At 39.2% G+C, this 209,038-nt stretch overlaps 7 protein-coding genes across 14 annotated transcripts; 2 read left to right on the top strand and 5 right to left on the bottom strand.

Annotated features, from left to right (window-relative positions):
* Positions 1-6,206: 6,206 nt before the first annotated feature.
* On the bottom strand, positions 6,207-26,594 carry ifnphi2 (interferon phi 2). Its single transcript, XM_057860595.1, has 8 exons — positions 26,312-26,594; positions 14,358-14,571; positions 14,008-14,250; positions 10,405-10,588; positions 10,249-10,329; positions 7,729-7,890; positions 7,577-7,654; positions 6,207-6,650 (listed from the first exon to the last, which is right to left on the bottom strand). Exons 4-8 carry the CDS (start codon positions 10,528-10,530, stop codon positions 6,555-6,557), a joined length of 543 nt encoding a protein of 180 aa, XP_057716578.1. The 5' UTR covers positions 10,531-10,588; positions 14,008-14,250; positions 14,358-14,571; positions 26,312-26,594; the 3' UTR covers positions 6,207-6,554.
* Positions 26,085-37,389, top strand: LOC130931656 (integrin alpha-3-like). The gene is made up of 27 exons (XM_057860596.1): positions 26,085-26,242; positions 26,327-26,454; positions 26,524-26,609; positions 27,638-27,774; positions 27,841-27,947; positions 28,026-28,118; positions 30,574-30,633; positions 30,878-31,034; positions 31,095-31,288; positions 31,368-31,456; positions 31,527-31,660; positions 31,751-31,828; positions 31,892-31,959; positions 32,397-32,533; positions 32,613-32,756; positions 33,161-33,258; positions 33,328-33,478; positions 33,658-33,741; positions 33,847-33,926; positions 34,288-34,365; positions 34,438-34,540; positions 34,699-34,875; positions 34,962-35,096; positions 35,780-35,893; positions 36,208-36,297; positions 36,368-36,493; positions 36,564-37,389. Exons 1-27 carry the CDS (start codon positions 26,085-26,087, stop codon positions 36,756-36,758), a joined length of 3,201 nt encoding a protein of 1,066 aa, XP_057716579.1. The 3' UTR covers positions 36,759-37,389.
* A 1,193-nt stretch (positions 37,390-38,582) lies between these two features.
* rdm1 (RAD52 motif containing 1) lies at positions 38,583-40,709 on the bottom strand. Its single transcript, XM_057860684.1, has 6 exons — positions 40,623-40,709; positions 40,433-40,558; positions 40,200-40,356; positions 38,884-38,982; positions 38,715-38,806; positions 38,583-38,648 (listed from the first exon to the last, which is right to left on the bottom strand). The coding sequence occupies exons 1-6, from the start codon at positions 40,707-40,709 to the stop codon at positions 38,583-38,585; spliced, it is 627 nt and encodes a 208-aa protein (XP_057716667.1).
* abi3a (ABI family, member 3a) lies at positions 40,433-77,223 on the bottom strand. 4 transcript variants are annotated; one of them, XR_009060867.1, is made up of 13 exons: positions 76,908-77,223; positions 73,425-73,595; positions 73,169-73,348; positions 72,793-72,845; positions 72,621-72,680; positions 68,526-68,740; positions 67,252-67,371; positions 66,961-67,098; positions 66,753-66,878; positions 60,122-60,244; positions 59,905-60,001; positions 40,623-40,802; positions 40,433-40,558 (listed from the first exon to the last, which is right to left on the bottom strand). XR_009060867.1 is itself a non-coding variant. In XM_057817444.1 (13 exons), exons 1-12 carry the CDS (start codon positions 77,037-77,039, stop codon positions 49,964-49,966), a joined length of 1,542 nt encoding a protein of 513 aa, XP_057673427.1. In that variant the 5' UTR covers positions 77,040-77,223; the 3' UTR covers positions 40,721-40,802; positions 49,943-49,963. The 4 variants fall into 4 exon arrangements, 2 of the variants coding, with proteins under 2 accessions (XP_057673427.1, XP_057673428.1); XM_057817444.1 differs by lacking the exon at positions 40,433-40,558 and adding an exon at positions 49,943-50,090 and having other exon boundaries at positions 40,721-40,802; XM_057817445.1 differs by lacking the exons at positions 40,433-40,558; positions 66,753-66,878; positions 66,961-67,098 and adding an exon at positions 49,943-50,090 and having other exon boundaries at positions 40,721-40,802.
* Positions 77,224-79,260: 2,037 nt separating this feature from the next.
* Positions 79,261-90,481, bottom strand: ccdc103 (coiled-coil domain containing 103). Of its 5 annotated transcripts, none has more exons than XM_057817155.1 (4): positions 89,770-90,481; positions 89,605-89,700; positions 83,849-84,023; positions 79,261-81,005 (listed from the first exon to the last, which is right to left on the bottom strand). In XM_057817155.1, exons 3-4 carry the CDS (start codon positions 83,995-83,997, stop codon positions 80,879-80,881), a joined length of 276 nt encoding a protein of 91 aa, XP_057673138.1. In that variant the 5' UTR covers positions 83,998-84,023; positions 89,605-89,700; positions 89,770-90,481; the 3' UTR covers positions 79,261-80,878. The 5 variants fall into 5 exon arrangements, with proteins under 5 accessions (XP_057673138.1, XP_057673137.1, XP_057673135.1 ...); XM_057817154.1 differs by having other exon boundaries at positions 83,849-84,035; positions 89,605-89,676; XM_057817152.1 differs by lacking the exon at positions 89,605-89,700 and having other exon boundaries at positions 83,849-84,035; positions 89,725-90,481.
* Positions 90,482-91,796: 1,315 nt separating this feature from the next.
* Positions 91,797-175,387, bottom strand: arhgap27l (Rho GTPase activating protein 27, like). Its single transcript, XM_057861442.1, has 21 exons — positions 175,248-175,387; positions 147,601-147,717; positions 137,070-137,908; positions 128,408-128,542; positions 128,219-128,344; positions 127,982-128,128; positions 126,032-126,097; positions 122,385-122,489; positions 122,248-122,322; positions 117,247-117,306; positions 117,017-117,084; positions 113,439-113,526; positions 113,267-113,368; positions 113,093-113,191; positions 106,621-106,693; positions 106,429-106,548; positions 106,254-106,352; positions 100,820-100,897; positions 100,367-100,501; positions 97,103-97,208; positions 91,797-97,031 (listed from the first exon to the last, which is right to left on the bottom strand). Exons 2-21 carry the CDS (start codon positions 147,629-147,631, stop codon positions 96,854-96,856), a joined length of 2,730 nt encoding a protein of 909 aa, XP_057717425.1. The 5' UTR covers positions 147,632-147,717; positions 175,248-175,387; the 3' UTR covers positions 91,797-96,853.
* Positions 175,388-177,240: 1,853 nt separating this feature from the next.
* On the top strand, positions 177,241-200,045 carry samd14 (sterile alpha motif domain containing 14). Its single transcript, XM_057860944.1, has 11 exons — positions 177,241-177,424; positions 177,556-177,605; positions 177,775-177,929; positions 177,992-178,108; positions 178,178-178,367; positions 182,557-182,650; positions 182,721-182,813; positions 182,887-183,037; positions 188,087-188,203; positions 190,848-191,006; positions 197,945-200,045. The coding sequence occupies exons 2-11, from the start codon at positions 177,569-177,571 to the stop codon at positions 198,077-198,079; spliced, it is 1,248 nt and encodes a 415-aa protein (XP_057716927.1). The 5' UTR covers positions 177,241-177,424; positions 177,556-177,568; the 3' UTR covers positions 198,080-200,045.
* Positions 200,046-209,038: the final 8,993 nt, after the last annotated feature.

Below are 209,038 nucleotides of genomic sequence, written 5' to 3'. Positions count from 1 at the left end.
TAACATAGCGTTTTGACAGTTGCCATCATATTTTCGGAATCAAAGCACCATGTACCGGAACAGCATTCCGGCCCTCAGTCTTATACCGTAACAGCATTTCGGCCATGAATCTTTTACCAGAACTGTGTTATGGCCCTGAATCTTATACCGGAACTGCGTTCCTGACCATTCTGGCCCACTTTCACCCCTGGACATAAATACATTAAAACAGTGGTGGAACAAATGTAAACAGGGCCCAGGTGCAAAGAGCATAAACGGGACCCCCCAAGCATAGGCGGAGTTTGACTTTTGGGCCGGGGGGGCACAACATGTTGACGACCCAAAAATGCAGTGTCAGCAATAAAATTAACTTACAAGAATATTTATAATAATAAGTTGAAAATGAGCGTTTTTCTTTTTTTGTTCCCCATCATTCTTGAGGGGGATTCTAAATCAGGCTGCTTAGGACAGCTATACTCGCCAAGATCGTCATCCATTGAATATAAAACACCCGCCGGTGTCGTGCATATGTAGTTACCCCAGTCAAAAATTGTATCCCCTTGATGGAGCCATATGGAGGTAGATTTGTGTCTTCATTATTCGATCAAAAAAAAAAAGTTTTTGAATGCAAAACTAAATGTGAAACTCAAAACAATGCATTTGAAAGCTATTTTTCTTTAATTTTTTTTTTTTTGATTGCAGTCTTTTTTTTTTTTTTTTTTTTTGAATGAAGCAACTTTTTTGATTGAAATAATATTTTTTTGCATTTGGGCCACATTTTGGCTAGGACACTTGTGTCTTTATTATTCAATAAAAAAAAAAAAAAAAGTTGCTTTAAACAAAAAATGTATATTTTCAAACTAAAAATCACTTCAAACAAACAAAAAAAAAAAATTCAATCATAGAAAAAATGTTTTTGAATGCCAAAAAATATTTGAGACTCAAATATTTGCATTCGAACACTTAATTTTTAATTCAAAAAAGTTTTATTTTACCAATCCTTTTTGTGTTTGGGCTATATCATGGGTAGGACATTTGTGTCTATCATTCAAGCCCCAAAAATTTATTTTTTAATTTGTATTTTTAAAAATATTTTCAAACAAAGAAAAAATCATGTGAAAAATAAAATTGCCCTCTAATTGTTTTTGCAAATGACCATCACATGATCTGTTCGAAAAATAATTTTGACCCATTATAAAAATATCTTTTTTGTTCATTTCATTCATTTTTGTTGTTTGCTTTAATGCTTTACAACCTTTATACGTATATGACATACATAGGAAAGTTAATTACATGCAATGACACTTTTCGGACACCAGGGGGGCCTGCCCCCCCTTACACTCCGCTTATGCCCCCAGGTGAAGAACCCCAAAAGGGTCAAAATTATATACTCCACAATCCATCCTGCCAATCACTTGACTCCACCTTATGTATCTGAATGACAGCACACGCTTCATTGTGCTGGAAAATGACATTATGAAATAAAAAGGCTGTTGTGGAAAAATGCGTTATTAAATAAAAAAAAAAAATTAAAAAAAACTGAAAAATGCTTTTTATCTTGTAAAATCTTTTTCATGATTCTTATTTTACAATATAAGGGCCATATTATACAACTTCTGTTATAGTATAATTAAGTATTATCAAATGTAATTATTATTTATTTATTTTTTACCCTTTTGGGTTTCCATAACCAAGTGGATCGTTCGACGGGGATGGGCTGGTGCTGGTTGACAATATTCGCGGGCCCTTCAAGATGACCGCCCACTGTCTGGGTGTGGGTGGGTGCGTGTGTGTATGTGTGAGACCTTTGTGAAGTTGGCTCCCCATCAGATGGCACATTTATATAAAAATGCCGTGATTTGTGCTACGGTTGTGCTTGTTTGTGCTATAATGTTTCATTAGTGCTGCTGTCATTTTTTTAGATGGAGGTATTAATTTCAAGTGAGTGTGTAAGTGTGGGGTGCAAGTGGAAGCCAAACTGGGGGCGGCAGAGACATGTTTGAACACTTAAAACATGATATTACAGCTCCGCGCATCATCTGTTTGACCTTCCCCTCGCCAAAACACATCCCTTAGAGGCCCGGGCCCAGTCACACCCCGAGCATAATCATTTGAAACTAATAATAATAAATAAAAAATACTATAGAAATTAAACGGAAAAACTTTTTGAGGAAATTTTTCCTTTATTTTTATATACTTAATAATTATGTATTCCCCAAAGCTTTTTATGTATATTTGTTAACTCATGTGTATCAATGTCAATTAGGGTTGTTCCGATCATGTTTTTTTTGCTCCTGATCCGATACTGATCGTTTTAGTTTGAGTATCTGCCTATCCCGATATTTCCCGATCCGATTGCTTTTTTTGTGTGCTTCCGATTCAATTCCAAACATTCCCGATAATTTTTCCCGCTCATATACATTTTGGGAATGCATTAAGAAAAAAATGAATAAAACTCGGACGATTATATACATTCAACATACAGTACATACGTACTGTATTTGTTTATTATGACAATAAATCCTCAAGATGGCATTTACATTATTAACATTCTTTCTGTGAGTGGGGTCCAGGGATAGAAAGACTTGTAATTCTTAAAGGATAAATGTGACGTTGTATATTGTGACTAAATATTGCCATCTAGTGTATTTGTTGAGCTTTCAGTAAATGATACTGCAGCCATTTTACTTCTGCCCAAATGCATGATGGGAAGTGCAACCATGACTGTGAGTAGGGCTACCAATTGATATATCTTCTCTGCTTTAGTAAAAAACATAGGCTGTTAAGAAAATGATGAACTACTGCCTATCTTCCCCACATTCCCAATTTATATTTAATTGTTGAGAGAGGTATTGTTAGGCTTCAGCCACATAAAAAGTGGCTCCAAAGGCTGTCAAAATTCTCTCTACTCATTATACGCTGCCTTTTAACGCTATCTATAGGTAAGACGGCGTTTTAATAGATTGAACGCGACAATGCGTGAGTGGGTCGTGCAGTGCGTTTGTTAATTACCTAACGTGATTAATTAAAATATATTAATTACCGCCGTTAACGCAATAAATTTGATAGCCCTACTTTAAGCCAAAACTACTCTGGATGAGTATAAGACATTTTGTCTGTAACGTTAAATACAATTAGAAAACGATTTAAATAAAAAATAAAAAAAGGCATGTCCGATATTTTTTTGCCGATTCCGATACTTTGAAAACAACGTGATCGGACCCGGGACATCTTTAATGTCAATGGCAGCTAATAAGCATGTCATGTAATGTAAATGGAGGTTCTGGTATCAATGAGTTAGCGCAACAGTCAAACCTTCCTAATGTTTAACTACTTAAATGCTATTTAATGAATTAACTCATTGGTTGCCTTTGACGGCTATAGATGCTCAGTCCAGTTTGAAACACGATAGCTTTAAAAAATCTTATTTTTTTTCCCCTCATTGTTTCATTTTTTTTTAAACTAATCAGAAGGAAACTCAGTAAAATAGCTCAGATGTTTGATGGGCATTGACCAAGTGACTGGGGAGAGGGAAGTCTGGGCTTCCCTGCTGAAGCTGCTGCCCCCGCGACCCAAACCCGGAGTAAGCGGAAGATAGATGGATGGATGGATTTTTTTCTGATCCATGCACGAATAACAGAAATCGATTTTTTTTAATGATGGTGTACACATCAACAACAAAACGAGCAGCGCAGTATTATTAATAATAATTATAAGAGCAATATTTATTTTGTTAGACACAAGCCAGCAGAGGGCTCTATCAGGTCAGCCTGACATGTGAGTTGGACAGCAAGTATGAGATTCTAACGGTATGATAACCTTAAGCAAAAATAACACGGTTTCACGGTATTGCAATTACAGCTCTAAAATGCTTTACTTTGAGATATCTGTGTTTAAAAAAAAAAAAAAAAAAATCCATTGAACAGGATTTTTTATTTTTCAAAACATTAGCAAACTGTAACATTAGTATATTGTAAAAATAAATATAAAAAATAACTGACATATTCTAAATAAAATAAATGCAGTCCTTTAGGTGTGCCTTAACCCGAAGCCACAGCTCAACATTATAACCATCAGAACAAAAATCATTATTTTCCATACAAAGCACGTGTGTATGACTCGTATCATATTTACGTTATACATACACACACTCTCTTTCCCAACACAGATAGTTGCCAGAGGGAGAAAAAACACACCACATTTTACCAACGCTAGACACACTAAACATACTGGAGTTAACTCTCGTAGATGGTGGAAAACATTCATGACAGTGTTTACTAATCTTAACTTTGTCTAAATGCAAAGTCATATTGGAGGTAGGCATGTGCCGGTATGATATTCTGACGGTATGATAACCTTTAGCCAAAATATCACAGTTTTACGATATTGCAATTACAGCTCTAAAATGTGTTGCAGTGGGATATCTGGGTTTAAAAAAACAAACAAAAAAACTTTTTCCTATAGAACAGGATTTTTATTTTTCAAAACATATTAGCAAATTGGAACATAAGTATACTGTTAAAAAAATATATACAGTATCTATATATACACTCACCTTCCACTTTATTAGGTACACCATGCTAGTAACGTGTTGGACCCCCTTTTGCCTTCAGAACTGCCTCAATTCTTCGTGGCATAGATTCAACACGGTGCTGGAAGCATTCCTCAGAGAGTTTGGTCCATATTGACATGATGACATCACACAGTTGGTGCAGATTTGTCGGCTGCACATCCATGATGCGAATCTCCCGTTCCACCACATCCCAAAGATGCTCTATTGGATTGAGATCTGGTGACTGTGGAGGCCATTTGAATACAGTGAACTCATTGTCATGTTCAAGAAACCAGTCTGAGATGATTCCAGCTTTATGACATGGCGCATTATCCTGCTGCAAGTAGACATCAGAAGTTGGGTACATTGTGGTCATAAAGGGATGGACATGGTCAGCAACAATACTCAGGTAGGCTGTGGCATTCCAACGATGCGCAATTGGTACCAAGGGGCCCAAAGCGTGCCAAGAAAATATTCCCCACACCATTACACCACCACCAACAGCCTGAACCGTTGATACAAGGCAGGATGGATCGAGGCTGTCATGTTTTTGACGCCAAATTCTGACCCTCCCATCCGAATGTCGCAGCAGAAATCGAGACTCATCAGACCAGGAAACATTTTTCCAATCTTCTATTGTCCAATTTTGATGAACTTGTGCAAATTGTAGCCTCAGTTTCCTGTTCTTAGCTCAAAGGAGTGGCACCCCGCGTGGTCTTCTGCTGCTGTAGCCCATTTGCCTCAAAATTCGACGTACTGTGCGTTCAGAGATGCTCTTCTGCCTACCTTGGTTGTAACTGGTGGTTATTTGAGTCACTGCTGCCTTTCTATCAGCTCGAACCAGTCTGGCCATTCTCCTCTGACCTCTGGAAACAACAAGGTATTTCCGGCCACAGAACTGCCGCTCACTGGATATTTTTTCTTTTTCGGACCATTCTCTGTAAACCCTAGAGATGGTTGTGCGTGAAAATCCATTAGATCAGCAGTTTCTGAACTACTCAGACCAGCCCTTCTGGCACCAACAACCATGCCACGTTCAAAGTCACTCAAATCACCAACTGTGTGATGCCATCATGTCAATATGGACCAAACTCTCTGAGGAATGCTTCCAGCACCTTGTTGAATCTATGCCACGAAGAATTGAGGCAGTTCTGAAGGCAAAAGGGGGTCCAACTCATGATTAGCAAGGTGTACCTAATAAAGTGGCCGGTGAGTGTGTATATATATATATATATATATATATATATATATATATATGTGTGTGTGTGTGTGTGTGTGTGTGTGTAGCCACAGCTCAACATTATTACCACCAGAACAAAAATAATTGAATTATTTTGCATTAAAAAAAAGTGTGTATGACTCATATCATGTTTACATTACACACACATTCTTTCTTAACACAGACAGTTGCCAGAGAGAAAAAAACATGTTTTACCACCGCTAGACACACTAAACACGCTGGATTTAACTCTCGTAGCTGGTGGGAAACATTCATGACAGTGTTTACTAACCTTTAATTTTGTATAAATGAGAAATAATATTGGAGGTATTGCCTCCTCGGCAGTCAGCCTCCGCAAACATGTTTTTCATGTCAGTTGGCCCTCATCCTCTAAGTCGTGGCCGTTTGTAACTTTTCTTTAGCCGAATTATAATAATAAGTTCAGGAGTTTTACCTCCTCCAGCCATCATGTAACACAGCTGACTCACTGACGCGCAGTAATGCCACTAAAAAGGGGCAAGTAGCATTACAATAATAATGAAAAACTGAAATAGAAAAGACATCAGGGTTTTTTTTCTATCATAGTGGATGGCAACAAATTTGGACAGGTGTTGGATGTCTAGCGAGCAGTTGACTCAGCGTTTGCCGAGATAAGGAGATATTTTGGGGGAAAAAAAATCACAGGGGAAAGTCAAGAAAATGAGGATTTTAATAAAATAATTAGGACAACAAAATGAATATTATAAATATATAAATAGGTGACATGATAACAGAAAACGTAGGTGTAGGGGGGGGCGTGGCCTGTCACCAGCGGAAGCAGCTGTGGTGTTTCTGTAGGCTGTTTTTTAGGACCCAGAGCACGTCTCGTCGCAGCATGGACCAACCACAGGCGGTGCTCTCCTGGTGGGGCAGAGAGCGACACTGTCATTTGCATTTCACAGTGACATCATCATCAGCAATTGCAGTGAATGAGTTAAGTAATTATTGCCTATTTATTTTAATTTTTTAAATTTATAAAAACTATTTTAATAAAAACAAAAACGAAAGAGGGAAAACCAGTAAAAAGTCAACCATTTTTTAAAAAATGTCTTAATTTTACTACATATTTTAAAATATAAAAATAGTTTTTTCCTCTTAATTCTATTAGTCACTACATTTTCAAAACTGGGAATTTTTTTTTTTTTTTTTTTACGAAAACACAAAAGAAAGAAAATAATCTATTTTATATAATTTTTTGGGTTTATTAATATAATTACAATTGCTAATCTCTAATTGCTTTTTAATTATTTTTCATTTATTTATCTTTTAAATACAGGCAATCCCTGGGTAATGGACGAGTTCTGTTCTTACACTGGCGAAGTAAGCCGAATTCCTATGTAAATTGGAAATAACCCTTTAAGTATCCCTAAATACCCCCTAAATCTCAAAATAACTATGAAAAACACGTTTTATACGTCATTGTACTGTCATATTATTAAAATAAAGTAAAAATAATACTGTAAGGTACAATAAGGTACTGTTTTCGCGACTAGGGGGAAAAAAAACAAAAAACGACTGGAGACAAAATGGCAGACGAGACTCCAGCATTGTAAAGTCGAAATCACGTAAGTCGGGTACGTCGTAACCCAAAGACTACCTGTACACGAAATATTCTCCGATTTTTGTCATATAAAAGTAAATAACCTGATTTATAAATGAATCGGCTAGAAAAAAATACTGTTTATAGTCGACTATCAAAATAATCGTACATGGCAGCCCAAATTGTAACAAAACCAATAGTACTTTACTACATTATGGCTACTAGTTTCAAAGTTTTACGAAGTTACCTGCTGCTGAACAAGCGCGCTCACATTGCCGAAGTAAGACGAGAACTCCGGATAAGAACGCGCGCCTGCCGACGACAGCTGCGATAAAGAAGAGAAACGTTTTGTCAATCAACTCGGTGATCAATCTACAGGCTGGCCGGCAATCTACTTACACATTCTGCTTCCTGCACCACACGGTTCTGAAGGTTCTGGAAATCCTCCAATTTGCGCGGATTCCACGCCACTTCGCCATCTCCCTGGGGTGCCTCGTTGTCCTCGAAAACTTTCTCCGACCCCTGCAGCGTCCGGCGAAGGTTCCGCAACGCCCGGCGACACTGCACAAAAAGATCATCATTTGGAGAAAATGTACAAGCGAGTCATCTTGTGGTTTCCTCGAGGTTATGCGTCCCAGTTCGTTGTGTTTGAAAGTGAAAGAAATACTCCAAGAAGTACTATTATCAAAAGTGTTTTGGAACAACAACTATAATGTCGGGCTACCTTTTCGCTCCCACACACAATTCAAATTACTCAAACTCTCTCCCAAGTTAATTGCATTGAAAATGAAAGAACTACTACAAGAAGTACTTTCAAAAGTGTTTTGGAAGAAGTTGAGAGTGTTTGAGTAATTTTAATTGTGTGTGGGAGTGAAAAGCGAGCCCAACAATATGGTCTCCTTGTACGAAAGATGGTCAACTATAGTCTCGCTCACACACTAAAGGTTCCAGTTTTAGAAGTTCTCAGTACAGCTGCCACAATTGATTAGTTTGAAAATTGAATGACAATTATAATTTTGCGATTATACTCGGTTCATATAATAAATGATGTTATTTATTGTGACGTGATCTGATTGTTTTTCATTGCAAAAGCAGATGTTTTCTAAATATTTCATTTTGATTCGTTATGAAGATGATCATCTGCTTTCAAGGACGACAAAAATCTGAGAATATTTAGTATTAATGTATTCTTTTTAAAATAAGTTAAATTATTGAACTGAATAAGTAGAGATAGAATGTTTTTTCCTTGATTTTCTTTGAATTTTAAAAAATGTTTTAAATAAAAAGGGATTTTTTAAAACAAATTAACTGATATGAAATGTTTTTTCCTTTTTTGTTTTTCTTTTTGTAAAAAAAAAAAATCTTTTAAAACCAAAATGCAAAATATTTGCTCTTTTTGTGCAAAAATGTAAAAAAAAAAAAAAAAAAAAAAGTTGTAAATTTAAATATGAATGAATAATCAAAAATAAATAAAAAAATAAAATATTAAAAATAAAATATTAAAATAAGATTTTTCATTTATCTTTTTTTTAATTAATTTTTTTTTTTTTTTTTTACAAAAAATATTTATATAAAATAATAATTAAAATAAAAGTACGGCCATTAAAAATAACACCAAAAAAATATTTAAAAGGATTATTTTTTTTCCTTTTCCTTTTTTGTTTCTATTTGTAAAAAAATAAAATGAGAGAATATTTACTAATAACTCACTCACACAAACATAATGAAGTCAGAAAATCAAGTCAGAAATCTTGGCGTAATTGTTGACGCATACCTAAAATTTGATAGCCATCGAAAGTCTGTCACTAAATCTGCTTATTACCACCTAAAAAAATCTAGCCAGAATTAAGGGGCTTCTGACTCAACAAGACATGGAAAAACTTATGCATGCATTCATTTTCAGTAGATTGGACTATTGCAAAAATATATTTACAGGCCTTGATAAAAAATCAGTCAGGAAGCTTCAGCTAGTACAGAATGCTGCAGCCAGAGTCCCCACAAATACAAGAAAACTGGACCACATTACACCGGTTTTGAAATCGTTACACTGGCTTCCAGTGAGTCAAAGGATAGACTATAAAATACTACTGCTCATCTACAAAACACTGAGTGGCCTTGGACCAAAATACATGCTTGATTTGTTAGATTCCTATGAAACATCTAGACCCCTAAGGTCGTCTGGGGTTTCCTGTATGTTCCAAGAACAAGAACCAAGCACGGTGAGGCAGCATTTATTATTTATTATGCTCCTCACCTCTGGAACAAGTTACCTGAAGGTCTGAAGTATGCTCAAACTGTTAGCTCCTTTAAATCAAGGCTAAAAACGCTTTTATTTAGCACAGCATATCCATAACTGTCTATATATTTCAAGCTATTTGCTGTCTATTCCCCTTGTGCTTTATCTCCATTGCTGATTTCAATTGTTTTTAGTAGTAGTTTTTTTTTTCCTATTCGTGATTAAATGCAATTTTTATGTATAATTTAATTTCCTGTTTTGATTGTCTTTGTTTTTACGTTCTATTGATTTAATGTGATTTTTATGATCTTCGTGTGATGTAAAGCACTTTGAATTGCCTTGTGTTGAATTGTGCTATATAAGTAAATGTGCCTTGTGGTGCCTTGCCTAAAGACAAATGTAAAGTTTTTAATCAATTCCCTGCTATTGAAGGTGACAGACATCCAACCCATTTGGACTTGGAAGGTGAGCGAATGACTACCGTCATTGTCAGCCAGTATTAATTTATGAAAAACTTTAAAGCCGTTTGAACATTAGGAAGATTGCTGATCAATTATTTGGACAAATTTCAGCTCAGCAATGTCTCTAAACGATTAATCGACTATCAAAATAGTCGTCAAGTAATATAACAATGGATTAGTTCAAGAAGCTTGCTCTCCTATCGGCCTAGAAGTTGGGCTCACCTGAGTTTCATTTGCGAGGGCAGCACGAGGGAAAGTAACGTTGGCGTTATACGGCAGGCATCTCGCAGGAAAGGGCGCCCCCTGTGGGATGGAAATGCAGAATAAGAGTCCAAACGCAACGAAAAGACACCGAGAGGTTGTAGGTGGGGCAAATACCAGATCTCGGAGAAGGATGTGAGTTTCCTCGACCACGTCCCCCGGAATTTCGCAGGCTGGCACCACGGCCGTCATTGCGCCCGAGCAGTATAGCACTATGAGCAGCAGAGCCACGGCAACATTCATGATCTGGACGGTTATGATGGTCCGGAAGCTTGGCAACAGTTCAGAAGGCGGAGGTGTGCTGCAGAAATTGTTAGGGGTGAGATGGCATCTCACGGAGCTATAGTCAGCAACACGCCTAAAATTCACCTTAACTGGATCGTCAATGTTGAGAAAAAAAACAAAAAAACAAAACGAAAAACACCTCGAGAGCGAACCCCGAGATTTTCCTTCCCCGGCTGCGCTAACTTTCCGCTTTGACGTGACTCCATCATTAGGCTTTTCAAAAAATGTGGTTAGCAACGGAAACAAATATTGGCGCGCCCCACACCACCCCTACTTCATCGTCGTCATTTTCTTCAAGTTTCATAATTAATACGACGCTAGTCACTTTGAAAACGCATACACTCAACCAAGGAAACGCGGGTCTTCAATTTGATTTTTTAATGAATTTTTGTCCATGATTTTTTACCAATACTTTATAATTACACACACATTTCCTCAGTAAAGTGCAGAATATATGGATATACAGTATATTTACTTTTTAACTTTTTTTTTTCTATGACACACAATGAACTAACCATAAGTGTCCAGTAAAGACGATTCTGGTTAGTAAACAGCAAAATAGTAAGAATAAGGATAATGGTACTAATAGTGCTAATAATGCATTTATTATTGCATGCCATATCATTCACTACACTGTGACAATACAAATCCTTGATTTCTCGTAATATTTACAGTGATTATTTGCATGATTTGTAATTAGCATTTTTACGCAAAGTATTATTTTTTTTATTTGTCCAGCGACTGACTAGCAACCATTTCAGGATGTACCCTGCCTCCTGCACGTTGTAAACTGGAATAGGCTCCAGCACCCCCGCGACTCTCGTGAGAATAAGCGTTTCAGAAGATGAATGAATGAAAACAGTTCGATATTTTTGATGAATCGTACTGAAAAAGTAAATATCTTATGATGCTTTATTTAGAGGGAACTGAAAAAAATTTGGGGTGAGTTAAAATTCTATAACAGCCCTTTATAGGGCAAGTGACTGTTTTTTGGTAAAGTGGGCTAAACTTGAAGGTTTCTGTGGTGGGAGATTCTTTATAAAGCATTTCGAAAATAATGTTTCCCATCATCAATGGCAGCAAATAAGATGACTTTACTATTAATAATGATTATTACAGACCCTTTCCAAAGAAAATTTCCACAAAAATTTTGATTATCATGGAATCATTTTGTTTTATGAAAATCAATTAACATAATCCAATTTTTGGAAATTCAAATTTGTTTTTAAAGTGCCCATCAACATATTTAATATGTATATATTAATAGTTACCGGTATTATTGTATTGTTATTTATCTGTACATATAGCTGTAAATTAATAAGATATCAATAAAAACTAAATTACCTACATTAAAATGAATAAAAACAGAAATTAACCCCTACAGACCCACATTTTTTCTGCTGGGCAAAAAAAAAATCTTCGCTGATTTGTACTCTACTCAAATATAAGCACAAAGTGCAATTTTTGGGTCGGGGATATTTCGTGCATTTATCAGTTATTTTTAATGTTAAAGTTAATTGTTTTTAATGAGAAATGAGCACTTACGTTTGCCTTTTTGAAGTTGCGTTTTGTCTTAGCCATTTTCAAAGAGCCAAAAATAGCAAAGGGGGCGTGCTAAACCTCATTATTTGATTTCGATGGGTAAAGTTCCGTCCAATCATCTCCCAGAAGTGGCAATAGCAACTAAATCCAGTGTATTTGTTATTTAGAGACGCGAACACGTCATGTCCTTCAGCAGCATGCTCAGGTCTGAAGGGGTTAACTCTAACTACAGTCGCCAAAAAACACTCAAAGAGTAGATATTTTTTTAACTTGATAAAATTTCAATGAGTCACTAAATTAAAATTGCTACGCTAATTCCAAATTTGCCATAATTTTTTTTTTGTTTTAGGATGTCAAAAAAATGTCTCCACACCTATACCTATTTCTTGTTAATATAATTCTAATTACAGTATCCATATATATATATATAAAAAAAACAGTTGAATAAGAATTTCATGTTTATTTCATATGTCATTATATGACAATATTTCAGCATTTTTATAAAACCTGCCTTTGTAAAGTACAGTTTTACATATTTTCCCCAAAAATTGATATAATGTTTAAAAAACTAGGGCTGTCAAAATTATCGCGTTAACGGGCGTTAATTATTTTTTAAAATTAATCACGTTAAAATATTTGACGCAATTAACGCATGCACTAAATGACCCGCTCGCCGATTGCCTCAAACAGATTACAATGAGGCCGTTTATGGACATTAAGAGTGAAGAGAATGCCACCGGCCGCTTGGGGGCAGCGCCGTTCCATACTCATACTGTTATTTCTTCTAAACGTGGGAGAATTAGTAGTTGTGAGACGTTTATGCTGTATTCACAATGCAATGCAAATTGCTATTTGTGCTCCACACATATTTCGGTAAGTTTTCTTTCTTTTAGTGGCAATTAGGTGTCTCTTGTTGTATTTTGGGTAAGATATGTACAGATATATGTTATACAGTAAAGGCGAGTGGACACAGGCGTTCTTTGGACCGCGCCGTTTATTGGCATAAGCTTCTCCTTCACAACAAACATAAGTATCGTTTAGTGAAAGCACAACAAAAATAATATTCCTATCTCTCCCAAAAAAATAATGTTCACAAAAAGAAAAGCACTTCAGTCTATAGTAATGAAGTCCTATTCTGACACACAGTTAAACAACAATGCAAAATGAACTGGCATTCAATACCAAAATAGCTATGCAAAATACACGTAAAACTTAGACTTTGGTCACTGTATTTTTATTATTGTTATTTTTATTCTTATTATTATATTAACTCTACTTTTGATTGAACATTTTACAAATTTTATTAAAACAAAAACATGAAGAGGGGTTTTAATATAAAATTACTATAACTTGTAACTATAACAATTATCTTTTAAGAACTACAAGTCTTTCTATCCGTGCATCACTTTAACAGAAAGAATGTTAATAATGGCATTTGTGGATTTATTGTTACAATAAACAAATACAGTACTTATGTACAGTATGTTGTATGTATATATCCGTCGTGTGTCTTATCTTTCCATTCCAACAATAATTTACAGAAAAATATGGCATTTTTAGAGATGGCTTGAATTGCGATTAATTGTGATTAATTATGATTAATTAATTTTTAAGCGGTAATTAACTCGATTAAAAATTTTAATCGTTTGACAGCCCTATAAAAAACGTGTATATGTAATATTATTTGGAAAAACTAAGACCGGTTTTGGATTTCGCACTCCAAAATTTGTTCAAAACAGCTGTCAGACCAAACTCAACAATGTTATCATGACGTTCTTACATCAACATCAAAGTCCTCTTTTGATGACTCTGATTTTATTGAAAATTGAAATTACGGTTTAAGCAGAATGACGAAATAATTTATATTTAAGAGTATAACTATTAGACGATTACCTGTCGGAGATCTTGAAGCTTTTTGGAGATGCTGGAGGCGTCGAATGCGTTAGGGCTGCTCCAACTCTTTCTTTTATGGGGGGCGGACGGGTGGACGGTGTGGCCGCTTTGTGGGCCCATGACTCTTTCTAGTAGAGTTCTTTGAAAGTGGGAAATTTCCACCTTGCTTTCCATTTGTGCTTTTGGATTCCATTTTGTTGAGGAAACTGCAACAATACTCTGAATTCAGTCCGTCATCATCGCCTATGAAAGCAGTGAAAATGTGAAATTTCATCAGTAGTGGACTCAAATGAGTTTCACAATTAACAACAGAAGACCCCAAAGTCAAGTTGACTTAAACACAATTATACCTGAAACTGGGGAGGAATTGGAAGAAAACGGCTGTGGGCTTTCCAGTGGACGCCTGATGTCAACCTGCGCCCGCGCGCGCCCGCCGCTTTTCACTTTTGACACGTTTACTGTGAAGTAAGACCTCAAAAGGAAGTTGGCTTTTAGACGGAAAACGAAGACAGCGCACGCAGACGAGACACGAGTTGATCGGCGCTTATGTGATTGTTCCAATGTCTGCAGAAAAAACAAACCCAATTTGTCATTTTAGGCATGTTTTTCTGTTAGGAGTCCAGATCAAGACAAATTGATAAAAATCTATTTTAAAGATTAGAAAATAAAGTTATAGTCCTTTACAGATGTAGAGAAAATGATAGTGACACAATAATGCAATGTATTTGTTGTTTCTTAACAAAAGTGTTTCTCCTTAAAATTACATGAATGAAGCTGAAGTACCAAAATGAAAAAAAAAAAACTCATTCACTGCCATTGACAGTGACCAGAGGTGGGTTGTAACGCATTACATTTATTCCGTTACATTTACTTGAGTTTTTACATGAGTAGGTTTGCGAAGAAAAAAAACGCTACTCTTACTTCCGCTACTTTGGGCTTCACTAGTCATTACATTTTTCCTCTTTATTGTATATCTTAGATTTTATTTTATTTATTTTTTACCAGATATGCCAACAGTGAGTCTACCAGTTTCACCAATGAGACGTCGCAACAATAATCACATAACTCAATTATACCAATCGGATTCAAGCTTGCCGTTCTATGATCACACCGGCCTGTTCAATCACGTGGTGTCTTCAAAGCACCGTAAACAAATAAGTATTTGACATAGAGCGCTGCCTTAAACATGACTTGAAAGTGCGGATTTTAGCCCCTATCCTAGGGTTTATTCGTCACCGATTGACCACGAAAACCGGTGCTATGATCCTTCCAATTTCTCCATCGGAGGTCACTCATGCTCTTTGGATGAATGACGCTTCATTCTGTATTTTTTTTCTCTCTCTCCAGAAATCAAATTTTTTTGTTGTTGTTTTATTTATTTGGCTTAATGTGGGTATGTAATATGTTACAGTACAGTATAATAATAAGAGTTCATATAGATAACTTTGTGCTGAAAAAATACCATTGTTGAAAAAGGAAAAAAAAAATCAAACATTGTAAGCAGTTATTTACAGTGTTACTCATTACTTCAGTATTCTTTTCACCAAATACTTTTTTACTTGTATTTGAGTACATTTTTGGGATAATAATAATAATACATTTTATTTGAAGGCGCCTTTCTGGCACTCAAGGTCGCCTTACAATCATTTAAAAGTAATAAAATACTAATCCATGAAAATAATTAGCAGAACAGTAAAACGCAAAGAAATCAGGATTATGGATGTGCGAGTCTGAACAGGTGAGTTTTGAGTTTTGATTGAAAAATGGGAAGTGAGTCTGTGTTCCTGAGGTCGGATGGCTACTTTTAGTTGAGTAATATTATTTTGAAGTCACGCTAATCTTACTTGATTAATATTTTGGGCTACTATACCCAACTCTGACACTGACAGACAAATCCATTTGAACTGGGATGGCTGGCTTTAAATGATCATATCTTAATATCCTATAGAGTTGTCTGATAAAATCGGCCGACAAAAGCATTTTAAAATGATATCGGATAATATCGACATCAGTTTTTCATTATGGGTTTTGGGCCAATATGCATGTTGCCTTCAAAGTAAATATAGATGCCTTTGTACAAGGGCTGGTCACAGCTTAGCACAGCAGTTATGCTTATTGACCATTAGATGTCCTCAAACTAAAATGCTTGGGATTTTTTAGATGAGTATTATCATTATTAAAGGATCCAGTGGGGTATCACAATACAATTAGCAGGGGTGCACATAATATTTTTGCCCAGGTTCTCAGAGGAGGACCTGGAGATGTGACTTGGTCTCATAGAGCTTGAGAGCCGACCCGCCTGATGCGATAAATTTATGACAAGCTTTACTTAGAGCCAATTAACTTTAATTAATTATATTAACAATTAATGCTTGATTAACATCAACTGGCTTAACAAAATCGCCATTACTTTGAAGTGAAATGTAAAGAAATAAAAAGCACCAATTCAAAATAAAGGGCATTATGCGGCTCCCACATTAACTCCAAGCCTTTTTAAAAGTGGGATGTCCTCCTCATAAGACCTCATTGAACGTGCATGTTTAGCTTTGTAAAATGCGAGCAAAAACACGTTTGTCAGTGCATGTCGCTGTTCATTACCTTTATTCCGCCACTTGTCCATAGGGCGAGTGGGGTCCTGTTTGACATCGATAGTTTGCTTAATTGCCACATGCTCTGTTTTTTTCGTGCTTTTCAAAGTTTGGATGGCTGAAATTCTTTGACCCTACATAAAATGCGCTGCTCTTATCGGCGACATTGGGATTCTTACGGCACATTTTGTACCGCATTTCCGTGCGAGCATCATTTGCTTCTAGCCATGGTACCTCCTGTAGCCACTTTTCAGCAAAAGTCCTTTTTTTCGGTAGCTCCGGTGACGTCTCTGTCGTCTGTCTTTTGACCGGGGTGGGGGAACACGGAAGTAATTACTCAGTGTGGCCTGCCTCTTCGACATTTTGAGAAGTTATTTTCTCGTGTCCGCCGCAAATACAGTGGTCAGCCATCGGTACGCAAAAGCGTATGGAAGCCGTTGAGGGCCAGCGCGTTTGTCTATGTCCAGTCCGCATGCGAGCATGCGGACCACTTATGTGCACCCCTGACAATTAGCCATTAAATGTTAAGTCCACGACCGCATATATCGGTATCGGTTTGATATCAGGATGAGATTTTGGAATTGGACAATATCAGGGTATCGGTTAAAAAGTCATTATCAGCTCATAGGCAGAGTTTGACCTTTGGCGCTGGGGGGGGGGGCCACAACATGTTGATGACCCCGAACTTAATTTACAAGAATATTTATAATAATAAGTTGACAATGAGCGTTTTTTGTTTCCCATCATTCTTGAGGGGAATTCTAAACCAGGCTGCTTAGGCAATACTTTTCGCCAACATCGTCATCCATTGAATATGGTACGCCCGCCGGTGTCGTGCCAGTGTAGTTACCCCAGTCAAAAATTGTATATCCTGGGCGGAGCCATATTGAGGTAGATTTGTGTCTTTATTATTCAATCCCAAAAAAGTTGCACCAATAAATTTTTTTTTTTAAAACTTGCTTCAATCAAAACATATTTTCAATCCAAAAAAGTCGCATCAATAAAAAAAATTTTTTTTTTAAATGTTTGAAAGCAAAAATAAATGTGAAATTTTTTTTTATTTTATTATTTTTTGATTGAAGTAATGTTGATTTGTGTTTGGGCCACATTTTGGCTAGGACATTTTTGTCTTTATTTTTCAATCAAATAATAAGTTGCTTCAAAAAATATGTATTTTTCGAAAAAGAAAAATCACTTCAATCAAAAAAAAAAAACAAAAAAATTTCAATCACAGAAAACGTTTTTGAATGCGAAAAAGTATTTGAGATTGAAAAATTTGCATTTGAACACTTAATTTTAAAATTTTCATTGAAAAAGTTTTCTTTGATCGAAGCAATCCTTTTTGTGTTTGGGCCATATCATGGGTAGGACATTTGTGTGTAAATCATTCAATCCCAAAAAAATTTGCTTCAATCAAAAATATTTTCAATCAAAGAAAAAAATCATTTGAAAAATAAAATTGCCCTCCCCTATTTTTTTATTTTTTGAAAATCATATGCAAAGCAAATGACCGTCTAAGGTGCTAGTCACATGATCTGTTCGAAAAATAATTTTGACCCATTTGAAAAATATATTTTTTTGTTCATTTCATTCAATTTTGTTGCAGTTTTATTGCTTTACAACTTTTTATATATATGTAGGAAAGTCAATTTCATGCAATGACACTTTTCGGCCACCGGGGGCGCCTTAAAATCCGTTTATGGGACAACTCTAATTTCCTTGGGTTAAGTCAGTGCTTCTCAATTATTTTCTGTTACGCCCCCCCAAGGAAGACGTAAATGTTTCGCGCCCCCCCAAACTCTCTGCCGCCACTGTAAATATTATCATTTGTCTATAAAATTACTATTATAAATACGCATCTGCTTAACATTGAGTCCTTTGTTTCTAATAAAGAAAAAAAGTAACATAGATCAACTTATAATAAAGTATAACTTTATTAACATTGTTTTGTTTGTAACAGAGAAGACTTGACACGCATCAATTAGCCTGAATTTAAAAAAAAAGTCACATCCAAACTGTAAAAAATACACTCAAGGTACATTTTTGACCATTTGATACAGAAAAATAAAACGTAATAAAATCAGTAAATAATAACAAATTAAAAATGATTAGAAACATTCACTCATGAGGACAATATGCCAAAAAAATGGACTCAAAAAAACAAAACTGAATAAAAGAAAAAAAGAGTGTCCTTGGACAGAAGGACAGTTTTTATTTTTGCTGCTCACAGTATTTACCTCCTTTGCAATAGTGTGGAGTTATTTTGCAATGAGCATGCTAACAATGTCAATGCTCACTGGTTTACTGATATAAAACTGACAAAGCAGGACGATTGTTGGCAATATTCGGCACGTTTTCACTGAAAAATAATCAAGCGGCTTATCAATGAGATTGGGGTCTAATGTCTTTAAGTGGCGTCTTAATTGATTTGGCTTCTAGCTGTCTGCTATAATTATTTTTAGACACAGTAAACAGTGGTCTTTCGTCATCACCCACTGTATTAAAACTCAAAGCTAAAAGGCAAACAGCACGAAAAAAGCGCATTCTCGGCGGCCGAGGTAGAACTGTAGGTGAGGGCGGTCGTCGTGACGATCCCAAGCCAAAAATTGCACTTCTCGGGCGGCGACGTGAGAGCCGGTGTAGGTGCACTATCCTATTCCCCTCACTATCCACTCGCGGGGGCCTGCGCTTGTCAGTGACGTTCCTTATTCTCGCTATATGTTTATACAACTTTAACATTTGTTAATAATACGCTCTGCGTGGAGTATCATCCATCACTTTTCCTTTTTAAATGTGCACTTTTAAGCGAACGCAAGAAGTAACAACGGGAACATTTTTAAACAGGCATTTCACGGGACAGCATTTCCTCGGCCAATTATATAGCTTATACAGCGAGAGCGAGTGGATAGTGAGGGGAAGAGGATAGTGAACCTACACCGGACAAGACAGTGGGTCGCTGCGTGAGTGAGTCCGGTCGGAAAACGGCTTTCGATAGCGGCGGCGGCACACTGCTCTTCATGTTTTCTGTGTGTGCTGAGTGCTCTTCCTTAGTTCAAAAATACTGCGCGCACTCTGAAAATGAGAGCGCCACTGCCACCCACTGAGTGGATGTGCAAGTACACTTTATTCAAGTACGGCAAAAAAAAAAAAAAAAAAAAAAAAGCATGTTCCCCGAGGTCACATGCGCCCCCCCTGGCATCGCTCTGCGCGGCGCGCCCCACTATTTGAGAAGTACTGGGTTAAGTGTTGTGAGTGGTAATATGCCAAAGTTACTGTGCGGACAATGAAAGAACTGTTCATTTTTCGAGCAACTCTGCTTTGTCTATCATCGTTTGTAGTTGATTTATTTCATGTTTAGAGATGTTGTTGGCCTAAAAATTGTCCAAATACCAGTATTTGAGTCTCTTAATAGTAAATATTATTTATTTTTAAAATGTTTGTATTTTGATTATATTTTTACATTTTCCAATTAAAAATAAAAATTTAATAAGCAATAAATGTTCTTTTGTTTATTATTTCTACAAATATATCTTAAATAAAGAAAAAACAAAAAGGTTAAAAAATATATTTTCTGTTGTATTGATTTTATAAATTAGAAAAAAAAAAAAGTTTATTTTGTGCTGTATTTCTATTTTCCGGCTATTTCTTCCGGATACAATTGACAAACCGTCAACTCGTTGATTAGCAATTCATCAATAACCATGATGATAGTCAATTTTTATATTTAGAGATATTGTTGACCTAAGAATTGTTTGAATGCTCTTAATTGTAAATATTCTCCCATTTAATTTTTATTTCATCTTATACAACTTTTAATGAAAAATAATGCTAGGTTGTTAATTTATTCGTTGTAAATCCAGCGCTGACCACTAGATAGCAGCAGTAAATCTTCTTTTATTTATTTAATTCATCCATTTATCTTCTCTACTGCTTTTCCGCCCAGGGATCGCGGGGTGCTGGAGACTATCCCAACTAACTATGTGCAGGAGGCAGGGTACACTCTGAACCGGGTGCTATGTATTTATTTGACAGTAATAAAAAAGTCGTATAAAATAAAGTGAAAAAAAAAGAACAGAAATTTACTCATTCAGTGTCACGGGGGCGCTTTAGCCCATCCCAGCAAACTATAGGCAGTAGGCGGGATACATCCTGAACATGCTGCCAGCCAATCGCAGGTCCCTAATGTACGTATATGCCAGAAAACACAGACAAGGCTGAAAAAAACAGTTTTTGCTCTTGAACCCCTTTTTAAAATAAACTGCTGTATTTTATGCCAAAATCAACTGTTGTTTGATAAAACAATATGTCTATATGCTGCAATAGCAGTTTCATGGCGCATTATGCCCCCGGACTATTTTTAATTTGTCCGTTTTACCCTGGAGACCCCCGTTTACAGACGCTGCGCAACCGCTTTTGTTTCAACCCAGCCATAAAAAGGTAATTAATTATATTTATTATTTGAAATGTCTATCATTTTTAGCTTAGAATCATTAATTGATGTCTATATTTAGTTTAAAAAAAAAAAAAAAAAAACTACTTTAAAAAAGTATTCACTCGCATATTTTATACTTTTAAACAGATTATGTCACAATGAAAAAAAATAGTGTCTGTAAAAATGTCATGGATATTTACCTCATAACTATCACTTAATTATCGAACGCTAGCACGAGAATTATGGACACAGCAGGCTAACTGATTAGCATGCTGTCCATTATCTTTTCGTTTCTTGTTGCCGTTTAGATTGCTTATTATGGGATGATATCAGGGGTCTGCAACCCTGGTCCTCGTGAGCCACTATCCAGCTTCCTCTTTTAACTCACCTGAATCAAATAATCAAGCGCGTTATCAGGCTCCTGCAGAGCTTGCTGATGAGCTGATCATTTGATTCAGGTGTGTTAAAGGTGGGAGACATGGAAAACAAGCTTGATAGCGGCTCTCGAGGAACAGAGTTGCAGACCCCTACATTTGATCCCCTGCCTAGGTCCTTGGCTTCAAGTCTAAATACAATAAATAGTTAGTGTAATAGCGTTATGTACTAACATTTATATGTTCCCTTTATGCATATGGAGCCTTTTATTGTCAGTATCTTGCATTCACAGTCTTTAATCATAATTGAAAATATATTTTAAAAGCCCATTGCAAAAATTAAAATGTTATGGTATTGGAATTTAACCCCCAAAATTTCCCATTTTTCACTCACCTGATTCGACCTACTTTTAAGGTGTCAAAAAAGCCCTCCTGTTCATAATTTGTCTTCCCCTAGAAAATAGAGATTTTAAGCTTTCCAATGATGTATCACACATGCATATAGAACAATTTTGAAATTTGGCCAAATTGGGGTTCTCACAGCAGAACTTCAAGTCACATGAGTGTTTTCCACCATATATTCTCTATATTTATTTTTATTTTAAATGTTTTGTAAAGCTTCCTGGGTAACACTTTGTTTGACAGTGGTGTCATAGGACCGTCATAAATATGACATGACATGTCACGTTTATGTCACTTTTGAATGGATGTAAAAAATGCGGGCTGGACGTAAATGAAGAGACGAAATTTGCCTTATGACATTTAATGATATCTGTCCTAAGCATTCATTAATGCTCATGATAGTGCCATGCCATAATTATGACGATCTTATGAAGCAGCTATCAAATACAGTACTGCTTCGTGTGTGGAGTTTGCATGTTCTCCCGGTGCCTACGTGGGTTTTCTCCGGGTATTGTGGTTTCCTCCCACATTCCAAAAACATGAATGGTAGGCTGATTTCTCACAATTGTCCCTAGGTATGAGCGCGTGAATGAATGATTGTACGCCTTGCAACTGGCTGGCAACCGATGCAGGGTGTATCCTTCCTTTTGCCCATATTTAGCTGGAATAGTTTCCAGCACCCCTGCGACCCTGTTGAGGATTAGCGGCTAGGAAAATTAATGAATAAAAATTAAAGATGTCCCGATCACGTCATTTTCAAAGTATCGGAATCGGCAAAAAAATATCGGACATCCCTTTTTTTAATATATATATATATTTTAATTAAATCGTTTTCCAATTGTAATTTAACGTTACAGACAAAATGTCTTACACTCATCCAGAGTCTTTAGTTTTAGGGCTATCAAATTTATCGCGTTAACGGCGGTAATTAATTTTTTAAAAAATTAATCACGTTAAAATATTTAACGCAATTAACGCATGCGCTGCACGACCCACTCACGCATTGTCGCGTTCAATCTATAATGGTGCCGTTTTACCTATATATAGAGCTAAAACGCAGCGTAAAATGAGTAGAGTGAATTTTGACAGCCTTTAGAGCCTTTTTTAATTGGCTAAAGCCTTACAATTCCTCTCTCAATTAATAGAAATATCATGGGAAGCAATGTGGGGAAGAAAGGTAGTAGTTGATCTTTTTCTTAACACCCTATAATATTTCCCAACGCAGAGAAGATATATCAATTGGTGCCAAGACGCACAGTCATGGTTGCACTTCCCATCATGCATTTGGGCAGAACAGTTAAATGGCTACAGTATCATTTACTGAAAACTCAACAAATACACTAGATGGCAATATTTAGTCCCAATATACAAAGTCACATTTATCCTTTAAGAATTACAAGTCTTTCTATCCGTGGATCCCTCGCACAGAAAGAATGTTAATAATATAAATGCCATCTTGAGGATTTATTGTTATGATAAACAAACACAGTACTTATGTACTGTATGTTGAATGTATATATTCGTCCGAGTTTTATTTACTTTTTTTCTTAATGCATTGCCAAAATGTACATGATCGGGAAAAATTATCGGGAATGATTGGAATTGAATCGGGAGCAAAAAAAAAAACAAAACAAAAAAAGCAATCGGATCGGGAAATATCGGGATCGGCAGATACTCAAACTAAAACGATCGGATCGGGAGCAAAAAAACATGATCGGAAGAACCCTAATGAAAATGTTTTATTAAGTAAAATTTTGTAAACCTGGGGTGCTTAGTTATGTTTTCCTTGGGTGTAATTCCAGTGTTGACCACTACACGGTAGCACATTCTTCAGTTTGACACTGGCCTAGAGAATAATTAAAGCAGTAAGTATTTGGTTTTCTTCTATTTGTTTTGGCTCACACTCGCATCACACAAAGTGCAATGACTCGCTTCATTCAATCATCTGAATGATGTCACAGCTGTCCACTGTCCACGCCTTCAGGGACCAAGAGCTTTTAGCCTTACGACGACCTCTGCGTGACCTCCAAGGGCCACGCCCCTTTTTCTATTCAAAATGTGAACCGGTGTCCATCCACCGAAATCACTGCCCGTGTGATGATGAAGATGTCATTTTTACTGCCCGGTCATGATTTGATCTTGATGATGACAATGAAAATGAGTGAAAAGTAAACCCCAATCACAAAGACAGGAAGCCAAGAAAGGCCCATTGTGTAATGTTACTACACACATACACAATAAAAGACAACAATGAAGGTGCCCTCGCCCTAGTAAACCTCCCGAATCCATTTGTGCGTGTGTGGGCGGGCGTGCAGACATGATTTCATTTGCGAGCGCCTCAGCTGGAGAATAAGAATGAGAAAGGAGGGAGGAAGACGAAAAGGACGAGGAGGAGGACAGTCAGTCGGTGTCTGAGTGGACGACTGCCACTCGCGACAAGGTGTGGGGGGATCCACCCCACGAGCTGACGGAGATACTTTCATCTCAACAGGTTGGTTTTGTTTTTTCCTGTCTGCTTGAAATGTTGATATTGGGGTTGATTGGCTGTCGTTGATAGAAACAGATGTCCAATCCATTTGAATTATCGAATGACCGCTGTTAGCCGCTCCCAGTTCAAATTGATTGGACGTATACTCCAGTCAATGGTACTGAAGCACGATCACTGGGCTTTACTGTCTCCATGTCATTAGTTGGTGCTCGTGTTCAAGTAATATTTAGTGTTCAAAGTTTATGTTGCATTACGTTTGGTGACATTCATGTTATCTTTTTTTCATTACATGCATAAGGGAAGTTTTATTTTCTTATTTGAGTTGTGATGGTGGATTTTTTTTAGGGTTCCTACAAATGAGTATTTTGATAGTCGACTAATTAACAATTATATTTGCGATGGATAGACTAACGTGTCTGATATCGTGTATTGATCACGTTAGTTACTGTTGTATTGAACACAACGACGAGGAAAACTTTAATTCATGACTAAGACAATCAGTCTTACTGTTTTTTTCCCCATATAAATTTAATACACTTATACTGTGTACATATGGTGGAAAACACTCAGGTGACTTGAAGTTACGCTCTGAGACCCCCAATTTGGCCAAATTTCAAAATTGTCTGATATGCATGTGTGATACATCATTGGAACACTTAAAATCTCAATTTTCTGGGGGAAGAAAAATTTTAGACTGGAGGGCATTTTAAAAAAAAAAAAGTTTTTTAAACAGCAAAACCCTATCTGGAGGTGAGAGCACGCGAGAGCAGAAATACAGACGCCATGACTTTAATGAGATGTTATCGCGTACTTACCTTGTTTCGATCAAAAAACTCATGCAACCGCATGTATCACTGAGCATCAAGACACAGCTGTGAAAGGCTACAGCTGGATTTTTGGGGGATTTTATGGGTGAAACATGGTAATATAACAAGGGTCGCGATGCAGAAATCGCGGACATCAAGGAGTGGTCGAGATTATTTTTCATATATTTACCCTTTTAAATGTTTTTTTTCTTCCAATTTTTCTTTTTTTCGAGCGATTATTTATCATCTAACATATCAGGGAAAAATGCGATGGTAACAAAAAAATACAATTTAGCGATAGTTATGAGGTAGATATCCGTGACTGTATTACAGACGTCATTTTTTTCATTGTGACGTAATTTGTTGAAAAGTTTAAAATATGCGAGTGAATAATTTAAAAAAAATCTTTTTTTTAAAAAACAAAATATTAGACATCAATTAATGATTCTAAGCTAAAAATGAAAGACATTTTGAATGGTAAATTAATATTTTTTAATTAAAATAATTACCTTGTTTTCATGGCTGGGTTGAAACAAAAACGGTTGCGCGACGTCTGTAAACGGGGGTTTCCAGAGTAAAACGGGCAAATTAAAAATAGTTCGGGGGCTTAATGCGCCATGAATCTGCTAATAGCAGCATATAGACATATTGTTCTATCAAACACAACAGTTGTTTTGGCTTAAAATACCGCTGTTTCTTTTAAAGAGGAATGCAAGAACAGAAACTGCTTTTTCAGTCTTGTCTGTGTTTTCCGCCATATATATTTGGTTTAGGCAGTTTTGAGGTCAACAATGTTTCAAAGATGAATTGAGTATCCAAATAGCTGTCGATTAATTATAATTGATTAGTTTACAATTAGTCGGTTATGACAGTGAAAGGCTGTTGTAGTGCTTTCACATCCCGTTTTGAATGTTTTCTCATGTAAAGTTTTATCACTTTCATATCTCGTCTTTGTCTGCTCATCTTTTCAAGATGTATTGTGTCTCTATGGCGACATGCGCATGCATGTTTGTGAGCGCTTGCGTGTTGACGTGCGTGGCGTACAACGTGGACACATGGTTTCCACTCATCAAAATGGGAGAAAACGGGAGTTTCTTTGGACTCTCGGTCGCTTTGCATTTGAACCTCAAGTCACACACGTACCTGTGAGTAACCTGTGACCTTTGACCTTTCCACACAAACCAAAGATTAGCATTGATTTTGTGTGTCATCACCTGTGCTGGTTAAAGCCTATTGGTTGGAGCTCCCAGGGAGAGGGCCGAGCCCGGGGTCCCGGCCAATCGAACAGGGGCCGTGTACAGCTGCCCGATCAACGCTGACCGATCGGATTGCGTGAGGCTGTCGCTCATCAAGCCAGGTAAGGCGGGCGGGGGGAGCCGCGCCCAGCAGTTGCTGACCACGCCCCCTCTCCCTTGCTGCATTTCAGACTTGGACCCCTCCGAGGACCTGGTTGAAGACATGTGGCTGGGCGTGTCACTGGCCAGTCAGGAGGCTCCTGGGGGGCGTGTCCTGGTAAATTGGCACCTGATTGACAGCCAATTGAATTTTCTGCGAGAAGAAAAAAGAAAGTTTTTGCTTTGGAATGGGAAAAAGGAGGTCAACATTGACACCGATTTGATTTCAATTTTTGGCGGGTCTTCGATGGATTTAATACGATATCATTTACACATTAAACCAGACATGTCCAAAGTCCGGCTCAGGGGCCAAATGCGGCCCGTGGTGAAATTTCATCCGGCCCCCAGTCATAAAATCAATAACGTCTGGCCCACACACAGACTTAATAAATTGGTCAGCAGTACTGCTACCAGCATATGAAGTAGCTTACACACTAAATGCTGCTCCTCATTTACTCACTAAAAGGCAGCAGCACTCTAAGCAACATTACCCCATGAGACCCTTTTCTCCCAATTTTCTAAATGGCGACAAAATGGCGACAATCAACAAAAAAAAGAAACTTGACTGCGACGGCCAACGCTTCAAGGATAGGTGGAAATTGGACTATTTCTTACGACAAGATTACAGGAAAGATACGTAGCGAGAAATTGAAGCAACTTGAAGCTAGTTTAATTTCACAGCAGCAGTATTTCGCAAGAGCCCGAGAGTCGAAAGAGAACGTCACAAAAGCTAGTTGGGAGATTGTTGAAATTATTAATTAAGAAAATTAATAAAGCAAATGTGACACACAGAATGGCTTGTTAAAATTTGCTTAAATATATTGTTCTACGTAAAGGACGTTAGCCAAGGTCGGCCTCCCCACATTTTTACCACACCAAATCTGGCCCCCTTTGCAAAAAGTTTGGACACCCCTGCATTAAACCAAACCAAATCAATTACAATTCACCTAAGGCAGTCAAACTTAAAAGAAGTCGATATTGATTGATGTTTTGCTTTTCTATCTATTTGATCGTATTGCTGTTTTGTAGATTAATGACCTGGATTGATAAATCAATGTATGTAAATCACCAATACACAATACAATATTTTCCAATATTTGATACAATGGCCTTCGATCATCAATTGATCCCTAATTTTTCCCGAAGGCGTGCGGTCATCGATTTGTGAAGGTTTACGGTGCGTCCAAACTCCGACACATGATCGGTCGCTGCTATCTCCGCGGCAGCGACCTGCGCTATGATGACACCGACGAACGGTGGCGGGCGCCCGAGCAGGTGTGCAGGTATTGAGACACCGGCAGCGCAATGCTAGGGGGCCAATCCGCTCAGCATCTTGTGTCTGCATGTAGTCACCTAGGTGATGTGAGCGGCGAGGTCATGTGTAACTCAGGCATGTCCGCTTCCATCTTCCGCCACGACGTTGTCATTGGATCACCAGGAAGTTACCAATGGCAAGGTGTGTCCTTTGGCTTGGTTTTTCTCTGTTTTTGCTTCTTTGACTTATCTTCCTCCTCGTTTCTTGGCTTGACTGCAGGAAACGTCCATGTGACGTGGAGCAATCCTCACGTTCTTTTCGACACCAGGAGGAGCTCCTTCCCAAACCTGCAGCGTAGAAACATCTACTTAGGTGAAACGAGTAAATGTGGCCCTATTAGACCTACTCATTCATTACCATTGGCGTTGATTGAGATCCAGTCAATTTGAACCGGGAGGGCTAGTAGTGATTCATATCTTATGTATCCAATGCATGCATGGTCAACACCAACACGTTCATTGGTAAGACTCACAATAGTTTTGGAAATTACCTTTCTCCTCATGTGTAGTTGCCGTTCCTTCTGACTTTGAAGACGTGTAGTCTTCTGGCATTGTATCTTTAGGTAGGCATGCATGTGCAGGATCATCAATTGCATGCATATGATGAGCTCCTCCATTGTTGTTTCAGGTTTCCTTTCGTAGACACTTTATGCTACTTAATGTTTATGTACGGATTTACAAATGTTTTACGGTGATGCAAAGACAATAGCTCGAGAGCCTCTTGCAGACAGGAAATGAAACTGGTTCTTGGGAAGTTTGGGATTAGTGCCAACAGAGCACTAGCACTATAATTCATCAAGCACCAGTTTCATTTGGTGTAAAAGGGTATTGATGGTGGTATTATAATTTGATCTCGAAAAGCAGTCAAAATTGCAAGAAGCCTCCACAATTACAGGAGTTAGAGAGAAAAGTCTGTGAAATAAACAGAAAAGGTGCACAGATACAATAACATACACCAACATGCAGATTCGCACAGGACTAGCATTATCAATGGGACTCTGTTTTTGCCACAATATAGTCAGTATTTTGCGACATAATTTTTACAGATATGCTGGGCTCACACAGGATCTTTTGCATCCCCGCAGTACTTACCTACAGTGGGGAGAACAAGTATTTGATACACTGCCGATTTTGCTGGTTTTCCCACTTGCAAAGCATGTAGAGGTCTGTAATTTGTATCACGGTGTATTGTTAAATAATCAATTTACATTTAATTGCATGAAATAAGTATTTGATACATCACAAAAATCGAACAATATTTGGTACAGAAACCTTTGTTTGCTATTACAGATACCAAACGTTTCCTGTAGTCCTTGACAAGGTTTGCACACACTGCAGCAGGGATTTTGGCCCACTCCTCCATGCAGATCTTCTCTAGAGCCTTCAGGTTTTAGGACTGCTGCCGGGCAAACCGGACTTTCAGCTCCCTCCATAGATTTTCTATTGGGTTCAGATCTGGTGACTGGCTAGGCCACTCCAGGACCTTAAGATGCTTCTTACGGAGCCACTCTTTAGTTGCCTTGGCTGTGTGCTTTGGGTCGTTGTCATGCTGGAAGACCCAGCCACGACCCATCTTCAAGGCTCTCACTGAAGGAAGGAGGTTGTCAGCCAAGATCTGGCGATACATAGCCCCATCCATCCTCCCCTCAATACGGGGCAGTCGTGCTGTACCCTTGGCAGAGAAGCAGCCCCAAAAAAATGATGTTTCCTCCTCCATGTTTCACGGTTGGGATGGTGTTCTTGGGGTTGAACTCATCCTTCTTTTTCCTCCAAACACGACAAGCCAAGTTTAGACCAAAAAGTTCAATTTTGGTCTCATCCGACCACATGACCTTCTCCCATTGCTCCTCTGGATCATCCAGATGGTCAGTGGCAAACTTCAGACGTGTCTGGACATGCACTGGCTTCAGCAGCGGGACTTTGCGTGCGCTGTAGGATTTTAATCCATGATGGCGTAATGTGTTTCCGATGGTTTTCTTCGAGACTGTGGTTCCAGCTCTCTGTCCTGCAGTGTAGCTCTGGGCTGATCCCTCACCTTCCTCATGATCAGTGATGCCCCACGAGGTGAGATCTTGCATGGAGCCCCAGAACGAGGCAGATTGACCGTCAACTTGAACTTCTTCCATTTTCTAATAATCGCTCCAACAGTTGTAACCTTCTCACCAAGCTGCTTCCTTATTTTCCTGTAGCCCATCCCAGCCTTGTGCAGGTCTATTATTTTATCCCTGATGTCCTTACACAGCTCTTTGGTCTTGGCCATTGTGGAGAGGTTGGACGTTGTTTGTTTGAGCATGTGAACAGGTGTCTTTTATACAGGTAACAAGTTCAAACAGGTGCAGTTACTTCCGGTAATGAGTGAAGAACAGGAGGGGTTCTTAAAAAATAACTAAGAGCCGAAATATTTACTAGTTGGTAATGCATCAAATACTTATTTCATGCAGTTAAATAGAAATTTATAATTTAAAAATTATACAATGTGATTTTCTGGATTTTTGTATTAGATTCCGTCCCTCACAGTTGAAGAGAACTTATGATACAAATTACAGACCTCTACATGGCTTGCAAGTGGGAAAACCAGCAAAATCGGCAGTGTATCAAATACTTGTTCTCCCCACTATATGTCCACAGGTGAATCAATCCCGTACGCATCGGGTTTAAGGTACTTCGAAAACCATAAAGGTTGCTTTTAGAATGAAGTTACTGTTGGCGGTGAATGGCAACCCAATGTTGTTTGGAAGGACTACATGATGTTATGTGTGTGTGTGCAGGGTATTCAGTTACGCAGGCTGCCGGCCTTCTTTCCAGGGATGAAGTCACCATCGTGGCAGGTGATGACTTCTTTTGTGCCCTTCCAATAAGTTGTATTTGACTATTGATGTTTGATTTGAGGAATCAAGTTGTGGAAAAGTTGCTTCCAGCTTCACCCCAGTGTACTAGTACCCTCACTATCACTTGTTCTCCTATTGCACTCAATGGTGGGACAAGTTAGTGGTAGTACAAAGTGAGGACTACTACACAAAGAGGCTGGATCTCAAGGCCACATAGTAAAATTGTAGTTTCCCCTCGAAAAAGGTGCCCCGAAGGACACCAAGGAGGATGCTCGCGGTTCCGTGATGCTTGCAGTCAAATACAGCAGTGGCGGGCTGTCTGTCCTGCAGACCCTGCGAGGGGAGCAGACAGGCTCGTACTTTGGGAACGCCATAGCCGCTGCTGACCTGGACAACGACGGGTGAGTGAAGCCACGCCCTCAAGCGTCGCAACATCCAACTGCACACGCCCGTGCCCACAGGTGGTGTGACCTGCTGGTTGGCGCGCCATTCTACTTCCAACGGAGGCAGGAAGCAGGCGGGGCCGTGTACGTGTATGTAAATGAGGGGGGTTATTTCCGTTCAGCTCCCACATCGGTGCTGAAGGGGCCACCAGCGTCGGCATTTGGGATGGCCGTCGCCCATGCCGGGGACCTTGACGGCGATGGCTTCCAGGGTGAGGGGGCTCGTTCTGTGACCGTGGGAGGTCATATGATCTTATTATCACTTGATGTGATGGCAACACTGTCATACAGACTTTGCGGTGGGTGCTCCATTCCACGGAACAGGAAGTGTGATGATCTGGCGTGGGAGCAGCGCCGGTGTCACCACAGAACCTAGTCAGGTGCTTCACACTCACAAACATGCACACATGGGCACATTTGAGTCTGAATGCACTTTGTCTCCCCATGCAGGTGATCAGTGGTAGCAGTTTGTCTCCCCGTTTTTCCACTTTGGGGTTCTCCCTCTCGGGCGGAGTGGACGTGGATGGCAACAGACTTCCAGACCTTTTGATTGGCTCTCTGGACGACACCGTCATCCTGCTCAGGCACACATTCTCGCTTTCCATTTGGCCACTTTCAAATCGGAAACAGCAAGACAATATGGCAATTGTTACTTATGCTGATTGTGCATGCAGGTCTCGTCCAGTGATGGAGCTCAACAAAACCATCCGTGTATCTCCAAATATCGTGGACCCCAAAGCTTGTGACTTTTGGTGAGACGACTAAACTTTGGTAACATGCTAACAACATATTAACTGGTAATTTATTTGTGTCAGTATTGAGGTGGAGGTGTGTTTCTGGTACACGTGGCGCACCCGTGAGATTCCCCAGCAACACAACATCAGTGAGTGGTTACAAAACAAACACATTTACATGCACATAAAGCCCAGAGATGCATCATCATCAAGATCCTTTTTCCTTTAAACTTACTGGTTCAGCCGACAGATTGAAGCTACCAATTAAAGCTGACAATTTATCAAATATGACACATAAACAGACATGACAACAAAATGTCCTCGTGTGTCCTTGCTGTGTCTCGTGTGTGGAATAAATACACAAAGGGGCTGTATGACCTTGTTTTGCTAATCGGACCAATCAGAATCAAGGTCACGATAGCTAATACACAAACAGGCACACACTCTAGACTGGTGCTGTGACTAACAAGTTGAATTCGTTTAGGTTCCAACCTGATAACACCCTAAAATTGTTGGTGAATTTATCAGTCACGGTCCACAATTTTGTAAACATGTGTCTTGCTGACACTGTCGGGGTGTCCGTCAGCCGTCCTGTTCACCGTGGCCGCTGATATCAGCAGCCTGAAGCCCCGACTACGTTTCCGCAGCAATGGCCAGAACACTTACTTGGGCTCACTGCTGGTTCCACGACGTCGCTGCAGAACTCTTCGTGTCGGACTGGTGGTGAGACCTCTGGGACTCCGGTGGGAAGGTATCAGGTCCTCCAAAAGGCGTGAACTGTTTGTTTGCAACTTTGGGTCAGACTCCAGTCCGGAATCATGTGGAGGCATTGGTGTTCTCGCTGAACGTGTCTTTACATCAGATGATGCCAGAGAACAGAGACCCCCTCCAGGACCTTATGGCCTTCCCCGTGCTGAGTCAAACGCCGCGACCCATCAGGACGCAGGTTTGTAAATGGTGTTCTTTCAATAAACAATTAGTTTGCGTAAAATGAGAGTATGGAGGAGGGGGTTCAAATAAACAGACTCTTGGTCTGCAGGTACGTTACAAGAGCATTGAGGTATTTTGTGGGAAAAGTGAAGAAACGGATAGCGGAGTAATGGTATTAACTTGTAACATTTGTGACCCTTCCTAGTCTGGGATTTGTCTCACCTTGGACAATTTTCAGTCAAGGACAGTTCTGCTTTGCTATTTTTCAACCTAATTAATGTGACAATAATGACAAGCATCTGGTACGGCAACAAACACCAATTCAATTCATGTGTTACTATCCTCTAAACATGTCTGCAACTAGTAACACACCATTATCTAGAAACAAGGAATGGGAAAGCTGTGGTATTGTTTCCCAAGGTCCACATCCAGAAGGCATGCGGTTTCGATAATCGTTGCCACAGTAACCTACAGATGGTAGCCCACTTCACTGATGCCAGGCAGCAGCCACTGAGCACGTAAGTCTTAAAAAAGTGCCGATCCCGGCGGGCTGAAGGGACCACTGTTGATGGGCTGGCTTCTTCTAGGCGGTCTGGCCGTCAGATATGGTTCTATGAGGGCGGCACTGAGCGTCTTCTGCTGCAGGTCAACGTCAGCAACACGGCAGAGGACGCTCACTTGGCCACTCTCAATGTTAGCGTCCCACCCGCGCTGGTCTACTCGGGAGTCCGCACTAAGGTGTGTTCTAGGAGTCACTGATCAACCTGAACTTGAATATTGTTGAGAGACCTTTAGGTCCTCAAGAAAGCCCAGCCTTTGCTGAAGGACCTGACATAAGTGACATCCAGACGTGACTGAAATGGAACTGAACTTGGACCTGACATGAACTTGTCTAGAACAACCTGCGCTTTTTTTAGGGTGGTGTCCAGGAAGTCCAATGTTCTGTGGAAGGTTCCATGGTTCTGTGTGAGCTGGGAAACCCATTCAAAAGCAACGAGATGGTGTGGAATCAACTTATATCCTTTGTTTGTTCTTTGTTCAGTTTTTTTTTTTTTTTTGATTTCCTGCTGCTGCTGCAGGGGTACTAATCGCTGTCTGTCTTCCAGGTTGAAGTGTGGCTAATTTATGAGCCTTCAGAAATCAGATGGGACACTCAAGAGATGGAGACACTGCTCCAGATGTCCACGTACGACACACATCTACTCTTAAGCCAACAGGTTCAAAACGGAAGTGCGATTGGTAAAGTAACGAGTCCTGCACGTTCCCCGCCTCTTGCATGCAGTCAACTGGAATAGGATCCAACCCAGCCGAGATCCTATGAAAAAAACTGGAAATTGATCTAAGGGTTGAAATTGATGAAGATACTTTCTGTTGAACAGGTCATGAATATTTAGTTTGAAATGTTAAAGAAAATAATAATACCTAAACAGAGTTTAGGGCTGCACATGATTGTTCTGTTTATTTAAGGTTGGGATTTTAAGGGGGAGGTCCTGAGAGAATATGTCACACTACTTAGAAAGTTTGAGGTTTCGTGTTGTTGTTTCCAGGCTCAGTGAGCAAATGGACCTGGGTCCAGTCTCTCTGTCCTTGACTGTCAACTACTCAGTGGATATGTCCCTCACGTTGTGAGTACAGTATCTCAAAGTGGGGACCTCACGGTCCCTGTCCCTGCATGACCCTCTTCTCGCTGGTGACAGGACACGTCAGCCGGGTCCCGTCCCCTACAGTGGTGACGTGCTGGGCGAGTCAGCTATGAGAACCACGGAGGACGTAGGCCCTCTGCTCATTTTCACCTTACAGGTCAGTACAAGGCTGACTTTTTTTGTTCTACTCCAGATAACTAAAGAACAAACGATTTAAAATAATTTTTGGGCTTCTGGTGAAAGTAGAGAGAGAGTCTACTCTTTCTTCTGGTCCACACTTTGTCAGAACACAACTTGTGTGGACCCCTCTGTCAGGTGTATGTGGGCGGGATGCAGGTCGACCGCCAGGACGACCTAGAGTTGGTTTTCGATTGGCCAAGCGAACTGTCCAATGGAAAGCGACTTCTTTACCTGACGGAGATTTCTCTGAACGGAACTGCCAAAGCGCAATGCCTTCCGCCGGGTGACATTGTCAACCCTCTCCGCCTAAAGGTCAGAAATTGTCGATGCCATAAGTCCAAATTTTGACAGATAGGTGACTGATGTGACACGCTAAGCAAACGTATGTTGCTCAACAGATGTCGAGAGAGGAGAGCATGGGAAGGAAGAGGCGGAGTCCGTTCCAGGAAGAGGAAGTGAGGACGGTCAAGAGGGCGGGACTCGGCTCACTTGTCCATCACTTGAAGGCTGAGGACGAAAGATCTCATATCTTGGTTGGGCCCCATAAAAGTATTTTTCTATATTTATCCAATAAGTTAGATAGTCGCTTAGTCACCAGTTAGTTATATCACGATTAGACTTAACATTTTAAATGCAAATGTGCATTGGAAGAAAAAAATACGCACTGCTGAGAAAAAATGAGGAAAATTATGTAACTATGTACAGTACTCTTGTTCTCTGCAGCAAAAGCAGATGTTTGCAATCACCTACTTTGATTATATAATTAATTACAACGATAATCAGTCTATTTTCATCAAAGAGTACAGAAATCTGATACCTACTGTTTGATATTGTTTTTATTAAATAAAAATTTGAGAATATTTACTTTTCCTGTGTCAATTAAAAATAACGTTTCAGTCTCTTAAAAATTAAGTAGATCAAAACATTAAAAAAAGAAGAAAAATATTGTTTTATGATCTTGTTATTTAAGTTAAATAAAAGTAAAAAGGAGAATGCTACTGCTTTTTTCTTTTTTAATTAAAAATGCAGAAAAAAAATCAAAACGAGAAGAAATTATTTCCTATCAAATGAAACAGAAAAAGAGATTTTGGACAATTTTTTTGGTCAAGAGCGTCTTGAAACAATAAATCGACTATCAAAATAGTTGTCAATTAATTTGATAAGCGATTGGTGATTATTTGCCTATTAGTCTGGCTATGTCTGTGTGTCCGTGTAGGACTGCATGAACGGTGGTGCCAAGTGCGTGCACTTTGCGTGTCGGCTGTCACACGTGAAGAAGAGTGCAAGCGTGACACTACATGCACGACTGTGGAAGGCCACTATGTTAGAGGTTCTCCTTCTCCTTTAACCCATCATCATCACAAACACTACAGAAAACCATCTGGATTGATTCCACACCCTTAAAATCCAGCTGAGAGTCCATTGAGTGTACTCTTTGACTTCATTTTAACGTGTATTCCAGTGTCATGAAACTGGTAGCACTTCTATGCCTAACTAGTACAATTATACGGTCCTTAAGCGGGATTGCAAGCATATGGTGTATGCTAGAAAACTCCTTTGAAAAATGTCAATGAAATTATGGAAAGAGCTTCATAGCAACCTGGAATGGAGCACCATAATAATGTCTGTCTATGCCTGTGCTAGCACTACATGGACGCCAGGGCCATGCTTATCCGGGGTTGGGCCACTCTCAGACTGGGCTCCCACATCGCCACAGAGGCCCCCAGTACTCAGGTGCAACTAGAGTTACTACTCTTGACTGCTGACAAGAAGAAGAATAACACATCATGGTTGTCTTTGACAGCTGGAGGTACACGTTTACCCCGACCTGATGGGGCGGGCCAACAGTGGGGTCTCCTTTTGGACAATTGTGGCGGCAGTCCTGGTTGGACTGGCCCTACTAGCTCTGATTTGTGTGTTGCTGTGGAAGGTAAGGTTATTGGGTGGGAGTAGGTCCTGCTCGTGTCCTGCTAACTTCCTGTGTTCCTTCCGCCTCACAGTGTGGCTTCTTCACACGTGAGAAAGCGTGGCAAGCGGCGGCACAGCACCAGGGTCGGCTGGTGGCGGCGGCAGAGCGGCACACTTGCCAGGATGCCATCTTGGCTGAAACGCCTAGCAAACCCAGACCCTGGCGCACGTGGGTTGCTGTGAACGGATGTGTGATGGAAACGCCACGGCAATTTGGGACTCTCTAGACGGCAGGGTCACCTACTGTACATGGTTACTAGGTAGCTCCCGGTTCTAAAAAGTTCAAAATGAACTACTACTGCCAAGCTCCCTCTACTGGCGAGCTCGGAACCTACAAACCCATATATCGGCACGTCATGTTTATATTAATCACCCCGAGACAAAAAAAATTAAAATTATCGTTGAGGATCGATGCTTATACATCCCTAGAATACACCTACCAAATTTTACTCTGATCCATCCACAATTAACTGAAAAGTAGCAATTTTAATTCAGCAATTAATTAATATAATTAATCAAACTTGACAACAACAAAAAAGGATCAGTCTCCGAGGACCGATGAACATATATTCCAAGAAGATACAGGAGTAACAATATTAGTACGCGTACCCAAGAAGAAGATGAACAACAACAAAGTAAGGGAGAACTTCAGACTTGCCTCCGGGCCGTCTAAAAGTAGCTCCCAAGTGAGATGTGTCTAAATTATTGTGTACTTTCATTGGAAAATGACAATCTTTTGCTCTAATTGTTTTGTATTTGGAGTGTGCGTTTTGTAAAACTTGTAACTGTCTGATCGCTAACGCTAGGCTAAACTAAAGCTAGGTTCATACCGCAGGTCTTAATGCACGAATCTCTCTTTTTTTTGTGTGTTTTTCCAACTTGAGTGAGGCATTAATTTGATGGTCTGAATGGGACAAGTCGCATAGAAGTTGACCATTTCAAATCCGATCCGTGTTACTTGCGTATGTGGTTTAAATCCAATCTAGGCCACATTTTTTCAGAATGTGGCGGCGGTCTGAACTGTCAAGTCTCCCAAATCCGTATCACAATCCGTAGTTATTTGTTTTGATGTTTCTGCGCATGCGAGTCAGTTTGCTCAGCGCGTGTCGGACTGCGAATTACTGCGCATGCGTAATACTTGAATGGACTCAATGGACAAAGGCAGTCTGAACGAACAGATATGACAAATATGAATTGTGCATTAAGACCTGAAGTATGAACTTAGCCTAAGAGTCTGATGTTGTTGTTGTTAGTTTTTGTAAACTTTGTGATGTCAAACGTGTTTATGGATTAAAAAAACAACAAAAACAAAAAAGGATCAGCAGAATGTCAATATTTGGCTGAAAATGATAATCGAACAGTCAGCAAACAGGAAGTGACTATGAAACTAAATCCAGAGATGCAGTCATTTTAATTTTTTTGTTTTTTAATGAATTCTTTTTTCACATTTTAAATCGTTTGTTTTCCTTTTGATTTTTATCTTTTTTATTTAGAAATTAAACGATAGAAAAGTATATTTACATTTCTCTCGTTAGTTCCTTTTGTAAGAAAAATATACATATATTTGCTTGTTCCCTTTTGCTTTTTATTTTTTAAAAAAGTGGACAAATACAAATCAACTAAAAAAAATAAAATAAAAAATATATTCATTCTTAACTCACCGGGCAACATTGACAGTGATAGAAAAACAACAACCCAAGTAATTGCACTTTTGAACTTTACAGCGAACAAGTCTAATCCATTTCCTGTTCCAAATGAATATTTGACTTTTTTTTTCCGTCAATGGCAACCAAAGAGTTATCTATGAAATAACATCAAACCAGCTACAAAAGTAGAACGTTTCTTGATGTGTTTTAGTTTGCGCGATTAAAGTGGTAATATACCGAACATATATTACCACATGTGTGCTTCATGTTTTAGAGCAGATCTGGTTTGTCTATCACCAACAATAGCAGCCAATGAACCACTATCTTCATTTGTCCAATGAAATATGTCTGTTGAAAGTGAACCTTTCATTTTCCAAGCTGTTGAAGCACTAGTATCTCAAGCATCTACCACACAGTCAGGTCCAGATCTTCATGCTGCCAAAGGTCCTCCTCGGCACTGAGCTCCTTCACCTGGTATGATGACATCATTATCACTAGGGATTGACAGCAATCAGATGCACGGATGCGACCGCTCACCTGGTACTCGCTGACCTGCACGAGTTCTTGCGGCTCCTCAGAGAAAAGATGTTCAGATGTACGTCTTAGCTCCACCATCACTTTCCCCTCACCTGATGGACAGACACGCACGTGTCAGTCAGGAGGATGTCGCCATGGCGACAGATTGGCGCGAGCGGTGCCGGCTGACCGAGGAGAACCAGCACCACCGTGGAGAAGGCCTGCACTGCGGCTTTGTCTCGAACCAACTTGTGTAAGAAGCTTCGCTTCTGCAGCAGTGATTCAGGACCTGTAGACACACAAACACAGAGCCACTACTACTTTCTTGTACGACTGAAATAGACTTGGGCTGCCATGATTAATTCCACAACTTCTCGATGATACAATTAGTTGACATTTATTTCAATAGTCGATTGATTTCGAAGTATTGTTGACATCAGAATACCGTAATTTCCCGAATATAACGCACTTTTCCCCCCCAAATCAACTTGTAAAATCATGGTGCGCATTATAAACGGGTACATGGATAGAGACAGGAATATATATATAAAAACCGATTTTTTTTTTTATTGACACGGCCACGTTGTGTTGAAGAAACGTATGCGGCAATCCGTTGCCGACCATTACGGTACGTGACGTCACCATTTTGTTTCGGTAATACTTCACTCTGATCGGCCGAATGATTTCGTCTGTGTTAAATTCTGCTTTTTTTACTCTTTATAAAGCACAGAATTTAGTTTCTTGAACTAATTTGAGTCAACGTTTATTCCAGCTCCGCAACTCGGGCCATAACAAACGCAACAACACAGACTTCCTGTGTCCGTCAACTATATCTGTCCTTCGGGAAACTCAAACCCAAATAACCATATTCCTATTGTTACTGTCGTGTCGACAGCGATGAGCTCTCTCGGATTTCCGACTTACGTTCTCACTTTCATTTACCGTATCAATCCATGGAGGAAACATTTATTCATCATGATGAAATGGGCAAGTTATACAGCAGCCTTTAAAAGACAAGTCACATCTGTTTTGTTTTTTCCTGGATTCTGGTAAGTTCAAGATGTTATCTGATCATATTATTACCGTACATATGGTCAGTTTACGGTAATGTTTTGAACTACCAATGTGCTATGCTTGTGCTGTGTTTCACCAGTCAATAAAATGACATTTCTGTATCTGTACACAAGCTCTGATTTGTTGTATTCCTCTATTTAGTGGTGCTAAAATTAGGGTGCGCGTTGTACACGGGTACAATAATTTCCCCTAGATTTTACAAGTGGGTGCCCCTTATATTCGGGAAATTACGGTAGTCATTTCCCCCCCAACCTTTTAACTCACTGTCTGCCATTGACGGCGTTTAATTTATTGATTTAATATCGACCATCCAAAATAGTCCATTAATTCAATCATCATCATGGCAGTCCAACTCACGATACAGAATAATGAAACCAGGTGCAACAAATTAAATTCTGATATACGCCACACGTTACGTCTGCTACAACCAACCAGTGTTCATGTAGACATCTTCCACTGAGGCGGCTCCTCGGGTAATCACGCCATGGCGCGGGAAGGAGATCTGGACCACACAGCCCAGCCTGACACGCACTCGCCCGCTCACACCCGCTTCCTCTTCATCGTCTTCCTCAGTGGGAAGCTCCTTCAGCTACAGGCCATTAAGAAATGTTCGGGTCACATGAAACGCCCAAAGACTTCATTCACAAAACAGTCGTTGAAATTACGCTGATGATGTCACATGTCCACCCGTTGAACCCCAGGCAGTGATTGGCCAACTCCACACAGCGCATATGGCTCAGGGGTTGGCTGCCAGATAAGAAGTGAGGCTGTTGCTTGGTGCTCAGCCTCACCTGAACACACAAACGACACTTGAGCGACTTTAAAAAAAGATGACGACCACTTCTCTGTGTGCACCTTGAGGGGCGTGTCCTGGAAAAGAGGGCATCCATCCGTGCTCTGCTGAGCTTTGCGGGCATGAGTTGCTGAGTAGAACTTAAGCATGGCGTTGAAGCCGGGCTGACTCAGTGTTGCATTAGGATTCACCTTCACCAGGTAGAGCGGACCGAAGGCCGAAAAGAGCGTGTACAAGTGTTCCTAGGGTATACAGGGGTTGAACAAAATAATGGAAACACTTAACATTCTGGCATCATAATCATTGAACATCATTGATAAAGAATTGCAAGAGGAACATTCTAATGAAGTTAGCATCTCGTACGGCCGGCACAATCCCCAAACCTCAACATTATTGAGCATTTATGGTCAGTTTTAGAGATTCAATTAAGACGTCGATAAACATGCGCTACACCAGTGCTTCTCAATTATTTTCTGTTACGCCCCCCCAAGCAAGACGTAAATGTTTCGCGCCCCCCCAAACTCTCTGCCGCCACTGTAAATAGTATTATTTGTCTATAAAATTACTATTATAAATACGCATCTGCCTAACATTGTGTCCTTTTTTTCTAATAAAGAAAAAAAGTAACATAGATCAACTTATAATAAAGTATAACTTTATTAACATTGTTTTGTTTGTAACAGAGACTTGACGTGCATCAATTTGCCCGGATTAAAAAAAAAAAGTCACATTCAAACTGTAAAAATACACTCAAGGTACATTTTTTGACCATTTGATACAGAAAAATAAAATGTAATAAAATCCGTAAATAATAAATTCAAATTGATTAGAAACATTAACTCATGAGGACAATATGACAAAAAATTTGACCGAAAAATCAAAAATGAATAAAGGAAAAAAAGAGTGTCCTTGGACAGAAGGACAGTTTTTATTTTTGCTGCTCACACTCAGTATTACCTCCTTTGCAATGGTGTGGAGTCATTTTGCAATGAGCATGCTAACAATGCTCACTGGTTTATTGATATAACACTGACAAAGCAGGACGATTGTTGGCAATATTCGGCACGTTTTCGCAGAAAAACGGCTTATCAATGAGATTGGGGTCGAATGTCTTTAAGTGGCGTCTTAATTGATTTGGCTTCTGGCAGTCCGCTGTAATTATTTTTAGACACAGTAAACAGTGGTCTTTCCTCATCACCCATTGTATTAAAAGTCAAAGCTAAAAGACAAACGGCACGAAAAAAGCACATTCTCGGCGGCGGAGGCAGAACCGTAGGTGAGGGCGGTCGTCGTGACGATCCCAAGCCGAAAATGGCACTTCTCGGGCGGCGACGTGAGAACCGGACAAGACAGTGGGTCGCTGCGTGAGTGAGTCCGGTCGGAAAACGGCTTTCTAAAACGGCGGCGGCGCGCTGCTCTTCATATCTGTTTTCTGTGTGCTGAGTGCTCTTCCTTAGTTCAAAAATACTGCACGCACTCTGAAAATGAGAGCGCCACTGCCTCCCACTGAGTGGATGTGCAAGTACACTTAATTCCAGTCCGGCAAAAAAGAAAAAAAGAAAAAAGTATGTTCCCCGAGGACACATGCGCCCCCCCTGGCATCGCTCTGCGCCCCCCCAGGGGGGCGCGCCCCACTATTTGAGAAGTACTGCGCTACACGAAGGCTGGAGGAGGTGAAACTCCTGAACTTTTTTCCCCCCATCAAAGAAAACAAAATCGCTGGTATGGGAGTGTGTGTATAATGTAAACATGATACGAGTCATATACACGTGCCTTTTACGGAAAAAAATTCAATTATTTTTGTTCTGATGGTAATAATGTTGAGCTGTGGCTACTAGTTTAGGCTCCCCCAAAGGACTGCATTAATTTGAATTTTATTTATTTATTATTATTTTATATTTATATGGCATTGCGGCACGGTGGCTGAGTGGTTAACACATCTGCCTCACAGTTCTGAGATCAAGGGTTCAATCCCGGGCTTCGGCCTTCCTGTGTGGAGTTTGCATGTTCTCCCCGTGCCTGCGTGGGTTTCCTCCGGGAACTCCGGTTTCCTCCCACATCCCAAAAACATGCATGGTAGGCTGATTGAACACTCTAAATTGTCCGTAGGTATGAGTGTGTGCGTGAATGGTTGTGTGTCTCCTTGTGCCCTGCGATTGGCTGGCAACCAGTTCAGGGTGTCCCCTGCCTACTGCCCGTTGTTAGCTGGGATAGGCTCCAGCACCTCCGCGACCCTCGTGAGGAATAAGCGGCATGGAAAATGAATGAATGAATGAATAAATTAACATTATATTTATGTGCCAATTTGCTTATATGTTTTGAAAAATAAAAATCCTGTTCAATGGAAAAAAGTTTTTTTGTTTTTTTTTTAAACCCAGATACCTCAAAGTAACACATTTTCGAGCTCTAATTGCAATACCGTGGTATTTTGGCTTAAGGTTATCATTCCGTCAGAATATCATACCGGTACATGCCTAGACGTAGATTTCCACCGTAATCGTCTCTAAAAGAGTTAGAGGGTATGAGAGGGTATAACTGAAGAATGGCTAAAAATTCCTTTGGAAACAATTCACAAGTTGTACGAATCAATACCTCGGAGAATTGAGGCTGTAATTGTCGCAAAAGGCGGACATACACCATATTAAATTAGTTTTTGTAGATTTTTTTTTTATGGTGTTTCCATTATTTTGTCCAACCCCTGTAGATGTACAGTGGGGTAAATAAGTATTTAGTCAACCACTAATTGTGCAAGTTGTCCATCTTGAAAATATTAGAGACGCCTGTAATTGTCAACATGGGTAAACCTCAACCATGAGAGACAGAATGTGGGAAAAAAAACAAACGAACAGAAAATCACATTGTTTTAATTTTTGAAGAATTTATCTGCAAATCATGGTGGAAAATAAGTATTTGGTCAATACCAAAAGTTCATCTCAATACTTTGTTATGTACCCTTTGTTGGCAATAACGGAGGCCAAACGTTTTCTGTAAGTCTTCACAAGCTTTTCACACACTGTTGCTGGTATTTTGGCCCATTCCTCCATGCTGATCTCCTCTAGAGCAGTGATGTTTTGGGGCTGTTGTTGGGCAACACGGACTTTAAACTCCCTCCACAGATTTTCTATGGGTTGAGATCTGGAGACTGGCTAGGCCACTCCAGGACCTTGAAATGCTTCTTACGAAGCCATTCCTTTGTTGCCCTGGCTGTGTGTTTGGGATCATTGTCATGCTAAAAGACCCAGCCACGTCTCATCTTCAATGCCCTTGCTGATGGAAGGAGATTTTCATTCAAAATCTCTCGATACATGGCCCCATTAATTCTTTCCTTTACACAGATCAGTCGCCCTGGTCCCTTTGCAGAAAAACAGCCCCAAAGCATGATGTTTCTACCCCCATGCTTCACAGTGGGTATGGTGTTCTTCAGATGCCATTCAGTATTCTTTCTCCTCCAAACACGAAAACCTGTGTTTCTACCAAAAAGTTCTATTTTGGTTTCATCTGACCATAATACATTCTCCCAGTCCTTTTCTGGATCATCCAAATGCTCTCTAGCGAATCGCAGACGGGCCTGGACATGTACTGGCTTCAGCAGGGGGCTCGTCTGGCAGTGCAGGATTTGAGTCCCTGGCGCCGCATTGTGTTACTGATAGTAGCCTTTGTTACTGTGGTCCCAGCTCTCTGTAGGTCATTCACTAGGTCCCTCCGTGTGGTTCTGGGATTTTTGCTTACCGTTCTTGTCATCATTTTGACCCCACGGGGTCCAATCTTGCATGGAGCCCCAGATCGAGGGAGATTATCAGTGGTCTTGTATGTGTTCCATTTTCTAATAATTGCTCCCACAGTTGATTTATTTACACCAAGCGTTTTAACTATTGCATATTCAGTCTTCCCAGCCTGGTGCAGGTCTACAATTTTGTCTCTGGTGTCCTTCGACAGCTCTTTGGTCTTGGCCCTAGTGGAGTTTGGAGTGTGACTGACTGAGATTGTGGACAGGTGTCTTTTATACCGATCATGAGTTAAAACAGGTGCCATTAATATAGGTAACGAGTGGAGCCTCGTTAGACCTTGTTAGAAGAAGTTAGACCTCTTTGACAGCCAGAAATCTTTCTTGTTTGTAAGTGACCAAATACTTATTTTCCACTCTAATTTGGAACTAAATTCTCTATAAATCAAACAATGTGATTTTGAGTTAGGTCTTTATTTTAAAGTGGAAGTTCAGAATTGTTGACATTAGGCTTAATCTTGGAGTTAGCATGGGTTTAACTAGTCGCTGGAGTTGAACAAATTCTGTGCAGTTTTTCAGTTATTTGTTAGTTTCAGGGCTCAAAAGTGGCTAAGCTAGCGCAAGTAAATGGTGGTTGAAATCAACTCCATCGACTACCGTATTGGCCCGAATATAAGACGGTGTTTTTTGCATTGAAATAAGATTGAAAAAAAGGGGAACGTTTTATATTCATGGTGTAGATATTATACACATTCACGACGCTAGATGATGCCAGATATCATTGAAGCGATGTTCTGTCATGACAGATCTCAGCTACTAGTTTACAATAAAATAATGCAAACTGGTTAATGTTTTCCTTATTCAGATTTCTTTTAAGACTAGTTACAGTTAGACTTCACCTTGAGGGTTAATGCAGTTATTGCAATTTTGTTGTTTGATCACAACAGATTGGTTTATTTACATTTCAAAAACCAAAAGCCATTCATTTACGAATGTGATTGCACTTTAGTTTACATTTTTAAATGTTCAGATATTAAGATTTGAATGAGGCAAAATAACATGCTTTTTATCTCAAATATATTGTTATAATCATTTGTTTCAGATGTACTGTAATTATTTTCTGTATAAAAATTAATTTGGTGTTCAAAAAGTCTTTTTTCAAACTTGAGTCTTGAAAAAGAGGGGGTTGTCCCATATTCAGGGCGGTCTTATATTCGGGCCAATACAGTAATTAAACCTCCACTAACTCTGATTAAGCCTTATTTGAAAAACTCAATTACATGCGATGAGATTTTTTTTCTTGTCATTTTTATGTAGAGGCAGCAAAAGGAGAAACATTGATAAAAAGTATCTATTCATTTACTTTTAAAATAACTTACTTTGATAATAATCAGTAATGTAAGCAGATTACTTTTTTGAGGTGTAATCACTGATGATTATACACAAATGCTGCAGGTGTATTACATCAGTGCCAGCCCAAATAGTTCATATGGATGACTTCTTTGTCAGTGACCTGTTTGTTTGTTAACTTCACACATGTAGACACGTACACGTACGTGAATAAACTATGTACACAAAAAGTCAATACAAGTAAACACATATACATGACTTCACACATTATGTTGTTAGCGTGTACTGACGTGTACTTGCGCCTCTGTGAATTGCTGCTTGATGTTCCACACAAACAAAGTCTTGTTGTTCTCCACAGGGACCAAAAAGTCCAGCAGGTCCACCTCCATTACCAACTCAACAACGTTCTTTTAATCGTCCGGAACTCGACAAAAAAAGTTATTTCATCAAAAATTATTTGTTGTCTGCCGTCAAAACAAATTCAAGTTTGCTAGCGGTCGGAAGAACATATTTGGCGCGCTTCCGGGAAAGGGCGGGGCTTCATGTGCTCGCCAATGAAATAGTGGATGACGACATTGATAGTAGCATATCACGTGTCTTGTTCTCGTCACATGACCTGGTTTCAGTTTCTCAAAAGAAACAGACGTCGAAAATAATCACGTAACATTTTAACGCGCTCATTATAACTTAATTTGAACTTTTTTTGTTCCCCGTGGGAAGGAAGGACAAAACAAGGATGAAAATAGTAACATGAAACGTGAATGTGATATCATGAATGAAAAAGGAAAGTGAAGGGACTTCCCTCACGAGAGACCAATTAGATTGTGACGAAACCATTTTTCCCACGCAACATTTGTTTTCCTTTTTTTTATTGCATCATTTTCACTTGGACGTTCACTTAAAACTCCTTGGCGCCCAAATTTCAAAACTTAACATTAAAAAAACTTTCACTTGTTTTTGATTTTAAGTAAATGCTGAATCAAGTTGAGAAAATTAATTATAATACATAATCAAATAATACTTAAAAAAAAAAAAAAAACATTCATGTACGATGCAAATTAGCAACAGATATTTACAGTAAAACAAAACATTGAGACTGCTTTGATCTGGAACATAACTAAATCGAGGATTGGTTAAAAAAGTCTTTCTATTCAACTTATTATTACATGATTAACTCATTGGCTGCCACTGACGTTGATAAACATCCAATCTATTTGAAATGGATGGGTTGACAGTGAACCAGTCACTCACCCCAAATGGATTGGATGCCTTTTGCCAATGAGTTTCCCTCCTAGGAAATCCATTAAATGCTGGTTTCTGGACCGGCAAAAGCAGTTCAAAACATTACAAATTCTGCAGATCACTGTTGTGTTTTTTTTTTTTTTTTTTTTGTCTTTTGGTACTAGTCTTGTTGGTACTGAATCCGGCATAGCTATGCTGGATTTATGAGCAGGGTTATCAGTCAACTATGTAACTCAGTTGAGGGAGTGTGTGCATGTGTGGAAAGTGAAAGTAGAAAGAGAATATGGGTATTTCGCGCTCCTGTTTTCTTTTTCCCATTTGGACGGTATAAGTGAAGAGACAAGATGGGCATGTGGGACATACTATCATCACCATGTTGGAGATCAGACGTGCACAGGTTGTCCTTATCCTCTTTGGGTTTCTTGTACCCACCCTCTGCTGCGACTGGCTAAGACAATATATGGATTTGAGTGACGAGTGTCTATCAAAGCTGCAAAATCTGGTAAGTACAGCCTCCATACATATTGGAGCCTGGGGGGCTGATGCCGACTGTCTGTGTTCCTAATGAATTAATCTTGCAGGGTGGTCCCGTCACGAATGAGGAATTTCAACTACCCTTTCCCAGAAAACTTTATCGGCAGGCAAAGAAGTCTCAGGTAAGAGTCACTGGGCACATAGCTTTCTGACTTTGGCACTCATTCAGAGCACAGATGTTGACAGGTGTGTGTTTTCAGGCGGCGTGCAAATGGATGTTCATCCGTGACAATTTGGGCCACATTTTGGATCTTTACCAGGATCTCGATGCCTTACGAGTTGGCTGGGATGCCAACAACTTAGAGGATCTTCTGGTACTACTTGACAGACAGAAGACCGAGCTCAGCGAATGTGTATGTAGTTGCTCTTCTCTTTTTTTCTTCATTTGAAGCTTGTTTGTAAACACACATCTTGTAGTGAGGAATATAATTTTGTTAAGTTTGGCCACAGTGATCTAGTCAGTTAAAATACATTGAATGCCTCTCGCCGTCAATAGCAGCCGATTAGTTAATGGGTAAATTTTCAACTTCTGTAACTATTACATAAAATACTCTGTTGAATACTGTACATACATCTGGGCTGGCTGTGGTGATTGGATGCCTGTCGTCATAAATGGCACTGAAACATGATCCATTACCTTCTTATCAGAATAGAGTAGGTTTTGGCACAGTGCTCCAGACTAACATTTTTTAGTAAGAGCACAGTGGTCCCCAACTTAAAATTTTAGGGGCGCAAGCAGAAGATTCAGGGGAGCGCACTGTAAATTGACATGCAAAGTTTTCCTCTAATTTTCAGCGTTTAACCAATATATACTTTCATATTAATGCATAAATCTACAAACTTATGAATCTATATTTTACTCTTTATCAGTTTTGACATCAACTAGTATACTGCTTAGAAATTAGGTAAACATAAGAATTTAGTTCTATTTCTGTCACTACAACCAATCAGCAATGGATTTATTGATCAACAAACCACCTACGAGGACAGTAGCCAACCTGGAAATTGACATCCATACGCCACACTCTGTCAAAATGGAGGAGAATATCATCTAGCAAAGTGTGACCAGCACATACTTTATGATATCTCTTGGTATGATTTACGGGACATAAATAAAAAAGCAGCAGTAAGGGAAATTGTTGACGCTCAGAAAAGGCTGGAATTTTTAAAATGCCCTACAAATTCATTTATGCATATCGCTGCCGCTGCAGTCGTATCATGCCCCATGTGTTGGGTTTCAGCTCAATTGCGATGACTTTCGCATTTCGCCATCGCTCATCGCCTCCCGTGTGTCGAGCCCCTGAGTCGGACTTATTTCCCCCGTCAGCCTCCTTTGAAACAGTGCCGGCAGGTTCGTTGGAAAGAATTTAGTCACTAAGGCTAGGTTCAGACCACAGGTCTTAATCAGTGTTGGGCACGTTACTTTAAAAAAGTAATTAGTTATAGTCACTCACTACTTCTTCCAAAAAGTAACTGAGTTAGTAACTGAATTACTCTATAGTAAAAGTAACTAGTTACCAGGGAAAGTAACTATTTCCGTTACTTTAAAAAGTTGTTGTATGTCAAAGAATTTGAAATTTTCTGAGCAGTATTCGAATCAGTTGAATAGAGAAGAACAGACAGATAATTGTGTTATAGAACCTTGTAATATTTATTGCACCTCACCAGCAACAGATTTATCCTACACTTGAAGTGCAACAAAAATAAACAGTAAACAATATAGTAAAATAACAATCAGCAGTAAACAATAGAAAGTGAGTTTAATAAATTAACTCTCACAACCTGAGACTAGTGATGCACGATAATACATTTTTCAACTGATATCGATAACCGATTATTTCCTGCCCCTTCCACCCGATAACCGATAATGTCACGCCGATAATTCTATTCAAATATGTATGTAAAATGTTAAAGTATACAATTCAATACAAGTATATAAAGATCAAATGTTACTGTGCAAAAATGTAATTTAGTGCTATTTTTTTCTACATCAAATGTGAACAAGTAGTAAATTCCAACATCTAAACAATGGCAATGACATTGTGTAATGGTAAGCTTTTGGCAACAATTACTTAGAGAGTAAACACCCAAGTTGCACAAAAATGCCTTTAAAAGTAAGCCATTCCTAACATATATCACATTACTACACTGCAAAAACACCTCCTTAAAACTAGCAGAATTGGACAAAACTGTTGATTGCGCACATTTGGAGGCTAAATCGATTGCATTATCGGTTGAATTTCGTTTTATCTGGATTATCTGTGTGACGTCATAATTGCCATTAACGGCCGATAATTATCGGTGACCGATATTATCGTGCATCTCTACCTGAGACAACTGCTCAAGTAGACATTGCCTACTGTACTTCAAGTATTTTGACTTGAAATAGTGTTTATATCTCCACCTCGTAAAGGAGAAAGCTTCCTCTGAATGCTGTGCCATCATATCCCTCTGCATCTGTTTTGCGTGTGTGTGTTTGCCGCACGCGCTGTTCCGGTTTGTGTGTGAAAACACCGGCTCTGATTGACTTACCATGACACATGACTCTAACCCTCAGCCAATCACAATGACTTCCATCGCATCTATCCAGGGGGTATATTCAGGTAGCCTCGTCCCCCTACTCCTCCTGTCACCCTCAAAGCGTCTGCTGTCCTCAAGATGGAAGCAGCATTCTTGCTGGCTGACAGTGGGAGATGGGAACAAGGCTAGCATTCAGGTGTGGCAAACACAGAAACGTTAGCAAGCTTTGGAAAGCATTGTCTAATTGAATGAGCAGGGACAAACAGCCTGGAGTCATAAGAAGTACGTGCTGTAATATTCTGATACAGAATTATCCCAGGCACCCTAAAGTGCACGGGGCGCCATTATTGTTTTGCTCAAATGATGCGGGAGTGAGTTAGAGACACGGCCTGCCGAGAGCCGTACGTTTGTGTTAATGTTGAAGTTATATGTGCTATTAAAGAAACAGAGTGCCAGCACGTCCTGTGTGGTATATCTTTGCTAAGAAAAAGCACAAAACAAAACACGTGCGCTATTCTCGAACCTGAACGCACCCCAAGTCTTGGATGACAAATAAACAGAGCAGAGTAGACTTGCTATAGCTGGTAGTTTCTTCAATTTAGTCAGAGTAACGCATCGCTTTTGACCGTCAGTAACGGTAACGGCGTTGTAATGGCGGAAAAAAGAATTAGTTAGATTACCTTGTTACTGAAAAAATAAAGCCGTTATGTAACGGCGTTATTTATAACGGTGTTATTCCCAACACTGGTCTTAATGCACGAATCCGATTATTTCGTATTTTTCCGACTCGAGTAAGGCATTAACTTGACTGTGTGAACGGGACAAGTCGCATAGAAGTGGACCATTTCAAATCCGATCTGGGTCACTTTCGTATGTGGTTTAAATCCGATCTGGGCCACATTTTTCAAGAATGTGGCAGCGGTCTGCTGTGTAAAAGCCGAGTTCAAGCTAGGCGCTAATGCTAATGCACAGCTACATCGCTGCCCTCCTGACTGCCGCTCTTGCTCTTTGCTTACGTAATTGCTAAATGAATTCCGGTTTGGGAAGCTTGACAGTTCAGACCCGCTGCCAGGCAGACTTGACCACAGTCATTACAAAAATAAAATGAAGAAAAGGATAAGCCTGATAATGCTCGGTTTACTTTCGTGCGCCAAATAAGCAATATTTCAGTATTGCTTACATGGTTGAGTCAGGGCAAACTGACGCACACACATAAGGCTTATGATTAGAGATGTCCCGATCGGGATGCCGATCGATCGGGTCTGATCACGTCATTTTCAAAGTATCGGAATCGGCAAAAAAAATATCGGACATGCCTTTTTTCAATATATATATATTTTTTAATTAAATCGTTTTCTAATTGTATTTAACGTTACAGACATAATATGTTACACTCATCCAGAGTCTTTAGTTTAGGCTTAAGGTAGGGTTATCAAATGTATACTGTTAACGGCAGTAATTATTTTTTTTATTTTTTATTTATCACGTTAAAATATTTAACGCAATTAACACATGCGCTCCACGACCCACTCACGTATTGTCGCATCCAACCTGTAATGGTGCCGTTTTACCTATATATAGAGCTAAAAGGCAGCGTAAAATGAGTAGAGTGGATTTTGGCAGTCTTTGGAGCCTTTTTTTAATTGACTAAAGCCTTACAATCCCTCTCCCTACGATTAGAAATATCGTGGGAAGCAATGTGGGGAAAATAGGTAGTAATTGAGCTTTTTCTTAACGCCCTATGTTATTTCCCAACGTAGAGAAGATATATCAATTGGTACCACTACGCACAGTCATGGTTGCACTTCCCATCATGCATTTGGGCAGAACAGTTAAATGGCTACAGTATCATTTACTGAAAGCTCAACAAATACACTAGATGGCAATATTTAGTCACAATATACAAAGTCACATTTATCCTTTAAGAATTACAAGTCTTTCTATCCGTGGATCCCTCTCACAGAAAGAATGTTAATAATGTAAATGCCATCTTAAACAAATACAGTACTTATGTACTGTATGTTGAATGTATATATTCGTCCGAGTTGTATTCATTTTTTTCTTAATGCATTGCCAAAATGTATATGATCGGGAAAAATTATCGGGGATGATTGGAATTGAATCGGGAGCAAAAAAAAAAGCAATCGGATCGGGAAATATCGGGATCAGCAGATACTCAAACTAAAACGATCGGGATCGGATCGGGAGGAAAAAAACATGATCGGAACAACCCTACTTATGATGTGTGTGCGTCATTCACGTCCATGCATTCTATCAATCCATATAAACTTTGAATATAAGACTAAACGGGGATTATTAATGTCTGTTATTTGTGTCCTCTTTTTGGAAATGAAAATATGATCACCCTGGAATGACGTACAGCCAGAATGTGTAGTCATTTGTTTTGATGCTTCTGCACATGCGGGTTAGTTTGCTCAGCGCGTGTCGGACTGCTAGTTAGTGCGCATGCGTAATACTTAAACGGGCTCAATAGACAAAGGCAGTATGAACGGGCACAGCAAAAAAAACAGATATGACAAAAAATCGGATTTGTGCCTTAAGACCTGCAGTATGAACCTAGCCTTATTGTCCTTTTCGCTGTTGTTTGCAAATGCTGTCAGGTTTTCGCGCGACCCTAATTATAACCAGCTCCACAGAGTACACACATCGCCCGCCTCCACCTTCTATTTCCTCTGTTGTATTTTATCTTGGCAAACCAGCTCATTAAATTACGGCCAACTAGTGGATTTAACAGTGAAGAAGTTTGTCTGCAACAAAAACACAAAAAAAATGTTGTTGGTTGCACATGTGCGGGTAGATGAAAAAAATATTCGCACTGGCTGAAATTTTAGTCGCAAAATGCGATTTGGTCGCCGTCTGGAGCCCTGTGGCAGTCAATGAGTTAATTCTTTCAGTGCCATTGACAAGGTTAGAGGTGTACAATCTACAGCTCCAGGAACACATGTGCCTTTTTTACCCATCTGCACAAAATTTAAATGAATTTGTCACTAGATACAGTAGATGTCCAATCCATTACCATTAATCCCCGTGAATGAGTTAAGTATTTGGGGCTAAGAAGCCTAAAGCAACTTGAGGGATTCCTAATGTTTTGCTTGTCTTGACTTGGTCTTTCTGAGGATGGAGGATGGCCTGACCAGTCATTTAAAAAATGCCTTAAAGGGACAGACAACGCCTAGTATGAATGATGTTCATGTCAAAGACGGTTGCTAAAAATAAGTTTGCAAATGAAGAATTCCTTAGACCCCTGATGACAGTGAAAATGATGTTTATTACTGACTTCACAATGAAGGTGGGGCAAGTTGGGATACTCGCATTTGATTGGTTTGATAATACCAGCATTGGTTGCAGTGCCCTCTTCCTGAAAATACTGGCTTCTATTGATGTTTCTCCTTATTACAAACATGAAAATTTGCGTGTTTTGAATTAGGAAACCCTGATTAACCCACAGGTCAAATTTTGCCAAGAGTAATGGCTGCAACTCAAAAACCTGGGTTTTCCATGAGAATATTTCCGCTGGGATACATATTTTAAAGGTGTTGTCAGTCCCTTTAAAAATTAGATTTAACAAGGCCAAAGACTCCAATGGGCGAATTGATGAATTGCATGGATTAAAGTGAAAACAAATCATTTAACTGAAACTTTTTAACATTGCCGAGACTAAACATTGGGGGACAATATTGAGGTGCTTCATTCAGTTAATGTAAATCAAACTTTTCATTCATTGGACATTTACAATCAAGTTTTCAGTATTTCAATAACAATACTCAAATAATTTATGTAGTAATTAACAAGAAAAAGTGCTGTTGCAGACCAATTGCCACTTAAGGTTTATAATAAGAGACCCTAATTAATGAAGAGAAATTAGAAGCTACAGCCAAGCAGAGGGAACTAACTGTGCAACAATCCTAATATACAAAAAAACTAGGGCTGTCAAAATTTTCGCGTTAACAGGCGGTAATTAATTTTTTAAATTAATCACGTTAAAATATTTGACGCATTTAACGCACATGCCCCGCTCAAACAGAATAAAATGACAGCACAGTGTAATGTCCACTTGTTACTTGTGTTTTTCGGTGTTTTGTCGCCCTCTGCTGGCGCTTGGGTGCGACTGATTTTATGGGTTTCAGCACCACATGAGCATTGTGTAATTATTGACATCAACAATGGCGAGCTAGTAGTTTAGTTTTTTTTATTGAAAATTTTACAAATTTTATTAAAACGAAAACATTAAGAGGGGTTTTAATATAAAATTTCTATAACTTGTACTAACATTTATCTTTTAAGAACTGCAAGTCTTTCTATCCATGGACCGCTTTAACAGAATGATAATAATGTTAATGCCATCTTGTTGATTTATTGTTATAATAAACAAATACAGTACTTATGTACCATATGTTGAATGTATATATCCGTCTTGTGTCTTATCTTTCCATTCCAATAATAATTTACAGAAAAATACGGCATATTTTATAGATGGTTGGAATTGCGATTAATTACGATTAATTTTTAAGCTGTAATTAACTCAATTAAAATTTTTAATCGTTTGACAGCCCTAGAACATGACAAAAACAATGCTTGCAAAATTGATCATAGGCCAATATTCCCTCATGCATTACCACCCACTAGCACCCCCTGCTGACGGATTTTCGTCACTACGATGGAGAACTTTAATCCATGTAATTTGTCTAAATGGCCAGGTGGGTTGAGTAGTGCCCAAAATTTTACTCAAGTTAGAGTAGCGTGACTTCAAAATAATTTTACTCAAGTAAAAGTAGTCATCCCAAAAATGTACTCAAGTAAAAGTCAAAAGTATTTGGTGAAAAGAATACTCAAGTAATGAGTAACATTATGACTCAAGGGCGTAGGTTTGCATAGGGACGGTAGGGACAAAACACAACTAACTTTTCAGGATGCTCAAATTGTCCACACCAGCTTTTAGGCAACCTAATTTGCGTTAAATAATAACTTCAGTTATATGTCATTTAGATTGGCTTCCCATATGTTTTAATTGTTGTAAATGACCCCACCATTATTGAGCGAATTATTGTCATTATGTTCAGATTTATATGTACCTCCATTCACTTACTGAATGTGCCGGTCCGTTTTTTCCCCCTCAGAAACGTTTATTTGAAGTGTTGATGACTTGACCCCCCCAACAAACACACACGCACACCCACGCACGCACGGACACAAACACATTAGATATCAGGGATTTTTTTCTCCCAGCTACTAGCAGCCACTATAAGAAATGTAAAACGACACCAATGTTGTGGAAGTGGGGAACACACCACTAATTTTGCTACTGAAAGTCTGACCTGCATCAGTTAGCATAACATTAAACTGTTTGAACATGCTAACCTGCAAAACCCGAGTAGGAAGCTGCTTAGCGAGAAGAGTCCTCCTGTGTGTTTTCTACTGTTAACGTTAACTGTGAGAAACATAGTGAACCGAGGTCTACCCTCTTCCTCCCAATTTTTCTTTTTATTTTATTTACGTGGTCTTAAAGCAGCCCACAGGAGCTTTCATTTTTTTGTTGAGTTTGGCTGTGCTTGTGGACAAAAGCAGTAGTATTTTACCTGAAAGACAGCTCCATTTTTATTTTATTTTTTGTTATTCCCTGACAAATAAGTTTTTTCAGTTATATTTAATTTCTTTATTTAGACAATGTTGAGTGGTCTTAAGACAAATGTTTATATTTTTTTAAATTCCTGGATTGTTCAGAGATGATTAACAAGCTTGTACTGTATTTATTTTAGAGCTGTCAAACGATTAAAAATTTTAATCGAGTTAATTACAGCTTAAAAATTAATTAATCGTAATTAGGGCTGTCAAAATTATTGCGTTAACGGGCGTTAATTAATTTTTTAAATTAATCACGTTAAAATATTTGACGCAATTAACGAAGATGTCCCGCTCAGAGAGATTTAAATGACAGTACACAGTGAAACGCTCACTTGTTGTGTTTTATGGAGTTTTGCCGCACTCTGCTGGCGCTTGGGTGCGACTGATTTTATAGGCTTCAGCATCCACGAGCATTGTGTAAGTAATTATTGACATCAACAATGGCGGGCTACTAGTTTATTTTTTGATTGAAAATTTTACAAATTTTATTGAAACGAAAACATTAAGAGGGGTTTTAATATAAAATTTCTCTAACTTGTACTAACATTTTTCTTTTAAGAACTACAAGTCTTTCTATCCATGGATCGCTTTAACAGAATGTTAATAATATTAATGCCATCTTGTTGATTTATTGTTATAATAAACAAATAGTCCTTATGTACCGTATGTTGAATGTATATATCCATTTTGTGTCTTATCTTTCCATTCCAACAATTTACAGAAAAATATGGCATATTTTATTGATTGGTTTGAATTGCGTTTAATTGCGATTAATTACGATTAATTAATTTTTAAGCTGTATTTAACTCGATTAAAAAATTTTAATCGTTTGACAGCCCTAATCGTAATTAATCGCAATTAATCGCAATTCAAACCATCTATAAAATATGCCATATATTTGTGTAAATAATTGATGGAATGGAAAGATAAGACAAGATGGATATATACATTCAACATACGGTACATAAGGACTGTATTTGTTTATTATAACAATAAATCAACAAGATGGCATTAACATTATTAACATTCTGTTAAAGCGATCCATGGATAGAAAGGCTTGTAGTTCTTAAAAGATAAATGTTAGTACAAATTATAGAAATTTTATATTAAAACCCCTCTTAATGTTTTCGTTGTAATAAAATTTGTTAAATTTTCAATCAAAAAACAAACCTTACACCTTACTTACACAATGCTCATGGGTGCTGAAGCCTATAAAATCAGTCGCACCCAAGCGCCAGCAGAGGGCAGCAAAACTCCATAAAACACAATTAACAAGTAGGCATTTCACTGTACTGTCATTTAAATCTGTCTGAGCGGGGCATGTGCATTAATTGCGTCAAATATTTTAACGTGATTAATTTAAAAAATTAATTACCGCCCTTTAACGTGATAATTTTGACAGCCCTAATTTTGTATGTTAATGCAATTTATGTTCAAATGATGCAATTTAAATTTGCCCTTAAAATCCGGACATTTTTTTCTGGAAGTGTTCAAAATGTTTCTTGAGTAGTTTTTGAAAACAGAGGTTTTAATTGAAAAGTGTAGGCTGAACCAATACACATAAAAGTTAGTATAAATAAATACAGTTTTATTTTGCATTGATCATTATGAAATTCCCGTCCCAGCAAAAAGTGTACATGCAGGTTATGCTGTTATATTGTCCCTACCAATGTTGAGACCAAACCTACGCCTTTGTTATGACTGACTTCTTACAATGTCTGATTAAAAAAAAAAAAAAAAAAGTATATATTTTTTCTAAGCACAACTTCATTTATATGAAGTGTTATTATTAAACTGTAAGCCAAAAAAATCCCGAAAAAAATCATTGAATTCTGGCGAGAGAAAAAAAAATCTGCGGAACTGAAACATCATTCTTCCAAAAAGAACGAGTGCCCGCTATTGGAGAAAAATAGTTCCCAGTTTGAATAGTTGAATATTGAATAGTTACTTCATATTTCCTATTATAAAATTAAAAGGATCATATCTCCGATTTCAGTGGTCAGTCGGTGCCAAATAAAAACTGTAGTACGCAGTTGACTGGTAGTTAAAGTAACACTGTGTTTTTTTCACCTTTTCTTACAGATTTCAGCAGTAAAAACCAGGTGTGATTGGTCCAAACCGCTACAGCGCTACTACACTAGATTGAGCAACGTAACTCTCAACGGCACCGTGAGTAGATCTCCAGTTCTTTTTGTATTCTGAGTACTACTGCATGCTGTTTACTGCCAAAGGTGTGTAACATTTGCTTGTATGTTTACAGGAGGGCAGTAGCGCCCAGTGGGAGTTGATCCGCAGTGAAACCAAAATGCACCTGGAGCGGCTGCACCTGTTGGTGGCCGGAGCCACATAAAGAAAGCGACATCTGCTTCTTTTCTACCGCTGTATTTATTTTATTTATTGAATATTTAATATTTATTCCACATTTTTTGAGAATAAAAAGTTTTTTTTACATGGACTTTTGGCTGTCACTTCCAGTGTTGCATGAGTTAGCATGTGTTAGCTAGGTATTTGGAACCTTTTTTTTTTTACCTAGCAGATGATTGCACCTGTCTTGTAGCATTTTATGGTGCATTCGAGGAAGGTGGGAAGTCAGACTAATGCTGCATTTGAGGAAGGTGGGAAATCGGATTTTTCCAACCTCCGACCAGGAAAAATGTAATTGGAGCGCCACTCGAACTGGGAGGTCTTAGTTGCGAAGTCGAAAAAAAAACGCACCCAGACTTCATGAGCTGCTTCAATCTGATATGACTCGACAAAATGGCGCTTAGGCATAAGCGGATTTTAAGGGGGGGGCCAGGCCCCCCTAGTGGCCGAAAAGTTTCATTGCATGTAATTCACTTTCCTATATATATATAAAAGTTGTAAAGCAAAAAAACTGCAACAAAAATGAATGAAATGAACATATAAAAGTTGTAAAGCAAAAAAACTGCAACAAAAATGAATGAAATGAACAAAAAAAAATTTTTTTATAATGGGTCAAAATTATTTTTCGAGCACTTTAGACAGTCATTTGCTTTGCATATAATTTAAAATACATACAGTGCCCTCCATAATTATTGGCACCCCTGAAAAACATGTGTTTTTTAGCTTCTAATGTTTTTTTAAAAAAATTCAAATAATATGGGACATTAATGGAAAAAAAGAGAAAAATCCAACCTTCAATACAAGTGCATTCATTCAGTGGGGGAAAAAATCCCACATAAAGAAAAAATTATTTGACATCAAATAATGTGTGTCACAATTATTAGCACCACTGGTTTTAATACTTTGTACAACCCCCTTTTGCCAACAAAACAACGTCTGGGGACTGAGATGGCCATAGGAGGAGCTTGATTTTGTGTCTGGTGAATCATTTCTGTGTAGATTTGGCCATATGTTTAGGAGCATTGTCTTGCTGAAAGACCCAGTGACGACCCATCTTCAGCTTTCGGGCAGAGGGCAACAGATTTTGATTTAAAATGTCCTGGCATTTCAAAGCATTCATGATGCCATGCACCCTATCAAGGTTCCCAGGGCCTCTGGAAGCGAAACAGCCCCGCAGCATCACTAACCCACCCCCATACTTCACAGTGGGTATGAGGTGCTTTTCAGCATGCGCATCTTTCATGGCACGCCAGACCCACTTAGAGTGTTTATTGCCAAAAAGCTCATCTGACCAAAGCACACGGTCCCAGTTGAAGCCTGGGACCGTGTGTATTTTTCCTGCGGCCGTGGCGCAGTTGGTAGCTGGAGCTGTCCTTGGACTGAAGGGTCAGTGGTTCAATTCCCGGCTACGACTGCCCACTGTCGAAGTGCCCTTGGGCAAGGCTCTGAACCCTGATTTGCCTCCAATGGGTTGACAGCGCCTTGCATGGCAGCAGCCCCATTGGTGTGTGAATGTGTGCGTGAATGGGTAAATGTGTGCTATTGTAAAGCACTTTGGGCATGGTAACCATGCAGATAAATGCGCTATATAAGTACTGACCATATTTTGTCATCACAGAGAACAGCATGTCCTCACGCAAAGTCAGTAAAAATCATATTGTGTTTTGTGAAGTTGTGTTGAATAACTAAATTTAATAATAAATAGATACAGATAAATAACTTTTTATAATCGTGTAATTTAAGTTTTACCATGATGGTCTGCTTTTCGACGGGCAGCACCATTTTGTAGAGTCACGTCAGATTGAAGCAATTTTCCATCCCAGTTCCTACCTTTCTCGAATGCAGTATTAGGCAAGGACATGTAAGACATTTGCTGGGTGATTACGTCATTGGGGCGGAGCTAGGCACAGGTTTGGACATAATTTTTGGGAAAGAATCCTCGACGGTTGCCCAGGATGCCCTCATACCAGCCGTTGTCATGGCGATGAATTACATAAATGACGTCGCCCGCCATCAGGGACAGGTCGTCCGGCTTCGCTGCCTCGTAGTCATACAGCGCCACCACTGAAGAAGTGAGAGACAACATTAAATCTCCGTCTTTTTTTAGAGATTCGATCAAAATCACAAACCAAAATGACAGTTGTTGACATTAATATATTGATCAACTTCAAATGAAGTCACTACCTTTCTCCAGGTAATTAGGGGGGGCGCCACGGAGCTCCTCTGCTGCTAAAACATCACTAGCAGCCTGGTCATCCAACGGTGGGGGTGGAGGAGGAGGCGGAGGGAGGGACGGGAGCTCCAGATCTAACAGAACAGCACATGCGCAGATGAATAATGTCTGGGATAAGGACAGAGATGGTGGACTTGAACCCACACAACACCTCCCTCACTAATAGCTAGGAGAACCAAATGCTGGAAAAATCCAGCAGTCACTTTTTTTTAAATCATTCTGTTAGGGAGGTTAACAGATTATTTGATTTAGGAAATACTGTATACCACAATAGCACCATTAAAAAGAGTCGTTGCATTTAAATGAGAACCAAAACAGCAAACGTGAAAAACAAGACCCCAAAAATGAGAATTTAAGCACAAAACCTAAAAAAAACATGGTGAAAATAAGTCCTCAAACACGACACCCCCCCAAAAAAGTGAGACCTCAAAAATGAGAGTTATGAAAACAGTATTCAAAAAGAAGACCCAAAAACAAGACCTGAAAAATGATAATGTCCACTTGTAAATGTATTACATTACGATAGCACCACTATGTTCTTAGGTAGTATAGGTGTTTAATGAAGTGTTTTTTGTTGTTGTTTGCTCTTCTCTTCTGTCTGCCTCATTTTTCACTGTCCCCCCAAAACCCCTTCCTGTCTGCTGCTTTCTCCTAATAAACAATATGAACAACCACAATGGAACAATATCAAATTCCCATGTGGCACATTAAAACTGCTCAGTCAATAAGGACACTCAGATTCCCATTCTTTGTGTTGAAGCAGCTGAACAGGACAGGTTAAAAAAAAAAAAAAGTATATATATATATATATATATATATATATATATATATATATATATATATATATATATATAGGGCTGTCAAAATTAACGCGTTAACGGGCAGTAATTAATTTTCAAAATTCATCACGTTAAAATATTTAACGCAATTAACGCATGCGCGGAACGAACCACTCAAGCATTGACGCGAAAAGACTGCAATGGCACCGTTTGAAGTATATTGAGAGCTAAGCAAGTGGACTGGATGCAAGTGTTACCGGCACCCCCAAGGGGCCGCTGTTATTTTCAATGTGACCGGCATTGTCAGATTGAGCAGTGAGGAAGAAAGTGGTCGAGCGAGTCAGAGAGAGGGAGCGAGAGAGTAGACAGTAGTCCCCCACATGCTTTTGTATTGTTAATAAAAGTACCCACAAAAAGTCATCCAACGCCTTTCGGTACTTATATGCACGCTGCCGCCTTCCTAAGGAGGAAGTCGGACGAACCGAGCCAACCAACGACAAAGAGCCAACCTGGATCGCCCGTCCACTCCTCACTATGGAGAGGAGTTGAAAGCACCGCCAATTACCCAAAGGCTCGAATAGGTAATACAGACATTCTTTGGTAGCATTTCAAACACAAAAGTTATTATTATTGTGGTGCGTGAAATGGGGAAGAATGATTGGAGATGATCTTTATCTTAACACAAAGTATTGTATATAACGCAGAGAAGATATGTCATTTGTAGCCATCATTGTGACTCATGGTTGCCCAAATTCCCATCATGCATTTGGCCAATTAAGAACATTTAGGTCGTTACAGTATCATTTAGTGAAAGCACAACAAAAATAATATTCCTATCTCTCAAAAAAAATAATGTTCACAAAAAGAAAAGCGCTCAATGCAAAGAGAACTGGCATTGTACACACATTTATCTTTTAATTACTATAACTTGTACTCACATTTATCTTTTGAGAATTACAAGTCTTTCTATCCGTGGATCCCTTTCACAGAAAGAATGTTAATGTTAATGCCGTCTTGTGGATTTATTGTTATAATAAACAAATACAGTACGAATGTAAAGTATGTTGAATGTACTGCATATATCTGTCTTGTCTTATCTTTCCATTCCAACAATAATTTACAGAAAAATATGGCATATTTTAGAGATGGTTTGAAGTGCGACGAATTGCGATTAATTACGATTAATTTTTAAGCTGCAATTAACTCGATTAAAAATTTTAATCGTTTGACAGCCCTAATATATATATATATATATATATATGTATATATATATATTTTTTTTTTTAAATAGACACCTAACAAACGAGACCTTGAGTACTCGAATGAGTACTCGAAAATACCCCAAAAATGGGACCTAATCAATCAATATACTTATATATATATATAAATGGAACTTTGTCTGTGTGTGTGTTCATTCCCTATGGACTCCGAAATGGCTGGGCAGATTTTGACAAAATTTTACACAGTTGTACTTTATGTTTCTGGGAGTGTTGGGTTTGATCACTGTAGGGCTCCATTTAGTGCGGACAATTAATCCAAAACTTTAAAAATTACCGTTGAAAATCCCAGATTGTGGAGGCAACAGTGCCATCTTTTGGGCAAAACACGTGTCTCTTGCGATTGCAAAGTTGCAGTTGGCTTTCAAACTTTACGGTTTCATGCAAGGACGTAGGTTTGCGTAGGGACGGTAGGGACATAACACTACCAACTTTTCAGGGTTGTCCCCCACCAATTTTTAAGTAACCTCATTTGCGTTGATAATGACTTCATTTATATGGGTAATTTAGAATGTCTTCCCATATGTTGTAAGGATAGAATTGACCCTACCATTACTAAATGAATTATTTTCATTATGTTCAGACTTACAGTACATTTACATCTTTTGACTTCCCTTCAAACGCACGTTTGATTGGCTGATGACTTGACCCCATCAACAAAAGCACTCACAGCCCTGAAAGAAATACAACATGTCGACAACAATGCCGCCTCCTCTGCCCCTTTCGAGGTTTTTTTCGACCAGCAGCAGCATCGCTGTTGTGTAGGTGGGGAACACACCACTAATTTTGCTCTTGTAAGTCGGACCTCAGAGTTAGCATAGCATTAAACTGTGTAAATTTGCTAACCTGAAAACTTGAATAGGAAGCTGCTTAGAGAGACGTTTCCTCCTGTATGTGTTTTCTACTGCTAACTTAGTTAGACTTACTAAACTTTTATTTTTGTTATTCCCTAAGACATTTTTTCTGTTATATTTAATTTCTTTATTTAGACAATTTTGAGTGTTCTTAACACAAATGTTAATTTTTTGCATTCCTGGATAGTTGAGATTATTAACAAATGTATGTTAATATAATTTATGTTCAAATATTGCATTTTAAATTCGCTAATAAAATCCAGACATTTATTCTGGAATTTTTAAAAATGTTTCTTAGGTAGTTTTTGAAAACAAAGGTTTGAATCGAATGGTGTATCACCTGAACCAATACACTTGACAGTTAGTATAGGTCAATACAGATTTAAAGATTTGCATTAATCATTCAGCCTATCAATTAATTAGGTTCATATTCGTGAGAAATGTAGCCTCCGTTCAACCAATCTGTTTGGTCTTATTAATGTCCCGTCCCCAGCAAAAAGTCACCATGTAGGTTATGCTGTTATATCGTCCTGCCAATCTTGAGACCAAACCTACGCCCTTGGTTTCATGTGCAAATATAAATGTGCTGTGATGATACATTGTGGCTTTACGTACACCACAACAAGATGCCGGATTAAAAAAAAAAAATTCACAATTTCCCGGAATATTCAATTTAGCTGGATATTCATACTGTAGCGACTGTTATTTACTATGTGTTACGCCCACAGTGGTTCATGGGTAGTTGTGACACCCATGACTGAGAGCGGTGGTTGCTGTTGTTATATTCTGGTATTTTCGGTTCAGTAGAGGCGCCGTCCCTTGGGATTGTGCGGTGTATGGGACACAAGAGCAACAAGTGTGAAACATAAAAAATGTCTCTCCTCCACGTCATGTGCAACAATACTGTTCACAGTGATGGGAAAGCTATTGTGCATTAACCTCTTTATGGTGTTATTTTACTATTACTTAGGGCTGTCAAAATTATTGCGTTAACCGGCGGTAATTATTTTTTCAATTAATCACGTTAAAATGTTTGACGCAATTAACGCACATGCCCCGCTCAGATTAAAATGACAGCACAGTGTCAAGTGCACTTGTTACTTCTGTTTATTGGAGTTGTGTCGCCCTCTGCTGGCGCTTGGGTCCGACTGATTTTATGGGTTTCAGCACCATGAGAATTGTGTAATTATTGACATCAACAATGGCGAGCTACTAGTTTATTTTTTGATTGAAAATTTTACAAATTTTATTAAAACGAAAATATTAAGAGGGGTTTTAATATAAAATTTCTATAACTTGTACTAACATTTATCTTTTAAGAACTACAAGTCTTTCTATCCATGGATCGCTTTAACACAATGTTAATAATGTTAATGCCATCTTGTTGATTTATTGTTACAATAAACAAATACAGTACTTTGTACAGTATGTTGAATGTATATATATATCCGTCTTGTGTCTTATCGTTCCATTCAAACAATAATTTACAGCAAGGCCAGCCCAGGCCATTTGGGGGCCCTAAGCAAAATAATGCCAAGGGGCCCATATTTTTGGCCCAACGTTTCGTCACAGTGTACTGTGAAACCCATACATGCAATCCAACCCATACGCCCATATTTTGTATATTAATCAGATTTTTCGTTTCTCTGCTCCAGAAGGATAAATTCTCTTCGACATATTCGTGTATCTATTTTCCAAGCAAGTTTGAGCACACATCATCGCGAAGCAGGTTCAACGTCACTCCCCAGGTTGTCAGATTGTAATGACAAGAAAATGGAAATTTGCATAGATAAACGTAGAGCAGGGCGGTAAACCGAAAATTTACCGTTACCGAAATTCTTCACGATGACCGACGTAATTTTGACCATGTCGGTAAATTCGGTAATTTAATAAAAGAAGAAAATATAGTCTTTTCATCCCGCTTTGACTCTGTGTTGTTCGGCTATGTTCATTCCCCTTTAAGAAAGCAGACAGTGCGCTTACGTTTGGAGTCACATGGTTTTCAGGAAGCCAATCAAACAGAAGCCCGCTAGGCTAACGCTAGCAGCTAACGCTAGCGGCTAACGCTACAAGTAAACGGGATGAAGTCGGGCTTAAGTTAGCTTCGCCAAACTTTCACCCGACATTAAGTAAACTCTTGACGGGTTCCAGATAGGGATGGAAAAACCGAGGCTTTCTGAAACAATGAACCACTTTTAAGACAATTGCCCTAAATTGAATCACTGTTTGACACACTGCAAGAGCCCCATCTACTGGATAAACAGTGCACGCTTCTTTTTAAAAGTAAAGTTGACAAATTGCCTCAGCATTACATATCTTCAATAGAATTAAGTGGATGTCGTCTATTTCAACCAGGAGATCGTGTCGTTATTAAGTGTGATTTACACAATTAAAGTTGACCTCTTTAAGCCTGTGTCATTGCTTTTGTCTGTGAAGATGTGTTCAAAGCAGTATTTGTAATACACGACAGTGCTAGTCTTGTAAGTGGCTCGTCCTAGATGACGGGGAGTAACTATGTATTGTTTATTTTTTTTTGTAAAAATTACAGTAGAGTAAGCACAGTGCTTGGGAACAGAAATATTATTTATTGCATACTGTAAGGATTTCCAAAATCATAAGATGTAAATAATTGAGCCGAATAAAAGAAAGGAAAGGTTTGTGAAACATTTTATTTTTTAAATTAAGTATAATTTCTGGGGGGCGGGTGGATGTGTCGTATTTGTATCTATTCTAAATATCTAAACGTATGCCACTATCTAGTGTATAACAATGCGGAATGAATTTAATGAAATTCAAGTGATATTTTTCAAGTCATACAAGCTGTTATAAATGTTCACACAAGAATTCTTATTGTTTACAAGATTTTTTTTAATACCTAATGTTTAGACTGCATGTGCAATTGTTAAATTGAAAGCTGGTAAATAAATTTAATGAGAAACTGTTAATTTGTATTCCATGCATTGATTCAAATTTTCAAATTATATAACAGTTTGCTTGGGCGAATTTATCGTCATTTATCGTTATCGAGGTAAATCTGCTCAATTTATCGTGATACATACTAAAGGCCATATCGCCCAGCCCTAGATAAACGGCAATACGCGCCACATTATTCACGATGCTCTATTAACAACGTATAAAATGAGGTTGCCAGATTGGGGGCCCCCTAGTGGTCAGGGGCCCTAAGCAGCTGCATAGTCTGCGTATAGGCTGGGCCGGCCTTGATTTACAGAAAAATGTGACATATTTTATAGATGGTTTGAATTGCAATTAATTACGATTAATTAATATTTAAGCTGTGATTAACTCGATTAAAAAATTTAATCGTTTGACAGCCCTACTATTACTACATTACAGCTGCATCGCTAAGGAATTTATGTTTTCTCTGCCATTTGGTTGAGTTGTGTTCACATTACACAAACCGGAGCAACGCCAGACCATACTGCTAGTCCTTATATAAATGAGACCTAAAAAATGAGAACTCAAAAAACGAAACCCAATAGAGACCTCAAAAACAATGCCTATAAACATAGACCTTAAAAAGGAGCCCGATAAAAGATCTTAAAAAGGATACCCCAAAAACAACACCTCACAAACAATGGGGGTCCTCTGGTCGCAGTCGTATATCACATTGTCAGTGAGTATAATGAGTTAGGAGCTTCAGCTGAATCTTACCCAGATGCTGGAGACGAGCAGGTAGGCTGAGCCGATGTGAGGAAGGGGACGAAGACCAAGAAGAGGCGGGCGCAAGCTGAGAGGGTGCATGCGGCGGAGGGTAAGAGGGGGGCGGGGGGATCATCACTGACACACACAAAAGCAGGCAGACAGGAAGGCGTTGTCACACCTGGAAGACCATGGCCACGCCTACATCCGCAAAGCTTACGTGATTGGACAGCGGGCAGGAAAAGCGAGCGAGTCGGACGGCGGCGGGAGGCGGGCCCCGAACGGACCCTCAGCGACACGGAGCGAGCGGCGGGGGGCCGGACCGCGCCCACGCCACTCCCTCGGGTCGGGAGGGGAGCTGCCATCAGGTAAAAAGAAGAAAGAAGAGGATACAGACTTGCTGCAATGCATGATGGGATATATTTGAGATTCAATGCATTGTGCGAAATGTTTCTCCCCAACAGCACAACCAAATGGCTGATGACACAGGCCGTGTGTGCGCGTGTACTACCGTCTACTTCCTGGGTCATCGGGGGCGGAGCCGGAAGCTCTGGCTCCTCATTGGATGGCAGACAAAAGGCATGGTCAGGGAGTGGAGGGGATGGCGGTGGAAGGCTGCTCTCCTCCAGCACTGAGGGAAATTAAATAACCATAATCTTCATCATCATAGTCCTCATCTGTGTCATTCATTATAATCATTTTCATCATTATTAGAGTTGCTATTAATTCACTGGTTTCCATTAACAGTGATAGACTTTTTCCACAACACTATACAATATGGTAATATTATAAAAATAAAAATCCTCAATACAAACAAGCACTAGGGTGCCCCAGCAAACTACAGGCTGAAGGCTATGCACACATGCATTCTACTGGCTAACTCGTAACCTAGGCAGGCACCAATAAGTCCGCAATTAATTAATCAACCGTGATTAAAAATAAATAAATGAATTAAAAAATCAGGCTCCAAGGATCAATAGATAGCGGCTTATGTTCCATGGCTTCCATCGGTTCAGTGATGGAAGAGTAGGACTTCAGTTAGTGTCCTTAAGAACAACAACCTGACAGGCCTTGTCAGGCCTTTAGCCTGTAAATAAACAAAAACATGCTGTTCAATCACTGTCAGCCCTCTCAGCCAAAATTGATCGGACGTCTATCACCAATAATTGCAGCCAAAGTTAATTCAGAGGTGTCAAACTCTTTGTCTCCTTTGGAGATGTCTGTTAATTTGAGGTAGTACGATTAATCGACTTTTTTTTTATTAAATTAAAAAAGAAGAAGAGTGAAAACAGGAAATATTTTCTTGTTTCAAAATATTTTGCAATTTTGCGTTTTTTTTTTTAATGTAAAAAAGGAGAGACCAGGAAGTATTACTTTTGTTATTGCTGTAACTTTTCCTTCATTCGTTTCTCACTTTTATTTTTGTCAATAAAAACAGGGACGAAAAACAAACTGTAAATATTCTTTTTTGTTTGTTTAAAAAATGTTTTAATTTAAAAAAAGTAAACATTGTCTTTTTTTTAAAATAAATAATTATGAAATATTCTCTGATCTAAAAGTGCCCATTCATGTCTGCAGAAATATTATTTAAATTTTATTTCAGCAAGAAAGGGATTTTAATCGACTTTACAACGCAAAATGACATGGCGGGCCAGATTTGGATCCTCGGGCGGTGAGTTTGACAGCCAATGAGTTAATTGTATGACTCATTTTGGCTATTCACGCCCCTGAAATGTCTGTGCTCACGTCTGATCATAATTGTCACCGTCGTCTTCACACTCTCACCTGTCTCCAGACATGGGGGCGGAGTCAGTGGTAGAAAAAGATCAATGGGCGGAGTCTCTGGAGGAGAAAGGGGTGGAGCCAGGGTAATCTCTTCATCAATTAGCGAAGAGTCCGGTGGAGGTGGCGGGATTTCCTCGAGGGGCGGAGCCAGGACATGATTGTCAAGCGGAACCTGAGGGATGGTGGGTGGCGCCACAGGTTTCCCAAAAGTCGAGCTTGGACAAACAACGACATTCATGATGGAACACGACATATTAGCGACTGGCTTGTAAGTACAGTGCTGGCCAAAAGTATTGGCATCCCTGCAATACAGTAAGATAATGCTCAGTTTCTCCCAGAAATGGCTGCAATTACAAATGCTTTGGTAAAAATATCTTTATTTATTTTGCTTGCCATGAAAGAACATAAAACAGAATGAAAAAAATATTAAATCATTATAATTTTACACAAAATTCCCAAAAGGGGCCGGACAAAAGTATTGGCACCCTCAGTCTAATACTTGGTAGCACAACCTTTGGACAAAATAACTGCAAACAACCGCTTCCGGTATCCATCAATGAGATTCATACAATGCTCTGATGGAATTTTAGACCATTCTTCTTTGGCCAACTGCTCAAGGTCTCTGAGATTTGAAGGGTGCCTTCTCCAAACTGCCATTTTCAGATCTCTCCACAGGTGTTCTATGGGATTCGTGTCTGGACTCATTGCTGGCCACTTTAGAAGTCTCCAGTGCTTTCTCTCAAACCATTTTCTAGTGCGTTTGGGTCATTGTCCTGCTGGAAGTCCCAATGACCTCTGAGGGAGACCCAGCTTTCTCACACTGGGCTCTACATTATGCTGCAAAATTTGTTGGTAGTCTTCAGACTTCTTAATGCCATGCACACGGTCAAGCAGTCCAGTGCCAGACGCAGCATAGCAACGCCAAAACATCAGGGAACCGCCGCCATGTTTGACTGTGGGAACCGTGTTGTTTTCTTTGAAGGCCTCGTTTTTTTCCCTGTAAGCTCTTTGTTGACTTTTGTCTCATCTGACCAGAGAACATTCTTCCGAAACGTTTTTTGGCTTTCTCAGGTAAATTTTGGCAAACACCAGCCTGGCTTTTTTATGTCTCTGGGTCAGAAGTGGGGTCTTCCTGGGTATCCTACGATAAAGTCCCTTTTCATTCAGACGCCAACAGATAGTACGGGTTGACACTGTTGTACCCTCGGACTGCAGGACAGCTTTAACTTGTTTGAAAGTTAGACGAGGTTCTTTATCCACCATCTGCACAATTTTTGTTGAAATCTCTTGTCAATTTTTCTTTCCAGTCCACATCTAGGGAGGTTAGCCACAGTACTGTTGGCATTACAACTTTTGATGACACTGCGCACGGTTGACACAGGAACATTTAGGTCTTTGGAGATGGACTTGTAGCCTTGATATTGCCCATGTTTTCTCACAATTTAGCTTCTCAAGTCCTTAGACAGTTCTTTGGTTTTCTTTCTTTTCTCCATGCTCAATGTGGTACACACAAGGACACAGGACATTGGTTGAGTCAACTTTAATCTATTTTAACTGGCTGCAAGTGTTATTTAGTTTAGGGCTGCAGCTATCGATTATTTTAGTCGTCGATTAATTGATGAACTAGTTAGTTCGAATAATCGAGTAATCGGATAACAAACATGAAAAATTAAAATACCTGAGCTGAGCCTCAAACGGTATAAAAAAATGAATGAGGATCTACAGTGCCTTGCAAAAGTATTCGGCCCCCTTGAACCTTGCAACCTTTCGCCACATTTCAGGCTTCAAACATAAAGATATAAAATTTAAATTTTTTGTTAAGAATCAACAACAAGTGGGACACAATCGTGAAGTGGAACAAAATTTATTGGATAATTTAAACTTTTTTAACAAATAAAAAACTGAAAAGTGGGGCGTGCAATATTATTCGGCACCCTTGCGTTAATACTTTGTAGCGCCACCTTTTGCTCCAATTACAGCTGCAAGTCGCCTGGGGTATGTTTCTATCAGTTTTGCACATCGAGAGACTGACATTCTTGCCCATTCTTCCTTGCAAAACAGCTCGAGCTCAGTGAGGTTGGATGGAGAGTGTTTGTGAACAGCAGTCTTCAGCTCTTTCCACAGATTCTCGATTGGATTCAGGTCTCGACTTTGACTTGGCCATTCTAACACCTGGATACGTTTATTTTTGAACCATTCCATTGTAGATTTGGCTTTATGTTTTGGATCATTGTCCTGTTGGAAGATAAATCTCCGTCCCAGTCTCAGGTCTTGTGCAGATACCAACAGGTTTTCTTCCAGAATGTTCCTGTATTTGGCTGCATCCATCTTCCCGTCAATTTTAACCATCTTCCCTGTCCCTGCTGAAGAAAAGGAGGCCTAAACCATGATGCTGCCACCACCATGTTTGACAGTGGGGATGGTGTGTTCAGGGTGATGAGCTGTGTTGTTTTTACGCCAAACATATCGTTTTGCATTGTGGCCAAAAAGTTCAATTTTGGTTTCATCTGACCAGAGCACCTTCTTCCACATGTTTGGTTAGTCTCCCAGGTGGCTTGTGGCAAACTTTAAACGAGACTTTTTATGGATATCTTTGAGAAATGGCTTTCTTCTTGCCACTCTTCCATAAAGGCCAGATTTGTGCAGTGTACGACTGATTGTTGTCCTATGGACAGACTCTCCCACCTCAGCTGTAGATCTCTGCAGTTCATCCAGAGTGATCATGGGCCTCTTGGCTGCATCTCTGATCAGTTTTCTCCTTGTTTGAGAAGAAAGTTTGGAAGGACGGCCGGGTCTTGGTAGATTTGCAGTGGTCTGATGCTCCTTCCATTTCAATATGATGGCTTGCACAGTGCTCCTTGAGATGTTTAAAGCTTAGGAAATCTTTTTGTATCCAAATCCGGCTTTAAACTTCTCCACAACAGTATCTCGGACCTGCCTGGTGTGTTCCTTGCTTTTCATAATGCTCTCTGCACTTTATACAGAACCCTGAGACTATCACTGAGCAGGTGCATTTATACGGAGACTTGATTACACACAGGTGGATTCTATTTATCATCATCGGTCATTTAGGACTACATTGGATCATTCAGAGATCCTCACTGAACTTCTGTAGTGAGTTTGCTGCACTGAAAGTAAAGGGGCCGAATAATATTGCACGCCCCACTTTTCAGTTTTTTATTTGTTAAAAAAGTTTAAATTATCCAATAAATGTTGTTCCACTTGACGATTGTGTCCCAATTGTTGTTGATTCTTGACAAAAAAATTAAATTTCATATCTTTATGTTTGAAGCCTGAAATGTGGCAAAAGGTTGCAAAATTCAAGGGGGCCGAATACTTTTGCAAGGCACTGTATGTGCAACAAAAGAACAATTGGCTAACTTGCATAGCAAAAGTCCGCTAGCTTAAATGCTGTAAAATGCTAGTTTTTTTTTTTTACATTGTTCTTAACAAATGGTTCAGACACATATTCCCACAAAAAATGGCTAAATATATTTTTAAACTAATTTATGAATGTATCAAAAAACATTAGCTCAAACAAAAACTTAGCTTACGTTGGTCTTAACAGGGAGCAGTTGGATTCAGCCATGTGAAATGAGGCAGCCCAGAGGGCAGTTTGTCCACCCTAATCAATAAAACTAAATGCAAACACTTTCAAAATAAACCATTACAACGCCACTTTAATTAAACGAATACTTGAAGGGACAAAATTTAGTTCGAATATTTTATTCTAATCGAATACTCGAGTAAATAGATTAATCGTTGCAGCACTAATTTAGTTATTGCCACCACCTGTTATATGCCACAGGTAAGTTACAGGTGCTGTTAATTACAAAAATTATAGAAGCACCACGTGATTTTTCAAAGGGTGCCAATACTTTTGTCCGGCTCATTTTTGGAATTTTGTGTAGAATGATAATGATTTAATTTTTTTCCGTTCGCTTTTGTGTTTTTCATTGCAAGCAAAATAAATAAAGATATTACTACCAAAGCATTTGTAATTGCAATCATTTTCTGGGGGAAATTGAGAATTATCTGACAGAATTGCAGGGGTGCCAATACTTTTGGCCAGCACTGTATAATACATGAGTATACCTGCCAACAGAGGGCGCCAGAGCACTCTTGAGGCCTTCTTTAGCTTTGGGTTTGCTGCACCTGATGTTGATATACAACAAATTAGAAGAAATAAGAAAAAAAGGAAGAAAATTTAAGGAAAAGAATAATAATAAGAAAGGATGGCAGTCGGCCACAAAAACAAAAATGCCACCTGATAGACGAGGTTGCCTTCCGGAAGGTTCCCTCACGCTCTTTGCCGCTCAGCTGTTGTGTTGGGGGCACAAAGGGGGGAATAAAAGGGGGGAGGTTGCAGCATCAATGGAGCCTCAGTCTCACATGGCAAGAAAGAGCGACAAAACAAACTTCCCACGCTCAACAAAGCCCGGCTCTGTGTGTGTGTGTGTGTGCCTGAGTTGCCGTACATTGAAAAAGAACTTGAAACCCGTTTAAGGAAGCGGAATTTAATGTACGTGTTGAGTATGTGCGTTGTCAGACACAAATAGGAAGTGGCTTTGTAAGACAGCAGCCACTTCCTGTTAGCGTAGACGCTGACTTATGTTTCTGTGAAGCAGAAGACGACGTCATACCTTGACCCCGTGGCCTAAGTCGTCCAGTTGCTGATAGCTGATTGGGTGCCGGTCATAAGAGGGACGCGGGTGCGACCCTGCGGGCGGCATTGAAATCTTGGGCCCACGGGGGACGCGTCTCACCGCCGTGAAGGTGCCAATTTCTCTGCGTGAAACTTTCTCACGGTGCATTTCCACCGTCTTGCGTGACAACACGGCACACGTTTACGTCTTTCGGTTTTTGAGCATGGCAATCGATACGGCTCGACTTACGCACCTGACCGATGAGGTTGACGGAAGATTCCATGCGTCCGAGCTGAAGGGTCTGCATGTCCAGCAGACCTAGCACGCTAGCAGCTAACGTGCTAATCTGGTAAGCAATGCTGGCCAGCGACTGGGCGGTCAAGGTTTTGGTCTCCTCCAAAGCTCGGGACGCGTCGGCCCCCGACTGCCGCATGTGCCACGAGACCGCGGTTAGCATAGCATAGCTTATAAACGATAATGCGCGTACAGCGGCGCTTAGAAATACGAGTTAGATTATTCCGTGACCAGACTCATTGCTCAAATCATCCCCTCTTAGAATTATATGAATTTTATTACTCACGGCTTTTTTTTTAATTGCCCATTGACTAAGCCCATACCTGTCAAGTTGTACGGTTTGGGCGTAATTTGTACAAGTGAGCACTGATTTTTAAACGTGTAAGCCGTATGTTCAAAATCTGTACGTTTTCGTGCATTACGTTTTTTTCCCTCTGTTCGGATTTTGTCACCGTTTTGGCAACGAGACAACGTGCGTTACTACGTTGGTTGAATAACGCGAGAAAAGTCAGAGACACTGAGAGAGAAGAGTGTTTATTGTGACGCTGTAGCAAGCGTGATGCTAGGCTAGGTGGCTCCAATATTTCCTGACTGTAGCCGACAGCCTACAATCTACTCTCACTTGATGCTACACTAGATATCACGTGCATATAGAACAACATGCGCACTGACAGACTCGGCAGCATTAATAAACAGCCGCCATTTAAAGCAGTGGACTTCTCGGAAAGGCTCTGTTGTACTGAACCTTCCTAGCGAACCTAAGTACTTTTTATCTAAAATACTCCTAAATCGGCAAAATCTTGACTTGAATCTATTTTAAATGATGAAAGTTTTAAAACTTTCACGTCAAAAGTAGACAGAAGGGTACTAATGCCAAAACGGGAGCAATTTTAACTTTAACAGTTGATTCACAACATTAAATGACTTCTAAACATAGCAAAGGTTACAGTTTTTTTTGTTTTTTGTTTTAATGGAAAAAAAATAAAAAGGAACACCAGTTACTTTGCCAAGTAAACAATTACTCTTACATTCAGGTAACTGAGTTACTAACTCAATTACTTTTTAGAAGTAATTTGTAACCGTAATTACTTTTTTAAAGTAAGATTAACAACACTGGTCATAAAGATGAAGTCTGCAGAATGAAAAGTGGCCAAAGCGGAGATTTTAGTCTGCCAATTTGTTGCCGAAGACAATTTGCCTGCAACTATTGCTGATCACTTCTCAGAATAAGCAAAAGAAATGTTCCCTGACTCAAAGATTGCATTGGTAAGTTAATTTTATCAATTGACCTTTTTAATTTATTATTGGACACACTAACAAACTACCATCAAGTCAAACTGAATTGCAAGCTAAAGTGCCATGAAGTGCAGAGATCAAAAGACATGATGGAAAGATTACCAAAAGTTCTACATACAATTATAACAAAAGTCACTGTTAAATTTTAGTAATCATGATGTAGCTTAAAGTGATCCTCTAACTTATATACATGTAGGCTCTAATAAACCACAATTGTTCACTTGTACTAAAATATGTTGTTAGAAACACATAAAATGTTAAATCAATGGCAATATTTTATAATATTTAGTCCATATTTGGACCATTAGTTGGCGCCATGGTTTGCGGGCTCGCAGTGATGACGTCATTGGGATCTTTCCAAACGTGTAGCGTGTTCAACAATTGCTTATTGCTGCCTAAACTCGCGAAGTAAAATGCCACGATGTGCTGCTTTTGGATGCAATCTCCAGTCAAATGGAAACAAGGGGAGTGAAGTGAGTGGTCAAGGTGGAATTATTATTTCTAGTGAATAAATTTGCATAAGTGGAAGCTTCTCCCCCATTTTGGTCCCTGTATGCACGTATCCTACCCACCATGCGTTACAACTGGCGCCCGAACATTTTTCCTGGATCTTCACTCAAGTATGGGATCCGTCTATTTTCTGGATCCAATGGTCCCACCGCGTCTGCAATATTGGTTTCGGATCTGTCCATTTTTTTTGATTCCTCGGTCCCACAGCGGCTTTTCGGATCAGTCTATTTTGTTGAATCGATGGCCTGATTGCGGCTGCGACATTGCCATGGGATCTGTATAATTCCTTGATCTTCGAGTGAGTAAAAAAACGCGGATTTGGATTACTATTGCTATCTTTTATGTTGACTATTCTTCGTGGGAGTTTTCCCCAAATAATACTAAATAATTAAAGCACTATGGCACGCTACAGTGATGACAGTGACTCTGACGTGGACCTTACAACAATGTTGGACTTCGTCAGGGAATGTGTTTGCGTTCTGCTGAGCTCCCGAGTGAAAAGTGGTCAAGGTGGAAATATTTTTTGTGAATAAATGTGCATAAGTGGAAGCTTCTCCCCTTTTTGGTACTTTTATACACGTATCCTAGCTACCATGCGTTACAATGTACAAGACATGGATTACACAAGGTGTGCTCTTTGGCCTGTACTGTATGTAAAGCACCTGACAGCTATGGATGCTAACAATCTACTTAATTATATTGGGATAAGTTTGAAAACGCAATATGCTTTAATTATGCCTTGAATATCTGCTAATAAAACCAGAGTTCCCTACCGGAGTTCCCAACAACACTCTCTCGCATCAACAGTTTTGCCCAACTTTTGTCTTATCAGGTATTTTCTGCACACATTTTTCCTTGAAGCTCATCTTGTGAGCGACCGACAGTGCTGTCCTGCTCTTCACTTTTCAGATCTGGTTCAAATAGGAAGGGTAGAACTGACGACATGTTGGCAAAGCTAACGAGTGACACGCTGGAATTTCGGTAACGGGTAACGTCACGCACTGCGATGTAACAAGAATGGCGACCTATCACTTAAAATAATTGTACAAACTTTATTAAAACAAAAACATTAAGAGGTGGTTTAAGATCAAATTATTATAACTCATACTAACATTTATCTTTTAAGAATTACTTGTCTTAAAAATAGAGGATCCCTTAAAAATATTTATTATTCTTTGATTGCACCAGGTTATATGTGACAATAATTGAGTTTTATTCTTGTTTCATATTGAACGCTATATGAAACGTTGTAAGATTGGTCACCAATTTGTAAGTGCATACGTCACTATTTGTAAGATTGCCAACGGCCTCGGGTTGACATGTATGTAAGCTCATTGATTAAGCCCATAATGCCCATTGTAAAGATGTGTGGGCAACACCAGTATTACAACTGGATGTCAAATAGTGGCCACAAAATATTGTCCCGTGGTCCACAATTGGCCCCTGTGCCGCAGGTTTGAAACCACAGTCCTACGTGAATTTAAGAATATTTAAGAAAAGTACATCATATTTCGTGCATGAAAGGGTTAATGTGATTAGTTGTCGATGAATTGCCGCAGCCCTATACTGCATAGAAACTATTAGTGTGAAGATGGAGCAGACATTGAAAAATTCAGTCATGGTGGTGTTGACTCACCTCTATGTAGTTTTTGCAGCAGTAGTCTGCGACATTCATGAAGTTGTCGTAGTTTTCCCCAAGAAGTTTCCTGGAGTTCGCAGCCTCGTCGAGAATCTTCATCACTTCTTCCTGCAACTTGTCCTCCTTCATTTCTTTTTTTGTCACTTATCCAAGCTAAGCCGCAATCGCTGTGATGAAGATGCGCGCGAAGCACTTGTCCGCCTCCGTGATCGGCGAATGTTTGACGACAGCGGCACTTTCAAAAGTGTGTGTGTGTGTGTGTGTGTGTGTGTGTGTGTGTGTGTGTGTGTGTGTGTGTGTGTGTGTGTGTGTGTGCGTGACAACTCCAAATCGCACACGCTTCCCCTTTGCCTCTGCGCTCACGCGGATGACCCAAACGGCGCGCATACATGTGAGCAGTTTCAACCAACGCGCTCGAACGAGCACTCGAACGTGGGAAGGACTCAGCAACGCTGCCTGCTGGTCACTCTGCGCATGTGCAAACCCTTTGGAAATGACTTTACTTTTCATTGTTAAAAAAAAACTTTAGCTTTTACACTCCCCTCAGGGGCGGAACTTAGGCGGTTGATGGGGTGCGACCGCACTCAGGCCCGGGCATTTAATGGTCCCGGTTTGCGGGCATAAAGTGAGCATGGTTGGGCGAGGGGAGGGTCAAACAGAAAGGTAAGGTGATGAGCATATTCGGATTTTAAGGGGTGTCCAGGCCCCCCTGGTGGCCGAAAAGTGTCACTGCATGCATTTGACTTTCCTTTTTATATATATATATATATATATATATATATATATATATATATATATATATATATATATATATATATATATATATATATATATATATATATATATATATATATATAGGGCTGTCAAAATTATCACGTTAACGGGCATTAATTAATTTTTTAAATTAATCACGTTAAAATATTTGACGCAATTAACGCAGATGCCCCGCTCAGACAGATTTAAATGACAGTACAGTGAAACGCTCACTTATTGTGTTTTATGGAGTTTTGCCGCCCTCTGCTGCCGCCTGGGTGCGACTGATCTTATAGGCTTCAGCACCCATGAGCATTGTGTAAGTAATTATTGACATCAACAATGGCGGGCTACTAGTTTATTTTTTTGATTGTTAATGTTACAAATTTTATTAAAACGAAAACATTAAGAGGGGTTTTAATATAAAATTTCTATAACTTGTACTAACATTTTTCTTTTAAGAACTACAAGTCTTTCTATCCATGGATTGCTTTAAGAGAATGTTAATAATGTTAATGCCATCTTGTTGATTTATTGTTATGATAAACAAATACAGTCCTTATGTACCGTATGTTGAATGTATATATCCATCTTGTGTCTTATCTTTCCATTCAAACAATAATTTACAAAAAAATATGGCATATTTTATAGATGGTTTGAATTGCGATTTATTGCGATTAATTACGATTAATTTTCAAGCTGTAATTAACCCGATTAAAAATTTTAATCGTTTAACAGCCCTAATATATATATATACTGGACTGTCTCAGAAAATTAGAATACACAATATTCTAATTTTCTGAGACAGTCCTGTATATTGTTCTATGTAAAGGACGTCAGCCAAGGTCGGCCCCCCACATTTTTACCACGCCAAATCTGGTCCCCTTTGCAAAAAGTTTGGACACCCCTGCTTTAAATGGTGGATTAATGTACAGGACTGTCTCAGAAAATTAGAATATTGTGTATTCTAATTTTCTGAGACAGTCCAGTATATATATATATAATATTTTTTTTATATGCATACATAAGTTGTGAAGCAATAAAACGCCAACAAAAATTAATGAAATGAACAAAAAAAAAAAAAAATTTTATAATGGGTCGAAATTATTTTTCGAGCACCTTAGAAAGTCATTTGCTTTGCATATATAAAAAAATAAATTAAAAAAAAATATATATATATATATATAAGAAGAAATATTCTTAAAAAAGTGATTTTTTTTTTCTTTGATTAATTTTTTTTTGGATTGATTAGACACAAATGTCCTAACCATAATATGGCCCAAACACAAAAAGGATTGTTTCACTCAAAGAAAACTTTTTCAGTGGAAAATTTTATGTTCAAAGGCAAATTTTTCAATCTTAAAATATTTTTTCGCATTCAAAAACTTTTATCTATGATTGAAAATGTTTCTTTTTTTGATTGAAGTGATTTTTCTTTTTGAAAATCTATATTTTTTTTAAAGCAACTTATTTTTTGATTGAATAATAAAGAGAAAAACACAAACTAACACTAACACAAATCAACATTACTTCAATCAAAAAGTTGCTTCAATAAAAAAAACTTGACTTCAACCAAAAAATAAAAAATAATCAAAGAAAAATAGCTATCGCATGCATATTTTTGAGTTTTTAAGTTTCAAATTTAATTTTGCATTCAAACACATTTTTTTATTTAAACGACTTTTTTGGGTTGAAAATATATATTTTGGTAGAAGCAACTTTTTTTTTGATTGCAGCAACTTTTTTTTGATTGAATAATAAAGACCCAAATCTACCTCCATATGGCTCCGCCCAGGGAATACAATTTTTGACTGGGGTAACTACATTGGCAAGACACTGGCGGGCGTACCAAATTCAATGGACGACGATCTTGGTTAAAAATGTATTGCTTAAGCAGCCCGATTTAGAATTCCCCTCAAGAATGATGGGAAACAAAAAACGCTAATTGTCAACTTATTATTTTAAATGTTCTTGTAAGTTAATTTTATTGTTGACACTGCGTTTTGGGGTCATCAATGTATTGTGCCCCTCCTGCCCAAAAAGTCAAACTGCGCCTATGGTGATAAGATGCATCACGGAGCTGTAATATAGTTTTTAAGGGCGCTTTCACACTAGCACTGTTTGGTACGTTTTAAACGGACCACAGTTCTTTTTCTCAGACAGTCCGCTTCATTTTGTAAATGTGAACGCGCATCTGAACTCTAGTTCGGACCACACAAACGAACTCTGTTCCGCTTAAAAATCGTGGGTCTCGGTCCGTTTTGCATTTTGCTTGTGAATGCAACCGGAGCAGGGTGCGCTTCTGCTACTTTATGTGTAGCATTACAGTGATGCTCCAGGCTGTGACGCTATACGCAGGGTATCCTTGGAAGCGGAATACTGCGCGCACGCTATTCAAAATCAACAATGGCAAAACGACAGATAAAAAAAACATGGCCAAATGTTCTTGTGCTGTGCTATGCAGTTGCATTTGATACACAGAATCGGGCTCAAATATGGCAGTTGTTTTGCTTGCTGTTCCAGAACGGACCATGTGAGAGTGACAGTGGCCGAGACAGGCGGAGCCTCTCGCGTCGGCCGTTTCGTGAGTCTTGCGCTCCTGGAAGTGGCGACAATTTGACAGTTTAAAAAGTCAAGAAAGTGAGAGCGATTGCACGCCTGTGTGACTTGGGGTATCACGCGGTTACCCTTTCGTGATTTAATTTTCCTCTATACCTTTTTATATACTCCAGTTCGCTCGGCATAGAGTCGGGAGGGAGCGACCCCGACCCCGCCGCTGGCCGAGCAGCGACTTAATTTATGCTACATACATACCAACCCCACTACCGCTTGGCCAGTTGTCTGGAGGGGCCCGCAAATAAAAATCCACTTTCACCCCCACTAACACACACCGGACAATCGACTGGAGGGGACCACGAATAATTGTCCACTAGCACCCCCCAATCCCTGTCGGACGCTCCACTCAGGGGTTCCATTTATGCTCATTGCACCCGGGCTCTGTTCACATTTGTTCCACTATTGAGACTCTGCTTTTAGAAAAATCAAAGGATGCAAGGGCCAACTTGTCCAATGTTTTTTCTAGCTAAAATTAAGAGAAAGGGTCATATATCAGTAAATAACAGATGATTTAAATATGAAGCCATGAGTTGATTAATAGCAAAAATAATAATTGATTGGTCGACTATCAAAATAGTCGTTTGTGGCAGCAGGTGTTGTCACTGCGGGTCAGCTGTGTTGCCATTGTTGTCCCCGGGAGCAACCATCGGGTTCCAGGGGGCTCGTGTGCGTCGGTTCTTGTCGTTCTTGTCGAGGGGTGTCAAGTGACAGGTCAGCACCAGGTCTCTGAATCAGAGGGGAAAAAAGAGAAAAACATTTAAAGCAGTAATGTAAAGTAATTTCATAACATGCTAAATAGGGTCACATTTAAATTAATTGAACATTGTCCAACTAATAAAGCATGAAAAAAATAATTTATAAGTTGTATATTTGACAAAATAATCGCGTTTCGGAAGTTCGAGCCTAAAAGGGGATGAACCCGGAAGTGATACGTCACACCGGGAACAGCGATGGCAGCTCCATACATACGGCCGCCATACAAAGCCCTTTAAACAATGATTCAAACAGCGATATAAGCGATACATCGAGCGCAAGGGAGGAGATTCAAGTTTTTGAAGAGTTGGAGGAAAAAGAGGAGGTTGGAATTTTATGTTGGACCTAACATGTATTAGCCAGACGCTAATCAGGATGCAAACAATGTGCCTAGACTACCTGACATGGAATGGATACAAGACCCATCGAGATTACAAGATTGGTAAAATATAAGCTGTTATTATTTTCATGATTTGAAGATGCAGGCATTTGCACATAATTTTATGTTTTTGTCTATCTGATGACATTGTTAAAAAAAATAATAATCAGACTTCATGTTCATTTTGGCAGATCCAGCAGCTCTCGTGCATATAAAATAATAATATAAAAACGTTGGGGGAAAAGAAGGAGATGAGTCGTTGATGGCTTTCTCCACTTTATTGTGGCAACAATAAGATAAAAAAATAATGGCGGACTGCCGCCACATTCGACCGCAAAGTTTTGCTTCTCGCTGATCTCCTCCTCGCCTCCTACTACTCCAGTGTCTCTTAAACGGGTCGTGCATAGTGTCCTGTTATGGGCTTTTTGTTTACAAATGTATCGAACACACGACGTGCTTACAACTTTGTTTCTTTATTAACACATGGAGCTAACAGTACAACACAGCTTGGGGCTCTCGGGAGGAAGTGGCGTCTAATGGCGTGAGGAAATGTAGTTTTTTCACACAAGTGAACAGATTACAAAGCACCACTTCAATGTTGTCCCGAGACTACATTTCCCATGATTCACTGCGTGATCTGCGCGCTCGCTGATTCGCTACCAGACATTAAAAGCAACACGCATGTTGTTACACCTGTCAGCGGCTCTTGTACGTAAAACACAAACGAGAAGGCTATCAAGCGATCACCGTGAAAGAAACGCCGAACCATACAAATGCAATGCAATGCTTGAAGCATGAAGGTGGAATTACATAATACAAATACAAATAAATGTGCACAAACTCACCGGCGGTGTGTGTCTCTTACTACAACGTGACCGTGAATTACCGCGATGCCGACCCGCTTATATGCACATCAGAGGTTGCGCTAGACTTTTTCGTTGTCTGTCATTTTGACTGACAGTGTCATAAAAATCCGGTCATAATCTATTTTTACCAGTCACTTACATTTTTAAAATGACAATAATGACATATTCATTAGTATTTAGTTTTCATTCATTTTTAATTAATATTCCGTCCGAACAAGCTTAACAAGAGGCAAACGGGAGACAGCGGAGTGCACCAATCAGCGACGGGCAGACGTGCCGTTAGCAAAGCGACGAGGGCAGGACGAGGGACTTGCGCACGGAAGTAAACATACAAGGAGAACGGAGTTTATTCAACATGGCTAGCGCGAGACAGACTGTTGTCAATGACTCGTGTCGATGTGTTTTAGCTCATTTAAAGCTGAATTTACCGCGGATTGGAACATATTCTCGGCTCTCCCGTCGCCATCCGTGTTGATGTAGAGACGACTTTCGGCGTGCAAGAGTGACGTTGCTCGTGAAGAACACGTCACGCAAATAAACAAATCTGATTTGTCGATTGATTTTGTACCTACTCGAGAGGCTGTGTCCCAGACTTTTCTCTCAGAGTTTGAAAAATACAGGGAGAAGAGTCTGGCCGTGCCAGGCAAACACTCAGTTGCCTTGACATTTTTCCGAGTAAGGCCAACGACGTCATGCATCAAGAGAGACAATAGCTAATTAATATGCTCACTCGCCACCCTGTGGTCTGGGGTGTGAATTGCAACCTGTCAAAATGACGGATGGACTTCAGTTTTTTCCGTCACCGTTTTAAAAAACCGGTCAACGATGGAAAATATTCGGTTAACGCGACCCCTGATGCACATCCACACCCCTTTCCCGATTGACAGTGGATTAACCCTTTCGGACAAGATCGTAGATGACGCACAATTTAAACACGCTTAACCTAGCGATCGCAACAACAACTATGATCGGGGATTGCCACGAGTTAACTTTTGGCTAACGTCGCTAGCTTATACTGTTCATTCCACAACAGTTGACAGCTCTGCTTTGACAAAGTCATCAGTCATCTATCCAAAAATCACACTTAATTTTTGGCAAATCCTTGATCAGAAGCAGACCGGTTAAGGAAGCAGGCATCTTCGAAGTGTTTGCAGCAGAGAACACTACTCGATGATGGCGTGAAATTCATTTGCTTCGTGCGAACGAAAGATGTTCATTTGCTGTATGTGCCCTGCTATCCTTTGGCAACTCATACAACTTTTCGTTTGAGTGAGAACAATACATCGCCACACACCACCGTGGCATCTTACCGAGAAGCAATGCAACAAACAATACTGTTCTATGGCGGACTTCCCTCGCACTTCCCGGTGTGACGTAATTTCCCAAGATTGCCGAAGAAAAGCATTTTCGTTGTCAAGGGCGTTGCAATGGGTTAAACAAAGAATCTGGAAGGGTTGCGTTAAAAAAAAAAAACGAAAATATGCTTATAACTATTTAGCCATTGATATTATTCAAAAACATGGTTGGCCAACCTTACTTCACATTACTGCTTGAGGCGGTTTGGCCCTGACCTGAAGTGCTGGTACGATGGGACGCCTTGCCGAACGGCCCTCAGCTTGGCGTCATTCTCTCGTCTGTACTTTAGCTCCGACTCCACGCCGGCGCGCAAATCTTTCTCCAGTGCCGAAAAGTCGATGACGTCGGACTGAGAGGACGCCATGGTCAGATCCAAGATGGCCGCCTACACTGAGTCACAGCCTGGTTTAGTTTCAGAAGGCATTTAGGAACCTGGTAGACGTCCACCACAAATTGGGCACAAATCTCAAGACTCGCCCTATAATGGTGTCATGTAGGGCAACCACAAACAATTATTTTCATAGGTAATTAATCACTGATTTTTTTAATGATGATGAATCGACTCATCAACTCATACACAAATCATGTAATTGACTGTTCTATCACTCTGGGCTTTAGATTTTAGCTGGAAATGTGAGCTGGAGTAGAAACCATATGTACACTGATTTTTTCCCCATAAATTATTTTTGTTAGATTAATATAGATAGGAGTATTAAAATTGCGGTCTGGGGTCCAATTGTGGCCCCATTTGACTTCCAGTTGAAGTTAAGCCCGCACGTACTTTGCCATGGGTCCGTTTTGAAGGATCAGTTTTGGGGGGTTGGGAGGTGGGGGGCAAACTCAATTATTAAAATAGTAATAAATTAAAAATTTAAAAAAACAATACAATTAAAAACTCAAGCCATGAGTAATAAAAAAAGTAAACAATAAACAATAAAAATAAATAATTGTAATAAATTGAAAAACCGATGAAGAATATAGATATGAATCCAAAAAATTGCTTCCAGCCCCTCCAAGCTGAAATGGATTGGACGCCCATTGCCTTCAATATGTTCTTAACATCCATTTCTCTCTTTTACTAACACCCCAACAGATACTCTGTGATCTGGGCTGGCAGTGATAGAGTTAAGCTGATGATAACTTGCAAATTTTTGAGTCTCAAATATTTTTTCGCATTCCAAAACTTTTTTTCTATGATTGATTTCTTTTAATTTTATTTATTTATTTATTTTTAATCTAAGTGATTTTTCTCTTGAAAATATTTTTTGATTGAACACAAAGACACAAATGTCCAATAGCCAATATGGCCCAAGAACCAAAACAATTACTTCAATCCAAAAAGTTGTTTCAATAAAAAACAATTAAAAAAAAACTCGACAACTTCACTTTAGTAAAAAAATAATAATTCAAAGAAAAATAGTTTTGAAATGCTTTTTTTTCCTTTTAATCTGAAAATTATTTTTGCATTCAGACACGTTTTATTTTGATTAAACTGTTTTTTTTGTTTGAAAATATATATTTTGATTGAAGCAACTTTTTTTTTTGACTGAATAATAAACACTAATCTACCCCCATACTGCCAAAGCCATTTGATTGACAGACCATTTCATTCGGTAAAAGCAAAGGCAAAAGCAAAGACAATGACCAGCAAAAAAGAAAAGGCAAAGAAAAAAATGCCATTGATTTTTTTTTGTTTTTGTTTTTCAATGACAAAAAAAAAGACTTTAAAATTTTTATTTATTAATTATTTCTCTTCATATTTGTTTATTTTGACACTCCTGTGATTCCATTTATTGTCCCTGAAAGGGTTAATAGTGAAATTGAATGTCTAAGGATGGGGTCCTCAATTAGTGGACCGCGGTCCACAACTGGACCACGCCACACCTTTCTACGGACCCAGAGCAAATGGCACTTAAACAAAAAAAACCACTTTACTTTAACATATATTTTTTGTATGAATCGCCAATATATCGCTATGCACTACTATTCTATCGCTAAATTCTGTTTCATCTTTAGTCAAATTATCTTCCATGTTCCCACTTTTGTTGTCATCTCTATGAAAACGATGAGCTGATTGGCTGAGTGAGTCTACATGGATGCGCTGAAGAAAAGTGGACAATGAAAATCTCCGTTTCAATGAGGAATGGACTGACAAATGTGTCCATTTTACCAACTGCAAGTACCAAACCTGTGTGCTTAATATGCTTAAAGACAATTGCGCTGTTAAAAGTGAAAATGTGAAACACCATTATGTTAAAGAGCACAGCTCTTTTGAAGAGAAGTTTCCTCCTAAATCATATTTGAGAAGGCTAGAAATTATCAGGTTGAAGCAGTCATATCAAGAGTCAAGCAAGGTTATTGTTAAATCAATTACACAACAACAAATTGCAACGGAGTGCTCACTCAGAGTATCGTGGGTGTTGGAGAAGCCGTTCTCTGATGGACAAATAATAAAAGAGTGTATGACTGAAGTGGTGGCAGCAATGTTCGAAGGAAAAGAAAAGGAGAAAATGACAACAAAAATCAAACAAATCTCACTCCCAGATTCATCAACCACAAGACGCACTGAAGTCCTGGCTGATGATGTGAGTAAACAGCTTTGTAACCCCCAAATGCCATTTCTCTCATTGAGCAGTGTTTTACAGTTAAAGTTACTATCAGTAATTATTATGTTTGCATTTTAATGACAGACCTTGTCATTTATCTTCTGTACATGTGAATATGTACTGTACTACTTGCACATGTTTTCTTTTTTGTCCTGCAGTGTTTTAGTTACAAAATGTACTGTCAATAGTTATTGTTTGCACCTTAATGACAGATCTTGCCAATTATTTAGTGTACATGTGTAAACTTTGTACTTGCATGTTTTTTTTTTTTTTTGTATTTTTATTACAAATGAAGAAAATGTTTTGTTCATTTATTTATATTTCATCAGAATGTACATTGTATTTTTATTTGGTCCAAAGAAAACCAACTTTACCACCTTCGACCTGCCTTGTACTTGACCGACATTAATAAATGGACCCATGCTTGTATGAAAAAAACAATTGTGGACTTTCAAGATTTGTATTTGAGGAACCCTGGTCTAGGGGCTTGTGTCGATTAATCATGTTGCATAGTAAAATAGAAAACAACAAGGGCGTAGGTTTGCAAAGGGACGCTAGGGACAAAACACTACCAACTTTTCAGGATGCTCAAATTGTCCCCACCAACTTTCAAGCAACCTAATTTGCGTTATATAATGACTTCAGTTATATGTCATTTAGATTGGATTCCCATATGTTTTGTTGTAAATGACCCAACCATTATTAAGCAAATTATTTTCATTATGTTCAGATTTATATTTACCTCCATTCACTTACTGAATGTGCCGGTCCGTTTTTTTCCCTCAGAAACGTTTATTTGATGGGTTGATGACTTGACACCCCCCCCCCCCCCCCAATAAACACACATGCACACCCACGCACGCACGGACACACACACATTAGATATTAGGGATTTTTTCCCCCCAGCTACTAACAGCCACTGTAAGAAATGTAAAACGACATCAATGTTGTGGAATTGGGGAACACACCACTAATTTTGCTACTGAAAGTCTGACCTGCATCAGTTAGCATAACATTAAACTGTTTGAACATGCTAACCTGCAAAACCCAAGTAGGAAGCTGCTTAGCGAAAAGGGTCCTCCTGTGTGTTTTCTACTGTTAACGTTAAATTAACTGTGAGAAACGTAGTGAACCGAGATCTACTCTCTTCTCCCCAATTTTACTTTTTATTTTATTTACGTGGTCTTAAAGTGCATGTGACACGAAAAAGCATGTTTATTTCATAATACACGCTGTATTTTATGCTCCTGAATGATATGGACCGCTTGGATGTGTGTGGAAGCGATCGCTATATTTATTTAGTTTTTTTAATCCTGCGCCATGAAAATGAGTGACTTCCGGCTTCGGTCTTGCATTGAGGAGGAGGGCGCTGTGACGTGTACGGGTGAAGGCGTCCTCTTCACTATAAAGTTGTACTGTTGTGTATGAGGACTAAGGATTCAGCTGATTTTTCAGATTAATACGTTTATTTTTCGCATCACGCCAGCCAAACGGCTGCAGAAAAATCTTGCTGTATGAGGGAGAGGCGTGTGCGCCTTTTTGGAGTTTCAAAAGGTTCCCATTCAACGTGGATATTGGCCAAAACAAGCCCTACTACTGTGGGACCATTGGACTTACGAGGAAGTGAGTAAATATCTTGTTTTGTATTATGTCAAATACGAATACAGCGATTACAAAGTAAACACTACAAACTTTCTTTAAATAAAAGACTACTTACGTTTGATCATTGATAGGCATGTAAGAAGCTCTCCTCATGCACATTAGCTGCACGTTAGCTGCACAACAACTGCAGCCGCCCTCCTCCGGGGAACAAGCTGTAAATTGCTCTCCGCCGGGTGGTTTGCCGATCCGCGAAGACAATCGACAACCCAGTCGTCATTTGCCGATCCGCGAAGACAATCGACAACCCAGTCGTCATGTCAAATAATCCGGGCTACTTATGTGTGATTTTCCACTTCGAAGACTTTGAAACATCACTCGGTTCGGGTTAGCATGTCGGCTAGCTGTCACGCCTCTTGGTTTGTTTACATTCTCCGAAGCCGGGGAAGGGAAAAGACATATGTCCGATTTAGGTGTCATAAAATATCGTTCGGGAGGTGCGACAGTAAAGGTGAAGTCGACAGTTTTGACCATTATGGAGTAATTTTGCCATGTCGTCCTGAATAAGTGCATTTTTATTATTTCATATTCCATTTAGCACAAGATTGTTATTTGTCATGACCATGCCATTTATTTAGCAGTTGGGGAAAATACTTGGATAAAAAGAATATCCTGTAAAAATATTGAAGTAAAGAGACAAAAACCATGACATTTTGCAGATCTCTTCGTCGCGTTTTCCTCGTTGTGAATAGTTCCCCCTCGACGGGCTGACTGGTCCTTCTCAAGCCATTTATTTAGCTATTGGGGAAAAACAACTTGGATAAAAAGAATATCCTGTAAAAATATTGGAGTAGAGAGACTCAAACAATGACATTTTGCGGCTCTCTTCGTCGCGTTTTCCTCGTTCTGAATAATTCCCCCTCAACGGGCTGTATAGTAAAACCGATGAGCCCAGTCTCCTGCTGGCGTCATCCACCTGTTGGGGACGCTTGAGCCCTATAATGATAGGCGTGGCTAACCGGCAGATTAAAAGACTACTTTCTCGTCATCTGCGCTTTGCTAAATTGTTGTATATAGTCGAATCGTCTCAAAATATGGTTCTAATTCACATAATAATGCTATTTAAGACTTTTTTTCCTTCTGTCGTATGCTCTTTAAAGCAGCCCACAGGAGCTTTCATTTTTTTTTGTTGAATTTGGCTGTGCTTGCGGACAAAAGCAATAGTGTTTTAACTGAAGGACAGCTCCATTTTTATTTTATTTTTTTGTTATTCACCATTCATTGACTGGTCTTAAGACAAATGTTTATTAATTTTTTTTTTAAATTCCTGGATTGTTGAGAGATGATTAACAAAATATGGACATATGGATTGGATTGCATTTATGGGTTTCACAGTACACTGTGACGAAATGGTTGGCCAAAAATATGGGCCCCTTGGCATTATTTTGCTTAGGGCCCCCAAATGGCTCGGGCCGGCCCTGGTTAGTATAAATAAATAGTTTTATTTTGCATCGATCATTATGAAATTCCCGTCCCCAGCAAAAAGTGTACATGCAGGCTATGCTGTTATATTGTTCCTACCAATGTTGAGACCAAACCTACGCCCTTAGAATACAAGTATTTGAAAAAAAAAAATCCTCATTGTTTTCTGGTATAACCTCATATTTATATTAATTAAATGAGAGTAAAAGACACCTGCACTGAGAGCAAACTGAACAGAATAACCTGGTAACTTCAGAATGAAACACGTCAAAAGTTCGGGATACCTTTCCAAGATGGCGCCCGTGTACGATTCCACTCAGTTTGTTTCCGAAATTATCTTACATACTCAAACATTCCTGAAACGGAGATGGGAGAGGAGACTTAAACGTCCTTATAGTACTTACCAGAAGTTCTGAAGACAACGTGGGAGACTCCGGTTTCAGACTTACTCAAATGACACCCAAACAGCACGCAGCAACGTCGTCATTCAGTCCAAAAAAGTGTTGTTGCGCCGTTCAGTGTTTCGTGTTTGACGTTATCTTCTCACCAAACTAAAATGTTTTAATTTCGTCAAAGGGAGAGACTAGAGATCTGCTAGTTTCCTACTTCTGTCAAACAAACTGCTGGTTGTCATGACAACGGACGGAAAACCGTAAGGCTCTAAATAACACGTCAATACAACGTGATTAATTATGTTTTTGTTTTGCTGGTACAGACACCAGGATATGCTGGAATCCTTAGCAGTGTTAAGCAAAATGAAAGAAATATTCCACCTGCTTTAAGTCATTTAATTTAAAATATTGACATCTTGTCTCAGTGTCTTAAAAGAATATCTATAAAACACAAATATTTCCAGGCGTCAGAAAATGTCAGCAATAATTCAAAACCGTACAACTTTCCGATGTTTCCCTCGAAATGTGGACGACTTTTTCTGTGTGCAATTATTCAGAAGCACTTTGCACAAGGGCGTAGGTTTGCATAGGTACGGTATGGACATAACACTAGCAACTTTTCAGGATGCTCAAATTGTCCCCACCAACTTTTAAGCAACCTTATTACATTATATAAAGAGTTAAAATGTACAGGTAATTTTGATTGTCTAACCATACAGTGGGGCAAATAAGTATTTAGTCAACCACTAATTGTGCAAATTCTCCCACTTGAAAATATTAGAGATGACTGTAATTGTCAACATGGGTAAACCTCAACCATGGGAGACAGAATGTGGAAAAAAAAATAAATAGAAAATCACATTGTTTGATTTTTAAAGAATTTGCAAATCATGATGGAAAATAAGTATTTGGTCAATACCAAAAGTTCATCTCAATACTTTGTTCTGTACCCTTTGTTGGCAATAACGGAGGCCAAACGTTTTCTGTAACTCTTCACAAGCTTTTCACACACTGTTGCTGGTATTTTGGCCCATTCCTCCATGCAGATCTCCTCTAGAGCGGTGATGTTTTGTGGCTGTCGTTGGCCAACACGGACCTTCAACTCCCTCCAGACATTTTCTATGGGGTGGAGATCTGGAGACTGGCTAGGCCACTCCAGGACCTTGAAATGCTTCTTACGAAGCCACTCCTTTGTTGTCCTGGCTGTGTGTTTAGGATCATTGTCATGTTGAAAGACCCAGCCACGTCTCATCTTCAATGCCCTTGCAGATGGAAGGAGATTTTCACTCAAAATCTCTCGATACGTGGCCCCATTCCTTCTTTCCTTTACACAGATCAGTCGTCCTGGTCCCTTTGCAGAAAAACAGCCCCAAAGCATGATGTTTCCACCCCCATGCTTCACAGTGGGTATGGTGCAATTCAGTATTCTTTTTCCTCCAAACACAAGATCCTGTGTTTCTACCAAAAAGTTCTATTTTGGTTTCATCTGACCATAACACATTCTCCCAGTCCTCTTCTGGATCATCCAAATGCTCTCTAGCAAACCACAGACGGGCCCGGACGTGTACTTTCTTCCAGCAGGGGGACACGTCAAGCAGTGCAAGATTTGAGTCCCTGGTGGTGCATTGTGTTACTGATAGTAGCCTTTGTTACTGTGGTCCCAGCTCTCTGTAGGTCATTTTCTAGGTCCCCCCGTGTGGTTCTGGGATTTTTGCTCCCCGTTGTTTTTATTATTTTGAAGCCACGGGTTGAGGGGGAGTTGAAAGTCCGTGTTGCTCACCGACAGCCCCAAAACATCACTGCTCTAGAGGAGATCTGCATGGAGGAATGGGCCAAAATACCAGCATCATTGTGTGAAAAGCTTGTGAAGAGTTACAGAAAACGTTTGGCCTCCGTTATTGCCAACAAAGGGTACATAACAAAGTATTGAGATGAACTTTTGGTATTGACCAAATACTTATTTTCCACCATGATTTGCAAATAAATTCCTTAAAAAGCAAACAATGTGATTTTCTGAGTTTTTTTTCACATTGTCTCTCATGGTTGAGGTTTACCCATGTTGACAATTACAGGCCTCTCTAATATTTTCAAGTGGGAGAACTTGCACAATTAGTGGTTGACTAAATACTTATTTGCCCCCCTGTATGTTGCAAGGATAGAATAATTACCATTATTAAGTGAATTATTTTCATTATGTTCAGACTTACATTCATCCCTTTTCACTTGCTGAATGTGCTGGTCCATTTTTTCCCTCCTCCAACGAACGTTTGGTTGAAGCCCCCCGTCCCGCCACAAAAAAACCCACACACACACAGGTCTGACATACTCACACAACCTCGACAGATTCATGTCGACAACATACCACGTGCTTTGGAGAGGGGGGATATTAGAAGGTTTTTTTTGGGGGGGGGGCCAGCAGCAGCCACTATAAGTCATGTAAAAAGACGTCAATGTGGTGGAGGTGGGGGAAACACCACTAATTTTGCTACTGAAAGTCCGATCTGCAACAGTTAGCATAACATTAAACTTGCTAACCGGGCAAGGAACAATGAAGTCAAGCTAGTTGTCCCGTATTGGGATCATTGTTTGCATTATGTGCATTACGATAATATCGTCCCTACCGAAGTTGAGACCAAACCTACGCCCTCGACTTAGCAAGAAATCCAGCACAGGGATAGTTGCGAACGTTTCACAATTAACTCATTCATTGTCGTTGAGAGCGACAGACGTAAAATTTATTTGAACCTGGCTGTCATTGAACAATTATGTTTTAGAGCCATTGACATCGATAGACGTCCGATCCATTTTGACTGGGAGGGGCGGTAAATATATATTTCCATTTACTTGAACATATGGCGGAAAACACTCAGGTGACTTGAAGTTCCGCTCAATTTGGCCAAATTTCAAAATTGTCCTAGATGAATGTGTGATACATCATTGGAAAGCTAAAATCTCAATTTTCTGGGGAAGAAAAATTTTGAACAGGAGGGCTTTTTAGAAAAAAAAAAACTTTTTAAACAGCAAAGCCCTAACTGGATGTGAGAGCACGCGAGAGCAGAATTAAAGACGCCACGATTTAAACGAGATATTATCATGTACTTACCTCTTTTCGATCCAAAAACACCATGTATCACCGAGTGTCAAGACACAGTGGTGAATGGCCAGAGCCGGATTTTTGGGGGAATTTATGGGTGAAACATGGTAATATAACAAGGGTCGTGATGCCGAAATCGCAGACATCAAGGTTGAGATGATCTTTTTTATATATTTACCCTTTTAAACCTTTATTTTCATTTTTTCTTTGTTTGGATCGATTATTTATTGTCTAAAATATTGGGGAAAATGCGAAAGTAACAAAAAAATACAATTAAGCGATAGTTATGAGGTAGATATCCATGACTTATTTACAGACGCCAATTTTTTCATTGTGACATAATTGTTTAAAAGTTTCAAATATGCGAGTGAATACTTTTTTAAAGACATTTAAAAAAAAAAACAACTAAATATTAGACATTAATGATTCTAAGCTAAAAATGACAGACATTTTGAATAATAAGTATAATTATTCACCTTTTTATGGCTGGGTTGAAACAAAAGCGGTTGCGAGACTTCTGTAAATGAGGGTTTCAAGGGTAAAACGGACTAATTAAAAATAGTTCAGGGGCTTATTGCGCCATGAATCTGCTATGGCAGCAAAAAGACATATTGTTCTATCAAACACAACTGTTCTTTTGGCTAAAATACAGCAGTTTATTTTAAAGAGGGGTGCAAGAGCAGAAACTGCTTTTTCAGCCTTGTCTGTGTTTTCTGCCATATATCGGTTCATTTCACAGCATTGCACATAATCATTCTTTGGTCTGATAACTGTGTTTATCTGCAGTACTGCTTGCGTACAAGGACTTCTTCTTTCATTGTTTTTGTCTAGGTAGGGTCTGGCACTAGGTTGCGGACTGTTTTTTTCCACTGTTTGTGTAGACAGCAAATATAAACTGTATTGAGTTTAAAGCGGAAGTTCAGAGTTTTTGACATTAGGCTTAATCTTTGAGTTGGCGGGAGTTTAATTAGTTAGTGGAGGTTTTTGTGTTTTTTATTACTGTATTGGCCCGAATATAAGGCGGTGTTTTTTGCATTGGAATAAGGCTGAAAAAGAGGGGGTCTTCTTATATTTGCGGTCTAGACAGTATACCCATTCACGACGCCAGATGGCGCCAGATATCATTGAAGCGATGTTCTGTCAAGACATATCTCAACTACTCTCCCCATTCAAGACGCTAGTTGTCGCCAGATATTATTGAAGCGATGTTCTGTCATGATAGATCTCAGCTACTCTCATTATATTATTGCAATGTTTTTCCTTATTCAGATTTGTATCAAGACTAGAGTTAGTTAGACTTCACTTCGATGCTTAATGCCGTTATTGCAATTTTGTTGTTTTATCACGATAAATTGGTTTATTTACATTTCAAAAACCAGAAGCCATTCATTTACGAATGTGATTGCACTTTAGTTTACATATTTAAATGTTCAGATATTGATTTGAATGAGGCAAAATAACATGCTTTTTCTCTCAAACATATTATTATGATCATTTGTTTCGGATGTACTGTAATTATTTTCTGTATAAAAAACTTAATTTGGTGTTCAAAAAGTCTTTTTTTAAACTTGAGTCTTATAATCAGGGCCGTCTTATATTCGGGCCAATATGGTAGTCGGTGGAGTTGATTTCAACAAATTCCCTGCTGTTTGTAAGTTATTTGTTAGTTTCAGGGCATCGGAGTGGCTAAGCTAGCGTGAGTGAATGGGCCAACTTAGCATGCCAATAAAAAACGAGACTGATCCACAAACAGATTAAACACAGTCAAATAAATTCATATTGCAGATCATTGTTCCTTAATTCTGCAGGGTTATTTTTTTAGATGTGTAATACAAACACAATAGAGAGGAGCGCTTCGGCTACTCTGCTCACGCTGCATTCGAGGAAGGTGGGAAGTCAGATTCATCCCGCTTGGAGGGTACAAGTTGCGACCTCAAAGCGTTCCAAGCGAATGTAAACAGCTAAGATGGCTGATCGCGACAAGTTGTTTTTTATTTTGGTCAACAAAAGACATTTTGACCTCCAGCAAATCTGCCTTCTCGTAAGCGATCACATAGTGGCGGCATTCCAAAGATATTTTTCCAGATTCGTGACTTCCCACCTTCCTGGAATGCAGCATCAGTCTGCTGAGTTAACTGACAGCCGGAAACATAGTGAAATGTGCATTTATAGGCTGAGGAAACAGACAGAAGAAATGGGCAAATGAAAGTTTCCACAAATTCCCTATGCAGAACAAGGAACAATATAAACTGGTTACTTGCTGCTGGCTACAACAAAAAAATCAGCGGTGAAAAAAAACGATGTGATATCACTCCGCCCTGCTTCTGGATTACAAATGTTGCTGATAAAATTGCTTCGCAATATTTGCAGTATTAAGTTTTAATTAGAGATGTCCCGATCGATGCCGATCGATCGGGTCTGATCACATCATTTTCAAAGTATCGGAATCGGCAAAAAAATATCGGCCATGCCTTTTTTAAAAAAATATATATACATATTTTTTAATTAAATCGTTTTCTAATTGTATTTAACGTTACAGACATAATATGTTACACTCATCCAGAGTCTTTAGTTTAGGCTTAATGTAGGGTTATCAAATTTATCCCAATAATGGCGGTGATTAATTTTTTAAAAAATGTATCACGTTAAAATATTTAACGCAATTAATACATGCGTTGCACGACCCACTCATACATTGTCATGCTCAATCTGTAATGGCGCCGTTTTACCTATATAGAGAGATAAAAGACAGTGTAAAATGAGTGGAGTGAATTTTGGCAGCCTTTGAAGCCTTTTTTTAAATTGGCTAAAGCCTTACAATCCCTCTCCCTACAATTAGAAATATCATGGGAAGCAATGTGGGGAAGCAAGGTAGCAATTGATCTTTTTCTTAACACCTTGTTATTTCCCAACGCAGAGAAGATATATCAATTGGTAGCACTACGCACAGTCATGGTTCCACTTCCCATCATGCATTTGGGCATGACTACAGTATCATTTACTGAAAGCTCAACAAATACACTAGATGGCAATATTTAGTCACAATATACAAAGTCACAAGTCTTTCTATCCGTGGATCCCTCTCACAGAAAGAATGTTAAAATAATGTAAATGCCATCTTGAGGATTTATTGTCATAATAAACAAATACAGTACTTATGTACTGTATGTTGAATGTATATATTTGTCCGAGTTTTATTCTTTTTTTTTCTTAATGCATTGCCAAAATTAATATGATCGGGAAAAATTATCGGGAATGATTGGAATTGAATCGGGAGCAAAAAAAAGCAATCGGATCGGGAAATATCGGGATCGGCAGATACTCAAACTATAACGATCGGGATCGGATCGGGAGCAAAACAACATTATTGGAACAACCCTAGTTTTAATAAATTTATCCTGAATACATAGCCAACAGTTAATTGCATGGGTCATCGATGATTTTCATGTGCGCATATGTTGTTTTTTATGGGTATGCTAAGTCGGCCCTCCTGACTCGTGCTAGCTTAGTCACTCCGGAGCCCTGACACTAACAAATAACTTACAAACTACACAGAATTTGTTGAAATCAACTCCACCGACTAATTAAACGCTCGCTCGAAGATTAAGCCTAATGTTAAAAATTCTGAACTTCCGCATTCTGATTTGTGTGTCGTCATCTCCTGTTTGTTAACAGAATAAAAGAATCTGCAAAAAGAAAAAAATATCAACTTTTTTTCCTTCAGGGCAAACGAACGAACGGATCGGATCGGGACGTCTATCGCCGTCAATGGCAGCCAATGAGATCAATTATGAAACAATGTAAAAGCCGTTAGAACAATAGGAAGGTTGATGATGGGTTTCCTTAGTGAATGTTACTGTGTGGTCTATGTAAAAACAGTTCACTTTTTAAAGCAATTCTGGTCCATCAATGAAAACCAACGAGTTAAAATGTCAGCTCATTTTATCGGCTGACGTCATCTGAGTTCTTCCCATCTCCTCTCGCAGATTTTCTCAGCAGGTGTAGATCTTCCGGAAGGACTTGACCGTGTCTCCAAGAGTGCAGCGGCTACCTGTGCTCGAAGACGGCCTGGAATTCGTTGAGCACGAGCTCCACAATCTGGCTCTGGAAGACCATGTGGACGGTCATATTGGCCGACTCGCACTGCGGGCGCAGCAGCGTGGGTCCGAAGACGATGGCCACGCTCTGGACCGACATCCGGTTGGAGTCTTTGTGATCCACCACCCTGCGTGCGGACAAAGACGACAGTTTAGGAAGGAGCGTGCTGACGCCGACGAACGGGACGCTGATACGTGCCTGTGCAGGTGTCGGAAGAGGAGCTCCATGGTGTCGTGGTTGGGAAGAGGTAGCGAGCGCACCAAGTCTTTCATGTAGGACACGCGTAAGTCATATTCGGGTAGTTCTGCAATTAGCGGGAAATGAACAGTGTTTAACTCTAAAGACCAGTATATGAATCAGAACCTTTCAGAATCAGGCTTTGATCAAAATGCCGTTTCAGTGGTCTAGAAGCAGCGACCAAACCAGATGTTTGAGCTCAGTCTTGAGTAGAGCTGTCACCATTATTTCACTAATCGACGACAAAATTTTCGAAATCCTGTTTTGAGCCTCTCAATTCATTCACTGATATTAAAGGGGAAAGACGCCAAATCAAATTGGACAGGCGGGAGAGCTGATAGTGATCAATCTCATTAATTTTTTTATCTTTATGATGTTTATTACTTTTTTTTTTTTTTTTTTTGCATTTTAAATAAGAAATATAACATTTTATTCAATTATAAAGAAAAAGGATTCTTAATTAAGAAAAAACAAAATGGGGAGAAAATGTAAATATTTTGTGTAATTTTGTATCAGTTTTTGTTTCAAAATGTTCAATAATTTATTTGGATAAAAAGCAAAAAAGGAAAAACAATGTTTTTTAACTTAAAAATAGGGCTGACAAAATTATCGCGTTAACGGGCAGTAATACATTTGAAAAATTAATCACGTGAAAATATTTAACGCAATAACGCACATGCCCCGCTCAAACAAATTAAAATGACAGTACAGTGTCATGTCGACTTGTTACTTGTGTTTTTTTGGAGTTTTGTCGCCCTCTGCTGGCGCTTGGGTTTGACTGATTTTATGGGCTTAAGCACCCATGAGCATTGTGTAATTATTTACATCAACAATGGCGGGTTACTAGTTTATTTTTTGATTGAAAACTTTACAAATTTTATTCAAACGAAAACATTAAGAGGGGTTTTAATATAAAATTTCTATAACTTGTACTAACATTTATCTTTTAAGAACTACAAGCCTTTCTATCCATGGATTGCTTTAACAGAATGTTAATGTTAATGCCATGTTGTTGATTTATTGTTATAATAAACAAATACAGTACTTATGTACAGTATGTTGAATGTATATATCAGTCTTGTGTCCATCTTTCCATTCCAACAATAATTTACAGAAAAATATGGCATATTTTATAGATGGTTTGAATTGCAATTAATTAAAATTAATTTTTAAGCTTTGATTAACTCGACTAAAAAATTTAATCGTTTGACAGCCCTACTTAAAAAATAAACTACAAACAAATGGGAAAAGAAATATTTAAAAAAGGAAAAACAGCAAATATGGATTCTTTTCTTTTATATAAAAAAAGCAAAAAAACTCAATATTTTCTTTATTTTAAATTGTTTCAATTTCTAGTTTAAATAAAAAAAAATACATTAAGTATTCCTTGATTACTGTAATATAAACAGTGAATAACATGATTTATGGTGGTATGAAAAAGTATCTGAACCGTTTGGAATTTCTCACATTTCTGCATAAAATCACAAACAAATAAGATCTGATCTTTGTCAAAATCACACAGATGAAAAAACTCTGCTTTAACTAAAACCACCCAAACCTTTATAGGTTTTCATATTTCAATGAGGATAGTATGCAAACAATGACAGAAGGGAGAAAAAGAAGGGAGAAAAATAAGTAAGTGAATCATCACATTTAAAATTTTGTGCCCCCTCTCCTTCCCCTTTGGCAGCAAGAACATACCAGACGCTTTCTGTAGCTGCAGATCAGTCTGGCACATCAATCTAATCTGGGCCCATTCTTCTTAACAAAACTGCTGTAGTTCAAATTCCTGCGATGTCTGGCATGAATTGCTGTCTTTAGGTCATGCCACAGCAACTCAATGGGGTTCAGTCTGGACTTGGCCACTCCAGAACATGTATTTTGTTCTTCTGAAATCATTCTGAAGTTGATTTATTTCTGTGTTTTGGATCATTGACTTGTTGCAACATCCATCCTCTTTTTAGCTTCAACTGTCTGACAGACGGCCTCAGGTTTTCCTGCAAAACATCCTGATAAACTTTTGCATTCATTCTTCCATTAATGATTGCAAGTTGTCCAGGCCCTGAGGTAGGAAAACAGCCCCAAATCATGATGCTCCCTCCACCATGCTTCACGGTGGGGATGAGGTGCTGATGTTGGTGAGCTCTTCCATTTTTTCGTCCACACATGACGTTGTGTGTTACTCCCAAACAATTCAACTTTGGTTTCATCAGTCCAAAAATATTTCGCCAAAACCTGTGCAGAGTGTCAAAGTGCCTTTTTGCGAACATTAAACCAGCATAAATGTTTTTTTTAGACAGCAGTGGCTTCCTCTGTGGAGTCCTTCCATGAACACCATTATTGGCCATAGTTTTACATATAGTTGCTGTATGGACAGAGATATTGGACTGTGCCACTGATTTCTTCTTCTTCTTGAGCAGACACTCTAGGGTTCTTTTTTACCTCTCTGAGTATTCTGCGCTGAAGTCTTGGCGTCACTCCTTGGGAGAGAAGCAACAGTGCCAAACTCTATTTGTAAACAACTTCTCTGACTGTCAATTGATGAACATCCACAGTTTTATAGACTGTTTTGTATCCTTTCCCAGCTTTATACAAATCAACAATTCTTGATCGCAGGTTTTCAGACAGCTCTTTAGACCGAGCCATGATGCACGTCAGACAATGCTTCTCAACCAGACAATTCTTACCAGGTGTGTGTTTTATAGTGGGCAGGGTAGCTTTAAACCACTCATCAGTGATTAGGCACACACCTGACTTAAATTGTTATGTAAAAATAGGTTTCAATTGCTCTTTAAGTCTCCTTAGGCAGAGGGTTCACCTATTTATTTTTCCCTTTTCTGTCATTGTTTGCATGCTATCCTCATTAAAATATGAAAACCTACACATTTTTGGGTGCTTTTAGTTAAAGCAGACACTGTTTGTACATCTGTGTGGTTTTGACAAAGGTCACATTTGATGGTGATTTTATGCAGAAATGTGAGAAATTCCAAAAGGTTCAGATACTTTTTCATACCACTGTATATATAAACCAACTAGTCAACTACCCACAAGAATAATCAGTGATAAATTGACTATCAAAATAATTGGTTGTGGCAGCCCTAGTTTTGAGACCCAATCTTTTTTTTTTTATAGTTTCAGTGTGTTCATTTTGCTCAAAACTGCACTTTGACGGCAAAAGATCAAAGAAGCCACATTTCTAAGACTGTCTGGGATGCTCAGACTGACGGATGGCGGCGATGAACTTGTCAAAGAAGCTGAATGGGAAGAGCGGCTCAGGAAGTTCCCGGAAGAAGAGTTTGAGTGCGCCAGTCAGTACGTGAACGTCCTCCCAACGGCCGTCCTCCAAGTCCAGATGCTCCTCTGAAAACACATCGCAACGAGATGACGTCATCTCAATGTAAATTTGCAGTAGTTTCATGCAATTTATCTTTTTCAAATTCAGTTCACTTAGAAATTTAAAAGTGGCTCATACTTAATCATATAATTAATTCAACTCAGGACTTGATGAAGTAAGTTAGAAATACTCAGGTTACTTAAGAGAACTGAAGAATTTGAGTTATGTCTACTTAAAATATTTAGTTAGCATAATTAATAGAAAGTTTTATTTCTTACAGTGCATGCAATTATTACAATCCCGCGCCAATTAGGCATTTACCAAAAGAACAAATCTGTTACTACCATGGTCGGCTTTGTGTCGCAGCCTCTGGATGACGGCCAAGTTTCCACTCACGCGGTAGATGCCGTCCACGTCCAGACCTCGACACACACAAAAACAAAAGCAAAAAACAAAAGACAAGGTCAAACACAAATAAGAGAAAGACGGACTCAGAGAAATTTGTTAAAGCGCATGCTACAATGGTTTAATGACTAAAAAGTGTCACTATATAAGTATAACACCATAACACCATAACTCAAGGTGAAGGCACCATTTCTGGTTCACCACATCATTGAATGTGGCTCAAGTAAGTAAATCATGTGCATATGGATGTTATGTTTTTTGCAAAAATAACATTTAAACAAAATTTCTGTAGTCCTCAATGAAAGATTGAGAACTGCGTATTTCAGCATATTCACTGTCGCTCCCTTATTTTTTCAAAGAAAAATTACAACAATTTGATTTACTGTTTTTCATTTGTTTTTATATATAAAAAGTAAAACAATAATATTTAGCCCCCCCTTTTATAAAAGAAAAACTACAATTTGACTGTTTTTTTAGATAAAACAAAAAATGATTTTAAAAAAAGATTGTTTCCCCCCTTTTTTAAATGTAAAATGCAGATAAAAATGAACTTAGTAAATAAATACATAAATAATAAAAGAGAATGCTGACTTTTCTTTTCATTAAAATAAAAGAAAAAAAAAGAAAAATATAAAAAAATATTTATTTTTTGTTTCTGATGTGAAAATTGAGTGATTTATCAACTGTTGAAAACTTAAAATTCACGTCAAAATTACACTAAATAAAAACAAAATGTAGTTGCAATTTCGGGCAATAACTTACATGATATGTTAAATATGGCAGTTGAGCCTGAAAATATAGGTGATTATTAGGGTTGTTCCAATCATGTTTTTTTACTCCCGATCCGATCCCGATCGTTTTAGTTTGAGTATCTGCCGATCCCGATATTTCCCGATCCGATTGCTTTTTTTTCCTCAATTCCAATCATTCCCAATAATTTTTTCCGATCAAACACATTTTGGCAATGCATTAAGAAAAAAATGAATAAAACTCGGACGAATATATACATTCAACATTCAGTACATAAGTACTGTATTTGTTTATTATGACAATAAATCCTCAAGATGGCATTTACATTATTAACATTCTTTCTTTGAGAGGGATCCACGGATAGAAAGACTTGTGACTTTGTATATTGTGACTAAATATTGCCATCTAGTGTTATTTGTTGAGCTTTCAGTAAATGATACTGCAGTCATGCCCAAATGCATGATGGGAAGTGGAACCATGACTGTGCATAGTGCTACCAATTGATATATCTTCTCTGCGTTGGGAAATTACATAAGGTGTTAAGAAAAAGATCAATTGCTACCTTGCTTCCCCACATCGCTCCCCATGATATTTCTAATCGTAGGGAGAGGGATTGTAAGGCTCTAGCCAATTAAAAAATGGCTCCAAAGGCTGCCAAAATCCACTCTGTTCATTTTACGCTGCCTTTTATCTCTCTATATAGGTAAAACGGCACCATTGCAGATTGAGCGCGACAATGCGTGAGTGGGTCGTGCAGCGCATGCATTAATTGCGTTAAATATTTTAACGTGATACATTTTTTAAAAAATTAATTACCGCCGTTATTGGGATAAATTTAATAACCCTACCTTAAAGGGTATGAAAACGCAAAGGGGGTGTGAGACATCAATAGAACCGTTATATGCCAAGATAACAAATATTGATAAAGTTAACAAAAAAATCAATCACATTAATGAGCAATTATCGAAAATAGATCGAAAATGACGAACATTTCCAAAAGTGTTCCGGAAACAACCGAATGGGGCGGCAACGTCATAACAAAGAAACAAAAGGTCGAGGCAGGTGCCATCGTTGTTTATCGACGAGAGAGTTGCGTTCGTGTTTTATCAAAAAATCGCTAAAATGGTTCAAACCTGTCATGCTATGTGGTTTACAAATAGCCATTTGTCGCAATGTGGTACCCATGAGTTCCCGAACGCGAGAAAAAGAGCTGGACTACGCAGACAATGAGTAAAGTTCGTCAGTGCTAAGAGGGCTAATTTTGCAGACCCAGCCTCCGGCACGGTTTTGTGTGGTGCGCATTTTACACCTGAAAGCTATACGAACTATGGGCAAATGAAATCAGGTTTTGCTAAGAAATTGCTGCTGAAAGCAGATGCGGTGCCCGGTGAAAGAGGACGATGACTGGCTCTGATGAGACCACCTCACCACCCCAGGCAAAGCAAAGGAGGGAAATGGCCAGAGTGAGTACTCTTTTATAATAAAAAACATATCACGCATTGGAGAGGAGGGTCCGTCGGGAAGTCGAATCTCGGATTCAGGAGGAGCAGTGCGGTTTTCGTCCCGGCCGTGGAACAGTGGACCAGCTCGACACCCTCGGCAGGGTCCTCGAGGGTGCATGGGAGTTCGCCCAACCAGTCTACATGTGTTTTGTGGATTTAGAGAAGGCGTTCGACCGTGTGCCTAGGGGAGTCCTGTGGAGGGTGTGTCGGGAGTACGGAGTACCGAGCCCCTTGGTAAGGGCTGTTCGGTCCCTGTACGACCGGTGTCAGAGTCTGGTCTGCATTGCCGGCAGTAAGTCGAATTCGTTCCCAGTGAGGATTGGACTCCGCCAAGGCTGCCCTTTGTCAGCGATTCTGTTCATAATTTTTATGGACAGAATTTCTAGGCGCAGCTGAAGCGTTGAGGGTGTCCGGTTTGGTGGCCTCAGCATTGCATCTCTGCTTTTTGCAGACGATGTGGTGCTGTTGGCTTCATCAAGCCGTGACCTCCAACTCTCACTGGGGCGGTTTGCAGCTGAGTGTGAAGCGGTTGGGATGAAGATCAGCACCTCCAAATCTGAGACCATGGTCCTCAGCCGGAAAAGGGTGGCATGCCCTCTCCGGGTCGGGGATGAGATCCTGCCCCAAGTGGAGGAGTTCAAGTATCTTGGGGTCTTGTTCACGAGTGAGGGTAGGAGGGAGCGGGAGATTGATAGGCGGATCGGTGCAGCGTCCGCAGTGGTGAAGAAGGAGCTGAGCCAAAAGGCGAAGCTTTCGATTTACCGGTCGATCTACGTTCCTACCCTCACCTATGGTCACGAGCTGTGGGTCGTGACCGAAAGAACAAGATCACGGATACAAGCGGCCGAAATGAGTTTCCTCCGCAGGGTGTCCGGGCTCTCCCTTAGAGATTGGGTGAGAAGCTCGGTCATCCGGGAGGGGCTTGGTGTCGAGCTGCTACTCCTCCGCGTTGAGAGGAGCCAGTTGAGGTGGCTCGGGCATCTGGTTCGGATGCCTCCTGGACGCCTTCCTGGAGAGGTTTTCCGGGCATGTCCCACCGGTGGGAGGCCCCGGGGTCGACCCAGGACACGCTGGAGAGACTATGTCGCTCGGCTGGCCTGGGAACGCCTTGGAATCCCGCCGGAGGAGCTGGCTGAAGTGGCTGGGGAGAGGGAAGTCTGGGCTTCCCTGCTGAAGCTGCTGCCCCCGCGATCCGACCCCGGAATAAGCGGAAGATAATGGATGGATGGATGGATATCACGCATTGGATATAGGACTGGACACATGTATAACTTATCGCTCGTAAAATATATAGAACAAATCCTCTAATCCCATTAATATTTGTGTCGGTTGGCAGAGCGAAACCGATGATAGCATATTAAATGATAATTATTCTATACATTACTTTATTTTGCGGTCACGGTGTATCAGCTTCACAAAAACAAATGCAAAACAAACCATTCGGTGATTCTGTTGCCGCCGGTGTTTCATCAGTGTGATTCCTCCCCTCAATGATCCTTTCATTAGGCTGCATTGGCTTTCGTTTGGGCTCAAATTGATAACCCAAAACCCCAAAGAAAGGTTCATAACTCTCCTCGTCACCATTAGAAGAATGTTCGTTACGTCGGATTCGTCGCTGCAAATAGAAACAAAATTGTCCGCCGTCATCGCCGCCATTCAGTACTAAGCACTGAGCCGGTTGTTTCCCTATAGTGACGTCACGCACACAATATGCTAGATTTCCGGCATCTCGGGGGCAGGTCCTTTTAGCTTGACAATCGACCTAATTTCTATCATTTTCTTGGTGTTGCGATGTGTGTAATTACACGAAGTGGCATGATATGAATTCAAAAGGCATGCGTTGATGGATAAATGATGGAATATTAGCATTTCCCCAGGTGTTGTCATACCCTTTAAGCCTAGGCAAGGCAAGGCAAGGCAAGGCAAATTTATTTATACAGCACAATTCAACACAAGGCAATTCAAAGTGCTTTACATCACATGAAGATCATAAAAATCACATTTAAATCAATACGACGTAAAAACCAAGACAAAAGTTCGCATTTAATCACAAATAGACTAAAAATAAATAAATAAAAATAAAATAAAAATAAAACAAAACTACTACTTCTAATCATAATTGAAATCAGCAATGGAGATAAGCACAAGAGGAATAGAAAGCAGGTAGATTGAAATATATAGCCAGTTATGGATATGCAGTGCTAAACAAAAGCGTTTTTAGCCCTGATTTAAAAGAGCTAACAGTTTGAGCATACTTCAGACGTTCAGGTAACTTGTTCCAGAGGTGAGGAGCATAATAACTAAATGCTGCCTCACTCTGCTTGGTTCTTGTTCTTGGAACATGCAGAAGACCGGTTCCAGACGACCTTAGGGGTCTAGATGTCTCATAGGAATCTAAAAAGTCAAGCATGTATTTTGGTCCGAGGCCATCAAGTGTTTTGTAGACGAGCAGTAGTATTTTATAGTCTATCCTTTGACTCACTGAAAGCCAGTGTAGCGATTTCAAAACCGGTGTAATGTGGTCCAGCTTCCTTGTATTTGTGAGGACTCTGGCTGCAGCATTCTGTACTAGCTGCAGCTTCCTGACTGATTTTTTATCAAGACCTCTAAATATACCGTATATATATATATAGCCTAAACTAAAGACTCTGAATGAGTGTAACATATTATGTCTGAAACGTTAAATACAATTAGAAAACGATTAGAAAACGATTTAATTAAAAAAATATATATATTAAAAAAAGGCATGGCCGATATTTTTTTGCCGATTCCGATACTTTGAAAATGACGTGATCGGACATCCCGATCGATCGGGACATCTCTAGTGATTATCCCTGCATTTGGTGATTTGTGTGCATCTAGCGTAAAATCTGAGCATTTTATGACCATTTTAAGTTTTGTTTTACTTATATAAAAATAATCGGGATTTTATTAGGTAACGACTTTGAACTTTTTGATGCCGCTGTTCATGGAGACTCATATATGCCTAAGGGAGGTGGCTGTTTTGGTTTTAGGTCGCTAGCGGCTTTGGTTTTGAAAATATTTGAATTCTAAATTTCCGGTCAAACGATAGTGAAGTCTATGGATAGATACAATGAGTTTGACATCCCTGTGTGTTTACCTCTCCTCTCCACAGCTTTAATGCACTTCTCCACAAATTTGGGAATGGTGGTGTTTTCCCTATGACAGAGTGTGTCAAGATGGCAACCAAACACGTTGTCTAAAAAAGGCAAGCCACAAAGAGCACGTCAGCCTGTCAGGGTCGTGCGCGTCACTTTTTTTGCGACGGCGCTTGCCTCGTATGTATCCTTTCTCCTTGACACTCTGTAGCGTAGGCCGCCTCTGGAGAAAGCGTCTGAGTTTGGTGCGAACCCGCGTCTGCTCTGCGTCTGCGCCCGATGAACTTCTGTCGGGTTCTAAGGTGGCGGGACGTCGGAGATAACGCACAGGTAGTTGTCAAAATTAAGAAGGGGTGCGCAAAGACTCACCGGAGCGCTTCTTGTCTTTGTCTTCTTTGTCCGAAGCGGCTTCGTCATCGTCGTCCGATGTGCGTTCCTGTTCCTGCAAGACACACCTCCGTGTTTATTCATTCACCGTCAGTCTAGATCAGGGGTGTCCAAACTTTTTGCAAAGGGGGCCAGATTTGGTGTGGTAAAAATGTGGAGGGCCGACCTTGGCTAATGTCCTTTACGTAGAACAATATATTTAAGCAAATTTTAGCAAGCCATTCTGTGTGTCACATTTGCTTTATTATTATTTTTTAAATTAATTTAGGGCTGTCAAAATTATCGCGATAACGGGCGGTAATTAATTTTTCTAAATAATATTTGATGCAATTAACGCTCAAACAGATTAAAATGACAGCACAGTGTGATGTCCACTTGTTACTTGTATTTTTTGGTGTTTTATCGCCCTCTGCTGGCGCTTGGGTGAGACTGATTTTATGGGTTTCAGCAACATGAGCATTGTGTAATTATTGACATAACAATGGCGAGCTACTAGTTTATTTTTTGAATGAAAATTTTAATTTTTTAAATTTAAAACGAAAACATTAAGAGGGGTTTTAATATAAAATTTCTATAACTTGTACTAACATTTATCTTTTAAGAACTATGTCTTTCTATCCATGGATCGCTTTAACAGAATGTTAATAATGTTAATGCCATCTTGTTGATTTATTCTTTTAATAAACAAATACAGTACTTATGTACAGTATGTTGAATGTATATATCAGTCTTGTGTCTTATCCTTTCATTCCAACAATAATTTACAGAAAAATATGGCATATTTTATAGATGGTTTGAATTGCGATTAATTACGATTAATTAATTTTTAATCTGTGATTAACTCGATTAAAATTTTTAATCGTTTGACAGCCCTAAATTAATTATTTCAACAATCCCGCAACTAGCCTTTGTGGCGTTCTCTTTCGACTCTCGGGCTCTTGCGAAATACTGTTGCTGTAAAATTAAACTAGCTTCAAGTTGCTTCAATTTCTCGCTACGTATCTTCTCTGTAATCTTGTCGTACATGTCAGCACGTCTTGTTTGGTAATATCGCCTCAAATTGAACTCTTTAAAAACAGCAACTGTCTCTTTGCAAATGACGCAGACACAGTTGTTGCATATTTTAGAGAAGAAATACAGTAGTCCAATTTCCACCTATCCTTGAACCGTCGGCCGTCACAGTAAACTTTCTTTTTTTTGTTGAGTGTCGCCATTTTAGAAATGGGGAATAAAGGGGTAACACGGGGTAATGTTGCTTAGAGTACTGCTGCCTTTTAGTGGGTAAATGAGGAGCAGCATTTAGTGTGTAAGCTACTTCATATGCTGGTAGCAGTACTGCTGACCAATTTATTAAGTCTGTGTGCGGGCCAGATGTTATTGATTTTATGACAGAGGCTGGGGCCGGATGAAATTTGACCACGTGCCGCATTTGGCCCCCGGGCCGTACTTTGGACATGTCTGGTCTAGATGATTATCGTCTGAACGTATATGGCGGAAAACACAGACAAGACTGAAAAAGCAGTTTCTGCTCTTGCACCCCTTTTTAAAATAAACTGCTATATTTTAAGGCAAAAGAACTGTTGTGTTTGATAGAACAATATGTCTATATGCTGCCATAGCAGATTCATGGTGCACTAAGCCTCCAAAGTATTTTTAATTTGTCTGTTTTACCCTGAAAACCCCCGTTTACAGACGTCGCGCAACCGCTTTTGTTTTAACCTAGCCATAAAAATAAGGTAAGTAAATATATTTATTATTCGAAATGTCATTTTTAGCTTATGTCTAATATTTCGTTTAAAAAAAAAAAAAAAGACTTTAAAAAATTCACTCGCATATATAAATTTTTAAACAAATTATGTCACAATGAAACATTTGGCGTCTGTAAGAAAGTCACGGATATCTACCTCATAACTATCGCTTAACTGTATTTTTTTGTTACTGTCGCATTTTCCCCGATACGTTAGATGATAAATAGTCACTCCAAACAAAAAAAATTACGTTTTAAAGGGTAACTATATGAAAAAGAAAATCTCAACCACTCCTTGTTGTCTGCGATTTCTGCATCGCGACCCTTGTTATATCACCATGTTTCACCCATAAAATTAAAAAAAAAAAAAAAAAAAAAACGGCTGTGGCCATTCACAGCTGTGTCTTGACACTCGGTGATACATGCTACATGGAGTTTTTGGATCAAAACATGGTATGTACGCGATAATATCTCGTTAAAACTGTGGCGTCTTTAATTCTGCTCTCGCCTCCAGTTAGGGTTTTGCTGTTTAAAAAACTTAAAAAAAAAAAAAAAAATGCCCTCCTGTTCAAAATGTTTCTTCCCCCAGAAAATTGAGATTTTAAGCTTTACAATGATGTATCACACGTGCATATCGGACAATTTTGAAATTTGTCCAAATTGGGGGCCTCAGAGCGGAACTTCAAGTCACCTGAGTGTTTTCCGCCATATATAAATGGAACTGTGTGTGTTTGTTCCCTATGGACTCTGAATCGGCTGGGCGGATTTTGTCGAAGTTTTCCACAGTTGTAAATTGTGTTTCTGGAAACGTTCTTAGTGTGTAAAATTAATTGGAAAGTCCAAAAATTAGCATAGAAAATCCTTGATTGTGGAGGTAACAGTGCGGTCTTTTGAGCAAAAGACACATCTCTAGCGATTGCAATGTTGCAGTAGGCTTTCAAACTTTACGCTTTAGCCCCTTTCAGACATACACTGAACTCCGGTTAAATCCCGGGATTTAAACGGGTAGCCCTTAAGTCTGAAAGCAATTTCCAGGGTTGAGTGACATGGAGATGACACGGACATTAACTGGATCACGTTCTAGTAAAATGTCTAGGATTTACCCGGGACGCGACATGTGTGGAAGCAGCCGTTTAATTCCTGGGTCACAGCGCGAAGGCTGATCGTCATTTCCTCTTTCCTCGCAGTAAGACGAAAAGCGGTAAACAAACATCGCAATTATCAACATGCCAAAATGGAATGACAGCAAAATGAAACTGGAAACATAACGAAATTCAATTGCTATTGGATTTCGTAGCCGAGCAAGAGAAACTCCATCGTCCATTTATGGAAATGTATGGTTTACTTTGTTGCCGATGCCGACCACAAATGACGTAATGTCCGGGTAATAAAATTCACCCCGCACAGAGAGCGATGAATTGCCAACATGGGACAAATCTGACAGTGTCCAACCCAGGTAATTCCCGGTACATCTCCCCATGTTCTGGAAGCCAAGACACAGGTAAATCCCACGTCAGCTTCCACAGGAATTTAGCGGGATGTACCGTAAGTCTGAAAGTCTTTTCATGTACAAATTTGAATGTGCTGTGATGATATATTGTGGTTTTGAGTACTCCACAACAAGATGCTGGGTTTCAAAAAAATGTATTTTGGAAGGATATTCATACTGTAGTGACTGTTATTTATTATGTGTTACGCCCGCAATTAAAGATCCCGATCGATCGGGTCCGATCACGCCATCTTCAAAGTATCGGCAAAAAATGTCTTACACTCATCCAGAGTCTTTAGTTTTGGCTTAAAGTAGGGCTGTCAAATTTATCGCGTTAACGGCGGTAATTATTTTTTTTTAACTAATCACGTTAAAATATTTAACGCAATTAACGCATGCGCTGCACGACCCACTCATGCATTGTCGCGTTCAATCTATAATGGCGCCGTTTTACCTATATATAGAGCTAAAAGGCAGCGTAAAATGAGTAGAGTGAATTTTGGCAATCTTTGGTGCCTTTACTTAAGTAGCTAAAGCCTTAAAATCCCTCTCTCAACAATCAGAAATATCGTGGGAAGCAATGTGGGGAAGAAAGGTAGTAGTTGATCTTTTTCTTAACACCCTATGTTATTTCCCAACACAGAGAAGATATATTAATTGGTGCCACTACGCACAGTCATGGTTGCACTTCCCATCATGCATTTGGGCAGAACAGTTAAATGGCTACAGTATCATTTACTGAAAGCTCAAAAAATACAGTAGATGGCAATATTTAGTCACAATATACAAAGTCACATTTATCCTTTAAGTCTTTCTATCCTTGGATCCCTCTCACAGAAAGAATGTTAACAATGTAAATGCCATCTTGAGGATTTATTTTCATAATAAACAAATACAGTACTTATGTACTGTATTTTGAATGTAAATATTCGTCCGAGTTTTATTCATTTTTTTCTTAATGTATTGCCAAAATGTATATGATCGGGAAAAATTATCGGGAATGATTGGAATTGAATCGGGAGCAAAAAAAAAGCAATCGGATCGGGAAATATCGGGATCGGCAGATACTCAAACTAAAAATGGGATCGGATCGGATCGGGAGCAAAAAAACATGATCGGAACAACCCTACCCGCAATGGTTCATTGGTAGCTGTTGCAACCATAACTGAGAGTGGTAGTAGCCGTTATTCTGTCCTAGTGTTTTCTGGCGCCGTCTCTTGGAGTTGTGCAGTGTATGGGAACAAGAGCAGCAAGTGTGAAACATAAAAACAGTCCCTCTCATTCTTTTAAGTCGCTCGCCACAATACGATACAGTGATGGAAAAGCGACTGCGCGTTAACCCCTTTTTGGTGTTCTTTTACTATTACTATATTACAGCTTCATCTCTAAGCAAAGTATGTTCTATCTGCCATTCGGTTGTACTGCGTTTATGTTTCACAAACCCACCAATACTAGGCCATACTGCTATTTGTAATGAATCAAAATGAGATGCTACAGTGCTTGAATCTTGCAACCTTTCGCCACATTTCAGGCTTCAAACATAAAGATATGAAATTTAATTTTTTTGTCACGAATCAACAACAAGTGGGACACAATCGTGAAGTGGAACAACATTTATTGGATAATTTAAAGTTTTTTAACAAATAAAAAACTGAAAAGTGGGGCGTGCAATATTATTCGGCCCCTTTATTTTCAGTGCAGCAAACTCACTCCAGAAGTTCAGTGAGGATCTCTGAATGATCCAATGTTGTCCTAAATGACCGATGATGACAAATAGAATCCACCTGTGTGTAATCAAGTCTCCGTATAAATGCACCTGCTCTGTGATAGTCTCAGGGTTCTGTTTAAAGTGCAGAGAGCATTATGAAAAGCAAGGAACACACCAGGCAGGTCCGAGATACTGTTGTGGAGAAGTTTAAAGCCGGATTTGGATACAAAAAGATTTCCCAAGCTTTAAACATCTCAAGGAGCACTGTGCAAGCCATCATATTGAAATGGAAGGAGCATCAGACCACTGCAAATCTACAAAGACCCGGCCGTCCTTCCAAACTTTCTTCTCAAATAAGGAGAAAACTGATCAGAGATGCAGCCAAGAGGCCCATGATCACTCTGGATGAACTGCAGAGATCTACAGCTGAGGTGGGAGAGTCTGTCCATAGGACAACAATCAGTCGTACACTGCACAAATCTGGCCTTTATGGAAGAGTGGCAAGAAGAAAGCCATTTCTCAAAGATATCCATAAAAAGTCTCGTTTAAAGTTTGCCACAAGCCACCTGGGAGACACACCAAACATGTGGAAGAAGGTGCTCTGGTCAGATGAAACCAAAATTGAACTTTTTGGCCACAATGGAAAACGATATGTTTGGCGTAAAAGCAACACGGCTCATCACCCTGAACACACCATGCCCACTGTCAAACATGGTGGTGGCAGCATCATGGTTTGGGCCTGCTTTTCTTCAGCAGGGACAGGGAAGATGGTTAAAATTGACGGGAAGATGGATGCAGCCAAATACAGGAACATTCTGGAAGAAAACCTGTTGGTATCTGCACAAGACCTGAGACTGGGACGGAGATTTATCTTCCAACAGGACAATGATCCAAAACATAAAGCCAAATCTACAATGGAATGGTTCAAAAATAAACGTATCCAGGTGTTAGAATGGCCAAGTCAAAGTCCAGACCTGAATCCAATGGAGAATCTGTGGAAAGAGCTGAAGACTGCTGTTCACAAACACTCTCCATCCAACCTCACTGACCTCGAGCTGTTTTGCAAGGAAGAATGGGCAAGAATGTCAGTCTCTCGATGTGCAAAACTGATAGAAACATACCCCAAGCGACTTGCAGCTGTAATTGGAGCAAAAGGTGGCGCTACAAAGTATTAACGCAAGGGGGCCGAATAATATTGCACGCCCCACTTTTCAGTTTTTTATTTGTTAAAAAAGTTTAAATTATCCAATAAATTTTGTTCCACTTTACGATTGTGTCCTACTTGTTGTTGATTCTTGACAAAAAATCAAAATTTTATATCTTTAAGTTTGAAGCCTGAAATGTGGCGAAAGGTTGCAAGATTCAAGGGGGCCGAATACTTTTGCAAGGCACTGTACCTGTATTTGTAGAAAATGTACAGTGTATATTATAAACACCATTTAACGGTGATAAACAGTCAAAATGAACTGGACATCTCTGGTCGTCAATGGCAGCCAAACGTGTGCCTTACCAGCTGTCTGACGGTGTCCTGTATGACTTTGAGCCAGTCTGCGATGATGCTCTCCGTGTCGTACTGCATCAGGTACTCGCACCCTTGCCGAGTCTTCAGCTGCACACAAGCATGGGCGAGTGAAGATGGCGGCGGGCGAAGTGAAGCGTAAGCACAGAAACGGCGGCAACCAACCTCCAGCACATTCTTTTTGGACGATTTGTCTTTGGGGGCCCAGCACACCGAGGCGCCTCTCAGCTCCACCGTGTACTCGGGAACAATCTGCGACGCCTTGGACTGCCGCCGGACAGACAACATGAGCGTCGCGTGGCCTGGCGCTTAGGGTTAATGGTGTAAAGTCACTCACCATGTTGCTACTGGGAGCGGACTTTGGGTCCCTGTGGAAGGTGAGGATGCCGCCGTGCAGGACGGTCCACGATTGGCTCCAGTTCTTCCTGTTGGCACCGGCGAATCCAGCCAAACAATAACCAATACTTTAGTGTCAGATTTCCAAATATATAAACCAAAAAGGGTAGCTTATTCAATTGGCTACTGGTTATTTCATATCTCATCAGCATTCTTCACAAAACACGCACACACGGTACATATTATCGATGCGTAAAAGTAAGAAAATAACATGGATTTGCTCTACACCCTCAATGTGTTGGCCGTCGCAGTTCTATAATTCATGCAACATAAATGAGAGTAAAGAGTGGTGTACAAAACCACAGAATTCAATTCTGACCTTTAGTGAAATATTCAGTTGTTTTTAAAACTTGTAATTCTGATACTTTAATCAATTTATTACAGATTGCTAAACAAAAAGTGTGAAAAGAAAAACAAAGAATATTTTATTTAAGGCCAAAATTTAGTTTTTAAATATTCTATTGTATTTTTCTTAGTCTAAGCTCTTTTTTTTAAATATATATATAAGATTGAAATGAAAACTATTTGTGGTCTTGCGCCTGTCCTTCACCACAAAAACCACCGTTACTTTGGAAGGGCATAGGTTTGGTCTCAACATTCGTAGGGACGATATAACAGCATAACCTGCATGTAGGTACACTTTTTGCTGGGGACAGGACATTAATAAGACCAAACAGATTGGATGAAGGGGGCAAAGGGCCACATTTCTCATGTATATGAACCTAATTAATTAATAGGCAAAATGATTAATGCAAAATAAATACTTATCTACTGATAATAACTTTTACGTGCATTGGTTCAGATGATACACTGTTCGATTCAAACCTTTGTTTTCAAAAAATACTAAAGAAACATTTTGAAAACTTCCTGAATAAATGTCTGGTTTTTATTAGCAAACATAAACATAATGAAAATAATTCACTTAATAATGGTAGGGTCAATTCTATCCTTACAACATATGGAACTATTGAAAGATCTAAATTCTCTATATAACTGAACATTATATCATGCAAAAAAGGTAAGGTTGCTTAAACGTTGGTGGGGACAATTTTGGCATCCTGAAAAGTTGGTAGTGTTATGTCCCTACCGTCCCTATGCAAACCTACGGCCTTTTTGTAAAAGTCCTCCTTATTTTCCTTTACTTTAAAAAAATCTCTCCGCCTCAATGGAGAGGATTGCTTCAATTAGATCGTTCTGTGTTCTATTTTACAAACCAGAAAACACAGTGGATGTGTCCAAATGTCTAGCTAACCTTTCATCTTTCTCAGCAAAACCATGTAATCGTTCTACATACAGTATATGCCACGTTTAGAAGAGCTTACACGCTCATCATTACCACAAAATGTTAACTCCTGTTTAGCTAGGATGCAGGTTGCATTAATGAGGCCTTTCAAACTATTTCGGTTTTCCTTTACCTTAGGATTGTGGATGCTACCGTTGAGCTTCAGCTGTTCGTCAAAGCCAAATCGATCCTTGAGCTTCCAAATGTTTTTAAAGCAATCCGGCTTTGAATGTGAGTGGTCGAGCTCTCATGTTTGCTGAGGCTTCGTGGTAGTTTTTTAATGTCACAATATCTTGTGTTAGTCCAGACATTGGCACAAGTTGAAAAGAAAAGGCAGAGAAAGCAGCAAAGCCGATTTTTCGAAGGACAGCCACATAGCCAGTCTTTTCGGGTGTACCAGTCCGTTTGAAAAGCGCGAACCTTTTAGCTGCGGTGTTGAGTTAATCGCGTCCACTTTTGACGGAAAGTCCAGTTTCACGTACGCCCCCTTTCAGTGCGGCAGAGTACTATCTGCCGCAACCTTCGCTTTTTCACTGCGGTTTTATTTCCCATCAGCAAAACTAAATATGTCGTTAACAAACATTAAACTCTAAGGGTTAAAGACATTAGCCAGACTGTGGAAAATCAACGTATCTGGAAACATTATAATGACGACATGCAGATGTACGGCAAACAGCACGCTCCAATTCCATGTATCAACCCAGTTTGTTATGGACTGCGCATTCAGAGGTGAGGCTTTACTCGTTGCTGCCGCACCTCTCGTTTCATTTCTTTATTTGAACAGGAAATAGGCAAATTCAGCGATTTTGACTATAAAAAATGTTCGAAATGAGTCATACATAAAGAGCAATGGACAAATATTATTATAAATTTGATGCTATAATTATTTTTTCGTCATGATGACAAAAAAATGCCTCCCCTGACCGCACGTCACTGAATATGAATATATTTTATTCAGCCTCTTAACTCATCATTCGATCCCTGCCAGGGTCCCAGTCAAAAAGAATGGGACGTCTATCGCCGTTAATGGTAGTTGAAGAATGAACAGTAAATATTCTCATTCATTTTTACAATGTTTATAATTATTTTTTGTTTTTTTTAAGCAAAAAAAAAAAAAAAAAAAAAAAAAAAACAGTCGATTGCTTTCAATTTATTTTTTAATTTTTCAGGACATTTTTTTATACATATTTGACATTTTTATAAAATAAAGAGATTTTTTTAAAAACTATAATTAAAAAAAAAAATTCTTTTAAATGTTTTATAAATGTTTATCTATTGCCCCTTTCCCACTGAAACTAGTGGGTCAACGCATGTTTTTTTCCAAGCCGATGCAACCCACTAGCAATTGGCATTTGGCACCTTTCCCATTGACAAAAAAAAGCCGTGTCTTTTTTTTTTTTTTTTTTTTTTTTCACCCGTCTAACCCCCCACCCCTCCTCAGCCGTGCGTAAGGATACGTGACGTCACCACGCTAAGAACAACGTCGACAAGTGCGACCAAATTCATTCAGTTCAAGGAAGTAAACAATGCAGAGCATTATGGAAGCCTCCTTTCCGTTTGTGTTCTCTGTTTTCATGCTTTTTACTGCCCTCGAAATGCGGCAAAGGATCAACACTCTGCTTGTGCTGAGGCAATGTAGGCGACGTGAATTCTTCTTCTTCTACTAGCTTTGTTGTTAGCATCGACGTAACTACGGCTGTGGGGCGTGTTAAATGGGAGGTGACTGTCACGTTGTTATGACGCATCACGTAAGAGCCTACGTCACCACGTAGATTAGGGTGTTGACTGTTGACCCGGGGTTTTGCTTTCACACTGCATGACGATCAGAGCCGAGGTGATTTTAACGCGGGTCGCTTGGCGGGTTGATTGACACGGGTCGAGGTGGGTCGCTGCGCCTTTCCCACTGTCACCAAAAGCCGATTGTTAGTGGGTTGACACGGGTTTTTTGGCCAGTGGGAAAGGGGTATATGGTGCAGATCATTTTAAAAATGCAAACCCCCCCCAAAAAAATATTAAACTATCTTTTATCCACTTTTCACTTGCCTTAATTTTTTTTTCTAAAGAAACTGTAAATACTATTTCTTTTTTTCTGATCTCTGTAATATAAACATTAAATAACATGATTCATATACAAAGTAATAGTCATCTACTCGGAAAAATCGATGATCAGTCCACGAGCAGAATAATCGTTTATGGCAGCCCTAATGACCATTTTGTACAATATGAGAAAGTCTTACCTTATCTTCTTGCCGTTATCGACTACTTTGGTCTTGTTAACGATTCCCGCCTTCTCCAGCAGATGTCCCTGCGGGGACACACATGAAGTTACACCGTGGCCGGACGTAACCGTCGCCCAACCAACACCAGGAGGAGCCCGACACCCGACGGGGTTAGCAAAGAGTGAGTGTGACGTGTCGCCGTAGCGACCGTGAGTGACAACGAGTGACGGTGCGGGACCTTCCGGTACCTGCTGGGAGTCTGTGCTGCGACTGGACAGATTCCTCCTCAGTATCATCCTATCACAGAGCTTGACACACAACGACATCATCAGCCGCCGTGTGTTTTGTATGTAGGGGTGTGTGTGTTTCTTTCTGTTTGCGTGTGTATAGATGTACGTGTGTCCAGAGGTGGGTAGAGTAGCCAAAAATTTTACTCAAGTAAGAGTAGCATTACTTCAAAATAATATTACTCAAGTAAAAATAAAAGTAGTCATCCAAAAAATGTACTCAAGTACAAGTAAAAAAGTATTTGGTGAATAAAATACTCAAGTAATGAGTAACATTGTGAGTAACTGCTTAGATTTTTGTTTATTTTTGTAAACAACTGTATTTTTTTCTTAGTACAAAGTCATCTATATGAACTGTTGTTATTATGATACTGTACAATAACCCATTACAAGACCATATTAAACCAAAGAAATACAAAAAAAAAAAAAAAAAAAATCATTGAATTCCGGCAAGAGAAATAAAAAATACAGAAATGAATCATTATTTGTCCAAAGAGCATGAGTGCCCCCTGGTGGAGAAAATAGTTTGAACAGTGAATAGTTCTTTCCTAGTTACTATTATGAAATTAAAAGGATCAAATCTCCGGTTTTCCTTGGTCAAACGGTGCCAAATAAAACTGGGAGACAGGTTAAAATCAGCGCTTTCGAGTCATGTTGAGGGCAGCGCGCTCTGTCATATACTTCATTTGTTACGGTGCTTTAAGGATGCCATGTGATTGAACAGGCTGGCATGATCATAGAACGTAAAGCTTGCGTCTGATTGGTATAATGGAGTCATGTGATTATTGTTGCGACGTCTCATTGGTGAAATAGCGTACCGCACGAATGCTATTTTTAGACCGCAAGGTTGCGTGACGTCACCATTGTAAACTGGAAGGGGGTCAACATAGAAGTGCACTCGCATACAACCCATGCTAGAATTGCTTGTTTTCTGCCGGTAAACTTCCAAAAAAGAACATGCCAATTGAACAATGCTGCTATGGAACTTGTAGAAATGACTCAAGACATTACGAACGTCCACATATGAAGGATGTTTTCTTCATACGTTTCGTGAAGCCAAAAACTCAGAGGAAAAAATGTGAACAATGGATCAACTTGTGCAGACATCCAAAAGACCAGTTTAATGCCAGCAAGGTGAAGCCATTCACCTTCATAAGCAGTAAACATTTTGTTGGGGAACATGGTCCTACAGATGACAATCCTGATCAGCCTGCCCTGAAGGGGTGAGCCATTTTGATGTTTTTACTTATTTGTTTTGAGTGGCGTTTTGCCGTGCGTTGACTCACATATCAATCGTGATATTTATGAACAATCTTTTTTATTTAGTTGTTGAGGACTGGGAATTAAGAATTTGTTGTGTGTGTGTGTGTGTGTGTGAGTGTAGATATATATATATTATATGGCTTTCTACCTAGTTACTTTTAGGTGGTACTACTGCTTTGACTGACATTTATATATCACAGCGGTCATATAGGCCTATTTTTCTAAAACACAGATATTTAAATAAATTAGCCATGTTTGGCCTTGGTCTTTTGTAGTAAGCCTGTTTGTGCCTGCAGGTAGGCGCTAGATTTAACAGCTTTACCTTTTCTGTTGTAAAGAAACAACTTTAGTAAGAGGGAAGTGTGAATAAATTAATAGAATTAAGATTTGTTATTAATGAAAAAAAAATAAAGTGTTTGTTGGCTGTCACTGAGTGGCATTTGCGATCGCTACACAAAAATAGCAATATAAATTACCCCCAAGATCGTTCAGAGACGTAAGACAACCAAAGGATATAAAATATAAAAAAGACGGGGCATATGGTTGTAGAGCAGGGGTGGGCAAACCGGTCCTCGAGGGCCGCAGTGGGTCCTGGTCTTTGTTCCAACTGATCCAGCACTGAGCTTTTAACCAATGAGGTTTCAATGGAAACAAGAAGCACCTGACTGCAATCAACTGATTGCACTTATAACACACCAGATTGGTGAAAAAGTGTCCTCTTGATGGGTTGCAGCAAAAACCCGCACCCACAGCGGCCCTTTGCGGAATAGTTTGCCCACCCCTGTTGAGGATAGCTTGCTGAAACAGGACAATGTCAGTGGTCTTAGGCAATGCACACAAGAAAAAGGTGTCGATAAAAAAGGTAACTCTGGGTCAAGTCGGCTCTTTTTCCCGTCTTTTTCAGCCCTCGACACGCAAGTCATCTCTTTAACTGATCATTTGTATGTTCTGCCACATCTTTACCAGTGAATTTGGCACCAGGGACATCATTTTCGGGCAGAATTAGTAGGTTTAGCTCAGTAAACATCTCGTCCGTACACTATTTACTAACGGTGTAACGGTACATGTAATAGTATTGAACCGTTTCGGTACGTGGTGCTCGGTTCGGAACGGACACGTACCGAACGAGTTTCTGACGTAATATAACCCTTACTATTTGAGGCTGTGAGTCGATCGGGTTACAGTTTCTTTGTGTAGATTATATTTACTCCGTCTTCTCTACTATAATGAGGACCAACACAGTAGGACAGTATAACCCAGAAACGTCAACGGCGCGACAATGTGGCCGCCGCGAGAACGCAGTGAAACGAGGGCGTTACAGTCAATCAGCCATATATACCAGTCGCAGTGCGGCCGCTCCTTATATGCGTCCCAGAAGCGGCTCAATGCGACGCACGCGAAAAGAACGGCAGAGTTTATTATTTGACGCGAGACGCAGCCCTCCCGTGTCAATACTACTTCCGGTAGCTAGGATCGGGCCGGAAGTCACTCATGTAAAAATACGGTGGATCAGGTCGATTTTCAAACTAATATGCAATCGTAACCTACTTTTTGAGTCAATCAGATCTCTTGAGTGGTAGATCGGGGCACAGCTGACTTGTCTTTGTTGATTTACTGCTGTCTTCTCTGCTATAATAATAACCAACACGGCCCCGTGTTCAATACAAAACCCTCCTACCACAACAAAACAAGTAGGAATTAATATTCACATAGGAACTAAAGTTATACAATATAAATGAATACTACATGACATTTTTAAAATATAGACACATAATAAAATAAATAATAGCCCATTTAAATAAAATAAATTGAAATGAGCTACAACACCAGTAATTAAATAATAAGAATAATACACACATCCTGCTTACACAATTAAATTTATTAATTTCTGTGTGGCGCTTTAACTTGAGAAAATCCACCAATAAAGCTTTTGAAAACCGTTCATAAGAAAAAAAAAAGTTTAATTGAGGCATTTCATTTGTAAAATACATGTTAAAATCTTTGTCATTGGGATTGCTTTTCTCTTTAGCACAGGACTTCTTTTCTCTTCTTTCTTTCAGAAAGAAAGCTGACCAATACGCAAGGTCTGAAAGGCAAATTGTTGTTGGATTATCTTTAAATACCCGCTACTTTTTGAGCAGAATTCTAGCTTTGTATAGGCTAATGTTCCTATTTTTGAAAGCACAAAAGTGTGTAATAAACAACTAGCACATTTATATTTTGCATTTTGTTTTCTTACTGTACCAAAAATGAACCGAACCGTGACCTCAAAACCGAGGTACGTACGAGATTTTTGTGTACCGTCACACCCCTACTATTTACATGCATCTAGCATGAGGGACAAACGCGAGTTTGACCCCCCTAGCAACAGTTGCTAACATCATGAATATTAATGAGCAAAGGTGACGTGTTACGTGCGGTACGCTATTGGTTGGGCTACTCTTGGCATCACTGGCAAAAAAAAGTCTAATAAGTAGAATAAAGAGGAAAAATGTAATGACTCTTGTGTAGCCCAAAGTAGCGGAGTAAGAGTAGCGTTTTTTTTTCTTCACAAATCTAGTCAAGTAAAAGTAAAAAGTACGACTTAGTAAAACTACTCTTAGGAGTACATTTTTTGGAAAAAGTTACTCAAGTAAATGTAACGGAGTACATGTAACGCGTTACTACCCACCTCTGCATGTGTCTGGGCTAAGGTTTATGAGTGTATGGGCTGCCACGATGAATTAACAACTGTATTTTACTGACTTTAGGATCCGAGGATCTTTGTGACATCATTGTTACTTCTCGCCGGAGGCCTGAGAAAAAGTTTTTCAAATTTTCCCACCGAAAGAAGTAAAACAAAATAGCTGCGGGTGATGAGTAGATTAAACCCAGTGTTCTGTTGTATTAGCACTGCCATATGATTGTATAGAGATTTTCCACACATTAAATGTTGTTCAAAGCGTTGAGCAGCATTGTTGACCCCAAAATTGACTCCAAATCCTATTTTTTTAAGTAAATATTCTCTGATATTTTTCAGATTTTTGAGTTTTTGTAAATATTTTTGTCATCCAAAAAGAAGAAAATTTAAAAAACCTCATTATTCAGGACAAATATTTGATTTTTTTCCCTTTTTTTTTCAAATTTATGAATAAAATACAAAAACGAAAAAAATAAATATTCTCTTTTGATCAATTATGAAATGTTCTGTAATTTATGTACTTAAAAAAATACAAAACCATAAAAGGAAAAACAAAAGTATTTTACAATCTTCTGCGGCGTACTCTTTTGAGGACATTTGATTTCTAATTGCAAAAAAAAAAGTTTGGGTCTCGGCAGGTTTTAAACTTTTTTTCTTTACTTAAAAATAACTGTAAATATTTTGGTAAATATTTGCAAACATCTTCTTTTGCTTTGTCTAACAATTATACACTTCCACAGTTCCATAGCGCTGCTAATCCAACCTAGTTTTTTGGTTCCCCAGTACATTTCCTGCCACATAATAATCAGTGACTGCTGTAGTAAACTATTGACATTTTTCTAAAATAAATAATAAAATTGAAAGAACAAAAAAAAAATAATGAAACTTGTGGCAGCCCTTGTGTTGTGTGGCACTGTCAGCTTATTTTGTGTGTGTGCACATATGCACACACATTTTCTGACAATATTTGAGTGTATATGTTCACATATGTATGTGCATTCACATGTGCATGTGCGTACCTGCGGCCCATTGGGCGAGTCCCTCCTGAACTCCGCCGAGTCGGCGACGTTCCTCCAGTTTCGTGAAGCGAAGGTCTGAAGAACACAAGCCAGTTAAGTGGGCGGCCTAAACATGACCGGCCGCGGCAGGCACTCACGTCCTCGGCCACGCTGTGTCGCCACGCCAGGCGCTGATCGGGCGCGCCGTTGGCCGTTCGGACACCATCCGGGAACTCCCTGCGCGCTCTGGGAATCGCGTGTTGCTAAGCGTGTGGGAAAAGTACACAGAAGGGTGAAAGATGGTGCTGTTCTTAAATTGACAGCAGTATTTGGCCTTTGATAAGTTCAAAGTTGAGATGTGCGCACCATAGCAAACGGAACGAAATGACACCCTGCTGGTTTTAAACAAAAACCTTGCCTCCACTTGCCAAATGCTAACAAAGCTTAAAATAGGAAATTTTCACAGGTCCATAATTGCAATAAGAGTCACTGCTTTTGAGACCCTTCAACATTCAGTCAGATGAGAAAGTGTCTCAAAACTTTTGATCGCGGGTGTACTGTATGTGCGTGAGGGCTAGTATGACAACTCAACAGCTAATTGATTATCAGATGAAGTAACTATTTTGATGGTCAATATATCATTTGGAGACATTTTTGACCTCTTTAATAGTACATAAATATTCTATTATTTATATTGATGAATTGTTTTAATGTAAACATAAAGAATTCTAATACTAAATATTCTAATGAATTAAAAAAGAATCAAAAAGGGAAAAGCAAACATTATTAATTAAAATTAAAAATTAATTAAAACAATAAAAGCAAAAACACTAAATATTCTCTTGTTACATTGAAACATAAAAGGGTGAAAAAGTCAATAAGAGATTACTCTTATTTTCAAAAATATTAGGGCTGTCAAACAATAAAATTTTTTAATCGAGTTAATCACAGCTTAAAAATTGATCTTAATTAATTGCTATTCAAAACATCTCTAAAATATGCCATATTTTTCTGTAAATCATTGTTGGAATGCAAAGATAAGACACAAGACTGACATAAACATTCAACATACTGTACATAAGTCCTGTATTTCTTTATTATAACAATAAATCCACAAGAAGGCATTAACATTATTAACATTCTTTCTGTTAAAGGGATCCACGGATAGAAAGACTTGTAGTTCTTAAAAGCTACATTTGATGACAAGTTATAGTAATTTAATATTTTTTTGAGGGATAGGAATATTATTTTTGTTGTGCTTTCACTAAATGGTAAAGTAGCGAGTTGACTTAACTGTTCCGCCAACATGCATGATGGGAAGTTGGGCAACCATGACTGTCAGTGGTGGCTGCAAATGTCATACAGTATGACCGCGTTGTGTTCAATTAGGCATGTTAAGAAAAAGAACGTCTCCTGCTCGGCCCAAATGCATGATGGGAAGTTGGGCAACCATGACTGTTAGTAATGGCTGCCAAAGCTTAAGCCAATAAAAGGCGCAGTCCAATGAACGCCTGTGTCCACTCGCATCTCTCTGCCTTTTTGCTCTCAATGTGCTGAAACGCCGTTATTGTAAACTGTTTGAGGCAACGCATGAACGGGTCATTCCGAGCATGCCTTAATTGTGCCAAATATTTTAACGCGATTCATTTAAAAAAAATAATTACCGCCCGTTAACGTGATAAATTAGATAAATTTGAACAAATTTGATAAATTTGACAGCCCTAAAAAATACACATTTAAAAACCCTAAAAGAAAATATTACAATACATATAAATATACTATACAATAGTATATTTTTTTAATTTTCTATTTTTATTTTAATGTTTTACTTTTAAATCTGATTACGGTACATTCGTATATTACTAAATATATAATAATATAATACAGTATATACAGTGCCTTGCAAAAGTATTCGGCCCCCTTGAATCTTGCAACCTTTCGCCACATTTCAGGCTTCAAACATAAAGATATGAAATTTTATTTTTTTGTCACGAATCAACAACAAGTGGGACACAATCGTGAAGTGGAACAACATTTATTGGATAATTTAAACTTTTTTAACAAATAAAAAACTGAAAAGTGGGGCGTGCAATATTATTCGGCCCCTTTACTTTCAGTGCAGCAAACTCACTCCAGAAGTTCAGTGAGGATCTCTGAATGATCCAATGTTGTCCTAAATGACCGATGATGATAAATAGAATCCACCTGTGTGTAATCAAGTCTCCGTATAAATGCACCTGCTCTGTGATAGTCTCAGGGTTCTGTTTAAAGTGCAGAGAGCATTATGAAAACCAAGGAACACACCAGGCAGGTCCGAGATACTGTTGTGGAGAAGTTTAAAGCCGGATTTGGATAAAAAAAGATTTCCCAAGCTTTAAACATCTCAAGGAGCACTGTGCAAGCCATCATATTGAAATGGAAGGAGCATCAGACCACTGCAAATCTACCGAGACCCGGCCGTCCTTCCAAACTTTCTTCTCAAACAGGGAGAAAACTGATCAGAGATGCAGCCAAGAGGCCCATGATCACTCTGGATGAACTGCAGAGATCTACAGCTGAGGTGGGAGAGTCTGTCCATAGGACAACAATCAGTCGTACACTGCACAAATCTGGCCTTTATGGAAGAGTGGCAAGAAGAAAGCCATTTCTCAAAGATATCCATAAAAAGTCTCGTTTAAAGTTTGCCACAAGCCACCTGGGAGACACACCAAACATGTGAAAGAAGGTGCTCTGGTCAGATGAAACCAAAATTGAACTTTTTGGCCACAATGCAAAACGATATGTTTGGCGTAAAAGCAACACAGCTCATCACCCTGAACACACCATCCCCACTGTCAAACATGGTGGTGGCAGCATCTTGGTTTGGGCCTGCTTTTCTTCAGCAGGGACAGGGAAGATGGTTAAAATTGACGGGAAGATGGATGCAGCCAAATACAGGAACATTCTGGAAGAAAACCTGTTGGTATCTGCACAAGACCTGAGACTGGGACGGAGATTTATCTTCCAACAGGACAATGATCCAAAACATAAAGCCAAATCTACAATGGAATGGTTCAAAAATAAACGTATCCAGGTGTTAGAATGGCCAAGTCAAAGTCCAGACCTGAATCCAATCGAGAATCTGTGGAAAGAGCTGAAGACTGCTGTTCACAAACACTCTCCATCCAACCTCACTGAGCTCGAGCTGTTTTGCAAGGAAGAATGGGCAAGAATGTCAGTCTCTCGATGTGCAAAACTGATAGAAACATACCCCAAGCGACTTGCAGCTGTAATTGGAGCGAAAGGTGGCGCTACAAAGTATTAACGCAAGGGGGCCGAATAATATTGCATGCCCCACTTTTCAGTTTTTTATTTGTTAAAAAAGTTTAAATTATCCAATAAATTTTGTTCCACTTCACAATTGTGTTCCACTTGTTGTTGATTCTTGACAAAAAATTAAAATTTTATATCTTTATGTTTGAAGCCTGAAATGTGGCGAAAGGTTGCAAGGTTCAAGGGGGCCGAATACTTTTGCAAGGCACTGTATTATTTGTTTCTTGGATGAAAGCTGTTTATTTTCTTTGTAATAAATCAAAGTGAGTTATAGCAAAGATCTCCTTTTCTTTTCAAAAATATAAACATTCAAAAAAATACTTTTCTCACATTCTGATTCCAATGCACATTTAAAGCTAAAATCTAAATAACTTAATTTGAACTTACTTATATCCAAGCTGATGAGTCGACTAATGGCAAAAGAATCACTGACTAATGAACTATCAAAACAATCGTTTGTGGTTTCCCTAAGGTGTGTGTGTGTAATACTTACCACGGTGAATACTGCGTCATTGTCGTTGCGTGCGTCCACGGGATAGTCTTCTTCTGGCAGTGGTGGCTTCAGGGAGGGTACACAACAGTTAACACCAGTGTTGTTTTCATCAATGACAACGAAAATATTTCGTCACCAAACACTTTTTTTCATGACGATGACGAGACGATAACGAGCTAAAAACGTGTTTTGGGATACTAAAACATAACGAGAAGAGTGCCAGTTTTTGTCTGAAGAGATGAAATACGCAACATGAACACAACACAAACCCTGACGCAAGTTTCCGTCACATGTTTACAGAGCCCCTAAAGGGACATCAACAGAAATAAAATAAATTTGAACAATCTGGTGCACACGAGAAAACCCCCCTACCCCGTCTGTCTTAGCAGAGAATGGTTTGACCCCGCTCTGGCGCACTCAAGGCTACACTACGTACGTGCCCTGAGGCGGGAAATTAAAATCTGTCATTGTTATAAACTCTAAAAATGGCGAGTCGTCATAAATCGGGTGCGCAGAAAAGAAAGGAAAAAAAGAAAAAGAGATGAAGATCATAGAGGTGAACGAGAAAAAATGATGAAGTTCTTAAAAGGGGGACAAGCAGCCAGAGAATTAGGGCTAGAGTTGGCTATGGACGGTGATGTCGTTAAGTGAACAACAGCCGCTAACGCTGAACGTTTACATTCGCGATCACAGTGACCAATTCCCCGTTTTGAGTCTGTCACCGCCCGCTTGTAGCCTATTGGGCTGAACAGACTCGGGTCCGGCGGCTGGATTTAACTTAATTTAGCGTAGGCTACGCTCCACCATAACACAGGGCAGGCTTAACAACCTAGCCATGTTCTCCATTGAACATGAGCTTGCTCAAAAACTGGATTTAACTGATGTTATAAATGACTTTGCAGTCAAAAAATCTAAGCATATCACTGTTTGAGGACTTGATAACCCCGGGGATGTGGAGGGGGCAGGCACAGGATGTTTGGTTATACTGTTTTGTTGCTAAGCAGACAGGCAGGCAGGCATAGCACTCTCAGTTGTATTGTATTGTAGCCTACATTGGAAATTGTTTATATTGTGTCACATCACATTACGGTCTGTTAAATTTAACTTTCCATCTCAAATTAAATAATTTGAAAATTTACACTGTCATTGCTTGCCAACGTTAAAAGTACTGCGTATGTTGTCGTGACAAGCCGGTGGCAGGGGTGGGGTAGGGGGTCCCTAGAATGGTCTCTTGCAAGTCTGTTGACAGCCCTGGTTGAGACCAAGATTGAAGGCAATTGTATTAGCATTTTTAGCACGCCGAAAGGTCTGGTATCCGATGCGCGCCTGCAGTTTGTGGCCTAAGAAAGGGAACTTTCTAGTGCGCAACAAATAGTTTCTGGTGCCCACCAGATTGTTTCACATGCACACCAGATTGTCAGTGATCATCACACACTAAATGTAACTCGTAGCGTTAGCATAGTGTTCGCGATAGAATTAGGCTAATGCTAAGGCGCACGTCCTCTAAAATTCTCGGTAACTTTTTTTACATGCAGTTCGTGGAGTCCAGGTGGGTATAACTAATTGAAAATAATGTACTGTTTTCCTGCTGAGTGTGTATAATCAACAAGTTGGAAACCTTTATTAATTTATTTTTGGAGGAATTTTTTTAAATTTTACCTTTTCCAACAGTTTTAGTAAACATTGACTAAAACTAGATGAAATTAGTCTTGAATTTTTGTCAACAAAATTTAGACATATTTTGAGATGACTAAAAAATGAATAAGACTAATAAGTATTCTCGTCCAAAAAGACGAAGACGAAAATTAAAATGGCTGTCAAAAACAACACTGGTTAATAGACTAGTTGCCTTTGACAGTGATAGGCATCCAAATGGAATGGACGTCAATCACCGTCAGTAGCAGCAACTAAGTGAAGTTACAGTACAACACTTCAAATGGAATCTCGTACCGGTCCATCATCTGGCGAGGTGATGTCAGATGATGAGCTGAGGGTGGCGTGGGGCACGTTCCAGGAGGTGGCGCCAGAGGCGGGGTTGTAGTAGTAGTTCCTCCCCGAAATGGGGTCCATCAGCTGCTCCCAAATCTCCGAGCCGCCCTGGATGGAAAGTGGCAAAAGCTCATGTTCTAGCAGACTTTTATTTTCAAACTATTACTTGAAATATGTCTGAAAGCGCGTCTGCTTTACCTGGGAGGGTGTCGAGGACAGCGAGACTGGGGGGGACGGCGGGGGAGTGCACGGTTGTGTCCAGGTGCTTTGTCGCGTGAGGGGGTGGAAGTAAAAAACCTTGCCGCTCTCTCGGTCCGTGTGCGTCTGCAAACATTCAGCGGGGTGAATTGACTTCTTGTCACTCGGACGTTGAAGCTAAAAACTGACCTGCCATCCATGCTGAGGGCTGAGGGAGGAGGGGCTTGCCATCCGGGGGGAGGTGACCGAAGAGGAAGGGGTGTGGCCAGTACTGGAGGGGGCCGGGTCTGGCAGTTGTGGCAGCTTAGCGGCTGGGTCAGACACCTGCAAGTGTCAACAAATTATGCATGACACAAAATCAGTTCAGAGTGTCATATTTAACTCATTTACTGCCATTGACAGCGATAAATGTCCAATCCATTTGAAGTGGATCACATGGTTTGGATGTCTATTGCTGTAAATGGCAACCAAAGAGTTAATAAAGTCATCCATAACACACAAATAACTATACAGGTAGTCCCTGGGCTGCGACTCGACTTTACGATGCCGGAGTCTCGTCCGCCATTTTGTCTTCAGTCGTTTTTTTGTTTATTTTTTAGTCGCGTAAGCAGTACCTTATTGTACCTCTCAGTATCTTATTTTTTTACTTTATTAATATGACGCGTTCTATTCTCACTGAACGTGAAGCTGAATTTGTAAAGCTGTAAAACACATATGTACACTTATGTTCAAAATGACACACATTTTAACAATAAAACACTTTCCACAAAACAATTGGTGTTCCAATGTCCATCTAGTCTGATCAAAATGTAAATTTGGTGTATTAAATTAGCCTAATTTGCCTAATAAAAGTCTGCTAGCTTAAATGATACGAATCCTAACGTATTTACAATTCTCATAGCAAATCGCTCACACATCCAGTGGGGCCAATAAGTATTTAGTCAACAACTAATTGTGTAAGTTCTCCCACTTGAAAATATTAGAGAGGCCTGTAATTGTCAACATGGGTAAACCTCAACCATGAGAGACAGAATGTGGGAAAAAAAAACAGAAAATCACATTGATTTTTAAAGAATTTATTTGCAAATCATGGTGGAAAGTAAGTATTTGGTCAATACCAAAAGTTCATCTCACTACTTTGTTATGTACCCTTTGTTGGCAATAACGGGGGCAAAACGATTTCTGTCACTCTTCACAAGCTTTTCACACACTGTTGCTGGTATTTTGGCCCATTCCTCTATGCAGATCTCCTCTAGAGCAGTGATGTTTTGGGTCTGTCGTTGGGCAACAGGGACTTTCAACTCCCTCCACAGATTTTCTATGGGGTTGAGATCTAGAGACTGGCTAGGCCACTCCAGGACGTTGAAATGCTTCTTACGAAGCCACTCCTTTGTTGCCCTGGCTGTGTGTTTGGATCATTGTCATGCTGAAAGACCCAGCCACGTCTAATCTTCAATGCCCTTGCTCATGGAAGGAGATTTTCACTCAAAATCTCTCGATACATGGCCCCATTTATTCTTTCCTTTACGCAGATCAGTCGTCCTGGTTCCTTTGCAGAAAAACAGCCCCAAAGCATGATGTATCCACCCCCATGCTTCACAGTGGGTATGGTGTTCTTCGGATGCAATTCAGTATTTTTTCTCCTTCAACCACGAGAACCTATGTTTCTTCCATAAAGTTCTATTTTGGTTTCATCTGACCTAGAGCTGGGCGATATACCGAAAATTTATCGTTACCGAAATTTTTCACAATAACCGACTTAATTTTGACCATATCGGTAAATTCGATAATTTTAATAAAACAAGAAAATATAGTCTTTTTATCCCGCTTTTACTCTGTTGTTCGGCTAGGTTCATTCATTCCCCTTTAAGAAAGCAGTCAGTGTGCTTACGTACAATGTCACATGGTTATCAGGAATTCAAACAAACAGAAGTCCGGTAGGCTAACGCTAGCGGCTATCACTACAAGCAAATGTGATGGAGTCGGGCTTAAGGGAGCTTCGCCAAACTTTCACCCGACATTAAGTCGACTCTTGGCGGCCTTCAAACGGGCTTTCACCTGCTTTCCTCCCTGGTTCTCACGATTTCAGGAGAGGGTGGTTTCACTGCTTTCTACTGGAAGCCAGGCCATAGGCTAACGCTAGCTACAAATGAACGTGATGGGAGTCAGATAGCGGCTCTAACCTTGTCAAAACGGCTGAACTTAATGAGTGGATTGGATACAGACCGCATCTAGCAATTAGTGTTACGCGTTATTTTGTATCTGTGTGTGGGTGTGTGATTTCTTTGATATCCCTTTTATGATGGTAAAGCATTCATCATAAATTATAATTCAACAGTGAAGCCTATAATATGACCATTTAATGGCCCCAGCTTTTCTTTTGTATGTGCTTGCTTTATTCTGTGCAAAATCTTAAATGTTTCATTGGCAAAAGAGCAATATAGCTTTAATGTGTGTATGTGTCTGTGTGGGGGGTGCATATGTACGTGCATGTATTAAAAAATGCTCCGGGAAAAAAAACTGAAACTTTGACGTAAACACTTGTGTTGAGTAATTATGTCACAACAGCCGTTAACAATATGTTGTCTGTTTGAAGTGTACTGTTCAAACTGTCATTTTTGTTATAATGACATGTTTGCACAGTCGTCGTATTCATTTTTATATTGTTGTACATAGTTCAAGTCATACAAGCTGTTATAAATGTTCATACTTGAATTCTTATTGTTTACAATAATTTTTATATATTTAATGTTTAGAGTGCATGTACAATTGTTAAATGTGTTAAATTGAAAGCTGGTAAATAAATCAATGAGAAACAGTTTACAATTTATCGTCATTTATCGTTACCGGGGTAAATCTGCTCAATTTACCGTGATATGTACTTAAGGCCATATCGCCCAGCCCTAATCTGACCTTAACACATTCTCCCAGTCCTCTTCTGGATCACTCAAATTTTCTCTAGCGAACCGCAGATGGGCCTGGACGTGTACTTTCTTCAGCAGGGGGACACGTCTGGCAGTGCAGGATTTGAGTCCCTGGCGGCGCATTGTGTTACTGATAGTAGACTTTGTTACTGTGGTCCCAGCTCTCTGACGGTCATTCACTAGGTCCCCCCGTGTGGTTCTGGGATTTTTGCTCACCGTTCTTGTTATCATTTTGACGCCACGGGACGAGATCTTGCATGGAGCACCAGATCGAGGGAGATTATCAGTGGTCTTGTATGTCTTCCATTTTCTAATAATTGCTCCCTCAGTTGATTTCTTTACACCAAGCGTTTTACCTGTTGCAGATTCAGTCTTCCCAGCCTGGTGCAGGTCTATAATTTTGTCTCTAGTGTCCTTCGACAGCTCTTTGGTCTTGGCCATAGTGGAGTTTGGAGTGTGACTGAGTTGTGGACAGGTGTCTTTTATACCGATAATGAGTTAAAACAGGTGCCATAAATACAGGTAACGAGTGGAGCCTCGTTAGACCCCGTTATAAGAAGTTAGACCTCTTTGACAGCCAGAAATCTTGCTTGTATGTAGGTGACCAAATACTTATTTTCCTCTCTAATTTGGAAATAAAATCTTTAAAAATCAAACAATGTGATTTTCTGTTTTTTTCCACATTCTGTCTCTCATGGTTGAGGTTTACCCATGTTGACAATTACAGGCCTCTCTAATCTTTTCAAGTATGAGAACTTGCACAATTGGTGGTTGACTAAATACTTATTTGCCCCACTGCAACTCCACAAACCATAGCTCTAAACTTAATTACAAATGCATACACATACATATATTAGCTAAAACAACTTACGGCCTAATGTGGACCAAACCAGAGCGCAGCTATCCTTTATCCAAGTCAAACGTCTGAGCCTGCTCCTCAGTCATACAAGGCGACAATCCAGCCTGACACAATGCTGCCACCAGAGGGCAGTGTATCCTCCATCATTATACAAAATACAGTGGTACCTCTACATACGACGTTAATTCGTTCCAGGACCTCGTTTGTAAGTTAAAATGGTCGTATGTCCAGCAGGATTTTCCCGTAAGAATACATTATACATATACATATAAGAATACATCAATTCGTTCCACAGCCCGAAAACCTACACTAAATCCTTAATAAATACTGCTGTTACTATTCAAAATAGTAATCAAAAAGAGCAAAATAAATAAACTAGGAATAAAAATCAGAGTAATAATAGTAATAATAATAATAATACTTGTAATAATGTAACGAATCGGGTTCTAATGTGGCGGCTGTATTTTGCGTGGTGTACCTGAATGCACCACGTGGCTGACAACAGAGTGAGAGAGTGTGCATTTCTCTGACGATGTTACAATAATAATCATTGTCACCTTAACTTATAAAGACTCGCGAATGGTGGAGGACCGCCGAGATCGTAGACATTCTACGACCGTATTGTCAGCAAGTTCACGGATGCAGACACCACGCTCATACAGTATTTTCCTATCATTTCCATCTTCATTTCAATGGTAAGCATCACCTTTTTTCCTTTTTTCACCACGTGCACTAAGATTGTTGGAACCCGTGTTGATTTCTCTCACAAGAAAATCAGCCGTGCAGGAAAAAAAAGAAACTGCTGGGCTGTCATAAATCGTCGTATTTCAAGCATGTCGTCAGATGTAGAAACAAATGGCGAGTCAGATGTCGAAAAGATAGTGTGTCGAAGCGATCATATGTCGAGGTACCACTGCACAATACTTTTGGATAGTTATTTTGAGATTTAAGGGTAGTTAAAGGGTTCATTCCAACTTATGCGGAAATTCAGGTTACGTCGCCAGCGTAGGAACAGAACTCGTTCGTAACACAGGGACTTCCTGTATACATATACAGTGGGGAGAACAAGTATTTGATACACAGTCAATGAGAAAACCCATTGGCAGTGTATCAAATACTTGTTCTCCCCACTGTATATTAGTCGCCTGAGGAATCAGTGCCGAAAAAGTGTCGATTCCACGCAGAAAAATCCTGGTTATGCGCAAAGCAATTCTTGATTTCGTGGCTTCAAACGTGTTACCGTGAGCATCAAGGAAAAAATAAACTCATGAAATTATTTGCAATAGCAAAACACTGAAAAACATTGTGATTAAATGAATAAACATCAAAGCTGCCTGCACGAAGTTAAACATATCGCAGGAAATATTCAAATAAAGTGCAAGCTATCCACTTGACTTCCATATTGTCAATATAGGCCTACTGCAGTTATCGGGGGTGGGGGTACTTAAAAAGTGCAGAACATTGCAGTAAATGAAACAATCACAGAATTAAAAAAAAAAAAAAAAACTAGGGATCTCAAACGATTAAAATTTTTAATCGAGTTGATCACAGCTTAATAATTAATCGTAATTAATCCCAATTCAAACCATTTCTAAAATATGCCATATTTTTCTGTAAATTATTGTTGGAATGGAAAGATAAGTCACGAGATGGATATATACATACAACATACTGTACATAAGTACTGTATTTGTGTATTATAACAATAAATCCACAAGATGGCATTAACATTATTAACATTCTTTCTGTTAAAGGGATCCACGGATAGAAAGACTTGTGACTTTGTATATTGTGACTAAATATTGCCATCTAGTGTATTTGTTGAGCTTTCAGGAAATAATACTGTAGCCATGCCCAAATGCATGATGGGAAGTGGAACCATGACTGTGCGTAGTGCTACCAATTGATATATCTTCTCCGCGTTGGGAAATAACATAAGGTGTTAAGAAAAAGATCAATTGCTACCTTGCTTCCCCACATTGCTTCCCATGATATTTCTAATCGTAAGAAGAGGGATTGTGACGCTTCAGCCAATTAAAAAAGGCTCCAAAGGTTGCCAAAATTCACTCTGCTCATTTTACGCTGCCTTTTATCTCTCTATATAGGTAAAACGGCGCCCTTAAAGATTAAGTGCGACAATGCGTGAGTGGGTCGTGCAGCGCATGCATTAATTGCTTTAAATATTATAACGTGATACATTTTTAGAAAATTAATTACCGCTGTTATCGGGATAAATTTGATAACCCTACCTTAAGCCTAAACTAAAGACTCTGGATGAGTGTAACATATTATGTTTGTAACGTTAATACAATTAGAAAACGATTTAATTTAAGAAAAAAATTTTTTTTTAAAAGGCATGGCCGATATTTTTTCGCCGATTCGAATACTTTGAAAATGACGTGATCGGATCCGATCGATCGGATCTCTAATTGAAACCCCTCTTAATGTTTTCGTTGTAATAAAATTTGTACATTTTCAATCAAAAGTGGACTTAATATAATAGGAATACAATTAACAATTATAGACCCTACCCACGTGACGTCACAACTCCGCTCTCCTGAATGGTACCGCCCAATTGTCTGTCAAAACATAGTGTTAACCTGTTACGGCTACGTACATTCCTCCTATTTACGGCGTGTTTTTCTGCTCCTTAACATTAATAATCAAAATGGTGAAGGTGTGTGTGGCTGTTGGTTGCACTAACAGAGAAGATGGAAGGAGAGACTTGAAGTTTTACCGTATTCCGAGGGATCCAAAGAGGAGAGCGAAATGGACGGCTGCAATGCGACGTGAAAACTGGGCACCAAAAAATCACCACAGACTATGTAGTAGTCATTTTATATCCGGTAAGATGCATTTAAGATATACTTAGAGGGTTTTGGGCTGACAAATAACCACAATTAAGATCATTGCGAGGCTAATCGCCGACAACATACGACGTAGTACGACATAGTTTCAAATTCAAGATGTTTGTGACTTCCCTTTCTTCCACCATCGTTATTTTTTGAATAATATTTCGCTGGTACCAAGTGAAAGAAACTGGCCTCGTCTACGGGGCTGACAAATAACCACAATTAAGATCATTGCTAGGCTAATCGCCGACAACATATACGTATGTATGTAGTGAGAGTGCTATCGCTAAACCATATAAACATAAAAAGCCCTAACTGCATTGACAAATGACATGAAATAAATTAGACTTGACAGTGGATGTTAGCGAGAATAAAAGATTTTGAATTGAAAATTTCGTAACTCACCTTTCCAAGCACAAGATAGATTCCTGCCGAATTTTCGTGGACGAGGACCTGTTTCACCCAACCAGCAACGAAGTATTTATAAGCCTCCAAGCTCTTGAAGTTTTTCAAATTTTCGTGAGAATAGGCTGATTTTGTGTGGACAAGATAGTTGTAAATATCAGCGTAGCAGATGTCAGGCAGACAGGGCGAAGACAGTGGGTCGAAAAACATCGATTTGGGCATCAAATATGGATCTGGCGACTGTATAGAACGAAGCTTTTCCACATAACGCCTTTTATGCAACACATCCAGTGAGTTTACGGCATCCGAAAGCACCGGGTCTTCCATGAAATGCATTTTAAATTCCTCGATCAATTGAAACCAATGCTAATACAGAGACAAAATGACGGACAAGGGGGCGGAATCATACAGCGAGCACGTGGTTTTGTGACGTCGGTGGGTAGGGTCTATAAGAATAGAGTGACCAAAGTCTGAGTAAGTATTATAGGCGTATTTTGCATAGCTGTTTTGATTGGGAATGCCATTTCTCTTTGCATAGTTTTTTAACTGTGGGAGGATAGGGCCTCGTTAATACAGATTGAAGTGCTTTTCTTTTTGTGAACATTATCATTTTTGAGAGATAGGAATATTATTTTTTTGTTGTGCTTTCACTAAATGATTCTTATGTTTGTTGTGAAGGAGTTGCCGAAGCTTATGCCAATAAACGGCGCGGTCAAATGAACGCCTGTGTCCACTCGCCTTTATAACATATACACTCACCGGCTACTTTATTAGGTACACCATGCTAGTAACAGGTCGGACCCCCTTTTGCCTTCAGAACTGCCTCAATTCTTCGTGGCATAGATTCAACAAGGTGCTGGAAGCATTCCTCAGAGAGTTTGGTCCATATTGACATGATGGCATCACACAGTTGGTGCAGATTTGTCGGCTGCACATCCATGATGCGAATCTCGCGTTCCACCACATCCCAAAGATGCTCTATTGGATTGAGATCTGGTAACTGTGGAGGCCATTTGAGTACAGTGAACTCATTGTCATGTTCAGGAAACCAGTCTGAGATGATTCCTGCTTTATGACATGGCACATTATCCTGCTGAAAGTAGCCATCAGAAGTTGGGTAAATTGTGGTCATAAAGGGATGGACATGGGCAGCAACAATACTCAGGTAGGCTGTGGCGTTCCAACGATGCTCAATTGGTACCAAAAAAAGCTTAGCGCTCTTTATTAGCGCCTATCCCTCTACTGCTTTAAGATGGCGGCGGTTTACTAACGCTGCCCAGACGCAGCCGAGTCTGTCATTTCGCATCTAGTTCAACATACATGTGATCTCTATGAGACGCATCAGACGCTACCTGCTACCAACTAGCATCGTTCGGGCAAGTATTTAGTAACGTCGGCGTCATGTGTAGCGGCTGTCTGCTGCAGTAAGTTTTGTTGTTGTTGTTTTTTTTGCTTCGTCCTCTACGCACGTAACATCAGCGTGTTGTCCCGCATTAAAAGTAGTCCGAGCAAAACGTGATGCTTAGAGCTGTCAAAATAAACGAATACTCGAGGTGAATAAAATTACTCGGATCAGTTTTTAAACTCGAGTTACTCGAGTTGCTCGAGTATTCGTTTCAGCTCTACTCTTCATCGTAAAAATTCTCTTATCTATTTTTTATTATTTTAAAAAAATATTCAATTTCTTTTAATTATTTTCAATAAAAATTCAGGAGTACAAAAACCTATTGTCTGTATTGATATTATAAATTTTAAAGAGTGTTGTGTTGGCATCTGCACGGCCCAGTTTTAGGCGGGCTTCAGATGTTTACCTCGTTAGACGACGGAGTCGGGCTCAGGTGTTCAATCGGTATGTCCAGATGGAGGTCCTGGATGGACTCGTAGATGTGATTGGACGACTCCTCCTCTTCCTTTTTGGACTTCTCCTTCTCCTCGTCGCTGTCAGGCTCGCTGTCCTCGGTGGCCTCGATGACTTCCTCCTCCTCTTCTTCTTCTTGGATTTCCTCCTCCTCGCCATGTTCCTCTCTGTGGGAGTGCGTCTCGGGTACAGTGGGCGTTTCCACCGGGATGGGCAGAGCGTGAGATCGGGCGGCGGGCGGCTCGGGAAGCCGAGCTTTGTCCAACTCTCTTTGTCCCTCGGGAATGTGTTTGGTGGGAACGCCATCGGTCTCGTCGGCGACGTCAGGATCAGAGTGCCGAGAAGTCCCGGAGAGGGGCGGCGGCAGATCCATGAACTCCAGCGGGACGCCGAACGTAGACATGCGGTTTTCCGTTTTGCGGTAGCCGGCGGCGCTGTCCGGTTTCAACCGGATGGTCACTTCGTCGCCAGCTTTGCCCCTGGAGACGGCGGGCTCCTCGGCAGCTTTAGGGACGGGGACTGGGACGGGGACCGGGGCAGGCACGGGAGCGGCCGGTGTCTCCATGAGGGGAATGTGTGCAAAATTCAGAAGGGAGGGAACGTCGGGCGGTAACTCCTTGACATACTTGGCGGGGACGTAGAAGGGCTTGGATACGTGGTCTCGCCGCACCTGCCACCAGTGAGCGTTGGTCTTCGCCAGCAGGATGTAGCGCTCGTTGGGCTTGATGGACACGATGGAACCGTCGCGACCTTGGTACTCGTACTGGAACTCCACCAGCACCAGACCCAGACCTGCAACAAGCACGACACATGAACTCATTGATGGTCATAGACAAACCAGAGTTGCTTTAAAAATGGACAGTTCTTAACACTACCACAGTGCAGTTGGCCCCCCATCAGATGCAAATTTATACAAAAATGATGTCAATCATTTGTGCTATGTTTGTGCTGTAAAACGCTTTGTTTGTGCTATCGTTTTTAAGATATTTACAATTCTTTTACATGTCAATCTGAGGTTAACCAGGTCCGCATTTTGATAAAAATGGTGAAAAATGGTGTCAATCGTTTATGCTTCGTTTGTGCTGTAAAATTTTTTAAATTTGTGCTGCTATCTTATTTACGATATTGAAATATTCATTTCGAGTGATAACGTCACGCAGCCTCTATCTACGGCGGAACGGCATCGCAAAGGTGCCATTAGTTTCTGCTATAAAAATTTTTTTTGTGCTGCTATCATTTTATAGATATTGAGATAATAATTTCAAGTGACGACGTGAATCGCAGCCCGTCCGTCACGGCTGACGGAACTTACCAACTCTCTTAATAACAGACGTGTGTCCCAACAACTAGCGCAGACACAGCACAAATCAATGGCACCCACTTCGGGTCCATTTGCAGTAAATGGGGGGCTTGAAATAGTCATTTCAAGTGATGACGTGACTCCAATTGACGGCGACAGATGTCCCATCTATTTGAACTGGGAGGGGCAGCTACAAAAACACTTATTTTATTATTCATTCATTCATTTCAGACAGTTGCATTCATTATGACTTGCTTACAGTTGTTATGTTTTCAACTGGTTTACATTACAAGTAACAAAACAAAACAAACACAAAAAAGAAAAACAAAAAGCAAACACTGCAAATATTCTCCTATTGTTTTATTATATACAGTGGGGCAAATAAGTATTTAGTCAACCACTAATTGAGCAAGTTCTCCCACTTGAAAATATTAGAGAGGCCTGTAATTGTCAACATGGGTAAACCTCAACCATGAGACGGAATGTGGAAAAAAACCAAGAAAATCACATTGTTTGATTTTTAAAGAATTTATTTGCAAATCATGGTGGAAAATCAGTATTTGGTCAATACCAAAAGTTCATCTAAATACTTTGTTATGTACCCTTTGTTGGCAATAACGGAGGCCAAACGTTTTCTGTAACTCTCCACAAGCTTTTCACACACTGTTGCTGGTATTTTGGCCCATTCCTCCATGCAGATCTCCTCTAGAGCAGTGATGTTTTGGGGCTGTCGTTGGGCAACATGGACTTTCAACTCCCTCCTCACCCCGTGGCGTCAAAATGATAAGAACTGTGAGCAAAAATCCCAGAACCACACAGGGGGACCGGAATGACCTACAGAGAGCTGGGACCACAGTAAATAAGTTTACTATCAGTAACACAATGCTCAAAAGACTCAAATCCTGCACTGCTGAAGAAAGTACACGTCCAGGCCCGTCTGCGGTTCACTAGAGAGCATTTGGATGATCCAGAAGAGGACTGGGAGAATGTGTTATGGTCAGATGAAACCAAAATAGAACTTTTTGGTAGAAACACAGGTTCTCGTGTTTGGAGGAAAAACAATACTGAATTGCACCAGGCCCACTGTGAAGCATGGGGGTGGAAACATCATGCTTTGGGGCTGTTTTTTTGCAAAGGGACCAGGACGACTGATCTGTGTAAAGAAAAGAATGAATGGGGCCATGTATCGAGAGATTTTAAGTGAAAAATCTCCTTCCATCAGCAAGGACATTGAAGATGAGACATGGCTGGGTCTTTCAGCATGATGACAATGATCACAAACACACAGCCAGGGCAACAAAGGAGTGGCTTCGTAAGAAGCATTTTAAATAGTATACGACAGGAGAAAAAAAGTCTTGAATAGCATTATTATGTGAATTAGAATCATATTGTGAGACGATTCGACTATATACAACAATTTAGCAAAGCGCAGATGACGAGAAATTAGTCTTTTAATCTGCCGGTTAGCCACGCCTACCATTATAGGGCTCAAGCGTCCCCAACAGATGGATGACGTCAGCGGGAGACTGGGCTCATCGGTTTTTATACAGCCCATTGAGGGGGAATTATTCAGAACGGGGAGCTGCAAAATGTCATTGTTTCGGTCTCTCTACTCCAATATTTTTACAGGATATTCTTTTTATCCAAGTATTTTTCCCCAATAGCTAAATAAATGGTTTGAGAAGGACCAGTCAGCCCGTCAAGGGGGTACTATTCACAACGAGGAAAACGCGACGAAGAGATCTGCAAAATGTCATTGTTTCTGTCTCTTTATTTCAATATTTTTACAGAATATTCTTTTTATCCAAGTGTTTTCCCCAACTGCTAAATAAATGGCATGGTCATGACAAATAACAGTCTTGTGCTAAATGGAATATGAAATAATAAAAATGCACTTATTCAGGACGACATGGCAAAATTACTACATAATAGAGGTGTGCAAAATTTCCGATTCTTAGATTATTCGCGATTCGGCCGTGGAAGATTCGAGAACGATTCACAAACATCCAAATTCCGATTATTGAAATATGCGAAGTAAAGCGGAAGTACACAACACTCAGCGCGCCGCGCCGCGCGGTCTTCGGGAGGAACGGAGCGAGAGTAGCTAAACGTCATGCTTCCCATTACCCGGCCCCTCTGGTAATGCCAATGCTCAACTCACGGCTCTAGCTCAACTCATGCAACGAGGTAAAAAAAAAAAACACAACGACATACCTGACTGCTGCCGAAAAGCTGCTAAAAGTACAGCTACATGATGTTACGGTAGATATCATTTATATAGGACTAGATGCAATATAGATTTGGTAGTGTTAGCAGCACATCTAAAAAAAGCTAGATACGGGCGTTATAAACGGCCGCCATCTTAAAGCAGTACACTTCCCTGCAAGGCTGTTGTAGCGAACCTTCCAAGCAAACCAAATTAACTTTTTATCTAAAATACTCCTAAATCGGTAAAATATTGACTTGAATCTATCTTTAAAATAGTTTTAAAACTTTCACATGTCGAAAGTAGACAAAAGGGAAATTATGGAATAACGGGAGCAATTTTAACAGATTTAACGGTTGATTCACAACATTAAATTAATTGAATGTAGTTTAAAGCTGCTGATACAGAATGGGGACTGGAGTTTTTTTATTTAATGTTATTTTTTAATATTTGTTTACTGCTATATGTTAACTTGATACTGAAATAGTAGTGTGGTTTAGCCTGAGAGTATTTTTGAACAATTTTGGAACTAATGTACAAAACATTAAAAAAAAAAAAAAAAGGAGGGGGGTGCATCAATAATCGTTTTATAATCGAATCGAAACCTCTGAATCGTAATCGTAATCGAATCGTTAGGTGCCTAAAGATTCCCAGCTCTACTACATAATGGTCAAAACTGTCGACTTCCCCTTTACTGTCGCACCTCCCGAACGATGTTTTATGACACTTAAATCGGACATATGTCATTTCCCTTCCCCGGCTTCGGAGAATGTAAACAAACCAAGAAGTGTGACAGCTAGCCGACATGCTAACCCGAACCGAGTGATGTTTCAAAGTCTTCGAAGCGGAAAATCACACATAACTAGCCTGGATTATTTGACATGACGACTGGGTTGTCGAATGTCTTTGCGGATTGGCAAACCGCCCAGCGGAGAGCAATTTACAGCTCGTTCCCCGGAGGAGGGCGGCTGCAGTTGTTGTGCAGCTAACGTGCAGCTAATGGTCATGAAGAGAGCTTTTTACATGCCTATCAATGATCAAACGTAAGTAGTCCTTCATTTAAAGAAAGTTTGTAGTGTTTACTTTGTAATCGCTGTATTCGTATTTGACATAATACAAATAAGATGTTTACTCACTTCCTCGTAAGTCCAATTGTCCCCCAGTAGTAGGGCTTGTTTTGGCCAATTTCCACGGTGAATGGGAACCTTTTGAAACTCCAAAAAGGCGCACACACCTCTCCCTCATACAGCAAGATTTTTCTGCAGCCATTTGGCTGGCGTGATGCGAACAATAAACGTATTAATCTGAAAAATCAGCTGAATCCTTCGTCCTCATACACAACAGTGGGCTGTATAGTGAAGAGGAGTCCTTCTCCCGTACACGTCACAGCACCCTCCTCCTCAATGCAAGACCGAAGCCGGAAGTCACTCATTTTGATGGCGCGGGAGTCAAAAAAACTAAATAAATATAGCGATTGCTTCCATAGACATCCAAGCGGTCCATATCATTCAGGAGCATAAAATACCGCGTGTATTATGATGTAAACATGCTTTTTCGTGTCACATGCACTTTAAGGTCCTGGAGTGGCCTATCCAGTCTCCAGATCTCAACCCCATTGAAAATCTGTGGAGGGAGTTAAAAGTCTGTGTTGCTCAACGACAGCCCCAAAACATCACTGCTCTAGAGGAGTTCTGCAAGTTCTGCAAATTGGGCAAGTTCTCCCACTTGAAAATATTAGAGAGGCCTGTAATTGTCAACATGGGTAAACCTCAACCATGAGAGACAGAATGTGGGAAAAAACCCAGAAAATCACATTGTTTGATTTTTAAAGAATTTATTTGCAAATCATTGTGGAAAATAAGTATTTGGTCAATACCCAAAGTTCATCTCAATACTTTGTTATGTACCCTTTATTGGCAATAACAGAGGCATTTCATACTGCACGAATCCGATTTTTTCGTGTTTTTCCGACTCAAGTGAAGCATTCACTTGACGGTCTGAACGAGACAAGTCGCATAGAAGTGGACCATTTCAAATCCGATCTGGGTCACTTTCGTATGTGGTCAAAAATCCGATCTGGGCCGCATTTTTCCTGAATGTGGCTGGCGGTCTGAACTTTCAAGTCTCCCGAATCGGAATTCATGCAGCAATGACATCAGCAAAACGAAAGTGGCAGGCAGGACGGGAGCGATGTAGCTGTGCATTAGCTTCTAGCTTGAACTCTGCTTTTATGCAGAAGCGGGCTTGATCACAGTCATAAGAAAATAAATGAAGAAAAGGATAAGCTTGACAATTTTCGATTTTCATTCTATGCGCCAAATGAGCAATATTTCAGTATTGCTTACATGGCCGAGATGGGGCAAATTGACACACCCATGTCAAGTCAAGGCCTATGTGCGTTCGTGTATGCGTTCTATCAATCCATATAAACATTGTATAAAAGACTAAACGGGGATTATTAATGTCTGTTATTTGTGTCATTTTTTTGGAAATAAAAATATGATCACCCTGGAATGACATAGTACAGCTAGCATGTGTAATTTGTTTTGATGCTTCTGCACATGCGGGTCACTTTGCTGAGCGCATCTCAGACTGCGAATTAGTGCGTTTGTGTGATATTTGAACGGGCTCCATGGACAAAGGCAGTCTGAACGGGCACGCCAAAAAACCAGACATGACATTCATTCATTCATTTTCCATGCCGCTTTTCCTCACGAGGGCCACGGAGGTGCTGGAGCCTATCCCAGCTACCAATTGGATTTGTGCATTTAAGACCTGCAGTAGTATGAACCTAGCCTTAGTGAAGCCAAATTTTTGTTACTGCTACTTAATTAATCTATTTTTCTTTGTTGTTGTTGAGAGGCATTGTTTGTGTTACTATAACTTTGTACTTCTGTGCCTAAATGCTTAAGTTATTGAAGTGCAATTTTATTTTTTCTTAAAAAAGACATTTTATTTATTCTGTGTTTCTGTGCGGTATTGATATTGTTGTCTTTTAATTAACTCATTTGCTCCCAGAAACGTATAAATACGTTCTATTTTTAAGTGCTTCATTGTCCCAAAAACGTATTTATACATCTTTTGCGTGTTTTTTTTTCTTTTGTTTTTTTTTTAAACAAGAAGAATCTATAGCTTGCGATCTATCTGAGAAACAAAAAACAAGGCTCCAAACCCATATTAAAGCAATAAAACTGGCCACTGGAGGGCAGTAGCGCATTTTGTAAAGACCCGCAACACGATTCAACAGCAATGAAAGGCCAGGCAGCACGGTCGGAGCGCTGTCAGCAGTATGTCAGGCGGCCGACGACCGAACAAAACAACCGAGAGGACGCCTGGAATGCCAGGCGCTGGACGACTGAGCAAAACGACTGAGGCCACCGTGCAGCGGGTTTGCCAAACAGACCCCGCAGAGATTAAAAAATAATCCATCTTTGTGAGGCAGACAACGATGAGGGAAAAGTTTACACGGCAGACGCGGCAACAACGGCGTCATCTCGGCGACAACAGGCGTCATCTCTCAGTAGTCATGTGTAAACAAATTGTTACTTTGCTATCAAAAGCTCTATTTGTCTTGTTCATTATGATATTTTGTAAAAGGAAAACATTATTCAGAAGTTTGGGATGTAACTAATGCAAAAAATAGCTGTGTTAAAGTCAAAGTTGCTTGAAATGTACGCGTTTACAAAAAGCTCATTTTCTCCGTTTTTTCATCAGAAATTGGAAAATTGCTCAAACTAAGCTATTTTCTAATGCTGATTTCTAAAGAATGGAAAAAGATATGAACTTACTTTTTTTCTGCTGAAAGAAGAGAGTCTAATCTTTCTTTTGGTGGGTTCAATGTAGAGCTGAAACGAATACTCGAGCAACTGGAGTAACTCGAGTTTAAAAACTGATCCGAGTAATTTTATTCACCTCGAGGAATCGTTTGCTCTAAGCATCACGTTTTGCCCGGACTACTCTTAATGCGGGACAACGCGCTGACGTGACGTGACGTGCGTAGAGGAAGAAGCAGTTAAAAAAAATACCTTACTAAAAAAACTTACCGCAGCCGACAGCCGCTACAAACTACGCCGACGTTGCTAAAAACTACGCCCGCATGATGTGTGATGTGGTATCAGGTAGTGTCCGATGCGTCTCATAGATATCGCATGCATTTAGGACTAGATGCGAAATGACAGACTCGGCCGAGTCTGGGCAGCGTTAGTAAACAGCCGCCATCTTTAAGCAGTAGACTTCTCAGCGCTAATAAATATAACGTTACTGTCACTCGCTCACGAAACGTTAGCCCTTTGTAGGGCTAGGTTTCTATTGATTATGACCACTGTCGTTGCGTGGCTAATGTGTCTTACATACAGGCTTTTTTTAATCTGTAAAAACACAGCGCTGTAGAGTGATGAGGGTGTAAACTTAAAACATAATAAAGCTAACTGTCAGTTTTAGCTCAGTAGTCATTGCTGAATAAAACACCAAGTAGCACTGGTCCCTAATGTGCTCCAATACAGCAGGTATCATACATTTATTTTGAACACTGCAAAAACTCAGAATCCTATCACTACTTACAGTTTAAACTAACATAAAACTTAACTAGTACTTAAAAATAGATTGACACAAATGGATATTAAATTGAAACACGTGGGAAAAACACGTAGCTTTCAAGTGATGTGTGTTATCAAGCGTAATTACATTTTTAGGTAAGAAATATGTTTGTTTTTTTTTTTTAAAATAAGATCTAGAGGTTTTTGGAGTGAAAGCAGCGATTTTTTTTTTTTATAGTCACATCTGAGATGCAACTGTTGGCTGTTTCCAACAATGTACATCGAAAATAAAGACATTGATTGACTGAAAATGGTTCAATATTGGATTAAATGTCTTTTTTTCTCATATAAATGTATAATTGCTCTTTACCTAAAAAAATTAATGTTTTATCCAATTACTCGATCAACACTAGAAAACCCAGCAGAGGCCGACTTGGCCTTTCCCAAGAAAAACACTCCTAATATTCCCTAGCAATGGCCGATTTGGCCTCTCCTCCGTGACTCGTGATAGTTTGTGTCAGTTCAAGTCAAGCTACATTTATTTAATTACATTTATTTTTGAAGTTTGACACGTTTTACACAAATTAACTTCTCCTATACTCCACTCATATCGACAGCAAGAATGGTCCAAATGTGTACATTGTTTTGAAGAAGGAAAAAAAAAAGCGTTTTAGAACTGCAATTTGAGTGTAAAGCAGGAATTGTGTCTATAGTTTAGAGGGACTGAATCAGGGGCATGGAGTATGGATTGTGGTCATTGTGTCTGAAGTTAATGTATGTCTAGTGGTTGCATTTCCATATGAACGGCTGTTGTCTGTCCGACAACGACTTGCCAATTCAAAAGCACTTGGGTCATTTTTGCCACCTCTGGGTTTTCCGGGGGAGAGGCCATATCGGCCATTGTTTGGGACTAACAGAAGTACAAAAATTCTTTGAGACTTCTAGTGTTAATCGATAGAATTTTCAGTCGATTACTCGATTACTAAAATATTTGATAGCTGCAGCCCTAGTTCAATGTTTATATAGCAATAGAACAGAATTTTCTGTTGGCCTTGCAAAATCAGTCAAAATCAAGAAAAACGGTCGGGAGCGAAGGGCCTTGCTCCGGTGAAAATGGCTGGGAGTGAATGAGTTTAAAGAGGCATGGTCTATTGCTTTTCGTTGTGATTTCTTAAAAAAGTATTTTTGAATTTAAGAGTAGACGTTTATTGCATTTAAATGGGTGTACTTAATATTACTTAGTATTATTAATATATACTGTATTTTTACTGTGTTATTGTAAATTGGTTAAAAAAATGGGGGGGGGGGGGGCAAATAACATTGCATATCGCAATAATTTAAGAGAGAATTTATCGCCCACTAAAATTTGTTATCGCGACAAGCCTATTTAAAACTACCACAAGAAAACACAATGCTTAAAAGTGTGAGAGGAAAACGCATGCAAAAAGTATTTTGAGGCAATCAAAAGGTAATTAAAGACTCAATAAAAACACAAATATTAAGTACTCGCCGCTTTTAACCGATGTGCTCAAATGTTGGATGTCTCGCCACGTAGGAGTTGGAGTAACCCGGTAGTGTTCGTCTAGTGACAGTGACAAACTACATCATCACCCGGAGCATCAATTGCTCGGATAACACATGGTACCCTCCGTAAGTGAAAACATATACTAAATATTACAGATTTTTAAATCAATGGGAATATTTTATGTGTTTCTGATAACATTTTTTAGTAAAAGAGAACAATTGTGGCTTATTAGAGCCTATAAGTCTTTAAGTCCGAGGTTCCATTTAACAGATTTAACTATTCAAACAAAGCCACGTCGTGGTCAAAGAGCAAACAGTAAAGAGCGTCAGGGTGATTGATTTGGGGGATGGCGAGTCCCTTTCGTTCCCACTAAAAAAAACAATGTGACATCACTCCATCCTGCTTGCCTAGACAGCCTGTTCCCTGCAGAGCTGCTGGATTACAAATGTTGCTGTTTATACTACAATTATTGACATGCAATGAAACAATTTAATAAGGTTATCCTGAAAATATAGCCAACACTATTGATTGCATGGGTCATAGAGGATTCTCATATGCGAATATGTTGTTTTTATTGGCATGCGAACAAACCCCATTGACTTGCGCTAGCTTAGCCACTCCAGAGCCCTGAAACTTACAAATAACTAACAAACTGCACTGAACTAATGCCAAAAATTCTGAATTTAATAATAATAATAATACATTTTATTTATAACGCACTTTACATTTCAAAAACTCTCAAAATGCACTGTGAATTTCCCCTTTAAGTATTGTTTGCAATATTATTTTCCTATTTTTGTTGCTGCTGTCTCCTCCCTGTCCTAATAGATAGAACGTCTATTGCCGTCAATGGCAGTGAATGAGTTCAACTGCTTCTGGCTATTGCTCATGTTAGCGATGAGATGAGAGCGGCCTCACCTCTTCCAGGTAAGGCGGAAGCGGTTGCCATGGTGAAATCACTCCGCACCTAAGCTTGACGGACAGGTGGCCGCTCCGCTGGTGAGGGGTGAAAGGTCAAGGGCAACCGTCCTCTTGCTACAAGAAAAAAAAAAAGAAGAACATCACATGACGCGTGGCGGCACGCACACAAAATGTCTAGCGGCAGAATGTTGGCCGCCCTTACAATCGTCCTTGTCAGGACACGTTCTGCGCATAACACGAACACACAAAAGACAAATCACATGGTATTTAAAGTTATATTACTGTGGACTTATCCTGTTAGCTGTAAATGTGCATCGGAACTAAACTCTTAGAAAGTTTATCATTGTTTTCAAAAGCAAATGTTTTCAATTTTGGATTCATTACAAAGATTATCAGTATACTTTAATCGAGGACTACAGGAATCAGAATATTTGCTGAATTTTTTTTTTTTTTAATTCTTTTTTTTTAAAAATATTTTCTTTTAACACATTTTTAACAAGACTACAGAAATCAGAGAATATTTTGTCATTTTCTTAAAAAATGAATTCCAAAAAAATATGTTTCAATACAACAGAGCATTTGCTCTTTAAATAAGAAAAATAATTAAAAACACATTAAAAAATTTAAAAAATGTTCACTACTTCCCCCTTATTTTTTCTAAATATATTTAAAAAATGCTTATAAATATTAAAAATAAAAAAACATTAAAAAAAGACAATATTGAGTTTGCCTATTGTTTCTTCTGTAAAACTAAAACTAAGAAAGAAGTCAGTAAGAAAATATTGCCTATTAATAGGTTTATTTACAATTCAACAATGTCCCCTCCAATTCCATCGACTAATCAATTCAAAATAGTTTTTTAATCTAGAGCTGAGACGATTACTCGAATAATTCCAGTAACTTGATTTTAAAAATGGATCGAGGCATATTCTCCGCCTCGAGGAGTCGTTTAATTTTGCCAGCTCTAGGCATGACGTTTTTCCCGGACTACTTTTAATGCGGCGCAACGAGCTGACGTCACCTGCGTAGAGGAATAACGGAGAAGTGGCAGATATCGGATATATTTGATTGCAACCACGCATGAATCATAGACTTCATAATTATATTGACAGGACAGATTCCCCAGACACTGCGCCACGCCTTCTAGTAGGAGGCCGTCCTACAGTCCGCTTCAGTATAGGGCTGCAGCTATCGATTATTTTAGTAGTCAATTAATCGATGAATCATTAGTTTGAATAATCGAGTAATCGGATAAGGAACATGAAAAATTAAATTACCTGAGCTGAGCCTCAAGCGGTATAAAAAATAAAGGAGGATCTATGTACAACTAAAGAACAGTTGGCTAACTTAGATAGCAAAAGTTCGCTAGTTCAAATGCTATAAAATGCCAACTTTTTAACAATGCTCTTAACAAATGGTTCAGACACATATTCCCACAAAAATAGGCTGAATATACCTATAAACTAAATTAGAAATGCATTAAAAAAAAAAAAACATTAGCTCAAACAACAACGCAGCTTATGTTGGTCTTCACAGGGAGCAACTGGATTCAGCCATGTGAAATGAGGCAGACTAGAAGGCAGTGTATCCACCCAAATCAATAAAACTGAATGCAAACACTTTCAAAATAAACCATTACAACACCACTTTAATTAAACGAACACTCGAAGCAGCAACATTTAATTCGAATCTTTTTTTCTAATCGAATACTCGAGTTAATCGATTAAACGTTGCAACACTACTTCAGTCGGTCGAAGTCATTCTCAAAATGCATGCAGCGATCCAACGCCGGTTTAGGTTGAAAAAGTACGAAGGCTGTAACGCATACAAACAGGAAGGATTGTCTCAGGAGTGTTCGAGGATTAAAGGTAATTATTATATTTTTTGTACCACGCATGCATTTTGAAACTTTGTGAAAAAAAAATCAATGGGAGAAATTATCCGCTACAGAATTGGCGTCATAGTTCGCAATATTCACGTAAAATAGATGCTAACTGCACGTTTTTTTTGCTTTCAACCAAGAATCGAGACTGTTTTACGTCCATATTTATAAGGAATTCAGGGATTTAAGCATTTTTTCAAAGAATTTTCAACGGAAAAAGCTCTTTGTCTGTGATTCCACTTGGTCAGCTTTGAAAGCCACGCCAACAAAGCCATGCCACGCCCCCTATTAATCGGCCCCGCGTCCCGTCAATATATTATACTGGTGCACAATAGTTATCGGTCCGATATTAGGAATTATGACGTCGTCCCGATAAACCCAATAACATTATTAATAGGACCGATAATATGTACTGTGCTGGCTCTACAGTTTACACACTAGTATGGGAAAGCAGTTGACCATATGCGGGGCATTGCTCCCACCTGCTGGTCAGAATAATTCGCTGCATCTATTTTTTGTTACACTAGTTTGGTTCACATTACAAGCGCATTCACATACACATTGCGGTGTCTAGCGGTAGCATTGACAATTGTGAATGCTTTTCGTTATGTTTCCGCATCGGAAATATAGATCTGTAAGTATTTTATGTTTACTATAACATATGGATGTGCAACATATGTTTACTTCTGTGGTGAAGGGTCATATGCACAGAACTTAATAAGTTGTCTTATAGAAGCCAGCCAATGCTTTAGTAGCTCAAGCTAGTGTGCTATGCTATACATATAATAGTTGTGTATATAAGTGTATTGTGCAGTTTGTTGTATATTGAGTATTGAATATGTATATTTTTCTGTTGTACTTTCACAATATTAAGACGAGTGTCTTCCCATAAAAGCTAGAAAAAACCAAGCCTTGTGGTTTATGGAAGTGCATTCATTTTTAGCTGGCTGTCGGGCAGTGCAGAAATGAAACACACTGTTTTGTTCATGTTATTATGAAAAATCTGGTAAGATCAAAGGCAAATCTATGTTGAATCCACCACTAGTTTTTTGCTGTTGTTTTTTTTTAAACCTCCAGGTGTTCAAAAACTTAGGTTATACATTAAAAAAAATATATATTTATTATCGGTTATCGATATCGGTATCGGCTTTGAGGAGCAGGAAGTTATCGATATTGGTATCGGTTTCAAAAAATGGATATCGTGCACCCCTAATATATTATGAAGTCTATGCATGAATATAGAGGTAATGACGAAGAAGCCAATGAAAGCAAAGAGAAAGGCACCAAGAAAAAGTAGAAAATGTCAAAAATGTGGGAGCATTTCAAGCTGGAGACCAAGGCGAACACAGTTTTATTTATTTAATGTAAGACAGCGATTGCATAACACTACCCCCGTCTGGCCCCAGCTATCCGTGGCCCCGTCGACGCTTCCGCACCCCCCGGTTGGACCCTGCGAAACCCTGACTGGGGGCTACCGCGCAACGCGCCTGCCTAGCCCCCGCTCTTTCACATTTACTCCAAGAGCAAGGGCGTAAGTTTGCATAGGGACGGTAGGGATATAACACTAGCAACTTTTCAGGATGCTCAAATTGTCCCCACCAACTTTAAGCAACCTTATTACATTATATAAAGAGTTCAAATATATAGTAGGGCTGTCAAACGATTAAAATTTTTAATCGAGTTAATTACAGCTTAAAAATTAATTAATCGTAATTAATCGCAATTAATCGTAATTCAAACCATCTATAAAATATGCCATATTTTTCTGTAAATTATTGTTGGAATGGAAAGATTAGACACAAGATGGATATATATATATTCAACATGCGGTACATAAGGACTGTATTTATTATAACAATAAATCAACAAGATGGCATTAACATTATTAACATTCTGTTAAAGCGATCCATGGATAGAAAGACTTGTAGTTCTTAAAAGATAAATGTTAGTACAAGTTATAGAAATTTTATATTAAAACACCTCTTAATGTTTTCGTTTTAATAAAATTTGTAAATTTTTCAATCAAAAAATAAACCAGTAGCCCGCCATTGTTGATGTCAATAATTACTTACACAATGCTCATGGGTGCTGAAGCCTATAAAATCAGTCGCACCCAAGCGCCAGCAGAGGGCAGCAAAACTCCACAAAACACAATTAACAAGTGGGCATTTCACTATACTGTCATTTAAATCTGTCTGAGCGGGGCATGTGCGTTAATTGCGTCAAATATTTTAACGTGATTAATTTTAAAAAATTAATTACCGCCCGTTAACGCGTTAATTTTGACAGCCCTAATATATAGGTAATTTAGATTGTCTTACCATAAGTTGTAAGGATAGAATAATTACCATTATTAAGTGAATTATTTTCATTATGTTCAGACTTACAGTTATCCGTTTTCACTTGTTGAATGTGCCGGTCTATTTTTTTCCCCCTCAAACAAACGTTTGGTTGGCTGATGACTTGAAGCCACCCATGCCGCCACAAAGACACACACACACGCAGACATACTCACACAACCCCGACAGATTCATGTCGACAACATGCCACCCGCTTCGGAGAGGAGAAATATTAGAAGTTTTGGTTTTTTTTCTCGGCCAGCAGCAGCCACTGTAAGTCATGTAAAACAACGTCAATGTGGCGGAGGTGGGGGAAACACCACTAATTTTGCAACTGATAGTCTGACCTGCAACAATTAGCATAACATTAAACTTGCTAACCGTCAAAACTACTGCGATATGGCCAGCCTTCACGAGGAACAACAAAGTCAAGCTAGTCGTCCCTTATTGGGATCATTACTTGCATTATGTGCATTATGGTAATATCGTCCCTACCAATGCTGAGACCAAACCTACGCCCTTTTCCGAGAACGAAGAAGCGTTACTTGGGACAAGGTAAAATTAAGTTACATAGCACTAATAAATAGAGGTGCACGATAATTATCAGTCCGATAATATATAATATGATATATAATATAATATAATAATATAAAATATTATCGGCCCTATTAATAGTATTTTTGGCGCGGTGTGGGATTGGGATTTGTGCGTTTTTTCCACTCCTGTTTTTCCAGTATGCAAAGTTTTGTTACTGTCTTTGTTTTTTTCATTATAATAATGTTCATGTCATCATGAAAATTCTGGTTCGGTCAAAGGCAGATCTAAGCTGAATCAACCACTAGCTGAATCAACCACTAGTATTTCTGACCTACAGGTGCTCAAAAACTCAGGTGAATATACATTGAAAAATTATATATATATTATCGGTTATCGGATCGGTATCGGCCTTGAGGAGCAGGAAGAAAAAATGGATATCGTGCATCCCTACTAATAGATAAGGTTAATGTTACTGCACCTTGCTAACGTAACGTTAGCCCTGCAGAGGGCTAAAATTTTTATTAATTATGACAACTGTCGATGTGTGACTAACGTGTCTTTCAAACAGGCTTTATTTAATCTGTAAAAACACCGTGCTGCAGAGTGATGAGGGTGTAAAATAAAAACCTAATAAAGCTAACTGTCAATTTTAACTCGGTAGTCATTGATGGATAAAACACAAAGTAGCACTGGTGCTAGATGTGTTCCTATACAGAAGGTATCATACATTTACTTTGAACACTGCAAAAACTCCAAATCCTATCAGGACTTACAATTTAGACTTAAACTTAAAACTTAACTAGAACTTAAAAATAGCTTGACACAAATGGAAATTAATTGAAACACGTAGGAAAAAACACCTAACTTTTAAATGATGTGTGTTATCAAGCGTAATGATTTTTAGGTAAGAAATAAGATTTTATTTTATTTATAAGATCTTGAATTTTCTGAGTGAAAGCAGTGAATTTATTGTTGTTGTTTTTTTCCAGTCACATCTGAGATGTAATTGTTGGCAGTTTTCAACAAAGTACATCTAAAATAAAGACACTGATGATCTAAAAATGGTTGAATATTAGGTGAAATGTCTTGTTTTCTCATGTATATTTTATAATTGCTGTTTACCTAAAAACAAATAGGTTTTATCTGATTACTTGATTGGAATTTTCATTAGAATACTCTACAGCACTATTTTATTTATTTGATCATCGATTAGTTAATAATTAATCGAATCATCATGGCAGCCCTAACAGTAATAACACAAAGGTTCAGTCATTTATTCTTCCTGCTCTATGAAAAACGAGTTCTGCATATAAAGTTATAGACACCGCATGCCATTCAACACACAAAAGAGTGAACACACACATTTTCCATGTCTGACATCAAACTTGGCATTTGTGTCTCCAAATAGAATATCATATTCTTTTGTGCGTGTACACACAGCAAACAATAGCAGGAGGTGCATCTCAGCCATGTTTTGTTTACAGAGGGAAGTGTCTGCTTCCTGTCAGTTCCAAACCCCGCCCACCCGTCGCCACCCCTCAGTGACATCTCAAACACGCTCAAACTCAGTCCCGGTCTTTTATATGTGACTTATTGCGTGCTTATAGGACTTTGGGTTCAAAGTTTTGTTATTTTGCCACAGCCAAGTGACAAACTTGCATCACTGCAAATTTAACACACACACGCGCGAATGTATGTGAGTGAGTGTGTGTGTGTTTCCCGTCTTTGTCACACAACAATATAGTAGCGTTTCGTCACGTTGCTGTTGTGTGACACCTTGCACTTGTTTTTAACGAACTGGCAGTCATTGACGTCAATAGACGTCCAATCCGTTTGCCTGGCAGGGGTTGACAGTGAATGAAAGGATGCCAGCGATTGCTAGTACAAGACAGCTCAAGTAGTATACAGTTGTATGAAAAAGTATCTGAACTTTCTGAAATTTCTCACATTTCTGTATAAACTCAACATCAAATGTGATCTGATCGTTGTCAAAATCACACAGATCTAAAAACAGTGTTTGCTTTAACTAAAACCACCCAAACATTTACAGTTTTTTAAATATTTTAATGAGGATAGCATGCAAACAATGACAGAAGGGGAAAAAATAAGTAAGTGAACCCGCTGCTTAAGGAGACTTAAAGAGCAATTGAGACCTATTTTTACCAAACAATTTAAGTCAGGTGTGTGTCCAATCACTGATGAGTGGTTTAAAGCTGCCCTGTCCACTATAAAACACACACCTGGTAAGAATGGTCTTGATGAGAAGTATTGTCTGATGTGCATTACGGCTCAGTCAAAAGAGCTGTCTGAACACCTGCGATCAAGGATTGTTGATTTGTATTAAGCTGGGAAAGGATGCAAAACCATCTCTAAAAGTGTGGATGTTCATCAATCGACATTCAGAGAAGTTGTCTACAAATGAACAGTTGCTTCTCTCTGAAGGAGTGGCCGTCCACCAAAGATGACGCCATGATTTCAGCGCAGAATACTCAGAGAGGTAAAAAAAAGAATCCTAGCATGACTGCTAAAGACTTTCAGAAATCACTGGAACAGTCCAATACCTCTGTGCACGCATCGACTATATGTAAAACTATGGCAAAGAATGGTGTTCATGGGAGGACTCCACAGTGGAAGCCACTACTGTCTATAATAACATATTTGCTTGTTTAGTGTTCGCAAAAAGGCACTTGGACACTCCACAGAAGTTTTGGCAAAATATTTTGTGCACTGATGAAACCAAAGTTGAATTGTTTGGGAGTAACACACAATGTCATGTGTGGAGGAAAAATGGAACAGCTCACCAACATCAACACCTCATCCCCATCGTGAAGCATGGTGGGGTGAGCATCATGATTTGGGGCTGTTTTGCTCCCACAGGGCCTGGACAACTTGCAATCATTCATGAAAGAATGAATTCATAAGTTTATCGGGATGTTTTGCAGAAAAACCTGAGGCCGTCTGTCAGACAGTTGAAGCTAAAAGGAGGATGGATGCTGTAACACGATAATATCCAAAACACAGCAGTAAATCCACATCAAAGTCCAGATTGAACACCATTGAGATGCTGCGGCATGACCGAAAGACAGCGATTCATGCCAGTCATCCCACTGATACACTGCCAATGGGAAAACCCATTGGCATTGTATCAAATACTTGTTCTCCTCACTGTATACGCCTTATAATAAAGGCAACACATGCTGTATAGGGATGGGAATTGATAAGATTTTTACAATTCCAATTCCATTATCAATATTGCTTAACGATTCGATTCTTTATCGATTCCTTTATCGATTCTAATTTGGACTAATGGACTATATGAGGTTCTGGGTTCAATATGTGTATGGTTCATTCGCCTCAGAGTGTCGGTTAGAACACGAGGAGCGGAGAGTGGAGTTGGTCTTTGGCACTTTTAATCCAACTTGGCAACAAGCACAACTATATACAGGTAATGGCATCTGATATGACAATCACTCAATGAGCAGATGAGAGCATGCGTGGAAAGATGTTGATTTATTTGTATGTGTGTGGAAGAAGACTGGAATGTGTGGGTATATGTGTGGTTCTGAAAGGAAAGAAAATTACATCATATTAGTGCTGATGCAATAAACAATGCAAATTTACTGTAAAGCAGTCAATAACACACATACATGACTCGTAATATTATAATGACACAAAGGTGGGGGGGCACGAGCACGCGCGCACAACCCGGAAGCACGCTGCGTGCACGTGCGGTCATCTTGGCCATAAAAGTGGCGAAAACTAAGCACTTTACATACATATGGATGTACAACATCATTTTAAGATGCTAAACTAACACATTCCCTCTTAACACAAATTTGCAACGGGAATATAACGTAAACAACGCTCTCCTCGATGCAGCGGGAACGAGCGGGAGCAACCAGCCGACGTAACAGTAAAAACACGAAACGGTCGCACTGATAACGGCGCTAACTTATCATATGAACTTTATGGCATGAAGAGGAAATACATTCGTTCATGGACGCACAGATAAATCCTTTAACAGACCGTCATCTGCTCGAAATGCGCACCTTACGCCTATTCTCGGTCCCAGAATGATGCGCATGATGTAGGACAATAACAGGAACTAACTAGTTGCTATGGGAATGAACGCATACCCATGGAATCTTTCTAACAGAAGTATTAAAATTGCTAATAAAATCGTTTGGGATTTTTTTAGATGCATATATGTAATATTTTTCTTATAGAGTATTCGACGCGGAATACGATGGACCCATTAATAGACTTTTTTTGGGAAAAATCACAATTTCTTCAAGTAGTCTCATGAATAATTGACATGGCCGGTAAAAGTCAATGCAAATTCACTCTAGAGCTGAAACGAATACTCGAGCAACTCAAGTAACTCGAGTTTAAAAACTGATCCGAGTAATTTTATTCACCTCGAGGAATTGTTTAATTTTGCCAGCTCTAAGCATCACGTTTTGCCCGGACTACTTTTCATGCGGGACAATGCTCTGACGTCACGTGCGTAGAGGAAGAAGCAATTTTAAAAAATACCTTACTGCAGCCGACAGCCGTTACAAACTGCGCCCACGTTGCTAAAAACTACGCGGTGGTAGCAACATGGTAGCAGGTAGCGTCTGATGCGTGTCATAGATATCACATGTACGTAGAACTAGATGCGAAATGACCGACTCGGCGGCGTTAATAAAACAGCCGCCATCTTAAAGCAGTACACTTCTCAGCGCTCATAAATAAGACGTTACTGTCACTCGCTCATGTAAAGTTATCCCTGCGGAGGGCTAGGTTTCTATTCATTATGACCCCTGTCGATGCGTGGCTAACTCTTACATACAGGTAGAGCTGAAACGAGTACTCGAGCAACTCGAGTAACTCGAGTTTAAAAACTGATCCGAGTAATTTTATTCACCTCGAGTAATCGTTTATTTTGACAGCTCTAAGCATCACGTTTTGCTCGGACTACTTTTAATGCGGGGCAACGCGCTGTCACGTGCGGAGAGGAAGAAGGGGGAAAAAAACTTACTGCAGCCGACAGCCGCCACAAACGACGCCGACGTTGCTAAATACTAGCCCGCACGATGCTACGTTGGTACAGGTAGCGTCTCATAGAGATCACATGTATGTTGAACTAGATGCTAAATGACAGACTCGGCCGCGTCTGGGCAGCGTTAGTAAAAAGCCGCCATCTTAAAGCAGTACAGCGCTAAACGCTAATAAAAAGCGCTAAACGCTAATAAATAAGATTAACGTTACTGTCGCTACTAGCTCACGTAACGTTAGCCCTGTGGAGAGCTAGGTTTCTATTAATTATGACCACTGTCAATGCGTGGCTAACGTGTCTTACATACAGGCTTTAACATAACATAGCATTGTGGAGTGATGAGGGTGTAAAATAAAAACTTAATCATGCTAACTATCAATTTTAGCTCAGTAGTCATTGCTGGATAAAACACCAAGTAGCACTGGTCCCTAATGTGCTCCAGTACAGCCTGTATCATACATTTATTTTGAACACTGCAAAAACTCAAAATCCTATCAGGACTTACAGTTTAGACTAACTTAAAACTTAACTAGAACTTAAAAATGGCTTGACACAAAGAGAAATTCAATTGAAACACGTGGGAAAAAATCCTAACTTTTAAGTGATGTGTGTTATCAAGCGTAACGGCATTTTTAGGTAATATATATACATACATATATATATATATATATATATATAATTTTTTTTTTTTTTTTTAAATAAGATCTAAAAGTTTTTTGAGTGAAAGCAGTGAATTAATCTTTTTTTTTTTATTCTAGCCACATCTCAGATGCAATTGTTGGCTGTTTTCAACAATATACATCGAAAATAAAGACATTGATTGACTGAAAATGGTTCAAGATTAGATGAAATGTCTTGTTTTCTCATGTATATTCATAATTGCTCTTCACCTAAAAATATATTTGTTTTATCCGATTACTCGATTAATCGATAGAATTTTCAGTCGATTACTCGATTACTAAAATATTCGATAGCTGCAGCCCTAATTTAGACTACCAGTAACTTTAAACTTAACTAGAACTTATAGCTTGACACAAGTGGAAATTCAATTGAAAAACGTGGGAAAAACACCTAACTTTTAAGTGATGTGTATTATCAAGCGTAATCACATTTTTAGGTAAGACATTTTTTATAAGATCTAAAAGTTTTTTGAGTGAAAGCAGTGAATTAGTCTTTTTTTTTTTTTTTTTAAGTCACATTTGAGTGGCAATTGTTGGCTGTTTTCAACAATGTACATCGAAAATAAAGACATTGATTGACTGAAAATTGTTTAATATTAGATGAAATGTCTTGTTTTCTCATCTATATTTATAATTGCTCCTTACCTAAAAAAACAATTTTTTATCAGATTACTCGATTAATCGATAGAATTCTCAGTCGATTACTCGATTACTAAAATATTCGATAGCTGCAGCCCTAATTCACTCCGCAATAACTCTCTCCAGGTTACACTTGATGAGAAGTCTCGCCAATGGTAATTATGTTGCCGTGATTGCCGAGTCGAAAGTGTGTAAAATGAGTAAATTTTAAAACGTAAATCGTGCTGGTTGGAACCGATAAGAGAATCATTAGATAAATTGCCAAACGATTCCATGGAATCGGACCACTCGGAACCGGTTCTCTTTAAGAACTGGTTTTTAATTCCCATCCCTAGTGCTGCATGTATATAAATTAGCTGTATTAGAGTATTAGCAAAATTGCTAAGTTGGCTGAATAAAAACACAACTGAATGCTGTATGTATGGATCTGTCATGCTTGAAAAGGAAATGAACAAACAAATAAATAAATAAACAAACAAATAAAATACACAATGAGTCTTCATGATTACCATATTTTCCGCACTGTAAGGCGCACCTGAAAGCCTTCAATTTTCTCAAAAGCCAACAGTGCGCCTTATTATCCGATGTGCCTTATATTGGTCAATCATGGCATGACATTACATTTAGCTCAGCTCCATCTTGTGGATGACTACTCTGTTGTACGATGCCGCCTCAATTTTTACTTCATTACAATATTAATGCATTAGAATGTTAGTGTCATGTTTGTCCTACAGAAACCATATTAAAACCAAAAATATATTGCCCTCCCCCATCTTTTTCGATTTTTATTTTTGAAAATGCTCCAGGGAGCCACTAGGGCAGCACTAAAGAGCCGCATGTGGCTCTAGAGCCGCTGGTTGCTGACCGCCAAACTAGAACATAACGAGACGAATGCCAGTTTTCATCTGACGAGATTAAAATATGACATAGTTTTTGTCATATGTTTACAATGTGTGACATTTTCATATCGTACGTGGAGTACGTCAGCTTGCAACGTAGCAGTGTTTGGGTCGCGTCACACATGTGAGATGTGCTGCGCCTCTCCCTCCCTCTCCTCACTGGAGTTTAGGATGTGTTTCAAGCTAAGCTGCCCTTCATCTTGCTTGTTTGAAAACACATGGTAAGATCTGTTTGCTTATCTTGGCAAGAGAGAATGTGCAATATTGCTTTAGCCTTTGTCTGTGCTGAGTGATCATCACACGCTAAATGTAATTAGCCGCATTAGCATAGCATTCACATTAGCATTAGCATTAACTTTAGCGTGGCGAGCATCCTCTTAAACACTCGAACATCTTTTTTATTTTTTATTGTTTTACATAGAGTTCGTGGCTTCTAGGTGGGTTTAATTGAAAATAATGTACTGTTTTTTCCTGTTGAGCGTGTATAATTATTATCACCAAGTTGGTGTTATCCTTGTTGACGCTACGATATGTCCTTGCCTGTCTATGTTCATTCGAAACTGTTGGAATCCTTTATTTATTTTTGGACTAAAACCTTTTAATTTTACAGACGAAAACATTTTGAGTAACTGTCGACTTAAACCAGACGAAATTTGATTTCATCGACTAAAACCAAACGAAGACGAACACATTTTGAAATGACTAAACTGTGATTAAGACTAACAAGTATTTTCGTCAAAAGACTAAGACCAAAATTAAAAGAGTTGCCAAAAAAAACACCGGTGAGCAACTTCTGTTGCTGGCTAATGCTAACACTAACATGGTGGAGCAGCCTGAGTAGAAAAAATATATTAAAAATCTTTTTGGTGGAAAACCAATGTTTCATTAATTCTTATGGTTATGGTCTGGCGTTGGTCTCAACTCCTAAAAGTGCCGGTTTTTGTGAGTTCTGGTATAAGCCAAGTCTTGATCTCGGTCTTGAGCACAACACTAAAACTTACACACAAACATACTGAATATAACTCATTGGCTACCAATGTCGGTGATAGACGCCCAGTCCATCCTGATTTGGAAGGGTTTGCAGCGTCAAAATGAATTGGACGTTTATCTAGTGACAGATAGTGGTGTCAACAATAATCGATGTGGCGATGCATCCCGATGCGGGGCATGGACGATTCGATTCGATGCGGGCAACAAGCCGAATCGATTCAGCGCATTTTGAAATATATAACTACTTTCAAAAATCTTCCCTGTGCAATTCTGGTGATGCAACAGATTTGGTTTCCCCATTTGTATTATTATTATTCTCATGTTTCATTTTTTACACACGCATAACTCTGGTCAAGTTTCCCACCAACCTTGTAGAACCCAAAATGTCTCCAGATGTCTGCTTTCAATGTCTTAGGTGCATCAATAATCTTTCTCGCTCCCTCTTTCTCCGCTTCAGCCATTGTTATGTTATGTCCTATCTCTTAGAGGTTAGATCTTGTGCCCGAACCCGATTAACATTTTGGGCCAGGCCCGACCCGACTCGAAATGTTAAGTAGTCACATTTGGGTTGGGTCGGGTCGGGCCACCGCGCCTGACTAATAAATTATAAAAAAAAAAAATAATAATAATAATGGCATAAAACCTCTCTGTATTGTGCATTTGCTTGTGCACGCACATGAACGCCGTGGCCTGCATGTTTTATATTAAACTTTCCCAGCATTATTTCGTTGTGTAAATGCTTTTATAATGATCATAAAAATATGTAGACTATTTAAACATTAAGAAAAACTTGCATTTTTTTTCTGCCAACTGAGAATTCGTTATGAAGGACACTTTTATTTATGCACACAAAGGTAACAGAAATGTGATCCTTTTGAATCTTCTCCTCTGTGTGTCTGCAAAACCGCATGGTTTTTATTTTTTAATATTAAACTTTCCCGGCGTTATTTGGTTGTGTAAATGCTTTTATAATGATCATAAAACTATGTAGACTATTTAAACATTAAGAAACCTTGCGTTTTTTCTGCCAACTTGAAGAAATGAAAATAAATTGCTGCTGCTGCGTTTTTTTTCCGCGTCACTCCAACAACAACAACAACAAAAAAGCGGGCCGTGTCGGGTCGGGCTGGACTTTTTTAGGCCCGATCTAACCTCTATTGCACATATATAGTGGGCTAGGCCTACATTTTACTTTTGTTCTGCATTGCAATTTAGTTGATGTTTTGTTTGCAACTGTACTGATCCCTGGATTGATATTGCGATAAAGATGCTACTGCACTACAATATTTTCTTTGTAGTTTTTTTTAATATTTACTTGAATATTTTTATTGATGGTTCGTTGTGACTCAGATACAGTGACTGTTATAACTGATTTTGAACAGGAGTTCAGATGTTGCACTGTGTGAAAGGCTGCTACCAGGGATTCCCCTATATTCAACAGATTGTGGCGCACCGCCACACTAAAATGAAAGCCGCCATGCCTGGCAAATGAGATGTATTTTATTTATTTATTTAAATAAAAAAAATTTTTTAAGGCCGCTTCAAACTAGCGGCAGCCGAGTGGGAGGAGTTCAGCGGACACCTATTCATTGTGTATTGTAGCCTAATGTTCGTAACTATGCAGGCCCCCCCTTAAGAGACGCAAGGGGAACGAGTAGGAAGAATGGGAGAACGAGCGAGATAGCGAGAGATAGCGGTCGCATGTTGTAGCAGCCCGCTGTTATTTTGTTATTGTTTTTCTTTATTATTGTTACCACAATAAAGTGGGTAAGCAAATACAGACTTCTCTCCTTCTTGCCCATATCCGGGGCATTACAATAATTTGGATCGGACTTTTCGGCGAAAGTGAGCGGTGGACGGCCGTCTTGGACGGAAAGCAAACTTTGACTAACTTGCGCTGAGAGACTGCGGAGAGGCGGGGCCCAAAATAAAGCCTTGCTCTATTTTCAGAGCGTTGGTCACAGTAAACGATTTATCAGTTCAAGCAGAGTAAAATGATACATATTCACGGTACAAGAACGTCGTTTCTGTGTCCATCGATTGGTAAGAAAAGGCTGTTTGTACGAGTGACGTGTGGGCGCTCCCGTCAGGGGGGACATTTCACGTTGAGTGGCTATTTTTCGGCACAACACCGGCGCGCCAACTTCAGACAATTACGGCTGACGAAACTTTGATAAATGCGCCCCCCCACCCAAATTTCGCGAGCTCTGGGACACTCGAAAAATGACTCTCATACCTCTCCTTGCTATGTTAATGGTACCTCGACGTGCCTTTGTGTGGAAATTTAGTTTACGAACAACGGGGAAAAAACTATTCACCTTCTCACCGAATCAAGTAAAACTCTTTACACGGCTATTAGAATTCCCCCAGTGCTCTAAATGGGTCAGTTGACCGAAGGACTGTTATTGTTGTGGTAATGTAGTACTTATGAGGGTCAAATAAAAGGAAAAAGGAGGACTACGACGGTGGTCTGCAACCCGCGGCTCTCGGGCCGCATGCGGCTCTTTAGCGATGCTTCGGAGCTTTTTTTTTTTTTTTTTTTAAATGGAAAAAGATGGGGGAGGGAAATATATTTTTTTGTTTTAATAGGATTTCTAGGAGGACAAACATGACACAAACATTCTTTCAATTCATTAATATTGTAATGAAGTTAAACTTGTGGTGGCATAGTACAACAGAGTAGTCACGTGGTGCGTCATTCTCTATAGGATCCACTGCAGGGAAAACAAACATTTAATCATGAAGGCTAATTACGTATTTCTATAGTAGGCTAATATAGCTAGTATCGATAATTATAAGGCTTGTAAAAGGCTTTTAATTTTTTGTGGCTCCAGACATACTGTATCAGGTTTTTTTGTGTTTTTTTGGGGGTCAAATATGGCTCTTTCAACAGTTTGGGTTGCCAACCCTGAGTCACTACGAGATGTAAGTCGTACTATTGCCACGAGAAAAAAAGTCGCATTAGTACATCGGGTAACGTAGCTGTAATCAGCTACGCATTTTACATACATGTACTGTAGCTGAGAGGTACAACATTAGCCTGGCTAATGAAATATTTCAAATATATCTTTGTTATGGTTCTTCTTGGGGGAAAAAATGAAGGGAAAAAAATTCGCTGTGGCACGACATGGTGAGGCTGTCCGACTCCGATGCAGCCCACCACCACAGCTTCAAAAAATCCTAGGGGAAACACTGTGCTACTGTGTGTAAAAAAAAGAGAAAGCCCTGGTCTCATTCAAAGCACTAATTAAATGCTGTGATCTTTTTTTTTTTTTAAGATATATATCTGAAAGTATTTTCATTTGACTTCAACCAGGAGTGACACAAGAGCCAATAAATAGTTGTTTAATGTCTGACCGCTTGTGTTGCCTCATGATTCACGAAAAATATGCTTTGCTTTAGAATTGTAATGCATCCCAGGCTTTAATGCATCACGATGCATTGCCGAATCGAACCGAATCGAATCGTGACCCAGTGAATCGAATCGAATTGTGGCCCTCCGAATCGTAATCGGATCGTGAGGGCAGTGCCGATGCACACCTCTAGTGACAGATTAATTGAAATTCACAGGAGATGCAAACAGCCACATATTACTTGCAGTCCACATTATTGTGAATGAAACACACACACTTTTATGTTGCCAACAAATTCAAAGCAATCATGACAATTAAATGGCTTTATCGAGTCAACATCCGACACACCTGAGCACACCTAAAACACAGAGTGTGTTTCAGGTGTGTCAGGACAGGAGGCTTTTTCTGGAATTCTTACCCCTCCCCCTTGGTGTGTTTGCCCGTCCCATCACCGCACCCTCGCCAGGGGCTGAACACACACACACACACCCATGCACACACACACACACAGACTCGCGTGGAATACTCGGTGTCAAGCATGAAAGCAAAAGTCAGGTTTGGGAGAGAAGACGTTTAAGTCATGTGCCGTTAAGAGCACCTTTGCGCTCGCAACGGGCACATCAGGTGACAACTTCAAATAAAGGTTGCGGTTCGAATGGCCGTCCTCCATGTGACTCAGGGGCAGGTCGCCCGGCAACGGTGACCGAGCTCCGACAACAAGCGAGGGAACGAAACAAGATACGTCACCCATATTTTGAACAGCAGCTGAACCAGTGTGAGAAGAAGAAAGCACCTGATGACAAGCGCATTACAAAACAGTAACTTTCAACATGGGTGTTAATGTCATTTTTGTCACGGGCCACGTCGTAGTTTTAGGTTTCTCTTGAAGGGCCATTAAGTCTGCCGACAAAGACATAATTAATTGAATGATTGACAACTAATTGATGATCAAATGCAAGGGCGTAGGTTTGCATAGGGACAATAGGGACATAACACTAACAACTTTTCAGGATGCTCAAATTGTCCCCACCAACTTTTAAGCAACCTTATTCGCATGAGAGAGTTAAAAGAGAAGACTAAAGAGTTCAGTTATACAGGTAATTATTTATTTAGATTGTCTTCCCATATATTGTAATTAAAGATGTCCCGATCACGTCATTTTCAAAGTATCGGAATCGGCAAAAAAATATCTTACATGCCTTTTTTATATATATATATATATATATATATATATATATATATATATATATATATATATATATATATTTTTTTTTTTTTTTTAATTTAAATCGTTTTCTAATTTTATATCACGTTACAGACAAAATGTCTTACACTCATCCAGAGTAGTTTTGGCTTAAAGTAGGGCTATCAAATTTATCGCGTTAATGGCGGTAATTATTTTTTCTTAATTAATCACTTTAAATAATTAACGCATGCGCTGCACGACCCACTCACGCATTGTCGCGTTCAATCTGTTCAATCTATAAAGGCGCCGTTTTACCAATATATAGAGCTAAACGCAGCGTATAATGAGTAGAGAGAATTTTGACAGCCTTTGGAGCCTTTTTTATTTGGCTAAAGCCTTACGTTCCCTCTCTCAGCAATTAAAATTACCGTGGGAGGCAATGTGGGGAATAAAGGTAGTAGTTGATCATTTTCTTATCACCCTATGTTCTTTCCCAATGCAGAGAAGATATATCAATTGGTGCCCCTACGCACAGTCATGGTTGCACTTCCCATCATGCATTTGGGTTGAATGGCTGCAGTATCATTTACTGAAAGCTCAACAAATACACTAGATGCCAATATTTAGTCACAATATACTACAAAGTCACATTCATCCTTTAAGAATTACAAGTCTTTCTATCCGTGGATCCCTCTCACAGAAAGAATGTTAATAATGTAAATGCCATCTTGAGGATTTATTGTCATAATAAACAAATACAGTACTTATGTACTGTATGTTGAATGTATATATTCGTCCAAGTTTTATTCATTTTTTTCTTAATGCATTGCCAAAATGTATATGATCGGGAAAAATTATCGGGAATTGAATCGGGTGCAAAAAAAAGCAATCGGATCGGGAAATATCGGGATCGGCAGATACTCAAACTAAAACGATCGGAATCGGATCGGGAGCAAAAAAACATGATCGGAACAACCCGAATTGTAATGATAGAATAGACCCTAACATTATTAAGTAAATTACTTTCATTAAGCTCAGATTTACAGTTATCCCTTGTCACTTGCTGAATTTGCTGCCCCCCCCCCCCCCCGAACGTTTGGTTGGCTGATGACTTGAAGCCCCCCACCCTGCCACAAAGACACACACACACACACACACACACATACTCAAGACAGCCCCAACAGATTCATGTCAACAACATGCTGCCTCCTCCGCCCCCTTCAGAGAGGAGCGATATTAGAAGTTTTTTTTTTTTCGGCCAGCAGCAGCCACTGTAAGTCATGTAAAAAGACGTCAATGTCGTGGAAGTGGGGGAAACATAACAAATTTTGCTACTGAAAGTCCGACCTGCATTAGAGTTAGCATAACTTTATACTGGCTAACCTGCAAAACTTCTGCGGTCAGGCCAGCCTCCACAAGAAACAAGGAAGTCAAGCTAGCTGTCCCTTATTTGGATCATTGTTTTCATTATGTGCATTACTGTAATATCATCCCTGCCAATGTGGAGACCAAACCTACGCCCAAGATCAAATGAATCAACATCTTTTTTGATTGTTGAATTGTTTAGAGACATGGTTGACCCAAAAATGGCCCAAATCTTCTTTTTTGAGCCTCTTCATAGCAACTTATATATAATATATATATATATATATATATATATATATATATATACATATATGTTTATATATATGTTTTTTTCTGTTTTTCAATATTTCCATTTAAAAAATATGTGAAACATATTTTTATTTTTATTTATTTGGATTTTTATAATTAAAGGGGTAAAATGTTGTCTTTATTTATTTTGCATTTTTTGTTATTTTACCTTTAAAAGCAAAAAAATACGGAGCCCCTAAAGGGACATAGACAGAAATAAAGTCAATTTAAACCATCTGGTTCGCACCAGATAGTATGTGGCCCGCACTAGAAACTATGTGGTGCTCACGAGAAACAATCTGTTGCGCACTAGTGTTGCACCGATACCATTTTTGGGCCCGATAACGATACAGATACCTGGCTGTGCAGTATCGGCCGATACCGATACCATTCCGATACCACTCTGTTTGCAAAAAAACAAAAAACAAATATATATATATATGTGTACATGTAAGGGATACAATGATACAGTAACGTCGATACAATTCAATACATTTAATGCTCTGAAACAGAAAATACAACTGTTATTATTATTATTACTATTATTATTATTTTTTTTTTGCTAACAAGCAAAAATAACAGCGACATTATATAAACAAGCATTTTAGTGCATAATATTTATGTGCTTACTACTTACTGATCTGAAGAAATTTTGTATATAAGTGCTGAGAACAATCTTTAATGTTTGTAAAGTGGGGCACACTGTTGATTGCTGCAGCTCTCTTAGCAGCTATATTTACCATATAGGCAAAACATCCTATTTGTGGTCCGAGTCTATCTGTAACATGTGCTGAATTAACAGTATTTGCAGCATTATCTATAGTCACTGGTACGGATTGATTTGGCCTGATTAACTTCCATTCAGTCATGGCGGTTTCTAATTCATCAATGTAGTATATGGAGAACGCGTCGCTCTGGGCTCACGCAGCTAATGGCATGGGCTCTAATGTAGCACATCTAGGTTGCTATTTGATGATATCTAGTGTGTGCGTGCAAGAGTTGGCATGGGGCCTAACATAGGACATCTAGGTTGCTATCTGATGATATCTAGTGTGCGCGCTGCGCCGCTTGAGTGTTTTCTGGCCACAGAAGTCACTTCTGCTCATTACTGCACAACACCAGCATATGACAATCGACTTTCATAAACAGGACGAGTTTGAAGTACGGCGCTCTTAATTTGCCACTCATTGTTCATCATGAAACCATGAGTTTGCTTAGTCTCTCACGGTCTTAACCTTTCTGATCCCATCGGCGCTACATTAGCAGGCATTAGCTTACGCATGCTAATCATAAGTGAATGCCATGTTAGAAAAGCAGCTTAACATCGCGGTTATGCGTTGTAATGAACATCATTAATATTGAAGACGAAGGTGTTATTTTCGTTTGGTAATTTCAAGACAAAGACATACAGATGACATGCATCGGGATTTGGGAAGTTAGCTCACGTGGGGAGGACAGTTCATTTGCGCTCAAGTGATGCCAGTAGATGGTATCGGCGCCCTAAATGTTGGTACTCGTCGATATCGATACCACCAATTCGAGCCGGATCGGCGCCCCCTGCCGATACTGGTATCGGTATCGGTGCAACTTTATTGCGCACCATATACTATTTGTTGCGCACCAGATGGTTTAAATGTATTTTATTTCTGTTATTTATGTCCCTTTTGGTGCTCCGTATTTTTTTGCTTTTTAACTATCTGGTGTGCATCAGAAAGTTCCCTTTTATAGGCCATAAACTGCTGGCGCACAACAGACACCAGCAGTTTCGGCGTGCTAAAAATGATAATACATGATTTACAGTGCCTTGCAAAAGTATTCGGCCCCCTTGAACCTTGCAACCTTTCGCCACATTTCAGGCTTCAAACATAAAGATATAAAATTTTAATTTTTTGTCAAGAATCAACAACAAGTGGGACACAATCGTGAAGTGGAACAAAATTTATTGGATAATTGAAACTTTTTTAACAAATAAAAAACTGAAAAGTGGGCCGTGCAATATTATTCGGCCCCCTTGCGTTAATACTTTGTAGCGCCACCTTTTGCTCCAATTACAGCTGCAAATCGCTTGGGGTATGTTTCTATCAGTTTTGCACATCGAGAGACTGACATTCTTGCCCATTCTTCCTTGCAAAACAGCTCGAGCTCAGTGAGGTTGGATGGAGAGTGTTTGTGAACAGCAGTCTTCAGCTCTTTCCACATATTCTCGATTGGATTCAGGTCTGGACTTTGACTTGGCCATTCTAACACCTGGATACGTCTATTTTTGAACCATTCCATTGTAGATTTGGCTTTATGTTTTGGATCATTGTCCTGTTGGAAGATAAATCTCCGTCCCTGTCTCAGGTCTTGTGCAGATACCAACAGGTTTTCTTCCAGAATGTTCCTGTATTTGGCTGCATCCATCTTCCCGTCAATTTTAACCATCTTCCCTGTCCCTGCTGAAGAAAAGCAGGCCCAAACCATGATGCTGCCACCACCATGTTTGACAGTGGGGATGGTGTGTTCAGGGCTGTGTTGCTTTTACGCCAAACATATCGTTTTGCATTGTGGCCAAAAAGTTCAATTTTGGTTTCATCTGACCAGAGCACCTTCTTCCACATGTTTGGTGTGTCTCCCAGGTGGCTTGTGGCAAGCTTTAAACGAGACTTTTTATGGATATCTTTTTATGCCACTCTTCCATAAAGGCCAGATTTGTGCAGTGTACGACTGATTGTTGTCCTATGGACAGACTCTCCCACCTCAGCTGTAGATCTCTGCAGTTCATCCAGAGTGATCATGGGCCTCTTGGCTGCATCTCTGATCAGTTTTCTCCTTGTTTGGAAGGACGGCCGGGTCTTGGTAGATTTGCAGTGGTCTGATGCTCCTTCCGTTTCAATATGATGGCTTGCACAGTGCTCCTTGAGATGTTTAAAGCTTGGGAAATCTTTTTGTATCCAAATCCGGCTTTAAACTTCTCCACAACAGTATCTCGGACCTGCCTGGTGTGTTCCTCGGTTTTCATAATGCTCTCTGCACTTTAAACAGAACCCTGAGACTATCACAGAGCAGGTGCATTTATACGGAGACTTGATTACACACAGGTGGATTCTATTTATCATCATCAGTCATTTAGGACAACATTGGATCATTCAGAGATCCTCACTGAACTTCTGGAGTGAGTTTGCTGCACTGAAAGTAAAGGGGCCGAATAATATTGCACGCCCCACTTTTCAGTTTTTTATTTGTTAAAAAAGTTTAAATTATCCAATAAATGTTGTTCCACTTCACGATTGTGTCCCACTTGTTGATTCTTGACAAAAAAATTAAATTTCATATCTTTATGTTTGAAGCCTGAAATGTGGCGAAAGGTTGCGAGATTCAAGGGGGCCGAATACTTTTGCAAGGCACTGTAGTTACTTCAATCTTGGACTCAACTATAAAGATATTACATTACTTGCACATCGTCACCAAAAGCCAATAGTCAGTTTTCTCGTGCGCACCAGATAGTTTCCAGTGCGAATCACAAACTATCTGGTGCGCACCAGATGGTTTAAATTTATTTTATTTCTGTCGATGTCCCTTTAGGGGGCTCTGTAAAAAAATAGGGAAAACAGTAAATATTCTTTTTATTTCTGACTTTTTTTTTTTTTTTTCTCAAACTTTACACATGTTAAAAAAAAAAACAGTTCTCTGATTTATCTATGTAGTTGTCGAGCTTTTGTCAAGGAATACAGAAATTTTATTTTAACTTGATTTTCGGTGAAAAACATAGTAGTCGATTAGGGCTGTGACAATATATCGTAATGGTGATATATCATGATAGTTTGTATCCCAAAAGGTTATCGATACGCTCCTGCCAAGAATCGAGATATCGTTTTAAAAAGGTGTCAATGTTTAAAAAAAGCAAAACAAAAGGGACCAACAAGTTGGTACCAAAATCATCCACCATAATAGTGTCTCAGGTAACTAAGGCTGCCATTGACGGTGCTCGACGCCCAATCCATTTAGACTGCGAACGTTCGTTCATTTGAAATAGGGCTGCAGCTATCGATTATTGCAGCTATCAATTATTTTAGTAGTCGATTCATCAATAAACTATTTAGTTCGAATATTCGAGTAATCGGATAAGGAACATAATTTTTTTTTACCTGAGCTGAGCCTCACACGGTATATATACTGTATATTAAAAAAAGAGAATCTATGTACAACAAAAGAACAATTGGCTAACTTAGATAGCAAAAGTCCGCTAGCTTAAATGCTATAAAATGCTAACGCTTTTTTACAATGCTCTTAACAAATGGCCCAGACACATATTCCCACAAAAAAATGGCTAAATATACCTTTAAACTAAATTACAAATGCATTAAAAAAAAACCATTAGCTCAAACAAAAACTTGTTAAGACTCAGGGAGCAGATGGATTCAGCCATGTGAAATGAAATAGACTAGAGGGCCGTGTATCCCACCAAATCAATACAAATAAATGCAGACACTTTAAAAACAAACCATTACTACACCACTTTAATTAAACGAATACTCGAAGCAGCAAAATTTAATTTGAATCTTTTTTACTAATCGAATACTCGAGTTAATCGATTAATTGTTGCAGCGCTAATTCGAAACCAGAGCATTCGCAGTCATTCTGTCCGATTTTCGGGGAAGTAACTGAAAATCAACAGGTAAATAACCTTAAATGGCTCAAAATGACCTCAATGCCTGGCATTGGCTGCCAATGACAGCCATAGACGTTCAATCGGTTTGAAGTGGGAGGGAATGAACGAATGTTCATTCGCTGCCACCCAGCCAGTTCAAATGGATTGGACGTCTACTAGTGATAAACTAATTCCAATTCGCATCAGAAGCTTGTTTTTCTGTTTATTAGTTGTTTGTAGACTACCCTAGAATGATTTCCTGACCAATGTATCGATAATCGTTGTATCGCCATATCGTCAGATCATCATTATCGTGAGCTTTGAATCGCAAATCGTATCGCATCGTGAGGTACCAAGAGGTTCCCACTCCTATAGTCGATGCACATGATTCGCTTTCGCAGGCCACACAAAATGATGTGGCGAGACTGATCTGGCCCCCGGGACCACAAGTTTGACACCTATAAATTACAAGGTTAACATCCAGCAGAGTGAAGTGGCGCTTTGAGATAAGGGTGTCATGAAATACATATTTTTTTCAGATGTGAAACATCACTCGGACCTGAGTGATTTTTTTTTTTTTTTTTCCTGGTCTTGAAATATATGAGCAAAAATAATCTTTCTTTCTATGGTGTTTATGAAGTTTATGAAGCAATTTGAAAGTGCTTTAATGGAATCAAACTATGCATTACTCAGCACTGTAAAAACATGAGTATCATTAGAATACGTATATTGATGTGTTAAAAGGATTTCGTGCAGCAGTACGCAAAGCATCCTGGGATACGGCTAATAGCGAGGGATCGTACCTTTGTAACATCCAAATCAGCTCATGAATTGGGACCTTGACGCAGTATTGTGATCTAATGTTGGCCCACAACAAAACATAGAAAAAAAAATACAACATTGTCTTCATAGAGGACTATAGAAATCTGAAAATATTTGCCGAATTAAAAAAAAAATTTTAATGAAAAAAAAAAGTGAAATTTAACTTTTAGTTTAGTTAGTTAATTTTGTGTCGAATAAATTGGACGTCTATCGCTGTCAATGGCAGCCGATGAGTTAACAGTCAATACTCTCAAAACAATACATTTGCAAACATCTACCGCTACTGCCGAAATCAATGATAAGAGAACACTGCAGCTACTCACGTCATGGTAATACGACTACTGTAATTCTCAGACTATAAGCCTCTACTTTTTCCCCATCATTTTGCATCCTACGGCTCATAGTCCAGTGCGGCTTATGTGTTGATTTATTCGGGTTAATAGGTAACACTTCATTTTACAGCGGTGTCATAAAACTGTCATAAGACCAAATGAACCCCATTGATTGCTTCAAGAAACTTCATTTGGCCATCACTGCTCCCTTGGGGGAGAAAGTCATCCTCTACAGACACCTGCTGTCAACACTATTGTTGTCCAACATGCCTCCTAGCGTGCATTGCAGCGCGACAGATGTAATTTACAAGCATGACATCAGAGACGGCAAGACGTGAGTCTGCAGGCCCCGCCTGCAACACACGCTCCCGTTAACAGCGCCGTTTCTTCCTCTTAGCTACATTCGTAGATTCCGCACCATGAACCTGAAGCTGCTTCAGTGTTGGAGCTTCCAGATCCATAAAAGGTCTTTACGTCCTGCACTCGCGAAGCCCTCCCATCCTGCATCGCGACCTCAAGTGCGGCAGCGTCTTCATCACCGGACTGTCGGCCTCCATCAAGATCGGGGACCTCGGCCTCACCACCCTCAAGAAAGCCTCCTTCGCCAAGAGCGTCATCGGTAAAATTACTGACTCATTTTAGAATTAAAGGAAATTTTGCCTTCAAAATTTTTATATTTGGCATAATCATAGCGAGCGGTGCACCAATATCGGTACCGATACGATGCTAATTTGAGTATATCGGGGAGCACTGAGAAATGTCATGCCGATACTGTGCAATTTGAACTCTTCGAGGTCTAGTTTCCAATCGCCAGTCGCCCTACCCAAGATGGCTTGTGATCGCTGTAAAAAAAATGAGCTTTTGTCGCCCTTTCCAAGATGATGATAGACGTTCATTCGTGTGGCGTCCAATCATCCTCTGTCTGTGGATAAACTACCGTAATTTTCAGACGACAAGCCGCTAATTTTTCCTTCATTTTGAATCGTGCCGCTTGTAGTCCAATGCGGCTTATTTGTTGATTTATTTGGGTTAATAGGCAACACATGCCTCCTAGTATGCATTGCAGCACTACAGATGTAAATAAAAATAAAAATTCATGTTCTGTGCTAATTATTTATTCAGTTACTTTTTCAGTTGTTTCATTAATTGCTTGTTATGGTATTTGGTAACACTTTATTTGACAGTGGCATTATAAGACTGTCATAAGATGGTCATATTTATCACATGACACTATTATAGGCATTACTGAATGCTTATGACAGATGTGATTCAGTGTTATCCAGCAAATTATGTCACTAACTCCATTTATGTCCAGCTCAGATCTTTTACAACCATTCAAAAGTGAGAAAATTTGCCGGATGGCACTAAATTACATCTTTTACAAGCATTCATTAATGCTTATGACAGTGTGATTTCATAATATGATTGTCTTATGGCGCCACTGTCAAATAAAGTCTTACCAAATACCATAACTAGCAATAAATGAAACAACTGGAAGACTAACTGAAGAAATTAATAGCACAGAACATGAATTTGGATTGTTATTTACATCTGTACCGCTGCAGTGCATGCTCGGAGGCATGTTGGACGACAACAGTGTTGACAGCAGGAGGTTGACTGTCTCCCCAAAGGGAGCAGTGATGGCCAAATGAAGCTTCTTGAAGCAATGAAACTATGCAGCCAATAGGTTCAAAACTTCATGGTGGTTGATTTGGTCTCATGACGCCGCTGTCAAAGTGTTACCGGTTAATATCTTTGGTGTAAATATCCCACAATACATTGAGGGCAGCTGCAGCTGATAGTCCAGTAGGGGTTATCTATTATGAACAAATGCCGTTTTTGTGTCAAATCTGTGCAAAATTGTGCCTTATAGTCCGAAAATTACGGTACTTTAAAATACAATGCTATCAATATTACCAACCAATTTCATGGCAATACAATAGGAAATTGATGTTTTGGACATTGATAGGATAATTGCCGATATTACAAAAGCCTGCTACATACAATACGATGTAATTTTAACGTTTTTGACCGTTCTGTTGCAGAAAAACTTTAGACATTTGAATGAAAAGCATTCGTTTCAAGAAAACTGCTTATCTAAAAGATGAACATGTTGATCCATGTTTTGTATTTTTGATAGATTTTGTTGGATATTTCCCTTACCAATCAATGTATTGATCTTGATTGATGTATCGCTCCACCTTACTACTACTATATTTAGTAACAAAAGAGTTCTACAAATTACTACAGCTTCTAAACTGCAACTGAACTAACCTACTATTACTGTTCTGTATTTCGTTGGTACTTTGAGTATGGTTGCTTACTTGTCAGAAAGCAAGAACGCCAGAAATAGAGGTAGAAAGTTGTGTACTTGTATTTTCTGTCTGTCTTGACGTGCATGCAAGCAAACACACCCAACCGCACATTCCAACCGCACGCACGCGCACAGGAGCTAAAATGTAAACTAAAAAAAAACAAAACATAACACCACACTTCCTTTCTTTCTTTGCTAAATACATTTCAATCAGACAAACGAGAGTCCATACGCAAGCGTTGTAGTACTTTTAGCACGAGGAGAACACATTCACACACTCGAGCTCGACAAAAGAAAAAGCGGCGGCTTAAAGTGGAGAAAGTGTTTTCAAAGTATTTGATGTTTACCTTGAGTCCGAGGGGAAGCACTAAAGTCATGATGATGACGTACTCCCGTACCTGTCGTGTACTGGCCGTGTACTTGCCGTGTACTTGTTGTGTACGTGTGAGTAGGTGTGCGCGTGCGTGCGTGTATGTGTGTGAAAACCAGGGAACAGGTTCCGCTGTTTAGGCCCCGCCCACCTCCGAGACCTGCTTGTCTTGGCTTGAAGTGTCATGCCACTTCCTGCTCCGTCGTAAACGCTCCTACAACGCTATCTGGCGGCGAGAAGGCGCTACTGCAGCAGCACGTATGTCCGCTCTTTCTTGTCGTCACCTCTGAAACCCAAAAATTGAAATAAGCATATTTTGATGTATTTTTCTCCCGTCAAACACGGCCAGTGGGTTAATGAGTAAGTCCATATTTAAGTATTAACTCTTTGACTGCCATTGATTGTGAAAGGCGAATCAAATTTCCTGTCTTTACATATCATACACACATGAAATTGGCGTAGCAAGGGTCCCCGGGGGCCCCAGGCAACAAGCGTCATGGGGCCCTTCGAGCGTGTGCAACTAAGGGGGACAGTTGGACTTGGAGCAATAGCATATTTAATGAAAGTATAATAACGCCTCGGTCTCATAAAGCGCTTTTTAGGACACTCAAAGTGCCCGGCTTCTACTACATTAAAACATAAAACTACAGTAACATAGTACACTCACCACTGTCTTGCTTTCTTTTCTCCATTTCTGCTTTTTTTTCTTTCTTTTGTCGCTTCTCTTCATTTTGGATATACGCCAATTTTAAAAAAAGCCAAATCGCCGGTCACTGTCGTGGGGGGGGGGGGGGGTGTAGAGCGAGTGAAAGGGCCCCTTCAGGGAACTCAGACACAAGGCTTTCACTGGCTTTTACAAAGCTGCGTGTGCTAAATCTGTTGGTCCTCTGGGGGCCCCTGCTGGTTGGGGGCCCTAGGCAATTGCCTGATTTGCCTAATGGGACGCGACGCCTCTTATTATCAAAAGTTTGACATATTACAATTTAAAACATTCAAACTAATGAAATTAATCAACAACCATCTGACTATTGTAACGGCTTTAACCCCTTGATGCCAGAATTTACGTTGCAAAAATATACATTAATCATTGTAGGAATACAAAACTACTGTAAAATAGTATTAACTGAAGAAAATATGTTTTATACAGTAGAAAATTAAATTGAAAAACACTACTAGAAATGAGGAAAAATCCCCCCCAAAAAAGAAATTAATAAATATATTTAAAAGTGAAAAAGGAGGAATTCATGAATAAAATGCTCCTTTTTATTATTTTTTTTATACTTTGAATAAATATTTTCTTTATTTCAAAATTGTTATTATTAATAAATTTTATATATTTTCAGAATTGTCCGTTTTTTGTGGTATTTTTCCATTTATTAATTTTCTACATTTGGTTGTTTTCTTATTATTATTTTCATGTACTATTGTATTTCCCTTAGTCTTTTTGATTTTTTACTGGGAGTGCGCGAATCAAGAATGTTGATTCACTCCTTCCTAGCGAGTCAAAATAGATTGGATGGATGGATGGAATTACTGCTGTCAGTGCAGCTAATGAGATAAATGTAAATTCAGGCATCAAAGTGTAATGTTATGTCATGAATTAAGTAATTGGCTGCCAGTGACAGCGATAGATTTCCAATCCATTTGTACAGGTAGATCAGGCAGGCCAGACAAATGAGCAATGGCAATAAATGACTATAACTCTAAATAAGTAATAAAAGAAATATATTATCATTTTTCATGAGAAAGTTAATTAACTAGCAGTTGATGGCAGACAATGAATTTACCTTGACTTTTCATCTGAATATTTTTTGGACAGCTTTTGGACAGCTTCAACTTTTTCAACTTGTTTATCCAAAGTAGTGAATTTTCAAACTAAAACACCCCCTTTACTTTGCTTCCCAATGGTTCGCTCCTGGCGTGCGCGCGCCTGTGCTCGCGCCGGTGCTGATGCTGCGTGAGGCAGCAGTTTTCCCGCGTCCGTCCATCGCGGAAGTCACGTGACGTGAGCGTCGTCTTCTTCCTCCTCCTCATCCTCACCTCTGTCTTCACCATCACCGCTCTTCTTCTCCGCGTGACAACATCGGAGGTCCGGGAATGACTTGCGAGTCTGTGCGTGCGCGTGCACGCGCGTGCTTTTGAGCTTTCGAACAGGTGATGACGTCAGAACTCTCGCATGTGGCATTTGCCTTCCTCGCGACCACTCCCTCTTCCAGACAACAGACATGTTGTCATGACTTCTACCGTGTGTGCGCGTGCACGCGCGCGTGCGTATTGTCTTTCAGAAAGCGCTGAGTCATGTCCGCTGGCCTGGACGACAGCGACAGCGTATTTGGTAAGTAAGATATAGACCCTGATGCTAAAGCTAACATGTCACAGGCATGTCATGTGACATGATGATGTCATCAACCGTGTGTGTGTGTGTGTGTGTGTGTGTGTGTGTGTGTGTGTGTGTGTGTGTGTGCGTGTGCGTGTGCGTGTGCGTGTGTGTGTGTGTATGTCAGAGTTGAATTGGGTGATTCCCGAAACGGAGCTACTGGACAACAGCATCCAGAAGGGGCGGGCCCAGCTGAGCCGCAGGCACCGCCCCTCTCGCTCCCGTCACCATGACAACAGCGTCAGCTCCAATGAGGGCGACGACAGTCTGGAAGTCAAACAGGTGCGTGAAAAGAATACCACGTGGTGCCACTTGATCAGTGCCCGTGTGTGCGTGAACCCCAGGATGGTGCGAAGAACTCCGCCCACTCTCCTAACCAAGTAACCCCGCGAGGCTCCTCACCTTCCCCTGATTCGCTGCTGTCGGCGCGCAGCTCTGCCTTCTCGTTCGACACGTCACTGGTGAGCAAATCACGCGTCAATATCCGCAGGGGACAAAAAGCCCGCCCACTAACAGCTGCTGTTTCTCAGGTGCGTCGCTTGCCCGATGATGCCGGCATATCATTGGCGGTGACCCCGCGGGCGCGCTACCATCAACTGACCAATGACACATCGCAAGAGGCTCTGACCACGCTCACCGACTCGCTATCAAAGTCCTGCCCCGCCTCCTCTGATGCCTCGCCCGTTTACACGCGAAGGAGCCGTAGGCCCGACAGCGAAGGTACATGTGTGTACGTCTATACCAGGAGTGCCCTAACTACAGCCCATAGTCCAACTCCTACCCGTTGCAAGGTTTTTATTGGCTAACACAGGAAGCTTCAGTTCAGCCTACATTCTGTCGCACTTCTCATCTTGAACACTAGATGGAGCTAATCACTTAAACAGTGCCTCTCCATGAGTTCACCTGACAACATGTTGAAATCAATGAAGGAAATTGTATTTTATTTTGTAAAAACTTATATAAAAATAATCAAATGTGATAAAACTGAGCTCAGTTGTGATAAATCCAGTGACTTTTTTGCCGTGACTGGACATTTTCTCCGTTTTTTTCAGTAGTGTAGGTTCTTCTCAAAAAATTAGCATATAGTGATAAAGTTCATTATTTTCTGTAATGTACTGATAAACATTAGACTTTTATATATTTTAGATTCATTACACACAACTGAAGTAGTTCAAGCCTTTTATTGTTTTAATATTGATGATTTTGACAAAAAAAGTCAAGAAAAAACAAAAAAATCCCTATCTCAAAAAATGTGTGTATTTTAGCAGACCAATACAAAAAAGTGTTTTTTAATACAAAAAAGTCAACCTTCAATTAAATAATATCCGCCATGCGCTCAATACTTGGTTGGGAATCCTTTTGCAGAAATGACTGCTTCAATGCAGCGTGGCATGGAGGCAATCAGCCTGTGGCACTGCTGAGGTGTTATGGAGGCCCAGGATGATTCGATAGCAGCCTTAACCTCATCCACAGTGTTTGGTCTGGTGTCTCTCAACTTTCTCTTCAGATTATCCCACAGATTCTCTATGGGGTTCAGGTCAGGAGAGTTGGCAGGCCAATTGAGTAATGCCAGTAATGCATTACATGCAAACATTAATGCCCTGGTCAGTAAACCATTTATCAGTGGTTTTGGCACTGTGAGGCGGTGCCAGGTCGTGCTGAAAAATGAAACCTTCATCTCCATAAAGCTTTTCAGCAGATGGAAGCATGAAGTGCTCCAAAATCTCCTGAAAGCTAGCTGCATTGACCCTGCCCTTGATAAAACACAGTAGACCAACACCAGCTGCTGACATGGCACCCCAGACCATCACCGATTGTTATACTTGACACTAGACTTCAGGCATTTTGGCATTTCCTTCTCCCCAGTCTTCCTCCAAACTCTGGCACCTTGATTTCCGAATGACATGCAAAATTTGCTTTCATCTGAAAAAAGTACTTTTGACCACTGAGCAACAGTCCAGTACTGCTTCTCTGTAGCCCAGGTCAGGCGCTTCTGCCGCCATTTCAGGTTCAAAAGTGGCTTGGCCTGGGGAAAGCGGCACCTGTAGCCCATTTCCAGCACAGGCCTGTGCACGGTGACTCTGGATGTTTTTTACTCCAGACTCAGTCCACTGTTTCTGCAGGTCCCCCAAGGTCTGGAATCGACCCTTCTCCACAATCTTTCTCAGGGTGCAGTCACCTCTTCTGGTTGTGCAGCGTTTCCTGCCACACTTTTTCCTTTCCACAGACTTCCCACTGAGGTGCCATGATACAGCACTCTGGGAACAGCATATTCGCTCAGAAATTTCTTTCTGTGTCTTAGCCTCTTGCTTGAGGGTGTCAATAATGGCCTTCTGGACAGCAGTCAGGTCGGCAGTCTTGCCCATGACTGCAGTTTTGAGTAATGAACCAGGCTGGGAGTTTTTAAAAGCATCAGGAATCTTTCGCAGGGGTTTTGAATTAATTCGTTGATTCAGATGATTAGATTAGTAGCTTCTTTAGAGTACCTTTTCATGATATGCTAATTTTTTGAGATAGTGATTTTTGTTTTTCTTGACTTTTTTGCCAAAATCATCAATATTAAAACAATAAAAGGCTTAAACTACTTCAGGTTTTTGTAATGAATCTAAAATATATGAAAGTGTAATGTTTATAATGAACTTTATCACAATATGCTAATTTTTTGAGAAGGACTGTATATGGCGAAAAACACTCAGGTGACTTGAAGTTCTGCTCTGAGACCCCCAATTCGGCCAAATTTCAAAATTGTCCGATATGCATGTGTGATACATCATTGGAAAGCTTAAAATCTCAATTTTCTGGGGGAAGAAAAATTTGAACACGAGGGCATTTTTTAAAAAAAATTGAAACAGCAAAACCCTAACTGGAGGTGAGAGCACGCGAGAGCAGAATTAAAGACGCCATGATTTCAACGAGATATTATCCCGTACTTACCTTACTTACTTACTTACTTACCTTACGTACGTACCTACCTCGATCCAAAAACTCCATGTACCATGTATTACTGAGTGTCAAGACACAGCAATGAATGGCCACAGCTGGATTTGGGGGGGATTTTATGGGTGAAACATGGTAATATAACAAGGGTCGCGATGCAGAAATCGCAGACATCACGGAGTGGTCGAGATTTTCTTTTTCTTATATATACCCCTTTAAAGTTTTTTTTTCAATTTTTCTCTGTTTGGATCAATTATTAATCCTCTCAAATAACGGGGAAAATGCGACAGTAACAAAAAATATATAATTAAGCAATAATTACAAGGTAGATATCCGTGACTTATTTAGACACCATTTTTTTCATTGTGACGTAATTTGTTTAAAAGTTTAAAATATGCGAAAGAATAATTTTTTAAAGTAGTTTTTTCTTTTTAAACGAAATATTAGACATCAAATAATGATGCTGAGCTAAAAATGACAGACATTTTTAATAATAAATACTAGGGTTGTTCCGATCATGTTTTTTTGCTCCCGATCCGATCCCGATCGTTTTAGTTTGAGTATCTGCCGATCCCGATATTTCCCGATCCGATTGCTTTTTTTGCTCCCGATTCAATTCCAATCATTACCGATAATTTTTCCCGATCATATACATTTTGGCGATGCATTAAGAAAAAAAATGAATAAAACTCAGACGAATATATACTTTCAACATACAGTACATAAGTACTGTATTTGTTTATTATGACAATAAATCCTCAAGATGGCATTTATATTATTAACATTCTTTCTGTGAGAGGGATCCACGGATAGAAAGACTTGTGACTTTGTATATTGTGACTAAATATTGCCATCTAGTGTATTTGTTGAGCTTTCAGTAAATGATACTGTAGCCATGCCCCAATGCGTGATGGGAAGTGGAACCATGACTGTGCGTAGTGCTATCAATTGATATATCTTCTCTGCGTTGGGAAATAACTTAAGGTGTTAAGAAAATGATCATTTACTACCTTGCTTCCTCACATTGCTTCCCATGAAATTAGTAATCGTAGGGAGAGGGATTGTAAGGCTTTAGCCAATTAAAAAAAGGCTTCAAAGGCTGCCAAAATACACTCTACTCATTTTACACTGCCTTTTATCTCTCTATATAGGTAAAACGGCGCCATTACAGATTGAGCGCGACAATGCGTAGGTGGGTCGTGCAGCGCATGTATTAATTGTGTAAAATATTTTAACGTGATACATTTTTTACAAAATTGATTACCGCCATTATCGGGATAAATTTGATAATCGTACCTTAAGCCTAAACTAAAGACTCTGGATGAGTGTAACATATTATGTTTGTAATGTTAAATACAATTAGAAAAGAATTAAATAAAAAAAAAAATATATATATATATATATATATATATATATATTAAAAAAAGGCATGGCCGATATTTTTTTTGCCGATTCCGATACTTTGAAAATGACGTGATCGGACCCGATCGATCGGGACATCTCTAATAAATACGATTACTTACCTTCTTTTTATGGCCAGATTGAAACAAAAGCAGTTGTGCGACATCTGTAAACGGGGGGTTCCAGGGTAAAACGGACAAATTAAAAATAGTTCGGGGGCTTAATGCACCATGAAGAATGTTAGTGCATGTGATAAAAAAAGGAAAAAGGTGAGGTGTACCATTGAAATGAAGATGGAAATGATTAAAAATATGAGCTTGGTGTGTGCGTCCGTGAACTGGCTCGACAACACGGCTGTAGAATGTCTACGATCTCGACGGTCAACCTCCGACCTCCGTTCGCCAGTCTTTTTAAGTTACGGTGACAATTATTATGATTGTTACATCGCCAAAAAAATCGTCAGTTTCGTCAGGTTTTTAATCATTTATTTCAGAACTTGTGCAACACAACATCCCTACTGTCCACCACAGCTGAACATGAAAAGTGAAAAAGTGTTATGTGCCCTCTTCAGTTCTGGTGTCCGAGTCCAGCCGGGAAGCAAGTCCCGCTGACGGCGCCGCGGTTTTGCTAGACCAGAAAACCAAAAGACGCTTCCTGGATTTGGGGTGAGCGTGGCCAAAGTGGCAGCATTTGATAGGCTCCTCCCCTTCTCTGATGCTTTGGTCTCGTGATCAGCGTCACCCTCAGGCGCTCGTACCTCCGAGTGAAAAAGGATAAAACGGACAAACGGGACAGACGTGAGAAAGGAGCCGGCGAGGCGGACGACGGGTGAGTCTCCCGAGCGGGGTTGACCGTGCCCCTTTAAACGCATGCAGGTGTTAACCTCTGTCCTCTGCACTAGGGATGGGTCCGAGAGTCTCCGAGAACGTACATCTTCACGAGCCTCGGCGTCCTTGGTCTCCTTTTCCTGGTTTTCCTCCTCAGGAACGCCTCCTGGATCCCCGCAGACGCAACCCGCGGGCACGCGGCCGCCTCCGAAGTCTAGCTCGCAGGTACGCACTTCCTGTTGTCTCGCCATTGTTGCAGATAGTCTCTGTTCTCTATTCTACATCCAATTTATTAGAGATGTCCCGATCGATCGGGTCCAATCACGTCATTTTCAAAGTATCGGAATCGGCAGAAAAAATGTTTAAATTTTTTTAAAATATATATATATTTTTAAATTAAATAGTTTTCTAATTGTATTTAACGTTACAGACATAATATGTTATCCTCATCCAGAGTCTTTAGTTTAGGCTTAAGGAAGGGTTATGAAATTGATCCCGATAACGGCTGTAATTAATTTTTTAAAAAATGTATCACGTTAAAATATTTAACGCAATTAATGCATGCGCTGCACAACCCACTCACGCATTGTCACACTCAATCTGTAATGGCGCCATTTTACCTATATAGGGATAAAAGGCAGCGTAAAATGAAATTTAAATTTTGGCAGCCTTTGGAGCCTTTTCTTGATTGGCTAAAGCCTTACAATCCCTCTCTCTACGATTAGCAATTGATCTTTTTCTTAACACCTTGTTATTTCCCAACACAGAGAAGATATATCAATTGGTAGCACTACGCACAGTCATGGTTCCACTTCCCATCATGTACTTAGGCATGGCTACAGTATCATTTACTGAAAGCTCAACAAATACACTAGATGGCAATATTTAGTCACAATATACAAAGTCACAAGTCTTTCTATCCGTGGATCCCTCACACAGAAATAATGTTAATCATGTAAATGCCATCTTGAGGATTTATTGTCATAATAAACAAACACAGTACTTATGTACTGTATGTTGAATGTATATATTCGTCCGAGTTTTATTCATTTTTTTCTTAATGCATTGCCAAAATGTATATGATCGGGAAAAATGATCGGGAACGATTGGAATTGAATCGGGAGCAAAAAAAAAGCAATCGGATCGGGAAATATCGGGATCGGCAGATACTCAAACTAAAACGATCGGAATCGGATCGGGAGCAAAAGAACATGATCGGAACAACCCTAATTTTTATTTTCTTTGAATATCGAAGTACTTGAAAGCGCGGATCTTCCAGGTTTTATTTGGCACCGATTGGCCAAGGAATTCTTTTAGTTTTATAATAGGAAATTTGTTGTCTCCACTACGGACAGTACGGGTTGGCACTGTTGGATCCTCAGACTGCAGGACAGCTTAAACTTGTTTGGATGTTAGTCGAGGTTCTTTATCCACCATCCGCACAATCTTTCGTTGAAATCTTTTGTCAATTTTTCTTTTCCGTCCACATCTAGGGAGGTTAGCCACAGTGCCATGGGCTTTACGCTTATTGATGACATTGCGCACGGTAGACACAGGAACATTCAGGTCTTTGGAGATGGACTTGTAGCTTTGAGATTGCCCATGCTTCCTCACAATTTTGCTTCTCAAGTCCTCAGACAGTTCTTTGGTCTTCTTTCTTTTCTCCATGCTCAATGTGGTACACACAAGGACACAGGACAGAGGTTGAGTCAACTTTAATCCATTTTAACTGGCTGCAAGTGTGATTTAGTTATTGCCACCACCTGGTATGTGCCACAAGTAAGTAATAGGTGCTGTTAATTACACAAATTGGAGAAGAATCATATGATTTTTCAAAGGGTGCCAATACTTTTGTCCGGCCCATTTTTGGAGTTATATAAAGTATGTATATAGCGGAAAACACTCAGGTGACTTGAAGTTTGGCAAAATTTAAAAATTGTCCGATATGCATGTGTGATACATCATTGGAAAGCTTAAAATCTCAATTTTCTGGGGGAAGAAAAATTTTGAACAGGAGGGCACTTTGAAAAAAAATTTTTTTTTTAAACAGCAAATCCCTAATTGGATGCGAGAGCACGCGAGAGCAGAATTAAAGACGCCAAGATTTTAACGAGATATTATCACGTATTTACCTTGTTTCGATCCAAAAACTTCATGTAGCATGTATCACCGAGTGTCAAGACACAGCTGTGAATGGCCACAGCTGGATTAAAAAAAAAAAATTATGGGTGAAACATGGTGATATAACAAGGGTCGCGATGCAGAAATCGCAGACAAGAAGGAGTGGTTGAGATTTTCTTTTTCATATGGTTACCCTTTTAAACGTTATTTTTCCATTTTTCTTTGTTTGGATCGATTATTTATCATCTAACATATCGGGGAAAATGCGAAAAAACAAACAAAAAAATACAATTAAGCGATAGTTATGAGGTAGAAATCCGTGACTTTTTTACAGACGCCAAATTTTTCATTGTGACGTAATTTGTTTAAACATTTAAAATATGTGAGTGAATAATTGTTTAAAGTTGTTTTCTTTTTTTAAACTAAATATTAGACATCAATGAATGATTCTAAGCTAAAAATGACAGACATTTTGAACAATAAATATAATTGCTTATCTTCTTTTTATGGCTAGGTTGAAACAAAAGCGGCTGCGCGACGTCTGTAAATGTGGGTTTTCAGGGTAAAACGGACAAATTAAAAATAGTTAGAGGGCTTAATGCGCCATGAATCTGCTATGGCAGCATATAGACATATTGTTCTATCGAACACAACAGTTTTTTTGGCTTAAAATACAGCAATTTCTTTTAAAGAGGAGTGCAAGAGCAGAAACTGCTTTTTCGGTCTTGTCTGTGTTTTCCGCCATATATCAAGTATATATCAAAATGAAGTCCGTATCTGCTTGTTTATTTTGGGGGGTTTTTTTGCGACCAAAACAAAAGCACATGAACAGGATGTACTCGTAATTACAAATGAGCAAGTGGTAGGGATAATTTTTTCCCAGAGCATATGAAGACAGCATTACATTGCCCCTACCAAAATGGCATCATGGCAGCCATGTTGGTAGGGGTGACATATCCATCAAAGGCAATGTGTCGGCATAAAAATTACAGTGCCCTCCATAATTATTGGCACCCCTGAAAAAGATGTGTTTTTTAGCTTCTAATATATTTTTTTAATTCAAATAATATGGGACCTTAATGGAAAAAAAGACAAAAATTCAACCTTCAATACAAGTGCATTCATTCAGTGGGGAAAAAATCCCACATAAAGAAAAAATTATTTGACATTAAATAATGTGTGTCAATTATTAGCACCCCTGGTGTTAATACTTTGTACAACCCCCTTTTGCCAACAAAACAAGGTCTGGGGACTGAGATGGCCATGGGAGGAGCTTGATTTTGTGTCTGGTGAACCATTTCTGTGTAGATTTGGCCAGACCCACTTAGGCTACGTTCATACTACAGGTCTTAATGCACAAATCCGATTTTTTGTCATATCCGTTTTTTTGGCGTGCCCGTTCAGACTGCCTTTGTCCATTGAGACCATTCAAGTATTACGCATGCGCACTAATTCGCAGTCCGACAAGCGCTGAGCAAGACGACCCGCATGCGCAGAAGCATCAAAACAAATGACCACACATGCTGGCTGTCATCCGTCATTCCAGGGATATCATATTTTGCTTTTTAAAAAGAGGACACAAATAACAGACACAAATAATCCCAGTTTAGGTTTATATTCAAAGTATATGGATCGATAGCATGCACGCACCGTCCATGCATGTCACACACACGTACGCGCAGTTTGCCCCGACTCTCGGCCGTGTAAGCAATATTGAAATATTGCTTATATGGAGCAGACAGAAAACTGATCCTTCTCAGGCTTATCCTCAACCCATTTTAAAATTTTTTATGACTGTTGTCAAGTCAGACTCTTCCTAAAAAGCCGTGTTCAAGGCAAGCTAGGCGCTAATAACACACAGCTGCACCGCTACTGTGGAGTCTCTCTCGCTTTTTGATGACGTAATTGCTGCCTGAATTCCGATTTGAGAGACTGGACAGTACAGACCGCCGCGACAGTCTGGAAAAATGTGGCCCAGATCGGATTTGAATCACATACGAAAGTGACCCAGATCGGATTTGAAATGGTCCAGTTCTATGCGACTTGTCACGTTCAGACCGTCAAGTTAATGCCTCAAACGAGTCGGAAAAACACGAAAAAATCGGATTCGTGCATTAAGACCTGTAGTATGAACGTAGCCAAAGTGACCCAGATCGGATTTGAAATGGTCCAGTTCTATGCGACTTGTCACGTTCAGACCATCAAGTTAATGCGTCAAACGAGTCGGAGAAACACGAAAATATCGGATTCGTGCATTAAGACCTGTAGTATGAACGTAGCCTTAGAGTGTTTGTTGCCAAAAAGCTCAATCTTGGTCTCATCTGACCAAAGCACACGGTCCCAGGCTTCAACTGGGACCGTGTGTATTTTTGTGTGAGACCAAGTTTTTGGCAACAAACACTCTAAGTGGATCTTGCATGCCACGAAAGATGTGGATGCTGAAAAGCACCTCATACCTACTGTGAAGTATGGGGGTAGGTCAGTGATGCTGTGGGGCTGTTTCGCTTCCAAAGGCCCTGGGAAGCTTGTTAGGGTGCATGGCATCATGAATGCTTTGAAATACCAGGACATTTTAAATCGAAATCTGTTGCCCTCTGCCCGAAAGCTGAAGATGGGTCGTCACTGGGTCTTTCAGCAAGACAATGACCCTAAACTTATGGCCAAATCTACACAGAAATGGTTCACCAGACACAAAATCAAGCTCCTCCCATGGCCATCTCAGTCCCCAGACCTTGTTTTGTTGGCAAAAGAGGGTTGTACAAAGTATTAACACCAGGGGTGTTAATACTTATTATATATATATATATGTATATAATAATTGTGACACACATTATTTGATGTCAAATATTTTTTTCTTTATGTGGGATTTTCCCCACTGAATGAATGCACTTGTATTGAAGGTTGGATTTTTCTCTTTTTTTCCATTAAGGTCCCATATTATTTGAATAAAAAAAATAAAAATTAGAAGCTAAAAAACACATCTTTTTCAGGGGTGCCAATAATTATGGAGGGCACTGTAAGTCATAACTATCTTATTTCTCATCCAACTAAATACCGAGCATTTGTTGTACTATGAGTTAGTGTAAAGAAGTAAAAGATGCTGTTGATTTGTCTCCTCAAACAGGAAGTAGAAAGATTTTGCCTCTCTTGCAGGAGTCGAATTTGAGCGAGGACTTTTCTTCTCATCAGACGGTAGCGTGTCCTCACGTGGAGATCGCCTCTTCCGTGTCCTCGCATCCTTACCGCACACTCTCGCAGTCTTCTGACGAGGTAAAGCATTTTTCAGCACTAATCAAAACAGGGGTGTCCAAACTACGGCGCACGGGCCAACTGCAGTCCGCTTCCCAGTTTTTATTGGTCCACAGCAAATTATGACAATTAAATTCAGCCTACATTCTGTTGCACTTTTCAGCTTTGTTACCTTAGATGAAGCTAATCACTGTTTATTAGTTCAGGGGTCAAAACCTGACACGTTGAAATCATTGTGTAAAACTGTCTAGAATTTCAATATTTTGTTTACATAAATAAAGTTTTAGAAAAAAAATCAAATGTGACAAATTTAGCTAGCTTGGTTGTGATTTTTCCCCCCAATATTTGATATTTGCTGTCGCTGGACATTTCATGCAAAGTTTGTGTCAGTCTTGTAAATATAAATATATATATTTTGCAGACTGTACCTCTAGATTATTTAGTTGCTTATACGTAGGATGAGAATTGAGAAAGAACCGGTTCTCTTTGGAATCGTTTGGCAAATTACCTGACGATTCTCTTATCGGTTCCAACCAGCACAATTTGCGTTTTATAATTTGTGCATGTTACACACTTTCGAATCGGCAAGCACGGCAACATCATTAACAATTGCGAGACTTCTCATCAAGCGTAACCCGGAGAGAGTCGTTGCAGAGTGAATTTGCATTGACTTTTACAGGCCATTTTATTATTCATGAGACTACTTAAAGAAATGTTGATTTTTCCCAAAAATCATATTCCTCGTCGAATACTCTATAAGAAAAAATATAACATATATGCATCTAAAATAATCCTAAACGATTTTATTAGCAATTTTAATACTCCTGTTAGAAAGATTCCATGGGTATGTGTTCGTTCCCATAGCAACCAGTCAGTTCCTGTTATTGTCCTGCGTCATGCGCGCTGCGTATTCCGGGAGTGAATATAGGCGTAAGGTGTGCATTTCGAGCAGAGGACGGCCACCTGTTAGAGGAAATATTAATCTGTGCGTCCATAAACGAATGTATTTCCTCTTCATGCCATAAAGTTCTTATGGTAAGTTAGAGCCATTATCAGTGCGACCATTTTCATGTTTTTACTGTTACGTCGGCTGGTTGCTTCAGCTCGTTCTCGCTGCGTGGAGGAGTGCGTTGTTTACATTAGATTCGCGTTGCACATTTGTGTTAAGAGGGAATGTGTTAGTTTAGCATCGTAAAATGATGTTGTACATCCATATGAGTGTAAAGTGCTTAGTTTTCGCCACTTTTATGGCCAAGATGACCGCACGTGCATGCAGCGTGCTTCCTTGTTGTGCGTGCGCGCTCGCGCCCCCCCACCTTTGTGTCATTATTATATTACGAGTCATGTATGCGTTTTATTGACTGCTTTACAGTTAGTTTGCATTGTTTATTGCATCAGCACTAATATGATGTAATTTTCTGTCCTTTAAGAGCCATACATATACACACATACAAATACATCAACATCTTTCCACGCATGCTCTCATCTGCTCATTGAGTGATTGTCATATCATATCCGCTCCTTGTGTTCTAACCGACACTCCGAGGCGAATGAACCATAAAACATATTGAACCCAGAACCTCATACAGTCCATTAGTCTAAATTAGAATCGATAAGTATGGAGGTGGATTTGTGTCTTTATTATTCAATAAAAAAAAAGTTGCTTAAAAAAAAAAAGTTAATTTAATCAAAATATTTATTTTGAATCGAAGAAGAAGTCACTTCAATAAAAAAAAAAGGTGTTTGAATGCAAAAATAAATTTGAAACTCAAAAAAATGTATTTGGAACCTATTTTTCTTTGAAAATTTTTTGTTTAAGTCGTTTTTTTTTAATTGAAACAACTTTTTTGATTGACGTAATGTGGTTTTGCGTTTGGACCACATTTTGGCTAGGACATTTGTGTCTTTATTATTCAATCAAAAAATACGTTGCTTCAAACTAAAAAATATATATATTCAAAAGAAAAATCACTTCAATCAAAAATTTAAAAAAATCAGTCGTAGAAAAAAAACTTTTTGAATGTGAAAAATTATTTTGAAATTATAAAGACACAAATGTCCTAGCCAAAATGTGATCCAAACGCAAAACCACATTACGTCAATCAAAAAAGTTGTTTCAATAAAAAAAAAAAAAAAACTTGAATTAAAAAAAAAAAAAAAAAAAAATTCAATCAAAGAAATATAGGTTCCAAATACATTTTTTGAGTTTCACATTTATTTTTCCATTCAAACACATTTTTTTTTATTGAAGTGACTTTTTCTTTGATTCAAAATAAATAATTTGATTAAAGCAAATTTTTTTCTTAAATTGAGGCAACTGTTTTTTTTGATTGAATAATAATGACACAAATCTACCTCCATAGAAAAGGGAATCGATAAAGAATTGAATCGTTAAGCAATATCGATAATGGAATCGGAATCGTAAAAATCTTACCAATTCCCATCCCTACTTGTACTCCTAACTCATTCTCTGCCATGCTATCAGCATCAATGGCACTGAAACATGAACATTCAATATCAGCCATCCCAAAGCATACGGATTAGACGTCTCTCTGTAGCAATGGCAGTAAATGAGTAAAGAGACAAACCAAGAAGGATTTCGTTCATTTTGTAATCTGACTTGCTAATTGAAGACTGACAATTAATTGGGGTGCGTGTTTGTCAGCCCAGCGACGAGTCGTCATCCTGCCCGGTGCGATCTTGGACGAGCCAGCAGGTATGCGAGTGGCTCGGGGAGCTGAGCATGGATCGCTACGTACCGGAATTCCGAGCCGGAGACGTCGATGGACGCTCGCTGCTCCAACTTGATGGCAGCAAGCTCAAGGTTAGCTATTTGTAAACAACGGGCTACTAATTGTCAGGTGGTGAAACATCCACGAACCCAATTCAGTATACCTGAGTCTACCCTAAAGTGCAGTTTTCGTTTTTTCAAAAAAAAAATCTAGATATTTTTGTAGTTGAGCTCCATTGTTACAAAAAAAGTTACCCAAAAAAAATTCACATTAAATTTTTCCCATCGAACAAATAGGAAAACCGTAAGATACACGAAATAATGGTGCAGTGCTTCAGTAAAAGTACATTTTATTGGAGAATATTTTGATCTAAATTAGAAATCATAGCAGGAAAAAAAATGTAGTACTTTTCTTTTTCTTCTTTTTAATATTATTTTTTCAATTAAGAAACTTCATAAAAGTTGAAAATTGAAAATTCTTTTCAACATTAAAAAAGGAATGGGTAAAATTTATATGGAATAACAGAAGGTCTCGATTGAGACTAACACTGCTGTATCTCCCATTCGACCGGGGTGGCTTGAAATGCCCTAATCTGAACTGGTACTATCAAGCAACTCAACTGAGATCTATTATGTTTTATTTTCTGATCAAAGACCCTCCATGTTGGGTCGAAATGGAGTCCTGTGGTCTTAACTTGCCGGTCTTTTTATATTTATATTCTGATTTGAAAAAAAGGTTGCTCAAGCACACCAAAAACCCAATTTTGAAAAATATGATAGCAATATGGCATCAAATAAAAGAATATTTAGGAGAACCAAATACTCTATCCCGTTTTAGTCCAGTCTGGGGAAATAATTTGTTCGTTCCAGGGAGGGCGGACGCTATATTTAAGTTGTGGCACTCAAAGGGACTTAAAACGATTAATGATTTCTATATTTCTGACACAAACGTTATGATGTCCTTCGAGCAATTAAGACTGAAATTCGGACTTGACGGAAAGCATTTTTTTAAGTATTTGCAACTTAGGAGTTTTATTCAAACAAATCACAGTCTTGATCTCCTTAAACCTCCTCTCACATTTTTAGAGGATTTGATGACTAAAGATATTCTTAGGAGAGGGGCTATCTCGAGTTTGTACAAAATTCTAATGTGTAATTCTCCTGAAAATTCAAAGGACAAAATGAGGGCATGGATTCATAACTTGGATAAGGGCATAACAGAAAGGCAATGGGCTAAACTGTGTGTAAATGCTCAAACCATATGCATGAACGCACGGTTGAGACTTATTCAATACAAGTGGATAATGAGAACATACATAACACCAGCAGAACTTAACATATATAATAAAAATATTCCTGATACCTGCTTTAAATGTACAGGAGAAAAAGGTACCCTGTATCACTGTGTATGGCAATGTGGAAAAGTTAAGAAATTTTGGGATGAAGTAAGAAGTACGTTGGAGGGAATGATTTTAAAAGACATTCCATTTGGACCAAAGTTTTTTCTGTTGGGATTGTTTCCAGAAGAACACAATTACAACAAACATGAACGGACACTTATCAATTTTGGTTTAATAATGGCAAAGAAATGCATTGCATTAGTATGGAAATCGGATCGTGGACCTTCTGCCAAACAATGGATCAATCAGATGTTGTCAGTTATACCTCTAGAACGCATGACATACATATTGAAGGGAAAACAACAGCTTTTTGAGGACTTGTGGACACCTTTTATGAATTCTGTCAAAAAGATGAAATTGTCTTGAGGCTTACAATATCATATTAGGGACTGTGATTTTGTGTTTATGGAGGATAAATGGGGTGAAGCTGGAGCTTAATTATAGGAGAGGAACAACTTTTTTTGTGTTTGTGTTTTTTTTGGGGGGTATGTTCTCGGTGTGGTCTTTATGGTATTGTTTTGATGGTGTGAATTATTAGTTTGAAAATCAATAAAAATATTGTGGAAAAAAAAAAAAAAAGAAACTTCATAAAATTACTATATATAATTTTTTTCTGCTATACTTTTCAATTAAAAAAACAAACAAAAAAATATTGTAGAATTTACATTTACTCAAGCACTAAACAGTTTTAACGTGTACTTCCCTGTTTTCCTGTAATTATAACCTTAAAATTCTGCCAGAATTATGGGAGTGTTTTACCGTAAATTCAACTGTTTTTATTTATGTATTTACAGCAAATGTCAAAGTGTCAATCTTAGGCGACAAAGTCGATAAAGCGTTGTATTATTTTCTAAACTTTTGGGCAAGGGCGTAGGTTTGCCTAGAGACGGTAGGGACGTAACACGACCAACTTTTGAGGATGCTCAAATTGTCCCCACCAACTTTTAAGCAACCTTATTTGCATTATATAATGACTTCACTTACAGTGGGGCAAATAAGTATTTAGTCAACCACTAATTGTGCAAGTTCTCCCACTTGAAAATATTGGAGAGGCCTGTAATTGTCAACATGGGTAAACCTCAACCATGAGCGACAGAATCAAAAGTTCATCTCAATACTTTGTTATGTACCCTTTGTTGGCAATAGCAGAGGCCAAACATTTTCTGTAACTCTTCACAAGCTTTTCACACACTGTTGCTGGTATTTTGGCCCGTTCCTCAATGCAGATCTCCTCTAGAGCAGTGATGTTTTGGGGCTGTCGTTGGGCAACACGGACTTTCAACTCCCTCCTCACCCCGTGGCGTCAAAATGATAACAAGAACGGTGAGCAAAAATCCCAGAACCACACGGGGGGACCTAGTGAATGACCTACAGAGAGCTGGGACCACAGTAACAAAGGCTACTATCAGTAACACAATACGCCGCCAGGGACTCAAATCCTGCACTGCCAGACGTGTCACCCTGCTGAAGAAAGTACACGTCCAGGCCCCTCTGCGGTTCGCTAGAGAGCATTTGGATGATCCAGAAGAGGACTGGGAGAATGTGTTATGGTCAGATGAAACTAAAAAAGAACATTTGGTAGAAACACAGGTTCTCGTGTTTGGAGGAAAAAGAATACTGAATTGCACCATACCCACTGTGAAGCATGGGGGTGGAAACATTATGGGCTGTTTTTCTGCAAAGGGACCAGGACGACTGATCTGTGTAAAGTAAAGAATGAATGGGGCCATGTATCGAGAGATTTTGAGTGAAAATCTCCTTCCATCAGCAAGGGCATTGAAGATGAGGCGTGGCTGGGTCTTTCAGCATAACAATGATCCCAAACACACAGCCAGGGCAACATAGGAGTGGCTTCGTAAGAAGCATTTCAAGGTCCTGGAGTGGCCTAGCCAGTCTCCAGTTCTCAACCCCATAAAAAAATCTGTGGAGGGAGTTGAAAGTCCGTGTTGCCCAACGACAGCCCCAAAACATCACTGCTCTAGAGGAGATCTGCATGGAGGAATGAGCCAAAATACCAGCAACAGTGTGTGAAAAGCTTGTGAAGAGTTACAGAAAACGTTTGGCCTCCGTTATTGCCAACAAAGTGTACATAACAAAGTATTGAGATGAACTTTTGGTATTGACCAAATACTTATTTTCCAACATGATTTGCAAATAAATTCTTTAAAAATCAAACAAAGTTATTTTCTGTTTTTTTTTTCACATTCTGTCTCTCATGGTTGAGGTTTACCCATGTTGACAATTACAGGCCTCTCTAATATTTTCAAGTGGGAGAACTTGCACAATTAGTGGTTGACTAAATACTTATTTGTCCCACAATATATAGGTAACTTAAAGATTGTCTTCCCATATGTTGTAAGGATAGAATTGACCCTACCATTATTAAGTGGATTACAGTACTTTGATTATGGTCAAACTTACATTGACCCCTTTTCACTTGCTGAATGTGCCAGTCCATTTACAGTGTATCACAAAAGTGAGTACACCCCTCGGATTTCTGCAGATATTTAAGTCTATCTTTTCATGGGACAACACTGACAAAAATGACACTTTGACACAATGAAAAGTAGTCTGTGTGCAGCTTATATAATAGAGGTAATTTATTTTCCCCTCAAAATATAGCCATTAATATCTAAACCCCTGGCAACAAAAGTGAGTACACCCAATAGAAACTACGTACATCCCTAAATGTCCAAATTGAGTACTGCTTGTCATTTTCCGTCCAAAATGTCATGTGACTCGTTACAGGAGTGCTGTCAGCATTGCTGCAGAGATTGAAGAGGTAGGGGGGTCAGCCTGTTAGTGACCATACACCGCACGCTACATCAAATTGGTGTGCATGGCTGTCCCCCCAGGAGGAAGCCTCTTCTGACGACGGTACACAAGAAAGGCCGCAAACAGTTTGCTGAAGACATGTCAACAAAGCACATGAATTACTGGAACCATGTCATATGGTCTGATGAGACGGGCGGGCTTTCTTGTGTACCGTCTTCAGAAGAGGCTGACAGCACTCCTGTAATGAGTCACATGACATTTTGGAGGGAAAATGACAAGCAGTACTCAATTTGGACATTTAGGGACGTACGTAATTTCTATTGGGTGGACTCTCTTTTGTTGCCAGGGGTTTAGATATTAACGGCGATATTTTAAGTTATTTTGAGGGGAAAATAAATGAACTCTATTATATAAGCTGCATACAGACTACTTTTCATTGTGTCAAAGTGTCATTTTGTCAGTGTTGTCCCATGAAAAGATATACTTAAATATCTGCAGAAATGCGAAGGGTGTACTCACTTTTGTGATACACTGTTAGTATTTCCTTCAAACGCACGTTTGATTGGCTGATGACTTGACCTCACTCCCCACGCACACACAAACACGTATTCGCAGCCCGACAGAAATACAGCATGCCGCTTCCTCCGTCCCCTTCAAAGACGAGGGATATTAGAAGTTTTTTTCTGCCAGTAGCAGCCACTGTAAGTACTGTAAAGAGACATGAATGTTGTGGAGGTGGGGAACACACCACAAATTTTGCTACTGAAGGTCCGTCCTGCATCAGTTAGCATAAGATTAATCTGTGCGAATTTCTCGGACTCGAGGAGGAAGCTGCTTTGAGAGAAATATCCTCCTGGATGTTTTCTATTGTTAACATTAATTTAAACCGGAAGAAATGTAGTGAACCAAGGTCCCTGCTCCGTTTTTATTTATTTTTGTTATTCCCTAACTATTTTTGGTCATCTTTAACTTATATAGACAGATAATTTGAGTGGTATAAAGACAAATGTTTATTTTTCCTGCATTCCTCATAGGTAAGAGATGATTAACAAGTTTGTATTTCTTTTGTATGTTGATATAATTTGTGTTCAAATATTGAAATTTAAATTTCCCCCAAAAAATCTGGACATTGATTCTGGAGGTTTTTAAAATGTTTCTTTTAGGGCTGTCAAACGATTAAAATTTTTAATTGAGTTAATTACAGCTTAAAAATTAATTAATCGTAATTAATCATAAATCAAACCATCTATAAAATATGCCATATTTTTCTGTAAATTACTGTTGGAATGGAAAGATAAGACACAAGACGGATATATACATTCAACATAGGGCACATAAGTACTGTATTTGTTTATTATAACAATAAATCAACAAGATGGCATTAACATTATTAACATTCTGTTAAAGCGATCCATGGATAGAAAGACTTGTAGCTCTTAAAAGATAAATGTGAGTACAAGTTATACAAATTTTATATTAAAACCCCTCTTAATGTTTTCGTTTTAATTAGGGCTGTCAAAATTATCGCGTTAACGGGCGTTAATTAATTTTTAAAAATTAATCACGTTAAAATATTTGACGCAATTAACGCAGATGCCCCGCTCAGACAGATTTAAATGACAGTACAGTGAAACGCTCACTTGTTGTGTTTTATGGAGTTTTGCCGGCCTCTGCTGGCGCTTGGGTGCGACTGATTTTATAGGCTTCGGCACCCATCAGCATTGTGTAAGTAATTATTGACATCAACAATGGCGGGCTACTAGTTTATTTTTTGATTGGAAATTTTACAAATCTTATTAAAACGAAAACATTAAGAGGGGTTTTAATATAAAATTTGTATAACTTGTACCAACATTTTTCTTTTAAGAACTACAAGTCTTTCTATCCATGGATCGCTTTAACAGAATGTTAATAATGTTAATGCCATCTTGTTGATTTATTGTTATAATAAACAAATACAGTACTTATGTAACGTATGTTGAATGTATATATCCATCTTGTGTCTTATCTTTCCATTCCAACAATAATTTACAGAAAAATATGGCATATTTTATAGATGGTTTGATTTGCGATTAATTACGATTAATTAATTTTTAAGCTGTAATTAACTCGATTAAAAATTTTAATCGTTAGTACAAGTTATACAAATTTTATATTAAAACCCCTCTTAATGATTTCGTTTTAATAAAATTTGTAAAATTTTCAATCAAAGAATAAAGTAGCCCGCCATTGTTGATGTCAATAATTACACAATGCTCATGGTGATGAAACACATAAAATCAGTCGCACGAAAGCGCCAGCAGAGGACGACAAAACACCAGAAAACACAAGTAACAAGTGGACATGACACTGTGCTGTCATTTTAATCTGTTTGAGCGGGGGATGTGCGTTAAATGCGTCAAAATATTTTAACGTGACTAATTTCAAAAATTAATTACTGCCCGTTAACGCAATAATTTTGACAGCCCTAGTTTCTTTAGTAGTTTTTGAAATCGAATGGTGTATCACCTGAACCAATACATATGCATAGCAAAAACCCACATCCTTAAAACTGAAAAAAAAAAAAAAACCTAATACAAATTTATTTTGCATTAATCATTTAGCCTATCAATTAATTAGCGTTATATTGGTGAGAAATGTAGCCGTAGCCCTGACCCCCATTCACCCAATTTGTTTGGTATTATTAAGGCCCCCCCCCAGCAAAAAGTGTACATGCAGATTATGCTGTTATATCGTCCTTACCAATATTGAGACCAAACCTATGCCCTTGCTTTCGGGCTTCCGCCACCTGGAACTTTGTATCACCTCACGTTTGCTATACACCGTCTACCATTAACCTGACGTGGGTGTCAACAGGGTCTGGGTGTGCTGAGCTCGTGCGACCGGGGTGCTCTGAAACGTCGCATTAAAGTCTTGCAGACGGCGGCGGAGAAAGACAAGAAAGGTGGCAAGCCCAAGGACAAAGAACGCAGAAAGCAGCGCAGAAACTGAACGACAGACGCCCTTCAGCGGGCGGATGTCCAAATATGATCAACAAGTGCAGTTTTCCTCACTCGTATGCAAATGAGACGCAAATGCTGTTAACCTTTGATCTGTGGAAGAGCTTTTAATGTCACGGCTGTGCTTTGGAATAAAAGGCTCTTATTGTGAAAGACCAGGAAGTGTTAATCATTAATAGAATCAAAGTGTACCTGGAACAACTATAAACATTTTTAAGTCAAGAGTGCAGAATGATTACCAACACTTTTTAAAACTTTTTGTTAAGTCCCTCATGACAGAGTAGGGCTGTGATTATTAATCGACTAATTGATGAGTCGACAGCTATTTTTAAAAGTCCAAAAAAATCTGAATTGTTCAACTCCTCTTTCATCAGCGTCTCATCTCATTCATTGCAAGTTTAAGCGGATTGGACGTCTATCGCGGCCAATGGGACCGAAACATGATAATTCAATGCCATCAATCTATTTTACATATTTACATATTTTACACATACAGTATTTACATATTTAAGTCAAATGGTGGTGCAACACATGTAGACAGTATAGCAAGGCAGCTATAGAGTGAATTTTCTAAATATTATATATATACACTTACCGGCCACTTTATCAGGTACACCATGCTAGTAACGTGTTGGACCCCCTTTTGCCTTCAGAGCTGCCTCAATTCTTCGTGGCATAGATTCAACAAGGTGCTGGAAGCATTCCACAGAGAGTTTGGTCCATATTGACATGATAGCATCACACAGTTGGTGCAGATTTGTCGGCTGCACATCCATGATGCGAATCTCCCGTTCCACCACATCCCAAAGCTGCTCTATTGGATTGAGATCTGGTGACTGTGGAGGCCATTTGAGTACAGTGAACTCATTGTCATGTTCAAGAAACCAGTCTGAGATGATTCCAGCTTTATGACGTGGCGCATTATCCTGCTGAAAGTAGCCATCAGAAGTTGGGTACATTGTGGTCATAAAGGGATGGACATGGTCAGCAACAATACTCAGGTAGGCTGTGGCGTTCCAACGATGCTCCATTGGTACCAAGGGGCCCAAAGAGTGCCAAGAAAATATTCCCCACACCATTACACCACCACCACCAGCCTGAACTGTTGATACAAGGCAGGATGGATCCATGCTTTCATGTTGTTGACGCCAATTTCTGACCCTACCATCCGAATGTCGCAGCAGAGATCGAGACTCATCAGACCAGGAAAAGTTTTTCCAATCTTCTATGTTCCAATTTCGATGAGCTTGTGCAAATTGTAGCCTCAGTTTCCTGTTCTTAGCTGAAAGGAGTGGTACCCGGCGTGGTCTTCTGCTGCTGTAGCCCATCTGCCTCAAAGTTCGACGTACTGTGCGTTCAGAGATGCTCTTATGCCTACCTTGGTTGTAAAGGGTGGTTATTTGAGTCACTGTTGCCTTTCTATCAGCTCGAACCAGTCTGGCCATTCTCCTCTGACATTAACAAGGCATTTCCTCCCACAGAACTGCAACTCACTGGATATTTTTTCTTTTTCGGACCATTCTCTGTAAACCCTAGAGATAGTTGTGCGTGAAAATCCCAGTAGGTCAGCAGTATCTGAAATACTGAGACCAGCCCTTCTTGCACCAACAACCATGCCACGTTCAAATTCACTCAAATCATCTTTCTTCCCCATACTGATGCTCGGTTTGAACTGCAGGAGATTGTCTTAAACCATGTCTACATGCCTAAATGCAGTTGCCGCCATGTGATTGGCTGATTAGAAATTAGGGGTTAACGAGCAGTTGGACAGGTGTACCTGATAAAGTGGCTGGTGAGTGAATATATATAATTATGTATATATTATTTTCAAATTGTTTAAAAAAAAAAAAAATATGAAGAACTTATACTCCCATTTATTGTTTTTTTTTTCAAATTTTTTTTAAAACATTTTTATTTACAAAATTACAAAATTTTATATTTCAGCTATAGGAAAAAAAAAGAAAAAAAACTGAAAACAATCTTCTTTAATCAAAAAATAATTTTAATTTTATATATATATATTTAAAAAAAAAAAAAAAAGAAAGGAAATCAGTTTATAGTGTCTTTTTCATTTCTTTCATTTTACATTATTTTACATACATTTATATAAAAAATAAAGTAAATATTCCCTGATTTCTGAAACATCAACTGTAAATAATACGACATACTGTATGTGAACAGATTAGTCAATTAATCAGAAAAATAATCAATGATTAGTCGACTATCACAATAATCCTTTATGGAAGCCCAGAGTCAATAAATAAGCTGGCGATAAATAAATAGGAACGGCATAAATATGAACAATAGCATAAATATAAAAAGCAAAGTTCAATAAATAAAATATGTGTCTTCAAGTAAGGCAAGCGTGTGCAAGAGAACGAGAGGAAACCTGCCGCGCGTTGGCGTGTCCCGGCGCATCGTGGCATTCCTCGACATGGTTGGCCGCGAGCCCTGCCTTCGCTGTTCTCACGCGCCAACGTCTTCGCCTCCATCCATCTGCGTGTCGGTCCGGCAGAGGGCGGTGCGGAAAGCGGGAAGAATGTTCTAGGCGGCGAAGCCCACCCAAATAAGAACGGTGACGGTCAGCGCTCCGTAACATGGGCGGCGATGTCCCGCAGGCTTCGGATGAGGTCGTGCGCGAAGGATCGCAGCTGCCCCAGCGTCAACTGAGCAGCCACCTGCACCTCGTAGTCGCCGTGGAGACGCGACGCCAGCCCCGCGGCCGAGTCCGGGTCCGGCTCGGCGCCGCCCAGTCGGGCCGCTTCACGAACCTGCAAAGGCGCTCCTTGTTAGCGTGCGGTCATCCACAGAAAGGCATGTAAATTAGAGTGAAGTTGCCCCCCCCCCCCCCCCATATTGTAAATTTCAAATAAAAACCATGTCAGTCGTTTGTAGTGCTGCAACGATTAATAATTTCAGAAATCATTTCATAATAATCAGAAAAAAGCTTTGAATCAAATTTTGCTGTTTCAATGATTCGTTTAACTAGAGTGGCGTTGTTACGGTTTGTTTCGAAAGTGTTTGCATTTAGTTTTATAGATTTGGGAGGAAACACTGCCCTCTAGCGGCAACAGTGAATATGACAACTGATTTAACATGGTTGAATCCAGCTGCTCCCTGCTGAGACCAACTTCAGGTAAGTTTTTGCTTGGGCTAATATATTTATGCATTTGTAACTTTAGTTTATTGGTATATTTTGGGGTTTTATGTGAGAATATGTGTTTGAACGATTTGTTGAGAGCGCTGTAGAAAAAAGTTAGCATTTTATAGCATTTAAGCTAGCGGACTTCTGCTATGCAAGTTAGCCAATTGTTTTTTTGTTGTACTTAGATCTTCATTTATTTATTTTTTTAATACCATTTGAGACTAAGCTCAGGTATTTATTTTTTTAGAAAAGTGCAATTCTGAATACAGTAGTTTGAAGAAACACTCAGGAATTCTATTTTGTTTGCACATTTAATGCTCTTTTGAAAGTGCAGTATTAGCAAGCCTTTGTTTTATGTCTCCTAAAATTTATTCTGCATTTGTAACTTTAGTTTATTGGTATATTTTGGAGTTTTATGTGAGAATATGTGTTTGAACGATTTGTTGAGAGCGTTGTAGAAAAAAGTTAACATTTTATAGCATTTAAGCTAGCGAACTTCTGCTATGCAAGTTAGCCAATTGTTTTTTTGTTGTACTTAGATTTTCATTTATTTTATTTTATTTTTTTATACCATTTGAGGCTAAGTTCAGGTGTTTATTTTTTAGAAAAGTGCAATTCTAAATACAGTAGTTTGAAGAAACACTCAGGAATTCTATTTTGTTTGCACATTTACGGTAATGCTCTTTTGAAAGTGCAGTCTTAGCAAGCCTTTGTTTTACATCTCCTAAAATTTATTCTGCATTTGTAACTTTAGTTCATTGGTATATTTTGGAGTTTTATGTGAGAATGTGTTTGAACGATTTGTTGAGAGCGTTGTAGAAAAAAATTTGCATTTTATAGCATTTAAGCTAGCGGACTTCTGCCATGCAAGTTAGCCAATTGTTTTTGTTGTTGTACTTAGATCTTTATTTATTTATTTATTTTTTTATACCATTTGAGGCTAAGCTCAGGTGTTTATTTTTTTTTTTAGAAAAGTGCAATTCTGAATACAGTAGTTTGAAGAAACACTCAGGAATTCCATTTTGTTTGTGCATTTAATGCTCTTTTGAAAGTGCAGTATTAGCAAGCCTTTGTTTTACATCTCCTTAAATTTATTCTGCATTTGAAACTTTAGTTTATTGGTATATTTTGGAGTTTTATGTGAGAATATGTGTTTGAACGATTTGTTGAGAGCGTTGTAGAAAAAAGTTAACATTTTATAGCATTTAAGCTAGCGAACTTCTGCTAGGCAAGTTAGCCAATTGTTTTTTTGTTGTACTTAGATCTTCATTAATTAATTTTTTTATACCATTTGAGGCTAAGATCAGGTATTTATTTTATTTTTTTAGAAAAGTGCAATTCTGAATACAGCAGTTTGAAGAAACACTCAGGAATTCTATTTTGTTTGCGCATTTAATGCTCTTTTGAAAGTGCAGTCTTAGCAAGCCTTTTTTTTTAGATCTCATAAAATTTCTTCTGCAATGCATTAAATGTTCCGAATCCAATTTCTCGATTATTCGATTATTACTAGTTGATAGATTAATTGATTACTGAAATAATGGATAGCAGCTGTTCTACTCGTTTGCTACGTTTGTGCTGCAAAAATTTGCATTTGTGCTGTTTTAGTTTTTGAGATATTAATGATTCTTTAATAGGTCAATCTGAGGTCACCAGCCTCCCCACAATGTGTGATTCACTCCAAACTGGTCGCAAACCTTTGTGCCAGTTTGTGCTGCAAAACGTTTTCATTTGTGTCGTTATAGTTTTTGAGATATTAATGATTCTTTAATAGGTCAACCCGACAAACCTTCACAAACGTAGCACAAATGTTTATGCCGTTATAGTTTTTGAGATTCTGATTCTTTAATAGGTCAACCGGACAAACCAGTCACAGGTTTGTCGATAGGTCAATCTAAGGTTACCACAATATCTAATTTGCCCTAAACTGGTCGCAAATGTGCTAGGTTTGTGTTCTATTTCAGCTCCCCGTCGAATTGCTGTCCAATGAGCATGCACATGGCAATCAAACCCCTCAAGGGTTATCACAGGTCAAATGTTGCTGTCGTTGTTGCTGCTAGTAAGTAATATTTTTTAAGTATATTCATTTTATATTTCCTTTTGACCACTAATCTCTGTAAGCAATTACGTATGCACGAAAGACTAGAATACAATATCGATGATATTGTGAGATAATAGCGTAAGGAAGTTAACGTTGACTGATAAGCAGTAAACGTTAACTTCCTCACCTGTGTTTTAATAGCATTTCGATTATTGTTCAAGATAGAATGACGATATCTTAAACCGCTACCCATAATCTGAGAAGTGTTTTGACAGTGGGAGTATCTATAATTTAAATAAATGTTTCAAAATGTAAGGTAGATTTGTTTGAATGGACAGCTTGCATCGATAGTCCCCGCCCATAAACGGAGATTAAGGGGGCCCCCAGTGGCCAAAAAATGTCATCGCATGTAACTGACTTTCCTATACAATGTACTGTATATGAATTTAAGATGAAGACTTTGCTGGTAAAATTGTTTATAAAAGTTGTAAAGCAATAAAACAAACAAGAAAAATGAATGAAACGAACAAAAAAAATATTTTTATCATGGTCAAATTAATTTTTCGAACAGATCATGTGACTAGACGGTCATTTGCTTTACTTAGACAAAACTACCTGAGGACAGAAGAGGCAAGATGGATAATGATTAAGGGTGTAACGGTACACAAAAATCTCGGTTTGGTACGTATCTCGGTTTTGAGGTCACGGTTCGGTTCATTTTCGGTACAGTATGAAAACAAAATGCAAAATATAAATGTGCTAGTTGTTTATTACACACCTTTGTGCTTTCAACAATAGGAACATTAGCCTATACAAGGCTAGAATTCTGCTCAAAAAGTAGCGGGTATTTAAAGATAATCCAACAACAATTTGCCTTTCAGACCCCGCGTATTGGTCAACTTTCTTTCTGAAAGAAAGAAGAAAAAAGAATTCCTGTGCTAAAGAGAAAAGCAATCCCAATGACAAAGATTTTAACATGTATTTTACAAATGAAATGCCTCAATGAAACTTTTCTTATGAACGGTTTTCAAAAGCTTTATTGGTGGATTTTCTCAAGTTAAAGCGCTACACAGAAATTAATAAATTTAGTTGCGTAAGCAGGATCTGTGTATTATTCTTATTATTTAATTACAGGTGTTTAGCTCATTTCAATTTATTTCATTTAAATGGGCTACTATTTATTTTATTATGTGTTTATATTTTACAAATGTGATGTAGTATTCATTTATATTGTATATTTTATGTTGTATAACTTTACTTCCTATGTGAATATTAGTTCCTACTTGTTTTGTTGTGGTAGGAGGGTTTTGTATTGAACATGGGGCCGTGTTGGTTATTATTATAGCAGAGAAGACAGCAGTAAATCAACAAAGTCAACTGTGCCCCGTTCTACCACTCAAGAGATCTGATGGACTCAAAAAGTGGGTTACGATTGCATATTAGTTTGAAAATTGACCGGATCCACCTTATTTTTACACGAGTGACTTCCAGTCTGCCCGATCCTTGCTACCGGTAGTAGTATTGACACAGGAGGGTCGCGTCTCGCGTCAAATAATAAACTCTGCCATTCTTTTCGCATGCGTCGTGTTAAGCCGTAAAATAATCGCAATTCAAACCATCTATAAAATATGCCATATTTTTCTGTAAATTATTGTTGGAATGGAAAGATGAGACAAGACGGATATATACATTCAACATACTGTACATAAGTACTGTATTTGTTTATTATAACAATAAATCATCAAGATGGCATTAACATTATTAACATTCTGTTAAAGTGATCCATGGATAGAAAGACTTGTAGTTCTTAAAAGATAAATGTTAGTACAAGTTATAGAAATTTTATATTAAAACCCCTCTTAATGTTTTCGTTTTAATAAAATTGGTAAAATTTTCAAACAAAAAATAAACTAGTAGCTCGCCATTGTTGACGTCAATAATTACACAATGATCATGGTGCTGAAACCCGTAAAATCAGTCGCACCCAAGCGCCAGCAGAGGGTGACAAAACATCAAAAAACACAAGTAACAAATGGACATGACACTGTGCTATCATTTTAATCTGTTTGAGCGGGGCATGTGCGTTAAATGCGTCAAATATTTTAACGTGATTAATTTAAAAAATTCATTACCGCCCGTTAACGCGATAATTTTGACAGCCCTATATATTATATTATATTATATTATATTATATTATATTATATTATAATTATTTTTATTTACTTTTGTTCCGTGAAGAATTCAGAAAGGATTATTTAATTGTGGCTTTCTGAAAAACAAAACATTTTTACAATTAGGCACTCCTGCAATCATCACACTTTTTCTGTTTCAAACTGACCCGGCCCCTCATCAGAGAAGGAAAAAGTTATGTGGCCCTCAGGAAAAAGTTTGGGGACCCCTGATATAGTATTTGCAGCCACCACACACAGTCATGGTTGCACCACTTCCCATCATGTATTTGGGCAGAACAGTTAAGTCGCTACAGTATGATTTACTGAAAGCTCTACAAATACACTAGATGGCAATATTTAGTCACAATACAAAAACTCACATTTATCCTGTAAGAATTACAAGTCTTTCTATCCGTGGATCCCTTTCACAGAAAGAATGTTAATAATGTTAATGCCATCTTGTAGGATTATTGTTGTAATAAACAAATACAGCACTTATGTACAGTATGCTAAATGTATATATCTGTCTTGTCTTATCTTTCCATTCCAACAATAATTCACGGAAAAATATGGCATATTTTAGAGATGGTTTGAATTAGGCCTGAACGATATTGGAAAAAACTATTGTTGCGATTTTTGGGGGTTTGCGATATATTGCGATATTATATTGCGCTATTAAAAAAAATATATATATTTTTTAAAGAAATTATAGATGACTTGAATAGCTGTTTGGAAAGACTTTTAATGACTCGCCATCACCCCAGTGTGCAGTGATCCCTCGTTTTTTGCGGTTAATGGGGACCAGAACCCGCCGCGATAAGTGAAAAACCGCGATGTCGCGCACCCCCAACCCCATTTTTTTTTGTGTGTGTGTGTGTGTGTTTTTTGTGCTCAATGTATTTATTCAGATTCAGCATTGGAAAGAGATACATATATGTTTTTTTCTCACTTTTTCCTCCAAAGTGATCTAAAAAATGTATAAAAATAAATGGTTTTCAAGCACTTCAAATGTCATAATTATTATCAGTTTTAAACATAACTGTCCAACCAAATCATTTTTGAACAAGAATAAAGTACTGTACTAAAAAATGCTTGGCTTTATTAAATGCTTCTGTTTATCTACCTTAGCTGTGACTCTTGGAGTGACATGTAGAAATTTCAAGCTCCTCATGATCACTTCTGGCATTTATTTTATATGTCTCCAACGTCTCCACACACACACACATTCATTCCAGCGTGGCTTCCTTGCAGAAACTGTTTAACAAGTTAAACGATGATTGACACATTGCTCCGCTTTGAAGTCCCCTTCTTTGGCAAGATCTAAGACAACGAGCATCGTTAACTTTAATAAGCAAGTGCTGCAGTGACTGTGAGGAGCAAAGGGCTGGGAGAGGGAGGGTGTGAGGCTGTGCGCAGATTAGAAAGCACGGTTTATGTGGATTAAAAAAAAAAACTATCGCACGTGCTGGCGATGTTTAAACGATATATCGTTCAGGCTTAGTTTGAATTGCGATTAATTACGATTAATTAATTTTTAAACTGTGATTAACTCGATTAAAAATTTTAATCGTTCCACAGCCCTATTAATATCTCAAAAACTATATAAGCAAAATTGAAAGCAAAAACCGTCACAAACGTTGCACAAATAACTGGCATAGTTTTTACTTGAAATTTACAATTTGGGGACAACTTTACTCTAATGCTGTGTTACCTTGGTAATGTGAGCGAGCAGGTCGCGAAGGTTCGCCCGAATGCCGTCCAGCCCATCCAGGCGCTCGGAGAGAACTCCCAGAAGCTCCTGGAACAGTTGCACGCCAGTCGACATGCGGCTCGTGCACGTGTCCTATATGCAGGGGGGAGACCAGAAGAAGACTTTTGAGACCATATTGTTACAAGAGATTTTTAGTTGTCGGCTTGTTGATGCTTCCTGCCAGAATTTTGGAAATCATCTTCAAGTTGAGGCTGCTCTCATGTAAACTAAGCGGAAAGGTGTTGACGTGGAATGCGGAGGTCAGCTCAGGACGTTCCGTCTTCTGACAAAGTGAAGGGGAAGAAGACAAACAAGAAAAGCAAGAAGGAAGGGGGAAAATGAGAAGACTAAAGAAGAGGAGGGGTAATGAAAATGATAACTAAGGATGAAGAAAGAAATGGGAGCGGAAAATTCAGAAAAAAAAGGAAAGGAGAAGATAGTATATAAAGAATAGGAAAAGGAAAGGAAGACAAAAAGAAAAGAAGGAAAAAAGAAGACGGAGGACCAACAAGAAACAGGAGAAGGAAAGAGAAAAGGGAGAACAGAAGAGGAAGAACATAAAAGTAGAAGACATTGTGGAAAAGGGAAGGAATAACAAAGACAAAAAGAACAAACAAGAGGAAGAAAAGGGAGAAATAAGGGGCAAGGAGGAGGAAGAAGAAGAAAGAATGAAAAAGAGGGTGATCAGGTAAAGGAAAGGTTGAATAAGGAAGACAAAAGGAAGAAAGGAGAAAAAGGAAGAAGAGAAGGAAAAGAGATATTGGAAGAGGGAAAATAAGATTAAAGGGCAAAGAAGAGGAAGGAAAGGAAAATTAGTAAAGGATAAATAAGGAAGACAAAAAGAAAGGAAGAACAAGAAAAAAGGAGGAAGAGAAGAAAAAATGGTATTGGAAGATGAAAAATAGGAAAGGTGCGGAGGAGGGAAAAGACGATAGAATGAAGAAGAGGGAAAGCAAAGGAAGAACATGAAAAAGGGGACAAACAAGAAAAAGAAGAGAAGAAGAAGAAGAAAAAAGAGCAAGGAGGAGGAGGGAAAAGAAAAGACAATGTGAAACAGGAAAACACGAAAGGAAGACTTCTTTTAGTTTCACTAGCGGATTGCTGGCACTAACCATGTCAAAGTTTGCTGCCAGCGGTTTGAGGATGGGCGCCGGCGGGATGCCGAGGGCGTCGGCCATCATCTGCAGGTCTCCCGTCTGCCGCAAGGGGTCAAAGGTCAAAATCCTAGGACATTAAAGCGCCGACGGCGGATAATCACGACTCACCTGGGCGTGTACGGCCGGAACTTCGTCCGCGATTTTTTCAGCCAGCATCCGGGCTTTCTCGAGAGCGTCTCGGAGGGTCGCCGAGGAGTCGGCGCTGGTGGGCGCCTGCAGCGTCGTCCGCAGTAACAGGAAGCAGCAGAGGAGTAAGAAAACTGCAGCGGCAAACAGAAAGCAAAATGTGTCGACACGTGACTGTGAACACATTATTTGTGTTGTACTTTACGTGTGATTTACAGTACAGTGATCCCTCGCTACTTCGCGCTTCAAATTTCGCGCCCTCAGTTCATCGCATATTTTTTTTCAATTAAAAAAAAAATTTTAAATACAGACGAGCTGTCCCGTGCTGATCGCGTAGTCTAACTCCCTCCTCCACCCTCTCCCTACTCTTTTTTGGTCAGGCAGTGAGTGCACTGGAGTTGCTTATTATAGTAAACGATGATTGACAGACGTTTAATGTTTGAAGTTTGGTTCTCTGGCAAGATCAAAGCGCTGCATGCGTCAATCATCTTTTAACTTGTTAAACAGTTGCTGCGGCAACTCATTGTGTGTAAGTGAGCAGCTGAGTGGATTTAAGTGGACTCA

This window comes from Corythoichthys intestinalis, chromosome 16 (assembly GCF_030265065.1).
Source record: "Corythoichthys intestinalis isolate RoL2023-P3 chromosome 16, ASM3026506v1, whole genome shotgun sequence".
NCBI classification, from domain to species: Eukaryota; Metazoa; Chordata; class Actinopteri; order Syngnathiformes; family Syngnathidae; genus Corythoichthys; species Corythoichthys intestinalis.
Note: the sequence above shows the minus strand (reverse complement) of the source record. Positions and strands in the feature narration are given on the sequence as shown.

Excerpts from the sequence above, each read along its gene's own strand:
- arhgap27l (XM_057861442.1), bottom strand. The coding sequence starts at position 147,631 with ATGGCAACCGCTTCCGCCTTACCTGGAAGAG. Across the intron at positions 113,192-113,266 it reads CCAAAAAGAATGTGCTGGAG|CTGAAGACTCGGCAAGGGTG; the intron begins GTTGGTTGCCGC and ends GCTTGTGTGCAG. Across the intron at positions 100,898-106,253 it reads TAAAGCTGTGGAGAGGAGAG|GTCTGGACGTGGACGGCATC; the intron begins GTAAACACACAG and ends GTGTGTGTCGAG.
- samd14 (XM_057860944.1), top strand. The coding sequence starts at position 177,569 with ATGTCCGCTGGCCTGGACGACAGCGACAGCGTATTTG. Across the intron at positions 178,109-178,177 it reads TCTCGTTCGACACGTCACTG|GTGCGTCGCTTGCCCGATGA; the intron begins GTGAGCAAATCA and ends GCTGTTTCTCAG. Across the intron at positions 182,814-182,886 it reads GCCGGCGAGGCGGACGACGG|GGATGGGTCCGAGAGTCTCC; the intron begins GTGAGTCTCCCG and ends CCTCTGCACTAG.
- rdm1 (XM_057860684.1), bottom strand. The coding sequence starts at position 40,709 with ATGCTTAAGTTCTACTCAGCAACTCATGCCCGCAAAGCTCAGCAGAGC. Across the intron at positions 40,357-40,432 it reads GGACATGTGACATCATCAGC|CTGAAGGAGCTTCCCACTGA; the intron begins GTAATTTCAACG and ends AATGGCCTGTAG. Across the intron at positions 38,983-40,199 it reads AGATGTCTACATGAACACTG|GTCCTGAATCACTGCTGCAG; the intron begins GTTGGTTGTAGC and ends GTGTGTCTACAG.
- abi3a (XM_057817444.1), bottom strand. The coding sequence starts at position 77,039 with ATGAAGGAGGACAAGTTGCAGGAAGAAGTGATGAAGATTCTCGACGAG. Across the intron at positions 73,596-76,907 it reads GCTGCAAAAACTACATAGAG|TCGGGGGCCGACGCGTCCCG; the intron begins GTGAGTCAACAC and ends CACATGCGGCAG. Across the intron at positions 50,091-59,904 it reads CATCGCCATGACAACGGCTG|CCAGCAAGAATGCTGCTTCC; the intron begins GTATGAGGGCAT and ends TCCCACTGTCAG.
- LOC130931656 (XM_057860596.1), top strand. The coding sequence starts at position 26,085 with ATGGCGACATGCGCATGCATGTTTGTGAGCGCTTGCGTGTTGACGTGC. Across the intron at positions 31,289-31,367 it reads TGACGGCGATGGCTTCCAGG|ACTTTGCGGTGGGTGCTCCA; the intron begins GTGAGGGGGCTC and ends ACTGTCATACAG. Across the intron at positions 36,298-36,367 it reads CAGAGGCCCCCAGTACTCAG|CTGGAGGTACACGTTTACCC; the intron begins GTGCAACTAGAG and ends TGTCTTTGACAG.
- ifnphi2 (XM_057860595.1), bottom strand. The coding sequence starts at position 10,530 with ATGAATGTTGCCGTGGCTCTGCTGCTCATAGTGCTATACTGCTCGGGC. Across the intron at positions 7,891-10,248 it reads CCCTCGCAAATGAAACTCAG|TGTCGCCGGGCGTTGCGGAA; the intron begins GTGAGCCCAACT and ends CTTTTTGTGCAG. Across the intron at positions 7,655-7,728 it reads TGGTGCAGGAAGCAGAATGT|CTGTCGTCGGCAGGCGCGCG; the intron begins GTAAGTAGATTG and ends TCTTTATCGCAG.
- ccdc103 (XM_057817152.1), bottom strand. The coding sequence starts at position 83,997 with ATGGCGTCCTCTCAGTCCGACGTCATCGACTTTTCGGCACTGGAGAAA. Across the intron at positions 81,006-83,848 it reads CCATCGTACCAGCACTTCAG|AGACCTGGTGCTGACCTGTC; the intron begins GTCAGGGCCAAA and ends CCTCTGATTCAG.